At 40.8% G+C, this 284,233-nt stretch overlaps 6 protein-coding genes, 3 long non-coding RNA genes and 1 pseudogene across 22 annotated transcripts, besides 27 other annotated features; 4 read left to right on the top strand and 6 right to left on the bottom strand.

Annotated features, from left to right (window-relative positions):
* Window positions 1-4,757: 4,757 nt before the first annotated feature.
* On the bottom strand, window positions 4,758-22,043 carry LOC107984708 (uncharacterized). Its single transcript, XR_001750768.2, has 3 exons — window positions 21,474-22,043; window positions 14,608-14,731; window positions 4,758-5,223 (listed from the first exon to the last, which is right to left on the bottom strand). It is a non-coding gene; the product is annotated as an uncharacterized LOC107984708 (long non-coding RNA).
* On the bottom strand, window positions 25,667-30,031 carry LOC105370508 (uncharacterized). Its single transcript, XR_943888.3, has 2 exons — window positions 29,902-30,031; window positions 25,667-26,915 (listed from the first exon to the last, which is right to left on the bottom strand). It is a non-coding gene; the product is annotated as an uncharacterized LOC105370508 (long non-coding RNA).
* Window positions 25,694-26,193: an enhancer, noted in NCBI's record as "H3K27ac hESC enhancer chr14:55662229-55662728 (GRCh37/hg19 assembly coordinates)". NCBI's record gives its function as "activates a minimal SCP1, AML or CMV promoter by ChIP-STARR-seq in naive H9 embryonic stem cells {active_cell/tissue: H9 hESC(naive)}" and the evidence as "EXISTENCE:reporter gene assay evidence [ECO:0000049][PMID:30033119]".
* Window positions 29,823-30,375: an enhancer, noted in NCBI's record as "H3K27ac hESC enhancer chr14:55658047-55658599 (GRCh37/hg19 assembly coordinates)". NCBI's record gives its function as "activates a minimal SCP1, AML or CMV promoter by ChIP-STARR-seq in primed H9 embryonic stem cells {active_cell/tissue: H9 hESC(primed)}" and the evidence as "EXISTENCE:reporter gene assay evidence [ECO:0000049][PMID:30033119]".
* On the top strand, window positions 30,119-73,569 carry DLGAP5 (DLG associated protein 5). Of its 4 annotated transcripts, none has more exons than NM_001146015.2 (20): window positions 30,119-30,241; window positions 32,524-32,762; window positions 37,951-38,144; window positions 39,272-39,334; window positions 40,407-40,491; window positions 40,926-41,048; window positions 42,005-42,075; window positions 44,368-44,642; window positions 45,686-45,810; window positions 46,232-46,358; window positions 50,917-51,002; window positions 52,145-52,305; window positions 58,629-58,733; window positions 62,963-63,182; window positions 66,898-67,087; window positions 69,057-69,114; window positions 69,763-70,009; window positions 70,856-70,905; window positions 73,020-73,110; window positions 73,231-73,569. In NM_001146015.2, exons 2-20 carry the CDS (start codon window positions 32,525-32,527, stop codon window positions 73,248-73,250), a joined length of 2,529 nt encoding a protein of 842 aa, NP_001139487.1. In that variant the 5' UTR covers window positions 30,119-30,241; window position 32,524; the 3' UTR covers window positions 73,251-73,569. The 4 variants fall into 4 exon arrangements, with proteins under 4 accessions (NP_001139487.1, XP_047287972.1, NP_055565.3 ...); XM_047432016.1 differs by having other exon boundaries at window positions 30,119-30,635; NM_014750.5 differs by lacking the exon at window positions 73,020-73,110.
* Window positions 30,376-30,929: an enhancer, noted in NCBI's record as "H3K27ac hESC enhancer chr14:55657493-55658046 (GRCh37/hg19 assembly coordinates)". NCBI's record gives its function as "activates a minimal SCP1, AML or CMV promoter by ChIP-STARR-seq in primed H9 embryonic stem cells {active_cell/tissue: H9 hESC(primed)}" and the evidence as "EXISTENCE:reporter gene assay evidence [ECO:0000049][PMID:30033119]".
* On the bottom strand, window positions 76,274-92,452 carry LGALS3 (galectin 3). Of its 3 annotated transcripts, NM_001357678.2 has the most exons (7): window positions 92,404-92,452; window positions 88,312-88,352; window positions 84,313-84,334; window positions 83,336-83,659; window positions 81,341-81,429; window positions 78,955-79,120; window positions 76,281-76,588 (listed from the first exon to the last, which is right to left on the bottom strand). In NM_001357678.2, exons 2-7 carry the CDS (start codon window positions 88,347-88,349, stop codon window positions 76,433-76,435), a joined length of 795 nt encoding a protein of 264 aa, NP_001344607.1. In that variant the 5' UTR covers window positions 88,350-88,352; window positions 92,404-92,452; the 3' UTR covers window positions 76,281-76,432. The 3 variants fall into 3 exon arrangements, 2 of the variants coding, with proteins under 2 accessions (NP_001344607.1, NP_002297.2); NM_002306.4 differs by lacking the exon at window positions 88,312-88,352; NR_003225.2 differs by lacking the exons at window positions 88,312-88,352; window positions 92,404-92,452 and having other exon boundaries at window positions 76,274-76,588; window positions 83,336-84,721.
* Window positions 88,059-88,353: a silencer, noted in NCBI's record as "tiled region #5571; K562 Repressive DNase matched - State 12:CtcfO". NCBI's record gives its function as "represses a minimal TATA promoter and a strong SV40 promoter by Sharpr-MPRA in K562 cells {active_cell/tissue: K562}" and the evidence as "EXISTENCE:reporter gene assay evidence [ECO:0000049][PMID:27701403]".
* Window positions 91,617-91,806: an enhancer, noted in NCBI's record as "active region_8427". NCBI's record gives its function as "activates an Ori minimal core promoter by ATAC-STARR-seq in GM12878 lymphoblastoid cells {active_cell/tissue: GM12878}" and the evidence as "EXISTENCE:reporter gene assay evidence [ECO:0000049][PMID:35858748]".
* Window positions 92,157-92,756: a silencer, noted in NCBI's record as "silent region_5780". NCBI's record gives its function as "represses an Ori minimal core promoter by ATAC-STARR-seq in GM12878 lymphoblastoid cells {active_cell/tissue: GM12878}" and the evidence as "EXISTENCE:reporter gene assay evidence [ECO:0000049][PMID:35858748]".
* Window positions 96,237-98,854, bottom strand: LOC124903319 (uncharacterized). Its single transcript, XM_047432036.1, has 3 exons — window positions 98,505-98,854; window positions 97,602-97,749; window positions 96,237-96,654 (listed from the first exon to the last, which is right to left on the bottom strand). Exons 1-3 carry the CDS (start codon window positions 98,647-98,649, stop codon window positions 96,600-96,602), a joined length of 348 nt encoding a protein of 115 aa, XP_047287992.1. The 5' UTR covers window positions 98,650-98,854; the 3' UTR covers window positions 96,237-96,599.
* Window positions 113,191-114,390: an enhancer, noted in NCBI's record as "P300/CBP strongly-dependent group 1 enhancer chr14:55574032-55575231 (GRCh37/hg19 assembly coordinates)". NCBI's record gives its function as "activates an origin of replication core promoter dependent on BRD2, BRD4, P300/CBP, MED14 and CDK7 cofactors, with strong dependence on P300/CBP, by STARR-seq in HCT116 cells {active_cell/tissue: HCT116}" and the evidence as "EXISTENCE:reporter gene assay evidence [ECO:0000049][PMID:35650434]".
* Window positions 113,545-113,644: an enhancer, noted in NCBI's record as "active region_8426". NCBI's record gives its function as "activates an Ori minimal core promoter by ATAC-STARR-seq in GM12878 lymphoblastoid cells {active_cell/tissue: GM12878}" and the evidence as "EXISTENCE:reporter gene assay evidence [ECO:0000049][PMID:35858748]".
* Window positions 118,029-118,707: a transcriptional cis regulatory region, noted in NCBI's record as "candidate enhancer chr14.836 targeted for multiplex CRISPR interference". NCBI's record gives its function as "positively regulates LGALS3 gene expression with high confidence in K562 cells {active_cell/tissue: K562}" and the evidence as "EXISTENCE:mutant phenotype evidence [ECO:0000015][PMID:30612741]".
* Window positions 118,259-118,553: an enhancer, noted in NCBI's record as "tiled region #8345; HepG2 Activating DNase unmatched - State 1:Tss, and K562 Activating non-DNase unmatched - State 5:Enh". NCBI's record gives its function as "activates a minimal TATA promoter and a strong SV40 promoter by Sharpr-MPRA in HepG2 and K562 cells {active_cell/tissue: HepG2 | K562}" and the evidence as "EXISTENCE:reporter gene assay evidence [ECO:0000049][PMID:27701403]".
* LOC124903318 (uncharacterized) lies at window positions 118,375-136,972 on the top strand. 2 transcript variants are annotated; one of them, XR_007064178.1, is made up of 3 exons: window positions 118,375-118,563; window positions 127,082-127,201; window positions 134,697-136,972. It is a non-coding gene; the product is annotated as an uncharacterized LOC124903318 (long non-coding RNA). The 2 variants fall into 2 exon arrangements; XR_007064177.1 differs by having other exon boundaries at window positions 118,375-118,574.
* Window positions 122,901-123,000: an enhancer, noted in NCBI's record as "active region_8425". NCBI's record gives its function as "activates an Ori minimal core promoter by ATAC-STARR-seq in GM12878 lymphoblastoid cells {active_cell/tissue: GM12878}" and the evidence as "EXISTENCE:reporter gene assay evidence [ECO:0000049][PMID:35858748]".
* Window positions 142,796-143,297: an enhancer, noted in NCBI's record as "H3K27ac-H3K4me1 hESC enhancer chr14:55545125-55545626 (GRCh37/hg19 assembly coordinates)". NCBI's record gives its function as "activates a minimal SCP1, AML or CMV promoter by ChIP-STARR-seq in primed H9 embryonic stem cells {active_cell/tissue: H9 hESC(primed)}" and the evidence as "EXISTENCE:reporter gene assay evidence [ECO:0000049][PMID:30033119]".
* Window positions 142,796-144,439: a biological region, named in NCBI's record as "MED14-independent group 3 enhancer GRCh37_chr14:55543983-55545182".
* Window positions 143,240-144,439: an enhancer, noted in NCBI's record as "MED14-independent group 3 enhancer chr14:55543983-55545182 (GRCh37/hg19 assembly coordinates)". NCBI's record gives its function as "activates an origin of replication core promoter dependent on BRD2, BRD4, P300/CBP and CDK7 cofactors, and independent of MED14, by STARR-seq in HCT116 cells {active_cell/tissue: HCT116}" and the evidence as "EXISTENCE:reporter gene assay evidence [ECO:0000049][PMID:35650434]".
* Window positions 143,298-143,799: an enhancer, noted in NCBI's record as "H3K27ac-H3K4me1 hESC enhancer chr14:55544623-55545124 (GRCh37/hg19 assembly coordinates)". NCBI's record gives its function as "activates a minimal SCP1, AML or CMV promoter by ChIP-STARR-seq in naive H9 embryonic stem cells {active_cell/tissue: H9 hESC(naive)}" and the evidence as "EXISTENCE:reporter gene assay evidence [ECO:0000049][PMID:30033119]".
* Window positions 143,822-144,321: an enhancer, noted in NCBI's record as "H3K27ac hESC enhancer chr14:55544101-55544600 (GRCh37/hg19 assembly coordinates)". NCBI's record gives its function as "activates a minimal SCP1, AML or CMV promoter by ChIP-STARR-seq in naive H9 embryonic stem cells {active_cell/tissue: H9 hESC(naive)}" and the evidence as "EXISTENCE:reporter gene assay evidence [ECO:0000049][PMID:30033119]".
* Window positions 146,983-147,112: an enhancer, noted in NCBI's record as "active region_8424". NCBI's record gives its function as "activates an Ori minimal core promoter by ATAC-STARR-seq in GM12878 lymphoblastoid cells {active_cell/tissue: GM12878}" and the evidence as "EXISTENCE:reporter gene assay evidence [ECO:0000049][PMID:35858748]".
* Window positions 149,371-149,490: an enhancer, noted in NCBI's record as "active region_8423". NCBI's record gives its function as "activates an Ori minimal core promoter by ATAC-STARR-seq in GM12878 lymphoblastoid cells {active_cell/tissue: GM12878}" and the evidence as "EXISTENCE:reporter gene assay evidence [ECO:0000049][PMID:35858748]".
* MAPK1IP1L (mitogen-activated protein kinase 1 interacting protein 1 like) lies at window positions 151,510-170,057 on the bottom strand. Of its 2 annotated transcripts, none has more exons than NM_144578.4 (4): window positions 169,901-170,057; window positions 160,003-160,024; window positions 158,379-159,086; window positions 151,510-157,088 (listed from the first exon to the last, which is right to left on the bottom strand). In NM_144578.4, exons 2-4 carry the CDS (start codon window positions 160,018-160,020, stop codon window positions 157,077-157,079), a joined length of 738 nt encoding a protein of 245 aa, NP_653179.1. In that variant the 5' UTR covers window positions 160,021-160,024; window positions 169,901-170,057; the 3' UTR covers window positions 151,510-157,076. The 2 variants fall into 2 exon arrangements, with proteins under 2 accessions (NP_653179.1, XP_011535664.3); XM_011537362.3 differs by lacking the exon at window positions 169,901-170,057 and adding an exon at window positions 160,531-160,549.
* Window positions 169,487-169,646: a silencer, noted in NCBI's record as "silent region_5779". NCBI's record gives its function as "represses an Ori minimal core promoter by ATAC-STARR-seq in GM12878 lymphoblastoid cells {active_cell/tissue: GM12878}" and the evidence as "EXISTENCE:reporter gene assay evidence [ECO:0000049][PMID:35858748]".
* Window positions 169,997-170,236: a silencer, noted in NCBI's record as "silent region_5778". NCBI's record gives its function as "represses an Ori minimal core promoter by ATAC-STARR-seq in GM12878 lymphoblastoid cells {active_cell/tissue: GM12878}" and the evidence as "EXISTENCE:reporter gene assay evidence [ECO:0000049][PMID:35858748]".
* Window positions 169,997-170,695: a biological region, named in NCBI's record as "NANOG-H3K27ac-H3K4me1 hESC enhancer GRCh37_chr14:55517727-55518416".
* Window positions 170,006-170,695: an enhancer, noted in NCBI's record as "NANOG-H3K27ac-H3K4me1 hESC enhancer chr14:55517727-55518416 (GRCh37/hg19 assembly coordinates)". NCBI's record gives its function as "activates a minimal SCP1, AML or CMV promoter by ChIP-STARR-seq in naive H9 embryonic stem cells {active_cell/tissue: H9 hESC(naive)}" and the evidence as "EXISTENCE:reporter gene assay evidence [ECO:0000049][PMID:30033119]".
* Window positions 170,267-170,466: an enhancer, noted in NCBI's record as "active region_8422". NCBI's record gives its function as "activates an Ori minimal core promoter by ATAC-STARR-seq in GM12878 lymphoblastoid cells {active_cell/tissue: GM12878}" and the evidence as "EXISTENCE:reporter gene assay evidence [ECO:0000049][PMID:35858748]".
* Window positions 172,215-194,468, bottom strand: SOCS4 (suppressor of cytokine signaling 4). 4 transcript variants are annotated; one of them, XM_011536425.2, is made up of 3 exons: window positions 194,233-194,468; window positions 189,713-189,900; window positions 172,215-178,752 (listed from the first exon to the last, which is right to left on the bottom strand). In XM_011536425.2, exon 3 carries the CDS (start codon window positions 178,660-178,662, stop codon window positions 177,340-177,342), a length of 1,323 nt encoding a protein of 440 aa, XP_011534727.1. In that variant the 5' UTR covers window positions 178,663-178,752; window positions 189,713-189,900; window positions 194,233-194,468; the 3' UTR covers window positions 172,215-177,339. The 4 variants fall into 4 exon arrangements, with proteins under 4 accessions (XP_011534727.1, NP_955453.1, XP_011534728.1 ...); NM_199421.2 differs by having other exon boundaries at window positions 189,713-189,841; XM_011536426.2 differs by having other exon boundaries at window positions 189,713-189,815.
* Window positions 193,729-194,255: an enhancer, noted in NCBI's record as "OCT4-NANOG-H3K27ac hESC enhancer chr14:55494167-55494693 (GRCh37/hg19 assembly coordinates)". NCBI's record gives its function as "activates a minimal SCP1, AML or CMV promoter by ChIP-STARR-seq in naive H9 embryonic stem cells {active_cell/tissue: H9 hESC(naive)}" and the evidence as "EXISTENCE:reporter gene assay evidence [ECO:0000049][PMID:30033119]".
* Window positions 194,256-194,783: an enhancer, noted in NCBI's record as "OCT4-NANOG-H3K27ac hESC enhancer chr14:55493639-55494166 (GRCh37/hg19 assembly coordinates)". NCBI's record gives its function as "activates a minimal SCP1, AML or CMV promoter by ChIP-STARR-seq in naive and primed H9 embryonic stem cells {active_cell/tissue: H9 hESC(naive and primed)}" and the evidence as "EXISTENCE:reporter gene assay evidence [ECO:0000049][PMID:30033119]".
* Window positions 194,578-194,627: a silencer, noted in NCBI's record as "silent region_5777". NCBI's record gives its function as "represses an Ori minimal core promoter by ATAC-STARR-seq in GM12878 lymphoblastoid cells {active_cell/tissue: GM12878}" and the evidence as "EXISTENCE:reporter gene assay evidence [ECO:0000049][PMID:35858748]".
* On the top strand, window positions 194,605-282,755 carry WDHD1 (WD repeat and HMG-box DNA binding protein 1). 4 transcript variants are annotated; one of them, XM_006720012.2, is made up of 26 exons: window positions 194,605-194,676; window positions 194,901-194,993; window positions 208,108-208,219; window positions 211,244-211,395; window positions 212,985-213,096; window positions 213,338-213,388; window positions 214,329-214,424; window positions 219,519-219,611; window positions 220,712-220,818; window positions 221,060-221,201; window positions 225,891-226,101; window positions 230,304-230,491; window positions 232,492-232,676; window positions 234,317-234,558; window positions 236,844-236,981; window positions 240,008-240,164; window positions 254,310-254,424; window positions 255,098-255,229; window positions 258,532-258,752; window positions 258,851-258,966; window positions 259,153-259,206; window positions 264,075-264,112; window positions 264,500-264,670; window positions 266,010-266,143; window positions 277,234-277,372; window positions 280,014-282,755. In XM_006720012.2, exons 2-26 carry the CDS (start codon window positions 194,917-194,919, stop codon window positions 280,212-280,214), a joined length of 3,384 nt encoding a protein of 1,127 aa, XP_006720075.1. In that variant the 5' UTR covers window positions 194,605-194,676; window positions 194,901-194,916; the 3' UTR covers window positions 280,215-282,755. The 4 variants fall into 4 exon arrangements, with proteins under 4 accessions (XP_006720075.1, NP_009017.1, NP_001008397.1 ...); NM_007086.4 differs by having other exon boundaries at window positions 264,069-264,112; NM_001008396.3 differs by lacking the exon at window positions 194,901-194,993 and having other exon boundaries at window positions 264,069-264,112.
* RPSAP13 (ribosomal protein SA pseudogene 13) lies at window positions 215,941-216,949 on the top strand (annotated as a pseudogene).
* Window positions 276,539-276,833: an enhancer, noted in NCBI's record as "tiled region #2393; HepG2 Activating DNase matched - State 5:Enh". NCBI's record gives its function as "activates a minimal TATA promoter and a strong SV40 promoter by Sharpr-MPRA in HepG2 cells {active_cell/tissue: HepG2}" and the evidence as "EXISTENCE:reporter gene assay evidence [ECO:0000049][PMID:27701403]".
* Window positions 282,756-284,233: the final 1,478 nt, after the last annotated feature.

The raw sequence follows: 284,233 nt of genomic DNA, 5'->3' as shown, positions 1-284,233 counted from the left end.
AAGCATTGTACAATAAAAATAAAATCCTGTTGTAGGATTACCAGATTTGTGGGCTATTAGCACTATTCTCTTTTCTTTTCATCATTGTGAAACAAACAGTACTTGCAACTTAAACTAGAATAGCCATTAGTAAATGGCTACCAAATGCCAGTAGTAAATATACTACCAAAACTAAACAAGACAAAAATAATCTCTAAACATGACCACACACACACACACACACACCCCACAACACACACAGACTAGGAGTCATAAAGCAAAGTTTGATAAATTACACTACTATCAAAAACACACAACCTCAAAACAAAAATACCAGAGGCAGAAAGGATGTGAGTAATCTTCACTGCTGACTGAGTAGGAATTATATGATGTAGCCTTTTTTTTTTTTTTTTTTTTTTGGAGACGGAGTTTCCTTCTGTCAGCCAGGCTGTTGTGATCTCAGCTCACTGCAACCTCTGCCTCCCGGGTTCAAGCAACTCTTGTGTCTCAGCCTCCCGAGTAGCTGGGATTACAGGCGGGCACCACCATGCCTGGCTAATTTTTTTATTTTTAGTAGAGACAGTTTTTCACCACGTTAGCCAGGCTGGTCTCGAACTCCTGACCTCAAGTGATCCGCCCACCTTGACCTTTCAAAGTCCTGGGATTACAGGCATGAGCCACCGCACCAGGCCTGATGTAACTGTTTTGAAGAGCAATTTGGCAATATCCAGTAAAGAGGTGTGCAAACCTTATAACCCATCGGTTTCATTTGTAAATAGATAACCTAGAGAAATCAGACATTTGCATAAGGAGGTACGTTCAAAGCAGCATTGTTTTTACTAATAAAAAAGGAGAAATAATCTAAATGTTTATTAATTTTAGAATAGAAAAATAAATTCATAAAATGTAATAATATTCATTAGTTAAAATAAATAAACTCCATCTACATGTATCACCAAAGATAAGTTTTGAGGTCACGTTGAATAACAACGGTGAAGTCCAGAATGACAGGCAAAGTAGATGCAATTTATATAAATGTTAACATTTTACAAAAATATATTATTTAAAAATGTTAGGGTCAGCCATCGTGACTCACACCTGGAACCCCAGCACTTTGGGAAGTTGAAGCAGGAGGATCACTCGAGCCTAGATGTTTGAGACCAGCCTGGGCAACATGGTGAGACTCCATATCTACAAAAATAAAAATAATTAGCTGGGTGTGATGGTGTGCATCTGTAGTCCCAGCTACTTTGGAGGCTGAGGTGGGAGGATCCCTTGAGCCTGGGAGTCAAGGCTGCAGTGAGTCATGATGATGCCACTGCACTCCAGCTTGGATGACAGAGCAAGACCTTGTCTCAAGTAATAAATAATTCAAAATTTAAAAAACATGGATCTGTGGAAGAAGCATAAAACCATAGAAGTATTGGAGGACTTCAAATAGTTCATGAAAACAATGGAATTAAAATATAAAATAAAAAATATAAACTTTATTTCTCAACATAAGTTCCGTTAAGTTCAAAACACTTTTGTAAGAGATAATACTAGCCATTTAGTCCATCCCTAAAGAACTGAGGGTTCTGGAAATTTATGCAGTCTTTTTTACATTATTAACTGAAGAAAAACGGGTGCCCATTAAAGATTTTTTTTAAGATTAGGAAACAAAAAAAGTCAGAAAGAGCCAAGTGAGGACTGTGAGGTGGATGTCTAATGGTTTCCCATGGAAACAATGACAAGATTGCATTGTTTGAACGAGGAATGAGCAGGAGCATTGTTTTGGTGGAGAAAGACTCTCTGGTGAAGCTTTCCCAGCCATTTTTCTGCCAAAGCTTTCCTAACTTTCTGAAAATACTCTCACGATAAGCAGAAAGTCAACCAGCAAAATGCCTTGAGTATCCCCGCAAACTGTTACCATGACCTTTGCTCTTGACCAGTTCACTTTTGCTTTGTCTGGCCACTTCCACCTCTTGGTATCCATTGTTTTGATTGTGCTTTGTCTTCAGGATCATACTGCTAAAGCCATGTTTCATCTCCTGTTACAATTCTTCAAAGAAAGGCATGAGGATCTTGATCCCATTTACTTAAAATCTCCACTGAAAGCTCTGCTCTTGTCTGCAGCTGATCTGGGAGCAATGGTATTGGCACCCATCAAGTGGAAAGACTGCTCAACTTTAATTTTTCAGTCAGCATTGTGTATACTGAACCAATTGAGATGTCTGTGGTGTTGGTTTTTGTTTCTGTTGTTCATCACTGGTGCTCTTAAAGTATAATTTTTTCCTTGCAAATTGATGTGGATGGTCTGCCACTGCAAGCTTCATATTCAACACTGTCTCGTCCTTTCTTAAAATGATCTATCCAGTTGTAAACTGCTGATTTCTTTGGGACATTGTCCCCATAGTCTTTTCATAAAGCATCAGTGATTTAACCATTCTTCCACTCAAGCTTCACTTCACCATAAATATGATGTTTGTTTTTGCTTCAATTTTAGCAGAATTTATGTTGCTCCAAGAGGGGCTCTTTTCAAACTGATGTCTTATTCTTCTTAGTGTCTTAAACTAGATTCTGTTCAGACATGTTATGACAAGATAGTGTGAGTTTCCTTTGGTGCCAAAAAATTTTGAAATCCATTCTTATTTTTTTTCATAAAAGGCACTTTCCAAAAACTTTTTGAAGACCCTTCCTATAATGCTTAAGGTACTTGTCAAAACTGGAGGTGACTCACTTGTTTACACTAGGCCTATTTTGGGTCCTTTAAAAAAAAAAGTTGCTGGACATGGTGGCTCATGCCTATAATCCAAGCACTTCGGGAGGAGAACTGCTTGAGCCCAGGAGTTTGAGATCAGCCTGGGCATCAGGGTGAGACCCTAGCTCTAAACAAACAAACAAACAAACAAAACTTTAACAGAAAAAAAAAGCAATGAGGTAGAAGTTTCAGCATACCAAATAACTGGAGACCATTCAAAAGGTTTTGAGATCAGCCTGGGCATCAGGGTGAGACACTAGCTCTAAACAAACAAACAAACAAAACTTTAATAGAAAAGAAAAAGCAATGAGGTAGAAGTTTCAGCATACCAAATAACTGGAGACCATTCAAAAGGCTTGTGGGTTTTTTAAAAACTGTTTTAAAATTCATTCTTCAAAAATGTTCAGACATGACCACGTTGGTTTCATCACAGTGCTTATGAAGTTTCTTCATTTTTCATGTGTCCAAGCAGGCCTGAACACCCCCAACTCCCTCAACCATGACCTTTTACAGAAGCAGACATGGAGGGCTTTGATGCCAACTAATATATGCTTCAAAGTGGACAGAAAGAGATACTATGACCTTAAAAAAATAACCTCTTCTGAGGTTGAAATAAATTATAATGATGCCATCTGATCATAACTCAGTGACCTCATTTGAGGAAAGTTTGATGGGCAGATTCTTCTCTGTTCTTTATTAGCAACATCTGTCAAGAGGCTCGCACAGTTTGAGAATAGCTTCTCACACCTGGCTAATTTTTGTATTTTTTAGTAAAGATGGGGTTTCACCATGTTGGCCAGGCTGGTCTTGAACTCCTGACCTTAGATGATCCTCCCACCTCAGCCTCCCAAAGTGCTGGGATTACAGGCATAAGCCACTGCACCTGGCCCCATTTGTTATTTCTGTCTTTTTAACATTTTCTTTTTTTTTTTCCTGAAAGACAAAGGAAAATATTTAAATAGTTCATGTGAGGGGTATTTGAGGGGTATAAAGGGTTTCCAAAAACACAGGCACATTTCCTTCAGGATGCTAGTTATTCTGGGGAGGGGTGGAAAGGAATGGAATTGGAGAGGGTATGAAAGAACTTCAGTTGTATCTGCAACATTTTTTCTTTTAAAAAAAACGCTGAAGCAAATATTACAAAATGACAACATGTTAAAACTAGGTAGTGGCTGTATGAGTGCTCATTATATAATCCTCTCCTGTTTTTTCTCTACTTAGAACATTTAATAGAAAAAGAAATTCAGAAATAAATTACCAAAAAGACAAACAACAAAACTGAAAAGAATATTCAAAATACGTATGAGAAAAGAATCTATTTTCTTAATATATAAAGACAAATAAATGAGGAAAAGATAAATGACCCAACAGAAAAATCAACTAAGGATATGAATAAAAAATTTACATTAAAATAGTTAATGAAGTTATAAAATAGCCTAAATATGTATGTGTCGCTCCATGTATGTCTCCACGTGTATATATATATATGCACTCACTAAACAAATGCAAATCAAGAAAACAATACTGCTTTTCATTATCGTACTGGCAAACTTTTCTGAAGTTTATCAAACACAGTTTTACCAGCACTAGGAAACGTAGCCTCATGTTTCTGAAAAGAGTATAAATTGCTGTAATAATTCTGGAGGCCAAAAATTTTAAGTGCACATTCTCTTTGAGCACTTTCACTTTTAGGATTTTTTTTTCCTTTTATAGCTGCACAAGTGCACAAAGATATACGTATAAAGGTAATGTTTGTCAAAGTAAAAAATTGAGGAAAAACTAAATTTCTATCAAAGGAAGAGATTAAATTGATGATACATCTAATTTATAGAATTGTATGCAACTATAAAGAAAAAGTGGTAGATCTATATGTTGACAAAGGAAGATGCCCATAATACAACATAAGTTTAAAAGAGCAAGTGGTGGAACTATATATTTAATACAATCCTATTTGCATTAAAAGGCATACATTAGATACATGTTTGCAAACATATGTCTGTAAGAAACAGTGATTATCTCTAGGAGATGAAACCGGAGGTTGAGAATAGGAAAGAAATCTTTTATTTCCTCCTAGACTTTTATTACACCAGATCTTTATGCTGCAAATGACAGAAAACTGAAGCCGCCCTAAGAAATGAATGAATTTATTGGCTCAATTTCAATGAATTCTGTGAGTAGTTTCAGGTTCCTCTTGAATCAGAGCTGCCCAATGTCACTAGGATGCTTCTTCTGGGTGTTGAGTTCATCCTTTGCACATGTGAATGATTCTCTCTGGGGGTGTCTGACAGCCTTGGTTACCTTGATGGCTCCACTCAAGTTAGCTATATGGCGACTATTACCAAGCTTTACCACCTTGCAAAGCTCAAAGGCAAGAATGAATGCCTCTCTTTTCCAGAAGTCTTTATTTATTGGCTCTCAGGCATTCATCAGTTCTTACTGGATTATACGACCATTCTTGAATCAATCTTCATCAATGGTAGTGATTGATTTGTGGTCAATTTCACCTAAACCAAATAACAGAATGGAGTCTGGATGGTTTCCCAAAAGAAGGTGGGATGCTATGCAACAAACAACAGATATTCACTGTTGCTAGATAATGCTTTACCAAGTGCATCACACACACACACACACACACACACACACACACACACACACGTTACAGTCTTCTAGGGCCTAGATTCTGAGCTCCATAGGAAGGGACTGTGTCGGTATCATACATTATCCTGTCCTTTGGGCCTAAGTCAGTTCCTGGTACATGATCAGGAGAATACATGTATTAGCAGAAGAAAAACAAAACAACCTACCTTGCAACTTCACTTCTAAGCATTGGCTACAAATTACAAAAAAAATTAGTTATAGAAAAGTATCATCAAGACTATCATCTACAATATCTTCATCCAAAGTAAATAGAAGAGAGGCTGATGCAGTGAGAGAGTTTTTTTTTAAGGAGAAACACTGATGGCTCTTTCAAACATTTGCTTTTTGTTGATATAAATTATTCAATGCATCATGGAGATTCATTACTATGAACTACTGCAATAATGGTTGAACTCAGCAAATTCTTTTTTTTTTTTTTTTTTGAGATGAAGTTTCGCTGTTGTTGCCCAGGCTGGAGCGCAATGGCACAATCTCAGCTCACCGCAACCTCCGCCCCCCGAGTTCAAGCGATTCTTCTACCTCAGCCTCCCAAGTAGCTGGGATTACAGCCATGCGCCACCACACCCTGCTAATTTTGTATTTTAGTAGAGACAGGGTTTCTCCATGTTGGTCAGGCTGGTCTCGAACTCCTGACCTCAGGTGATCTGCCTGCCTCGGCCTCTCAAAGTGCTGGGATTACAGGCATGAGCCACCACACCTGGCCAGCAAATTCATTTACACAATTATTCAGATAGGAACTTAGGGTCAGGCTAATTTACTTAAAGATTTTTCTTCCTTCTCTTCCCTTTCCCTGAGCCTCCTCTGGGTACTCCTTACACTGGGCCACCATGAACTGCTTCTGCTTGTGCAACTTGCCATATAACTAGGGTCACCAGATAAAATACAGGATGCCCAGTAACATGTGAATTTCAGGTAAACAATGATTTGTTTTTTATTATAAGTATGTCTCAGATATTGCATGAGGATATGCTTATACTAGAAACTTGTTCTTTATCTGAAGTTAACATTCAACTCACAACCCTGAATATTTATTAACTGTAGTTCTGTATTTTTATTTGCTAAATCTGGCAACCTTACACATAATTCTAAGGGCCTATGACAATTTTTAGTTGGCTAAAGGGTAATACCACGGACTTTCCAGACTACAAAATACCTGACTGTTGGAATTTTACTTTTAGATCTGCCTCTTTTATACTTAAAGAGCAATTATAAAGTAAGACCCCGTGTAACCACCACTCAAGTTAAGAAATATGTATATTTTTATTTTATTTTATTTTTATTTTTTTTTTTTTGAGACAGAGTCTCACTCTGTCACCCAGGCTGGAGTGCAGTGGCATGATCTCGGCTCACTGCAACCTCCGCCTCCTCAGTTCAAGCGATTCTTCTGCCTCAGCCTCCCAAGTAGCTGGGACTACAGGCATGTACTACCATGCCCAGCTAATTTTTGTATATTTAGTAGAGACGGGGTTTCACCATATTGGCCAGGCTGTTCTCGAACTCCTGACCTTGTGATCCACCTGCCTTGGCCTCCCAAAGTACTGGGATTACAGGCATGAGCCACCGCGCCAGGCCAGAAATATAGCAATAGAAGGACTATGCGAGTACCTTAGAAGCCATCTGTGTTCCTCTCCTCGGATGGCATCATTCTCCTTCCCCTTAAGGGGTAACCACTATCCTGACTTTTATGATAATCATTCTGTCTGGTGTTTCTTTAGGCTTGCCACCTATATATGCATCCATAAACAATATAGTTCATTTTGACTATTTTTGAACTTTATACAAAAGTTTCTATGTAAGTGATCTTTGTGACTTGTTTCTTTCACCCAACACTGTGTTTATAAAACGTGTCCTTTTTTTTTGAGACGTGGTTTCACTCTGTTGCGCAGGCTGGAGTACTGCAGTATGATTACCGCTTACTGCAGCCTCAACCTCCCAGGCTCAAGTGATCCTACTATCTCAACCTGCAGAGTAGCTGGAACCACAGGCACATGCCACCACACCTGGCTAATTTTTTTTTTTTTTTTTAGAGACAGGGTCTCACTAGGTTGCCCAGGGTGGTCTTAAACTCCTGGGCTCAAGCAATCCTCCCACCTCAGCCACCCAAAGTGTTGGGATTACATGCATGGGCTACCGTGCCTGGCAGTTTATCCATGTCAATGCATGCAGCTGTGGTTCTTTAATTCTTCTTTTGTATAAAAATGTTCCAATATGTGATTGTGCCCATAATTTATTCATCCATTGTACTGTTATGCGCTGATGGTACAGTTTTAACTTAAACTGACAATTTTTTAATGTTTTAAATGTATAGAAATGAGCCCAAATAACTATATCATGTGTAAAATGGGAATAATAAAAGAAAAAATAAAATAATAAAATAACTATCATAAAATAGTTTCATACTATGCAGGAAAATTGCTAATATTTAGTACTCTCTAAAATCTGTTGTTATTGTTTTCATTAATAGGGAAAAATTTAAGATGGCTTATATAAAATGGTTCTCATTTATAGTCATTTAATTTTTTTTTTTTTTTTTTTTTTTTTTTTTGAGACAGAGTCTTGCTCTGTCGCCCAGGCTGGACTGCAATGGCATGATCTCGGCTCACTGCAACCTCTGCCTCCCGGGTTCAAGCGATCCTAGTGCCTCAGCCTACTGACTAGCTGGGATTACAGGCACGCGCCACCACGTCCGGCTAATTTTTGTATTTTTAGTGGAGACGGGGTTTCACCATGTTGGCCAGGCTGGTCTCAAACTCCTGACTCAAGTGATCCGCCCGCTTCGGCCTCCCAAAGTGCTGGGATTGCAGGAGTGAACCACTGTGCCCAGCCTAAATTTTTTTATTGTTGTGCAACATACAAATAATAAAATGAACAAATAAAAATACAGCTTTATGAATTTTTACATATACACCTATGTAATCACCACCCAGATAAAAATGTAGAACATTTCCAGCACCCTCTTAAGATGACTGTCTTACGACGCTTTATTTCCTGTTGCTACCTACTAGAAAGCTGACTGCCTACATTTTTGAACACATGTCTAATACTGGGCCGCATGATGTTGGTTTCTGGGCTTTTGGGTGCCACCATATGGTAAGCCTGCTGTACTGCAATTGATTTCCAAAATAAAAAGTAATAATACAGATTCTGATGTGGTTAACAATGAAAACAGAGGACCTAATATTTCTACTAAAAAAGAAAAAGACTTATCTTCCAAAAGGATAATTTAAGATCATGTACATAATGACATTACATGTTTACAGTTAAATTGATTCTATAATTTTCTACTTGTATATTTAGCATATAAAGAAAAAAATGATTGCAGCCTGGCATTGACATGAGAATACTGATAGAGGCAGGAGGCAGAGAACTCTCCTAGGCAGATAGGGGAGGGTCCCTGGAGAACCCCCGACCCGCCAAGCTCATTGTGCACAGAAGGCTTGCCCAAACATGCCCGCAATGAAAAATTCCGTCCCTTAACACATGCGCAGTAAGGAAATAAATCAATGTGGAGTGGCTCAGACTAAGGACCCGCACGCGCACTGGAAAGATGGGGTGGAGCCAACCAAGAATTGATGCCCTATGCAAATAGGGAACCCAGCCCCATCAGCGGATATAGAAGCCCTTGTGTTCAACTATGAAGGAAGACAACCAGCAACCTGCTTTCAGGACCGCTCTTTTTGCTGAGATCATTCCTTTTCGCTTAATAAATTCTATTCCACTCACTCTTTGATGTTCCCGTGCCTAATTTTTCCTGGTCATGAGACAATAACTCGGATCTAGCTGAGCTAAGGAGTAAAAAATCCTACATCAATATGAATTTTATTTAAACACAGGATTTTTGTAAAAGTCATGGTGTTCAAGCCCAGCAGGCCAACTTTAATCTCTGAAATATGGCACAATCCAATGGTAATAAAGGCACAACATATTTCTTAAACATTGGAAAGGTCAATGTTGATTCTTTGTGTAAGACTTTCCCCAAAAAGATATTATTCGGATTCAGTCTTGAAAAAGAGTAAGTGTGTGTAAGGCAACAAGAGGGAGGAATGACTCTTCAAGTAGAATGAACATCATGAGAAAGGTATGGGGAATGGAAACTTGACTTGTCCATAAGCAGACAGAAAGAAGCTCAATGTGGTTAGAACATGGCCAACAGGAGAGTAACTACTAGGAAATAAAGCTTCAGAGGAAGATGGAGTCCAGATTACTACCGGCTTTCCATGAGCTGGAATTTGGGTATCACTCTGAAGGGCAGATAAAAGGGGTCCTTATCTGAAGGGCAGATAAGAAGGAGTTGGTCAAAAGCAATGGTGAAAACTGTTCTTGGTGTCTTTTTTAAAACGTGAAATCACTACTTTGTATCTGTTTAGAATAGACAGTATTGTTGTCTTTTGTAGCACTGGGTACCATCTGTCAGTGTTATTTTCCTTTCTGCTTTGTGAAGAGAATGGGGTAGTTAAATAGCTTCAGAAATCCAGGAGTATCTTATTATTCTGTTTTAGACACAGCTTCAGCACTGGGTTTGCATCTCCATTTATATGTCATGGTCTACTATACAACAGCCTATGTTAATTTTCCTTGCATTTTAGGTTGGCAGATATTTCAAGTATTATTAGCCACTAGCTGTAAAATGTCTTGAGGCTGGTAATGTATAGAAAGCATGAGAATAGGCCTGATGGGCTCGCTCATGCCTGTAGCCCCATCACTCTGGGAGGCCAAGGTAGGTGGATTGCCCGAGCTCAGGAGTTCAAGATCAGCCTGGGCAACATGGCAAAACCCCGAAAAAAATAAAAGGGAGAAAGAAAGGAAGAAAGGAGGAAAGAGAAAGAAAGAAAGAAAGAAAGAAAGAAAGAAAGAAAGAAAGAAAGAAAGAAAGAAAGAAAGAATAAAATTACATGCAACTAGTTTATTCAAATCTTTGAACTTACTGGTATATTTTCATTATAAACTGTATTCTGACTATAAATTACTGTAATTCCCTTTAGAATTATGGCAATCTATAACAGCTACATAACAATAACAATATATCTTAAATTGTACACTGGATTTTTTTTTTTTTTTTTTTGAGACGGAGTCTTGCTGTGTAGCCCAGGCTGGAGTACAGTGGCGCGATCTCAGCTCACTGCAAGCTCTGCCTCCTGGGTTCACACCATTCTCCTGCCTCAGCCTCCCGAGTAGCTGGGACTACAGGCGCCCGCCACCACGCCCACCTAATTTTTTGTATTTTTAGTACAGATGTGGTTTCACCATGTTAGTCAGGATGGTCTCGATCTCCTGATCTCGTGATCCACCCACCTCGGCCTCCCAAAGTGCTGGGATTACAGGCATGAGCCACCGCGCCTGGCTGTATGCTGAAATTTTTTAATGCTCATTGGGGATACATTATTCAAATACGTCTTTCCAGTATTTTACATTTTCAGGATAGGGAAAAAAGAGAACCCAAGCATTGATAGCTTAATGAATATATATATATATATATATATATATATATATTCATTATATATATATATATTCATTATATATATATTCATTATATATATATTCACTATATATATATTATATATATTCATTATATATATTCATTATATATATATTCATTATATATATATTCATTATATATATATTCATTATATATATTCATTATATATATATTCATTATATATATTCATTATATATATATTCATTATATATATTCATTATATATATATTCATTATATATATTCATTATATATATATTCATTATATATATATATTCATTATATATATATATATATTCATTATATATATATATACATATAAATAAATTTTTTTTTCTTTGAGATGGAGTTTCGCTCTTTTGCCCAGGCTGGAGTACAATGGTGCGATGTCAGCTCACTGCAATGTCCACCTCCCCAGTTTAAGCGATTCTTCTGCCTCAGCCTCCCAAGTAGCTGGGACTACAGGTGCATGCCACCACTCCTGGCCAATTTTTTGTATTTTTTTTTTTTTAGTAGAGACAGTGTTTCACCGTGTTAGCCAGGATGGTCTCAATCTCCTGACCTCATGATCCACCCTCTTTGGCCTCCCAAAGTGCTGAGATTACAGATGTGCGCCACCGTGCCCCGCCAGCTTAATGAATACTAAGGAAAATTATAAAAAGGAATAAATGATTTAGTGTGCACATATAATGCATGTTGAAGACCCAGAGAGGGAAGAAATAAATGGATGGGCCACTAAATTAAGTTTTATTCCTATAGATGCAGAGCTTATTATTAAGAATCTCTCATAGGAAAGGTTCTAGGTCAAGCTGCAGTAGACTGTACACACATGATTAATTCTATACCTCCCACGGAAACGTCAAGACAGTTTTTTGTTTGTTGATTTGTTTTGCTGTTTCTCCAAAATTTTATTTTAATTTAAATTACAGGATCAGCCAGATATTCTGGTAAGAAATTCACTTTTCCTCAGGAGAAAGAAAATGCTTTCATGGCATTGTTAACAAATGTATACATCTCCACTTTTTTAAGCGTTAAAAGTCACATTAAATAACCAAGACAATTTTTTTTAAAAGCACAGACACATAACAGTGGAAAACAATTAGAGTATCATCAATATATCAGAAATGTTGATAACTATGTGGAAAGAAAAACACAGATAGGTTTGAATTTCCAGAAAAATCAAAAGAGAAAAAATTGCATCTCAGAACACCAAAGACAAGCCAGGTTCTTTCCAAGAAAGCCTCAGATAAGCTCCAGGTTCAGCATCAGCAAATTCAAAGGGAGAAGTGGGCTATAAGAGAATTGGGGCCTGAGAGAAAAATGAAAGCCAGACTTAGAATAATTGCAGAATCTGGGCCAAAAAAAAAAAGAAAGAAAGAATTAAACTAGAGGCCAGGCACAGTGGCTCACATCCGTAATCCCAGCACTTTGGGAGGCCAAGGCAGGCGGATCACTTGAGGTCAGGAATTCAAGACCAGCCTGGCCAACATGGTGAAACCCTGTCTCTACTAAAAATACAAGAAATTAGCCAGGCATGGTGGTGCGGGCCTGTAGTCCCAGCTACTCAGGAGGCTGAGGCGCAAGAATCGTTTGAATCCGGAGGCAGAGGTTGCAGTGAGCTGAGATTGCGCCACTGCACTCCAGCCTGGGCAACAGAGGGAGACTCCATCTCAAAAAAAAAAAAAAAAAAAAAAAAAAAAAAAAAAAAAAAGAAAGGAAAAAAGAAAAAAGCATTAAACTAGATAGTCACAATGAAGTTATAACATCTATACACCGGCCAGGCGCGGTGGCTCACGCCTGTAATCCCAACACTTTGGGAGGCTGAGGCGGGCGGATCACAACGTCAGGAGATCGAGACCATCCTGGCTAACACGGTGAAACTCCTTCTCTACTAAAAATACAAAAAATTAGGCGGGCGTGGTGGTGGGTGCCTGTAGTCCCAGCTACTCGGGAGGCTGAGGCAGGAGAATGGCGTCAACCCGGGAGGCGGAGCTTGCAGTGAGCTGAGATCGCGCCACTGCACTCTAGCCTGAGCGACAGAGCAAGACTCCGTCTCAAAAAAAAAAAAAAAATCTATACACCAAATAACAGCATCAACACTCAGAGCAAAAACTGTAGGAGTTACAAGGAGAACTAGAAATACCCTAGAGGTAGACTTCAATTAACCCCCCTTAATCAATGTTACAGCAGTGGACAAAAAGTAGGTGAGAATATAGGAAAAAAAAGAGTAATATCTTCAAAGGTCTAAGGAAAAAATTTTTGGAACTCAGCATTATTATTAACTAAGCATGAGGACAAGACAAAGACATTTCGGAAGTAAAAAAAGATACCATTTAAGCTCCCGATATGAAAAAGCATGACTTGAGGAAGTTCTTCAGTGCAAAAGAAGGAATCTAAGGTATCAGGTTATGCGATTATGCTGGCAGCTAAGTAGAACCAGAAACGAAGGAAAGATTTCAGCAGCAAAGTTTTAATGTCATAAGATTAAGTTTCCTTCTAGCTTAGTCCAATCACGATATTTGTTTATAGTGAATAATACTTATGCAATCATATTATCATAAGTGCTATCTACTGATTTTCAATTTCAGGTATAACAATACCCAAAGCTCAGGATATTTAATAATTATATTAAAGAATCGCATGTAAAATCTCAACAAATTCAAGTGTGCAAGAAATACCACCTTATTTTTTATACTTCAACTTAATTTCTGCATCTAGGAAATGTCCTCTTTCTCCCCATACCTCCCTCATAGGTCCTGCTTGATGGGAAATGTAATCACAGACATTCCTGGGGTTACTCTGCCCTCCCTTGGTCTGGTCAATGGCACACAGTTACAAAAGCATCAGAGAAAAGGGAGACCCTCCCATCATGAGTGATCTCTGTACCCAGGTAACAGAGCCTCAACGAATGATTGTTTCCCATGCTGCAAATCTTTGCTCTTTTGGGACTTTTGTGGCCCTATGTGAGGCATGAGAGTCTTAGCTAAGCTTGGGAACCCTGTACTAGGGTCCTTCCTTCCCCAGATATCTAACACATCTAACCCTTCTGAGCCTCCTCCTTGGAGCTCCACCATGGAGCAATGTTTGAATCCTGTATACCTTTTCACCACCACCCACCCTCATGGAATCTCTAGGGGAGAAGCCTCTCCCCACCTCCTGTATCTCCCAGTCACCACGCTGCTTCCCTTCAATCCTGCACTTCTCAGTGAATTTAGTTTTACAGAAAACAAAATCCAGGAAAAATTGCACAGACTAATTCCACTTTCCTCCCTGTCCCATACCTACCTGATATGATAAAATTCAGAGGCTGTTACTTGCTTGAATGGAGAAGTGGAAAGGGAGAAATACAAATATCATAAATATTATTCAGACACATATTAATATAACTAAAAAAATTGAGAAGCAGATGGAAGAGAAGTAGAAAGAAAGTATTTTTATCTTTCATTGTGGTTATTCAATCCATATTAAATTTGATAAATAAAGAATTAAACATTTTAACACATTGTTTAAAGTGAATAAAGCAACATTTAAACATTTAAATACATTGTTTAAAGTGAATAAAGCAACATTTAAACATTTAAATACATTGTTTAAAGTGAATAAAGCCACATACAATGGCTCACATCTGTAATCCCAGCACTTTGGGAGGCTGAGGCAGGATTGCTGGGGCCAGGAGTTTGAGACCAGCCCAGGCAACATAGTAAGACTCTGTCTCTACGAAAAAATTAAAAATTAGCTGGGTGTGGTGGTACGCACCTGTAGTCCCAGCTACTTAGGAGGTTGAGTTGGAAGGATCACTTGAGCCCAGGAGTTTGAAGCTGCAGTGAGCCATGGTTGTGCCACTGCACTTCAGCCTGGGTGACGAAGCAAGACCCTGTCTCTGAAAAAAAAAAAGAAGAAGAAGAAGAAGAAAAATATAAACTACAAATAAGCCCAGAGGTGGAGGGGTAGGTAGGTCATGATAAATTCTTAATCTTTCATAGTAGAAAATCAATAGATTTTGCGTAAACTTGATAAATCTTGAAGTAGGTAAGTATGGTTAAACTAAAAGCAGAAACTTAGCAGGGGTGATTTCTGGGAAGTGAATTAAGGATTGGGGAGGAGATAGTTGAGCAGAGGAGGGAGATTTTATTTTTCACTTCAAGTTTTTTATCCTTATCTTGATATTATGCAAATGTAATACTTTTCTAACAACAGTTAGTTTAATTAAAAATAAATAACACTACCTCCTTTTCAACACACTACCTCATAAATATTTATAAGATATAGTTAATAAACATTTCATGTTAAAATATGCCCACGGGCAGTAGATCTTGGCTTTCGTGAAACAGAGTAGCAAACATAAGAAGCCATGTTTGCTTGCCAGCATAATTTTGCAGTCACCCTGACTCTGTTAAAAATGCAGCTCTCCAAAGAATGCCTTAAAGATGATAAATGGGATACAGCACATAGCTCCCCAGTCTCTTGCCTGAGATACTACACTCCTTAAAAGATAAATGACCTTGGTCCTTGCCTTTTCTGACACATAAGACAAAGCCTGCCAAGGTGTTGCAAGATTATGCCCCTGCAAACTGGAACCAAAGGTACTCTTGCATTCAAGCTTTACTGCAATTTTTTTTACACTGTATTTTTACTGCTTGTATAAAAACTGAACTGAAGTGCTGCATTGGAGTAGTATGACAGACATTCTCTAGGAAACTCTCCCGGGTTATAATCCTCAGTGAGACTTCTGAATAAAACTGACTGTAACTCTTTAAAGGTCTGATTTGTCTTAATTTTACAATTTTAAAATTTACTATTAAATTCCTTTCCATAATGTAAGCATCTGCTAAAATGTTCACATTTTAAATAAATCCTTAACTTTATACAGATGAACAAGTAATTTACCCAAGAAGAAACACTTGGAAAATAACTAGAAGGAAACAGTAACAAAAAATAACTAGTGACAAAGCAACATATATATTATTTTGTCACTCTTTTTTTTTTTTTTTTTTTTGAGACAGGGCCTCACTCTGTCATTCATGCTGGATCACTGCAGCCTCAATCTCCTGGGCTCAAGTGATTCTCCCTCCAGCAAAACTGGCTAAATTTTAATTTTCATAGAGATGGGGTCTCACTACATTGCCCAGACTGGTCTTGAACTCCTGGGCTCAAGTGATCCTCCTGCCTCAGCCTCCCAAGGTTCTGTGATTACAAGTATGAGCCACTGTACCTGGCCTGATGAAGCAATAGTAACGAGCACGATTTTTTTCAGAAAATGAAATTATTCAAACCTTTCATTATCAGAATCACAAAAATAATCATGTCATTTGATCTAGTAAAACTATTTTTAGGAATATATTCCAGGCTGGGCACAGTGGTTCATACCTATAATCCCAGCATTTTTGGATGTCAAGGTGGGAAGATCACTTGAGCCCAGGAGTTTGAGACCAGTCTGGGCAACATAGTGAGACCCCATCTCTATAGAATTTTTTTTTTTAATTAGCCAGGAGTGGTGGCACTTGCCCATGGTCTCCGCTACTCAGGAGGGCTGAGGTGGGAGGATCACTTGAGCCCAGAGGTTTGAGGCTGCAGTGAGCTATGATTGCACCACTGCACTCAGCCCAGATAAGAGAGTGAGACCCTGTCTTGAAAATAATAACAATAATATATTCCAACATTTTGCTAAAATAAATCACAGTTCCTATATGTAATCTCTATTAATGTATATTACATGTAATCTAAACTTTATGTAGCAAATTTGCGTAAATCATAAATCTTGAATAAAAGAATGTATAAGATACTATAATCATTAATCACATAGGCCTAGCAGACTTATGGCAGGATAAATTTCATCCCTAGCTCTCATTCTTCTCCCTTGTAAAATATTTACTTATCCATTGAATACTAGTTATGTTCCAGAGAAATGTATCTTCAGTTATCTATATTAGATACCAAACTTCCATCTGTAATATTAACTGTGCTCTCTCATTTCCCCACTCCGTTGGTGTTCTTTTTTATCTTTCTTTTGTGCAAATGTTTCCCTCTTTTTTTTTTTTTGAGACAGAGAGTCTCACTCTGTTGCCCAGGCTGGAGTGCAGTGGCATGATCTCAGCTCACTGCAATCTCTGCCTCCTGGGTTCAAGTGATTCTCCTGCCTCAGCCTCTGGAGTAGCTGAGATTACAGGCGTGTGCCAACACACCTAATTTTTGTGTTTTTTGTAGAGACGGGTTTTCACCATGTTGGCCAGGATGGTCTCAAACTCCTGACCTCAAGTGATCCTCCCACCTCAGCCTCTCAAATGCTGGGATTACAGGCATGAGCCACCACGTCTGGCCATTTTTCTTATTTTATATAAATTTATATATAGCTTGAATTTTTCTATTTTGTTGTCAATGATTTTCTTTAATGTTTTTATAATTTCTAAATTATCTGATTCCTTATTACTCAGTAATTCCCCATCTGGGGTTCTCTCTTGAAAAATGATCAGAAACTTGGACACCCTGAAAGGGATCACAGTTAGGTGGAGATGGTAGTGGTGAGGAGGGAAGTGGGGATTCACTTTCTAACGTATACATTTTGCATTGTTTGCCAGGTGTTTTTACTTCTTTCCGTTTTTAAAAATTGTTTGGTTTTTTGTTGTTATTTTTTGTTTGTTTGTTTTTTGAGACAGGGTCTCACTCCCATCACCTAGGCTGGAATGCAGTGGCTTGATCACAGCTCACTGCAGCCTCAACTTTCTGACTCAAGTGATCCTCCCACCTCAGCCTCCTGAGTAGCTGGGACTACAGGTGCATGCCACCATGTCTGGCTAAGTTTTGTATTTTTTGTAGAGAGAGGATTTTGCCATGTTGCCAGGCTGGCCTCGAACTCCGAGGCTCAAGCAATCCTCCCGCCTTGGCCTCCCAAACTGCGGGATTATAGGTGTAACCCACCATGCCCAGCCTAAAAATAGTTTTTTAAAAAATTACAGTACTCCCCTCCCTCATTATAAAGACTTTAAAAATGAGGAAATACTTTAGTGATATAAAAAAGCAGCCTCAACAAAAATCAACATTTTAAAGTATGTTAATTAGAGGATTATTTATAATAGGAAAATGTAAAATAGCTAACAAAAAGAGATTGATTTGTAATATATAATATGTTTAAAACAACAAATTGGACAGATGTTAAAGAAAATGATGTTAACAAAATATTTTTTTAATAACTGGAAAATGTAACATTTAATTCGTTCATTGAGGACTTATAATTAGATTCAGCTATTTGCAGTCATTTTTAAGCTATTATTTATTGTACAAAAACCATTATTAGAACACAAAGTAGAAATTAAAATACAAGAAAGGTTCATACAGTTGTGTCACATCACACGGTAAGTTCCAGGCTTTGTCAGCACGTGCACATAACTTTTAAATAATTGTCATTTAACAACTTTGTGCTTACATATTTTCAGAGGTGTTTTAGGAGGTGTGAGCTTAAATTTTAGAGATTTTCAATTAAGAAGTGTTTTTAATCATATTATGTGAGTTTACAGCATCATAAAAATATTTGTCACTATGTAAAACATCTACATAATAAAAATATCAATCAGCATATTTATTGCATTTCTGCTATGCTTTCTCAGATGGTTCCTAAGGGAAGAATTATTAACAGCCTTTGATGATTGGTGGAAGAAAGCAGCAATAAATGGATGAATAAAGAAAACTTTGGATGAGTTCTACTTTGTTAAAATCTCAAAAGGAACATGTAGTGGGGAAAAAGGCTGATTCAAAGCAATGGCTCACAATGTTGTGAATTAAGTGAAATCTTATCCATGTTTTAAGCAAGTGGTACTGATTAGGAAACATCTTTTTTTTTTTTTTTTTTTGAGACAGGATCTCGCTTTATCACCCAGGCTGGAGTGCAGTGGTGCAATCATGGCTCTCTCCACCCTCAACCTCCTGGGCTCAAGCCATCCTCCCACTTCAGCCTCCTGAGTGGCTGGGACTATAGATGCACACCGACATGCCTGACTAAGTTTTTTGCACTTTTTTTGGTAGAGACGAGGTTTTGCCATGTTGCCCAGACTGGTCTTGAACTCCTGACTCAAGCAGTCTGCTGCCTTGAGCTCCCAAAGTGCCGGGATTATAGGCATGAGCCACCACACCTGATGGGAAACATGTTTTGTTTTCTTCATAGACTCCACCAGTTTATAGTTGTGATCAATTACATTAAAATTTTTCATTCATACTAATTGTGTGTGTGTGTTTGTTTGTGTGTGTGTGTGTGTGTGTGTGTGTGTGTAGAGAGATGGCATTTTGCCATGTTGCCTGGGCTGGTCTTGAACCCCTGAGCTCAAGTGATCCTCCTGCCTTGGCCTCCCAAAGTGCTAGGATTACAGGGATGCACCACTGTGCCCGGCCATTCTTACTAATTGTTGACAGCAAAACTTCTTGCTCTTTATTTTTCAACATTTTAATTAAAATGCATATAGTTTCTTTTCTTTTTCTTTCTTTCTTTCTTCTTTTTTTTTCTCTTTCTACTCTCCTGTTAACTCACAAAACAACGTAGAGTTTCTACTGGTAATAATTCAAGGACATTGTTGTTATTGTTGTTGTTGAAAATCTTTATTTTCCAGATGAGGAAACCAAAGCTCAGGAAAGATTAAGTCACCTGCCCAAGGCCACATAGATTAAAACGTGGCAAGATTGGTATTTGAACCAGTCTGTGGGGCCCAAGCCCACACCCTCTCCACACTAATTTTCACAACAATCTGATAAAGTAGATGTTGATATGATCTCCACCTTACAGATGAAGTTTGAGAACAAGATTTGAGCAGCTCCACGACTATAGCTCAGGGTGGACAAACTAAAACTCCACTCTCAACCTTTATGTTATCAGTATTTCTTGAATGAATGAATGAATGATTCCTTTTGCTCCTTTTGTAACCAAAAGACAGACTCAGTCACTCACCACTTGCTGAGTCCAATTAAGAGTGAGGCCTGTTATAAAGAAAGTGACCTTTGTTCCAAAGCTAGCTTAGTGGAAGAAGTACAGGCTCTTGCTTTTAAGGGTACCGCTTTGCTTTTGGAGCAGAAAGCCGCACTTTTTTTTTTTTTTTTGAGATGGAGTCTCGCTTTTGTCACCCAGGCTGGAGTGCAATGGCACGATCTCGGCTCACGGCACCCTCCGCTGCCCGGGTTCAAGCAGTTCTCCTGTCTCCGCCTCCCGAGTAGCTGGGACTATAGGTGCCCACTACCACGCCCAGCTAATTATTGTATTTTTAGTAGAGATGGGGTTTCACCATATTAGTCAGGCTGGTCTCAAACTCCTGACGTCAGGTGATCTGCCTGCTTTGGCCTCCCAAAGTGCTGTGATTACAGGCGTGAGCCACTGCCCCCGGCCGGAAGCAGGCACTTTTAAAGGGGGACTTGGCATGAATGGCATGCAGAGAGGAAAATGCAGATGGGAATCTGCATAGCTTGATTTGGTGCCTCCACTGCTGTGGGCAGTGGAGCTGGTGCCTTTTGTGGGCAGAACTAGGTTGTAAAATGGCTGAAACTCTCCAGGTGGGAGAGAGTTTCATAGTAGGCATACTTTGGATTGTAGATTGACTGTTGTCTCTTGAGGGAATCTCCTGGTGGGAGTTCTGCTCTGAAGCTTCTAAGGACGTAGTTAGATGACCTTGCCCTGTAGGGAGCATCTGGTGCAGGGGAGGTAAAAAATTATAATTACATGTATAAAGAGCTATGTAGGAAGTGGAGCACAGGGGAAAAGAAGGAAACAGAAAAAAATAATTAAAAAATAACTCATTTTGTATCTCTTAGCAAATGGGGGTACTCAGTTATACTTTTGGCTCCAACTTCAAGATTTTAAGACAAGTACCAATTTTACTCCATTTCAGTATGTTTACAGATAGAACCCATCAGATGAAGACCACCAGGAACACACTTGTAGTTAATGTTTGGTTTGTTTATTTGCTGTCCTGGGGTTTCTGGGCAAGAGAGACTTGGGAGAGGCTTATCATGGGGTTTGGGCTTGTGCCGAATGATTCTGACGAGGGACGGGGAGAAGTAGGGGTCAGCTCTGGAATGGTGCTGTCATGAAGCAGGGGCAGTTTAGCAATTGAGAGTTCTCAATAATCTTTGTTCTGGAGCTGACAGGAACAAAGCAGAACTGGGGATGTCACTGGTAAAAGAGCAGTAATCACTCAAAAGGAGAGGGGCTGTATAGCCCAAGAAGAAACATTCTTTACATGGCCTTGGCCTCCTCTCATTAGAAACATTTTTTTTTTTAGGTTCTGTTAGGAACATGCTAGCCTGATTGCCTGTTTCCTTGGAAATTACAGTTTAAAAACCTTTTATCTGAAGCTCTGGGTTGGAAATTGAGGCAACTCTCCTATGTCAAAGTGACCCATATGGCTCAGATCTTTCAAGTAGGAGTGAGATATTTCATTCTCATTGATAAAATTTCAAACAGCAAAGTTTCTCATAAATTATGATGTTTTCCAATGGAAATGTAATGTGAACCATCCACGTAATTTAAATGTTTCTAATAGACACATTAAAAAGTAAATAGAAACAGGTGAAATTAATTTTAGTAATACATTTTAACTCAATATATTCCCAATATTCAACATGAAATCAATATGAAAATATTAACTTACTTTCTTAATTATTTTTTTTTTTGGTACCAAGTCTCAGATATCCAGTATACAGCTGGGCACAGTGGCTCATGCTTGTAATCCCAGCACTTTGGGAAGCTGAAGCAGGAGGATCAAGGCTAGGAGTTCGAGACCAGCCTGCGCAACATAGTATGACCTTGTCTCTAAAAAAAGAAAAAAAGAAAAAGAAAAAAAAAATAAATCCAGTATAGCAGATATCAATTTGGGCTTTAGATTTTCATTGGAAATACTTGCTTTGTATTTAGAAAATTTGCAGTTGAAAAAGTGAATTTACAGTTGGAAAGGTAGATTTACATACTCCAGTTGTTCCAACATATTCAAGAGTTTTCCAATAACTGAATTTAAAACACATACCAGTTTTATATTTAAATTTAAATGACAGCTGACCCTCAAATAACATGGGTTTGAACTGCCCCATCCCCTTATACATGGATTGTCTTCTGCTTTGGCACCTCTGGACAGCAAGACCAATCCCTCCTCTTCAGCCTACTCAATGTGAAGATGAAAAGGATGAAGATCTTTACGATGACCCACTTTCACTTAATGAATAGTAAACATATTTTCTTAATAACATTTTCTTTCTCTAGCTTACTTAACTGCAAGAATATAGCAAATAATACCTGTAACAGGGGAGGCTAAGGCAGCATGATCGGTTGAGCCCAGGAGATTAAGGCTGCAGCAAGCTATGATCACATCACTGCATTGCAGCCTGGGCTATGGAGCGAGACTCTGTCTTTAAAATAAATAAATAAGTAAACAAATAAAACATAGGAAATATGTGTCAATTCACTGTTTATCAGTAAGGCTTCTGGTCAACAGTAGGCTATTAGTAGTTAAGTTTTAGGGAAGTCACTAGTTATACTCGAATTTTCTACTGCCTGAAACACACCTCATCTTCGTGTGGTTCAAGGTCAACTGTACTGAAAGTAAAATGTAAAATTCAGTTCCTCAGTCACTCTAGGCACAATTCAGGTGCTCAATAGCTATGTGGCTGGTGGCAACCATGTTGGATGGCTCAGGTCTGTGATTTGAGAGAACAAGTTTTCTCATCAACTGCCCTTGATGTCTAAAAACCAGACTTTGCAGGTCCATACTATCTTTAGTTCTCTTTCTCCTACCTTACCTTTTTTGTAGCCATAAATTCTCTGCCACATTACATGAACTCTCAATTTTATTATATTTCATTTTTTCTTTTCAGCTTGAAGCTCAGGGCTGCTGTCCAGCCCTGTCCACTCCCCTGTCAAGGGATTGTATCATCATTGCGAAACAAGCATATAATCTTCTACGACTTCCAAGTACATACATAATGGCACAAAGGAATTATAGTTTTTCAGAGCTCTTCCCTGAAACCAGATGCCATGACAAGTAAGATACATTACAAGTTTCCTGATACAAAAATTACAAGGTTCCTCAAGTTAACAGTAAAGAACTTTGGCAGACTACAGACAATGCTCCTGCCTGCATCGATACTTTAAAATAGGGTTCCGTGTGCCCAGTTCCAGAGACAAAACATGCTTGTGCCCAATGATGATCTAACAAAGGGAAAAGTGTACCCATATTCATGATTCAGTTCTGCCATTAACTAATTATGAATCAATGGGTAAATAATTTAAATCAGTATGTTTTCCAAGGTATACACTGATACTTGCTTCAGTATTGTGAGAGAATTTTTAATCTATAGAATAAAAGAAATCTGGCCAGGCACAGTGGCTCACACCTGTAATCCCAGCACTTTGGGAGGCCAAGGCAGGAGGATTTCTTGAGCCCAAGAGTTTGAGACCAGCCTAGGCAATGTAGTGGGACCTCATCTCTACAAAAAAGTTTTAAAAAAATCAGCCGAGCATGGTAGCGCATGCCTATAGTCCCAGCTACTTGGGAGGCTGAGGTGGGAGGATTGCTTGAGCCTAGGAGACAGAAGTTTCAGTGAGCCAGGATTGCACCACTGCACTCCCAACATGGGCAACAGAGCAAGACTCTGACTCAAAAAAAAATTTTTTTTAAGAATAAAAAAATCAAAGAGAAGCAAAGTGATATAATCATTTTAAAAGGGAGCTTGTTGTTCTAGAAAGAGCATAAATAAACAATGAAGAGTTATCTCTCCTCAGAGAGATGTGGATTCAAATTAGGAGCCAAGTAGTCAAGACACCAAGATGTAGCTAGGGCCACTGTTTAAAGTGAGAGTTGGAGTTTAAAACCAGCTACTATAGCAGGACTGCTGACTCTGCAATGCACTGTTTTGTTAGATTATGATTGGATTAATATGTGTATATTAGATTCATTCTGTAGAACTTTTGTGTAAAGTTACTTTTTTTATATAGCATGTATTCCCATGAAGAGAAAAAAAATGCAAGCCCAAGGATTTTCACACTCAAAAAGGAACATTCTAACTTTATCAATGTGCCTCCTAAGTCAGTTCATTTCCCTATTCAAAGCTGCAAGAAAATGTCATCAAATAGTCAATACAAAGGCTCTTTGCATGTTCAACAGTAAAGAACCGTAGGCTCATATTGAAATATGCTGGCATGTGCATGGTGGCTCACACCTGTAATCCCGGCACTTTGGGAGGCTGAGGCGGGTGGATTACGAGGTCAGGAGATCAAGACCATCCTGGCTAACATGGTGAAACCCCGTCTCTACTAAAAATACAAAAAATTAGCCAGGTGTGGTGGCAGGCACCTGCAGTCCCAGCTACTCTGGAGGCTGAGGCAGGAGAATGGCGTGAACCCAGGAGGCGGAGCTTGCAGTGAGCCAAGATCGCGCCACTGCACTCCAGCCTGGGCGACACAGCAAGATTCCGTCTCAAACAAAACAAAACAAAACAAAACAAAACAAAAGAAACAAAATACGCTGGCATACAGCACTCCATTTACTCCTATTTTATTGAGCAATATTACTGATCATAAAACTTGGATGTTTTATTGTTAAACAATTTTATAATTGCAAAACATATTAGGTGCATATGGAAAAACTAGGAAAACACGTAACCATAAGAAGAAAATATAAATGACAAAATTATACTCTCTGGATCAAATAATTAATTAAATATTTTTTATTTGTCCACTTTCCTTGTGTGATCTTGAGTAGGTTGCTTTAAGGCAAGTTACTTGCCAGGCTTGGTGGTGTGCACCTGTAGTCCCAGCTACTCTGGAGGCTGAGGCAGGAGAATCACTTGAACCCAGGAGGCAGAGGTTGCAGTGAGCCGAGATCACGCCACTACACTCCAGCCTGGGCAGCAGAGCAAGACTCAAACAATAAATAAATAAATAAATGACTCATGAATACTGCCATTGTTCCAGATAGCAGCAGAATCCTTTTCTGGGAATAATTATTTGGTGATTTTTATGGAGGATACAATTTGCTGGCATCCTAGTGAAACTGTACTCATTTTTAAAATGTTTAGTATACAATATAAAAGACTAAGATTTGAAAGACTGAAAATTGTACATCGTTCAGAGGTTATCAGTGTTCATTAAAATGTCACTAATTTTATGTTTGTCATTAATATTAGGCATTCAATAAGCAGTTGCTAGTTGGCTGATCAAGCGACTGCTCAGGTAACAGAGTTGATTAACAGTGAATGGGGTTATCATGGCTCCTCTGGACTTGAAACAAAAAAATTGCTTTCAACTTCACCATTAGAACTATTTGAGGGCAGGAACTGTATCTTCTTCAATTGTGCTTAAATACAGCACTTGGTACGTAGTAGGGCTCAATGCCATGTTGAATTAAGCTCCACAGAATGATTTAAATGATTTAACCACTTATCTAAGTTTCACAGGTTCTCTGATTTAAAAAACACAAGTAAGTAAATAAATACAAATTAATGCTACTTGGAAAAATGCTGATTTTAGTACTGTGGCAGGAAAACATATAAGATGAGTTATGAGCATCTTGTGGTATCAAAGAGTAAGGAAGTGCTAAAACAAATAAACAGAAACAAAAAAAAACTATACAATGATGGGAATATGTCAAAGTGATAGAGGAACAAACTGAAAGAGCTGCCAATGGCTATAGCTGGAACAATTTGAGCAATAAAATAAAGTAGTATGGGAGTATAACCCAAAGTATAAAATAAATATTCTAAGAATCCATCCTGATATAGGCAAATGATTAAATAAATAAGTAATGAGGGGAAAGGAAGCAAGATGGCGAAATAGAAGCCCACACCATTCATCTCTTACTGGAACATCAAATTTTAATGACTATCTGCACACAGAACCAAAAATCAGGTGAACAATCATGGTACCTGGTTTTGACTTCAAATTTCCAAAAGAGGCATTGAGGAAGGCAAGAGAAATAGTCTTGAATTGCTGACACCACCCCTCCCGCATCCTCCACCAGTGGCCATGTGGTATGGAGAGAGAATCTGTGCACTTTGGGGAGGGAGAGCGCAGTGACTGATGGACTTCACATTATATTCAGTGCTGCCTTGTCACAGCAGAGTTAAAGCTGTGCTGGGTTCAGCCAGCACCCACGCATGGAGGGAGGATTTGGACCATCCCTAGCCAGAGGGCAATAGCCTAGCAATTGGAACTTGAGCTTCTCAGCAAGGCACACCACAGCAGGCTGAAGTGCTCTGGGGTCCTAGGTAAACCTGAAAGGCAGTCTGAACACAAGGACTGCAAGTCCTAGGCAATTCCTAATGCTAGGCTTGCCTTACAGCCAGTGAACTAGCATGGTAAGTGACCTAGAGTGACACCAGCTGGCACACCTTGTGCCATACCTCCCCAAACCCCAGGCAGTGCAGCTCTCTGCAACAAAGTGACTCTTTCCTTCTGCTTAAGTAGAGGAGAGCAAAGAGTAAAGAGGACTTTGTCTTGTATCTGGGATACCAGCTCAGCCACAGTACGATAGGACATTGAGCAGGGTGATGAGGCTCCCATCCCAGGCCCTAGCTCCTAGACAACATTTCTAGACACACCTTGGGCCAAAAGGGAACCTACTGCCTTGAAAGGAAGGACTCAGTCCTGGCAGGATTCATCAGTCCTTGGGCCCTGAATAGCAGCAATACCAGCGAGTATGCTGTGGGCCTTGGGCTCTGAGATATGCTGGCTTCAGGGGTGACCCAGCACATTCCCAGCTGTGGTGGCTACAATGGAAGACTCCTTCTATTTGAGAAAAGCAGAGGGAAACATAAAGGAGGCTTTGTCTTGCACCTTAGGTACCAGTTCAGCCACAGAGGGGTAGAGCACCAAGAGGGTTCTTGGGGGAGTCCTCGAGTCCAGGCTTAGGCTCTTGACAGCATTTCTGGATCTGCCCTGGGCCAGAGGGGAGCCCACTGCCCTGAAGGGTGAGTTCTAGGCCTGGCAGCATTCACCGCAAGCTGACAGAAGAATGCTTGAGCTTTATGTGATCATCAGCCGTGGCCTGGCAGAAACCCCCATGAACAGGTGGTGGTGGTGGCTATAGGAGAGGCTCCTCTGCCTGTGGAAAGGGAAGGGAAGAGTTGAAAGGGCTTGTATTATGGTTTGAATGCCAGGTTAGCTACAGTAGAATAGAACATCAGGTAGGCCAGGCGCAGTGGCTCACACCTGTAATCCCAGCACTATGGGAGGCCGAGGTGGGTGGATCACCAGGTCAGGAGTTCAAGACCAGCCTGGCCAACATAGTGAAACCCTGTCTCTAATAAAAATACAAAAATTAGCCGGGTGTGGTGGCGGACGCCTGTAATCCCAGCTACTCAGGAGACTGAGGCTGGAGAATCACTTGAATCTGGGAGGCAGAGGTTGTAGTGAGCTGAGATTGCGCCATTGTACTCCAGCCTGGGCGGCAGAGACTCCACCTTAAAAAAATAATAATAATAATAATAAAAAGAACTTCAGGTAAATTGCTAAGATTTCTGACTCCAATCCCTGGCTCCCAGACAGCCCAGCTCTGGGAACAGCCGGGGCCTAGGGGAACTCACTGCCATGATAGGTGCTGGCTTAAGGTCTGATCCAGCACAGTCCCAGTGGTGGTGGCCACAGTGAGCCACCACCCTCAGTTCCAGCTGGCTCAGCAGAGAGAGACATTCCATTTATTTCGGAGCAAGTGAGTGAAAAGAACAAGAGTCTCTGCCTGTAATTCAGAGAATTCTTCCAGATCTTTGCCAAGACTATCAAGGTGGTACCTCTACAAGTCTGAAAAAACCACAGCATTATTAGGCTTGGGGCACAAGTCCCTTCAAACACCCTGAAAGCCTTCCCAAGAAGGACAGCCAAAAACAAGCCCAGATTGTGAAGACTACAATAAATACTTAATTTTTCAATGCCCACACACCAATGAACATCTACAAGCATTAACACCATCCAGGAAACATGATCTCATGAAATGAACTAAATAAGGAACCAGGGACCAATCCTGGAGAAACATAGATATAGGAACTTTCAGGCAGAGAATTCAAAGCAGCTGTTTTGAGGAATCTCAAAGAAAATCAACATAACACAGAGAAGGAATTCAGAATTCTATCAGATAAATTTAACAAAGAAGCTGAAATAATTTAAAAGAAGCAGAAATTCTAGGGTCAAAAAATATAATTGACATGCTGAAGAATGCATCAGAGTTTCTTAATAGCAGAATAGTTTTCTTTTCTTTTTTTTTTTTTGAGACAGGTTCCTACTTTTTTGTCCAGGCTAGGGTACAGTGGTGCGATCATAGCTCACTGTAACCTCAAACTCCTGGGCTCCAGTGATGTTCCCACTTCAGCCTCCCAAGTAGTGGGACTAGAGATGTGCGCCACCATGCCCAGCTAATATTGTATTATTATTATTATTATTATTTGGTAGAGATGGGGTCTTGCTATGTTGCCAGTGCTGGACTTGAACTCCTGGCCTCAACTGATTCTCCCATCTTGGCCTCCCAAAGTGCTGAAATTACAGGTATGAGCCACCATTCTCAGTCTCTTTTTTTTTTTTTTTTTTTTTGAGATGGAGTCTCACTCTGTCACCCAGGCCAGAGTGGAGTGGTGCGATCTCAGCTCACTGCAACCTCCACCTCCTGGATTCAAGCGATTCTCCTGCCTCAGCCTCCTGAGTAGCTGGGACTACAGGCGCGCACCACCACACCCGGCTAATTTTTGTATTTTTAGCAGAGACGGCATTTCACCATATTGGCCAGGGTGATCTTGATCTCTTGACCTCGTGATCCCCCCGCCTTGACCTCCCAAAGTGCTGGGATTACAAGCGCAAGCCACAGTGCCTGGCCAGAAGGGTGAACATTAGAGACTGACAACCCCACGTGCTGGAAAGCATGTGAAACAAGTGGAACTCTTATATGTGGCTGGTGGGAATTGTAAAATGGTACAACCACTTTGGAAAACTGCTTGGCAATTCCTTACAAAGTTAGACATGGGTGACGGCACCCGCCTATAGTCCCAGCTATTCAAGAGGCCAAGGCTGCAATGAGCTATGATTGTGCCACTGCTCTCTAGCCTGGGGGACGGAGAGACCCTGCTTCTAAAAAAAAAAAAAAATTTTAAGTTAAACATACCCAGAATGACCCAGAAATTCCACTCCTGTATTTCCTCAAGATAAATAAAATATGCCCACAAGGACTTGTACGAGAATGGTTATAGCAACTTTGCTCATCATCACCAAAAATTGAAAGCAATACAAATCCATCAACTGGTGAATGCATAAAGTATTCAATGGAATGCCTCTCAATAACAAACACTACTAACTTCTGGTTCACGCAGACCCAAAAGAGTACCTATCACCTTCATTTTTATAGTGCTAGAAATAAGAGGAGTGGTTGCTGATGTGGTGGGAGATGGACAGGAAAGAAACAGGCCACTCTTCTGAGTGATGGAAATGCTCTACGTCCTGATTGGGTGGTAGTTACACAGCTGTTTACATTTACCAAACTCATCAAATTGTCCACTGGGGGGGAAAAACTATTATTTTCACTGTATACGAAAACTTCGCCTCAACAAAAAATGAACTAAAAAAGAAAAAAAAGGGGAGGGGGGCTGGCGACGTTGAAAAGTAACGCTAAACTATGTAAGGATTTGATAATTGGGGTAAGCCTTTTCTTTAAAACGTCTAGTAAAGAAAACATTCCAAGAAGGTCTGCTAGATTCTGTGACTAAACAAGGACATTAAAAAGCCCTGAATCCAGCTTGGTCAACGTAGTGAGGCCCTGTCTCTACGGAATTTTTTTAAAGTTAGCCAGGCGTAGTGGTGCGCGCCTATAGTCCCAGCTACTCGGGAGGCTGAGGTGGGAGGATGGTTTGAACACAGCAGCTCAAGGCTGCAGTGAGCAGTGGTCGGTGCCCACTATACTCCAGCCTAAGGGACAGAGACCTTGTCTCAAAAAAAAGAAAAAAGAAAAAAAAAAAAAGCCTTGCGAGCTCTGGGGGAGATTTCCCGCAGCCCAGCTTTGCCAGGGACCCAGCCTCACCCCTCGGGCTCCACCGCCCACTCCCGCCCTTCACCTGACGTGAGCGCCCCGACTGCTCCACTCCTTCTCATCCCGCGTCGCGGTCCCGCCTATTTTCCCTCTCTCACCCATCTTTTGAACTGGCCCTTCACCTTTCAATCAATTCAAATATCGCACGGAGCAAACCAATCGCAAGCCTCGTTGAGTGGAAGGGGTGGGATCTTCCCCGGAAGTGTTGGTTAAAGCCCCTCCAATCAGCGGCTCGGTGCGGCAAGTTTGAATTTCGTGGAGGCTCGGGTTGTGAGGGTTCCTGCTTCGGAGTCGGCGGTGGTCGTCCAGACCGAGTGTTCTTTACTTTTTGTTTGGTTGAGGTTTCACGCTAGAAGGTGGCTCAGGTAGGTGGGTGCTGGAGAGCTGGACGGAGAACACTGGCCCGCTTCCGTTGAAGGTCTAGAAGGGTCTGAGGACCGGGGGCTGCGAGCGGGAGCAAGTCAGAGGCAGGCTCCTTTAGGACCGTGTTACCTGCCCTTCCCGAAGCTGATAATGCGAGCCTTTAGAAGAGTCCATATGTTTGCCCTGACCTCTGTAATAGTCAGCGTTTCACCACCGGGGCGTAATTGACCTTTGGGGTGAAACTGTTCTTCACTAGCTCCGACATTAAATTCCCGTAGCTCTTCCCAGGTCCCATGGCAACTAAAAACGCCCGGTTGAGAACCTCTAGTCAAGCAAGATTAACGCATTCTGGACTTTCAAGCTGGAGGAAACGCCACTCAGCCAAACAAAATTTAGGTGTGTGTGGAGCCAGGGCTGCCTTGCTTGGGATCCCAGCTTCACCACCTTTTAGATATGCTAATGTGAGCAGTTAATTGACCTCATCTGTATGAGAGCGATAATAGTTAACTACCTTTCAGGGTTATTCTGATAATTGTACCTTTAATGTTGTCCTCGCTCGCTCTTTCTCTTGCTGTGGATAGTGCTATCCTGTATTTAATACATAAGTCTTAATTTTTCTTCAATCTTTAGCGAATTAATATTGCAGGAGATAAATAGTAGAAGACAGTTCTTTATGAAAAGCACAGTCCATTGTCACTTTCCTTGGGTCTTAGAGGAGAATGTTATTAGCATGCAGGTCAGACAGATTCTCGTTTTTTATATTTTGTTGATTGCTTAGAATCATGTAACAATGTATTGCATTACTTGTGCCAATTTTTCTATTATCTGGAGTTTTCTAGTGGATTTAGTTAATTCTTGTTGAAGAATATACCATAGTGTGTCTATCACAGAGCCTCCCCCTTACCTTTTTTTGTTTTTGTTTTTTAACTGCCAAGACTTCTGAGAATCAGTATCCTTTCTCCAGTTTGGCTTGGTAGTTCTCTATACCAGCTACACAGGTGACCCCCTCAAACTTTCTAATTTTCTTTGTTCTCCCTAGTTGGATCTACTGACGTCGTCTTTATTGTCCTCTTTTGTTTTGCTTGAATACATTCTCAAAGATCTTTCCAAGAAAAAGGCATGTGCCAATTAAACTATATGATTTTGTGCGTGTGTGTGTGTGTGTGTGTGTGTGTATGGCTTTTCTTTTTTAAAATTTATAGAGACGGGGTCGTGTTATGTTGCCCAGGCTGGTCTCAAACTCCTGGGCTCAAGCAGTCCTGCCTCGACCTCCCAAAGTGGTAGGATTACAGGCCTAAGCCACCGTGCCGGCCTAAACTGTATGATTTCTTGTATGGATGAAAATAATGGAGCAAACTGATAGGGTTATTGTGAACTATATATTTGGTCTTGTTCTGTTTTCTGGCAAACAACTACTAAAATCCTTGGAGTCTTCAAAGTGGTACCTTTTTGTATGCTAATGATTGACTGATAGCTGGATGCCTCTAAATAGCTTCAGGATTGGGGCTGGTCACTAGACAGACCAAGGCAGGATTTCTCGAGAGTTGGCATTTTCAGCCCCACCTCACAACCTCTGGGGAGGGGAGAGGAGCTGAAGGTTGACTTGATCACCAGTGGTCAATGATTTAATCACTCATGCTTATGTAATGAAGCTGCCATAAAAACCAAAAAAAAACACCTGTGTTTGGAGAGCTTCTTAGGTGAATACATGAAGGTTCCTAAACAGTGGTGCTACCTGAGAGAGCATGGAAGCTCCTTGTTCCTTTCCACATACTTTGCCCTGTGCCTCTCTATCCAACTCTATCTGTATCCGGTTGCCTATTGATTATCCCTATATGACTAATAGGTACCTGGTGTGGGGTTTTTGTTTGTTTTTGGTTTTCTTTTGGCTTTAGAAGAAATGTTAGACTACCTGCATTCCTCATCATGGGTAAGGAAACCCTTGTGTACATGGTCCTTCACTTAACCTATTTTCACCTTTATTTCACGCTTTTCTTTTTGCAGTGTTCTCTGTGGTAAGCCCAGAGCCTCTTTTATTCTGGACTATCACTTACTGGCTTTCTCTTCACTGGTCAAGCAAGTTCCTATTTAAAACCCCCAAATAGGTAGCTTCTTATTCTCTGATAATCTTCTTCTCACTTTTCAGTGTTACATATTTATTTCATTGCACATTTTATATTTTTATTTCAGAAGGCCCTGAAGTGGGACAGGAAATGAACTGTAATCTTAATTTTTTAAATAATGAAAATTCATGTAAGTTGGGTTTTGTCCTTTTCCTTGACAGGATGTCTTCATCACATTTTGCCAGTCGACACAGGAAGGATATAAGTACTGAAATGATTAGAACTAAAATTGCTCATAGGAAATCACTGTCTCAGAAAGAAAATAGACATAAGGAATACGAACGAAATAGACACTTTGGTTTGAAAGATGTAAACATTCCAACCTTGGAAGGTAGAATTCTTGTTGAATTAGATGAGACATCTCAAGGGCTTGTTCCAGAAAAGACCAATGTTAAGCCAAGTAAGTAAAGGTCTGTTGTAATTTTAAGTACTTTGAAGAGTGAATAATAGTTGGTTTAATGCCTGTGTGAGTAAAAAACTCTGGCCAGAAGAGTTTTGAAATACCATTCTATAAATAACTTTCCTTTTTGGTCTTTTTCCTTTTTTTTTTTTTTTTTTTTTTAAATTACAAGAGACAGGGTCTCACTGTGTCACCCAGGCGGGAGTGCAGTGGTGTGCTCACTGTAACCTCAAATTCCTGGGCTCAAGGAATTATCTTGCCTCAGCCTCCCAAAGTGTGGGGATTACAGGTGTGAGCCACCGCGCCTGGCCCCTTAATAACCTGTTATCTACAACTAACTACTGTCTTTAAGGCAAAAGCCTTTACCTGTGGAGTATTATAACACTTTATTATCTATATTGCTTCATAGAAATCCTAAAGTTCTTACGGAGCTTGGGTAGGATAAGTGTTGACAAGATAAATTGATAAGAAATGTAAAAATAGAATAATTAAAGAATCCATGAAATGAGAGTACTTTGTCAATGGAAACATTAGTAAGAAAAGAGCAAAGAATTCATCCTTGCAGTTTGCCCAGAAGGATTGGGACCATTAGGATGGAAAGAACCAACTAAAGAAGAAAGGAATAATCTCAGAAAAAGATGAAAATAGAGCATCTTAGAAGGCAAAGGATGCTACAGAAAAGAGAAAGCAAACTGAGAAATGACTTGTGTTTAGTCAGGAGTCACCCTACTCCTATTTGTTGTGTTCATATAGCAGGCGTTAGGAGCTAGATGGCATTGAAATAATGCTAGGATAAATAGGGAATGGCAGAAAGAACCAAACATTTTTTATCTGAGAAAGGGTGGTTCCTTTCTCATCTTGTCCTCTCAAATGCTCCATTTCTTAACCAAAAATCTTTCAAATTAAAGTCTAACTATCTCAGTATGCTATTAAAATATCCTTTATTTCCCGTTTGCAAAGGCTTAGAGGTAGGAGTGTGCCTGATATGTTTTAGTGAATGCAAGTAGGTAACTGGGTAGAAAAGAATGAGCAAGGGAGATAGATTACATAGAATCCTAAGGACCATCATTATAAGGACATTGGCTTTTACTCTGAAATGAGAGGCCATTAATGGGTGTTTATGTAATCTGATTCATGTTTTAAAAGGATCGCTTTGGAGTCAGGCCTGTAGCCCTAGCTACTCCAGAGGCTGAGGCAGGAAATCTTGAGCTCAGGAGTTTGAAGCTTCAGTGTGCTACAATGGTGCCTGTGAAAAGTCACTGCACTCTGGCCTCGGCCACACATGGAGATCCTGTCTCCTAAAAAAAAAAAAAAGAAAAGGATCAGGTCGGGCACAGTGGCTCATGCCTGTAATCCCAGCACTTTGGGAGGCCAAGGCGGGTGGATGGCGAGGTCAAGAGTTCGAAACCAGCCTGACCAACATGGTGAAACCCCATCTCTACTAAAAATAAAAAAATTAGCTGGGTGTGGTGACACACACCTGTAATCCCACCTACTCAGGAGGCCGAGGCAGGAGAATCGCTTGAACCCAGGAGGTGGACGTTGCAGTTAGCTGAGATCACGCTATTGTACTCCAGCCTGGGCAACAGAGCGAGACTCCATCTCAAAAAAAAAAAAAAAAAAGGATCACTTTGGCTGCTGTGTTGAGAATAGATTATAGGGTGGTATGTATGACATCAGGGAGAGCAGTAAGTAGACTACTGCAATAACTTAGTTGATACTAAAGTATTAAAAGACAAGGGGCCAGATGCGGTGGCTCATACCTATAATCCCAGTACCCCAGGCTAAGGTGAGTGGATCACGAGGTCAAGAGATCAAGACCATTCTGGCCAACATGGTGAAACCCCATCTCTACTAAAAATACAAAAATCAGCTGGGTGTGGCGCGTGCCTGTAGTCCCAGCTACTTGGGCGGCTGAGGCAGGAGAATCACCTGAACCCAGGAGGTGGAGGTTGCAGTGAGCCAATCACACCACTGCACTCCAGCCTGGGCAACAAAGTGAGACTCCGTCTCAAAAAAAAGACAAGGGAAAACTAGTAAAGAACCAAGGAACAATGCAAAGTAATGTAAGAGGATAACCAGAAGAACGTGCTATCCTAGAAACCGAGTAGAAAAGTGCATATCGAGGAGAGACTGATTAACTATGTTAGTCAGTACTGCTTGTTAGATCAAGTATAATAGAGGTGAGAATTTGGACTTCACCACTGTGGAGGTCACTGGTGATCTTGAATAGTTTTGGTGGAGTGAGGTTCAGGGAGTGAAAGATTGGAATGGATGAGTATAATCAAACCCTTAGATATAATTTGTAGTCTGTAGAAAACATGGAGCCTGGAGGAATGAGTAAATAAACAAATACAGCTTGCAAAGACATTCAATAGGAAAACTGACTACCTTTTGTCAGTAAGACAATGGCATGAAAAGAAGAGTGGGGAGGAGGATCTGTTTTAGATGAAGAGATTTAAAAAGACATTCAAATAAAACGTGTTGCTCTTACTTGGTTCTTGATTTAAGTAAACAGATGGTTTAAAAGACCTCTTTGAAACAAATAGAGACGTTTAAATCTGGACCCTGTAATAGATAACAAGGAATTACTGCTGATTTTGTTAAGTGTGATGATGATATCGTGGCTATGAAAGGAAATGTCTTTATTTTATTTTATTTTTATTTTTTGAGACGGAGTTTTGCTCTTCTTGCCCAGGCTGGAGTGCAATGGCACGATCTCGGCTCACCGCAACCTCTGCCTCCCGGGTTCAAGTGATTCTCCTGCCTCAGCCTTCCTGAGTAGCTGGGATTACAGGCATGCACCACCACGCCTGGCTAATTTTGTATTTTTAGTAGAGACAGGGTTTCTCCATGTTGGTCAGGCTGGTCTCAAACTCCCAACCTCAGATGAACCGCCCACCTCAGTCTCCCAAAGTGCTAGGAGTACAGGCGTGAGCTATCGCACCCTTCCAGAAATGTCTTTATTTTTTAGAAGTATATACTAAAGTATTTAGAGATGAAATCTTCTAAGCATAATTTGTTTTAAACAACTGCAGCAAAATGTTCATAATTATTGAATCTTGGTAATAGGTATATGGGGTTCATTATAATTGTGTGTATATTAGAAGTTTTTCATAATTTTGAAAAGAGAGGGAATGTAAAGAGTGTTGGAAATAGGCTGGGCTTGGTGGCTCACACCTGTAATTCCAGCACTTTGGGATGCCAAGGTGGGTGGATCACCTGAGGTCAGGAGTTCAAGACCAGCCTGTCCAACATGGTGAAACCCCATCTCTACTCAAAATACAAAAATTAGCCAGGCGCAGTGGCGCATGCCTGTAATCCTAGCTACTAGGGAGGCTGAGGCAGAATTGCTTGAACTCAGGAGGTGGAGGTTGCAGTGAGCCAAGATTGCGCCACTGCACTCCAACCTGGGCGACAGAGTGAGACTCTGTCTCAAAAAAGGCCAGGCGTGGTGGCTCACACCTGTACTCCCAGCACTTTGGGAGGCCGAGGTGGGTGAATCATGAGGTCAGGAGTTCGAGACCACCCTGGCCAAAATGGTGAAACTCCGTCTCTACTAAAAATGCAAAAAATTAGCTGGGCATGGTGGTGGGCGCCTGTAATCCCAGCTACTCGGGAGGCTGAGGCAGTAGAATCGCTTGAACCCGGGAGGCCGAGGATGCATTGAGCCGAGATCACGCCGCTGCATTCCAGCCAAGGCGACAGTGCGAGACTCTGCCTCAAATAAATAAATAAATAAAAGTGTTGATAGTAGAGATACAGGTAACTCTCTTGAAGAATTTTGCCTTAAATGGGACTAGAAAAATAAGTGCTAGATGAGGATGTAGGTTGGGAGAAATTACCGCATGCTTGTAACTTCATAATGGCAACAATTCAGTAGAGGAAAAAATAGATGAGTAAGAGGATAAGTTGCTGGAAGAATGTCCTTGAGTAGGTGAGAAGAAATAGAGTACATCTATTATAATAAATAGCACCTATAATTGTATTAGTTATCCCAAAACTTAGCAGCTTAAAACAATAAATATTGATTATTTCATACAATTTTTGTGGGTCAGGAACTTGGGTATGGCTGAGCTGGGTGATTCTGAAGATAGCAGCCAAGATGTCATCCAGAGATATATCTGAAGCCTTAACTGAGACTGGAGGATCTGCCTCCAAGATGACTGACTCACATGAACAGCAAGTTGATGCTGGCTTTTGGAAGGAGGCTGTAGTTCTTTGTCATGTGGACATCTCCATAGGACTGCTTGAGTCTTCTTAAGGCCCCACATGGCACCTGGCTTCTCCCAGAGCAAGCGACGCTTCAAGAGAGAGCAAGGCAAACACTACCCTAGTTTTAGAAGTCATATTCCATTATTCCTGTAATACTCTCTTGGTCACACAAGTCAGCCCTATTCAGTGTGAGGGGATGACACAGGGCAAGACTACCAGGAAGTGAGGATCAGTAGAGGGCAGCTTGGATGCTGGCTATCATACAAGTTAATTAATTTAAAAGTGAAGTAATAAATGCCTATTACATAGCAAGCAGTTAATATTTGAACACATGAAGGCAAAATGAATACAAATTTTAAAAGACTAGGGGTTGAAATAACTTGTGGTTAGAGTGCTAAAGAATTAACAAGAAATATTAAAAGCATTTCCCTTTGTGCGGAGAGGTCTTGCTTTGTTACTCAAGCTGAACTTGAACTCCTGGGCTCAAATGATCCTTCCACCTCAGCCTTCCCAGTAGATGGGACTACAGGTGTGTTACTGTGCCTGGCTTATTGAAAGCCTTTTTTTTTTTCTTGAGACGGAGTCTTGCTCTGTTGCTTAGGCTGGAGTGCAGGGGCGCAATCTTGGCTCACTGCAACCTCCATCTCCTGGGTTCAAGCAATTCTCCTACCTCAACCTCCCGAATAGCTGGGATTACAGGTGACCGCCACCACACCCAGCTAATTTTTGAATTTTTAGTAGAGATGGGATTTCACCACGTTGGCCAGGCTGGTCTCAAACTCCTGACCTCAGATGATCCGCCCTCCTCAGCCTCCCAAAGTGCTGGGATTACAGGCGTGAGCCACCGTGCCTGGCCTGAAAGCATTTTTTAGCAGCAGTTGAAATGACACAAAAATAATTGTTTATACATTTGCATAACTTTTCATCTGAAATGTTTTATATACTGTGTGGTTTTGGTTTTTTTTCTGCCTAGGGGCAATGAAAACTATTCTAGGTGATCAACGAAAACAGATGCTCCAAAAATACAAAGAAGAAAAGCAACTTCAAAAATTGAAAGAGCAGAGAGAGAAAGCTAAACGAGGAATATTTAAAGTGGGTCGTTATAGACCTGATATGCCTTGTTTTCTTTTATCAAACCAGAATGCTGTGAAAGCTGAGCCAAAAAAGGTAAATTTAGTGTCTTAATATAAAGGAATAGTTTCTTTTATTTGGTATTTTCTTCAAGACATTAAGTGACTAACCCCTTTCCCTTAGTCTCATTATTAACTGGTTGGTAGAAGGTGGGAATGACATAATAGTAGCTCAGAAGAATGAAAATCAGGTCTCTTAAGATAGCTGTAGGTAAGTTGAGATAGGATAAAACTAGGAAAATTGGTAGAATCAGGCTGAACAATGTTATGCAAAGGATTTGGTGTTTATCCTGTAGGTTTTGCAGAATCAGGAGAAGTTTATAAATAAGGGTAGTGCCGTTGTCAAATTAATAATTCAGGAAAATACCATAGCCCTAAAGATTTTAGTCTGGAAAGGGAAGCATTTATAGATAGGGAGACCAATTGTGAGACTATTGTAATAGAATAGATGGAAAGGGGCAGTGGGTTTTAAAAGGAAAAAATAGGTGTAAGACATCTAAATAAAGGCATTTGACAGGACTGGTGGCCAAGTAGATGGTGAGGGGTAAAGGAAATTGAAAAAGCAGAGAGAAGCTCTGCTGCTAAAAGAGATAAGGAAGATAAGGAACAAGCTTAAGTGGGTGCATGTTAATAACCTTTTTAAAAATCTTAAACTTGTGTGGGCCACCTAGATATTAGTAAAAATTTGGAAAGAAGGATGGAAATTGGTGCTAAGATGTCGATTTAGGATATAATATTGGGAATATGGATGAGTGTTTAAGCTGTAGGACTAAATGAGACCATTCCAATAAGGATATATAAAATTATGAAAAAGTGGGCTCTAGAGAGCACTTTTAGGTAGGCAGAAGCCAGGTACCAGGCTGAGGACTGGTCAGAGAGGCAGGAGAACTAAGAGAGGATAGAAGCTCATATTAATGATGATTCCAATACCTGGAAAATACGGTTTGAAATTTCTTTCTCACTGAGAAATGTGAGTAATTTTTGAAGTTACTAACTTAATTTAAATCAAGCTAGAACCAGAAAAAGGAATTTAAGTATCTTTTTGCTATAAGAGATTAAGGATAAAATTTAACTTTAAAATGGGAACTTTATTTTGTAATAAGATATGGAAGTAAACCTTTACCAGTTCATATTTTAAGTTCATCTTCTTTTGACTGTTCTAAGGCTATTCCATCTTCTGTACGGATTACAAGGTCAAAGGCCAAAGACCAAATGGAGCAGACTAAGGTATAGTTGATAGTAGATAATTGTTACTAAAATGATAAATTGCACTTTTTTAGTAAGTAAATTCATTTTAAATCTAGTATCAGATTCAAACATAATGATTAATTTACTAGAGTTAACAGGTACCAAAGTCACTGTTTTTAGTATGGTGATGTAGAGCAATTTCACTTAAAATATTTGCTCCAACATTCCGTATGAGATCCATGGCAAACTGTCTTTGTGTCACACTCTTGTTTTGTTTAGTGGGCTCCTATTATGCATTCCAAGTTACCTGCATGAAATGCATATGGGGAGGAAAGCACACAGGGTAGGTGTTATAAACTTACGGGTCTTCAAAATACTGTAATAGAGATATCAGGAGGGTTACTAAAACAAAGTGAAGTGGGCAAGAAGGGAAATAATATGCCTCTTTATCAGGTGAGGAAGCTAAGTTCCACGTATGCATATATATTTTGCATTGCTATGATGTTCCTGGTGTTGTAGGCTTTTGGATATAATAAACTAAATTCTCTTTGTGGAACTTACATGTAAGGCATTTAAAAAAATACATAATATGCCAGAAGATGATAAGTATTATGGAAGAGATTTTAAAAAGGGGAGATGGGGTGTACTAGAAATAGGTATGGGGTAGAATTTTGATTGGGCAGTTAAGGAAGGCCTCCCTGAGATGAAAGCCTTTTGAGTGAAGTCATTATGGAAGTGGAGAAGAGAACCATGGGAAAGCGCTTTTTATCCAGGAGAAGTATTTTCTAGGCAAAATTAAAAGGTCTTGAAGTGAAAGTATGTCTAGGAGTGTTTAAGGACCTTCAGAAGGCAAGTTATAGTGAGCTGTTTTTAATAGCTTGGGTTATTAGCATTTTCCAAATTCTGTGATTGTGAAAAAGGATGTAAGCTTTTTTGGAAGCTTAATGGAAAGCTTTTCTTTATCTCATTTTATTTGGGGTAGTTTTTTGTTGTTGTTGTTGGGTCATTTACGATGATCAGATTTCATATGAGGAATCAATTTACAGATTAAAAATATGATGGTCTGATTCATTATGCAATTAAATCACATAGCACCTAATCTCTTAAATAGATTGATAACGAGAGTGATGTTCGAGCAATCCGACCTGGTCCAAGACAAACTTCTGAAAAGAAAGTGTCAGACAAAGAGAAAAAAGGTAGGAATATTAGCAATTACTATAAATCCTCTGAGGCTACCACAGCCATAATTTTTTTTAAGTGTCTTGAAGGTCAACTGGAATTTGTTCGTTTGTTTGTGACAGAGTCTTGCTCTGTTGCCCAGGTTGGAGTGCAGTGGCACAATCATAGCTCACTGGAGCCTCCACCTCCTGGGCTCAAGTGATCCTCCCACCTCAGCCTCCTGAGTAGCTGCAACTACAGACTTGCCACCATGCCCAGCTGATTTTTATATTTTTTGTAGAGACGGGGTCTCACTATGTTGCCTAGGCTGGTTTCGAACTCCTGGGCTGAAGTAATCCTCCTGCCTCCCAAGTAGCTGGGACTACAGGCATTGCACTACCATGCCTGGCTTCACAGCAATAATTTCATAACTACAAGGGACATTTGATGTAGTTATTTTTTTTTCCCACAGTTGTGCAGCCTGTAATGCCCACGTCGTTGAGAATGACTCGATCAGCTACTCAAGCAGCAAAGCAGGTTCCCAGAACAGTCTCATCTACCACAGCAAGAAAGCCAGTCACAAGAGCTGCTAATGGTGAGAACTATTCCTTGATCAGTGACTGAACTAGAATGTTTGGTCCTTGAGGTTTTTGTGTTCCGTTTCAAAAATCAACAAGTACTTCTTTGAGTAGGAGAGAAGGAAACAGGAAATTCTAATACCTGAAAATAGATTCTGTGCCCTGACATCTGGTTAGCACACAATGGGTGCCCAATCATTGAAGACCTTAATTAGTATAAGCAGTGTTTCAAAGTGAAAAATTAATGGTCCGAGTAAATCACAGTTCATTTATTTGGTGCAATACAACGTAGCCATTAAGAATAATATTATTAAAGAACACTTAATGACATGGTTCATGATATATTAAGTGGGCAAAGAAAAGCAGGTCAAACTCTGAACAGTAGGATCGCAGTTCTAAAAAGCATTATGGGAATATGTGGACATAGGACTGGAAAACCATACCCTGAAGTGACAGCTGAGTAATGGAATCCTGGGTGATTTGTCATTATTGTTCTTTGTAGTTTTCTGTTATTTTTCTAATTGTCTGTAATAAATATGTACAGGCTGAGCAACCCTAATCAAAACATCCAAAATTCTGAGCATTGACATGAAGTTCAAAGGTCATCCTCAAAGGAAATGCTCTTGGAGCATTTCAGATTTTAGATATTTGTATCAAGTATGCTGAACCTGTAAGTATAATGTAAATATTCCAAAATCTGGAATCTAAAATATCTCTGGTCCCAAGCATTTTGGATAAGGGATACTCAATCTGTATTTGGTATTCAGATGAAAAGGGTAAAACACTCTGGTTTTGAAAAGAGATGGTTTGTATTTGGCAGGAAATTCCATAACCCTTTTTATAATATGGCTTTTAATAAAAAAATCCTTCAAGACATATATTCCTACTGTTGCTTCTTTTCCTTTCCCAAGTTACCTAGTATTTTCATGTAGCATTTCTATCTAGTAAAATAAATATTTTATTGTTGTTTTAGAAAACGAACCAGAAGGAAAGGTGCCAAGTAAAGGAAGACCTGCCAAAAATGTAGAAACAAAACCCGACAAGGTAGAGAATAAACATCTTTTTAATTCTAGATGCTTTGAAAATCTCATTGCTACTTTCATAAAGTTGAAATTAAACATAAAGAACTGCTTCAAAAGGTTAACCTACATGTGTGTTAAAACTTCCTGAACCATAAGAAAGCATCAAGAGGATTTACTCTTGTTATTTTTCAGGTATCTTATTTTCAGAGCTTTATAGGTAGAGAAAGCATAATTTTGTTAGAAGATGGAGAAAAATAATAAAAACACAGCTGAGAGAAACCTGTATGTGGGAATTAGCCAAGACATAGGGTGAAGTGGGGTGAAATGCATTGACTTTGGATTCATTTAGGCCTGGGTTTGAATACTCTCTCTGCTTCCAATTAGTTGCATAACCCTGGGCAAGTTATGTAGTTTATGAGCTTCTTTTCTTATTCCTAACATGGAATACCTGCATAGAGTAGTTGTAAGAATTAAATAAACTAAAATTTCTGCCTGCATCTAGCATGGTTTCTAATAAGGTCTTCAAAAAAGATGCCCCATTTGAGGACCCAACCCCTTGGCCTATAATCTATGATATAGTTTATTTTCTTTTATTTTATTTTTTGAGACAGAGTCTCACTCTGTCGCCCAGGCTCGAGTGCAATGGCGCGATCTTGGCTCACTGCACCTTCCGCTCCCCGGGTTCAAGTGATTCTCCTGCCTCAGCCTCCCGAGTAGTTGGGATTACAGACGTGCACCACCACGCCCATCTGATTTTTGTATTTTTAGTAGAGACGAGGTTTCACCATGTTGGCCAGGCTGGTCTTGAACTCCCGACCTCAGGTGATCCACCTACTTCGGCCTCCCAAAGTGCTGGGATTACAGGCGTGAGCCACCACGCCTGGCCAGTATAATTTCTTAATTTAAAAAAAGTACCAAAGATTAAGTAACCTGGCTAGATTCTTAGTAAAAAATCAAACACAGATCAAGAAAGGAAACACACAGTGAATCTTCACAGATAAAGCAGCTGGACCTTATAGGTCCCCCCTTAAGATTAACCCTTAAGGATTATCACTAGTTTTTGCTTTGACTGCCATGCTGGCTTCAACAGTGTTACCACTTAAACTCTTGTCCAGGTTGAAATACCTGGGTTTGAGTTCATATCTTATTAAAAATCAGAAACCTGGAAACCTCTAGAAATTATTTAAATACCAAGTAACAAATTGACTTGAAATAGTAAATATGCTTTGTATTTTATATGGTTAATCTTTTGTGTCACATTGAAAGTATTGCTCTTGTGTTAAGGTTATTTATAATCTAAGGTTATTTAACTTAAGAATTTGGTCCTTAATGATAGTCATTCCATAATGTTAGATTTCTGATTTTAAACCATTGTAATTATCAACATAATTTTTTTTTTGAGACAGAGTCTCGCTCTGTCGCCCAGGCTGAAGTGCAGTGACACGATCTCGGCTCACTGCAAGCTCCACCTCCCGGTTTCTCACCATTCTCCTGCCTCAGCCTCCCAAGTAGCTGGGACTATAGGCGCCTGCCACCACGCCCCAATAATTTTTTGTATTTTTAGCAAAGACGGGGTTTTGCTGTGTTAGCCAGGATGGTCTCGATCTCCCGACCTTGTGATCCGCCCGCCTCAGCCTCCCAAAGTGCTGGGATTACAGGCATGAGCCACCGTGCCTGGCCGTAATTATCAACATAATTTAAGTAAAAAGATACGTATTTGTTGAATAAGTTTTTCCATATTAATTTTCCATTATCTTTTAATTTGTTGTAATACCCAAAAGGTATTAGTTAGTCTTTAAATAAGAATTGGTTCGGGGTGGGTGCGGTGGCTCCCGCCTGTAATCCCAGCACTTTGGGAGGCCTAGGCGGGCGGATGACGAGGTCAGGAGATTGAGACCATCCTGGCTAACACAGCGAAACCCCGTCTCCACTAAAAATACAAAAAATTAGCCGGGCGTGGTGGCGGGCGTCTGTAGTCCCAGCTACTTGGGAGGCTGAGGCAGGAGAATGGCGTGAACCCGGGAGGCGGAGCTTGCAGGGAGCCGAGATCGCGCGACTGCACTCCAGCCTGGGCGACGGAGGGCTACTCCGTATCAAAAAAAAAAAAAAGATTCTATTCCCGGGTAATAGCAATGGATTTAGCGTAACTGGTCTTCTGATTCCATGTATACACTTAATTGTATCTGTTTTTGTCTCTCAAATTATGTACATAGAACATATATTTCTGTTGTCATATTTTCAGACCTATAAAAATTGGTTGAATATATCCTCAGAAGAGAGAAATCTTACTCTACTTTGTTAACTCACATCCTAGGGTATTTCTTGTAAAGTCGATAGTGAAGAAAATACTTTGAATTCACAAACTAATGCAACAAGTGGAATGAATCCAGATGGAGTCTTATCAAAAATGGAAAACTTACCTGAGATAAATACTGCAAAAATAAAAGGGAAGAATTCCTTTGCACCTAAGGATTTTATGTTTCAGCCACTGGATGGTCTGAAGACCTATCAAGTAACACCTATGACTCCCAGAAGTGCCAATGCTTTTTTGACACCCAGTTACACCTGGACTCCTTTAAAAACAGAAGTGTAAGAATATGATCTTAATAATAAGTCTCTTGCTAAGATGGGTAATAAATGCCTTTCTTTTTTTTTTTTTTTTTTTTTTTTTTTTCAGACGGAGTTCGCTCTGTCGCCCAGGCTGGAGTGCAGTGGCGTGATCTCCCCTCACTGTAAGCTCCGCCACCCGGGTTCACGCCATTCTTCTGCCTCAGCCTCTCAAGTAGCTGGGACTACAGGCGCCCGTCACCACGCCCGGCTAATTTTTTGTATCTTTAGTAGAGACGGGGTTTCACCATGTTAGCCAGGATGGTCTCGATCTCCTGACCTCGTGATCCGCCCGCCTCGGCCTCCCAAAGTGCTGGGATTACAGGCGTGAGCCACCGCGCCCGGCCAAATGTCTTTCTTATATTTGGTCTATGCTCTTAAAAAGTTATTATTAGTGAACTGTGTTAATTAGGAATCATGCAATTTTTTTCTTTAAAAAAAATTCTTCAGAAGGTACAATAATGTAATTGACAGTTTTTATATTTCCTATGCATTGTTATTTTCACTATACAATTTGGGTTTTTTGTTTTTAATAAATGACTTAATTATAACACATACATTTTTCAAAAGAAGAAAATTGCTATACTGCTTTAGCTCAGATACGACTTTTTCCTCATTTTCTTCTGGCTTAGTATTTAGAAAAACTGGCCCTGAAGACAAAAATGATTAATTTGCAAAACAAGGGAAAAATCAGTTGGAACCTTTAAAAGAAAAGGCAAGATCATTTTGCAAAGACTGGCTGGCAGCAAATATACTAAAAACTGCTCAGCAGCATCTAAGACTGTTAAGTGTTTATGTTCCATTAAGAAATCTTCAAAATCTTTGAATCTGATTACAATTAATTAGTAAAAATGGACATTCACACTATAGGTGTTTACATTTTCTCCCCTCCAGAATACACATTTTAAAAAAATAGAAACATTTCTATTTTAGCCCAGATCTACAAGTGACACAATTTTGAAACCCTTTATATTAGATATATGGAGTTCATGTTTCATGAAGTATATTTTTGCTATTGTTTTTAGTGATGAGTCTCAAGCAACAAAAGAAATTTTGGCACAAAAATGTAAAACTTACTCTACCAAGACAATACAGCAAGATTCAAATAAATTGCCATGTCCTTTGGGTCCTCTAACTGTTTGGCATGAAGGTATAGTATTTAATTAATTTATTCATTTTTTAGAATAATGTTAATACAAAAAATATTTTGCTTTCAGGTATAGTAATTACATTTTTACTTTTCTGGATTATTACTTGTCAGATTTGTTTGGAGCTCTTTTTCACCATATCATTTGGGGATGTGAACTCAGGGTCAGAAAAGACGGGAAAGCATGGGTAAAGATATCTGAAGAGAATATTGGAATGAAGAATACAGACAGAAGAGGGGAAATAAATGTAAATTTAAAGAAAAAATATTGAGAGCTACTTTAGAGGAAATGTGAAGTGATTGAGGCAGAAATAAAATTTTAAAATTAAACATTGAAAAGGATTTTTAAAATGTCTTTTTAGGGGCTGTCATTTTAGGAATTGTTGCTTTGAAATTTATATGTAAGATTTTCTTTAATTTATAGAACATGTTTTAAATAAAAATGAAGCTACTACTAAAAATTTAAATGGCCTTCCAATAAAAGAAGTCCCATCACTTGAAAGAAATGAAGGTCGAATTGCTCAGCCCCACCATGGTGTGCCATATTTCAGGTATGTCTGTGTGTTTCTAGTGTAAGAATTTTGTATTAATATCTAGACATTTAAAACCAAAACTAAAAATTTTTAACCTTAATATAGTGGGGGAAAACTGGTGTTAGGTGATTTTCACGTTTAAATTTTAATTATTTTTTTGATAACTAGTACATTCATGTGGTTCCTAATTCAAAGGGTAGGAAAAGGTACAAGTGAGAAGACTTCTTCTCAGCACTGTGACCCAACCACATAGTTTGAACCTTTCATGAAGGCAAGTGTTACTCATTTCTTGTGAATACTTCCATGGATAGTTCATGCATATGTAGACAAATATAACATGTACATTTTTTTCTTTTTTAAAAAATATGGACAATAGGCTGGGCGCGGTGGCTCACGCCTGTAATCCCAGCACTTTGGGAGGCCGAGGTGGGTGGATCACAAGGTCAAGAAATCGAGACCATCCTGTCTAACATGGTGAAACCCCATCTCTACTAAAACTGTAAAAATTATCCGGGCGTGGTGGTGCACGCCTGTAGTCCCAGCTACTCATGAGGCTAAGGCAGGAGAATTGCTTGAACCTGGGAGGCGGAGGTTGCAGTTAGCCAAGATTGCACCACTGCACTCCAGCCTGGCAACAGAGTGAGACTCCATCTCAAAATATATATATATCTATATACATATATATATCGGGGAATCTGCCCTGATATTCACGTAGGTTCTTTTCTGTTTTCCTTAAGCATTGGCCAGCTTGAGAAGTAAAGGGACAGAGTACAAAAAGAAATTTTAAAGCTGGGCATCCGGGGGAGACATCACATGTCGGTAGGTTCCGTGATGCCCCACAAGCTGCAAAAACCAGCAAGTTTTTATTAGGGATTTTCAAAAGGGGAGGGAGTGTGCGAATAGGTGTGGGTCACAGACATCAAGTACTTTACAAGGTAATAGAATATCACAAGGCAAGTGGAGGCAGGGTGAGATCACGGGACCAGGGCGAAATTAAAATTGCTAAATGAAGTTTCGGGCACCATTGTCATTGATAACATCTTATCAGGAGACAGGGTTTTGAGATCAACCAGTCTGACCAAAATTTATTAGGCGGGAATTTCCTCTTCCTAATAAGCCTGGGAGCGCTATGGGAGACTGGGGTCTATTTCACCCCTGCAGTTTCGACAGTAAGAGACGGCCACGCCCAGGGGGCCAGTTAAGAGACCCACCCCCAGGTGCGCATTCTCTTTCTCAGGGATGTTCCTTGCTGAGAAAAAGAATTCAGTGATATTTCTCCCATTTGCTTTTGAAAGAAGAGAAATATGGCTCTGTTCCGCCCGGCTCACCGGCGGCCAGAGTTTAAGGTTATCTCTCTTATTCCCTGAACAATCGCTGTTATCCTGTTTTTTCAAGGTGCCCACATTTCATATTGCTCAAACACACATGCTGTACAATTTGTGCAGTTAATACAGTTATTACAGGGTCCTGAGGTGACATACATCCTCCTCAGCTGACAGGATTAAGAGATTAAAGTAAGTAAAGACAGGCATAGGAAATCACAAGGGTATTGACTGGGGAAGTGATAAGTGTCCATGAAATCTTTACAATTTATATTTAGAGATTGCAGTAAAGACAGGCATAAGATATTACAAAAGTATTAATTTGGGGAACTAATAAATGTCCATGAAATCTTCATAATCCACGTTCTTCTGCCATGGCTTCAGCCAGTCCCTCCGTTTGGGGTCCCTGACTTCCTGCAACATGTATATATATATATAGAGAGAGAGAGAGAGACAACATATATCTATAGAGAGAGACAATATCATACAATACACACTATTCTGTTTGCAAATCAAATAGATGAGAAGTAAGTATCTCATTATAGTTTTACTATTCATTTGTTCTATTATAAATATACTTTTTGAGAGTGACTTCATTTCTTTCTTTTCTTTTGTTTTGAAATGGTTGCACTCTGTTGCCCAGGCTGGAGTACAGTGATGTGATCTCAGCTCACCGCAGCCTCTCTGTCCTGAGCTCAAGCCATCCTCCTGCCAGTGGGTGGCTAATTTTGGTGTGTGTGTGTTTTTTTTTTTGTTTTTTTTTTTTTTTGTAGAGACGGGGGTCTTATGATATTGCCCAAGCTGGTCTCGAACTCACAGGCTCAAGCGATCCTTTTGCCTCAGCCTCCCATACTGTTAGGATTACAGGCATGAGCCACTATGTCCAGCTTAATTTCTTTTTTAGAGCACTGGGTTTTAGAATTATAAGGGATTTTAGAGGTAGCTAATCCATTGTGTCATTCCACTGAGTTATTGAAATATTAAGCAATCTACCTAACTAGATAATGTCAGAACTAAACCATTTCTGCTATCTCTTCTTTTTTTTTTTTTTTTTTTTTTTGAGACGGAGTCTCGCTCTGTTGCCCAGGCCGGAGTGCAATGGCGCGATCTTGGCTCTTTGCAACCTCTGCCTCCCAGGTTCAAGCAATTCTCAGGCCTCAGCCTCCTGAGTAGCCAGGATTACAGGCGTGTGCCACCACACCCAGCTAATGTTTATATTTTTAGTAGAGACGGGGTTTCACCATGTTGGTCAAGCTGGTCTCGAACTCCTGACCTTGTGATCCGCTTGCCTCAGCCTCCCAAAGTGCTGGTATTACAGGCGAGAGCCACCGTGCCCGACCCTCTGCCTCCTTATTAATCGTCATGTTGTGTCATTGAATATGAACAACTCAAATTTTTTGTTTTTGTTTCTGTTTTTTGAGACAGGGTCTCACTCTGTCACCCAGGCTGGAGTGCAGTGTCTCGCTCTTGGCTCACTGCAGCCTTGACTTCCCGACCTCCCACCTCAGCCTCCTGAGGAGCTGGGACTATGTCTGTTTCTAGCGTAAGAATTTTGTATTTAAAAAAAATAAAAATAAAGAATTTTGTACTAATATCTAGACATTTAAAACCAAAACTAAAATATTTATAACCTTAATACAGTGGAGGGAAACTGATGTTAGGTGATTTTCATTTATCTTTTAAATACTTTTTTTTTTTTTTGTATTTTTTTTTTTAAGTAGAGATTGGTTTTCGCCATGTTTCCCAGGCTGGTCTGGAACTCCTAGGCTCAAGTGATCTGCCTGCCTCAGCCTCACAAAGTGCTGGCTGGAATTACAGGCATGAGCCACTGAGTCTGGCCCTAAATTTTTTTTTTTTTTTTTAAAGAAACAAAACCTGCCGGGTTCGGTGGCTCCCACCTGTAATCCCAGCACTTTGGGAGGCTGAGGCTTGCAGATCACCTGAGGTCAGGAGTTCAGGACTAGTAGCCTGGCCAACTTGGTGAAACCCCATCTCTACTAAAAATACAAAAATTATCTGGGCGTGGTGGTAGGTGCCTGAAACTCTGTACCTACTAAAAAATAACTCCCCATTCCTCAGCCATTCCCTCCTAGCCCCTGGTAAATACCATTCTACTTTCTGTCTCTGATTTTGACTCTGCTAAGTATCTTATTTAAGTAGAATTATGTAGTATTTGTCTTGTTTTACTGGCTTATTTCACTTAGCATAATGTCCTCAAGGTTCATTCATTGTAGCATGTGTCAGACTTTCCTTTTTAAGGCCGAATAATATTTCATTGTATGTATATACCACATTTTGCTTATCCCTTTGTCTGTCAGTGGACACTTGGGTTGCTTCCATGTTTTAACTGTTGTGAACAGCTATGAACATGGGTGTACAAATACCTCTTTGAGACCCTGCTCTAAATTATCTTGGGTGTATACCCAGAAGTAGAATTGCTGGGTTGTGTGGTAAGTCTATTTTTAATTTTTTGAGGAGCTGCCATACTGTTTTCTACAGTGGCTTTGCCGTTTTACATTCCCATCAACAGCATACAAGGGTTCCAGTTTCTCTACATGCTAGGATACTTTTTCCATAGACACAAATTAAACTTCTTTTAGGCCTGGGTTTCTCAATCTTAGCATTATTGACATTTTAGATTGTATACTTGTTGTGGGTATATATCCTATACATCGTAGGATGTTTTGTAGCATCCCTGGCCAGTAGCACTCCTCCAGTCATGACAATCAAAAATATTTCCAAACACCACCAAATGTTCCCTAGAATGGGGCAAAATTGACCCAGTTGAGAACCACTACCTTTAAGCAAGCAAAGCCTAATAATTAGGATCTGTGAGGCCCCATCACTATAATCCTGGGATTAACAGTTTTTAGCTTTAATTTACTCTTGACAGTTGAGTTGGCTTTAGTTTCATAGACAATGCTGAGAATCTGATGCACATTTAGGAATGTCTGACTTTGATCAACCTCTGAAAAAGAACAGAACAAACTAGAAATGTTAGCTTAAAAAGTAGGTTCTTGGTATTATCCAGCCACATAAGTTTTAGGTATAAAAGGATGTACATACAAAGGGTATCAACTTGTATTTATGGATTTTAATATATCACAGTTTATAAATAATTCAGTATCAACTTTGGGAAAATATTGTGGCTCCCTTTTATAACTTCCTAATGTTATGTATCATGATGTTATGCTAATACTTAGCTACTAGTGTAAAAACCACTTGTAGAACTGAAATGTATGTCATAATTTTAGAAATATCCTCCAGTCAGAAACTGAGAAATTAACTTCACATTGCTTCGAGTGGGACAGGAAACTTGAATTGGACATTCCAGATGATGGTGAGGCAACATTTGTATTTTTTGTTTGCTTTGTTTCTTTTACTATGGTTACGTTTATCTGAAACATAAAAATATAGCATTGCCTAACTTTATTGTTTCATTATCATTCAAAGTAGCAAGAATTTTTTCTTTTTTAACTTGATGTCTACAATAAAGTAGCAAGTGTTTTTCATATCTCAACATATGTTCCCTAACATCTGTGCTAAAATGGTATATAACTTAAAAGATGTAAGTAATTAGAATATTGACTGTCGTTCCTTTGACTTAGACATTTTTCTAACCAACCAAGCAAGTAACAGTGAATATTATTAGCTTTTTAAATATGACTTTATGGGTGATATCAATTGATATCTGATATTGTTTACACAAAAATATACTCTGAATGAAAATTACCTAAATCAATATGGAAAAGATTTTCTGAAGAGTTTCTTAATCTGATTTATTTGGGAAGCTGTTTAGAAAAAATTATGTGCTGTCAGTATGAAGTCCTTCTTAGATAATTATTTGCAGTGAGTTGTTTGACGTTGAGTTTTTTTTTTTTAATTTATTTATTATTATTATTATTTTAAGATGAGTGTTGCTCTTGTTGCCCAGGCTGGAGTGCAATGGCGCCATATCGGCTCCCTGCAACCTCTGCCTCCTGGGTTCAAGCGATTCTCCTGCCTCAGCCTCCCAAGTGGCTGGGATTATAGGTGCCTGCCACCAGGCCCAGCTGATTTTTGTATTTTTAGTAGGGATGGGGTTTCACCATGTTGGCCAGGCTGGTCTCGAACTCCTGACCTCAGGTGAGCCGCCCACCTTGGCCTCCCAAAGTGCTGGGATTGTAGGCATGAGCCACCGCGCCCGCAGGCATGAGCCACCACACCGGCTGACGTTGAGTTCTTATAAAGTACAACAAGAAGTAGAATGCTATTTAGTATATAGCAATATGTATGAGAAAATATTGTTAATTTTGAGCAGGAATTGAAGCAAATAGTTAGTACTCAGTATTTGTATGACAAAGTTTTGTGGTAGATATTTTTTGTTTTGCTTAACAACCTGTAGGCCCTAGGATGTTTGGAGTGAAGTCTTATCAGTGGGCTGACTTGCAATGAATGTCCCGTTTTGTCCTTTAATTTTAAAAAATCTCTTATTTCCTTCAGCTAAAGATCTTATTCGCACAGCAGTTGGTCAAACAAGACTCCTTATGAAGGAAAGGTTTAAACAGTTTGAAGGACTGGTTGATGATTGTGAATATAAACGAGGTATAAAGGAGACTACCTGTACAGATCTGGATGGATTTTGGGATATGGTTAGTTTTCAGGTATGTGGTTCAATATTTCAAATATATTAACTTAGGGCTTTTTTTTTTTTTTTTTTAAGTAGCAGGAGTAAAATGGGGTAATAGTAGCTGCTTATGTACCTGTAATATTAAATAAGATGTTATAAAGCACTTTGATAAACTGTAAAACATGATCTAAATTTTATGACTGATGTCCTCTTCTCCCATATATTCTCAGGATAATTTTTTTTTTTTTTTTTTTTTTGAGACGGAGTCTCACTCTGTCACCCAGGCTGGAGTGCAGTGGTGTGATCTCGGCTCACTGCTGTCTCTGCCCCCCAGGTTCACACCATTCTCTTGCCTCAGCCTCCCGAGTAGCTGGGACTACAGGCGCCTGCCACCTCATCTGGCTAATTTTTTGTATTTTTAGTAGAGACGGAGTTTCACCGTGTTAGCCAGGATGGTCTCGATCTTCTGACCTCGTGATCCACCCACCTCGGCCTCCCAAAGTGCTAGGATTACAGGCATGAGCCACCGCGCCCGGCCAGGATAATTTCTATATAGGTTGAAAACTGAAATTATTTTCAACTCTTTAATAGTCTATAATGATTCGACCTGTGAGAAATGAGTCAACTGGCCTTTGGTAGTTGAGTTCAGCTAACAGTTACTGAGTTCCTGTTGTGTGCCCGTATTGTATTAATCTCTTATTGTGTTAGGAGTATTGTATTAGGAGTTGATAAAATAGTGCATTCCCTGTCCCAGAGGAGTTTGTAATTTGATTAGTGACTGAGATACAAAATATAATTCTAACATATAAATTGCTGTGATAGAAGAAGTTACTAGGAAGATCAGTAAAGGTATGGGGGAAGATGACTCTAGCGTTTTGAACTTATTTTAGAAATAAGCATATAAAATAGCATTTCAAGAACCAACAGCCAACAATAGACATTGAAAAAAGCTTCAAACCTAAAAGAAAAAGGCCAAAGCAAACATCTAGGAAGAGAGCTATTTGGATGGACTTTTAAATGCAAGTATTCATATTCTCAAAGAGACCAGACGTTTCATCTGTCAAGTAAAAATACCTGTTAGAAAAAGAACATTCAGAGAATAAATAGCTCTTTGAAGTTAAGCAATATGAGAACAGAAATGTAAGATACAATAGGTAGAATATGAAGTTAAGGAAATCTCAGCCAGGCACAGTGGCTCAAGCCTGTAATCCTAGCACTTTGGGAGGCTGAGATGGGAGGATCACTTGAGCCCAGGAGTTCAAGACCAGCCTGCGCAACATAGTGAGAGCCCATCTCTACAGAAAATAAACTTAGCCAGGCATGGTTGCACATGCCTGTAGTACAAGCTGTAAGACAGAAGAGATTAGATAAGAAAATTACATGGACCAGTCCAGGAAATATAGCCAAATTATAGGAATTCCAGAAAAAGAGAACAGAAAAAAAAATTGGGGAGCAAGTGAACAATGAAGGAGCCTGTTGAGTGTTTAGCACTGAGTAGACCCACAGCAACTTACATAATTAGATACTGTTATGTAACTCTGGGATAAAGAGGGTAGGCTAAAGCATCCAGGGAAAGAAAACAAATTTTATACAAAGCATCAATGGTTAGAGTAGCATTGATCTCTCAACAGCAATATTATGAACTAGAACAATACTCTGAAAATTCTGAGGGAAATTAACTTCCAACCTGGATTTCTATACCGAACCAATCAAGCATGAGGGTGGAAAGGCAATTTTCAGACACACAAGATCTCAAAGTTCACCTCCTTCCATGTACCCTTTCTCAGGAAAATGAGAATGTCCTTCACAAAGATGAGAGAGTTACCCAAGAAAAGAGGAGAGTGGGCTCCATTCCCAGAAAGAGGCGAGACCCTGTCTCAACCAAACCAAAACCCTGAGCAAACAAAAAGCAAAACAATTATTAAGTCTAAAGAAAACGTTGTGAGGAAGGAAATGGAATCTCAGCAGCTGTATGGCCCAGACATGAATAGTGTTTAGTCATAATTAAGCATTACTTTATGATGAGTTTTTATATATTTACCAGTTTTCATAATAGTTGGTTCACTAGCACCCTTCAATTCTGATTGTTAGATTCTGTGGTGATTTTTGTATCATTATTAGTTGCAGATTTAAAAGTATGATATGTTTACATTGTTTATAGTCTTTTTTTTTTTTTTTTGAGATGGAGTCTTGCTTTGTCACCCAGGCTGGAGAGCGGTGGCGTGATCTTGGCTCACTGTAACCTCTGCCTCCTGGGTTCAAGCGATTCTCCTGCCTCTGCCTCCCGAGTAGCTGGGATTACAGATGCCCACCACCACGCCAGGCTAATTTTTGTATTTTTAGTAGAGATGGGGTTCGCCATGTTGGTCAGGCTTGTCTTAAACTCCTGACCTCAAGTGACCTGCCTGCCTCGGCCCCCAAAGTGCTGGGATTACAGGTGTGAGCCACTGTGCCTGGCCTATAGTCATTATCTTGACTGATGCTCATTTCCCAGCTTTGGCTTAGTGGGAGCCACTTCAAGTTGGCCATTGGGGCACTTTTTTTTTTTTTTTTAAACACAAAAGAGCTATATGAGGTATAATTTACATATGATAAAATTCATTCATTTGAAATGTACAGTTCAATCATTTTTAGTAAATTTACAGAGTTATGCAACCATCACCACAATCCAAATTTAGAATATATATATGTATTTTTTTTTTTGAGATGGAGTTTCACTCTTGTTGCCCAGACTGGAGTGCAATGGCACAATCTCAGTTTACTGCAACCTGTGCCTCCTGAGTTCAAGCGATTCTCCTGCCTCAGTCTCCCAAGTAGCTGGGATTACAGTCATGTGCCACCGTGCCTGTCTAATTTTGTATTTTTAGTAGAGACGGGGTTTCACCATGTTGGTCAGGCTGGTCTTAAACTCCTGACCTCAAGTGATCCACCCGCCTCGGCCTCCCAAAGTGCTGGGATTACAGGTGTGAGCCAGTACACCCAGCCAGAACATTTTCATCAGTATAAAAAGATGCCTCCTGCCTGTTTGCAGTCAATCCCCATTTCTACTCCTAGACCTAGGCAACCACTAATCTACTTACTGTCTCTGTAGATTTGCCTTTTTTTGGGATATTTCATATAAATAGAATCATACCTTATGGTGGTCTTTTGCATCTGGCTTCTTTCACTTAGCATCTTTCTGAGTTTTATCCATATTGTAGCTTGCCTTGTGTACTTCACACCTTTTTACTGCTGAGTGGTTTTCCATTGTATGGATATATCACTATTCACCAATTGATGGTCATTTAAATTGCTTCCACTTTTTGGTGATTATGAATAACCTGTGAATATTTCCACACAAATCTTAGTGTGGATGTATCTTTTTAAATTTCTCTTGGGCAGATGCCTAGATATTGGTAGGTCATATTGTAAATTTATGTTTAACTTTTTAAGAAACTGCCCAAACTATTTTCCAAAGTGATTATACCATTTTACAGTCCCACCAACAATGTATGAGTGTTCTGTTTTTCGACATCCTCACTAATACTTATTGTCTTTTTTATTATAGTAGCCCCCCCTTATCAGCAGTCTTGCTTTCTGTGGTTTTAGTTACCTGAGGTATAGTACAATAAGATATTTGGCAGGGAGGAGAGACCACATTCATATAACTTATTACGGAATATTGTTATAATTGTTCTATTTTATTGTTGATTGATGTCTATGCTTAATTTATAAATGAAACTTTATCATAGGTATGTATGAATAGGAAAAAACATATATATAGGGTTCAGTACTATCTGCATTTCAGGCATCCCCTGGGGGTCTTGGAACAGATTCTTTGAAGATAAGGGGGAATTGTTGCATAGCCATCCTAGTGGGTATGAGGTATCTCATTGTAGGGTTTTTTTGGGGTTTTTTTTTTTGTTTTTTAAGTCAGGGTCTCGCTCTGTCAACCCAGGCTGGAGTGCATTGGCACAATCTCACCTCACTGCAACCTCCACTTCCTGGGCTCAAACAACCCTCCTGCTTCAGCCTCCCAAGTTGCTGAGACTACAGGCATGTGCCACCACGACTGGCTAATTTTTATATTTTTTTGTAGAGGTGGGGTGTCATCATGTTACCCAGGTGGCCAGGTCTTACTCCTGAGCTCAAGCGATCCACCCTTCTCAGCCTCCCAAAATGCTAGGATTACAGGTGTCACCATGCCTGACCTCATTGTAGTTTTGATTTGAATTTCTCTAATGAGTAATGATATTAAGTATCTTTTTGTGAGCTTATTCGCCATTCATGTATCTTTTACTGAGATGTCTGTGTAAATCTTTTGCACCCATTTTTAAATTTCATTGTCTTTATTATTGAGTTTTAAGTATTCTTTATGTATTCTGGATAAAAGTCCCTTATGAGAAATATTATTTGCAAATATTCTTTGAGTTTGTAGCTTGACTTTTAATCCTCTTAATGGCATGTTTTGAAGTGCAAATATTTTTATTTTAAAGTTAAATTTATCAAATTTCTCTTTTTTTTTTTTTTTTGAGACAGAGTCTCACTCTGTCGCCCAGGCTAGAGTGCAGTGGCATGATCTCGGCTCACTGCAGCCTCTGCCTTCCGGGTTCAAGCAATTCTCATGCCTCAGCCTCCCGAATAGCTGGGATTACAGGTGCATGCCACCATGCCTGGCTAATTTTTGTATTTTTAGTAGAGATGAGGTTTCACTACGTTGGCCGGGCTGGTCTTGAACTCCTGACCTCAAGTGATCCACCTGCCTCTGCCTCCCAAAGTCCTGGGATTACAGGGGTGTGCCACTGCACCCGGCCATTTTTTTTTTCTTTTATGTTGTGATTTTGACACCACATCTAAGAACTCTTACCTAACCACAAGTCACAAAGATTTTCTCCTGTGTTTTCTCCTAACAGTCTTACGGTTTTAGTACTTACAGTTAAGTCTATGATCCATTTGGTTAGTTTTTGTGTATGGTATGAGATTGTGAGTCTAAATTCATCTTTTTGCTTATGGATAACCAATTTTCCCAGCACTGTTTGTTGAAAAGACTGTCTTTTCCCCGCTGAATTGTATTGGCACCTTTGTTGAAAATCAGTTGGTCATGAGTGTAATTCTGAGTCATTTTGACATTTACTTTTTTTTTTCCTTTGAGATGGAGTCTTGCCTTGTTGCCCAGGCTAGTCTCGACCTTCTCGGTTCAAGCAATCCCCCTGCCTCAGCCTACCAAGTAGCTTGGATTATAGGCATATGCCACAGTGCCCAGAGACATTTACATATTTTTGAGGGAGAGCAAAGCTAAGAGGATATGTGTGTATAAGTGCATAGCATGGAGACTAAAAGCATGGTTACCAAACTGTTGTCAGTGGCGTAACTCTTCGTAGGAGACTGGAAGTATCAGAAAGATGGGGATTATATTTCCATCCTATTAAATACACTTGTATCTTTTAAAATGAGATTATGTCAAGAAAATGAGAAGACAAGGCACAGATTCGGAGAAATATTTGCAAAAGATGTATCTGATAAAAGACTGTTATCCAAAAGATACAAAGAGCTCTTAAAACCCAGCAAGAAGGAAACGAACAACCCAATTAAAAATGGGCAAAAGACCTGAACAGTTACCTCACCATAGAAGATATACAGATGGCAAATACGCATATGAAAAGATGCTCAACATCATATGTCATTAGTGAACTACAAATCAAAACAACAGTGAGATACTACCACATACCTACTAGGGAACAGTGAAAATTCAAAACACTGCCAACAGCAAGTGCTGGGGAGGGTATGGAGCAATACGAACTTTCCATTCATTGCCTATGGGAATGCAAAATGTTATATCCACTTTAGAAGACAGTTTGGCAGTCACTCGCAAAACTAAACATACTCCTACCATACGATCTAGCAATTGCGCTCCAAATGAGTTGAAAACTTATGTCCATATAAAAACCTGCACACGGATGTTTTTAGCAATATAGCAGCTTTATTCATAATTGCCAAAACATGGAAGCAACCAAGATGTCCTTCAGTGGAGGAATGGATAAATAAAAAAAAAATTAGATTGTGTTCACATTGTGTAATTTAAGAAACAACATTTAGGATATCTTTTCTACCATTTTAGCATTTTAGTCAAAAATAATCTAGGAGAGTTATTCATGTATGATATTCTTTATGTAGATTTTGGAGGTTTGTAAGACGAAAGATAATGAAAAACTTTACCATAAAAATTATTTGAACACTAAATTGAGAATGACTCAGTCCAGTTTTAATAACTCATCATTTCTGAATCACTATTTTTAATTTTTTTTTAGTCTTCAGCTCATTCGTTTATAACTTTAATATGGCTAGCATTAATCTGGTAAACTTGTGCTTTATTAACAGATAGAAGATGTAATCCACAAATTCAACAATCTGATCAAACTTGAGGAATCTGGGTGGCAAGTCAATAATAATATGAATCATAATATGAACAAAAATGTCTTTAGGGTAAGTTTGTGGGTTTTATATCCAATTTTTTTTTTTTTAGTTAAGGAACTGTTATACATACATCCAAATTTCTAATATAGATTCTTCTACTTCTTGTTTTTAAGTTTTAAAAACATTTAGGTTTAGATTTCTCATTATTTTACAAAGTTAAGTCTTTATACTACTTAGAGTGTACTTGATTGCCTTTGAAGAAAGAGCAAGGAAATCGATCAACATAAAATTTAGGATAGTTATGTCTAGAGAGAAGAAAGGAGGGGCTGTGATTGAATTGGGGTACCCAGAGGGCTTCTAAGTTACCACATACTGGATATATGAGTGTTGGTTTTATTCTTCTTCTTCTTTTTTTTTTTTTGAGATGGAATCCCGCTCTATCACCAAGGCTGCAGTACAGTGGCGTGATCTCAGCTCACTGCCAGCTCCGCCTCCCGGGTTCACGCCATTCTCCTGCCTCAGCCTCCCAAGTAGCTGGGAATACAGGCGCCAGCCACCACACCCGGCTAATTTTTTGTATTTTTAGTAGAGACGGGGTTTCACTGTGTTAGCCAGGATGGTCTCCATCTGCTGACCTCATGATCCACCCACCTCGGCCTCCCAAAGTGCTGGGATTACAGGCATGAGCCACCGTGCCCGGCCTAAAGGTTTTATTCTTTAAACTGTACTTACACATTTTGTTATAATAGTAATAGTAGTAGGTAACTTATATAATGCTTAGTATGTGTCAAATATTATTCCAATTACTTTATATATATTAATCCTTACAACAGTCGTATGAAATGGATGCTGTTATTCTTGTGCTTTGTTAACATGACAGATTTTGTTCTTGTTTCTAGTAATTATCTTTCTAGTAATGTTTTTGAATTCAAAGTTTTTGGTTTGGGTGGACACTTTTCAAACTAAGCATTGTCAGTTTTTCTTTATGATATGAGAAAAATGCCTGTAGTTATAAACTCAGGTTGTCTAGATTGGTATTTTATTATACTATGTAATCCAAATAAAAACTGTCTTAAATCCTATCTTAAGAGTTTAACTTGTTAAAGTATTGTTTTTTAAACCTTATTTTTAAAAAATTCTTTTTTTTTTTTTTTTTTTTTTTTTTGAGACAGAGTTTGGCTCTTTTTGCCCAGGCTGGAGTGCAGTGGCGTGACCTTGGTTCACCACAACCTCTGACTCCTGAGTTCAAGTGATTCTCCTGCCTCAGCCTCCAAAGTGCTGGGATTACAGGCATGAGCCACTGCGCTCGGCCTTAAAAAATATTTTACTAGGCCAGGCACAGTGGTTCACGTCTATAATCCCAGCACTTTGGGCGGCTGAGGCGGGCAGATCACCTGAGGTCGGGAGTTCGAGACCAGCCTGACCATCGTGGAGAAACCCCGTCTCTACTAAAAATACAAAAATTAGCTGGGCGAGGTGGCGCATGCCTGTAATCCCAGCTACTCAGGAGGCTGAGGCAGGAGAATCACTTGATCCTGGGAGGCAGAGGTTGTGGTGAGCTGAGATCACGCCATTGCATTCCAGCCTGGGCAACGAGCAAAACTCAGTCTCAAAAAAAAAAAAAAAAAAAATTTTTTTTTTACTAATAAAGTCTCATGACAAGGACCCTGAGGACAGTGACTAAATTGATTGAATGGATTTCAAAACTACTAAATAGTGAAGGATGCTACTTCATTATTAAAGCTACTGTGGGTATTTCTTATTAAGGATTTAGTCCTGGAAATATTAATATCATCAGTGATGCAGATCATGGCTATGTCCTATAGAGATTTGTAATTCTGCCTGTTATCACCAGGTGTCTCTCTCCTACTTTATTTTATAGGCTACCTTTAAGATTATCAAACAAAGCTAATCTTTTATACTATACTTGGATACCACTCCCTACTACCTCTTATTTATTAATCCCTCATTCCATCAGTTAGTCTTGTTTTCCTTTCCTCCCTTTTTTCCATCAGTCTTTAAACATGTTTAAGTGTCTTATCATTGTTTACATTAAAACAAACCTGTGGTGTCTGCTTCTCCCTTTAATTACTTGTACACCCCCATTTTTTCTTTCTATCCAGTCACTGACAAGCATCCTAAAATGTTTTCTATACTCTATTATTTTTGTTCCTTTATTTCTCCAACTCATTGCAATTCAGTTTTACCCCCCTATAACTTTAGAATAGTTATCTAAATTATTAATCCACTAGTTGCTTAAGTTATTAGGCACTTAATTTTAAATTCTAACTCTTCTAGGCCAGGCGTGGTGGCTTAAGCCTGTAATCCCAGCACTTTGGGAGGCTGAGGCAGGCAGATCACCTGAGGTCAGTTCAAGACCAGCCTGGCCAGCATGGTGTACCCTGTCTCTACTAAAAATAAAAAATTAGCCAGGCATGGTGGCGGGCGCCTGTAATCCCAGCTACTCAGGAGGCTGGGGTAGGAGAATCACTTGAACCCGGGAGGCAGAGGTTACATTGAACCGAGATCATGCCACTGCACTCCAGCCTGGGCGACACATCAAGACTCTCTCAAAAATAACAAAAAGTAGTAAATAAATCTAACCTTTCTGCAGTATTAAATATGGTCTACTTTTTTTTTTTTTTTATATAGAGTCTTGCTGTGTTGCCCAGGCTGGAGTACAGTGGCGCCATCTCGGCTCACTGCAACCTCTGCCTCCCAGGTTCAAGCTGTTCTCATGTCTCAGCCTCCCAAGTAGCTGGGATTACAGGCGTGTGCCACCACGCCCAGCTAACTTTTTTTCTTGTATTTTTATTTTTGTATTTTATTTATTTTTTGAGATAGAGTCTAGGTGTGTGGCCCAGGCTGGAGTGCAGTGGCACAATCTTGGCTCACTGTAACCTCAGCCTCCCAGGTTCAAGCAATCTCCCACCTCAGCCTCCTGAGTAGCTGGGACTACAGGCATGTGCCACCTTGCCCAGCTAATTTTTTGTATTTTTAGTGGAGCTGGTGTTTCTCCATGTTGGCCAGGCTGGTCTGGAACTCCTGGCCTCAAGTGATCCTCCTGCCTCAGCCTCCCAAAGTGCGGGGATTACAGTTGTGAGCCACTGTACCTGGCCTACTTCCTTGTTTTTGAAATTATATTTCCTTCTTCTTTGCCTATTCTTCAGTCATATTTGCATATTTGTTTTCCATTTATCCCTTAAATGTTTTTGTTATTTAGAATTCCTACCTCTACTCTCTTCTTTCCTTCCGTAATTTTCCTGTGCAATCTTACCCAACCTGTGATGATTCTCAAGTCTGTATTGCAGACCACACTTACTAAGCTCTAATTCTATATATCATGACTCAATATACCTTAAAAATCAATATATCCCAAACTGACAGCATCTCCACACACACCAATGTTGCCCTGTCTCATAATGCTGTTACCATCCCACCAGGTGTTCAAGATAGAAGTCTCAATATCTCTTTTGAGATATCCTTTTGAGCGATACCCTTTGCTTGCTTTATTTCACCATCTCCACCCCACACACATCCAATAGATGAGTAAGTCCTCTCAATTCTACCTTTCAAATATCTCTTGAATCTGTCCACTTTTTTCATCTCTTACTCCTTAGTCTGAGTGATCTTTCTAAAACACCAGCTTGATGTTAATCTTCTGCTTAAAAATTACCAATAACTCTCTGTTCCCTTGTCCTCTGTGTAAATGTGACTTTCTTAAGACCATTACATGCAGGTGATTTTTATTATAATCTAGCTATTGTTTAAATCCACTTTTCTTTGTTTCATTTCTGGCTTTGGAAACATCTCTCTAGCACTTGCCTCACCCCATCTTTTAGTTTGATGAAATATGGTTTCAGCATAGGTGCTACTTCCTACAACCTTTCCTGATGCCTGAAGATTGGTTTAGGTGTCATCCTTATTTATTTTCTTTTAATGTTTTACTTTTTTTTTATTTACTTTTTTTGCTTTTTCTTTTTTATGGGGGGGGGGTGTCATGGTTATAATCTAAAGGATGTCCCCTAAATTTATTTCTAACAGGACATTTATCCTTCTTACTATTCTTCCCAGATCTTCTACTAAGCTGCAAACTCCTTGAGGGCAGCAACTCTGTCCTTTACCTTTTTACCTTTTAGCACATACTAGGAACTTGATAAATATATGATGAATGTGAAATATTTTATGTATACTTTATTTTTAAAAATTAAATTTTTAAGTGATGAATTTGTGTTTGTTGTGTGTTTTTCTTGTAAGATGGTAATGGGCAGCTTTACTATGTTAGTTTCTCTTTGCAGAAAAAAGTTGTCTCAGGTATAGCAAGTAAACCAAAACAGGATGATGCTGGAAGAATTGCAGCGAGAAATCGCCTAGCTGCCATAAAAAATGCAATGAGAGAGAGAATTAGGCAGGAAGAATGTGCTGAAACAGCAGTTTCTGTGATACCAAAGGAAGTTGATAAAATAGTGTTCGATGCTGGATTTTTCAGAGTTGAAAGTCCTGTTAAATTATTCTCAGGTTAGTTGTTTTTGATTTTTTATTTTTTTTGTTTTTCCTGAGACTACTTAAGAGAAATATTTGGGATAGATGGGGGCTTGTGTAAGGTGAAAAATAGTTTTTTACATGAAGAGACATAAGTTTTTCTGTGATTTTTAGAAAATAGACTATGCTCGCTCACAAACACTGTAAATCACATTTTGATGGGTATGATCAGATTAGTTTAAGTGCGATAAGTCTTCTAAGATTGCTTTTCTACTTTCTAAGTGATTTCACATCTGTAATGTAATTACCATGTAACCCTACAGTCTATGAGAAAGGTCACAGGATCCCAAGAGGTAAGAGAAATGACGGAAGCATGAAGAAGTAAACTGATTTTCTTCAGGTCAGTTAGAAGTTTGGTTAGAATTTATAATGCAAAGGAAACTTGAGCATCCAGCTATCACACTTGTCTAGCTGTGCTTTAAAATGAAGCTTATGTGCTGTGTGTGTTGGTTCATGCCTATAATCCCAGTACTTTGAGAGACCAAGGCAGGAGGATCACTTGAAGCTAAGAGTTTGAGACCAGCCTGGGCAATTTAGTGAGATCCCCTCTCTACAAAAAAATAAAATATTAACCGAGCCTGGCAGTACATGCCTGTAGTCCCACCTACTTGGGAGGCTGGGGCAGGAGGATCACTTGAGCCCAGGAGTTCAAGGTTACAGCGAGCTATGATTGTGCCCCTGCACTCTAGCCTGAGTGACAGAGCAAGACTCCATCTCTAAAAAATAAAAGGAAGTTTATGCAAAGTGGATTTGGTTTTATTTGCATTTGTATTAAAACTTTTGCTCAGATCTTTTTGAAAGGTAGTAAACGTACTAATTTTCCAATTTAAAAATATTCCAGTAAAAGCAGTTTTTAATATTCAGGAAATCATTTTTTTGTGATTTTCTCACAGTGTTTGTCATAGCTTTTTTTTCCACAGACTATTTTTCTTGAATTGAATTTATCTCAATTGAAATTATTTATTTATAAGCCATAGATGTCCACCAGGAAGTTTTTTCAAAGTAAACCTAAATTGTTCTCTAATACCTGCTATCTGATATTTATAGTGATCCTCAAGTATATTATAATATTCTTGTTAGTTTAGGTATCAAATCTGGTGTACTTTTGTTTCCTTTAAGCAGCTACACTCCCTGGATACCCAGGAATCTCCCACTACTGCTAATAACATGACTCCATTCTACTACTTGTCAAGGATCTTCGTGGTTTTTACAGCTATAAGCTCATCATTCTGTTCTTTCATATACTCAACTCAGTCCTTATAGATAGGGAGATTAAGGTTTATGGCAAAAATTGGTCATTTAAAATTGAGTTTTAGTTACAGAGCACATAGTTGATATGAGGCTAATTACAAAACAGTAGTCCCTGAAGAAGCCCTTCTCATTCCATTTGCCAATCCCTAGAAGCAACTACTTTCAATTCTTACTGGAGTCTTTTGGACTTACTGGAGTCTTACTGGAGTTTTGTTGTTTACCACCATCTCTCTTGACAAGGTTTGATCTTTTTCAAAAACACATTTTTCTTCTGGTAGACTTTTTAATCTTTCTTTCCTGTACTTACTGTTTTCTTCTACTTCCTGGAGATTTCCTCAACTTTCATGCTGGCTATCATGTTTTTAATTCCCAAGAGCCCTTTCTTACTCTCCAAATGTTCATTTTATAACATTCTGCACTTGTTTCATCAGTGTATTGTTTTATCTTTCCAAGGATATTAATGATAGCTTTTATGTTTTCTTCATCCACTATAGACAGTATTTGTTTCAGGGTACTTTCATCTAGTTGTTTTTGGTTTCTGTCTCTTGTATTTAGAGGCTTTCCTCGGGAATCTGGTGATCTCTCACTGCCTGCACATGGTTAAGAATAGGGCACTAAAAAGCTGACTGGAAACTCTCTGCACATGGGTAGGACCTTTACTTTCGGGGCCCTTCTGTTAGCGGGGCCATTATGCTGGGAACCTACACATCACTGCATTTAAGACTTTTCTCATAGTCTACTCAGATTCCCCAGAGAAGATGCTTTCCATCTGCTTCCTGGAAGGTATCATTCTGGCTGCCAGTCTTTCAGGAGCCATGTAGGGGAAGAAAGCTAAGTGTCTCAACACTTTGTGTAAATATTCACTTATTTCCCTTATTTTCCATGTAGTACCCTGTCTCTCAACTGTATCTGGTATCCTCTAAACCAGAGACCCTTCTGTTTTTGGTGATGGGGGTGGGTGATGACAGTTGCTTTGCTGTGCAGAATGAGGAAAGGAATCTGAGCTCTTCTTGTTTAAACTGACTTTGAGCCATTCCTTCTGTGTTTAGCTCCATTTTCATCTCCACTTGCAGAGATACTTGGAGCCACCAGTTCTTTTGAGGGGTTATGTGGTAGAAATTGGGTTGATTCTCATTTTTCTTTCTTTTTTTTTTTTGAGGCAGAGTCTCACTCTATTGCCCAGGCTGGAGTGCAGTGGCACGATCTCAGCACACTGCAAGCTCCGCCTCCTGGGTTCACGCCATTCTCCTACCTCAGCCTCCCAAGTAGCTGGGACTACAGGCGCCTGCCACCACACCCGGCTGATTTTTTGGTATTTTTTTAGTAGAGACGGGGTTTTACCATGTTAGCCAGGATGGTCTCGATCTTCTGGCCCCGTGATCCACCTGCCTCAGCCTCCCAAAGTGCTGGGATCACAGGCATGAGCCACCGCGCCCGGCCAATTCATTTTTCTTGATTGGTGGCTTAGAATTAGTTTTCTTGAGTCTGCTAAGTCCCACTCAACAATCTACATTATAGCTTCCAAAATATTGTTATTGTTGCTATCTCTTCTTTAGTTTCCTTTGTCCTTGTAGAGTTCTGCTTTTTAAGATTATCTGTGTCCAGGCACGGTGGCTCACACCTGTAATCCCAGTACTTTGGGAGGCTGAGGCAGGTGGATCACCTGAGGTCAGGAGTTCGAGACCAGCCTGGCCAACATGGTGAAACCTCATCTCTACTAAAAATACAAAAAATTAGCCAGGCGTGGTGGCGGGTGCCTGTAATCCCAGCTACTCGGGAGGCTGAGGCAGGAGAATCACTTGAACCCAGGAGGCGGAGGTTGCAGTGAGCCAAGATCATGCCATTACACTCCAGCCTGGGCAACAAGAATGAAACTCCATCTCTAAAAAAACAAAAACAAAAAAAAAGGTTATCTCTGTTCAGGCCTGGCGCAGTGGCTCACACCTCTAATCCCAGCACTTTGGGAATCTGAGGCAGGTGGATCACCTGAGGTCAGGAGTTCGAGACCAGCCTGGCCAACATGGTGAAACCTCATCTCTACTAAAAATACAAAAATTAGCCAGGCGTGGTGGCATGCATCTGTAGTCCCAGCTACTGGGGAGGCTGAGGCAAGAGAATCACTTGAAGCTGGGAGGCGGAGGTTGCAGTGAGCCGAGAGATCACACCACTGCACTCCAGCCTGGGTGACAGTGTAAGACTCTGTCTCAACAACAACAAAAAAATTATCTCTGTTCATGTAAAAGTAGTGGGATGTCAAAAGGAAGCAGCATCTAATATGCATTTAAATACTATCTTTAACAGAAAGTCCCAGGCATTTGTCTTTAACAGACATTATTTGACAGGAGAAAGAGGCTAATTGATAGGATTTTCACCGTATTCCTAGTTATAATGAAAAGCAAAAGAACTATTTGGTATTGAGGTGATTTCTCTCATCTTCTAGGACTTTCTGTCTCTTCTGAAGGCCCTTCTCAAAGACTTGGAACACCTAAGTCTGTCAACAAAGCTGTATCTCAGAGTAGAAATGAGATGGGCATTCCACAACAAACTACATCACCAGAAAATGCCGGTCCTCAGAATACGAAAAGTGAACATGTGAAGAAGACTTTGTTTTTGAGTATTCCTGAAAGCAGGTATTTCTTTAACATGTTAATAAGAGTTTAACAGTTGCTGATACTAAATACCATTTCAGATTGTTAAGATGGTAAAAGGTGCCAGACATATATTTTTAATAAATTTCATAATGACCCTGCAACATATAGGCAGTACTCCCTTTTTATAAATGAGGAAACTAAAGCTTAAGGTTTCAGGATACTAAATGGTCACGTTTAGTTGGGTAAATTCTGCAGCAGTAAGAAGAAAAGAAGCAATATGGTATCCTTTGGTGCTAAACATACTACAACTTTGGTGCTCAACAGTTCTGAGCTGAGAAGAGCTCTGTGACTTACTAGCTATGCAACTTTGGGGCAAGTAATTAATTCTCTTTAGCTTCACTTTCATCATCTACAAAGCAGCAGTGCTAATGCCTCCCCAAGGTGGTTGAGAGATGGACACTTTTTACCAGGCTTTGTAGAAAGTACCTTGAGATTGTTTTCTTGACAGATGGCAGAGCATATTGAAGGGGGGGGAGTTAATGTGTACTGAACAACTGTTATGGGCTAGATATGCTTCTAGATTTTTTTGTTTGTTTTTTGGAGGTGGAGTCTCACTCTGTTGCCTAGGCTGGAGTGCAGTGGTACGATTTCGGCTTACTGCAACCTCTGCCTCCTGGGTTCAAGCGATTCTTCTGCCTCAGCCTCCCGAGTAGCTAGGACTACAGACACGCGCCACCACGCCCAGCTAATTTTTGTATTTTTAGTAGAGACGGGGTTTCACTATGTTGGCCAGGATGGTCTTGATCTCTTGACCTCATGATCTGCCAGCCTTGGCCTCCCAAAGTGCTGGGATTACAGGCGTGAGCCACCATGCCCGGCCTACTTTGTATATCTTGTAGTTTACTATTGTTTGCTAAGAAGATTCATAATTGCATTTGAGTCATAAGTACTCTTTAAAAATGTTTTGGATTCCCCAAAACATCCTCAAAGGGCATCATACAAATAAGCAACTTTGTGTAATAAAGGCAAAGTAAAGCTGGACACTAGAAAAATAGAGCATATCTTTTTTAAAAAGTAACTTGAAAGAAGTGGAGATAAATTTTTTTTTTTTTTTTGAGACGGAGTGTCGCTCTGTTGCTGAGGCTGGAGTGCAGTGGCACTACCTCGGCTCACTGCAACCTCCGCCTCCCAGGTTCAAGTGATTCTCCTGCCTCAGCCTCCCAAGTAGCTGGGACTACAGGCGCATGTCACCACGCCCAGCTAATTTTTTGTATTTTTAGTAGAGACGGGGTTTCACCATGTTAGCCAGGATGGTCTCAATCTCCTGACCTCGTGATCCACCCGCCGCTGCCTCCCAAGTGCTGGGATTACAGGCGTGAGCCAAGGCGCCTGGCCAAAACAGATATTTCTAATAAGATACAAGCTAGTAACTTCAGGATTAGAATACCTTGTATTCTAACTCAATTATTGTCTAGCTGGAGTTAGCTACATTTACTTGTTAACAAGCAGCAGACTTAAGAACATTGTAACTCCTGTTCCGCTTTTTGAACTTTCGGATAAAATTATAGAAATAGTATGATTGAAGTCAAGTTTCTTAGCAGGTACCTGGATTAACAAGTAACGAGTAAATGTAGCTAACTCCAGCTAGACAATAATTGAATTGTTGCTTCTGTCTCCAGAAGTCACCTTCTTTTTGACTTTTCTTTAATATATAGCTCTGGATTTGGCTGAGATTCAGAGTATTGCTGGTAGAGCCACCTGACCCTGACTGACCACCATGGTAACAGACTTGTGAGCTTTCTGGGGAAGAATGCATTTAGTTTGTAAGGCCATCCTGCAGTAGCTATAGTCCAAAACTAATCTATCTGGATCACGCCTGATCTTGCACCAGGCTCCATGTTTGATCCATTCCCTAAACTAATTGCCATCATTAAAGGAAAGACTCAAAATACAAGTGAAACAATAACAATATGTTTATGAGTGTAATGCTGCTTTTTTTCTTCTTTAGGAGCAGCATAGAAGATGCTCAGTGTCCTGGATTACCAGATTTAATTGAAGAAAATCATGTAAGTACAATTCCAGTGTGGTTAGATAGCCCAGTATGTCATATGTTTATATCATTATAGAAAGTAACTTTGTAAAGCATCCCCAGAATTTCCGTTGGAAATCTAAATCAGTCATGTAGAATTGTAGTTCTTGTTTCAATGACATTTGGGTTGTTTAAAACCATAGTGTCATTTTGTATTCTTCAACTCATATCAGAATGAATATGGAACCAGTGAACTAGAGCAGAAATCAGCAAACTTTGGCCCCTATTTTTACAAATCATATTTTATTGTAATAGCCACACATTTGTTTATGTATTCTATCTGGCTGCTTTTGCAATACAGTGGTAGAGTTGAGTACTTATGACAGAGACCCTGTGACTCACAAACCTAAAATATTTACTATTTGATCTTTTACAGAAAATGTTTGCCAGTCCCTGAGCTAGAGTATAGGTACTTGCTGAGAAACTTGCCTTCAATCATACTATTTCTATAATATTATCTGAACTAATTGTTGAAGAAGCAGGATAGTAGGATTTATAATGTTCTTAAGACTGTGTCCGGGATGTCATCCTTCTGTTTTTCTTGTATTTAATAGCAACAAGACTTTTAAAATTTGTTCCAAGTAATTAAATTGATAATTAAATATAATGCCATTTTTACTTCCAGGTTGTAAATAAGACAGACTTGAAGGTGGATTGTTTATCCAGTGAGAGAATGAGTTTGCCTCTTCTTGCTGGTGGAGTAGCAGATGATATTAATACTAACAAAAAAGAAGGAATTTCAGATGTTGTGGAAGGAATGGAACTGAATTCTTCAATTACATCACAGGATGTTTTGATGAGTAGCCCTGAAAAAAATACAGCTTCACAAAATAGCATCTTAGAAGAAGGGGAAACTAAAATTTCTCAGTCAGGTGAGATATTTAAAATATATTTAAACGAGCCTTTATTAAAGAAATGAACTTGGATTAAGGTATAAATTATCCTATAAGGTCCATTTTACATTAGATCTAACTATTGAGGATCCTTCATTGTTAGTGAAGACCCTGAATTAGAACAATTCCCTCAAGATTTTTTTTTTTTTTGAGATGGAGTCTCACTCTGTTGCCCAGGCTGGAGTGTAGTCGTGTGATCTCAGCTCACTGCAACCTCCACCTCCCAGGTTGAGGCGATTCTCCTACACATGTACCACCGCGCCTAGCTAATTTTTTTATTTTTAGTAGAGACAGAGTTTCACCACATTGGCCAGCCTGGGCTTTTTTTTTAGTTGTCCTTTTCAACACATATCCCCAAGTCTTTCTTCAAAATATCCTATTTTTCTTCCCTACTGCCTAGTTCTACCTATATTGTTGTGATGGTTCTGCAATAGGAAATGGCTCCTATATTTTTGTTATAATGTGTGCCAGTTTTACCTGCCATTTTCATCAGTTAGTCTGTAGCTGGTCTAACTGGGGCCTATGGTAAAACAAAAGGTTTTAACCTCGGCCAGACATTTAATGTCCTCCAGCTGTTCTTCATCAGCATTTTCTGGGTACCTTTAATGTTACAAGCATGAGATTTGTTTACAGAAGTCTGCTTTTATACCAAAGTTAAGGATAAGAATTTAACTACTTTCAAAAAACATTATAGCATAGGGGTCTATATTTTTGTCTTAGCATTTGATATGTGGAACTTTTCATATTTTTCATGGCTTTGTCCATTTCTAACAGCCCTCGAATGTGAGAATATTCTTTAAAAAGTTTTTTTTTGTTGTTTTTCAGAACTATTTGATAATAAAAGTCTCACTACTGAATGCCACCTTCTTGATTCAGTAAGTTTTCCAACTTGACAAGTCCCTTTATATTCTAGATTTGTTTTATAAAATGAATATTGCTTTTCTATTTGTGTACAAGGCTTAAAATGTATATCTTGTCATTGTTTTGCTTACTCACTCTTCATTTTTCACAGAATGAAGAAAAATTTGGTGTTTATATACTTTAAAATATAGTATGTTTTAATATTAACCCTGAAGATATGTTTTTCTATATGGTTTTTCTATCAAATTTGCTCTGACAAACTGGGTACTTGAATATCTGAATATATTTCTAAGTGATTCAAGAAAAATATAAGGCAAAGTTTCTGCCCTTCTGGGGAAATAATATCTATCCCACCTTCAGTCATCATTGGTTATTTATGTCCTGCTATTTTAGTGGCTACTTCCCTGCTTTTACTTCTGGTGACCTCTTGCCTCTAAATCTAGTTCAAACAGCCCTTTTGTGAAGCCTTCTGTAAAAGCTCTTATCTCTCTCATGTTAATTTATATATAGGTACAGATGCACATAGGCATACAGTGTTTACATTTCATCTCTTATTCAGGGTATAATATGAACGCATTCCAAAAATATAACTTAAGGAATAAAATTCCTTATTAACTGTAAATTCCACATTAGGTAGAGCTGTCTGATTCATACCTTTGATACTGGCACTATGGCACGAATTAAATAGTGCTCTCTTTCCTGCTGTTTATATATATAGCATTGGTTTCAGCCCCATCCCAGACTTTTTTTTTTTTTTTTTGAGACAGAGTTTCACTCTTGCACCCAGGCTGGGGTACAATGGTGTGATCTTGGCCCACTGTAACCTCTGCCTCCTGGGTTCAAGCGATTCTCCTGCCTCAGCCTCCTGAGTAGCTGGGATTACAGGTGCTTGCCACCACACCTGGCTAATTTTTGTATTTTTTAGTAGAGATGCGGGGTTTCACCATGTTGGCCAGGCTGGTCTCGAACTTCTGACCTCAGGTGATGCCCCCCCCCCGCCCCGATTCTCAAAGTGCTGGGATTACAGGCGTGAGCCACCGTGCCTGGCCGATATTTTTATTTCAATGATCTGGAGTTAGGGATTTGTCATTTTTTTCTTCATCAAGTGATTCTTATGGTTTACACCTGTGGTTACAGCCTTACCTTGGAATTTTCCAGGACTAATTACTAGAATAGATCAGAAAACGGTCTTGGTTTTATTCTTCTTTAATCTCAGAATATGAGAAATTCATTCATAAAGCAAGTATAGGATCAAACAACCACAGTTTTAGTTAACTTCATGAAACCTGGCAAATACTTAGCTTCCATAAGCCACAAATTCCTTAAAGACCCTTGTATATCTTGTCTTTCATTATTTTTCAAAGCTGCCTTTTTTGTGGTCAGGCTCTGGGCTGCCCTGTGTCTCAGGAGCAGAATGAAATGTGTTACTGTGACCCACGTACCATTCTTTCTTGGTTTTAGCCTTCTTTAATCATAAACTGAGACCTAGAGGATCAGGGCTTTCAGCATAAAGCCAACTTATGTAAACCTGATTTAACCCTGTTCCCAGATCGAACCCTGAATGATTGATTCTGAGAATGTATGTTGTTATAAGTAAATCCAGAGATTACCAAATCGTAATATTTTAATAGTAATGTGATTAAGAGTACATCACAATTATCTTATATGTTCTCATTGTTAAGTCTTAATACCTTATCATTTAGTCTGATATTTTTTTCACTTCTGTAAATATTAGTATTTAGATGTCTATTTTAGACCCAAATTATTGGTTGCCCCAGTAGCATAATTTGAACTTGAAGCAGGGCTTGAGGGAGTAAAAAGATCCCAGCAGGATCACACAGTATTAAAAGGTCTATTAAGTGCTATTATATGGTTTAGGATTTATGGAATCTATGTAAGTGGCTTAAGATACAGCCTCAGTTTTATTCATTCTGCATACACTGCTTGAGTCCATTTACATATTATTCACATTTTTGTACATATATTCTGAATATACCTTTCCAATAAAAAAAACTGTAATATACATTTGAAATAAGATCTACTGGAAAGTAGCATAATCATTGTTGTTTATAATTTTATTGTTATATAGGGAAAATGTTTACGTGTTTCTTGTTTGTTTGTTTTTGAGGTGGGATCTTGCTATGTTGCTCGGGCTGGTCTTGAAGTCCTGGGTTCAAGTGATCCTACCACCTCAGCCTCCCGAGTAGCTGGGACTACAGGTGTGCACCACCGCACCCGGTTTATTTTTGTTATTAATTAATCCACTATAGAATGTTGAAGAATTAATTGGTGAAACTCTTGATGGATACTTTACTGACTTCTCTGGATTTGTTCTCCAGCCAGGTCTAAACTGCAGTAATCCATTTACTCAGCTGGAGAGGAGACATCAAGAACATGCCAGACACATTTCTTTTGGTGGTAACCTGATTACTTTTTCACCTCTACAACCAGGAGAATTTTGAATTTAAAAATAAATCCAAACATTTTCCTTCATATTATCAATGCTTATATATTCCTTAGACTATTGAAATTTTGGAGAAAATGTATTTGTGTTCACTTCTATAGCATATAATGTTTTAATATTCTGTGTTCATCAAAGTGTATTTTAGATATACTCTTTCTCAAGGGAAGTGGGGATATTTTGTACATTTTCAACACAGAATAAAAAATGTACTGTGCCTTGCCTCTCTTGTTTAAAAGGAATAAGCTTAAGGCTAAGTATACTTATTAGCACTTTAAACATTCTTTAGTTTAATTGAAATATTAACCTGTGACAGAAATATTTGCATCTTTTTACACTTTATTCTTAGTTTGAACTCCTAAATTTGTTGACGTTGAACAGCTTTGGGTATTACATATTCCAGAGTATTCTGAATTTCTTTAGATGAGCTTTTCGGATTCCGAAGTCAGTTTGACATGCTGCGGTTTCAAACAGTTCAATCATTAGAGATGCGCATTAAATCCTTACCTTTTTGTTTTTATTTTCCCATTGGCATGGCCAAGAGCCATTAAGGAAATGCTTTTTTCTTTTGAAAAAAATCATATCAATCATATATCAGTCACATGAGCATTTAAAAGATTGGTGCAAAGAAACCCAAGATTTACAGTTTATACAAAGCAATATGCAACACAACAATATTTTGCTCTCAAAAATAAAGCAGATCATAATAAGACAATGTCAGTAAATGTCTTTAATAAGATGTATCACTGAATTGTTTCGAAAACTTACAGCTGTTCATGGCCCTGGGCCATTAGAAAACCCTAGTTTATGTATATTTCTTTTTCCTACATGGCTTATTTGAATTACCCAAACAAGCAATGAACTCAAACTGGCTTAACAATAAGGAAATTTATTATTTCACAAGTTATCAAAGTGATTTCAGGTACTATATAATCAATAGCTCAGTGATGACATCAAGGTCCAACTTTCTATTCCTAGTTCATTCTGTTATCCTTGATGTCGGCTTCTCCTCTATGGCTGGGTCTTTTTGGGGTCATAAGATGGCTGCTAGTGGCAGTTAGAGTTATGTCCTTCCCTTTGGCCTGATTAGACCAACTAATGCCACATCCCCATCTGCAGATCAGTGAGCCAGCAGGGGACTGACTTAATCAGAATTCCCTGTTGAATCTGGGATCACACCTGAATAAAACCATGGCTCTTAGGAAATGGAATGGATATTGGGTAGGCAACCATCAGTGTCCCTTACTAGATAATGTGCTTGGCTATTGGAGTCTAGAATTATGAGGTATTAGGAAAATTTTTAGAGACAAAATGAAAGAAAACTGCTTTGGACAGAGCAAGAGTTCTTAATGCGGTGTATTGTCAGAGAAAAAAGTTGTACAAAAATAGAATGGGAATTTCTATTTATTGAGGACTTACTTTTTGACAGTCCCTTTGCAAACAATATTTTACTTAATGTTACAGTAACTCTATAAGAGCTGTGTGCATTTTATAGACACAGGAACCAAGGCTCAGAGGATTTAAGTAATTTTGTATAAACCAAGTTCTCTCTTTTCTCCAAAGCTATGTTCTTCCATTTGTTTAATAAGAATAGAATAGTCAAGACCAGAATGTTAGGGTAAGAAATTTTTTGAAATATGCTATGATATGCTGCCCACATCCCTGTTTAGCGATAGAGGACTTATTCCTTGAGCTACAGGAAGTGCTGCTGGCAGGCAGCCCTCAGTTGACATCCCTTGTGAGGATTATGTTGCCTCAGCTGAAGAGAGCCACTTCATCTCAGGTCACATTCTCTTTCCCAGGTGTCCTATAGTCAGTGACTGATCAAAGTGGGGGTATAAAAAGGCCTGGCCCCGCTTGAAGCTCTGAAGAAGAATCCCAGCTTCAGAACTCCCCCTAGGGTAGGGTAAGTTATTGCTGCTCAACTTCTCCCTCAACTCAATCATGTCTTTCCCATCCCCACATGTATTGATTGCAAGTACACTCCCTCACAAGCTTCTTGAGATCTAATCTCTCTGCTTCCTGGGAGACCCAACCTGTGACAATTACTGATTTAACAGATTTGAAAAGATAGTATTGTATAAAATAATATTTTGGGCAAGGCGGGTGGATCACGATGTCAGGAGTTCAACACCAGCCTAGCCAAGATGGTGAAACCCTGTCTCTACTAAAAATACAAAAATTAGCCGGGCATGGTGGCAGGTGCCTGTAATCCCAGCTACTCAGGAGGCTGAGGCAGAGAATTGCTTGAACCTGGGAGGTGGAGGTTGCCGTGAGCTGAGGTCGCACCACTGCACTCCATCCTGGGCGACAGAGTCAGATTCTGTCTCAAAAAAGAAAAAAAAATGTTGGTCTTCTATAAGATGAAGTGGTTTTGCCACATCCTAGTTTTGGAATTTTATTAATCTTTGGGCTTGCTGCTAATAAGGGTAGAAAGGCATGGGCAAGAATGTTGACGATGGGAACAATTAAATTTTGAAAGCCGACTATATAAGATACCTTTTTCTCCATAAGAGATTTCATAAAAACCAGGGAGATGGTCCTATATTGGTATCAAATTACTGATTTGAAAGCAGTGAACTATAGAAGGAGAAAATAGGATTAAAAAGCCGTCAAGAAATATACCAGAATCCTAACAATAATTGTCTATGGGTCATAGGTCATCTATAGGTTAACTTTTTCTTAATGCTATTCTGATTTCCTGAACATGTTATATTTCCTTAAGAAAATGAGAGAATAATTTTCTTGAAACAGCTGATTTTTATGAAATTCTGGAAGAGATAATTTTGTGGTAATATTTACTTTCTCCTTAAGAAAAATATTTTAACAAGTATAGGAAACCTTGAGGCCCCAATGCAGTATTAATATTGCTACATATTTTTTCCATTGTGCATTATCTAGAATAAACCACTCCAATTAAATGACATATTGAGACAGGTAATTCACTGTAATATTTATTAAGTAGATGACTTACAAGAGGGATATTGATGAATGTAAAAATTTTCACTCACAGTGAACATGAAACCTTTACACATGTAAGGTTTAGATTCTTTTTTTTTTTTTAATCTGCCCCTTTCAGATTATATCATGGTATATGAAGCACTGGTGAGGTCTATGTCACCAGAAATTCCCAGTTTGCTGATTTCATTGAGTTTTTTAACCCGATGATTGTACTGCAACAAGTGAGCATCATTCACTGCAACCTTGAAGTGGTCAGGTTCAACCAGTACTTGTATCTGAAATGGCATATACATAAACTGTTACATGAGGTAATGCATATGTCAGCTGGATTTAGGCATTCCACAATATATACATATTTCATCTGCACTATAGAAACAATTTTTTGTCAACTGAAATAAAGGGAAAAAATGTCCATTAATTTCAAACCAGTCTGGCCTGAGCCCAGGATGTCCAACATTTCATCCTTATCATTTGTGGGACCAGTTAAGATCCAGAGAAAGTAACTTTACAGCAAAAATGCCAAGTTATGCTGGGCGGGGTGGCTCACGCCTGTAATCCCAGCACTTTGGGAGGCTGAGGCGGGTGGATCACAAGGTCAGGAGATCGAGACCATCCTGGCTAACACAGTGAAACCCCATCTCTACTGAAAATACAAAAAATTAGCTGATTGTGGTGGCGGGCACCTTGTAGTCCCAGCTACTTGGGAGGCTGAGGCAGGAGAATGGCATGAACCCAGGAGGCGGAGCTTGAAGTTAGCCGAGATAGTGCCACTGCACTCCAGCCTGGGCGAAAGAGTGAGACTCCGTCTCAAAAAAACAAAAAGCAACAACAAAAAAATTCCAAGTTATTCAGGTTTTTTTTTTAAAGCAGCAAATTTATTAGAAGGATACATAAGTGAAGCCATAAAGGTGGAGGCTAAAGATTTGCCTGCATAAAAACTTAAAAGAGCCTGGGTGTGGTGGCTCACGCCTGTAATCCCAACACTTTGGGAGGCAAAGGCGGGCGGATCTTGAGCCCAGGAGTTTGAGACCAGCCCAGGCAACATGGTGAAATCCCATCTCTACAAGAAAAATACAAAAATTAGCCACACGTGGGTGGCATACATCTGTGGTCTCCGCTACTAAGGAGGCTCAAGTGGGAGGATCGTTTGAGCCTGGGAGGTTGACAGGCTGCAATGAGCTGTGACCATGCCACTGTACTCCAGCCTGAGTGACAGTGTGAGACCCTGTCTCAAAACAACCAAAAGTTCTGATATGGTCTAAAACACCTAAAAGAAAAACACGAAAATAGGATTCCTCTGGCAAATGTTGTAAGGATTGATGATAATCAGTTTTGGCAAGGGTAGGAGAAATCTACTCTTCCCAATAGTGGATGTTCATTCCTATATCTTTTTGGAAGCAGCAATTTGACAATATCTAAATTGTAAACATGTATATTTAAAGCAAAGATTTCTAGAAGACTTGCTTCTAGGAAGCAAAGATTTCTAGAAGACTTGCTTCTAGGAAGCAAAGATTTCTAGAAGACTTGCTTCTAGGAAGCAAAGATTTGTAAGGATAGTTATTACAGTATTTTAGTAAAATCTTTCCAGGTTGGAGTGTTTCTATTCTGTAAATTTTCATCAGTAGGGTACTGGTTAAATTATCACATATCTAAAAATGAAATACTACTGGCCAGGCATGGTGGCTCATGCCTGTAATCCTCCCAGCACTTTGGGAAGCTGAGGTGGGCGGATCACGAGGTCAAGAGATCAAGACCATCCTGGCCAACATGGTGAAACCCCGTCTCTACAGAAAATACAAAAGTTAGCTGGGCATGGTAGCGCACGCCTATAATCCCAGCTACTTGGGAGGCTGAGGCAGGAGCATCGCTTGAACCCAGGAGGCGGAGGTTGTAGTGAGCCAAGATCGTGCCACTGTACTCCAGCCTGGCGACAGAGCGAGACTCTGTCTCGAAAAAAAAAAAAAGTGCTATTAAGTAACAATATTCTGATACGAAAAGATATCCACCAAATGTAGACTGTGGTCCTTATTTGTCCCTGTTGTTGAAGAGTTTACACTCCAGCTGTTTTATTCACCACTCTATAGTCAACCCTAAATGCTGTGGATCTAATTTGTTGAAGCAGTGCTTACAAATAAAAAGCGTGCTGTATGTCAGAAAATACTGGGAAGATACTCATCGAATTGCAACTTTGTGAGGATGGGGGAAGGAGTAAAAGATAGGAAACTTTGTTAATTTAAAAATTTATAAACTTTTCATAAAACTTTAATTTTAGAATAAAAAACCTTTAGTTTTCATCTCTCTGCCAACTGTGTTTTAAGCAACAAAGTCGCAGTATAACTGTACCATAAAGACTTTTTGCCTTTTTTGTTAAAGATTATATTCTTTTCATTTCTAGAAAGGCTTAAACTCAGAGGGGTGGCAGCAGTGATGATGGAGAGGTGCCTGAAAGGAACTGGGGAGTGTGCCACTCCTGGCCATGTTCTCAGCCTGCTGAGCCTGGTCCCCTGGGCAGGGAGAAGATAAACTGGTTAGGCACCTTAGGAGAGGTGATAAAAACTCTCACTTCAAGTGCTTTGGGGTTTTAGAGTGATTCCTCATGAGAAATATACATTATCAATATATAATAGTAGCAATAACTTACTTTGAATGGTTTCCCACTTTCAAATGGGAAAACCGACTGTCTTTCTTCCCTTCCCCAGTTATTATCCAGCTTTGTATTGCAAACAATGACTCTCCTGTTGTTCTCATTGAAGCGTGGGTTAAAGTGGAAGGCAACATCATTCCCTCTTTGGAAATCTAAAGCAATTCTGTTTTAAACCAAAGACCAGTTATTAAAATGATTAAAGCTGTACATTTGCACTGTGTAAAGAACATGTAATTTTCTAAAAAGCAAATAATTTCATAATACAGTACCTAGGAAATTTTTCTGAATGGAAAGCAAATAAATCAGAATGGGTTCAAACTGGAAAATATCCTATGCCTGATATTCTATGTACTATCACAAAATCTAAAGGTAAGCAAGACAATAGATGTTGAATTTTTTGCCTCATTGTCTTCGATCATATTTCCATTCATCTGTAATGCCCCTACAGACTCATGAAAACCCTTCGAGGTTTTCTTACAGAGGTTTAGAGCCACTCTGAGGACACTTTATCCCTTACTATAGATAATGGTTATCTCTTTCCTGCTCTTCCAGTTTGCTTTCAATACCTGGTAAAGGCAAGCCAGCTATATAGTTAACAGCCATCAAATACCTGGCTTCCTCATAATTAACCAGAAGCCCTAGTTCCTCTAAAACAGCAAGAATGAGATAAGGTAGTTAATATTCAGTATCTTGTTGCTAAGTTGTAAAGTCATGATAGTAAATGTGGTAAACATTCTATGATGTGAGCCAGAACCAATGAAATTGCTAGTTTAGCTTTTTGACCCTGTTCCTTCTCCCTGGAGGTTAATGCAAACACAAGTCCTCTTTGACTAACCCCATCCCTGAGTTTCTCAAAGTGCGCTCTATAGAGCGGTAACACCAGAGTCATCAGTAGGTATTCGTATTTTAATCTGCACTCTAGACCAACTAACAAAGATTGTCTGTGTATTTTGATTCACCCAGTAACAGTCACATTCAACCACAAATGATCTTCCAGTGATTAAATTTGTAAGGAAAAAACAGCATAGAATTTGTATTTGACTAAATATACAATGTTGTCATCTCTGTCACCTTAAGCACTTTTTTTTTCTACACAGTTCGTCATATAGAATTTGCAGGACTAAGCAACAGTTTTTTTTAAGTTTACTACCATTAACCATTTCAACCAGAATTAGTTTTGATCTGCCAGTCTCAATCTACATCTCTAGCATTATTAGAACTAAACTTTCCAGTGAAATGACTCTAACAAGACAAGGATACCAAACTGGGTATTCAGTGTGCGTTAGGGGTTGTGGGAGGAGGAGAGCAGATATTTAATAAATCATGAGTGCTGTGTGCACAGGATAAGGTGTGCTGGGTTCTATGTGATGTTGGGAGGAAATACGGATAAGGACATAGGTAGAGGATGTATATATTTTGTAATTTGCTATGAGACGGGCATTATTGTACGGGGAAGTTCTGTGCTTACAGAAATTGTCTAGGCTGTGTGGAAAGATGGGTTGGCTTAGGATAGTGACTACCATTGCAGAAGCAGAGGAGGCTGGCTGAGGTGGAGGGAATGAGCATTTGAATGTGAAATTATCAGATCAGAAGTGAAGTCCATCTCTTGATTGCAGGATGTGGAGCAAGGTGACAGACACTGAGACTGTTTATGGATTCTTGCATAAACCTGTGTACATGGCTTGAATTTGTGCCATTTAGGTACTGTCCATAAGACCTAGAGACAGTTCCACTAACCTTAGGGGCAGGCATCTCAGATGGTTTCAGGACATGGCCAGCTTCCTTGTATGATATGTAAGTACTACATAACCAGTGGTGACAACCAGGGCCAAGCAGCCCAGGACAGCCATAATTAGCATGTATTTTCCTAAATAAAGCCTCACCCCATCCTAGCCCACCTCATCAATCAAACTACTTCCAATAGTAAAGGTTGATTTATAATGATGAAGTTTTTAACTTGTAGAATCTCTTCAAACCCATAAGCAAATAGTATCTGCTCAAAAGACGGGTTCCCAGGCCTGCCACTGATCATCTGTAGAACCTGAACCTCAGTTTTGTCTATAAAAAGGGGAGAGCAATATTCCTTATCCTGCCTTCAGCCATGAAGATTAGCTGACATAATACATATCAAAGTATAGAATAAGGTGTGTTACCGTTTACTATGAGTGCCATGATGCTTAGCAAAATTATATGGGAATATGTATGGATTTATGGGATAATCCTATATGATGGTATAGCCAAGATTCTAAATATGTAGTTTTTAAAATTTTACTAAAATTCAAAATAGCACTGTAAGACAGGGCAAGAAGAAAAAAAGTAGGCCATTCTTTATTCAAAAACCAATCTACAAATAGAGTAGACTTGTTAATTTTGCTCTCCTTACCTGTTTGCATTGGGCTTCACCGTGCCCAGAATTGTTATCAGCATGCGAGGCACCACTCCCCCAGGCAAAGGCAGGTTATAAGGCACAATCTGGGAATTAACAAGTACATATGTGTCAATAAGGAGTCATGTTTCTTTGGGGAAAAAACGATGTTGCTAAAGTTCCATCACTATTAATATGTGTGAAAAACACATAACTCTAGTATATGCCATCTGTCCAGACTCTCAGGCCACTTTGCCCAGGGGCCAAAGAGATAAGGCTCCCTAGATGTACAAATAATTGAAAAGAAAGCCATCAGTAAATCTCATTACTACGGCCATCCCAATTTGTACTCATTCATGTTGACTATTTTTGGAAAGGCTTAAGCTAGATCTTGTGATCAACATTAACATTTTTGTATCACTCTTAAGGCCCTGTCATGGTACATGCTTTACTGTGGATATTCTGCTTCCTGGGGGCAAGCAGCATATCACATTCTGGGCTTGTGGGTTCTCATATGCTTTGTACTCACATGGCTCCAGCAGAGTGCTTTGCATATGGCAGATACTCAATATTTATGGAATGAACACTGTTAACACTGTGAGGTTCATTCCACAAATGTTTATTGACCAACTACATTCAAGGTACTGTGAATATCCCCAAAGCTCTATTTATTTATGGCCTCTTTTCTTTCCCTTTTTAAGACTTCCCCCTGGGTTTAACTATCACCCAAACCTTTTTATTTTTTGAGACAAGGTCTCAAAAATCCGAGTCTCAGTTGTTGAGGATGGAGTGCAGTGGTGTGATCATAGCTCACTGCAGCCTCAACCTCTTGGACTCAAGTGATCCTCCTGCCTCAGCCTCCCACAGTGGTGGGATTACAGGCATGAGCCACCACACCCAGCCTATCCAAATATTTTCTTTCTAGTCCTGGTGTGTACTAGTCCTGTACTTCCTCCCACCTAGATTTGCTGCTAGTGCCTCAAATTCAACAAGTGTGAACTAGAATGGTCTTCCCTACCCCCTCCCCCATCAGTTCCCCTTCATGAGTTCCCAGTTTGGGCTAAAGCTTTGCTGATGGCTCTAGTTGCTCAGCCTTGAAAAGTCAGAGTCCTCTATGACTCCTAAGACATAATCAGTAGATTCTGGGGGTTCTTCCTCTGTAATCTCTCTTACATCTGCCTGTTCCTTTCCACAGCCTTCATGTCTCCCTCTCTCTGCAACTGACTAACCATCTCTGGTATAGGCCCTCTCAATGCCACCCACTCCCCCAAGTCTTTCTACTCTAAACTGACCTAAAAGGAGACAATGCTACCTTGTGCTGTCTTCTGCATAGTCCTGAAATGGTCTAATCCCATACTGGTACTTAGCTCTTTCCTCATATTTATTATATGTTTTATCATCCAACTAGATTATAAATCTGGAAAGGAAGGATCCTGTGGCTGAGATGTATCTGGATCCCCCATGGAGTTATGTTTTACACTTAGAATTCACTTGCTATGACATATTTTAATTTGCGTGAAAATTCAACCCTTAGATCACAAAATTATCTTTAGAAGGTTTTTCAAAACCAGATTACCCTGGTTCCTCTACATGTTTGCTCAATGACCCTGGACAAATTATATCACTTCTCTATTGCCCCATTTCCCCATGTGTGAAATGGGGTTATTAACAGTATCTTATAGCGTGGTAATGGGGTTAAATGAGATTATCCATGTAGATGCATACTATTGACATGTACTCCGTAAGTGTTAATAATAACCAAAATGTTCTCCATTACTACAATCTTGATTTATATTCATAAGCAGTTTTATCAGTGCCTTCAAAATACTCATTACCTTCTGTTTATACTAACCACACACAATAAGCTCAATATGAACACTTAATTTTTTGACTCTACCAACATACACCCATGGCTGGCCCTTGAGAAGTGGCTCTAAGCAGCAGCTTTAAAGCTCAGGGTCTCCCTGAAGCCCTCTGCATGTCAAGTACATGAAAGAAGGAATGCCATCTCACCAGTGGCCCAGCAGGGGCGCCATAGGGGCCAGTGGCAGGGTAGGCTCCGGTGGCACTTGGCTGTCCAGAAGATGGGTAGGCCCCAGGGCCGCTGGGTGGCCCTGGGTAGACTCCAGGTGCAGGTGCTCCGGGATAAGCTCCAGGTGCTCCAGGGTAGGCGCCTGGAGGTGCCTGTCCAGGATAAGCCCCTGGGGGTGCCTGCCCGGGGTAGGCCCCAGGATAGGAAGCCCCTGGGTAGCCCCCTGCCCCAGCAGGCTGGTTCCCCCATGCGCCAGGCCATCCTTGAGGGTTTGGGTTTCCAGACCCAGATAACGCATCATGGAGCTGGAAAGAAAGACATACACAATTACGGGACAGAAAGCATTCTCAAAAGCAGAATTTTCAGGAAAATAGGAATATGTGATCTAAGAAGGAGAGGAATATGGCAAAGGCATTACATGCATATCATTAAACTTTTTCCACTTATTAATAGTTTGAGTTTCTAAGACTAAAATTAGATGTTGGGATTACATATACTTTTTCACTTTATTCTTGCCTCCCAACGTCTCAGATCAGGGAGGGCTGCATTTTCATAATTAGCTCAAGTCAGGAGTTAGCGCTCCTCTACTTATAGCACATACTTTTTCATCACCGTGAGAAAAACAATCACAAACATCAGAATGCCCAGACTGTACCGCACTTCCCGCTACTCAGAGGATTTCTCAGCTCCTGCCGGCAGAGTCCACTCCCTTCCGCCCTGGGCCTTTTGGTGAAAGGGTTACTGTGAGTGAGTCCCAGGCCTCGCTCTGCCTGGCTTTCTTCCCAAATCTGCTGCTGGAAAAACAAGGCTCCAGCTTGCAAGCCCTCATTGGACAAATGAGTCCAGGGGAAGCCACGCAGTGGGAGAGTGAAAAGGGAAAGTCATGGTAAAAACAAAACCCCCAACCCTCAACCATGTGGAGCTGATCAAGGGGAAGAAACAGGCATAAAACACTTACCGAAAAATTGTCTGCCATTTTCCTGAAAGAAACAAAGATTATCATTTTATCCTAAAAGCTTTCACCAATTTCCATTAAACTGAACCTCACCACTAGTTCATTGTGCAGTTCTAATCCATCTCTAGGCATTATGCCTAAGTCAGTAGTGTGGCGCCACAAAAACATCTCTTCAAGGGGCAGGGATGCTATCCAGCTAGATTGCCAAACCCTATTTAACTCACAAGTTTAAACTTCCGTCACACTAGCCTGTGCTCTGAATCTTACCCATCTGCCCTCTGTCCCCACTAACTGCCCCATCCCCTACTCTGGGTTTTTGAAGATAAGCAGTGATTGATTACTACTGAGACAGGAAAGACAATGACCTCCAGACATAGTTGCTGCCCTGCTATTTATTCCTCTATTTGCACACACTTATGCCTGCTCCTGGCCAGGCACTGCGCAGGCTCCTATCTAGGTGTGAAGATGAATAGGCCATGATCTGCATGGTCAAAGGGGCCACAGGATCTAAAACTCAAAACAATTGAGCCCACAGAGATATAGAATAGAAGGATGGTTACCAGAGGCTGGGAAAGGTAGTGAGGGAGGGTGGGAGGGAGGTGGGGATAGTTAATGGGTGACAAAAATAGTTATAATGAATGAATAAGGCCGGGTATTTGACAGCACAGCAGGGTGACTATAGTCAATAATTTCATTGTACGTTTGAAAATAACTAAAAGTATAACTGGATTGTTTGTAACACAAATAAATGAGAAGAGGGATACCCCATTTTCCATGATGTGATTATTAGGCATTGCATACCTGTGTCAAAACATCTAACGTATGCCATAAATATATATACCTGCTATGTACCCATAAAGATTAAGAATTAAAAAAAAATAAAAGCCGAAGGGCCTACAGTGCAGCAAGGCAGATGAGATGCATCCATGGAAATGTGAAATAACAAGTCACAGATGCTATGAGTCAGAATGTGTGCTGTAGGAATTCAAACCCAGAAAGCTTACTTCTAAGAAGGAAAGGAAAGGTGCTGTTGGAGCTAAGCCTCAAAGGGGAGCTGAAGTTTGTATGTGCTTTTTTTTTTTCAAAGGTACTTGTTATTCCAAATAAAATATTTGGCAGTACAACAAACTAAGGTGAAAAAATTCAGGCAACGTGACGTGAAGGAAAAAAATATTTGGGTCTAAGATGCTACCAAAGAGGGTTTGCCTAAGGGGTGGTCTGGAGACATCAGTCCTGCTTTCTCCTGTTCCTTCCCATGTCAAGGCTCCAAAAGCACAAGATGCTTCACAGCTGTTGTAGGTGCTCCAGCAGTGAGGGGAGGAGGGCAGCTGGGCCCCTGAGGCATGGGTGAGTTCTTCCTAAGCTCAGGATCACCTGTGCCATGGCCTGAATTACCTGGACCTTGAAACAACCAGAATATCCTTCTCTTTGATTTGCCCACCTGTGATATTTACTCAATCACTTTTAGAAATGGCATCGGCCCCAAGGGATCCAATAAATGTCCACTACTTGATTCAAATGCAAGATATTGGCTGGGTGTGGTGGCTCATGCCTGTAATCCCAGCACACTGGGAGGCCAAGGTGGGCAAATCGCTTGAGCCCAAGAGTTCAAGACTAGCCTGGGCAATATGGCAAAACCCTGTCTCTATGAAAAATACAAAAATTAGCCGGGTGTGGTGGCGCATGCCTGTGTTCCCAGCTACTCGAGGGGCTGAGGTGGGAGGATCATTTGAGCCTAGGAGGTCAAGGCTGCAGTGAGCTGTGATGGCACCACTGCACTCCAGCCTGGGTGACAGAGCGACCTCATCTCAAAAAAAAAAAAAAAAAAAAAAAACCATAAAATATTACCTTATTTTTGGTAAAACTCAAACAGGCAGAGCTCCTCCTAGGGCTTAACATATGCTTCATTTATACACACTGGATATTTTATACAGGTTGAGTATCCCTTATTTGAAATAGGACCAGAAGTGTTTCTGATTTACATTTTTTTTTATTTTGGAATATGTCCTTATGCCCAGTTAAGCATCCCTAATCTGAAGAGCCAAAATCCAAAATCTCCAGTGAGCATTTCTGTAGAGCATGGCCTCTGAACATCATGCAGGCATGCAAAACGTTTGGGATTTTGAAGCATTTCAGATTTCTGCATTGGGGATGCTCATCCTTTACTATACTGCTATTATTTATATCATAGTCAGACATTACCTTTGACTAAAATATTTTTGCACATCTTTTTTTTTTTTAGACAGGGTCTTGTTCTGTTGCACAGGCTGGAGTGCAGTGACATGATATCAGGGCTCACTGCAGCCTCCACCTCCCAGGCTCATGTGATCCTCCCACCTCAGCCTCCCAAGGAACTGGGACTACAGCCACACAACACCACACCCAGCTAAGTTATTTTTTTTTTTAGACACGGGGTCTCACTATGTTGCCCAGGCTGGTCTCAAACTCCTGGGTTCAAGTGATCCTCCCACCTCAGCATCCCAAAGTGCTGGGATTACAGGCATGAGCCACCGCATCCAGCCACACATCTCTTTTTGAACATGGTCATTCTGAAACCTATTCAGAAGTGGTTAGGTTATGACCATGCCCATTTTCCAACCTAGGGAACTGCTGGCAGCTTGACAGGGAAGTCACGGTGACTCCAGAGGTTACTGCATCTTTCATTTACGTTACATCCTGTAGTGCTTGGCTTTTTAAAGCAAAAGTTGTGAGCTCCTCTGCATGTGCCTCCTTCCCCAAAAGGCTGCCACACTACCGTATAAGAAACCGTATAAGTTGCTACTGCAGGGGGACCTTGAGAGAAGAGTTGTTACAGAAAAGGAAAATAAATGAAAATTTTTAATTCAGAAAAAGAAAGTCTCCCTCATTTTGGATGCCATACGAAACAATCTTGAACTTCAAGGTGGGCAGAAAGCTTAGTTCCTTTAATTACACATACTTCTTCCACCCTAAGGCAACATATCAAAGACCCAGCAATAACGTTATCAACATTTTGATTTCTTTTAAATGTCCTCATTGCACAGGAGCTTATTGTGAACCTCAGCACCACTGACACTTCAGGTCAGATGCTTTGCTGTGGGGCGCTGTCCTGTGCACTGCAGGATGTTCAGCAGCATTGCTGGCTTCAATACATATGCTGCCAGAACTCCAGCATACCACACTCCAACTTGTGACAACCAAGTGTCTTCAGGCCAGGTGTGGTGGCTCACACCTGTAATCCCAGTCATTTGGGAGGCTGAGGCGGGAATATTGCTTGAGCCCAGGAGTTCAAGACCAGCCTGGGCAATACAGCAAAACCCCAGTCTCTACCAAAAAAAGGAAAACAAAATGTCTTCAGACATTGCCAATATCCCCTGGGAGCAAAATCATGGCTAGTTGAGGACCGCCAATCTAGCTAGTTAGCAGTGTATCCCTACATGAATGTACACACGTGGTTCAATAAAAACCAAAAAGGTAGTTTCAATTGTTAAAACTAGCTGAATTTGCCTTATAAAGGGTCCTAACATAACTCTATTCAAATTAAGATGTGTTTAAAGGCTGATTCCAACCAGAAAGTCAAATAAAGAAGGCATTTCCATAATTTAATATTTATTCTTTTCAAAGCCTCTGCTCAAGCATGTTTAGTTTATTTTCCAATCTAACCAAATCCAGTTTGGGAAACAAAGCAGATCTCGTTGCATTTCCACTGTTTCAACACCACCTCGGAGGGCAGTATAGATTGTGTCTCGACACATTAGACAAGGCCACTAGAACAAAACCTGGCATTTGTGTGGCGCTTTTCAGCTTATGAAGCATGTTCACATACCTTATCTATTTTAGTTATAATGACATTCTTTGTGGTGAAATCTTGTACTGTCCTGCCATCTCACTGTCCAGCCTGGGACATGAATCATCCCTATGTCCAGCCTATCTACACTGTAGATGCTACCCACCCACAAGTCACTTAGTAGCAGGCTTGGTTATCAGATCAAAAAAACAGTATATATAGGGTTTGATACTAACCATGGTTTGAAGCATCCACAGGGGGTCTTGGAATGCATCCCCTGAAAATAAGGGGGAGACTACTGTGTTCTCACCATAAGGAAACTGAGGCTCAGAGAGATAACATGGTGGCCCAAAGTCATCTGTCATTGGCAGATCAAGGAGTAGGGCTCGTGTCTTTTTACTCCTTATTTAGGCTCATTCTACACCAATAGAAAACATCACACTTTGAAATTTTAAAGTACAGTCCTTTGAAAGTGTTAATTACTTCATTGTGAAATTAATTCTCTGACTTACTCATCTGTAACTACATAACATACTGAAATTGTAAACAAATTTTTTAAAAAGGATTGTGTTTTGGTCAGAAAACTAACTGGGTGATTCATTCAAGCACAAAATAATATTGAATATTGAATACAAGAATGCCATTTTGTATAGTCATTTGCTAATTATAATGACATTTTAACCAATAAAGTGTACTTTTCCAAAAATTGGGTATGCCCCGTCAACTTCCAACCATGAGATTTCTTTTTTGAAAAGCATTATAGGCCGAGTGCAGTGGCTCATGCCTGTAATCCCAGCACTTTGGGAGGCGAAGGCAGGAGGATCATGAGGTTAGGGTTTTGAGACCAGCCTGGCCAACACAGTGAAACCCCATCTCTACTAAAAATACAAAGAATTAGCCAGGTGTGGTGGTGGGCGCCTGTAATCCCAGCTACTCAGGAGGCTGAGGCAGGAGAATCGCTTGAACCCGGGAGGCAGAGGTTGCAGTGAGCCAAGATGGCACCACTGCACTCCAGCCTGGGAGACTGCGAGGCTCCATCTCAAGAAAAAGAAAAGAAAAGCATTATAACTGATGCTCTTTTGAAATCAAGATTATTAACCTCAAAACTTTCAGGAAAACAAAAAAGACATCTATTCAGATAAGTATCATCCTTACTTGCCTGAAATTTTTTTCTTTTTTCTTTTCAGATGAGTAGTTTACAGAGAGAGACATACAATCAAATGTCACAAATCTTCCCACTCTACAGACACTATAGATATGTGAACCCCACCCTGGTGTTTCCAGGATCAGAGAATTTTGAACAGTCAGAGGGGAAAAAAAAAAAACTTCAAAAAATAAACTAAAAGTAGAGAAATACTAGCTGGGTCTCCACATTTGTAAACACCTACAGTAAGCAGTTCAGTGTAGCTTCAGAATAAGGAATTTAAACATGAGTTAGAATACAGACCATTTTAATCGGCTGTTAATTGGTAGCTTTTCCCTTTAACAAAGAGTAGCTATCCGCTGCACTATGCTATTCTAGGCCCACCCAGCAATCAGTCCAGTTGTCTGGGTTCCCAGGAACACTTCTGAAATGTCTGCTCATAAAGGTCCCTGACCTGTGCGCAACCGTCACAGAAGAAGACTACTTCCTGAGCCCCTAGGCACTGCCCTACACTGCTCCTCAAGTAACACAAGAGGCAGTCTACTTCCTGTCCTTGCTGAAACACAGAGCAGGACTTGAGGAAAGCCCATTTGCCAAAGACAAATTCAGTGATGCTAAGTTGGAATAAGGGGAACTGGTCCTTTCCTAGGATTTCTTTCTCATCATAGCTCCCTGGCATCAAGGAAGGTAGAGTTACTTTCTGCTTCTCATGACTGATCTTCCCCCCTACGGAAAAGCTGAACAGTTCAAAAGAGAACACATGACACTTGGTCAATAGCGAACTGGAAGTATACAGCAAGCACAGCCTAGACTGGTTCTTAAGTTACCCACTCAGAATTTAATGAGAAGATCCAGTTCAGGCACCAGACACAAGGAGCTACCCTTGAGTGGGAGCCTGTGTCCCAAACGATCACAGGAAAGAAGAGCTATGTTTGAGATCAGTTACCACAAGTATCAAGTACATAAGTTTACAAGCCACTTGGCATTTAAGGTCAACACGAGATTCTGAAGGCATACTACATGAACAAAGGTCTTGGCTGCAGTTAAGGTTTAGAGTCTGGCTAATGAGGGTTCTATGTAAAAAGGTACCTAAATTATACATGAGACCAGCATTAGCCTCTTGACCTCACTAAGTGAAAAGTCTTTGTAAAGCACCTATGCATATTTGTAGTACAGCGAACTATCATAGTTTAAAGACCGCTTAACAGAGCGAGACACCTATTCTACTTGGACACAGCTAGTTTTCGGGGTCAATCCATCAGGCGGTACTCGTCCTCTTCTGCTTCTTACGTAACTTAGTGAGGCATCCTCCTAGCACTTCTAAGTGCTAAATATTCAAGGACCATCATCAAACTTCTCCCCAGAATCTGGACTAAGTGCTGATTTTAAACATCACCTCTAAATATTATGAATTTAGGAAGTTGCTTAAGTCCCCCAAAGATCAAGGATGGGGTATGATCATCTTTAGAATGAGAGACCCTACCCTAAGGATTGAGAGTCAATGTCTAAAAGGGAGACTATTGTTGTAGAAAAGTAAATGATCATTATTCAACTTTACCTTTTATGGAAACACACAATTTCCTAGTATGAAATGTTTATAAACTTGAGGTAGGCCAGGCGCAGTGGCCCACGCCTATAATCCCAGCACTTTAGGAGGCCGAGGCAGGCGGGTCACCTGAGGTCGGGGGTTCGAGACCAGCCTGACCAACATGGAGGGACCCCCCCCCCCCCACCACCACCACCACGAAAAATACAAAATTAGCCGGGCATGGTGGCGCATGCCTGTAATCCCAGCTACTCGGGAGGCTGAGGCAGGAGAATCGCTTGAACCCGGTAGGCAGAGGTTGCGGTGAGCCGAGATAGTGCCGTTGCACTCCAGCCTGGGCAACAAGAGCGAAACTGCGTCTCAAAAAAAAAAAAAACCTTAGGTAAACAAATCAGAACTTTGGAAGCTGACGAAAGCTTTTTCTTCTCAGGCCCTGTGCCCAAGTAGTTAATTGTATCAGTCTCATTTTCTTCAGAATTAACTGAGCCTTCTCCCATTTCTTCCCCAGAATCCTAGAGACAGCCTGAGTCACTGAGGTCCAGGTGTCCTCATTGCGCAGCAACCCAATTCCCAGAGTCACTTTACAAACATTCCGCAGTCTCTGGAACCCGCATGGCGAACTTGAAGGGTAAGGCTGAAACCTAAGTCCCAGCCTCCACCATGCGTCCCCGACTCCCTGGACCTGAACGCCTACTGCTCAGAGGGCAATCGTTTTAGTGTTTCTATTTGAGCACCCGATAATTCAGAATAAACTCTCAAACATGTTGTGAAAGCCCCCCGGTAGGGCTCTGCACGCTAGGACCAACATTTTGCCACACCCACCATTTCCTGGGCACAGACAGTCTGGGCAGGGAGGGGCATTTGATTCGGAAAAGCTTAGAGTTTGCAGTCTTTGCAAAGCCGGGTCATGCCCACTCAGGCCATGGGGCAAGCACCATTTTCTGTGGGATCAGCAACCAGACAGCGGCTGCAGCCCGGCCGCAGCTGGTCCCGGTGGAAGAACTCATTCGCGCTCCACAGCGAGATCTCCTCCAAGTCCAGCCTCAGCTGATGCTCAAAAGGGGCCGGGCCAGCCAAGCTGTGGGTCCCGGGAGGCGCCCTATGCAGTCCTGGGAAGTCCCTTCGCTCCCCCGCGGCCGTGATCTGGGGAAGGGTGACGGGGCTCCAACCCCAATTAGAGAAACTGGAGCGGCCGTCTGGTTTGCTGAGCGAGCCCCTCCGCCTCCCCTCGCAGCGGGACCTGGTGGGACTGGGGTGACCAGACTGCGGCTCGTCACCGGATGGGGCTTACTCTGGGGCCGCAGAGCGCAGGCGGCGGAGGTGCGACGGCGGCGAAGCCCACGAGGCTCCGCAGAAGGTGGCCCGTGCCGCCCCGGGGACGTGTGTGGGTCTCGTAAGGTGCTGCCAACCTTCCCCGAACGCCAGCGCCCTCGATAATCAAAGGCGACTGCCCCGGGCCCAGATCGCTGCCCGCCGCCCCGCTCCTGGAGGGCAGAGCACAGGCTGTGGGGCTCTCCGCGCGCGCCCCGGCCCGGTCCCGGGGAGCCGAACCCTCTCCGGACCGCGCCCCAAGCAGCGCCCGGGCGCCCTCTCCCCTGCCCGGCCGGAGCCGCGTCCCCCGCGCCCCGCGCAGCTCACCGCTCGTTGGCTGGCTCCGGACGGCTGCTGGCGAGGAGGTGCTGCGGGCGCCGGCGGGGCGGTGGCTCCGAGCCTCAAATACTCCCAGCCCCGCCCGGCCCGCCTCTCCCGAGGCGGGGCGGCGCCCCTGCCCAGCCAGTCCTCTCCCCGGACCAGGCTGGGCGAGCCCCGCGCCGGCCAGACACCCCGAGCCGCCGCCGCAGGGGCGACCAGGAAGCTCCCGACGGGGAGAGCGCGGGCACTGAGGGGCGCGACCTCCGCTGCCACCGTTAGGTTCCGTGGCGCTCCCGGGACCTGGGCTGCGGCCGCGTCTGTCCCCCGCCCTCTCCAGAATCACCTGAGTGAAGAATTCGCTGAGAGGAATTCAATTAATAGGTTGCTTTATTTGTAGAATACAAAACCAAAAATCTTTTCAATGTCTATTCCCTAGGGAACTGACTACAAATTGACTACTTATTCTAGATCAATAGGCCTAGTCTCAAAGCAATTCCCTTATAAAGCAATTAATCAGACAACTCTTTAACACATTTTACACAGGAAATTCACATTATATATATATATACCCTCCTTTTAACTTCACCTTATCTTTTTGTTGGAAGAAAGAGATAAGTATTATTATCTCATTTTTACTGTCAGGGTGCTATAGTCTGAATGTTTATATCCCGCCAAAGTTCATATGTTGAAATCCTAACCCTCACGGTGATGTATTAGGAAGTGGAGGCCTTGGGAAGTGATTAGGTCATAGGGGCAGGGTCCTTATGAATGAGATTGGTGCCCTAATAAAAGAGGCCGGAGAGAGACCCCTTGCCACTTCCACCTTGTGAAGACACAGCCAGAAGGCTCCCTCTGTGAACCAGAAAGCAGGCCCTCACCAGACATCAAATCTGCTGGCCTGGATCTTGGATTTCCCGACCTTCAGAACTGTGGGAAATAAATGTATATTGCCTATAAGCTACCCAGTTTATGATATTTTGTTACAGAAGCCCAAACAGACTAAAAGAGAAAATGATTTACTTATCCAAGCTCACTCATGTCTAGGAACAAAATCCAGAAATCCTGGCTCTTACACTTTACCTGGAAAAGCACCAGGCCAAAGAATCCTTGCAGGTTGGAACAAGGATCTCTGAGGAAAAAAAAAAAAATTAAGGGGGGTAGGGGAAGAATCTTTGCAGGGACTGGCTTATGTAAACTATGGAGAAAACCAGGTATCATCTGGTTCCTAAATAATTCCTGTAGCCCTTATAGTAACCAATTAATAACATAAAGATAAATTATTTCCTGCAGTTTTTCAACTTAGGGAAATGTTCCTGTGAAGGACTCACTTGATGGAATTGAGAAGCTGTCTTGGCATTCTCTAGGATAAACTTGAAAGTGTCTTAGTGGTTGGCACGGTTCCTGCAACATCGTCCCCTCTAGGCTTGCACATAGAAGTCACAGTGTGGCTGGGGATTATTTATGCAAGTTTGAACTCTTATCTGAAGAGGTAGCCTGGCAACCAATTTATTTGAATGGATCACCCATAGTAAATGACTAACCTCTGGGTAGTAAAAAGGTATCACCCAAAGGAATGCCCTTGGTCTCCAGGGAAAATGCTATAAATCTTAAGACTTTGAGTCATGAGGCCTCATGGCCAGGAGTGGTACCCTTAGAGGGTTAGCCATTGGTAATAAGAAAAGTAGATAGCCAAATGAATTGCTGTGGAGGCAAGGGATGAATCACACTCTTGCCTTTTCTTCTGGTCATTTCAGAGATAGACAAAGTTCATGCCCTGGCTACTTAGGGGGCTTGCTTACACCTGATTGTATGATCAGACATGCTTTTGGCTTCCCTTCCTTACTTGTACATCCCCATGAATACTTTGGTGCCAACTTCATGCCCCATAAAGCTAACAAAAGGATCCTGCTATGATCAGGGTGTGCCTGGGAATTTATAATTTGTACACATGCAATAAACGGCTCTTTATTACCCAATCCAAAGTCACATCCCTTTTCTAAGATAAGCGTAAAAAGGAACCCAATAAAATCAATTAAGATATCATTGAGTAACTTCTATGTACAGCTCACTGTGTTATTTGAAATAGGGACAAGGCAAGTGTTAGCCCTCAAACAAAAAGGCTGTCTGGTTTCTACGGATGCAGAGATTGTAAGCCGCTGATAAAAGCAAGGATTCTAAGAGAGGCATCTCCACAGGAGGGAAAGGAGGAAACTTGGGAAAGCAGGTGGCTGTCCAGAAGGTCAGGAGGGAAGCTGCGTGAGAACTTCAGTTAGAGCCAGAAGAGAGTAGGAGATGAAGATGAGAACAAAAAGGGAAAGTCTTTAAGGATAAGCAGAAAAGAGAAAGAAAGACAGTAATTGGAGAAGAAAGCAGAGCCGATTATTTATTTATTTATTTTATTTTTTTGAGACGGAGTTTTGCTCGGCTCACCGCAACCTCCACTCCCAGGTTCAAGTGATTCTCCTCCTGCCTCAGCCTCCCCAGTAGCTGGGATTACAGGCATGCACCACCACCCTGGCCAATTTTTAGTAGAGATGGGGTTTCTCCACGTTGGTCAGGCTAGTCTCAAACTCCCTACCTCAGGTGATCTGCCCACCTCAGCCTCCCAAAGTGCTGGGATTACAGGCGTGAGCCACTGCGCCCGGCAGCAAAGCCAGTTTTTTAAAGTCACCTTTTAAATAGGAAAATAGAACCAGAGAGAAAGGAAAAAGAGAGGAGAATAGAAGAATTATGAAAATATAAAAAGTGAGTGAACCTGGAACAAGCCAGAAAAGAGGAGAGAAATTTCCCAGAAATTAGCACTACAGTGGGCCAGATAGGGAAAGAATGTCTCACAAAAGCTGAAGTTCCTATGAAATATAAACAAAAATCTTGGTATTAAGTCGTGTAGACAGCAGAATACAGGAACAGCCAGAAAAGAGCAAAGCGGCTGCTTTCCAGTTTTCACATTTGGACCCTGGGCAGCCCAGGCAAGTTTGGCAATTCTGTGTCTACATGGTGTTAACACATCTGGGTGACAAGTGAAGAGTTGAGTCAGGCCTCAGGGCACTTGGTCTTTCTGGTGCCAACAACTGGAATCTGGGTGGCTGGCAGACTTAGGGACTGAAAGAGAGGCTGAGTGTTCTGGGGAACCATTTATGCCTTGAAGACAAAGTAATTTCCAGTTTCAGAACGAAATGACTGTGGCTGTCTGCTGTTTCTAGTCCCAGTTATCTATATGTACTTACTCATATCCAAGGCCTTTAGTGGGGGCCTAATATATGCCTCAACTATTTTGCAAAATCCACCCCTTCTAGCTTGCTGAATGAACAGGCTCACCAAAACCTGGTCAACAAATGAAATAGGGTTGGTGGCAGTAATGTGCCCAATGATGGTTTACAAGGTCTTACCACCTGGGTTGCAACTAGAGCCCCCTGGGACAGAGTGAGAGCCAGAACCTGCTTAGAAGGGAGCTAGCCCCTCCTGCCTTGGATGGGCAGGCCAACAGCATCAGGGAGAAGAGGTGTCCCAGGTGCCACCGCAGGTGCAAAACCCCTTCTCCAGCCCAACCTCAGCCCTGGCCACCTCAGCCTAACCTTCCTTGTTTGTCCTTCAAGCCTAACCCAGGCCTGTCTTCAGCACTAGCCATCACCAAACCCACATTCCCACCAGTCACTTCTGTCTATAGACAGGAAGTGGCTGCTGCCACTACTACTGCCCTTATTGCAGCCACACCCAGGGCTACGCTCTTAACCACGCTACAGCATTAACCTGCCTCTTGAGGAAGTATAAAACCAGGGAAAGGGATAGAGAGTGTGCCAGCTTGCTAAGGCTGCCATAACAAAGCACCAGGAACTGAGTAACTTAAATAACAGAAATTTATTTTCTCCCAATTCTGGAGGCCAGAAGTCCAAGATCAGATGTTGGAAGGGTGGGTTTCTTCTGAGGCCTCTCTCCTTGGCTTTTACGTCTCTCTATATCTTCACATGGTCTTTCTTATATGCCTGTCTGTGTCCTAATCTCCTCTTGTTAGAAGGACACATTCGTATTAGATTAAGACCTCATTTTAACTTAATTGCCCCCTTAAAGGCCCTATCTCCAAAAACAGTCACATTCTGACGTATCCGGGGCTCGGATGGTACTGACATAAATGTTTTTGCAAAGAGAGAGGGACACAATTCATCCCATATCAGAGAAGGGCAGGGGAGGAGCTGGCTGTCAGTTCAGCAAGTGTGGTCAGCAGAGATTTCTCCAAGGAGGTGGTATTTGAGCTGAGACCTAAATAAGGAGTAGGGGCAGGCTTGTAAAGATCCGAGAAAGTGGGAATGGCAAGAATAACACTGTGAGTTGCAACAGGGACCTGTGCCAGCATAGACACCCATGGGGCACCTCCTGTCCACTCCTCTCAGAATCCCCTCCCTGCCATCCTCATAAAGTGGCCCGGCAACCGAGCTAGCACTTCATGACCTCTCACCTTAAGTGGAGTTGGGAGAATTGTGGAGTCCTAATTGGGGGCTGGGGGAAGTGGAGAATTGGGCTGGTGGGATCAAGGGAAAGCAAAAAGAGACAGCAGGCTGGGCGCGGTGGCTCACGCCTGTAATCCCAGCACTTTGGGAGGCAGAGATGGGTGGATCGCTTGAGGTCAGGAGTTCGAGAACAGCCTGGCCAACATGGTGAAACCCCATCTCTACTAAAAATACAAAAATTAGCCAGGCATGGTGGCAGGTGCCTGTAGTCCAGCCTGGGCAACAGAGTGAGATTCTGTCTAAAAAAAAAAAAAAAAAAAAAAAGGCAGATAAGCTATAAGTCTGCCTTTCTTCATGGTCCAGGACACATAGCCCTCTTGCGCAAATAACTCACAATCTGCCTGCTCCCAGCTCTCTCTAGACCCTTGGCTGATAGAAAAAATGCACGTTAGCTCACTGCAACCTTGGCATCATCAGTACTACACAAAACTCTTCAGCACGCAGCACGAGCTCCATCCTATAAAATCCCCAGCCAGCCTTTGTCTCCTTTCACTCAGCTTCTCTTTTGCCAGCCTGCCCATTGCTTCCTTGCAACATATTTTTATACTTTTTCTAATAAATCTGCCTTTCTTTATCTACAACTGTCTTGATAAATTCCTCTTACCTCCCCCCCACGCCACTGGCCCCAATAGTCACGGCTCACCTGCAGCAAGAATCAGAAGGAATTCCTAACGCAGCTGAGTATTTGGTTTCTCTCACCTGAAAGCTTGAGTTTGGGCCCCTGACGGATTGTGAGTCAGTTGGTATGTGTGGCTGCATCTGCACCATGTCAGCCTGGGAGCCAAGCACATTCTGCCATGATAAAGGAAGAGTAGAGCAAGCCGGTCTGCAGAGATGAGTTGAGAAGCTGTACAGAGGGAAGGGACAAGACAGAGAGAGTCCTGCAGTATTTAAATTCCTGAGGCCTGGTCTCACATCTGCATTTGGATTTTGTGTATTGCTCTTGCCCCCACACCCTTCCTCTTTTTTTCCTCAGATTCTGAATCCAAGGAATCCAACCCCAACTTCCCCCAACACTTTTTTTTTTTTTTTTTTGGAGACAGGGTCTCACTCTGTTGCCCAGGCTGGAGTGCAGTGGCGTGATCATGGCTCACTTCAGCCTTGACTTCCTGGGCTCAAGTGAATCTCCCATCTCTGCCTCCCACGTAGCTGGAACTACAAGCGCGTGCCACCATGCCGGGTTAATTTTTGTATTTTTTGTAGAGATGAGGTTTCGCCATGTTTTCCAGGCTGGTCTTGAACTCCTGGGCTCAAGCAATCCATCCACCTCAGCCTCCCAAAGTGCTGAGACTGCAGGCGTGAGCCACCGCGTCCGGCCCACCTCCCCTTTTCGCATCCTTTTTCTGCTCAGGCTTGCTGACGCTTGTCTCTGTCACTTGCCACCAAGGGGCCCTCATACAGAATATAGACCCAAATGGGGCCTCACTGGAGGCCACCTGACTGTGGAGGGCTGGGTCCTGTGTGTGTGCTGGTGGAGACGTGAGCCAGAGAGAGCTGGCTTTCAGTGTTGTCACCATGGTTACTGCTATTTGACTCATGTTGTAGGATTTCCCCACTGAATCCCACACTGCCCACCCACTGATTCCCACACTGCTGGCTTACAACTCAGGGGGAAGTCTTTCCTGGGAAGCTGGGGTTGGGCTGCACCTTCCCTGCGAGGCAGCTCATCCTGGCCCACTGTCAGCTCAGATTTGCCCGGATCCACCATGTTCTGGCCTCCACCTGTGGCATTCTCCAGGACTGTCATCCTGCCTCCTACCTGTCCCTCTGCAGATTCTGTCCTCTTTTCTCTACACCAAAGTCATACTCTTTTTCTCCCCAAGAACAATAGACTTGCTTATATGGATTTCCCCCAGCCTTTTACTAAAACTGGAATAGTCAAAATCCTCTCTGGGCGCTGCCAGCCTGTTATGTTACAGAGAGCAGAGGGAGGAGGCCAGGGCCGCTATTGATAAGCGTCGCCTGCAATGAAGTGGGAGTGTTCACAGTGCAAACTGACCCATGAGGCTTGCCAGGGCTGTGGCAGGGTGGGGTGGAACAGGACTGACAGGCTCCTGTTTCTTCCAGATCTGCACATTGGCAACGTGCCATGAATATTTTCAATATGTCTGCTAGCCAGCAACCATAAATATCTCTGTGGAATGAGCTGGGGAGATCTAGTTTGTGCAGAAAATCAGGGAACGTGGAGGAGGATTTGCCCCTCTCTGCACTTTTGAAGGGCGTGCCATGTGCTTCTGCCAAGGGCAGAACCAAGGTTGCAAACTTCACAGAGAAGCTAAGAGACGTGTAGTTAGGTCTGGCTGTTTACTATAAACTGTGGAAGTCTATTGACTACAAATGCACAATCTAAATCATAGCAAGAGCATGAGGCAGGTAGTTTTCAGAAAAGAGCTAATTCTTTCTCATCCAGGTTGCAAGTCAGAGCTCTCCAAATGCCTCGTTATCATTAGCAGCAATCATGAAATCCTCAGCACTACTGGCCCCTGGTCCTTTGAGAGTAAAGGTCAGAGGTCTTACAATTGAGTAAGAAGTTTCTGTTTGTTCTATACCTAGCATAGAATTACAGATGGGGGAGGAACTAGGCCATATAGGCCATAAAAAGTGCAATTTATGTTTATAGAGATGAGAATGAGCACGATTACATTTAAGTTAACAAAAGCCCTTTCTAGGGGCAAAGGAAAAGTCAGAGCTGGGTAACTGATTCCTGGAGATGTACTGGTATTCAAGAAAGAATTTACCTGCTATGGAGATAGTATTCCAGGAGGTAAACTTTTGTTTATTATCTCCCTTGGAGATAAACAAGTTTCCACTATAACCATTATTAGCACCCAGTGCTCGTTCTGTCTCTGCTGCCAATTCATTCATTCATTCAGTTATTTAACATGTCATCATTCACACATTATCATATCTACTGTCCTCCAGACTTCTGCTCTGGTAGAAGTAGAGGACACAGGCTGGGCACGGTGGCTCATGCCTGTAATGCCAGCATTTTGGGAGGCCGAGGCGGGCGGATCACAAGGTCAGGAATTCGAGGCCAGCCTGGCCAACATGGTGAAACCCTGTCTCTACTAAAAATACAAAAAAAAAAAAAAAAATAGCCAGGCGTGGTAACAAGTGCCTGTAGTCCCAGCTACTAGGGAGGCTGAGGCAGGAGAATCCCTTGAACCTGGGAGACAGAGTTTGCAGTGAGCCAAGATCACGCCACTGCAGCCTGGCAACAGATCGAGAGTCCGTCTCAAAAAAAAAAAAAAAAAAGAAGTAGAGGACACAAAAGTAGGAAAGACATGTTCCCTGCCCCCAAGGATCCCCCAACTGTTGGATCAGACACACACATGAACAACTAACCCCAGTACAATGCAATAACTGCTGGAGTAGAGGAATATTACCCGTGCTATGGAAGGACAACGCGAGGAACACTTCATTCTTCCTGAGAGTTGGGAAAGGTGGGGCAGGCCCGTGGAAACAGCCTGATCAAAGCCAATGAGGATTAGGGTGCGGGTGTGGTAGCAATAAGACTGAACATTGACATTCGGTTTATCATATGCCTGCAGATATTCTGGGCATTTTCTATACTTTAACTCATTTAATGCTCACAACAAACCTATAAGGTAGATCTTCTCATTTTGCTGCTGAGAAAACAGAGTCACAGAGAGTCAAATAACTTAATCAGGGTCACACAACTGGTAAGTGTCAGATTTGGGGTTTGAAACCAGGCAGGAAGGCCTCGAGTCCATGCTGTGAACCACAATGCCCTACTACCTGATCCGGGAGCACATGGGACGTTTGGAGGAAGGGAGGGGTGCTGTAGTCACATTCGCAATGGCCTTTAATGCCATGTGCTTTAACCCAGTAGGAGAAATTTGCCCTAGAGGGATAATGCAAGGGCTGGGTGGGGAAGGGGAAGAGAGACAGAAAGGAGAAGACCAAGAGAGGTTATTGCAACACTCTTAAGAGAGAACCCAGGGCAGTGGCGATGGGACCCGGAGGAGCTTATCTCCATTTGCTTACTGGTGAAGTTTGCAGCCAGATGGCAAATGCCTGGCATGCCTTCCACCACCCAAGGCAGAGGTGATAACAAATCACGCTACTTTTTCTTGCTGAGGTCAGATGCTGCCTCAGAATCTTTCTCAACACAGTGCTCCAGGCAGCCACTTGCCAATCAGTCACAGCTGGTACATTAGATGAAACCTATTTGTCATCTCTCATTGTGACAGACATTTTCAGGTGAACACAATGGCAGACAGAATGTCCCAATAAGGTGAAAAAAAAAATGTAGTCACAGATAACTTGGAAGTTTCTGCTATGGGTCCCTGAATGGAAAGCCATGCTGTGGATGGTGACGGAGAACAGAGAAAGACTGGGTTGGGAGGGAAAACCATGAGGTTTGTTTTGCACATCTTCAGATTTGAAGTCCAACAGGGCATTCAAGAATAATGGCTGACATGAAAACATGGGTCTGAGCTCAGGAGAAACTCAAATTGGAGGTGTAGGGGAGAGTGCCATTGAAGGCTTGAAACTCAGTGCCATCTCCCAGAATGGACAGAAGACAGAACAGGGCCAAGACTGGAACCTGGGGAACACCAGTCCCTATGTGGTGTAAGGAGAAAGAAGAGAGGCTTGTCTGATGGGGGAAGAACTTTTCCAGGTGGAGGCAGTCAGGGCGTTAGACACAGTGGAGAGATCAGGAGCCACAGTGAAGGCTGCGGTGAGGATTCAGTAATGGCGAGGCCTTTGTGGCCAGTCCTGAGACAGAATTTCCAGTAGGTTGGAGAAAGCCAGTGGGTACCAACTTACATGGTTTGTTGGCTAAAAAGAAGGTGAGGAAGGTAAGACTATTTGGAGGCAGGGTTAAAAGGGGAAACCAGAGCATGTTGCTGATTGGGAGGAAGGATCAGGTGAACAGGTTAAGGCTGCAGTTGCAGAGGGACAAGAAGGTTAGGAAGGAATGAGTTAAGAACAAGCAGGATTTCTCCTTGGAAAGAATAGGATTTGTCAGAGTGTCATTTCATATTTATTGGTATGATTCTTACCACTTAATAATAGGGCTCTGTCCTTTTTTGGTCACTCTTTTATCCCCAGTGCCTAGCAAAATACCAGGCACTAAATGAATACATGCCAAATAAAGTGAATAAATGCCAGAACATCTCTTTTTCCTAGATATGAAGGAGTCACCAGCGTCGATGTTCTATTTATTTAGAGACAGGGTCTTTCTCGGTGGCCCAGGCTGGAGTGCGGTGGTGTAATCATAGCTCACTGCAGCCTCAAACTCCTGTGCACCACTTTGCCCAGTCTGCCAATGTCCTTGATGGCAGGAGATGGAGAAAATCACCTTTAGTTGGTGAGAAAGAGGGTGGTGGGAACAGGAGTGAAGGAACTGCTATAGTCATGATCAAATTCCCCAGAATTCATATAAAAGCTACACCAGAATTTTCATTCTTAAAGGCAAAGTAAGGAAGGGAAGGCCATGGTCATTATTTCCTTTAGAAAGACACACTAGAAGTCATGTGACAGGATTTCTGAAGCTCAGTAATTAATAATAGACAGGTACTTCCATTATAATTTTCTCTTCTTTCAAGAGCTAATACCCAAGATAAACACAAAGTAACTAGCCATAATTTCTAGCATTTCTCCTGGGCGGGGTGGAAGCTTCCTAAGATAAATATGTTAAGAGATGTGCTACTTTTTCAAATGCAAGTGTGAACTGGTCTGAAGAAAAAAATGTTCCTTCCACTTGTGTCTTTTTTCCCCTTGAGACTTAAAATTTTTTTAATGTTTTTTCCTTTGCTACAAGCCTGTAAGGAAACAAAATAACATAGCTGTGTGCCAGGAAACACGATAGTGACAGCTACGTCATCACATTCATGCATCTTTGTAATTAAGATGAAATTGATGTGAAAAAAAAGTATTTTTATTCCTTTAGCAATATTAGAGACTCTGTTATTTTGCCTGCTCCTTCTTATCGGCTTTTTGGGATGGGTAGGCATTTTTACACATGAAGAATTTCTGGGTTACCAAGTTCTTTAGAGAGCTCCCTCTAACTGCATCACTCCCTGTTCCTCAGCGTCCCTTCACATTTTCAGCTGTCAGTGAACCCTGGGGCAGGAATCAATCCACCACCAAGGACACAGAACAGGCCACAGGGCTCAGATCTTCTACTACCAGAAGAAATGGAAGCCCTTTTCTTCTTAAGTGTTGTCAGGGAAGTGCTAACTCCTTAACTCTCTCAAAACAAATTTGAAATTCTTAGAGAAAAGGTCTTAGTAAGGAAATCCAGCAAGGTTTTGCCTCAGACTTCGGTTGGCCTTGTGGGAGGCCCCAGTTTGGGTCCCCCCGAAACACCAAGCTGTAGAAGAAGCAGATTCCAAAGAAATGAGTCCCTCATATCCATTGTTTCCTAAAACCAAAATCTGGTAAATCTATTCGTATTGTGGGTTAGGTCTCTTTGTTGTTTTAAAAAAAGGGCGCTGGCAGTTCCTCATATTATCACAATGGAAATCAGATCATGTGCTTCTGTGTTTGGACATCACGGCACCTCCTATTCCTGACTCTGTGGCTTTAGAGGAGTTTATCATGTGGCCAAGCAAAAGAGGTTCCCTGGGGAATCCCTTCTTTCCCTATTGCTACAGATGAGCATGTCCAAGCATATACATAGAGGGTGTTCCCCACAGTTCTAATGCATGTGGGGAAACCATAGATATAACTTAAGCCAAATAGCATGGTTTACTGTCGGCTGGGCAGGAAAGGCTTTCCCAACCTAGAAGAGTTGCCTCAGACCACAACAGAGTCCTGCATCTGAGTGTGAGCCTCTCAGGGCAGATCAAAGCTCCAGGCTCAATTTGAAGTCAAAGGGAGTCTCCTCCGTGGTTGCGCAGGAGGTGGATAGTCTGGCATTAGTCTAAGACACACGTAATAAACCACAGTTCAGCCCTCTGAGCATCATGACATGGCAAGGGAGCTGATGGGGGATGGGGACAAGGGACCAGCCATGGGTGGGGATAGATCCAGTCACCATATCCATAAAGGGCCTCAAATATGGGCTTTTGAGCTATCTGAAAGTGAGGTTATGAACTCAGACGCAGAGGTATACCTACAGGAGGGAAAGGCAATATTCATTATACAATTTTAATTTTAAAAATAAACATTAAAATAAACCACAATTTAAAAATGTTGTTTAGCCCTTTGTACTTTAAAAAAAAAGTTTTTTGAGATGGAATCTTGCTCTGTTGCCCAGGCTGAAGTACAGTGGCGTGATCTTGGCTCATTGCAACCTCTGCCTCCCAGGTTCAAGTGATTCTCCTGCCTCAGCCTCCCAAGTAGCTGGGATTACAGGCATGTGCCACCATGCCCGGCTATTTTTTTTAATTTTTATTTTTAGTAGAGATGGGGTTTCACCATGTTGGCCAGGCTGGTCTTGAACTCCTGACCTCAAGTGATCCACCCACCCCAGCCTCCCAAAGTGCTGGCAGTACAGGCATGAGCTACCGTGCCCGGCCCATTTGTACTTTTTTTTTTTTTTTTTTTAGTATACCTTGTGCCTCAAAAGTGGAATGGGCCAGCCTTCCCTCTGCTTCTGGGTTAGCAAAGGAGCTTTTAGTGAGTGTTAATGAATAAGCAGGACTTATGGATTCTGAATAACCGATGCTCATGGAGAGATTACCAAGGGAAAGTGTTTTACACCCTTTTCCTGGCAGTCAAATGTTCCCTGTTCACCCCAAGAGTATGCTGCTCCAAACAGACCCCAGCCAGCTTCCCCCACCTGTTTCAGGGCTGCCGAAATGACAGTGGGAGCCACACAGATGCAGCAGCTCCAGCCCAGGACTCAGCTTTCTCCTGACACTGCTCCTTGAATGGACGCACTCAGCAACTGAGCCCCTTGACACGTTGGTGGGAGGGACTGGAACGTTTATGGCATATCTGGAGTGCATGAAAAGAAAAATAACAGTGCTGGTTTTGTAACCATGGGACCGGATCAAACCAATTAACCATTGCCTAAGTTGTTACAGCAACAGCTGAACAGCTGTTAGGGTGTTCAGCCTCACCTTCGACCATGTCACACAGTCAAAATTGCCCTGGTACGTGCCATGGGAAGAGTTTAGCCTCCTCATTGTTAGCACCACCTGCATAGCAGACTGGCTGCCATGGGGGACTGGGACTAGTTAGAAATGCCACAAAAGTTTGACCCAACCACCCAGATCCCGGCGACAGAGTTGAATGTTGCCTCCTGTGTCCTTGCCAGTCAACTGGTGATAAGGTTTTTTCTTATCTCAAAAGCCATTGCCACAGTATTGGCTTCTACAACCCTTGCTTGGTAACAGTTTCTTCTGCACCAGAAGGAAGCAAGTCTCATGACTCTTCATAGGTAATGTTTCACCACAGTACTGAGTTCTCACTGCTCCTCAAGGGCTCTGGGATGAAAGACAACAGCACAGTAATGCTGCTGGCTTGCCAGTTCACACTGGCACCAGTTGTTGAAGCTGCGTATCAAGGCTTTCATCTAGAAATGCATTTAGGTTAATGAAATCAGAATATTAACATAACCGGCCACAGAGCTCTAGTATTTAGAAGACAGTTCAGGCCCAGGACACAAAAAAAGTCACCCATGAAGACAGAGAAGCAAACAGTGTTATCCATGGGATGATAACGACGATAATCCCTTTGCAATTCTACCCAACAAAAACCTGTCAAGGCCTGCTCTGTGCAAGCACTGTGCTAGGTCCCAGGAGGAGAGAGAATTTGCATCTGTGCCTTAGAGACCTTGGTGGTAGTTTGGTATCATTCAGAGTTTAGGTTTTGGTGCCAGATGGATGACAAGCAATGGGTTCCATAGAGTACTTTCTTCTTCTTCTTCTTTTTTTTTTTTTTTTTAGTATACTTTAAGTCCTAGGGTACATGTGCACAACGTGCAGGTTTGTTACACATTTACGCATGTGCCATGTTGGTTTGCTGCACCCATTAATTCATCATTTACATTAGGTATTTCTCCTAATGCTATCCCTCCCCCCTCCCCCCCCCCCCAGAGAGCTTTCTAGGGAACCCGTCACACAGCAGGAACTGAGTTAAGAGTAACATCTTTTATTTGCTGTCAGAAGCTCAGCTCTCATCAGCCTCCCACGGATGGCCTCCTGCTCCCAAGTCCCAGTCCCTGGCTGTGTCCCTGCACTGTGTTCCAGCCAGGCACTCACTGCTCAGGCCTGCCCCTTTTACCTTGACACCGTGTCCCTCCTGCTCTCCAGCACACTCATCTGTAGCCAAAGCCATACCTCCCAGATGCTGCCTGCCTGGATTTCTAGAATTCATCCATGGTCTGGCCTGATACTAATTATATCTAGGCTCTGTCCATTTCACTGTTGAAGTAACCTCTTATGTCCCCAGCTCCAGGTAAATCAGCCTTCAACCTCACCACGTTTTTTTGTTCTTGTTTTTTTTTGAGACAGGGTCTCACTTTGTCACTGAGGCTGGAGTCCAGTGGCGTGATCTTGGCTCACGGCAACCTCTGCCTCCTGGGTTCAAGCAATTCTCCTGCCTCAGCCTCCCGAGTAGCTGGGGTTACAGGCGCCCGCCACCACGCCCAGCTAATTTTTGTATTTTTAGTAGAGACAGGGTTTCACCATGTTGGCCAGGCTGGTCTCAAACTCCTGACTTCAAATGATCCACCCGCCTCAGGCTCCCAAAGTGCTGGGATTACAGGCGTGAGCCACCACCCCTGGCTCAACCTCACCTTTGAACATGTCACACCTGCCCAGAAGCTAGCCCTGACTCCCTATGACTTCTAATTTAAGGTAAAATCTCAGCCTGAGGCTCTTGGTTTGGTGTGATCTAGCCCAGCCCATCTCAGGTAATATGCCAGCCTTCATGTCTCTGGCCTTAGTGGACTAATTGCATTCCTTGAGTAAGTTCCTACCTTTCCTTCCTGTGTCCTTTGCTCTCGTTGGACTTTGTTGGGATTTCAACACAGGAAGATAGAGGGAGATGGATAGAGACTAAAGGAAACAACATGAACACAGATAAAGACATGAGAATGCACAAACACCAGAGAGGAGATGTGTTTGGTCATTGATATTGGGTACTTACAATCCCAGAGTCATAGCTCTTATAGATGAAGGAAACTAAATGGACCATCTGGTCTACCCCTGGCTTCCAGGCTAGGAAAGTATTTTTATTCCCATGCAATATATTAGACCACTAAGAACCGGACAGGTTAAATGGCATAATTGGAGGTAGGGAGAGAAATGTTTAGACAGACAACTTGGGGTCATCCTATAAAAGACCTTTAATGCCAGGTTAAACTTGTACTCAATTCAGTGGATGCCAGAGATAACTGAAAGCTTTCCCTGGAGCAGTGGCATAATCGGAGCTATGCTTTGAGGCAGTGTTTTCAAACTGTGGGATATGACCCGTTATTGAGCCACAAAGTCAATTTAGTGGATCATGAATAAAACAGAATGCAGTATTGCTTTGTGAGTTTTGTGTGTGTGTATTGGGTTGTAAGGTAAAATATAGTTCTTGGCTGGCAACAGTGGCTCATGCCTGTAATGCCGGCACTTTGGGAGGATCACTTGAGTTCAGGAGTTTGAGACCAGCCTGGGCAACATGGCGAGACCTCATCTCTACTAAAAATAAAAATAAAAAATTAGCCGGATGTGGTGGTACACACCTGTAGTCCCAGCAACTGCAGAGGATCACTTGAGCCTGGGAGGTCAAGGCTGCAGTGAGCTGTGATTGTGAGCCATGATCATGCCACTGCACTCCATCCTAGGCAACAGAGCGAGACCCTGTCTCAAGTATATGTATATATTTCTTATTATGAGTCACGGTCAAAAAGGCTTGACAGCTCCAGCTTTAGCCAGGCATGGTGGTCCATGCCTATAAGTCCCAGCACTTTGGGAGGCCAAGGTGGGCAGATCACTTGAGCTCAGGAGTTCCAGACCAGCCTGAGCAACATGGTGAAATCCCGTCTCTACAAAAAATTAGCCGGGCATGGTGGTGTGTGCCTGTAGTCCCAGCTACTTGGGAGGCTGAGTCTGGAGAATGGCTTGAGCCTGGGAGGTCGAGGCTGCGGTGAGCCGTGCCACGGCACTCCAGCCCAGGTGACTGAGCGAGACCTTGTCTAAAAAAGTCTCAAAAAAGGAAAAGAAAGAAACAGGAAAGCTCCAGCTTTAGAGAGATTCATCTGAATGAGGGTGTAGAAGAGCGTGGGGGTCGAGTTAGGAGACTCCTGTCACAGCCCAAGGGGGAGGAAGGAAGTTCGGAATGGGAAAGAGAAGCCAGGGGAAGGGAAGGGAAGGAGAAGCCAGGGGAAGGGAAAGGAAGGAGTGGGCATGAGAGATTGGTGGGGGTAAGAGTGTCAGGATGTGGGGGCTCAGGGAGAGGGAAGCATCAATCAAGCATGACTAAAAGTCACACCTGGGTGCTTCAGGAAATGTTAGTGTCTACAGCCAAGGGAAGAAGCCAAGGGAAGTTCAGAGAAGGCGCTGGTTTGAGGACCATCTCAAAAGACTGACGGAAGGACACACAGCAATCATCAAATACTGGATTAGTTGAGGTCCCAGCAGGAGACAGAATCCACTCAGATGGCTTCAATGAAGAGTCCTAAGTGGGCGGGGCACGGTGGCTCACGCCTGTAATCCCAGCACTTTGGGAAGCTGAGGTGGGCAGATCACCTGAGGATAGGAGTTCGAGACCAGCCTGGCCAACATGGTGAAACCCCGTCTCTACTGAAAATACAAAAATTAGCCGGGCATGGTGGTGGGTGCCTGTAATCCCAGCTACTTGGGAGGCTGAGGCAGGAGAATCGCTTGAACCCAGGAGGCAGAGGTTGCAGTGAGCTGAGATCACGCCACTGCACTCCAGCCTGGGCGACAGAGCGAGACTCCATCTCAAAAAAAGAAAAATAAGTAAAATAAAAATAAAATAAAATAAAAAGTGTCCTGAGTGAAGGGAGGATTTCCAGAGCTGTAGGCAGGTTGAAAGGAACCAGCCTGGGATCATGAGGCCCTCAGAGGCTAATCACAGTAGGAAGCTCTTCCTCTCAGATTCCCTTGGGCCCCAAGCTTGCAGGACAGCCCTTCCCCACCTTCCCATCCACTCCCCCATCCCCAAACCAGCACACAACTGCTATTTGGCTTGTCACCATCACTGTTTCTCTTGCTACTATTATTTCTATCCTCATCATCACCCTTACCAATGCCAAGGGCTTTATACACATTCTCACTTAAACATTTTTACCTCAAGAGTTGGTGTTGGGCTGGGAGTGGTGGCTCATGCCTGTAATCCCAGCACTTTGGGAGGCCGAGGCAGGTGGATCACTTGAGGTCAGGAGTTCAAGACCAGCCTGGCCAACATGATGAAACCCCATCCCTACAAAAATACAAAAGTTAGCCAGGTGCTGTGGTGCATGCCTGTGGTCCCAGGTACTCTGGAGGTTGAGGCAGGAGAATCTCTCGTCCGGGAGGCAGAGGTTGCAGTGAGCCAAGACGGTGCCACTGCACTCCAACCTGGGTGACACAGTGAGATTCCGTCTCAAAAAAAAAAAAGAGTTGGTATCATGCCAGACCCCTATTAACCCCAATAGGGATGGCATCAGGTTCAAGAGGCTGAAGAAGAGACCCAAAGCCAATAGATGAGATAGGGGGTTTATTGAGAGGAACTTATACAGGGTGGTCCAGTGGCAGCAGGCTGGGCCAGAGAAGCACCAGCACCTACAGAAAGCATGCAGTTTCTATAGTGTTTACATTTAGTACCCTTCCCCTAACAACCTCCACCTGGCAACCTTCATTTAACCCAAAACAAAGGGCCTTGATCCCCTGCACAGCCCATTCCACAGGATGGCCCAGGCTCTCAGATGTTCCTCATAGATAAAATATAATGATGCCGGGCGTGGTGGCTCACGCCTATAATCCCAGCACTTTGGGAGGCCGAGGCAGGCAGATCACTTGAGGTGAGGAGTTCAAGACCAGCCTGGCCAACATGGCGAAACCCTGTCTCTACTAAAAATACAAAAATTAGCCAGGCGTGGTGGTGCGGGCCTGTAACCCCAGCTACTGAGGAGGCTGAGGCAGGAGAATGGCTTGAACCCAGGAGGCAGAGGTTGCAGCCTGGGTGACAGAGCAAGACTCTGTCTCAAAAATAAAATAAAAAAAGATATAATGAATCTTTGGGTTGGCCGCACTGGGAACTCTGAACACACATTCAGGTGCATCTGCCATACAGGGTCATTCTCAGGGTAGGCTTAAGTTATTACTGTCAGGTGCTTCTGCCACGCACAGGTGCATCTACCATACGCCCCACCCCAGCACGCCCTTGAATAGCTCTCATAGTCTCATCACATTCCCTGGGGCCAGATATACAGAGGAGCACTGGCACCAGCGCAGCAGCAACACAAACCACCACAACAAAAAGAACAATGAATACGACAGAAGGTTCTCCCAAGCTCTTGGGAGCTCATCTTGGATGTGCCACAGCAAGCCCCTGGTGGAGGAAAGGGGCGGCTCTTTGTAGGCTCAACAGTCCATTTTGTCCTGAAGAGAAGCCACCATCTGTGCCCAGTTGGACCGTTGCTTGTGCTGTGAGCTCAGCCTCTATGGCTCCTTAGAGCATGGTCCGAAGCGGCCAGCCAACTACAGCTGCCACAGCTCAGGAATCTGAGCCTTGCTCAGTCAGATCTACCCCCTGCAACTACCCTTCCAGACCTTTCAGTGTTTGCAGAGCATCCCTGTACTCACACATTAGGCCCAATCCATCAAGGATAGCGGCTCTTGGGCCCCATATAGACATGGACAGCCAACCTGGGATTTCCCCCTGCAGATCTCCCCTTTTCCAATCTCATCATCTGGGGCTTTTCTCCCACCTCCTGCTGGGCTCACCACCTATCATACTGGACCCCATTAACTCCAGTAGGTCAGGATGTTACTTTTGGGACTAGAAAAAAATTAAAAATTTAAAATATTTTAAAAATTAAAAAAAAAAAAAACTTCCAGTGGGGATGGTGCCATGTCTGAGAGGCCAAAGAAGAGACCCAGCGAATGAGACATAGGGTTATTTTTTTGTTCTTTTTCTTTTTTTTTTTTTCACTAGAGATGGGCCTTGCTATATTGCCCAGGCTGCTTTCAATCTCCTGGGCTCAAGGGATCCTCCTGCCTCAGCCTCCCAACGTGCTGGGATTATAAGCAGGAGCCACTGCACACAGCCAACATAGAGTTTATTGAAGGGCACTTACATAAAGAGTGGTCTGATGGAGGTGAACTGGACAGGAGAATTGCCACTGCTTGTAAAAATGCATGCAGTTGGCCAAGCGCGGTGGCTCACGCCTGTAATCCCAGCACTTTGGGAGACCGAGGCGGGAGGATCACAAGGTCAGGAGATCGAGACCATCATGGCTAACACGGTGAAACTCCATCTCTACTAAAAATATAAAAAATTAGCCGGGCGCAGTGGTGGGCGCCTGTAGTCCCAGCTACTTGGGAGTCTGAGGCAGGAGAATGGCTTGAACCTGGGAGGCGGAGCTTGCAGTGAGCCGAGATCGTGCCACTCCACTCCAGCCTGGGCAACAGAGAGAGACTCCATCTCAAAAAAAAAAAAAAAAAAAAAAAAGCATGCAGTTTATATAGCATTTTCACTTAACACCCATCCCCTGACAACCACCACCTGGCAACCTTCACTTAAACCAACACAAAGGGCCTTGATCCCCTCTACAGCATTCCATGGTCAGGACAAGAGCTCAGATGTTCCTTATAGATAAGGAATGAATCTCTGAGTTGGCATGCTTGGGACTCAGCATACACATTCAGGTGCATCTGCCATACAGTGTCATTCTCAGGGAATGTTTAGGTTATTGCTGTCAGGCGTGTCTCCCATACACAGATGTGTCTACCATACAGTTGGTCCTATCTTTTTTTTTTTTTTTTTTTTTTTTTTGAGACAGGATCTTGCTCTTTCACCCAGGCTAGAGTGCAGTGGTGTGATCATAGCTCACTGCAGCCTTGAATTCATGGGCTCAGGCGATCTTCCCACCTCAGCCTCCTAAGTAGCTAGGACCACAGGTGTGTGCCACCACACCTGGATAATTTTTTATATTTTTTGTAGAGATGGGGGTCTTGCCATGTTGCTGAGGCTGATCTCAAACTCTTGGCCTCAAGTGATCCATCCACCTCAACTTCCCAAAGTGCTGGGATTACAGGCAAGAGCTGCTGCTTCTGGCTAAGAGCTAGTCCTGTCATTATTACAAATTTACAAATAAAGAAATTGAAACTGGACTGGCCACAGTGGCTCATGCCTGTAATCCCAACACTTTGGGAGGCTGAGGCAGGTGGATCACCTGAGGTCAGGAGGTGGCTCATGCCTGTAATCCCAGCACTTTGGGAGGCCAAGGTGGGTGATGGCTTGAGCCCAGGGCTTCAAGACCAGCCTGGGCAACATGGTGAAACACCATCTCTACAAAAAATACAAAAATTAGCCAGGTGTGATGGTGCACACGTGTATCTCAGCTACTTGGGAGGCTAAGGTGGGAGGATCCCTTGATTCCAGGAGGTGGAGGTTGCAGTGAGCTGAGATCACGCCACTGCACTCCAGCCTGGGTGACAGAGAGAGATCCTGTCTCAAAACAAAACAAACAAGCAAAAAAAAAAAAACTCGGCCAAGTTCACAGTTAGTAAACGACAAAGTTGGAATATGAAGCCAGGCATCTTCTTGATCACTCCTAATCACTATAGTGTACTACTAATTACCAAGAAATAGACAATAACAAAGGTAGCAAATAACAAGGCAGGTAACCAAGCATAGTCATCAGTGATGTCGCACACTGTGAGTGGGACCAGGCCTCTCATAATCCTGCTTCCCTAATTTCTTCTTAGAAGCTCTAGTGGGACTCAGCCGGAAGCTGTGGCTTATGCCAGTGATCCCAACACTTTAGGAGGCCAAGGCAGGAGAATCATGAGGTCAGGAGTTCGAGACCAGCCTGGCCGACATAGTGAAACCCTGTCTCTACTAAAAATACAAAAATTAGCTGGGCATGGTGGTGCACATCTGTAGTCCCATCTGCTCAGGAGGCTGGGGCAACAGAATCGCTTGAACCCGGGAGGCGGAGCTTGCAGTGAGCCGAGATGGTGCCACTGCACTCCAGCGTGGATAACAGAGTGAGACTCCGTATCAAAAAAAAAAAAAAAAAAGAAGCTCTAGTGGGACTTATATCTGGAAAATCCCTCTCCCACTCTCTCACGGCCCACAGGATTGGCTGCTGGAGTCATAATTTCTCATGTTAGCCTGGAGTGAAATTGGATTACCCTAGTTAGGGACCTTGCACCCAGCAGCGTCTTTCAGAACCTCCTCCCCAGTGTTCATGTGGTTAGGGACTGTTCTACTCAGCAGTTGCCCAGCAGTTGCTTTAAGTAGACAGGCTGTTGTCTGGTGACTCATCTGGGGCCTCAGGAGGCTTCGTGGACGGCAAGCTGCCTTCTGCTCCCTTGCTCCTCTCCCCTCGCCCTCCTCCGTGGAAGTCCTGCCAGGAAGCCCATGGTCCAGCTCACGTCTTTGCTCAGGTGCCTCTGCCATGTGTTACCTAACTAGGGCTAAGGCTGGTTCTATCCTACTTCAGACAGTCCAAACAACTCTGAACTTCATTTTCCAGCAGCTGAGTGGCCCTAGGACCCAGGGCCTGTCGGCCTTCTCCTGTGCCTCCACCCGCCCACGCTGACCACTGTCCTACAGGTCAGAAGCAACCACTCCCACCCCCACTCCCCGCCTCTCAGTAGGTCTCTTCTCACGGCAGAAGGCCCCAGTGGCCTGCTCCGCTCAGGGATCCAAGCCTGCGGAGGACTGAGCCAGGGCTCCCCAGCTCACGCCTGCAGCCTCGTGCTGCTGCCTGATGACTCATCCTCATGCCCATGACTTCCTCCCACGCTTTATTTCAGGAAATTACTTTGGAGAATGACCTCGATTTTTTTTTAAACAATAGAAAAATACTTTTCATCTACAGGGAACAAGCGACAATCCCCAATGCTATTAACTGTTCCGACCCCTGCAAAAGAGGCTTTATAAAACCAGGCTAACAAGGACAAGGAAGGGGCAAATAGGGCTGTCCTGGTGAAAGTGGAAGAACGTTAACCATTTTGCTTCAAATAGAATAGGAAAGGAACAAGGGCAGTCAAGAAGAATGTAAACCTGAGAGAAATCGCATGTTAAGAGAAGCTCATCCAGCTACTTGAAGTGCCATCAAGTCTCTATGCCCAGACAAATTATGTCCTTGGGTGTGGGTTGCAAATTTTTTAGTAGTGTAACTTTTTCAGATAAATCTTAGAAGAACTCTAATTTAAAAATACCGGCCAGGCGCAGGTGGCTTACGCCTGTAATCCCAGCACTTTGGGAGGCCAAGGTGGGTGGATCACCTGAGGTAGGCAGTTCAAGACCAGCCTGGCCAACATGGTGAAACCCTATCTCTACTAAAAATACAAAAATTAGCTGGGCGTGTTGATGGACGTCTGTAATCCCAGCTACTCAGGAGGCTGAGGCAGGAGAATTGCTTGAACCCGCGAGGTGGAGGTTGCAGTGAGCTGATCGCGCCACTGCACTCCAGCCTGGGGGACAGAGCGAGACTCCATCTAAAAAAATAGACATAAAAATACCAAGGAGGCCGGGCGCAGTGGCTCACGCCTGTAACCCCAGCACTTTGGGAGGCTGAGGCGGGCAGATCGCTTGAGGCCAGGAGTTCCAGACCGGCCTGGACAACATGGCGAGACCCCACCTCTACAAAAACACAAGAATTACCTGGGTGTGGTGGTGGGCGCCTGTAATCCCAGTTACTGGGGAGGGTGAGACAGGACAATCACTTGAACCAGGAGGTGGAGGTTGTAGTGAGCCGAGATCAAGCCACTGTACTCCAGCCTGGGCAACAGAGTGAGACTCTGTCTCAAAAAACAATAAAAGATAAAAACACAAAAGAAATAATTTATGAATCTACATTTAAGTTAAAATTCATTTAGCATTCACTTCTCATAAAGTCAATCTATGAGAAAAATTACCATTTTGATGAACACCAAAATTTGAAATAATACAGGCATAACCATTGCAATCTTTTATCAAGCTCAGCATTTAATTTACTTCATATTGTTTTAGTTGCAAAAGATAAACACATATTTAAAAACAGCTTGCCTTGTCATTTATCTCATCTTAAAACTGATCCAATTTGGAAAAGGAATACCAGAACGTTTTTTAACTTTCAAAGTGAATTATTAAGACCACTGAAGCTGGATGCCATGGCTTATGCCTGTAATCCCAACACTTTGGGAGACCAAGGCAAGAGAATCACTTAAGTCCAGAAGTTTGAGATCAGCCTGGGCAACATAGTGAGACTTTGTGCAAAAAAGTTTATAAATTAACTGGATGTGGTACTTGGGAGGCTGAAGGTACTTGACCTCACTTGAGCCTGGGAGGTCGAGGCTGCAGTGAGCCTAGATCGTGCCACTGCATTCCAGCCTGGGTGACCAAGGAAGACCTTGTCTCAAACAAACAAACAAAAAAAGACTATTAAATTTCTTGTCCTAAATAAAAAGTTGGACACAAAACACAAAATACTCAAAACTTTTCATAAGCAGTAGAGCCTCAGGGTGGGTTACACATCGCTCGTGAATGCACAACTGAGGCATGACAAGAATATGAACCAAAAATCCTGAGCCTTGTGCAGCAGTTGTCTTCTCGGGAACATTGTCGCAGGAACAGATAGAAAAGGCCAGGGCAGACCCCTAACCTTCCTAATCAGTGGCACAACTCAGTAATTTTTGATGATGGAAGTAAGAATAGTAACAAGAGGCGGTGCTCTTGACTTGGAAGGGACACAAGGAAACTTTCCAGAGTGTTGGACACTGTCTATATCTTGTTATACGTAGTGATTATATGGAGTATATATGTGGGAAAATTCATGAGCTATACGCTTAAGAATTGTGCATTCTGCTGTAGATTAATTATACTTCAATGTCCTGTTAGCTGAAAGAGTCAGTGAAAGAGAGAGGGACAGAGAGAGAGGCAGGGAGGAAAGAAGGAAGGGCCCAGAAAGCTTCAATCCAAGATTTGCTCAAAAGACTGCCAGCAAAAGTTATGTGCCAGCATTATTATAATTTGGTACCTAGCACAGCAACACATTGTGTTTTCAGTTATAGGTTTTTAAATTTTTTTATTTTCATTTTTGTTTATTCTTTTGAGACAGAGTCTCTTAAGCCTCCCAGGTTCAAGTGATTCTCCTGCTTCAGCCTCCCAAGTAGCTGGGATTACAGGTGTCTGCCACCATGCCTGGCTAATTTTTGTATTTTTTTTTTTTTTTTAGTAGAGAGGAATTTCACCATGTTGGCCAGGCTGGTCTTGAACTCCTGACCGCAAGTGATCCACCCGCCTTGGCCTCCCCAAGTACTCGGATTACAGGCATGAACCACCAGGTTAAAGAAAAAAAATTTTTTTTAATGGAGGCTGGGTGCAGTGGCATACTCCTATAATCCCAGCACTTCGGGAGGCTGAGGCAGGAGGATCACATGAGCCCAAGAGTTTGAGACCAGCCTGGCCAATACAGTGAGACCCCCATCTCTAGTTTTAAAAAATAAAAATAATAAAATAATAAAAATAATGGAGATAGGGACTCCCTACATTGCTCAGGCTGGTCCTGAACTCCTGGGCTCAAGTGATCCTCCCACCTCAGCCTCCCAAAGTGTTGGGATTATAGGCATGAGCCACCATACCTAGGCTGTTTTTAATTATAGTTAAAAAAAATTTTTAAATCAAATCCAAGTATATTTAAATATAAAATTCAAATCAAATGTATTAAAAAGATGAAATTCAAATCACCAGTGACCTCACAATCACTCCTGGCAGTCTTCAAGAAATCATGGAAAACTGAAGAAGTGGTAGGTGACCAGGGATGAACAAATGACCTGAATGTCGAACCAGTGGAAAAGTCAAGCACAGCATGCCTGGTCCCATGGAGAACACACAGGCTTGATGAGTAGATAGCAACCTAGGTTCACATCCTAACTCTGCCAGTTACCTGAGGTCCTGCAACTAGCGCCTTGCCAAATCCACAGCCCCAGTTGCCTTGTCTGTAAAACGGGTACAAGGCCATCTGCCTCAGAGTTGGTGGCAGATTGAGAAGATAGCTAAAATTTCCAGTACAGTTAGCCAGCCCCCAGCCAAATGTTAGGTTTCTTTTCTGCTCTATTCCATAATGCTATACAATATGCTGGATTTAGAGAGGATATGCCCGCCTTCAGGAAGGCATGCCTTCTGACTGTTTTTCCAGAGGCAAAGATGAATTTTTATCTCACCATCCACAACCACACGTGGCCCTCATTGCTTGAATGAGACATTCCAGATGTCAATGATACCGTACACAGGCCCCTGATAGAAGCATTCCACACAACTGGAGGTGCTAGCCATCCTTGCCTTGTAGAGAAAATGATCAGAATGTGAGTGGAGCAGGCCAGTCACCCTACTTCCTGCTTCCACCACTATAGGAGCAGAACATAAATGTGTCAAAGAAGGGAAGGAGCTGCTCTTGCCTTGCTGGGTTTCTCCTTCCTTCTCTTTTCTGTTGCTCCCAGCCCAGCTCAGGAAGTAGGAGAAAAATAACCAAAGGCAAGGAGACAGAAAGCATCTATTTCCCCATTCTTTGACCACAGGAGTGAAAACAAGTGTCTCATTGCTAATTAAATGTCAGGTTGGTGATGTCCTGGTGGGGTGGTGTGTACACTTTGGAGACAGGTGTGGCTGTCACACCAGGGTGTTAGTCTCAGTGTTTTTCAGTGGAAGCTCCCCAACTTGATCTGTCTGAAGCATTTACTCATAGGGACCAGAATTTAGGTCTCAGGGTCCAGTGTCCCCTTTCAGATCATGACCTCAAAGAAATGGTTTTGAACTGCAAGGAAAACAAGCCAGGCTACCAAGGCTTGTCTGTGAGTCTTCAGGTGCCAGGAAGCCTGCCTCTCAGGTGCTGCTGATCTCTAATAACCTGGATTTTCGTCTTCCAGTTTCAGAGATCTAAACCACTCATGCCCTGAAAATATCTCAATTCCAAAGCATTTCTCTTTGCCTGGGTAAACTGGGGTATAAACAGCTACCTTCTGCTTTGATAAATTCTGTTCAGCTAGGAATTCGAAGACACCAGAAACATGGAAAAGACTTGCTGAGAAGTCACTGCCCCATAACTTTTTCCTGATCTTAAGGGTCAGCCCAGGGCTAAGCTGACCCTGTATAGCACTGACTGGCCTTATGTGCTGGCACTGGGGCTGCATTCACCTTTATATTTCACGCTCACAGAGTAGGGAATGCTTCTGTGAACTGGCCTTGAAAAAGCTTTACAGAATCCACAGTCTAGATGTTCTCTGCCTGTCCTGTTTGCCTGTTATGTTTCAAGAATGTGACCCGACAGCCTCCACACCCAGATGACTCAGCCCTAGCTTTAACGAGTGTTTTTGAGGCCTTTCTGGGGCAGGGCCTCTTCAGTCATGTCGGCCAGGTGCTCCCCAGGCTAGCACTGCCCCGCCCCTGCGTGATCCGGGATGGGAGTTTGGAAACTGCTCCCCATAGGCGGCCGGAGAGGAACGTGAATCTTTGTCTGTTTCACTCCTCAGCAGCTCACTCTTGGCCCCAGGAGGAAAACGAGAAGGTTAACCAGGCATAACCCGGAGGTGTAAGTCAGAGGTTAGGAAAAACGTTATGTGGTGGGATTGGTTTTAGAGCTGGCCACCTGGCTTCCTGTTGCTTTGAGAAAAAGACAGGTTGATATCAACTAGGGGTTGTGTGAAGAAGCCTGTCTTTTAGCTAATTGGCCTTTGATGTGTGGGACATTCAAGTTGCTCAAAAAACGAAGCCAAAAAATCAAAAATGGCTAAGCTCCTGGGGGTAAAATGGAAGAAATAAATAATACTTAGCAACTCAGAGATTCTCAGAGACTGGCTAAAAAAGAGATGGAGGAGAAAAAAAGATTCCTGTGCTCTAGAGCCATGACAAAACTGGATAAACAGCCTCAGAAGAGATATTAATGAGTTATCTTTAAATGTGTGCTCCTTTTTGAAAAGGAATTGCTTAGGGAAGGTGTATGTCTTAATTACTACTCTTACTAAATGGGAAAACTTTAGCCGATTCTTGCTCTTTGGTAAAGATGATTAGGTGTTAAAAATTCAGGCCTCCTTGCAAAAATGCAAATACACTCCATTTATTAGTGAGCTGTAACAAAAGCAGACTTAAACAATAATTTTTATGAAAAGAGATGAAATGCAAATGCAATTCACACATTCACCAATGATTCTTCGGTTTGCTGCACGTTGTCTGTGAATCATCTAACACGAAACAGCTGTAAGGCCTCTCTGCTCTAAGGACATAATGAGTTCTGCCAGGAACTGCAACCCAGCTTGTGGTCTAGTTGTTGACAGAATTTGCATAATACGTGCTCTTGCCAACCAGGCCTACCCTACAGGGTCGCTATTCATGCCCTCCTGCAGGCCCTGGGTGGACGTATTTGGGGCTGGCTCTGGCCCCAGCAGGAAGCACAGGCCTCCCGGTTGCTCTTGCCAAAGTGTTGCCTGATTCCTGGCCACACTCATAGGTTTGTTTGCTTTGTTGGAGGAGGGCCTTTTAATCTGATATAATTTCAATGTTGCAGAAAAATTACAAGAACAATGGAAGGAATTCCTACAATCCTTTATCCAGAGTCACTGATGGTTTCCATTTTTGTCTTAACATTCTCTATCCATAAATATGTATGTGTGATATATATATGTATATATAGCAACATTTAAGAGTAAATTGTTGGTTGAGCACAGTGGCTCATGGCTGTAATTGCAGCACTTTGGGAGGCCAAGGCAGGAGGATTGCTTGAGGTCATGAGTTTGAGACCAGCCTGGGCAACATAGGGAGACCCCTGTCTCCACCCAAAATAAAAAAGTTAGCTGGACGTGGTGGCATGTGCCTGCGGTCCCAGCTATTCAGGAGGCTGAGGTGGGAGGATCACTTAGGCCCAGGAGGTTGAGGTTGCGTTGCAGAGTGAGCCATGATCGTGCCACTATACTCCAGCCTGGGCAACAGAGCGAGACCTGTCTCAAAAAAAATAAAAAGTAACTTGAAAACTTCAGTGTGCTTTTTTTTTTTCTTTTTTTTTGAGATGGAGTCTCACTCTGTTGCCCAGGCTGGAGTGCAGTGGCACAATCTCGGCTCACTGCAACCTCTGCTTCCTGGGTTCGGGTGATTCTCCTGCCTCAGCCTCCCGAGTAGCTGGGATTACAGGCAGGTGCCACCACACCCGGCTAATTTTTTGTATTTTTAGTAGAGATGGGGTTTCACCGTGTTAGCCAGGGTGGTCTCGATCACCTGACCTCGTGACCCACCCTCCTCAGCCTCCCAAAGTGCTGGGACAAAAAAGACAAAAATGCAAACCATCAGTGACTCTGGATAAAGGATTATAGGAATTCCTTCTATTGTTTTGTAGAGACCCTGTCTCTAAAAAAAAAAATGGGGGGTGCTGGGACAGGGTCTCACTCTGTCCCACAGGCTGGAGTGTAATAACACAATCCTAGCTTACTGTAACCTCAAACTCCTGGGCTCAAGTGATCCTCCTGCCTCTGCCTCCCAAGTAGCTGGAACTACAGGCACTTGCCACCGTGCCTGGTAAAGTTTTACATATTTTTTCCAGAAATGGGGTCTCATTATATTGCCCAAGCTGGTCTCAAACTCCTGGCCTTAGACAATCCTCCCACTTTGGCCTTCAGTGTGCATTTTCCAAGAACAAAGACACTCTCTTATATTCCCTTACATTTTCTTACATGGTACAGTTAACACAATCAGGAAATTAAGTATTAATACAGTACTACTATCTATCTCATCCATTGCCCTAACAAGGCTTTTACTTGTTTTTCCTGTGTCCAAGATCACACAACAGCATTTTGTTGCCAGGTCTGTTTATTTTCCTTCTCCAAGCATCTTACTGGAAGGCACATGATATTGGATATTGGATATTGGTTTATGCCAATATAGTGACGTAAAGTTTGATGACTTGATTAAAGTGGTGTCTGCTACTGTGGAGTTATTATTTTTCCTTTGTAACAAATAAGTAATTTGTGGCAGCATACTTTGCAACTGTATAATTATCCTATTTCTTATCAAACATGTACTCACCAGTTTTAGCATTCATTGATGATTTTCTCCCTTCGTCATTCCTTCTATATTTATTAGTTGGCATTCTACTGTAATGACGAGATTTCCGCCAGGCATAGCGGCTCACACCTGTAATTCTAGCACCTTGAGAGGCCAAGGCAAGAGGATCACTTGAGTTCAAGAGGTTGAGACCAGCCTGGGCAACATAGTGAGACCCTGTCTCTACAAATAATTTAAAACAAAAATTAGCCAAGCATGATGGTACATGCCTGTAGTCCCAGCTATTCGGGAGGCTAAGGTGGGAGGAACACTTGAGCCCAGGAGACCAATGCTGCAGTGAGCTATGATTGTGCCACTACACTCCAACCTGGGCAACAGAATGAGACCTTGTCTCAAAAAAAAAAAAAAAAAAGAAAATTTAAAAAGAGAGATTTCCCCTCCCATTTAAAAAAATGCATTTATTTATTTATATCTATATGGATTCTTATTTTATTCAACGGGATAAGGCCCATTACAAATATTATTTATTTTGATACTTAAATTGTTTCAGATTCGGCCAGTTAGGAGTCTCTCCAAACTGGCTTCTGAGTCCTTACAACATCCCATTTTTCTTGGAGCACTTCCTTACATTTTGGCACAAGATGTTTCAGGCTAATCCTCTCCAGCTTTTCCTGCTCCAGCTTTGGAATAAACCATTTCTCAAGGATCCCTGGTTCCTTTAGTGAAGCATGATATTTAGAAACCAAGACCTGGGTGCTTACATGCTCATTCCTATTGGTGTGTCGTTGCTTGTAGGCCCTGTCAGCAGACAGGATTAGGCAATAGATTATACACACACATATATACACACAGAAATAGCTATAGAGACATAGATGTATATTAGAAAATATGAATTCCTACTGATTAACTCCAGTTCCAATGTAATAAACTTTCCATATTTGTAACTTCTTTCCCCAACAGTGAAAAATCTGGTTCCCCTTAGACTTAAGCTCAAGAATACACAGAATGTAGTTTCAGAATTGCTAGTCCATAGCACTGCTAAAAGTAAACCTAACCAGAGTTCAATTTGCTAACCTTTTTTTTTTTTTTTTTTTTTTGAGACAAAGTCTCGCTCTTGTCGCCCAGGCTGGAGTGCAATGGTGTGATCTTGGCTCACCACAACCTCTGCCTCCTGGGTTCAAGCAATTCTCCTGCCTCAGCTTCCCGAGTAGCTGGGACTACAGGTGCCTGCCACCACGCCCTGCTAATTTTTTGTATTTTTAGTAGAGATGGGGTTTCACCATGTTGGCTAGGCTGGTCTCAAACTCCTGACCTCAGGTGATCCGCCTGCCTTGGCCTACCAAAGCTCTGGGACTACAGGCATGAGCCATCGTGCCTGGCCTGCTCACATTTTTAAAGGTAAAATTTATATATATAGAAATGCACAAGTCCTAAGTATACAATTCAACAATTTTTTATAAATAGATACACCCTTGTGACTTATAGTTTTTTTTTTTGTTTTTTTGTTTTGTTTTGTTTTGTTTTTTTTTGACACAAGGTCTCATTCTGTGCCCAGGCTGGGGTGTAGTGGTTGACCATGGCTCACTGCAGCCACCACCTTCCAAGTTCAAGTGATCCTCTCACCTCAGCCTCCAGAGTAGCGAGGACTACAGGAGCACACCACCATACCTGGCTAATTTTTGTAATTTTTGTAATTTTTGTAAAGGTGGGGTTTCACCATGTTGCCCAGACTGGTTTCAAACTCCTAGGCTTAAGCAATATACCTGCCTTGGCCTCTCAAAGTGCTGGGACTACAGACATGAGCCATCACACCTGGCCCATACTTCTTTCCTTTCTTCTGCTTCTGCTGCTTCTTCCACTTCTTCTTCTGCTTCTTCTTCTGTTTCTTTTTCTGCTTCTTCTGCTGCTGCTTCCTTCTTTCTTTCTTTCTTTTTTTTTTTTGGTAGAGATGGGTTCATGCTATGTTGCCCAGGCTGGTCTCGAACTTCTAGACTCAAGCAATCCTTCCTGCCTCAGCTTCCCAAAGTGCTGGGGTTACAGGCACTAGTCACCATGCCCTGCCTAAATCTTGCTTCTTTTTTTCCAATTTCTTGATGGTTACAGTCCTGTCTTCCAGTGACAGCCCGAGACAGGAGCTTGTGAGGTTTCCTCACGAGGGTTCCTTGTGAGCATGACTGAGATAGACAGGAACCATGTGTCTTGTGGGTGATTAGTAAATGTGAAACTACTCAGCCAACCCAGAAGATGTGGCACATGGCCAGAGTTGGGAGGACAAAGAGAGAAGGTAGGTGGGCTCCTACACACACTGAAACGCTTATTAATGACTCTCAGTAGTGCAAAGGCAAGACTTCTGGTGCAGGGTAGAAACTATGGTTCCTTAGAACCAGGAAGTTACACCCAGGTTAATATTTCGATAACAGTGGGGTTGTAATAGCTTATTTTCCAGGCTCCCTAATGAAAAGGGTCAGTGTGATTCAATCATGAGAGCTTCTGAAAAGGCTCTTTGACATGAAGGCATTTAGCTCTGCTCTTCATGTTGGCCCTTGACTATGTTAACAGTTTAATAAGCAGTTGCTTGTTCTGTCTGTGGCTTTGGTGTGCTTGAATTCCTCCCAACAAGGCTAAAAGCTCCTTGAGGGAGGTGACAGTATCATGCATTTTTCTGTTTTCCTACCTTGTCAGGTGACCAGGAAATGTCTAGTAGATACTTCTGAATTGAATCGAGTCTTCTTAGTCACCTTGACAAGTTCTTGTTTCTATTGTATCTGACTTCCTAGTGAGTAGGCACTCACACTGGCTGAATACATCATAAACCAATTCCACTAAATTGTTGCTAATCAAATTGTTAGTCCTTTCAGGAATCTGTGTTTTAGCAGATGACAATAATGAATGAGCGATGCTTATTAATCCAAATAGAATTGACCCAATAGTGGAATTACAGGCAATAGGGAGCTGGGGGGAGAAGGACTTTGATGAGCAGGGGGCTCCTTGCTGCCTCACCAGTAGTGCCACATCACCTGTGTCACTCTTCCCTGAGGTCACAGAATGTTGGGCCATAAAGGGATCATTATCTTTTTCTGATGGACCTCTTTTGCTCTCCTGACTCTTCTCTTTCCTATTCAATTTTAGTTTGTTTCCTTTGGTCCAACAGCAAATTGGCTGTAGCACCTTCTTCTAAAGAGCCCTGTAGACACCAGCATCTCTTGCCAGGATCTCCTAGTGCAAACCCTCTAAGCTTTCTGCTTTTATCCCCTCTAGCAAGACTGTGCAGATACTAGCGGGCAGGCAACCAGGGCCTCTGTAGGGCTGGGATCCCCTCCACAACAGGCCAGATTCATTCCGGAATTTGGTTCCAACTCTGTAGATCCTAGATTTCCTCAGCTGCTCAGTGGTGCGGGTTCTGCCTCTGCCTGCCTTCCTCTGCTGCCCTGACCCTGGTCGAGCCCTCACTGACTTTTACCTAGATTATTTTAACACCTACTTCCTAATGAGTCTACCTGCCGCTGGCTGTGGTAAGATGTATAACTATTCGGGCCGTGATCCCAAATTTACGATTAGCCTCCTACTGGGGCCACCACTGGCCCCACTACTCCTTGAGAGGTATGTGCAGGTGACAAGTCTAGGGAAAGAGACCATTTAATACCCCACTTAGAACTCCACCCAAACAATCTAGACTGGGCCACAGCTGAACTTGTGGGGGAGGTTCTTATTTGGATCCAAGGCTAATGGTTGTCTCGCAATCTTGGCTTCAATTAGAATCATCTGGGGAACTTTAAAAACTACCAACATTTCATGATGAAATTTTGCTGTGTTAAAACAAATTTTTAAAAAACAAATAGGGCTGGGTGCGGTGGCTCACGCCTGTAATCCCAGCACTTTAGGAGGCCGAGGCAGGCAGATTACTTGAGGTCAGGAGTTCGAGACCAGCTGGCCAACATGGTGAAACCCCACCTCTACTAAAAATACAAAATAAATTAGCCTGGCATGGTGGTGGGCACCTGTAATCCCGGCTACTCTGGAGGCTGAGGCATGAGAATTGCTTGAACCTGGGAGGCGGAGGTTGCAATGTGCTGAGATCATGCCATTGCACTCCAGCCTGGGCAACAGAGTGAGACTCCATCTCAAAAACATAAAATAAAAAATAAATAAATAAATAATAAATACGAATGACCAGCCCCTACTCCCTGAGTTTTGGCTTAATTAGATTATTAGACTGGGATGAAGTCTAAGCATGCTTATTCTTTTTTTTTTTTGGAGACAGAATCTCGTTCTGTCGCCCAAGCTGGAGTGCAGTGGCTCAATCTCGGCTTGCTGCAACCTCTGCCTCCTGGTTTCAAGCAATTCTCCTGCCTCTGCCTCCTGAGTAGCTGGGACTACAGGCACAAGCCACCATGCCCAGCTAATTTTTGTATTTTTAGTAGAGACAGGATTTCACTGTGTTGGCCAGGCTGATTTCAAACTCCTGACTTGGTGATCCACCCACCTCAGCCTCCCGAAGTGCTGGGATTACAGGTGTGAGCCACCGCGCCCAGCCTATTCTTTCCTTTGAAATGAACTTTCATAAAAGCACAAAAGCACTTAAGTCCAAAAAAGAAAGGTTACCAGTTCATTATCAGTATATTTTACATATTATTACAAATTTCCATTACAGTTTTAATTGCTGCAAAATGTCCAATGTAGTAAGCACCTGCCATTTGTTGAAGGTTTAATTTGTTTCCAATTTTTAGCAATTATAAAAGGAATCATAATGAGAGCAACTGTCACATATATTTTCTTTAAAAAATATTTCCTTAGGAAAAATTCCCAGAAGTTTTATTGCTGAACAAAATGGTATGAAAATATTTTTGGCTGGGCAAGGGGGCTCATGCCTATAATCCCAGCACTTTGGGAGGTTGAGGTGGAAGGATCGCTTGAGGCCAGGAGTTCAAGACCAGCCTGGCCCAACATGGTGAAACCCCATCCCTACAAAAAAAAAAAAAAAATTAGCAGGGCATCATGGCACGTGACTGCAGTCCTGGCTACTCAGGAGGCTGAGTTAGGAGGGTCGCTTGACCCTGGGAGGTCGAGGCTGCAGTGAGCCGTGATCATGACACTGTACTTCAGCCCAAGTGACAGAGCTAGACCCTATCTCAAAAATAAAAATTAAAAAACATTTTAGACTTTGGTATTGTCAAATTGCTTTTCAAAGGGTTCTTAACCAATTTACACTCATTCCAGAATAAAAGAAACGTTCGATTTATCCAGCATTGGATATTTGCTAAAATAACAAAACATTTATTCTATACTTCAGTGTATATGTCTATACACTAAGCAGCATAAATGACATCTCGGTTAACAATGAACTACATATATGATGGTTGCCCCATAAGATTATAATGGAGCTGAAAAATTCCTATTGACTAGTGTCGTCATAGTTATTGTAATGTAGTAGCATGACGCATTACCTTTTCTATGTTTAGATGTGTTTAGATACACAAATACCATTGTGTTAGGATAGCCTACAGTGTTCAGTACAGTAACATGCCGTATAGGTTTATAGCTTAGGAGCAAGAATAGGCTTTATAGTGTATCCTAGCTGTGTAGTAGGCTATATCATCTAAGTTTGTGTAAATAAACTCTGTGATGTTCATCTAATGACAAAATCACCTAACAATGCATTTCTCAAAACACATCCCTGTCTCTTATAAGTGATGCATGACTAAGCGTGAGGCTTACGTATTCTTTAAAAGCTCCCCAGGCAATTCTAAGGAGGAGTCTGGGTAGAAAACAAGTGGTCTCCACTGGAAGTCAGCCAAATTATTGTAGCCTGTTTTCCTCAGCTCCTGGAGATCTTTTGCTCTGATAGCAAAAGGCACAGGAAGAGAACCTCAAGGAAGGCTGGGCAAGGTGACATATGCCTGTAATCCCAACATTTCGGGAGGCTGAGGAAGGAGGATCACTTGCATCGGGAGTTTGAGGTCTCACTATGTTGCCTAGTGACATCATAGCTATTGTAATATAGTGGCACAACACGTTACCACGTACCACCTCACCTGGCTAATTTTTTTTTTTTTTTGTAGAGACAGGGTCTCACTGCATGCCTGTAGTGCCAGCTACTCAGGAGACTGAGGTGGGAGGATCTCTTGAGCCCAGGAGGTCGAGGTGGCAGTGGCCCATGATTGCATCACTGTACTCAGTCTGTGAGTATCTCAAAACAAACAAACAAACAAACAAACAAGGAAATGGGCACTAAGGGAAAGAAGAGGTTTCTTCTTAAGGCCTGGGGCCAAGCCAAGCCATCCTCTCTGAGTTTCCTAGGGAGGGGTTCTTCTCTAGCTGCCTGGGTTTGGAAAGAGACCCAGGAAAGGGAAAACAAAATAAGAAAAGGACATGCGGTGCATAGTCAGGAGCTTAGATCCTCTCCCCCAGCTTGCAGTCTGCTTTCCAGCCCTTGGCCCTGACTCCCAGAAGCCTCTGGCTGTGCTAACATCCCCATCAAATGTGCCTCCATGCCTCCTCCATACTCCATCCCCATAGTTTTTATGGGGAAGCACTATTGGTGCATCCTAAATAACATAGAAATAAATAGGGCAAAATGGGAAAGTTCCCCTCACCGACCCCCACTTCCGCTCCCTTGCTCAGAAATAACCTGATAATAGTTTAGTGTGTATCCTTCAAGACCTTTCTCCCCCTCCTCCTCCCCCTCGTCCTCCCCCTCCTCCTCCTCCTTCTTCCTAGATGTTTTTCTATCAGCTTATCAAGTCTAACATGTGAAATAGTGTGTGCCTGTGTGTACATACAAATTGTTTTAATCCATACATGGGATCATGCTATATGTAGTTTTCTCCAACTTGCTTTTATCATTAACAACATAGCATAAACTTCTTTCCATGGTGGTTAATATAGAGCTGCCTCATTTCTTTTCATGGCTGTGTGATAATCCATGGTATATGATTATATATAATTTTTTTTTTTGAGACAGAATCTCACTCTGTTGCCCAAGCTGGAGGTCAGTGTTGTGATCTCAGCTCACTGCAACCTCCACCTCACGGGTTCAAGTGATTCTCCTCCTGCCTCAGCCTCCGGAGTAGTTGGGACTACAGGCGCATGCCACCATGCCCAGCTAATTTTTGTATTTTAGTAGAGACGGGGTTTCACCATGTTGGCCAGGTTGGTCTCGAACTCCTGACCTCAAGTGATCCACCTGCCTCAGCCTCCTAAGGTGCTGGGATTACAGGCGTGAGCCACCGCACCCAGCTGATTATATATAATTTAACACTTCCTGTTGCTGGATGTTTTCGTCGTTTCTCTTTTTCTCTTTGATGACAATGCTATAATGAACACCTTTGTATATGTCTTTGTGCCATCTACCTGGCTTTGAGTATTGCCACTGCAGAAAATTCCTGATGTTGGGCCCCAATTAAGCAAGCAGACTCCAAGCTATCTCTGCTGCCCCCAGGACTCCTTTAGACTCTGGCAGAACAGCAGCCTGCCTCAGTTCCCACACTATGATCCTGCACGTGTGGTTGAAGACACACCTGTGGCACAGCCTGCCAGAGTTCTGAAAACTGCCCCCTGCCCCATCATGGAGAGGTGCAAAAATTACAGACACATATCCTGTGTCCCTCTGTCCGCTGGGAGGAAGAGCGTCAACTCCTCCGAAAGCAATCTAGCTGGAGAAAGTGTGCAAGTGGATTTCTAGCAATGTTTTTCAGGATTTTTACTCTTTTGTTCGTGGGATGGGAGAGAATCAGTGAGATAGAGGATACAAGGAGCTCAAGTGGCAGTAGCAGTCCAAGCCAGCAGTGTGTATGTGTGTGTATGTGTGTATGTTTTGTGTATATATGCATGTGTGTGTATTATGTGGGTATGTGTGCATGCGTGTGTGTGTGTGTGTGTGAATGTCTACATATATGTGCGTGTGTGCGTGTGTGTATATGTGTGTACGTGTGTACGTGTGTGGGTGTATGTGTGCACATGTGTGTATATGTGTGTGTATGTGTGTTTTTTTTATGTGTATGTGTGGTGTGTAGCCATGAACAGAGACAGCCAATCCCTGAAGGAATATGTTGTACTTTTGTCCTTTAATATTTTCAAGCCTGCTGGTCCTGCAAAAAGCAGTAAGAGCTAATGAGAAGCAGGTGTACTTAGGGAAACAGGAAATCTGGTTCCATTTATGACTTCACCGCGGCCTGCCATGGAGTTTTGAGCAGCTTTAGTTTGCTGCTCCGTTTCTCATCTCTGTCTTCTCTGGAGGTGCCATCTGCACCATTAGGATGCAGGAGTTGGCTTTCTTGCTTTTCCTGAAAACAGTACTAGTGCCATTGGCTGTTAAAAGTGGGATATGGGCCAGGTGCGATGGCTCACACCTGTAATCCCAACACTTTGGGCGGCCGACATGGAAGGACTGCTTGAGCCCAGGAGTTCAAGACCAGCCTGGGCAACATAGTGCGACCTTGTGTCTACAAAAAAGTTTACAACTTAGCCAGGTGTGGTGGCATGCACCCGTAGTCCCAGCTATTCAAGAGCACAGGAGGTCGAGACTGTAGTGAGTTCTGAGCTTTGCCATTTGTGTGAGATGTTTGCTGCATCTGGCCTGCCCACTTAGAAACTGTCTTCTTCCTTACTTTCTGGACACACAGAAAGAGCATATGTTTGTAGTATTAAAGGCAGAGGATGAACTTCCTGTGTGGCAGCTCTCCTGAAATGTATTCTTGCACTCAAAATGCAATGGCAGATGTTGAGCTGCTCTCACAACCCTTCAGAAAGTCTTCGGGGAATGCTGGTGTGCTCTCTGTCAGAGCATAAGAGTAAATAAGCCTGCTGCACCTTTAAGCAGGGATGAGCTAAGTTTTGGTAGTATTAAAGTCGGCTCATGTAAAAGTAATTTGTGTAAACAAATCAGGATTTAAAACAACTTTTTATTGAAGTGTAACATATATGCATCAAAGAGCACACCTCGTCAGTGTACAGCTTCGTGAATTTTTACAAACTGAACTCATTACATAAGCCAAGAAGTAGAACACTAGCGGCACCCTAGCCAACACCCTCATTCCCCTCCCAGTTACTAGTCCTGTGGGTTATAAACACTCACCTACATTCTAAACATTTTTTTTTTTTTTTGAGATGAAGTCTTGCTCTGTCGCCCAGGCTGGAGTGCAGTGGCATGATCTCGGCTCACTGCAACCTCTGCCTCCTGGGTTCAAGCGATTCTCCTGCCTCAGCCTCCCGAGTAGCTAGGACTATTGGCACATGCCACCATGTCCGGCTAATTTTTGTATTGTTAGTAGAGATGGGGTTTTGCCATGTTGGCCAGGCTGGTCTTGAACTCCTGACCTCAGGTGATCCACCCACCTCGGCCTCCCAAAGTGTAAATTCTAAAACTTTATATTAATTTTGCCTGCTTTTGAACTTTATATATAATGTATTTGTAGAATTTATTCACATTGCACATAGATCTTGTTATTCTCATTACTATATGGCATTCCATTATATAAATATACCATGTATTTATCCATTCTATGTGGATGGAATTTGAGGTTTTCTTCAGTTTGGGCTATTACAAATTATGAACTATCTTGTACCTGTCTTTTGGTGCTCGTGTGCATGCATTTCTGTTGGCCAGATTCCTAAAAGTAGAACTTCTGTGTCACAGTGTAGGCATACAGTCAGTTGGTGGACACCGGAAATCGCAGTGTATGAGAGTTAGGAACATGTTTTTGATAGGAGAAAGAACACAAGGCTAAAATCAGGCCCCAGGCTTCTGGTCCCCTCCCAGGGTTGGCTTACAGGGAAGCCAAAGCAAACCACCTACCCTCTGTGTCTCCTCAACTGTAAATTGGAAATAATTAGTACCTGCTCTGTTCCTTGTGGGATGGGACAACCTTCCACAAAGACTCGCACTGCACAAATGTAGGCTGTCATTAAAACAGAAGCAGAGGAGGAGGGAGATTTTAATGATTAATGAGAACTAAAGAATAACTATACTTATGTGAATTCCCTCCTCCAATTAAGAATCCACAGATTAGATGAACTGCTCTGGTAGGCAGCGTTGTTTTGCCAGAGGGGCCTGCAGTATTATTCTCTCAAATCACAACACAAAGTGCAACCTTCTAAACCTGTCCTCTCTATTTTGTCACAAGATTCCTCAGCTATCTGGAGGTCTAGGGTTCCTCCCAGTTTCTTCTCTCAATCTCTAAATACCCCAACTTCCTCCTTCCCCCAGCATCAGCCTGTGTTTGCCTGATGTGGAAAAACTGGGCTCTGCCTTGTTGGACCAGATATAGCACACTAGGAAAGCCAAAGGATAAAATCATTCCATGTCTTCTTATTATTATGTTTAACTTTTTTTAAAAGATGGGGTCTCACTATGTTGCTCAGGCTGGTCTCGAACTCCTGGGCTCAAGCAATCCTCCCATCTTGGCCTCTCAAAGTGCATGGATTACAGGTGTGAGCCACTGTGCCCTGCCCTTCTTGCATTATTGAACATAAATGTTAAGTATTGCCAATGAGGTGCTTTGGTCTCACAGTGATACTAAAATTTCACAGGCGTTTATTCTATCAAAGGTTGTACTAAGCTAAATCAGAGGCTGTAAAAAATAATAATTAGGCCGAGGCAGGCGGATCAACTGCGGTCGGGAGTTTGAGACCAGCCTAGCTAACATGGAGAAACCTCGTCCGAGCTAAAATACAAAATTAGCTGGGCATGGTGGTGCATGCCTGTAATTCCAGCTACTCGGGAGGCTGAAGCAGGATAATTGCTTGAACCTGGGAGGCAGAGGTTGCAGTGAGCCAAGATTGCATCATTGCACTCCAGCCTGGGCGACAAGAGTGAAATTCCATCTCAAAAAAAAAAAAAAAAAAAAAGGTAATTAATTGAAAGTAGCATCCAAATCTCCATCCATCCTATTGGTTTCCATGTACATAGTCATACGAGTAGGAGGCAGTGCCCTCTTCTGGCCAATGCTACACTTGCATGGCTGTGGCTAAAGGATTGCCAACCCATGAGGACTGGTTTTTCACTTGCGGCAGGCTCATCTTGGGGTTATTATCAGTCTTGAGTGAATCACATTTGAGGATTCATCCTCCCCTTTCTCTTCCAAGAAGAAAAATGAAATCCGTGATGGCTAATTTTATGCGTCAACATGGCCAGGCTAGGGTGCCCAGTCATTTGGTCAAACACTAGTCTAGATGTTGCTGGGAATATACTGTTTTTTTGTTTGTTTGCTTTTTGTTTTTTTGAGACGGAGTCTCACTCTGTCGCCAGGCTGGGGTGCAGTGGCATGATCTCAGCTCATTGCAACTTCCACCTCCTGGATTCAAGCAATTCTCCTGCCTCAGCCTCCCGAGTAGCTGGGTCTACAGGCGTGTGCCATCATATCCGGCTAAATTTTTTTTTTTTTTTTTTTTTTTTTGTATTTTTAGTAGAGACGGGGTTTCACCATGTTGGCCAGGATGGTCTCGATCTCTTGACCTCGTGATCTGCCCACCTTGGCCTCCCAAAGTGCTGGGATTACAGGTGTTAGCCACCAAGTCCAGCCCATTTGTTTTTTGTTGTTGTTGTTGTTGTTTGTTTGTTTGTTTTGAGATGGAGTCTCGCTCTGTCGCCAGGCTGGAGTGCAATGGCGTGATCTCGGCTCATTGCAACCTCTGCCTTCCAGGTTCAAGAGATTCTCGTGCCTCAACCTCCTCAGTAGCTGGGACTACAGGCGCACGCCACCATGCCTAGCTAATTTTTGTATTTTTAGTAGAGACGGGGTTTCACCCCATTGGCCAGGATGGTCTGGATCTCTTGACCTCGTGATATACCTGCCTTGGCCTCCCAAAGTGCTGGGATTACAGGCATGAGCCACAGCGCCTGGCTGAAGATATTGTTTTAGATGTGATGAATATTTAAATCAGTAGACTCTGAGTAAAGCAAATTACCCTTCATAATGTGGGTTGGCTTCATCCACTAAGTTGAAGGCCTTAAGAACAAAGACTGAGGTTTCCTGGAAAAAAATCCATTCTGCCTCAAGACTGAAATATAGAAGCCCTACCTGAGTTTCCAGAGGGCAGATTTTGAATTTAAGATGGCAACACTAACTCTTCCCTGAATTTCTGGCAAGCTGGCCTGCTCTGCAGATTCCAGACTTACCAGTTTGCACAACTGGGTTAGTCAATTCCTTAAAATAAATCTGAGTGTGTGTGTGTATCCCTATGTGTTCAGTTTCTCTGGAGAACCCTAACTGATACAAAACCCAACTCCAAAACCTATTTTGTGTCAGTGACATCATATTTAAATAACTATCAAGGGACCTGATGTATAGCAGTTGACCTTCTGGGTTCCAGTTTAAGTCCCAGCCCCACCCCACTTACTAGTTTCATGAACTTTTACTTAATCATGTTTAATCTTGGTTTCTTCATTTGTGTAAGGGAGAAAATGGTAGTATTTGGCCAGGTGCAGTGGCTCACACCTGTAATCCCAACACTTTGGGAGGCTGAGGCAGGCGGATCGCTTGAGCTCAGGAATTCGAGACCTGCCTGGGCAACATGGCGAAACCCCGTCTCTACAAAAAATACAAAAATTAGCCGGGCATGGTGGCACATGCCTGTAGTCCCAGCTACTCAGGAGACTGAGACAGGAGAACCACTTGAGCCCAGGAGGTGGAGGCTGCAGTGAGCCGTTTTTGTGCTACAGCACTCCAGCCTGGGCGACAAAGTGAGACCCTGTCTCAAAAAAAGAAAAAAAAGAAAATAGTAGTATTTGCTGAATAGGCTGTTGTAAAGATTAAACAAGAAAACATATGCACTTAGAATAGTATCTCACTCAGAGTAGGTAGTCAATAAAAGTTAGTAGTTACTAAAATTATTGTGGGAAGCTGTCACAGAAGGGTAATTTACAAAGTGAGGAAAGCTAGCTAGTTTAGTTCACTTTCCTCCCCCACATTTCTCTCCCAAAACTCTCAGGTACAGAGACAGGCAGCCTCTGTTTTTCACTACAACCTATTCCTGGGGTATATTATAAATGTATATCACACATTTCTTCTAAAGTGTCCTATCTCTTCCCATAGGAATCAATCAAATTTAAAAGTTGGGTTCCAAGACTGTACTTTTAGGGATCATTTCTATAGTTTTTTTTTTTTTTTTACTAGAGAAGTTTCTCTGAAGGTGTAGAGCGAAAAAAAAAAGGGTTCCAAATTCCAAATTGAGGACAAAATCATCAACGAAAGCATTATTATGCCACAAAGGCAACTTCAGTACATCTTGGCAGTCATTTAAAACAATAAAGTTATTTTTTAAGTCTTTTTTTTTTTTTTTTTGAGACGGAGTCACTCTGTCACCCAGGCTGGAGTGCAGTGGTGTGATCTCGGTTCACAGCAAGCTCTGCCTCTTGGTAAGAGGTGAAGCCAGCTGAGCTTCTGGGTCGGGTGGGGACATGGAGAACGTTTGTGTCTAACTAAAGGATTGTAAATGCACCAATCGGCGCTCTGTGTCTAGCTAAAGGATTGTAAATGCACCAATCAGCACTCTAAAATGGACCAATCAGCACTCTGTAAAATGGACCAATCAGCAGGATGTGGGCATGGCCAAATAAGGGAATAAAAGCTGGCCACCCAAGCCGGCAGTGGCAACCCTCTCGGCTTCCCTTCCACGCTGTGGAAGCTTTGTTCTTTTCGTTCTTCACAATAAATTTTGTTGCTGCTCACCCTTTAGGTCTGCACTACCATTGTGAGCTGTTAACACTCACTGTGAAGGTCTGCAAAGGTCTGCGGCTTCACTCCTGAAGTCAGCAAGACCACAAACCCACCAGAAAGAAGAAATTCCAGACACATCTGAACATCTGAAGGAACAAACTCCGGACACACCATCTTTAAGAACTGTAACACTCACCACGAGGGTCTGTGGCTTCATTCTTGAAGTCAGCGAGACCGAGAACCCATGGGAAGGAACCAATTCTGGACGCACTGGGTTCACGCCATTCTCCTGCCTCAGCCTCCAAAGTAGCTGGGACTACAGGTGCCCGCCCACCATGCCCGGGTAATTTTTTGTATTTTTAGTACAGACGGGGTTTCACCGTGTTAGCCAGGATGGTCTCGATCTCCTGACCTCGTGATCCACCCGCCTTGGCTTCCCAAAGTGCTGGGATTACAGGTGTGAGCCACCGCGCCTGGCCTTTTTTTAAGTCTTAATATGGGATTTCCATAAAACTTAATCCGTACTCCACAATGCAACTTTTTATAATCAATAAAATTGGCAGGTTTGTTTGCTTCCTAACAATTTAGAAGGACTTTCAGAAAATTTGGCTGGTCAAAACCTATTTTTACATCTAGCCAAATGGTTATCTCTAGATGAAGGGATTTGGGTTCATTTATATTTTCTTTTTCTTTTTCTTTTTTTTTTTTGAGATGGAGTCTTGCTCTGTCACCCAGTCTGGAGTGCAGTGGCGCGATCTCGGCTCACTGCAGGCTCTGCCTCCTGGGTTCACGCCATTCTCCTGTCTCAGCCTCCCCAGCAGCTGGGACAACAGGCGCACGCCGCCACGCCCGGCTAATTTTGTTGTTGTTGTTGTTGTTGTATTTTTAGTAGAGACGGGGTTTCACCGTGTTAGCCAGGATGGTCTCAACCTCCTGACCTCGTGATCTGCCCGCCTCCACCTCCCAAAGTGCTGGGATTACAGGCGTGAGCCACCATGCCTGGCCATTTATATTTTCTTTTTTCTTTGCGTTTAATTCAGCAATGCACCAGAAGGACTGACGAGACTCACTGGTTGGCCAGGCGTGGTGACTCATATCTGAAATCCCAGTACTTCAGGAAGCCAAGGAGGGTGGATTCTTTGAGCCCAGAAATTCGAGACCAGGCTGGGCAACATGGCAAAACCCTGTCTCTACAAAAAATTAGGTGTGGTGCCACACACCTGTGGTCCCAGCTACTCGGGAGGCTGAGGTAATAGGCTCACTAGAACCTGGGAGGTTAAGGCTGCAGTGAGCCAAGATCCTGCCACTGTACTCCAGCCTGAGTGGCAGAGCAAGACCCTATCTCAAAAATAAATTTTAAAAAAGAACCAATGGCAGGTTATATACTTACTACTAAGATTTATTATAGCAAAGTATACATAGCAAAAGCAGCAGGAAAAAGACATGCATCAGCAGGGTCCAGAGAGGTTCAACACAGGTTTCCAATGTCTTTCGTTGTCTGAGGCCACACAGGAGTACTCGCTGTCTCGAGCAGTTAACTACAGGGACATGTGTGGAATGTCTTTGCCCATGAAAGCCTGTCTGAATCTCAGAGTCCAAGGCTTTTATGAGGAGCTGGTAATGTAAGTATATCCTGCTATGCAATTAGCCATGGCAAGCAAAACTCAGGACCCTAACAATGAAACCTCAATCTTGGTGTTTATGGAAAGCAACCTGACAAACCAGTATGGCATGGTTCGTTGCTCCAGTTGTATATAACAAAATCACCAATCAATAACACAAAGAACTCTCTAAGGACTATATTCCCAGTGATTGGCCAAGGGCTAATCATGGTTCCCTTGGAGACCTGCAAGGTTATGCAACCTGACCTACTGTGTTAACTCTTTCCTCAGTCTGTATTTTCTAAAATGTCTATAATTAACATATATTACTTTTATAATCAGAAAAGTAACTATTAACATAAAGGCATCCAAACATAATGATTTTCTTTTTAGTTATTTAATGATGCTGCTTTGTAAGCTCAGTACATTTTCTTGTAGTCAGCAGAGCTGCTAAGAGTATAGTCACCCTACTAGACATTTCATAGATGCCCATCAGAGCCTTTATATGCTTTGGGAAAAACCATAAAAACAGGCATGAAAGAGCATATGAAACCTAGGAGGAACCACAGCAACATCTAGTTCCACTTCCCCATCTTAGAGATGAGGAAATGGGAATTCTGAACAGTGAAAGGACTCTCCCCAGGTTCTAAACCTTAGGGTTTTCAATTAAAAACCTGTCTTGGAATTGCTGAAATGTTTGCTCAGTTGCTTCTGAATGTCTTTACCATGGAAAAAGCTGGAGCCCTGAATGATGAGCTCACCTGGACCAAGCACACATAGTTTGTCCTCCTTCAGTCTGGATAGTGACTTCCCTTCCTCCCACTGCCCCAGTGGCCTGACAGGATCCCATGTCAAGAGCATTGCCAATGCTATTGGGTCAATGTTCCAGCTTGGAACCTAACAAGAGGATAGGTTCATCTTCACTAAATTTTCCTTTTCTTTCACCTTCATTTACTCTCTTGTAAGTTGCAGGGAGGTGCAAATTCCTTTTAGGTCTCCCAGAACCAGGTCTTAACAGTGGTTATGACTTCAGGTAGTAAAGTCAAATGGTCCAGGATTTGAATTCTGTTTTTGCATCTACTTGTATGATTTGGCTTATGTGATTTGAGTGAGTTACTTGGGGAAGTTAATAAAAATAGTAGTACCTTCCTCCTAAGGTTACTGGGAAGAGAAAAGGAATGTCTTTCATGTAATAACTCTCAACTAGCATAGGGCTTGGCATATAGTAAATGTTCAAAAATATTAGCTGTTATTTTTTAAATAGATGCTCCGTTTATTTTGGAAAATTCTATTCTCTGATTTTTAAGACCATTTTATTGAAGTAATTGACATGCAGTATAAACTGAACACGTTTAAAGTATAGAATATCATGTTTTGACATGTATACACCCATGAAACTATCACCATAATCAAGTTAATGAACATATCCATAACCCCTAAAAGCTTTCTTTTTTTTTTGAGATGGGGTCTCGCTCTGTCACCCAGGTTGGAGTGCAGTGGTACGATCTTGATGCACTGCAACCTCCACCTGCTGGATTCAAGTGATTCTCCTGCCTCAGCCTCCCAAGTAGCTGGGATTACAGGTGCCTGCCACCATGCCCGGCTAATTTTTTTTTTTTTTTTTTTTGAGACGGAGTCTCGCTCTGTTGCCCAGGCTGGAGTGCAGTGGCCTGATCTTGGCTCACTGCAAGCTCTGCCTCCCAGGTTCATGCCATTCTCCTGCCTCAGCCTCCCGAGTAGCTGGGACTACAGGCACCTGCCACCATGCCTGGCTAATTTTTTGTATTTTCAGTAGAGACAGGGTTTCACTGTGTTAGCCGGGATGGTCTCAATCTCCTGACCTCGTGATCTGCCCGCCTCGGTCTCCCAAAATGCTGGGATAACAGGCGTGAGCCACTGTACCCGGCCCTAATTTTGTATTTTTAGTAGAGATGGCATTTCGCTATGTTGGTTAGGCTGGTCTTGAACTCCTGACCTCAGGCGATCCACCCACCTCGACCTCCCAAAGTGCTGGGATTACAGATGTGAGCCACCGTGCCTGGCCAAAGTTTTCTTATACCTGTTTATAATCCCCTTCTTTGTCCTCAGGTAACACTATCTACTACCTGTCTCTACAGATTAGCTTGCATTTCCTAGAATCTTACTTATATAATTGAAATAATATAGTATATACCCTTCTTTTGGCTTTCTTTATTCAGCTATGTTGTGAGATTCATTCATGTTGTTTAGAGTATCAGTTACTAAGTAGTATTCCATTTTTGGCTATATCAAAATTTGTTTGCCCATTTACCTATTAATGGACATTTTGCACTGTTTCCAGTTTGGAGATATTAGATATAAAACTTCTATAAACATTTATATATAAGTCTTTGTATGGATATACACAAATGATCTCTGACTTAACATTGATTCGACTTACGATTTTTCAACTTTACAATGTTGTGAAAGCAATATGCATTCAGTAGAAACTGTCCTTCAAGTACCCATACATTCATTCTGGTTTTTACTTTCAGTACAGTATTCAATAATTTACATGAGATATTCAACATTTTATTATGAAATAGGCTTTGTATTAGATGATTTTGCCCAATTGTAGGCTAATGTAAGTGTTCTAAGCACATTTAAGGTAGGCAAGACTAAGCTATGGTGTTTGGTAGGTTAGGTGTATTAAATGCATTTTCAACTTACGATATTTTCAATTTATGATGGGTTTATTGGGATGTAACCATATTGTAAGTCGAAGACCACCTCTACTTATATTTCTCCTGGGAGTAGAATGAGTGGGTCATTAGGTAGGTATATGTTTAACTTTTTAAGAAACTGACAAATTGTTTTCCAATTGGTCATGCCATTTTACATTCCCACCAGTAGTGTAGGAGAATTCCATTGTCTACATCCTCACCAACAGTTGGTACAGTCAACGTTTTTAATTAAATTAATTTTATTTATTTATTTATTCATTTTTATTATTTTATTTTATTTTTTTTGAGACAGGAGTCTCACTCTGTCACCCAGGCTGGAGTGCAATGGTACGATCATGGCTTACTGCAGCCTCAACTTCCCAGTCTCAAGTGATCCTCCCACCTCAGGTTCCCAAGTAGCTGGAACTACAGGCACATGCCACCACACCAGACTAAGTTTTTCTATTTTTCATGGAGACAAGATCTCACTATGTTGCCCAGGCTGGTCTCAAAATTTTGGGCTCAAGTGATCCTCCCACCTTGGCCTCCCAAAGTGCTGAGACTACAGGCGTGAACTACCACGCCCAGTCCTGTTTTTAATTGTATGCATTCTAGTAAGTGTGTAGTGGTATCTCTTTGTATCTCTCTCCCCAAGCCCTGGCAGCCACCAACCCACCTCTATAGATTTGACTATTCTGAATATTTTATATACATAGAATCACAGTATATGCAGCCTTTTGTGACTGGTTTCTTTCACTTAGCATAATGTTTTCAAGGTGCATCAAGTTATAGCATGTATCAGAATTTCATGTCCATTTATGGCTGAATAATATTCCATTGATGGGAATACCACATTTTGTTTATCCATCAGTTGATGGACATTTAGGTTGTTTCTACTTTTTGGCTGTTATGGACAATGCTGCTATCAACATTTGTGCACAGGTGTTTGTGTGGACATATATTTTCATTTTTCTTGGGTGTATATCCCTAGGAGTAGAATTGCTGGTCATACAGTAACTTTATGTTTAACCTTATGAGGAACTTCCAGGCCAGTGGTGAGGTTCAAGCAAGGGAAGGAGGAGGTTCTGGGTCAATGGTACATATTTGCTCTATTGGAGAGAAGCAATTGGCCAAAATTGTAGCTTGTCATTAGTCTGTTGAACAGCCATGGATTTTCATTACTTGGGCAGAGAACACATGAAGCCAGGCTAGATATCACCAATGGGTGACCATATTAAAGACTTGTGAATATTGGTATTTAATGTATCACTATTTAGTGCCCAGGTCCCCCTTATGTATGTTTATTACCACGTGTACTCTTGGTTCTCCCAGCTTTTTTCATCTATGTTTAACCCACACATTTTCTAGATGCCAATTACTGATTTATACTTGATATCTTATGAGTTCATCCCATTTCTTCTATAAAATAATTGAATATTTTGAAACTATATATCAAATGCATATTAAACCCTTCCCCTCTGTAATTCATTTCTGCATGACACCACACTTACTTTGTACACAATGCTGAATAAATGTTAAATAAAAAATAAGCAGGGTGGGACCTGTAATCCCAGCACTTTGGGAGGCCGAGGCAGGAAGATTGCTTGAGCCCAAGAGTTTGAGACTAGCCTGGGCAACATGACAAAAACCCATCTCTACTAAAAATACAAAAATTAGCTGGACATGGTGGCACACACTTGCGGTCCCAGCTACTTGGGAAGCTGAGGTGGGAGGATCACCCAAGCCCGGGAGGCGGAGGTTACAGTGAGCCGAGATTGCTCCACTGCACTCCAGCCTAGGCGACAGAGTGAGACTTTGTCTCAAAAAAAATTAAAATAAAAATGAGCAATAATCTCTGGTAGTCCTGCCATAGAAATAAGCAGTTATTCAAACAAAAATTTCCTGTGATTAAGTACTTGGGAAATACTGGTTTTTTGTTGTTTTTGTTTTTTTTTACTATAGGACTTGCTAGCCCCTTAATGTACTAATGTGGTGGTACTTCTTCATGAATGGATTTCACATTCAGTGTCCTCAAACTTACTGATCCATGGAACCCTTTACTCAAGGTGCAGCTCTAGAAATTGGTGTTGTATAAAATACACCTTGGGAAATGTTGCCTTGGGGATTGCTCTGTGCAAGGCCTTGGAAGTATAGCTGTTTACTACAGCAGCCATAGACTGAACAGCTGAACTGAAATTCCTCCGGGTACCTTTTATAAAGTATAAACATCCCACTTTTCTGGTTTGTTTTTTTGTTTTTTGTTTTTTGCTTTTTTTGGTCTCACTCTGTCACCCAGGCTGGAATGCAGTGGTGTGATCTTGGCTCACTGCAACCTCCGCCTCCCAGGTTCAAGCAATTCTCCTGCCTCAGCCTCCCGAGTTGCTGGGACTACAGGCACACGCCACCATGCCTGACTAATTTTTTGTATTTTAGTAGAGACAGGGTTTCACCATGTTGCCCAGGCTGATCTCGAACTCCTGAGCTCAGGCAATCTGCCCACCTCAGCCTCCCAAAGTGCTAGGATTACAGGCGTGAGCCACTGCGCCCAGCCTATTTTTAAAAACAATAACAAGAAGCAAGATAGGGAAATTGAAGTGACTTGGGGTATGAGCTGACTAAATTATGCAATCAAGGGTTTTTCTAATTTCTCCTTTTGAGTAAATACAGGAATAATGTCCCATCCCCTAAACAGCACAGTGCTGAGACTAATTCTTTGACAAATATTAGGCACGTTGAAAGATATTAGGTTCATAAAAAGGAGACTTCAGGCAAGGCGTGGTGGCTCAAGCTTGTAATCCCAGCACTTTGGGAGGCTGAGGTGGGTGGATCACCTGAGGTCAGGAGTTCGAGACCAGCCTAGCCAACATGGTGAAACCCTGTCTCTACTAAAAATACAAAAAGTAGCCGGATGTGGAGGCACATGCCTGTAATCCCAGCTACTCGGGAGGCTGAGGCAGAAGAATCACTTGAACTCGGGAGGCGGAGGTTGTAGTGAGCTGAGATCGCACCATTGCACTCCAGCCTGGGTGACAAGAGCGAAACTCTGTCTCAAAAAAACAAAAAGAAAAACAAAAAAAAACCCAGAAAGACTTCCTCTTCCACCTGGCTGGAAAAATATGCCTAATAGAACACCAGGAAACCCAAATCTCCGTGCGAAGCGTCTCCCTCATATGGTTAGCCTGGAGAGCCAAGGGATCCTAAAACTTAAAACTGAGTTTATTGGAGCTCTCTGTATTGTAGATGGGAGAACAGCTAACTTAATCTAGTAGACAGAATATAGGGACAGAAACAGAGCCAATCATAGGTCTTCTACCCTATCATGCTCCGTTTCACATCCTCTGGCCCCAACACTATCAACATATAGGCAGGTATTGCTGCTCCTGACCCATACCATCCTGCATACAGGATTGTCTCTCCCCCTTGCCCTTTTTGCAGTCTCTTCTTGCACCCTTCCCTAAGCATATCTCCAGCCTGAATCCTGCTCAGCTGTCAAATTTCAGCTCAAATGTCATTTCCTCTGGTGAGCTTTCCTTGACTCCAGAATACTGTTACACATTATTTCCCCATCGCTCATTACAAATGTAATTTATATTATTTAGTGATTGTCTCTTCCACTAGCTTGTAAACTACACAAGGGCAGAAACCATTTAACTTGTTCAGTATTGAATTTCCAGGATGTGGCACAGAGTAAGTAGTAAAAAAATACCAGTTAGTTGCTCACACCAGTAGCCCTAGCTACTCAGGAGGCTGAGGTGGGAGGGAGTATCGCTTGAGCCAGGGAGTTTGAGGCTGCAGTGAGCTATGATCGAGCCACTGCACTCCAGCCTGGGTGACAGGGCAAGACCTTGTCCCCCAGAAATAATAATAATAAAATAAATAGGCCGGGCACAGTGGCTCACACCTGTAATCCCAGCACTTTGGGAGGCTGAGGCAGGCGGATTATGAGGTCAAGAGATCGAGACCATCCTGGCCAACATGGTGAAACCCCATCTCTACTAAAAATACAAAAATTAGCTGGGCATGGTGGTACGCACCTGTAGTCCCAGCTACTCAGGAGGCTGAGGCAGGAGAACTGCTTGAACCCGGGAGGTGGAGGTTGCAGTGAGCTGAGATTGCACCACTGCACTCCAGCCTGGCGACAGAGCGAGACTCCATCTAATAAAATAAAATAAATAAATAAAAAATAAATAGGCCAGGCGCAGTGGCTCCCACCTGTAATCCCAACACTTTGGGAGGCTGAGGCGGGCAGATCACCTGAGGTCAGGGGTTTGAGACCAGCCTGGCCAACATGGAGTGAAACCCCATCTCTACTACAAATACAAAAATTAGCCAGGTGTGGTGGCAGGTGCCTGTGTAATCCCAGCTACTCGGGAGGCTGAGGCAGGAGAATTGCTTGAATCCGGGAGGCAAAGGTTGCAATGAGCTAAGCTTGTGCCACTGCACTCCAGCCTGGGTGACAAAGTGAGACTCCGTCTCAAAAAAATAAATAAAAATAAGTAATAAATACATACATACCAGTAAGTTGAACGACTAAAACCTAGGTGCTAAAATATCTTTGCTCATTTATCTTAGGCCTGTTCTATCTTTCTTTGTCCTAGGACAAAATCTTATCAACTCCTTTGTCCAAAGCTCAAATCCCTCGAGACTCATTCCAGGAAGCCTTCTCTTGCCGATTCCCCAGTCAGAGTAGTTGTTGGCCTTCGTGGACACAGGCTAATCTCTCATGTAATCCCAAATGAGCTGGGAAAAGCCGTGCTCTTTTAGAATATGAGGTATTCAGAGTTGCTAGTGGGCCTGAAACTCTGTAATGAATAGCTCATGTGTACTCCCAAAACCCAGCAAGAAGGAATAGTGCAGCTGTGGGCAGCCAAGAAGCAAGTCGTGTTCACAGGTATGTGGCTGACGTCAGTGCGGATAACTCATGAAAGCTGTTCCAGGGTGGAGCTGTTCTCTGGAATGTTGGGAACACAGCTACTCAGAGGTACAATTGTGACACTGGACTTCCTCCCCAGACGGGGCGCCTGCCTGCCCTTCATCTGTTGCCGAAACTCACTCACATACCCAGGCCTGGGGCTTGCGATTTTTCTAATCCATCCCCAAGGTGAGCTGCTTTCAAACAGGGTGTGGAATTGATTTGGAAATATGGCCAGGTGCAAAGTAGCGTGAGGTGAGGAGACAGATGTTCTTTTGGACTCTCTTTCTCCGAGACAGGTCTTTTTCTGAAGTGCCTTAAAATATTAATGGTGCCCTGCGTGATAAAGGGGAAAGAGCATGGCTCTGCACTCCACAGGCTGTGAATTTTTACCCCTTGCTTATGTTGTTGTGAGGACACAGTGAGTGTGAGTAAAGGCCTTGGGTAAGGGGCGGGGCTTATAGGGCATTGCTAAGGGAGAAAACAGAAAACAAAGCATGTGGGTGACTGTCTGAGACATCACTAGTGTTCAACAAATGGTAGCTGTTTCACTATTAGGTGCTCCTCGGGTGTACTCAGAGCAATCCGTGCCTCCTGCATCAGTAACATCACACCTGCCTATTTTTCTGTTTCTTCTGCTAAACTGTAACACTCTTGTAGGCCCAATACCTAGAAAAATGCCTTTCAGCTCCCATGATAAGCTCACATCTGATGTCAGGTGCCAACTGCTTCACATGGATGACTTCATTTAATTCTCGTAACCCTGTGGAGTTAGGCATGAGTGTAATCCTCATTTTATTTTATTTTTTATTTTTTTGTGTGGAGTTTCATTTTTGTTGCCCAGGCTGGAGTGCAATGGCGTGATCGTGGCTCACTGCAACCTCCACCTCCTGGGTTTAAGTGATTCTCCCGCCTCAGCCTCCCGAGTAGCTGGGATTACAGGTGCCCACCACCACGCCTAGCTAATTTTTATATTTTTTAGCAGAGATGGGGTTGAAACCCCGTTGGCCAGACTGGTCTCAAACTCCTAACCTCAGGTGATCCGCCCGCCTCGGCCTCCCAAAGTGCTGGGATTACAGGCGTGAGCCACCACGCCCGGCCCTCATTTTATAGCTGAATAAGCAAAGGCACTACAAGGTTAAGTAATTCAGCCAGTGTGATCTATGTAGTAAGCAGTGGAGTCACGATTTAAACACAGCTGGCCAGGTTCCAGAACCTGTGCTCTTTACCTCTGTTTTTGTTTGTTTGTTTGTTTTCTTTTGTTTTTTTTTTTTTTTTTTTTTTTGAGATGGAGTCTCGCTGTGTCGCCCAGGCTGGAGTGCAGTAGCACTATCTCGGCTCACTGCAACCTCCGCCTCCCAGGTTCAAGCAATTCTTCTGTCTCAGCCTCCCAAGTAGCTGGCGCTACAGGCACGCACCACCACGCCCAGCTAATTTTTGTATTTTTAGTAGAGATGAGGTTTCACCACGTTGGCCAGGCTGGTCTCAAACTCCTGACCTCAAGTGATCCTCCCACCTCAGCCTCCCAAAATGCTGGGATTACAGGCGTGAGACACCACGCCCAGCCTGCTCTCTACCTCTATACTACGCTGCCTCTGTCCTCACTCTAATTATGTTTTTCTCATTTTTCTCCCTAATAGCACAGTGAAAAATACCATCCCTATTGTCTTCCGTATTTGTGGGGCTATCTTTATTCTGCGATTCTTGTTGTACTGGCTCAACATAATGCTTTACACAATTGAATGCTTGACAATTGCCTCCCCATTGGTGCAGAGCTGGGTCTGGCATGCTGGGTTTATGACCCAGTTATGCTCTTTCACAAAAACATTTCTGGATGCCATTGTCAGACAGGACACTAGACTGAGTGGACTACTGGGAAGACCCTTTTATGCTCTTGTGTTCTAAATGACAGCCCTGTTTCCTAAAGTAATTGAGATTTTCAGTTATCAGCATAAAAGGAAACCATGGATGCTAGGCACAGCCTCGTGCTACTGTTACATGCCTCAGACATCAGTCACCACTGAAGTTAGGCTTGTCTGCCTCTCTCAAAGACAGTCTGAGTGAAACTGGAGTTTTCTTTCAATATTAGGTTCTCAGGTCCCATATGCTTTTAAAAACATGTAAATTATATATGCAAGAGAATGACATATATTTGGAGTTAAATAAGTCAAATGAATACTCATGTATAGCCACCATCCCACTCAACTCAATAGAATATTACCAGAATCTCAGGCTAAGCGCGGTGGCTCATGCCTGCAATATCCCAGCACTTTGGGAGGCCGAGGTGGGTGGATTGCTTGAGCCCAGGAGTTTGAGACCAGCCTGGGCCACATGCTGAAAACCCATCTCTACAAAAAAAATCAGCTGGGCCTAGTGGTGCATGCCTGTAGTCCCAGGTACCAGAGAGGCTGAGGTGGGAGGATTGCTTGAGGGGAGGTCAAGCCTGCAGTAAGCCGTGATTGTGCCACAGCACTCCAGCCTGGGCGACAGGGCAAGACTCTATCTCAAAAAAAAAAAAAAAAAAAAAAAAGTGTGTGTTTGTGTGTGTGTATATATATATGTGTGTGTGTGTATATATGTGTGTGTGTGTATATATATCCAGAATCTATCCTCTCCCCACTGCGTCCTTCTCCCACTCCTCCCCCGGCAATTCTAACATGCTTTTCATTATAAAGTATTAGCTGTTTGAAAGCGATAATTTTTCTGATGACTACTGTATATCAGATGTGATTCCTAAGTACTTTGTGTTATAAAAGGTGCTAGCAGCAAAAGAATATTCAAACTTGTATTTTGAAGTTTCATTTTCAACGTGAACTGATACTGTCAGTGAGCTGCTTTCTATTCTAACTTTACAACCACAGTGCTGCAGCATAATAGTGTGCTGAGAACACGTGTCTTTAAATTGTGGATGTGCAAAATTTTGCCACAAATTGGGGACATGTACTTCTGTGGCAGTGACTGCCAGAATGTTAAGATGACCGGTGCTGCAGATGGGGAAGAGCAGATGCAAACAGCAGGAGTGAAGAGGTGACTGTAACATGAAGCCAGGGCCACAGATAGATTGTTTCCTGCAACACGTAAGAACTTTGCTGTGTAACTATGTGAGAGAACTCGGCCATGGCAGCAGATGCTCTCCTCAAACACCCTGATGAATACTAGTGTGGTAACACCTGAAGCATTTAATCCTTACAGGAGAGCCACAAGTTCTAGTATTCAAAAATGCACCTCAAGCACCAAAAAGTTGACAACTCTTACCCGGCCACTAGATATTTCTGAAATGATTTAACAAGTTTTTGCTATTTCCCTGCCATTCAAGTATCGTATGAAATAATAATTTCACTGTCCCCTAGTCCCTCTTTACTGTGAATTAGAAACAAAACGTGTATGTCACCCCAGGGTTGGAGGAAATGAAATGTAATTCTATTACATATTTGGTAATATTTATATGCAGCAGCCAGAGACCCTCCAAAATTGGACATAAGCCAGGCGCGGTGGCTCCTGCCTGTAATCCCAGAACTTTGGGAGGCCGAGGCAGGAGGATTGCTTGAACCCAGGAGTTCAAGACAAGCCTGGGAAACATAGCAAGACCCCATCTCTAAAATACAATAAAATGGACATAATTTTTGGTACTACTCAGTTTGTAAGGGGATTAAGTTGGGGGAAAAACTTAGGGCTTTAAGGGAAATTGCTTTCTGACTTGGGAGGGAAAAAGACATAATTGTGGCTATGTGGCAGAAACCTTTGGAGAGGTGCCCAGAAAAGTAGAAAGCCCTGTTCCAACCCTCTTTCTCTATCTAGCTCCTCTATCTTAGAAGACATGACTCCCTGTTCCAAGACTGGGACGTGCTTGCTTCTTGCCGTTGGGACTTACTGAAGATAATGTAGCTACAATTCAGTGACTTGGATATGGTTCTTCACCTTTATAAGATGCAGTCTGAGTAGCACCCTAAATAATATAGTCATCTCTCAGTATCCACAGGGGATTGGTTCCAGGACCCTCCTGGGATACCAAAATCCACAGATGCTTGGGTTGCTGATATTAAATGGTGTCGTATTTGCCTGTAAACTACGCACATCCTCCCTTATACTTTAAATCATATCTAGATTACTTAGAATACCTAATACAATGTAAATGCTAGCACATAGTTGCTATATTGTATTTTACATTTTGTATTATTTATTGTTGTTTTCCTTCGAAATATTTTCCACCTGAGGTTGGTTGAATCCCCAGATGCAGAACCCACAGATACAAGCGGCCGACTGTATGTGAATGAAGGGGTAACTTCTACAGTAAAACATGTTTTTTAGGACAAGTTTTTTCTCTGAGGAAATAAAATCTTCACTGGTACTCTTTTTTTGTTATATTTAGGACAACCATGTGACTTATCACAAACACCAGGACACTTTTGTGGATGCAAGGGAGGTGCTTTAATAATTATACCTGGAGTCTGGGCGTGGTGGCTCACGCCTGTAGTCCCAGCACTTTGGGAGGCCAAGGTGGGTGGATCACCTGAGGTCAGGAGTTCGAGACCAGCCTGGCCAACATGGTGAAACCCTGTCTCTACTAAAAATACAAAAACCAGCTGGGTGTGGTGGTGGGCACTTGTAATCCCAGCTACTTGGGAGGCTGAGGCAGGAGAATCGCTTGAACCCAGGAGGCGGAGGTTGCAGTGAGCCGAGATCATGCCATTGCATTTCAGCCTGGAGGGAAAAAGCAAAACTCTGTCTCAAAAAAAAAAAAAAAAAAAAAATTATACCTGGCAAACAGGAACCAGAATGATTCCAGGCCATATATCCAACTGGGACATATAACCACTTGCTTAGAGCACAAGGTTGGTGGTTAATAAATATTAGGATCACATTGTGTACTCCCTGCTCCCCCCGGCATGTGAGGTAAGAGCTAATCACATTGTGTAACATTTAATCCTTAATGTTGATCACCTAATTTTTATTTTTTTGAGACAGGGTCTTACTCTGTCACTCAGGCGTGGTGCCATCATGGCTCACTGCTACGTCTGCTTCTTGGGCTCATGTGATCCTCCCACCTCAGCCTCCCAAGTAGCTGGGATTATAGGCATGAGCCACCACGCCTGGGTGATAATCTGATTTTTAAAAAAGGAATATTCATATAGAGCTACTATATTAGATGTGCATTGTTTGGGGTATGCTAACATACCTAGTGGATCTCTAGCTAGAGGGAATGAAGAATGTTTTTTCCCTCATGGTACTTTGAGCATTATTATGTTTATAGGTAAGGGAAGTGAGCACAGGAAGCTAATCAGTTGCCGTAAATCACACACCAGAGCTGAGCTCAAAGCTTAAAATAAAAACCCTAAAAAACAAATTCGTGACCCAACACTGATTTAAAAAGAAAAGTAAAAAATAAAAATACCAACTCTGCCCTGTGAATCCCCAGCAATTGTGTTGCTCGCTGAACCATGAAGGGCTGCCCTTTAGAATTTGATCACAGAGGCATCGAAGGTGGAGACTTATTACCCCTTTCAGACGAGAAATCTTATGCTGGGAAGCTGCTTTTCCTAGTTCGCACAAGTCCTCTTCATTCCACTTCTATAAAAAGCCCAAGTAAGAGTCCTAATCGTTAGTCATGCAGTTTAGTCTTTTTGTAGATTTGAGCATTCAAGAAAGGACGCAGGTGATTCATTAAGCTTAGTACTTGGGGTTTTTGTGTGTTGCAGTAACTAAGCAACAGTTAAGATATTTTAACTTAGCATGTCCTGCATTGGCACGTTTAAAAAAAGAACTGTCATGCCGTGCTTGGCAGAACCTCACTCTGACTCTTCCACACTCTGTGCAGTTCCTGTACATCTTGGCTGCCCATCCACTGCTAACAGAGACCTCTTCTGTCTCAGCTGCTCTGACAGCCTTGGCCTAGTGTGTGCCACTGCAGGGTAGCTGGATATCCATGTCTCCAATGACTGGTAACTGCAAAGGCTGGACCTGGAACTAGTGGTTTGATCATCCACTACCTTAATTCTCTCATTCACATTTTAAACCCACTCTTAACTGCTATACCTTTGAACATTTGCCTTTATGAAAACACAACTCAAGTTCTAGGTTAGCACTTGAAGAACTGTGATTATTCACAAAACCATGCATTTCAAACATAACCATTAGCTTTTTTTTTTTTTTTTAACTGAATATCCGATGAAACTCACTAAATGAAGTGTGAGAGGTCTGCTACATAACATTCAATTTAGATAGATTTGATTGTCCAGATAGTTTTGGAAGAACTGCAGTACTAGATGCCTGAACAAAAAAAATAGAACCTAGTGGATAAACTCTAAGCCTTGATAACAGAAGCACTGGTTCATTATTTATGTGGTATGACTCTGGGAATTTAACCTCTAAACAGGATCTTGCTCTGTCGTCCAGGCTGGAGTGCAGTGTAGCCTCTAACTCCGGGGCTCAAGTGATCCTGCCACCTTGGCCTCCTGAGTAGCTGGGACTAGAGGCACATGCCACCACACCTGGCTAATTCTTCAATTTTGGCTTGTGGAGATGGGGTCTTGCTATGTTGTCCAGGCTGGTCTCAAACTCCTGGCTTCAAATGATCCTCCTGCCCTGGCCTTTCAAAGTGTTGGGATTACACAGGCATGAGTCACTGCGTATCTCTTTTAAACTTGGTTTCCTTATCTCTAAAGTGGCTTTTAAATCTACGTATCTTTAAGGAAAGCTAGACTATATGACCATTAAATAAAACGACAAGCTCTGACATAAAACATAATCAGAGCAAAACTTAAAATGTTCTATTTCCTCTTTTCTTACGTAAAACTAAGTATGGCTTAGAATCCCATATGACCCAATTCTATTACACTTGGGAACCTCTGACTATGATCTAAATAAACCTCAAGTAGCAGACATGGTCATTTATAATGGTAGTTTTTTAAAATTTAAAAGCAGCAAATCTGTCCCCTTCCTGAAGCAACTTATCAGTAAGGAAAATACACGAAGTGCAGAGTGGAACTGCTCTAGGGAAAGCAGGGAGAGACTAAGCGTTATAAGCTCTACTTGGTCCTCTCCTCAGCACTGGGAAAATCAATTTTCCCAAATGAGAGAAAAAAGTTTAAGTGCCACGAGGGCCAGGCATGGTGGCTCAAGCCTGTAATCCCAGCACTTTGGGAGGCTGAGGCAGGCGAATCACCTGAGGTCAGGAGTTTGAGACCAGCCTGGTCAACATGGCAAAACCCCATTTCTAGTAAAAATACAAAAACTAGCTAGGACTGGTGGTGTGCACCTGTAATTCCAACCACTTGGGAGGCTGAGGCAGGAGAATCGCTTGAACTCGGGAGGCGGAGGTTGCAGTGAGCAGAGATTGCATCACTGCACTCCAGCCTGGGCGACAGAGTGAGACTGTCCCAAAAATAAGTAAAAGCCACAGGAATAAGCTCTATGAGATGACCCAAATCCTCTCCTGGCACTCGAATTCTATTGCATGCCTTATTTAAAATAAGTGAGCTAAGATTTAGAATTCTATTTTGCTTTGGAGATCAGTTGCAAAAGGATTGGTGCTAAGAGTATTAATACGGTGATAAAAAAGGACTTGCCTGGGTCAGGTAACCCACGATAGCATGTTTGTCAGAGCAATGTCATCTCACAACAGGAAAAAAAGAAACTGGCCCTGCTCCAGAATGGTCTTATTATTTCACCATCCATTTCATAACTCCACTTTAGGTGAATACTTTCATGGGATATTGAATAACATATCAAAAACAATTTAAAATTTTACAGCTGCATTTTGTCCAATCATAAGGCAAAAAGCAGAAATTCCTTCCAAAAGTAGCACTGCAAAGTATTCATTCATTCATTGCCCTACTGAAATTGGGAGTTCCAAGGAATGCCAGCGAAATCTCCTGTGGGAAAATGGTAAACTCCAAGTTTAATAATGTGACCCTCACTAAATGCGTAGCAGTTAATGATAAAAGTAGAACTATCTTTCATAACAGAAAGTGGGGGAGTGAGGGGAGTAGGGACAGACAGAGAAAGTTCCCTGACTTCATATTATCATATATACGGATAATCTGGTTACCAAGAGTAGCCTAGCCTTAAAAGAAGAGAAAATCACCACAATGGACACCATGTTGCTGAGAGGGTTTGCGGAGGAAGGGTGGTTTCCAGATATCCTTAGTGAATGCAGGTCACATGCAAAGAGGTATCTCAGGCCCTTTTTTCTTCCTTTTTGACAACAAATTTACAGTTAATTAGGCTCTGGACTTGCTCAGAGAAGCCCAGAATTGGGCCTAAAGAATAAAATAACATGAAAAATCTGTGAAACCATGAAAATACATTTTTTAAAAAAAGTTTCCAGGTATAATACACAAAAGCAAACAAGTTTATCTTAAAAAATACCAAGTATCACATCCATAGCCTATTCCTAATTATAATTACTTCTTAAAGCAACATTTGTCTTTGTTTACAAATACAGCAGCAGGTGATAAAACCTAGTATCTCAAACTGATTGCTTACAATTTATAATACAAACATATGTATATGTCTCAAATCACATTTTAGGCAGTTTAACTTAAAATGCATAGACAATTACATACATTAAATTTGTCATTACTGTCAGTGAAAAATCACAATTTCAAGAAGAAAATTACAACAAACTCATAGAGCACACATAAGAAGTCAAGTTCACTTAATGGCAACAAGTCAGTATCTGCTGATCAGTGACAGGCAGTGAAAGTGCCTTTATCCAGGGGTAAAGTGAAGAGGCAAACTATCCTGTTACTTTGCACACTTGAATTGTTGCGCTGATCAACACTACAATCTTGAAAAACATTAAATTCTTAAAAAAAAAAAAAGGCATGCCACATGTCACCCTTTAAGATGCCCAAAGGCTGGTTACAATTTCCACCAGTAGTGATCCTAACACGTTTAGGTAAAACTAATAATGAATGGGTATGCTAACAAATTCTGTAATGTTACTTATAGACTATGAGCCTCTCAAGGACAGGGATTCCCTTATAGCTGGCAAAGAACCTGGATCAAGGACATATTGTCTACTGAATAAATGACTCAGATGTTTTCGACAGCCAGAAGCTTGCCTGCCATTTACAAAATACTGATTATTTTATTGGCAATTTCTGTTTTACTTGGCAGAAATCTGAAAATAAAAAGTGTTTGTCTTCAATACTAAATATTGCTTTATTAAAATCAAAGTCTTCCCTGAACGCCACCTACAACTTTCTATGCATAGTACAATATATCAGTGTGATTTATCTGAATTTAGGCTTATGCTTTTCAAAAACTTGAATGTCTGTGCTTAAGTTTTATTTCCAGGCTTTCTAACCTTGGCATTTGATAAAGCTAGCTTCTATCATTCAGGGTGAGAAAATTGAGACATTGGCACTTATTGTTTAGAAGTGTAGGCAATTGACTGATATTCAACCCAGGCACAGTCTTGACAAAAACTCTGAGTAGAGCTTTTTTCATCTACAGTTTCAAAAGCTGTATATTTGAGAGTACCCCAGGTAGCACTAATTATTTGTGAGGTAATCATGGGCAAATTGATTGGTTTTTTAGAAAATATCCCAATAGTCCATTGTGGTGGTGGGACTGACTGAGGCAAAATATATACTTTTCTCTGCCCTATTACTATTCTCTACTGAAGACAACCAACAGTAAAATGCACAAAACAGTCAGTCCTTGGGTAATTAAAAAATGTATTGTCTATTTCTGAATAATCAATATATTACTTTACACAAAATAGGGCTGAGTCAGAGCTGTAAATGGTGTCTTCAAAAGCATGAAAAGATGAGAAAGTGGCAGGATGGGACAGACAAGCCAAGGTCTTTGAAGTGCTCCACTTGATTCTTGAGAACCGGGTGTGAATGACGACCTAAGGTCTATGTTTTAATTTTTGTCTTTTTGGTTTCAACATTTCAAAACCTAAGCTTCCAACTCCAAGAAACAGCATTCCTGAACACCTCAACTATTTCCATTAGATTTGAAAATTCTTCCTCTGAAGCCCAAATGTCAGCATATTCTATAATCTGTATCCCCCTCAAGACCAAATATACTTGCTAACAAGCAGTCTTTTCCATAAATCAGTTTCAGCCTAGCATGTCTTGTTTTGAAAGCAACATTGTTCCCTTTTAAAAAGAAAAAAAGGTCACGCATGGTGGCTCACGCCTGTAATCTCAGCACTTTGGGAGGCTGAGGCAGGCGGATCACGAGGTCAGGAGTTTCAGACCACCCTGGCCAACATGGTGAAACCCCCGTCTCTACTAAAAATACAAAAATGGGTGTGGTGGCGGGCACCTGTAATCCCAGCTACTTGGGAGGCTGAGGCAGAAGAATCGTTTGAACCTGGAGGCAGAGGTTGCAGCGAGCCAAGATCACGCCATTGCACTCCAGCCTGGGTGACAGGGCAAGACTCTGTCTCCAAAAAAAAAAGAAAAAAGGAAAAAAGCCTTTCTTGATGCTGTTCCCCATTTCTCCACTAAAACGCCTGCTTTTCTTAACTCCACACCGAACCAACCTGAAATATTTTGGCCCAGAATGCCAACAAGAATTGAAGAAAAGATGCTTTACAAAAATAACAATATAAAAGCAAATTATATTATCCCTTTTATCTCCATTCTTACATTAAAAAAAAAAAAAAAAATCGGCCGGACGTGGTGGCTCACGCCTGTAATCCCAGCACTTTGGGAAGCCAAGGCGGGCAGATCACGAGGTCAGGAGATCGAGACCATCCTGGCTAACACAGTGAAACCCCATCTCTACTAAAAAAAAAAAAAAAAAAAAATTAGCCGGGCATGGTGGCGGGCACCTGTAGTCCCAGCTGCTTGGGAGGCTGAGGCAGGAGAATGGTGTGAACCTGGGAGATGGAGCTTGCAGTGAACCAAGATAGCACCACTGCACTCCAGCATGGGCGACAGAGCGAGACTCCGTCTCAAAAAAAAAAAAAAATCTCCCCCAAATACCAGTTGCAAAGTCCTTGAAAACAAAGGGAGTACAATAGCAGTATGATTTAGGGCACACTGGACAGTATGGGTCACTAGCAAAATTATTATACTTATAGGGAGTAATAATCCCAAATTGTGTTCATGGCCCTTCAAATCCTTTAGCAACAGATTTTCTCCCAAAATCAATGGACTTCATAATTATAGATTCCCAAACCTGCTATCTCTTCTTCCTACTCAAATTATATTTGCTCCAGTGTTAAACTAAATACTGCTAATTTGTCAGCTTATCCCAATGTAGGACAGCCAAAATAACTGTAAGGAGAGCTATCTTTGCAGCCATCTCACTTTTCACATTACTTTATCCCTCCATGGTTAACTGACATTTTGATATTGATAATTCAAGCCAAGGCTACCTGCCTTGTAGACTAAGGGGGCTACTTTGACAACAGAGTTCAACAGTATTGTAGACAGCTAACACCTGTCCTTGAAGAGAAGTGAAAGAAAAAGCTAACAACATTCCGCAGTCTGAAAATATCTTAACAAATTAGTTTCTACTTTCTCATTTCTAAAAGCTTGAATCTATCATCTAGTTAACATAAGGGATGATTAAACACTGAATGTTCCTCTCAAAGGTAACCATTTTGCTTTCTTAGAAGGAGGTAGCTATCAAACCAAAAAACTGGCAGCATTTGGCATTCTTGACATTTTAATTAGAGCAGAAATAAACTACTAAATATTTTATTTCTAAGCAAAACAGAGCTCCAGCATAAATCCTGTTTGTCTGAGAAATTCACAATACATTTTAGAAATCCAATGGATACATTCAAAATGTTATCTAATAAATAACAAGGTCAGGTCTACTCCAAATCTAAGAATCTGATTTAAACATAAGGTGCCAAAAAACTACCAGGGCTTTTTTTTTTTGGTGGTTATAAACAATACTTGATATTTAAGCAACACAGTCACACTGCTTTAAACTTAGTTGCAGAGATCTACAATTTATTATTATTTTCAGTGTTAGAGCTAGAGGGTAATTTTTTCAAAGATGGCACTCAACTCCACTTATTTACCTGTCAACAAATACAGAACTGAACTGTTAGCCATAAGCACTTTACAAACAGACTCAGGAAACTATGCAGTAGACAATGACATAGCTTAACCAGACTCTGAAAAAGAGATACATATTTTGATTCACACTTGTACAAAGAGAACAGTCATGTCTGCATGACTTAAGGTTCCCTAAACACAACTGTTTTATGTTTTAGACCCCTGGAGTGTGCCAGTTTACCACATCAGGGAGGAATCAAGGGATGTGTGTGCTCCTTCTAAAGAACCAAGGGCAAGTGGGGTGGGGGTGGCTACAGGGAACGCTCTGGGCAAAAGAGCTGCCTCAGGTTTTTGTGGGAATGAAAATTACTTGTTGCAGTTAAGCAATTCCTAGGGTTTATCTAGTTTGAGGTTCAAAACAAAGGAGAGAATTATTTCCTTCCTCGAGCTCTTCCCAAAGCAATATGCACATCTCATAATCAAATCTCAAGTAGTACAAAGAGATAATCAATTATCTAAAAATTTAATTTACATACATGTTGGCCTGGATTAAAAACAAAAAAGTTAGTTTCCATAAATAGCAGACTTTAGTGCTGTATGACCCAATGACTAAAAATAAAACCAGGAAGTTTTTACTAAAAGCTCAAGGATAAAAATGAACACTGGCTGGCTATTGAACTCCACATCTGACAATAATTACTGACAGTTTAAAAATGTATATCCAAAATATAACCTCAAGAGGACCAGGTTTATTTGTCCGACAGAGCAGCTCAAAATGTTGAGGCATCATTTGTTTGGATTATGATGGGTTATTCTCGAAGTTTATTTATTTAGAAGGGGAAAGTGATTATAGAAAAATACTTGAAATAATTTGCCAATGAAGTTGCAGATTCTAACAATAATCCACATCTTAGATTTTTAAGTGTGTAGTTTCATAGTTTAAACAAATTCTGTCAAAGAACTATTCAATATACTTTATCACTTTAACTTTCCATGAAAACCAAATAAAAATCACATCCGAATGATTTACTTCTATGCTTTTATCTGATTGTATACATATGATGTACTACGCATCCAAGTACAAGAGGCAGTTATCTTCTCTGAGAGGTGCAAGAGTTGTTCTTTCATGAATGCCCTCTAATAGTGAAACCAGCAATTTTTATATATGCATTCATGTGCATATACATGTACTTCAAAAAGCAAAGCGTCATCTCTTCGTCCATTGTTAACTTAATGGTAAGACTGCAATAGAAAAAAGAAAAAGTCAACTTCTAGATTTTGCAAATGGAGTTTATTAACTCCTTACTGTGGCTTAAAGTAAATTTATTGCTTAATAAATCCAAACAGCAAGTCACATCATTTACTCTGGCATACACTTTGCAAAACAAATATTTTTAGATAATATATATAGCAAGAAAGAAATTACACTAATGCAAGGAGGAAGTTTTAGGGGTACTTTAAAGATTTCTTTTCCTTTATAGCTGGATTGGATGTTTGACTAATCTAATCAGAGATCTGGCTAGTTATTTTCGTACTAAGAGTTAACAGATTTTTTTTTTTTCCTGGCTGGGCATGGTGGCTCAGGCCTGTAATCCCAGCACTTTGGGAGGCTGAAGCAGGCGGATCACTTGAGGTCAGGAGTTCAAGACCAGCCTGGCCAACATGGTGAAACTCCATCTCTACTAAAAATACAAAAATGAGCCGGTGTGGTGGCACACGCCTGTAATCCCAGCTACTCAGGAGAATCGCTTGAACCTGAGAGGTAGAGATTGCAGCGAGCCGAGAGACTGCACTCTTGCCTGGGTGACAGAGCAAGACTGTCTCAAAAAAAAAAAAAAAAAAAAAAAAAAAAAAGAGTTAACAGATTTTTTTTCCTAAGGAAAATCTTTACTCTGCGTTTGGATACTCGTTTGGCTTACCTCACAGGGGAAGTGGGGTACTTTTCCATTTGGTTATATGACCAAGGCAGGCTCCTCAACTAAGATGTTAACCCCACACTGGGTTGTCTGACAGTAAAGCATAAAGCATTACATGTAACTGACAATAAAGAATAGGGGTGTAATCTTGAGCTCGAGAACTGCTTGAAAGATGAACATTACCTACTCATTGCCTTGGATTCTCTAAAAATCTACCTCTATCAAGCTAGACAGGTAGAGACTGCTTTTACTGAACTGTACTTTGGTGTGATGCTATAAAACAATACTGAGAAATAATAATAATAAAACAAAAAGCCCAATGAAATGAATCTCAGAGTTTACCTAAAGGATGCTATTGAGGACACTGCTTACTACATTACAAAGTCTTTGGGGATCTTTGGAAAATTCTTCTTTTTAGCACAAGGAATACTTAAAACAGTGCTTTCATCCTTTTAAATGCTTTACCTGAAGGTTTGAAATTTACTTATTTAATATACACACACCCTCTTTTAAAAACTTAAAAGCCTTCTTAATCTTCCATCCAAAACTGGGGAGAAACAATGTCAGTTGTGCTATGTACAATTAGTACACTTTAAATAACAAATTGAACACTCACATGGGGGCCACCAGGCATTGGTGGAGCACCAGAAGGTCCTGAAGGCACTTGGAAAGGATTACTGGGAGTAGGATAGAGTCCTGGTGTGGGATACGATCCTGTAGGGGCAGGATATGGTGCTGGTGGTCCCCAGGCTCCTGGTGGAACGGTGCCCCATGGAACAGGTGGTGCTGCCCCAGGGGCTTGGGGAGGAGGAGGAGCGGGATATGGGCCTGGAGATGGATATGGCATATTAGGGGTAGGATACTGCCCTCCCATTCCTGGCGCCCAAGGTCCAGAAGACATGGATCCCCATGGACCTAAAGGACCAGCTGCAGCTGGATCTGTGGGTGCACCATATGGTCTGGGTAGCTCTGGAAAGGGCATATTTGGTGTAGGATATGGCCCTGTGGGGCCAGGGCCCGGCACAGTTGGGGCTGGATAAGGACCACCAGGTGGGGGACATGATGGTCCGGAAGGAGGAAAGGGTGCTGGGGGTCCTGGAGGTGGTCCGGTGGGAGGCACGGAGGGATACATTCCTGTTGGTGCTGGTCCAAAAGGCACAGTGGAGGGTGTTGCACTTGGTGGGAGTCCAGATGGCACTGAAGATGGAGCACTCGGATTATTCCAAGGGTTGGAGCCTGGCCAGCCTTGAGGAGGTTGGCCAGGTTTTGTATTGCTCACAGCAGAGGTTTTGGCAGGGGAGTGTTCAGGTAGTGCATCTGCCAACTGGAACACAAAACAGATACGTCTTTCCTATCTAGGGAAAAGTTACATCGAACACCATTATAAACCCACAGAGAATAGTAACCTATAGGGGCAGGGATTATAAACCTCAAGAATATCTTCAAAAGCTAAGCTAGTCATTTAAAAAATACTCTATTTAACATAAACCTTGAGATGCTACTTTGCGTATCAACTTTACAGTGCAAATTCTTCAGAGAAACTCGTTTTCTAAATACAACTAATCATATTGTGCTTCATTTCTCTGCTGTATTAATACAACAAAATACAGTAATTAAGAAGATAGAACTAACAGTCAAGATATGGATTTGAATCCTGGCTTAACCTCAAAGGAGCTACATACTCTGAGATAGAGCCTCTTCAGTTTCAAAACTGTTTTAGGGTTAACTTGAGGCTTAAATATGATATTTCATGTAGTACACTTTCACAGAGTGCCTGGTATATAATAATTTCTAATAAATGTTGGCTATTAATACTATCAGGGTAAAAGAGAACAACAGAAGTAACATCTTAAATTTTCATTTAAAGAAATACATATTTTCATAAATACAGGAAACATTTCCAAACATGCTATTATCTCAGTAAACTAAGGCAAATCACCTATCAAAATCTCTTTACTACCCCCAAAGCCAAGAATCACAAAAAGCATCTCTTTTATTTATTTATAGACAGAGTCTCACTCTGTCACCCAGGCAGGAGTGCAATGGCACAATCATGGCTCACTGCAGCCTGAAACTCTTGGGGTCAAGGGATCCTCCCAAGTAGCTAGGACTACAGGTGCACACCACCATGCCTGGTTAAAGCATCTCTTTTAAGTGAAAAGATTTACGTAGCCCAGTTAGGACCATGTTGTTTTTCTTAAGAGATGAAAAACTTATCACAGATAAACTGATCAACTTACCGAAAATTCATCAGACATTTTCCTAAAAAAAGAAAAGAAATGAAGGAAGAAAGAAAAATTTCAAAATCAGTGTTCACCATTTCTTAAATATTCCTTAAGGAACTTTCTATGCATACATTATTATTACTTAAGCGGAATCTTATTTATGTAATGTGTTTTTCTTTACATAGGAAAGTTTTCCATAATAGTTCATACAGCTCTATTAACTTCATCCCTTTTAATGGCTGCACATCATACAAAAATGATTTGCAATTTAATTTACCTTCTTTTTGTAGCAGTATAAGTTGTTTTAAGTATGATACAGTGAACATCTCTCAACACTTCTTTGTTTGTGTGTGAGAATCTAACACCAGGAAAAAGCACTGGACATGGAATTTAGAGTCAACAGATAAATTTATCTAAAATCCATTTGAAAAGTCCATGCCAATTTACACTCATTTCTCTAACTCCTTTTACCACTGGATATTATTAAATTTATTGTTTATAATGACAATAGATATTAAAAATTAGCGTCTTATTTTAACTTACATTTCCTCGTCTTTTTTTTGGAGACAGGGTCTCATTCTGTCACCCAGGCTGGAGTGCAGTGGCGAGAGAGATCACAGCTCACTGCAATCTTGACCTCCTGGGCTCAAGTCATCTTCTTGCCTCAGTCTCCCTAATAGCCGGTACTACAGGTGTGTGCCATCATGCCCAGCAAATTTCTTAAAATTTTAAAAATTTATTGCAGAGACAGGTGTCTCACTATGTTGCCCAGACCCGGTCTCAAACTCCTGGGATCAAAGGACCCTCCTGCCTCAGCCTCCCAAAGTATTGGGATTATAGCCATGAGCCACTGTGTGTACTCCCAAATTTAAATTTATTGATGTCCTGGAGTACTTTTACCAATTTTTAAATTGAAGTGTAATTAGCACTCAACAAAATGCAGAGATCTTAAGTGTTCAGATTAACAAGCTCTGATAATTGTATACGCCCCTATAACCACCCCAAGATACAGAACATTTCTCACTCCAGAAAGTTTACTCATGCTCTTTTCCAATCAACTACCTTGCCTCATGGCAGTCAATTTTTGACTTAATTTTGCTTGTTCTTTGACTTTATATAAATAAAAGACTGTAGGTACTCTTTGCCTTTGATCATTTTATTACTCAGTAGCACATCTTTTTCTCTCACTGCTTTGTAAGATACTAAGCAGACTAGCTTTCATATATGAGATTAAAATTTTTTGGCCGGGTGCAGTGGCTCACGCCTATAATCCCAGCACTTTGGGAGGCCGAGGCAGGCGGATCACGAGGTCAAGAGATCGAGACCATCCTGGCTAACACGGTGAAACCCCGTCTCTACTAAAAATACAAAAAAACGATTAGCCCAGTGTGGTGGCGGGTGCCTGTAGTCCCAGCTACTTGGGAGGCTGAGGCAGGAGAATGGCATGAACCTGGGAGGCGGAGCTTGCAGTGAGCCGAGATTGCGCCACTGCACTCCAGCCTGGGCAACGGAGGGCTACTCCATATCAAAAAAAAAAAAAAAAAAAAAAAAAAAAAAAAAAATTTCTCCAAAATTCCTTTTATCTGTAGATCTCTTAAAGGGCATATTTTGGTTATACAAAAGTTTTAAATTTCATGTCATCAAATCTATCAATGTTTTCCTATACGTGGCTTCTGGATTTTGTGATATATTTACAAAGGCCTTCCCTACTCTGCCTTGCTTTCATATAGTATTTTTATGGTTTAACTTCTTGTTTAAAACCTTTAAATTCTTCCAAACAATAATTATCAACTATCTATCTTTTCTCAGCTAATTGGACAAGCTACCTTTACTACACTATACTGCTGCCATTTATAACTAGCATCTATCCAATATTTACCATGAAACATGGAACATGGTGGTGTACTGTGCACCACCTCACTTGGTAGCTCCAGAACCCAGATACAAATTTTATTTTCACCCCCAGTTTACAGCTGGAGAAGAGGAAGCTTGGCAAGTTAACTTGTTTAAGGTCCCAGAGCTAATGACAAGGAGAGAAGCAGTTCAAACCCAGTATGACTCCAGAACTTAGGCTCTTAACAAGCAGGCTATAGAGCCTCCTTCATTTCCCACAGATATTGTGGACTTTATTCTTTTCTTTTTGAAACAGTCTTGCTTTGTTCCCTGGCCAGAGTGCAGTGGCACCATCATAAGCTCACTGCAGACTCGACCTTCTGGGCTCAATCGATCCTGCCCAGCTAGTTTTTTTGTAGAGATGGAGTTTCACCATGTTGCCCAGGCTGGTCTTGAACTCCGGAGCTCAAGTGATCTGCCTGCCTCGGCCTCCCAAAGTCTTGGGATTACAGGCGTGAGATACTGTGCCCAGCTGACTTTATTCTTTTCTACTGGTCTGCAACTGTACCATTCCATTTTAATTACAGAAGCTTTACAATATATTTTAAATAAACATTAATGTGAGTCACCCTACTGTCTTTTTTTTTTTTTTTTTTTTCAGATTTTCCTATGTATTTTTATTTTTTCCAGATCGTTAAAAAAAAAAATTAATGTGTTAGCATTCTGGTTGGAAATGTATTATATTTACAGATTAATCTAGGGGAACATCTATTTAAAATGTCAAATCATCTCGTTCAAGAACAAGGTATAGTATAGTCCCTCGGTACCTGAGGGAGATTGGTTCTAGGACCCCCATAGATACTCAAATCCCAGGATGCTCAAGTACCTGATATAAAATGGTGTAGTATTTGCATATAACCTATGCACATCTTCCCGTATAAATCATCTCTATATTATTTATAATACTTAAAAGTGTGAATACTATATAATTATATTAACTTATATTTTCTATGGTTATTTTTATTGTTTCCCCCAAGTATTTTTTTTTTTTTGAGACAGGGTCTCACTCTGTTGCCCAGGCTAGAGTGCAATAGCATGATGTCAGCTCACTGCAACCTCCATCTCCTGGGTTCAAGAGATTCTCCTGCCTCAGCCTCCTGAGTAACTGGGATTATAGGCAAGCGCCGCCATGCCCGGCTAATTTTTTGTATTTTTAATAGAGACAGGGTTTCACCACGTTGGCCAGGCTGCTCTTGAACTCCTGGCCTCACGTGATCCGCCCGCCTCAGCCTCCCAAAGTGCTGGGATTACAGGCATGAGCCACCGCACCCGGCTCCCTGAATATTTTCTACCCGCAAATGCAGACACAGAGGACTGTTTAGTTCCTGTCCTTTTCATGTAGTTTATTTTCTTGATCAGATCTCCTATATACATTTCTTTTAAGGGATTTCTGTTAAACTTTTCCCTGTGGTTGTAAATAGGCTCTTTTCTTCTACTGTATTTTCTAATTGTTCGTTCATATATGGGACAGGGTTTTAAAATTTTAGTCTATAGCAGGTCCTCGAAAGACGTTTCATTCAACTTTGTTTTGTTATAATGTTGATGAGAAGAAAAAACAAAAAGTCTCAGCTGAGGTCACTGTCTGTGTGAAGCTGGCTCATTCTCCCATCTTTATGGGTCTTCTCCAAGTACTCCAGTTTCCTCCCATATCCCAAAGATGCACATGAATGGATGTGTCTACGCGGCCCAGTCTGTGAGCGTGGGTGTAGGTGAGAGCACCCTGTGCTGGGATGGCGTCCAGTTCAGGGCTGGTTCCCAACTTGGACTCTGAATTGCCAAGAAAGGCTCCAGCCATTGAGACCCTGAACTGGAAGAGGGAGGCAAATAATTATCTTTTTATTAATCTTTCTTAAATGTATACACAGCTCACATTCATTCAATTTTTTTTTGAGACAGGGTCTTGCTCTGTCACCGAGGCTGGAGTGCAGTGGTGTGATCACAGCTCACTGCAACCTCCACCTCCCAGGCTCAAGTGGATCCTCCCACCTTAGCCTTTGAGTAGCTGGGACCATAGGCATGCTAATTTTTAAAATTTTTAGTAGAAATCATTTAAATTTTTTTTTTTTTTTGAGATGGAGTCTCGCTCTGTCGCCAGACTGGAGTGCAGTGGCGCGATCTTGGTTCACTGTAACCTCCGCCTCCTCAGTTTAAGCGATTCTCGTGCCTCAGTCTCCTGAGTAGCTGGGACTACAGGTGCGGGCCACTACACCCACTAATTTTTGTATTTTTAGTAGAGACGGGGTTTCACCATGTTGTCCAGGATGGTCTCCATCTCTTGACCTTGTGATCCGCCCACCTTGGCCTCCCAAAGTGCTGGGATTACAGGCGTGAGCCACTGCGCCCAGCTCATTTAAATGTTTAATACTAGAAGTGTTTTGGGTTTTATTTAAAAGTTTAGTGATGTTTTTGTTACCAGAAATATGCCATAGGAATTTAACTCTTCTTTATATTAATTAACCTAGGGTAGGAAGCATCATTACTGAATTATTTTATTCTTCAAAGTTTCTCACTTGATTCTCTGGTATTTCCAGATAAAAAATACGCCATTTGCAAAAAATAACTTTCCTTCTCTAATATTTATGCATCTTTTCTGTTTTGCACTTGCTAGGACTTAAATAATGAAATGTTGAGTGATAGTGGGCACAGAGGTCTTGCTCCAACTCTCCTGGGAATGCTAATGTTTAAGTATGATTCCCATTTTTAGTTTGAGATTTTAAAAAATTACATTATTTTTAATTTATGCCTATGCTATTATTTATTCCTATTCTGTTAATAAAGAAAGCAAGAAGACATTAAATTCCCTCAAAAGACTTTTCAGTATCTAATGAATTGATCTCATGCTTTTTCTCCTTTGACCTATCAATACAGTATTAACATAGAGCCACCTTTGTATTCTTAGCATCTTATTTCTAATTATGATTTGATTATCATGAGGAAAGGACAAGAACATAAAGGACAAGAACCCAAGCCTATCCCAACTGCTATATCCTTTTTATTCAGAATATCAAAAAACATGGCCGGGCGCGGTGGCTCACGCCTGTAATCCCAGCACTTTGGGAGGCCGAGGAGGGCGGATCACGAAGTCAGGAGATTGAGACCATCCTGGCTAACAAGGTGAAACCCCGTCTCTACTAAAAATACAAAAAATTAGCCAGGCATAATGGTGGGCACCTGTAGTCCCAGCTACTCAGGAGGCTGAGGCAAGAGAATGGCGCGAACCCAGGAGGCGGAGCTTGCAGTGAGCTGAGATCAAGCCACTGCACTCCAGCCTGGGTGACAGTGCAAACTCCGTCTCAAAAACAAAAAAACAAAAAAACCCACATACAACCCATTCCCATGTTAAGGTTTAACGTCAATCACATCACACAATAAAATTTTTAGGACTAACAGTGTAGAAAATATACGGTAAGTTGTAAGGCTAACATGCTTTTTAAACAGGGTTAGCCTTTCTGAAATAGAAAATGATTCTGTATCAAAGTTCATATTAATTCTGGAGTTGAGAATCAAAGTGAACCAAATGGCCTTGACTGTTCAGGTTTTCAGAATTATACAGTTACCTAGTCATGGAATTACATAAATTATTCTACAAGTTAATAATATTCAACTGATTCACAACACTACTTCAAAATTTTAAAGTTCAAAATCCAAGTCTGGAAGATAGGGGAGGTGCTAGAATCTTGTGATTAAAAAACAAAGCCCTAAGCATAGGAATTAGTAACAAGTTCTGTTCTACGGCACTGTCTTAGTAAAGTGACCAGCTCTCCATTCCTAGAATAAACAGCGTTCATGTTAGGGTGATCCCCCCTTATCTGTGGTTTTAATTACCTAAGGTCCGAACATATTAAATGAAAAATTCCAGAAATAAATAATTCGTAAGTTTTTTGTTTTGTTTTTGAGATGGAGTCTCGCTCTGCCACCCAGGCTAAAGTGCAGTAGTGTGATCTTGACTCACTGCAACCTCCGCCTCCCAGGTTTAAGTGATTCTCCTACCTGAGCCTCTCAAGTAGCTGGGATTATAGGCACGTGCCACCACGCCCGGCTAATTTTTAATTTTTGGTAGAGACGGGGTTTCACCATGTTGGCCAGGCTGGTCTCAAACTCCTGGCCTCAAGTAATCCGCCCACCTCAGTCTCCCAAAGTGCTGGGATTAGGCATGAACCACTGCACCTGGCCAATTCCTAAGTTTTAAATGGGGCAAGAGCATGTTCTGAGTAGCAAAATGAAAGTTTGCCCCCTCCTGCCTAGGACGTGAATCATCCCTTTGTCCAGTGTATCCATGCTGTATACGCTATCAGCCCATCTTGGTTATTAGATCTAAAAAACATGGTATACTTAGGCTTCGGCAGTGTATACAGACTTCAGTTTCAGGGATTCATTGGGGAGTCTTGCAATGTGTCCCCCTAGGATAAGGGGGAACAACTATAATTGGAAGCATTCCAATTTGTTCTTTGGAGAATACTTTCATTAGAAAAGGTGAAAAACAGTTGGACATGAACGTTTCAATATGAGGAGAGTTGCAGAACATAAAAAGTTTAGGTTTTCTAAAAAGCTATTCTAAGCCGCGCTTGGTAGTGTGCACCTGTAATCCCAGCTTCTCAGGAGGCTGAGGTGGGAAGACCGCTTGAGGCCAGTAGTTAAGAGACCAGCCTGGGCAATATTAGTGGCACTCTGTCTCAAAAAGAAAAATAAATAAAAATATAAAGCTATTCCAAAATATCTGAATCATCGCTAATTATTAAGATGAGGCCAATGTAACCTTGAACTCATAAAAACAATTTATACTCAAGAAAGGCTTTCTTTTTTTTCTTTTTGGAATAATCTAAAGCTATTATTTCCAAAACTTTGTTACCATTTTATAGCATGATCCACCCATCATCTGAAAAACAATACTTTTTATTCTTTGAATAGCAAGAATAGTAATTTTAAAACAGTACAAAATGTCTTTTGACATACACTAGAAAAGTAAAACATAACATTTTTGGAAACTCTCATGGCTGTTAGGGTAAAAATCATGGGTCAGGGAGGAGGGTGGTTAAGAGAGTTGAACTCCATGAATTACCAGTGGAGTTCATGGATATTTCAGACAGCCTTCAAATTGTGATGGAGTGATAAACAGTATGGGACTACACAGTGATGAAACCCGGACATGAATCCTTTTGACGGTTATCTTTTGACAAAAAACTTCTCAATAAGAGACCATTTTCCATCTGTAGAAGTTATAATTCCTGCCCACTGCACAGAAAATAGTAACACACTTAATCTATAAAGTGCTATATACATGTTAGATATTTGTTAGGCGAAATTAAGCGAAATCAAAATTTTTGGGTTGATTTGTTTAGTATGGGGGGATGATATGTATCGTACTGAAAATATAAATTAATGGCCGGGTGCGGCGGCTCAAGCCTGTAATCGCAGCACTTTGGGAGGCCGAGGTGGGTGGATTACTTGAGGCCAGGAATTCAAGACCAGCCTGGCCAATGGTAAAACCCTATCTCAACTAAAAATACAGAAAATTAGCTGGGCGTGGTGGAAGGCACCTGTAATCCCAGCTACTTCGCTTCGATAGGCTGAGGCAGGAGAATCGCTGGAACCTGGGAGGCGGAGCTTACAGTAAGCGACTCCGTCTCCAAAAAAAAAAAAAAAAAAGAAAATATAAATTATAAATTAGAATACATGCTAGTTTTTAGTATTGGCTCATTTATCTGCTTATGTTCCATTTTTTACATTTGGGCAACTCAAAAACGGGGGTTTTGAAATGCTCAAAAATCTGAATCTTTTTGAGTGCCACCATGCCGCTCAAAGGAAATGCTCATTAGAGCATTCTGGATTTTGGATGCTCAACTGGTGTAATGTAAAAAAAATCCAAAATCTGAAACACTTCTGGTCCCAAGCATTTGGGATAAAGGATATGCAACCTGCAATATTTCTTGGCATTTAGTTATATACTTATTGGAACATATATGCCAAACAATGTGTTGGCCTTTAGAGAAATTATAGTATTACATGGAGATTCCTGAGATGTGCTGTCTTTTGCAGTCCATAAGGACCATAAGGAAAGAGCCGGGAGTAGAGGGCGGTGAAATGGGCCCTAGGGAAAGAAGAGCAGTTAGTGTAAAAACTGGGAGAATCTCTGGGGAGGTATAAGCAGTTCAGATGGGTTAGAATATAGCGAGAAAGGGAAGGGTTGTATTAAAGTCTTAGCAGAGTGACCTTAGACGAGGGTTTGAATTATTTCACTAAAAGTCGGCTCATCTGAATGAACCCGAACTATAAAGAACAGGCCATACTATTTGTAAAAAGCACGCAGTTTAAAAAACAAAACAAATAAAAACCAGGCCAGTAATGTTGCGAGGAACTAAATGGGACTCTGTCCAATCAAGTGCCTAAAAAAATAGTGCTTGGGTGGAAAACAAATACCAAATTCTCTTTTCTTTGTATGTGGACATCTAGCTTATAGGTAAAAAAGTAAACGTTAAAGTATGATTATCTAGCTATAACTGCAGCTCTTCACTGGTTGGTTCGGCCAGAGTTGACAAGTCCAACTCTCCAAACTTGAGGCAAAGGAAGATCGGAATCGTACCCACATCATAGATTTGCTGTAAAACTTTTAATAAACAAATCTCTTAGTCGCTGCCTGGAATATAGCAAAACCTCAACAAATATTAGCTTTTATGATGCCTACTTTTAGGTCCATAAATCTTTATCTGCCCTAGTTTGGCACAAAACTTACATGGTGGCAAAATGTGACCTGAAGCTATTTATAGTTTCTATTCGCCCCCACTTAGAATGAATGTTCACATCTATTGCTGCAAATATTAATGTTGGATTATGGGGTGCCCCACTCTGCTGGGGGTGTTATCTCTCGTCTAACATGACTTTCTAAAAAGATGAAGATAAAATCCAAGTATTTTTGAATTCAAAACACACTAGCTTCAAAAGTTTCAGTTAAGAGACTGGGGATGGATTTTACCCATTCCGCCTGGAGTGAGGAAAAGAACATTCCAATATTTGCAATTCACTCCAAGTTTCTGAAGCAAACTCGCTTTGCATTGTGGGCTCAGAGATGCCAGCATGAAAAATTTCTATTCTTCCCCCAAAGAACACCAGTGAACAAAGAACTTATGAAATGTTTCTGAAGGCTACCTTTGCCTGTAATGAGGGTTCCTTTTCGAAACAGACCTTTACAACCCCCAGGTGTGTATTTCTCTAGTAGTAAAACTAAAAAAAATTCTTGCGGTCGAGTGAGCCTGGCTTCATGCTTTAACACTGGAATCTTTACCTATTAAAAGCTGTACTCTTGCTTTTCAAGGTAAAGAGGAAAACGGTCCAGCTATGCATACGCTATCGCAGGTATGTGCTCCTCAGTCCTAAAAAAGGAGATCACTGAATTCTGCCCTTCTCGTGGTTTGCCCTGGGTATTCATCTAATGTATCCGTGAGCAATTCCTCTAGTAAGTCATAACCAGAACGTTGTCACACTGCGGATTAACAAGCGCCCGAGACTCTTGTAAGAATCTTTTCAGGCCTTTCCCTTTTTATTAAAAATTAATGAATGAGTGTAATAGGGTGGGGGTAGAGGGGAAATCGGGGCCAAGGGGCGCGAGGCCGGCAGCCGTTTAGGGACGCACGAACAAAGGGAGTCCGGGATCAACCGGAGCGAACCGGCCTCCTAGCGGGTCGCGCCCGCCGGGAAGGGGTGGGGGAGGGGCCGGCCCGCGCCCGCCCCGCCCCGCAGCCAGACCTGACGTCAGGCGCCCAGAAACCCGTCGGGCGCGACGTCAGCGGCCTCCGACACCTTCTCCCTGGGGGGCGATCCCCAGGCAGCCCGCAGCGTGGAGGAAGGCGACCGATAGAAACGCTTAGTCCTGGTGCCAGGCAGGCGACCACGGCCCGAGCACTGGACGTGACTCGATGCACCTCGGTCACCGCGCCCGCTTCCCGCTTGGCCGCGCCCGCGGGCTCCGCAACCCCAGCTCCCCGATTCCCCTTCACGACTCCCACTAGTACCGAAGCAGCCTCACCCGGCAATATCCGAGACCGCAGTAGGGTCTAGAAGCGGCGATGGGTCCGAGGGACTGGGCCCTGAAGACGCGGGCGCAGCCTGACTGACGGCAGCTAGAGCAGCGGCGGCAACAGCACCAGCAGCGCGCGGCTCCTCCTGGCGCCGGAACAGGAAGCGCCGAGCGCACCGCCTCCGCCCGTTCTCCCCCTCCCCTCAGGCCGCGCCGCGTGCGCCTCCCGCAGGCCCCTGGCGGTACTGCGGCCCGCCAGGCCTAGGGGGATGGGCTCCACCTGGCGCCGGCTCCGGGCCGCTTTCCCCTGGTGGGCGGGCTAAAAGCTCCCAGAGTTTCCGGAGTTCCGAGGACTCGGAGGAAACGCCAGTGGCTGCCGATGTTCACGGCTTCCCGGCGGAAATTGCTAACTTGTCTTGAGTTGCTTGAGGGCTGATTCTGGATTCCTTTTGCTCAGCGGTTTTTACAGCTAGGCCTCGAAGGAGGCTGGGTATGGACGCGGTCTGATTTCGGCCTGACCCGAGGACTCAGATCCTCGGGCCAAAAGTGGGGAGAGGGAAAATATTAATACAGGAAAGGGAAGACGTTTGCAAATAGCTTGACAAATTGATATTTGCTTTCTTTGTAGATTTTTCCTCATCAATGCCTCTTCTCCCATGTTCTTTTTTGTTGTTTTTGAGACAGGGCCTCTGTCACACACGCTGGAGTGCAGTGGCGCGATCTCGGCTCACTGCAACCTCTGCCTGCTGGTCTCAAGCAATCCTCCCATCTTAGCCTCCGAGTAGCTGAGACTGCAGGCATGTGCCACCACATCCGGCTTATTTTTGTGTTTTTGATAGAGATGGGGTCTCACCCTGCTAGCCTCAAGCGATCTGCCCGCTTCGGCCTCCCAAAGAGCTGGTATTACAGGTGTGAGCCACCGTGCCCAGCCGCCATCTTCATTTCTGAATAAACATTACCTCCTGTGTCAGGCACAGATGACATGACCCCAGTCAAGGAACCTACTAACTAGCAATAAAGATGTCGTGATAATTATATGGTGTGCAAAATATATACATATATGCAATATACTTTTTTTTTTTTTTTGAGACGGAGTCTTGCTCTGTCGCCAGGCTGGAGTGCAGTGGCGCGGTGCGATCTCGGCTCACTGCAACCTCCGCCTCCCGGGTTCAAGCGATTCTCCTGCCTCAGCCTCCCAAGTAGCCGGAACTACAGGCGCGCGCTACCTTGCCCAGCTAATTTTTGTATTTAGAGACGAGGTTTCACCACGTTGGCCAGGATGGTCTCGATCTCTTGATCTTGTGATCCGCCCTCCTCGGCAAAGTGCTGGGATTACAGGCGTGAGCCACTGTGCCCGGCCAATATACATTTTTTAAGATATAAAAATATCCTAAAAGTATGTGGTACACTTGCATCTTGCTTTGTGTAAGGCATTAGTGAGTGAGTGGGTGGCCATTTAACCATGAACTTGTTTAAAGGAAGACATCCCTGGATGTTTTCCACAGCACACACAATTCTCACACTGAAAAAGGGGCAACAGAGGAACTTCAAATACCTAAGCCGAGAGTCTTATTTTTGGGTAAGGGCACACAGGCCTATGGAAAATTACACGACTGGTGTGGACCTAGCCTGTTCTCACTGGTGACAGTGAATCAGCAGTGCCTTGAGCCATGCTGAAACCTGAAGCAACAAGAAATCAGTAATCTGGTCAGGTTTGATTTGAAATTTGGTATCTTGCTCATCATAGGCTTTTTTGCATCAATTCAGATATTACAATATTGTACCAAAACATTGTCTTCCTTAGTCGTATAGTCAAATATTTGTCCCTAAGTGCCTCACCATACCCTAGTCCTGGCGCTGTGTACCAGTAATGGATAGCCTCCAACTTTTCCTTGCCTGCAATCAGCCAGTAGCTGAGCACGTTGGAGGGGTCTAGATCTAGGCCATTCCTGTCCCTGTGGGCTTCTCTACAGGCAACCTTTGCTTGGGAACCAAGTCCTCATCTAGCAGTCTCAAGATGCACTGAAGTCCGAAGCTCCCCTACCCAATCCTTCCTTCTAGGTGTCAGACTTTCTGTGTGGTATGAAGAATTCCCCACCTTCTGCTCCCTTCTCTATCTTTCTAGGTGTTTCACTCCAAATAAATCTCTTGCACCTCTAATCACATTTTGGCACCTGCTTCTGGAAGTCCCAAACACAAAAAAACTAAAAGGAGTGTATTATAAATTAGAAAATATGTAAGAATATGGGTTTCTCTATCTTTTTCAGATTCTAAGTTGAATGTGTGAAGTAAAGACTATGTTTTTAAAATAAAACACAAAGCCTTTGGATTTTACATAGGAAGTTTTAATTAAGTAGAAATGAAAATTTATCCAGATCAATTTATTTGAACTTACATCCAAGAAGAAACATTCAACTTAAGGATTAGAAATAAAAGTGGCAATTGTCTACTTCTTTTGTGGTAAGGAATAGATCATACAAGCCTGACTGATGAGAGTAATAGCTTTGTGAAAACTGTATATTCGAGTACATGTGAACTCATACTTGGCTTATACAGAATTTATCCAATTCTAGCAAAGTCAGCATAATTTAAATAAACCTCCTTGAGTTTTACACCATGGCTCTCAAGTCTGAAAGCTTAGATTTGATTATAACCATGGCAAAAGTGATTATCTTTATTTTCTGAAAACGTAATCAACTTTTAAAATAAGTTAAGCAAACATCAGTTTTACACAGACCATATGAAGGGTAGGAGGAAACTGCAATTGTTCCTCTAATTGCAGAGCCTAAACCATAAATTCAAATTGTACTGCTATCTCTACTGTTAAAACAAGTCAAGAAAGTCTTTTACAGTCTAAGAGAAGTGAATGTAATTATGCAGCATCCACTACAAAGATATTTTGAAAACCTATCATCATGTTAGTACTCAATGGCTGTACAGCAATTATTTTAAAGTACGCTCCCAGGGTCACCTCTTGCTGAAGAATTAACTCCAGGAAGTCGAGTTACAAGTATCACCTACATTTTATAGGAAATAAAGGCAAAGATTTAGGACTGAGTCATCTGTTCAAAATTAGAAAGTAAATAAAAAAATAGACTTTGGTTTTATTTGAAAATCCCTTTCTATTGGGTTATATCCATTAATCTACATTTCAACTTCCAAGCCAATCTATTTTAAAAAGTTACCTCCATTTTGTGTCCAATATCTTACTGTATTAGAATAGTACAGGTAGACTCTTGCACTGCTCATTTCTAGTAGGCCATTAATAAAGAAAAGAAAAACCTTTGTGCTTTCTGTTCTTTCCTTAAATTACAAATGTAAAACTGACTTTTTTCCCCCAAAGTAGAAACAGTAGTTTGCTTGACGAAAAATCTTTTATTCACTTGGGCATTACATTACCTAACATTACACAGGCTATTTTGCTTTTAAACATTGTTTTCCTTGTGTTGTCTCCAGGAATCTCTTATAATTTTGTCTATTTTCCTGTGAAATTTGCTTTACCAAAATGAATGCGTAAGCTGTTTATTGGATTCTGACAATAGCTAAAAGCGACAAGAAATATTTTAATGAAAAGTAAGCGTGAGTTAGATCTTGGCCGGGCACAGTGGCTCATGCCTGTAATCCCAGCACTTTGGGAGGCTGAGGCGGGTGGTCACCTGAGGTCAGGAGTTCGAGACCAGCCTGGCCAATGTAGTGAAACACCATCGCTACTAAAAATACAAAAATTAGCTGGGCGTGGTGGCACACGCCTGTCATCTCAGCTACTTGGGAGCTGAGGTAGGAGAATTGCTGGAACCTGGAAGGCAGAGGTTGCAGTGAACCGAGATTGCGCCATTGCACTCCAGCCTGGGCTGACAACAGCGAGACTCTGTCTCAAAAAAAAAGAGATCTCAAGGTTTTTGTTTCATAGGAAGGAAGCTCTCTATTGCGTGGATCTATAAAATGATCCAAACTTCAGAGACAGGAAGCTGATAACTGGATTTATCTTCTTAATGGCTTTGGCTCATGAATAAATGATAATGGTTTATGTGTTTTTCTTATAAAAAGAAATGGAATTTGTATACCGATAGGAGTCCTACTTGCCACATTTGTTCTACTTATTAAGGGATTTCTAATTACTGAGACATTCTTTATATTATTTATAATAAGAAGTCAAAACTTTAACTGAAAGCCATTCTTTGACCACAGTTGGCCATTAGCTGAAATTCAGGAAATAGCACAGGTTTGATCACCAAATCAATAAATCTAGCCACAGGCTGACTAAAAGCTTCCTTTAATCTTCTTCCTATTAGGTCTTCCTTTAAATTAAACCATTCCCTTCATGAATTATTTAAGTGAATGGCATGGTTATAGAAAGATCACATATAACTCTATACAAAAATGCTAAAGGAACCTTAAAAAGTCCATTCAGCATACTTCAGGAATTATACTATGAATCAAGATGCTGTAGGCTTAGAAAAAAATGGGAGTGGGAGTATGTCCTGTAAAGCTTCAGAGAAAAATAGAAAAGTCAAGTTTATTTCCTGATTAGCCCAGGATGATTCCCAAAGCGCAGTTAAGTGTCTGGTCCAGACTAGCTATTAGCGATTAAGTAGTTTCTTTTCACTGTCAAGGCTTTTCCCTGAGGTAATGCCTAAATTCCTAATTTTAATATTTGATCTTATTTCTCTTAGCTCCATCCTCTCTCACCAATAAGCTCTCCACATTTCCACCATGCTAAATGCTTTCTCAACTCTGGAATTTACACTGTTCAAATCTTCCCTTTGTTCAACAGTTATAAAATTTTAGACAAATTTATACATTCCCACATTGTTCCTCTCAAAATTTACTCATTTATATAGTGCAATCAATATATTGTTTACATTTTATATAGGTTAGTTTCTGAATACTGTATGTTCTTCCAAATGTATCCTTACAAAGACACAGAGGAAGGGGGTAACCTTTCTGAATTCCAATTCCTTAATGTTTTAAAAAAAATTATTACTCTTTTCTTTTCCCTTAAACAATTCCCTTCTCAAGTCTTTATGTATCTACTTTCCAAACTTCTTTTCACTGTAGCAAATACCAAAGGAAAAATAAAAATCATTTCAGAGTCAATGAATCTCCTCCCTGCTCTCATTTATTAGATCAACTACTTCAAGGCTACATATGTGGCAGTACTTTTTAAGTGTTAACAGCTGTTAATACCTTGAAGTTGAAAAAATAAAAAAGCCAGAGAAAACATATCACAAGCAATCAGTTTGAATTATATGAAAAGGTACTTAGATCTTGACTTTCATATAAATACTAATTTTAACACTATAAAAGACAACATAACTATATATCATTTTTCTTTATAAAACTACCCCTTAACAGAATATTTGTAAGCTAGTCATCCCTTAGGTTTTTCTGTACTGATAAAAAGTTATTTTTAAAAGAAAAATATTTAAAATAATTGTTTCACAGAAACAGAAAATCTTATCAAATTCTGATAAAAAACTATAATCATGGGTACTCTTACCACACTATTTTCTTTCACCAAAGATGGATATTTAGGAAGTGGTATATTGGTTAATAAGATAAGCTTCTCAGTGATCTACAAAAGCGCCACAATAAAGATGAGGTAGTATGAGACTTTTCTAACCTTGTAAAAGGTAAATATCGTCTTTAGAAGAGATATTTATCCTGACATTGGTGTTATGATATCCGATATCCTGAGCCTCATCACTGCTAAGAGGTGCCATTTTTGTAGCTACATCTCATTGAGACTAAGACAATCTTGAGATCACTGAGGAAAAAAAAAATGCTAAAAGATAACGGTAATAGAGATTTTCCTTAATTTTGTAATAATTACTAAAAAATTATTTTAAAGCTATTATGGAAAAATGCCATTTTCATGTTAACAGAACTGCAAGATAGGGAAATGCTACTCACATAAAAGCAACAATAATGAAGAAATATTTGTTCTAACTTGGAAGTTTATGAGTCAAATTTCTTTCAATCTAGGTAGAAGCAGTTTCCTAATATAGCTAAACTAGCATCAAGAAATCAGTTACGATATTAAAAATGTCAATGTGTACAAAGGGTTAGACAGCTCACCAGAAGAAAATTGTCTATCTACATTTATTATTCATTGATTCCTTAAAAAAAGAAGATAGGATACCACTCCATTTATTTTTACTAGTTACTTTGGGCTAAAGATGTTTCTAAAAACGTTGCCCTGTTTCTGGGATAGTAAATTTAAAATATCACCCCTTTTGTCCAGTACTGTTCTGTATGGTGTAAGTCATGTAGCTGTCAAAAGGCTTTCTTTTTTTGAAGCCACATTACAGACTAAGTTAATTCTGAAGATAGGGATAATTATTTGGATCTTGTAGATCAAAAACAGTATTAAGCTTCCTGAATACTGAGCTCCATGTTTATTTCTGGAATCTTTATTCAAATTCAACTTAAAATAATGAAAAACTACTTAGGTACTCTTTGGTTACCAGTGGAAATTTGTGGCTGCTAATACATTGTGGAATTTCCCCAAAGTAACAGCTCAGAGTTTCTATAAAAGGGCTAAGTAGAAGCAACAGTTCATAAGCTAATACAGAAAAACCCCACAATTACTTTAGCACTTTAGTAACTACTAGCTACTAATAGTGTTATCATTATTTTCAAAGCTTCCAATGAGAAAGGAACAAGATTTATGTTTTGAAGATGGTTTAGCTCTTGCAGGTTGAGAGAAAGACCTATTCAGGAATGACAAATGATCCGGCCACATTGTAGAAGAGTAAGTGCACCTCCAGAATGATATGTTTCCATTTGATTCTCATTGACCAGATTAATCAAATTTAGTAATCCTGCTTTAGAGTTAATATTTAAAATAAAAATACACCAAGTTTGACTTGGTTTTGTTACTTTTAACATCCCTATTAGTAAGTTACAAAAGTCAATAACATTAGTATGAATGGTGAATTACAACATTCAGCTTTACTGAAGAATATCAAACTCAATGAAAAGGGGGACGGGGAACTATATTTTATATATAATACTACTAATGGCATAGATTAACAAAATATTTTACATGTAGGAAAGGACATAAGATTACTTTTAAAGAATAGTATGAAATACACAATATTCAAATGTGTTTGCAATGCCTACCAAATTTCAAATGTGCCTGGATCATGTATAAATTAAGGAAAAAGGATCATGTATAAATTAAGGAAAGAAAAAATGTAAGTATACAACCTACACGGTAAAAACAAAAACCAAACACCTGGTTAAAAATATCTATTTAAGCTCGAGTGTATAACCTTAAACAATTTGTGTATCACTAGAAAAATGGATTTATTAGTAAAATTTAGGGCAGAGATTTTATTTTGGACACCACTGCCTTTGTAGAAAAATCCAAAGTGGCATAAAAAGAAAAATAAAATATTAAAAGAAAAAATATATATTATCATTCCCATGTTCCCATCCTGTTACTAGCATTGCTGTTCTGGTGCATCAATCCTGAGTACTCTAACTTTTGATTTATAATGATATTCCTTCAGATATAATTTCATAGAAGAAGGAATTGGAAGGGCATCGATGCCATCATAAGTTGTACAGTTACAAATAACTGTTCTGCATATATGCTGCAGGGAAAAAGGGAAAGTCCGAATTAAGGGAGTGGATAGAAGTGGTTCAAAGAACATACAGGCGCTTGGGTCCTTATAATGTTCTAGGAGCCCAGTAATGTCAGGAGAATGGAAGACACAGGGGTCATGTGCATCAAAGCTAAAGTTGTGATTCCACTGTTCAATTCTAGCATGAAGAGAACGACTATAGCGTCTAAAACTAACAGAGAATAAATAGTCTTCCTGTGCTGAGTCTCGAAGTAAAAAGGTACCCTCTGGTTTTCCTTCCAGTAGTGCTTCGGCTGCGTATTTATCCATCACTCCCCAGTAACATGGGTTGTTATTGATCTGAAGGAGGTCTGGTACAAGACAGTGGACATAATCAATCTGCGTGTGGTATTTAGGAGGTGTTTCCAACTGCAGGATTTCATCATCCAAATCCCATTTGGGTTTGTTTCTTTTTCTGGAACTTGTGCAAAGTGTTAGAATTTCATCATCGGAATCCATATCACTATCTTCTATACTGTTATTTGAAACCAGGTTCATCACAGAGCCAGTCATAGGACCTTCTCTACACAAAGCATTGTCGGTGGTTATGACACAGGGCTGAACATTGGTATGTGAGAAACAGTTTATATTTTCTTCCATATTTCTTCGTTTTAGCTGACCATCCCTCAATTCAGTCTGAGACAAGTCTGTGCTTACCCATTCATCTGATTTGGAATTTATAGGAGCAGTGTGTCGTTTAATAAAATGCCACCTAAAGGCTAAATCTGATCGAGGTGGGAAAGGACACTTATCTAACATGAGTTCACTGATATGAATTTTCCTTTTAGACGGAAGCCCTGAAGAGTGCCGACTACTACAATTCTTTATTGGAAAACACTGCCCCACGGCATCTTGCAGTTTCTGTTTAAGAGATCGGCCTAAAAATCGATGCCCACAGGAATGATCTAAGTCCAACTCAATGGATGAACAGCTGTGCTTCCTTTCTTGGTTCCTTAAAGACACTTCGGTTTTCTCTATACCATTCACTGTCTCAGCATCTGAATAACTCTCACTCTTTTTTGACCAAGATAACTTCTTTCCACTCCACACATAACCGTCTTTTCTGTCGGCACTTCTGCTCCGACTAGTTTTGGGCCTTACATCTACATTTTTACTAATATTTTCATTATTTTCTGCCATGTTAACAAATTATCCAGATTCTAATGTTATAAATACTGCTTTTTCATTTTTTCCAGCAGGAAGTTTCTTCTGGGCACTTTCTGGATGTATCTAAAGAAAACAAAAAAAAGTCATTAACCATTTGTCATCTACCTTGTCTAGTTTACATATTAAGCTTCTATTAGACACAAGAGGGAAAAGCACAGTTAGTACATGAAAAAGAGATGTTGGAAGGGAGTCCCAAGACACTTTGTTCCCACTTAAATAACATGCTATATATTATATAATATACATGATAACTTAATAGTGCCATAGAGTGAAGAGTGAGTTCCTTTCTCATAGCTAATTTTCAGTGTGGATAAGAAAAAGCCAAGCCTCCTCTATCAACCATAATAAATACTCAAATGTGAATAGTTTCTAGTCTTGAAGTATATCTTATGCTCATCTCTCCTTACCATAGTTTTCTTATTTCACAGCAGACCAGTGAATTATTTGTAGAAGACAGACACAAATCTATGAGCTGGTATTTGAGAACTACTACCCTACATAGTTCCTTCACCTTCTTCTCCCTATTTCCTTCCCTACTGATTAAAATATGAACAATTTTAAGTTGTAAAGCTGTAAGAATTTATTAAATAAACAATCACCATTGAACAGCAAAAATGCTCAGTAAGCATTCCCAATACAGTGTTTTAAACTCACTTCAATAATTAGTCAACTTTACCATTAGTCTAGGCAATTTTTAGAAAATACAAAATTGATAAAAATTAGCCATTTTAAACACATACTCATTTGTATTCTTGATCATTTGAAAACAAGCAGATAAATTTCTATAAGGCACTGCCTTTCCTCTGAAGTTGGTAAAACATACTAGAATTTGCAATGTAAAATACCGAGTTTCATGAAGACTAATGATAATGATTGTTTGTAAATGGAATTTACTTAAGTATTCTTATGCAGAATAAGATTTAGGGTTGCCAGGGGAGGTGGTAATACTAGCACTTTGAGAGGCTGAGGCAGGCGGATTACCTGAGGTCAGGAGTTCATGACCAGCCCAGCCTGGCCAAAACAGTGAAACCCCATCTCTACTAAAAATACAAAAAATTAGCCAGGTGCAACGGCGCACGCCTGTAATCCCAGCTACTCGGGAGGCTGAGGCAGGAGAATCACTTGAACCCAGGAGGTGGAGGTTGTGGTGAACCAAGACTGCGCCACGGCACTCCAGCCTGGGGGACAGAGCGAGACTTCAGCTCAAAAAAAAAAAAAAAAAAAAAAAAAAGATTAAGGGTTGGCTGGGCACGGTGGCTCACACCTGTAATCCCAGCTCGTTGGGAGGCTGAGGCGGGTGGATCATGAGGTCAGGAGTTCGAGACCAGCCTGGCCAACATGGTGACACCCTGTCTCTATTAAAAATACAAAAATTAGCCAGGCACAGTGACGGGTGCCTGTAATCCCAGCTACTAGGGAGGCTGAGGAGAACTGCTTGAACCCGGGAGGCAGAGGTTGCAGTGGGCTGAGATCGCACCTCTGCGCTCCAGCCTGGGTGACAGAGCAAGACTCTGTCTTGGAGGAAAAAAAAAAAAGATTTACGCCAGGAACTTGGGGAAGGGGTCCTATAATCTCAAATATTTTACAAATGAAAAATAAATTTTGCAACAAAAAAAATCAGTCATACTCAACAGTCTGATATGATTGTCTGATTATGTCACAGGAAAATTTAAAAATCCCAACAGTCAAGTAAATGTCTACAGACACTTGAATCCATTTTCAAAGTAGTGGGATTTGAAACAAGTATCTATATCAGAAAATATGACTGTCAAGTGTTTAAAAGTGTGAACTAATAATAAAGACTTGCCATATAAAGAACTCCATTTCTAAGGCCAGGTGCAGTGGCTCATGCCTGTAATCTCAGCACTTTGGGAGGCCAAGGTGAGTGGATCACCTGAGCTGACTTTGGGACCAGCCTGGGCAACATGGCAAAACCCTGTCTCTAACAAAAATACAAAAAATTAGCTGGGTGTGGTGGCGCACGCCTGTGGTCTCGGCTACACAGGAGCCTGGGAGGATCATATGAGCCTGGGAGGCAGAGGTTGCAGTGAGCCATGATCGTGTCACTGCACTCCAGTCTGAGTGACAGAGTGAGACCCCAGTTCCAAAAAAAAAAAAAAAACCATCTGGTGATTATAGTTATTATGGTCAGCCCTCCATATCCATGGGTTCTCCATCCTCAGATTCAACCAATTGTAGATTGAAAATATTCAAGGAAAAAATCCCCAATAAATTAAAAGCAATACAGTATAATAACTCTCTTTTTTTTTTGAGATGGAGTCTCGCTCTGTCGCCCAGGCTGGAGTGCAGTGGCATGATCTCGACTCACTGCAAGCTCTGCCTCCCGGGTACATGCCATTCTCCTGCCTCAGCCTCCCGAGTAGCTGGGACTACAGGCGCCCACCACCACGCCCGGCTAATTTTTTGTATTTTTAGAAGAGACGGGGTTTCACTGTGTTAGCCAGGATGGTCTCGATCTCCTGACCTTGTGATCTGCCTGCCTGGACCTCCCAAAGTGCTGGGATTACAGGCATGAGCCAGTGCGCCCGGCCTATAATAACTCTTTATATAGCATTTACATTGTAGTATTATAAGTAATCTAGAAATGATTAAAAGTGTTTGGGAGGACATGTGTAGGTTATGTGCTAATATCACTCCATTTTATTTTAAGGGATTTGAACATCCATGGACTTTGGTATCTGCAGAGGTCCTAGAACCAATCTCCCTTGGATACGCAGAGACAACTGTATTTTGATTTAGTGTGCTCAATGATATATAACCATTTAAGATCTTTAAGGAAAAGTATTTCTTATTTAATTTTGAAAGAAACTTCATCACTTAGCACAGCCAAAATTGTATTCAACTGCCTGCTTTGGCTGTTCATTGACTAAATTCCATTGAACAAAAATTAGAAGCAACAAGATGGGCTGAAGAATATGAAGAGTCATTTATTAATAAGGTTTGAAATGCTTGGCGCTTTTATTTACTAAATGAACTTCACTTATGAGTGTGACCTCTAGTCTTGTCTCCTTGCTACCTCTAAATTGTGGCATTTCTTCCTTCACTTCCATATGAGAGCTAAGCTCTCTAGCTGTGTTCTTTTTTTCTTTTTCTTTTTTGAGACGGAGTCTTGCTCTGTTGCCTGGGCTGGAGTGCAGTGGCACGATCTCGGCTCACTGCAAGCTCGACCTCCTGGGTTCACTCCATTCTCCTGCCTCAGCCTCCAGAGTAGCTGGGACTACAGGTGCCCACCACCATGCCCGGATAATTTTTTTTTGTATTTTTAGTAGAGACAAGGTTTCACCATGTTAGCCAGGATGGTCTCGATCTCCTGACTTCGTGGTCCGCCCACCTCGGCCTCCTAAAGTGGTGGGATTACAGGCATGCGCCATCGCGCCTGGCCTCTACCTGTGTTCTTGATGACATTCTCACCTTTACCAAGGCCCTACTTCAATTTCTCTCTCAAACTTCTTGCTACCTTCAAAAACAACTAAGTCTGCTTATAAAATGTTTCAGTGATTATTATAATGCTTTCTTGGTCGTAACTGTTCCCATTTCTACTAAATTCATTTTATTTTTTTAAGACAGGGTCTCTATCGCCCAGGCTGGAGTGCAGTGGTGCAATCATGGCTTGCTGCAGCCTCGACCTCCCAGGCTCAAGTGACTCTCCTGCCTCAGCCTCTGGAGTAGTAGGGAATACAGGCACGTGCCACCATGCCAGACTAATTTTTAAAATTTTTTTGTAGAGACAGAGTCTCCCTAGGTTGCCCAGGCTGGTCTTGAACTCCCAGGCTCAAGTGAAAGTGCTGGGATTACAAGCATGAGCCACTGAGCCCAGCCCTAAATTTCTCAATGAGTAGTGTAACTTAATTTCCCCTCAAGATGAAGACAGCTTTTTGGTTTTTTCTCATTATAAAACAAAAATTACTCCAGTCAGAAAATGGCTGAGTAAAAATCTTTTTGCCCCACCCTTCTCTCAGAAGTCAGTCCAAACAACAAGAAAATATGAGAAATAAAATCACAAACCTCTTCTTCAATGAAATGAACAGATATCTATAACCTGAGTCATAAAATAGAAGTACAGAAAACAAATGAACAATAACTGACTCAGCAGCAGAGATGCAGGTGACAGACATCAGGCACAGAGGTAACACAGATAAGACACAAGCCAACAGAGCAGGTACAATTCAGGACCCACAGGCACTGGGTGCTACAGAAAGTCTGGGTGGAGAACAGGGTGGAACATGGGGAGATAAGTTGAAATTCTGCCTAAGAGCAGGTAGATTTCTCAGTTTCTTATCCACATTTAGAGGAGATGGGACATTTATTATTTGGAGAAACTGAACTAGGTGGGCTCAGGACTTTAAATACCAGACACAGCAGAGGGTAGAGGGGAAGACTGGGCCTAAAAAACAGAAACAAAGTAAAAGTTCCTTGTTCTCTTCTGCCATCCAGCTCCCAGAACTCCAGCAGCTAGATTTATACCTCCCTAACAGAAGAGTGGCAGATACTTTCCTGGAGAAAGAGAATGGCCAAAGAGAAAAGATCTGTCAAAGCTGATAGCTGGGAATCCTCCAATAAAAAGCTAGAAGACCACCCAAGCATACAGTGAAGCACACATATCCACAGGCCCTGGCTACTCACACACAGCTTCCAGGCAACATAGCTGTACACTCTAAACTATGAAAGAACACTCCTGGGTTATCAGACTTGATATTGTTTGCCTGTGTCCCACCCAAATTTCACTTTGAATTGCAATAATCCCTATGTGTCAAGGGTGCAGCCAGGTGGAGATAATTGAATCATGAGGGCAGTTTCCCCCATACTGTTCTCATGGTAATAAGTCTCTTGAGATCTGATGGTTTTATAAATGGGAGTTCCCCTGCACAAGCTCTCTTGCTTGCCACCATGTAAGATGTGACTTTGCTCCTCATTCACCTTCTGCCATGATTATGAGGCCTCCCCAGCCATGTGGAACTGTGAGTCAATTAAATCTCTTTGCTTTATAAATTACTCAGTCTTGGGTATGTCTTTAATAGCATGAGAACAGACTAATATAAGACTTTTGAGGAAAGCTTCTAACATATATGAAATAACAAAATATACAGAATTTGGAGAAAGCAATAACCATGGAAAGAGTAGAAACTAAAATTGACTTACTTCAAGTCAAGAAAAGATATTACAACTATGAATAAGTAAGATGGTATAAAAAGGAGGTAGGGGCCGGGCACAGTGGCTCATGCCTGTAATCCCAGCACTTTGGGAGGCCGAGGCGGGAGGATCACCTGAGATCAGGAGTTCAAGACCAGCTTGGCCAACACAGTGAAACCCTGTCTCTACTAAAAATATAAAAATTAGCTGGGTGTGGTGGCAGGCGCCTGTAATCCCAGCTACTTGGGCGGCTGAGGCAGGAGAATCGCTTGAATCCGGGAGGCGGAGGTTGCAGTGAGCCGAGATTGCACCCCTGCACTCCAGCCTGGGTGACAAGAGTGAAATTCCTTCTAAAAAAAAAATAAAAAAAAAGAGGTGGAGACAACTAGAATAAGAATTTTTTTGGAAATTAAAAATATGATTGTTAGGCCAGGCACGGTGGCTCACGCCTGTAATCCCAGGACTTTGGGAGGCAGGTGGATCATCAGGTCAGGAGTTCAAGACCAGCCTGGCCAAGATGGTGAAACCCTGTCTCTACTAAAACTACAAAAATTAGCTGGGCACAGTGGTAGGCACCTGTAGTCCCAGCTACTCGGGAGGCTGAGGCAGGAGAATTGCTTGAACCCGGGTGGTGGAGGCTGTGGTGAGCCGAGATCATGCCACTGCACTCTAGCCTGGGCGACAGAGTGAGACTCTGTCTCAAAAAAAAAAAAAATATGATTGCTAAAATAATTTTTTTTTTTATTGAGAAAGGGTCTCACTTTGTCACCCAGGCTGGAGTACAGTGGCACTGATCTCAGCTCACTGCAACCTCTGTTTCCCAGGGCTCAAGTGATCCTCCTGCCTCAGCCTCCCAAATAACTGGGACTACAGGTGCATGCCACCATGCCTGGCTAATTTTTGTATTTTTTTGTAGAGATGGGGTCCTGCCATGTTATCTAGGCTGGTCTTGAACTCCTGGGCTCAAGTGATCTGCCCACCTTGGCTCCCAAAGTGCTTGGATTTTCAGGTGTGAGCCACTGCACCTGGCCTGAAATAAAATATTCAATAGAAAAGTTCGTGGGTATGCTTAGGAACTAATACAGCAAATAGGAAAAAATGGTTAACTAGACAGAAAAGACAAGAAAATTAGAGATTAATATAGGCATTTCACAGAAAACAACAACAAAATGGACGGGAGAAATTATTAAAGAAACTATATTAGAAAATTTCCCAGGAATGGCCGGGTGTGGTGGCTCAAGCCTGTAATCCCAGCACTTTGGGAGGCCGAGACGGGTGGATCACCTGAGGTCAGGAGTTCTAGACCAGCCTGGCCAACATGGTAAAACCCCGTCTCTACTAAAAATACAAAAATTAGCTGGGTGTGGTGGCAGGCACCTGTAATCCCAGCTACTCGGGGGGCTGAGGCAGGAGAATCACTTGAACCCTGGAGGCAGAGGTTGCAGTGAGCCAAGATCATGCCATCGCACTCCACCCTGAGGGACAAGAGTGAGACTTCATCTCAAAAAAAAAAAAAAGGTTAGAAAATGTCCCAGGACTAAAGGACAGGCACCTCCATATTGAAAGATCCCACTCAACATCAAAGTACATTATTCTAATTTTAGAAGCCTAGAGATAAAGAGGAGATACTAAGTCTTTCTGAGAAGGAAAATTCATGCTCACCATGGAAAACCCAAACTAGGCATAAAGTTATAAGGAAAAAGTAAATATATCCATAATCCCACCACCCAGCAGTAACCACTTTAACATTCTCAGTATCTCTATATATGTATATGGATGGCAAGGATGCATTCCCACAGCATAGCGGCGGCAGGCATTAGAAACATGGTTTGAGTCCATAAGAAGACATGTGACTTTAATATTTTGCTAATGTGCTCGTGTCCGCATTTTTTTTTTCTTTAAATCATAGCCATATGGTAAATTTTCTATTTTGTTATGTTTCTCTTTTATTCATGGGCATGCAGTGGGTGTTTCTTGGAAATGGCCAATTTTTATTAAAATATTTCTGGAAGAAAAAAAAAAAAGAAACATGGTTTAAGTCCAGTTTCTGTTTTGTGCTAGCCATATAACCTTGAAACATCAGTGCATTCACATGTAAAATGGAGGTACTAATGCTATCTATTTCACTGGGCTGTTGGGGATAAAATAATGCATGTATTCAGCTCAGGTCCTAAATGTATTAATTACTCAATATATGTTAACATATATGTTCATATTTTCTTTTTGTTTTAAAAAGAAACAAAGATTACATATGTTGTTTTGTTAAAGCACCTAAGCCAGTCTTATTGGCTTTACAGTTTTCTTCATAATGAAGAAATCACAGAATACCTCTGTCTCTAGTGCAGTGTTACTACAAGGTAAAGAGATTTTCATGAGCAAATATAATTTTCAGGAGGAAAACTAATGTTTCAAAGTGAAAAAGGATCCACATGTCAGATACAGGTGAAACTCATAGACCATGAAGTTACAGAAAAATTTGACATCTTCCCCCAAAGAACAAGTTTACACGCTAACAAAACAGGTTTTCTTTTGCAAGACTCCCAACTTGTATGTTACAGGTACCAGTCAATCAAGTGTGTTTGGATTTTAGGGTAACTGTTTTTACGTGTGCTAATGCTGTAGATGTCCATAAAATAAAGTGAAAAATATCACTGCCCTAGTTGAGTTTTCCACACGTTCACCTGTACTTAAAGAGCTAATGCAGGCCGGGCACGGTGGCTCATGTCTGTAATCCCAGTACTTTGGGAGGCCGAGGTGGGTGGATCATCTGAGGTCAGGAGTTTGAGACCAGCCTCGCCAACATGGCAAAATCTCCTCTCTACTAAAAACACAAAAATTAGCCGGGTGTGGTGGCGTGCACCTGTAGTCCCAGCTACTTGGGAGGCTGAGGCAGAAGAATGGCTTGAACCTGGGAGGCGGCGGTTGCAGTGAGCCAAGATTGCACCATTGCACTCCAGCCTGGGCGACAGAGCAAGATTCCATGTCAAGGAAAAAAAAAAAAAAACAGAGAGAGAGTTAATGCAATGAAAACTTTTTTTTTTTTTGAGGTGAAGTCTCACTCTGTCGCCCAGGCTGGAGTGCAGTGGCGCAACCTCTGCTGCCTGGGTGCAAGTGATTCTCCTGCCTCAGCCTCCCAAGTAGCTGGGATTACAGGCACCTGCCACCGCGCCTGGCTAATTTTTGTAGTTTTTTTTAGTAGAGACGGGGTTTCACCATCTTGGCCAGGCTGGTCTTGAACTCCTGACCTCGTGATCCACCTGCCTCGGCCTCCCAAAGTGCTAAGATTACAGGCATGAGTCACCGCGACTGGCCTGAAAACTTTCTGATTAGTTACTGTTTTGTATCTATCTCAGAATTAGAGCTTTATATAAATTTTGCGTAGCTATTCTTTTGCTAGAGAACTGTTAAGTTCATGCTCAAGAAGTCCTACTTTTATAAAATGTTATCTTTTGCCCCATCAATATATGATCCAGAATGTCATCAGATATTTTAGTCTTCAAAGTTGGAAGAAAATTTTTCTATTTATATTTGTCTAAAACATACAAAAACTAATATTAGTACTAAATATGGTTGATAATGTTACCATCATGCATTGTCAGATGGTCATTTGTCTGTGCTGTTCCTAAGAGAAGAATGGGAATTCCAAAAAGCTGACAAATTATGGCAGCCAGCCCTCTCCATTTCTTTATTAACTTTCAGTGTACTGTTTATATCTTTTTGTTTGTTTGTTTTTGAGACAGGGTCTCACTGTCACCCAGGGTGGAGTGCAGCAGTGCGATCTCGGCTCACTGCACCTCCACCTCCCAGGTTCAAGTGATTCTCCTGCCTCAGCCTCCCCAGTAGCTGGGATTACTGACATGTGCCACCACGCCCAGCTAATTTTTGTATTTTTAGTAGAGACAGGGTTTCACCATGTTGGCCAGGCTGGTGTTGAATTCCTCGACCTCAAATGATCCACCCACCTCGGCCACCCAAAGTGCTGGAATTACAGGCATGCGCCACCGTGCCCAGCTTTACTGTTTATATCTTACTAGAATATTTCGTGGATTGTATTATTTTAAACAAGAGAATCTTTAAAATACTTTGTAATGAGACATGACCATAGACGTTTTATAACATGCAAGGTCTGCTAATTATCTCAAGACAAAGTACTTACATAAGTTGTTGAACTTTTAAGAGGAGTTGTGCATTTTTCTTTTACAAAATAACAAGTGTTCTAAATTTCATAACCATTACTGAAATAACAAGTGGCTCTCAGAAGCTACTTAGCAGATAGATATATTTTTTAAAAACACATACATTTAATCATTCACTTTTCGGCATAGGTAACATCTTAACAATTACTGAGAAAGTAACTGCTTAAAAAATAACTGTGTGCTATGGAGAGATCTTATCAGAAAAAAGATATTTAGAATTTCTTTCACCATTATTTGATTCTGTTACAAAAAAATGAGAGAAGTCTATCAAACTTTCATATCTTTATACTTAAACACATATAAAGAGAATTTTCTAATCTCTTCCAGAAGCTTCTTTGAACCAAAATTCTAAAATATAAAAAAATCAATCATGTTGCTTTCAATAAAAATAACTTAATTTTAGTGAGAGAAAAATTATTTTTATTGTTATGAAGACTAAAGATTAGTTTTTTGAAATTGTGCTTTCGTATCTTGTCCATACATGTAAAATCTGAATGTAAAAAAAAAGTGTAGGGTTCTGAATCCGAACAAGTTGTTCCAGATAGCCTATCATTAATTCTTAAAATTTTATAAAAACTTTGTATAGGGCCGGGCGCGGTGGCTCACACCTGTAATCCCAGCACTTTGGGAGGCCTAGGTGGGTGGATCACGAGGTCAGGAGATCGAGACCATCCTGACTAACACGGTGAAACCCCATCTCTACTAAAAATACAAAAAATTAGCCGGGTGTGGTGGCAGGCGCCTCTAGTCCCAGCTACTCGGGAGGCTGAGGCAGGAGAATGGCATGAACCCAGGAGGCGGACCTTGCAGTGAGCTGAGATCGTGCCTCTGCACTCTAACCTGGGTGAGACTCCGTCTCAAAAGAAAAAAAAAAACTTTGTATACATGAGGTAGAATAATAATAAGGTGGCTTTACCAACAATTTCATGTGACACAGAAATCAAAGATGATGGTTTGAAAGATGGTGACAAATCAAAGATCTTTGACTGTAGCTGCAAAAAAGCTTTTTAAAAAGAAGGTGAAAGAATCACTTGGGAAAAGGCTGCTTTGGCTCTTGATTCAATAATTAATTTTTTACGAAGGCAGCTATGTTACATTGCCCTGGGGAGTACAGAATGACATCTTTTTTTTTTTAAGTCATATTTCTTAATGAGCAAAAAGCAAATGTTTAAAAAGCAAGTTTATATAAAAGCCTTCTCAAGAAAACAAGTACCCAGATTCTGCCACTATTTGGTCCCAGGTTCTACCACAAATTACAATGACAACAATAACAAAATGAGTGCCCATTATGTCAATTTTCATTACAAAATATTTAAATAACATTTAGTAATACTGACTAAGGCTGAGAAGGTGATTTTAATTCAAAATTTCTACAGGAAACAATTCAAATCCAATAATTAAAAGGATAAGCTTCATTTATCTGGAAATTAATTAGTATCCTCTATGATGTAGGATAACAGCATTATTGCATACGTTAATTATTCATTGAACTACTTATGTCTATGATGCTGACATACATCTAACACCACAACTAATGTAAATACTAAATTGGAATACATTTGATCCTATAAAGAATAATTCAGTATACTACATTAATAATTCACAAATATATTATTATTCTGGTAGTAATTAAGCCTGGGGACTTTCCCTACGAAATTCATGATTCCAAAGTTTACCTGCCATCATGTGCCCAAAAACTCCTTGAAAGCATTCTGATCATAGTCCTTGATATTTGAGTTGGATTCTGTAGAAACACTTAGGCTCCACAAACGGAAGTCACTGGAGAGCAGACAACAGATGAACTCCTTGGAATGTTAAGAAAAAAATCTGAAAACAGGTTTGTTTGTATGGGAAAATATCTGACCTAAAAAACAAATGTTTTCTCATTACAGAAGCAATACAGGTTCATTTTCCAGTAAATATTTTAAAGTATCTCCTTTTTTCATGCTACTGAGCCAGGGCTCATGGGACTTAATTGCAATTTTCTAAAAAAGAATCATTGATTTAGTAGCACTACACCCTCCTTTCCCTTTCTCCCCACTTTTTCCATGCTTTCCTAATTATAGTTTGCTTATGTCACTTTTCCCCACTCTGTACTCTTGTGGACACTAGTTCTGAAAGATGTTAACACATATTCTGGAGAAAAAAAGGTTCTCTTGTCAAATAAGTTTGGGAAATGCTTCTTCTCTCAAAGATTACAGTGCATATTTAGCAAACGTTCCCAGGAGATCCTTCAGTAAAGAAATCTGCATAAACCATAGCTTCCTGTCTTTACTTTGCCATAAATCCTTTTGTGGAAGAAAGTTTGGGGAAACATTAATGGGCTAATCTGTTAACATCAGTGTACATTCCCTAAGCTTATTAGCTAAAGATAAGGAGAGAGGTCTAGGAACCCATCACTGAAGGGGCTAATCTAGAGTGAAGAAAGCAGAAACTACGAGCTGGCAGTACCTGAACTTCTAAAAGCAGAAGGAAGATTAACAGAATTTAAGAAACAGAATATTTAAGATATAATACTGAACCATTTTATGGAATAAATTAGATTGAACAGATTTATTTTTTCTTCCAATCTGTAATTTGTTATGATAAAAACAATATATGCTCATTGTATAATACATGGACCATTCAGAAAAGTTTAAAAAGGAGGGGGAAAAAAGCTATAATTCCATTATTTAAAAGCAAGCAATTTTGACATTTTGGCTTATTTCCTTGAATTCTTTTTTCTTGTGAGACCAATTAAGCATAAAGAGAAAATTTTAAAGTTTTAAAGATCTGTAAAAAATTAACAACCTACACTGTTTTTCACTATACCATATTTGAAAATAAACATGGTGAAGATGAAATAGCATGAGCTGCTGAACTGTCAAATGTGGGCTACAATTCAGACTTTTCCACTCACTAGGTATGTTACCTGGTTTAAAAAAATCTAATTTAGCTTAAGTTCTCCCACTGTAAAATCTGGATAATGCCAGCTACCTCATGTTTTTACTGCCAGGAGTAAAAGGTATGAAAACAACATACACTGAACTTAATGAAAAGAAATATTAACTGCTTCCTAGTATTACTCAGAACTTTTCATGTTAGAAGAAGTACATTTCTAAAAATGAGAGGTGGGAACACTTTTTTTAAAGAACACTATTTTTTTAAGAAAAAGGGGAGGGGAAACAAAGGCTATATGTAAGGCTAGAAAATCTGCACAAAAACGTGCCTCAGAAATCTGAAGTCAAGGAGGCTCTTCCATTTCTGAAATATCACAAAGCACTTTATATTATTCCTGATGTTAAATATATTATTTTTAAAAAGTTTTAAATTCTTTAAAACAAAAAATTGTAGTTTTTTAGAAGCTTAGTAAATAGATTTAAGTAGAAACAGGCAAAGATTTTATAAGATTGTATTATATTTTCTTCACTGCTTTATAACAATTACATATGCTTACATTTAAGGTTGGGTAACAAGTTTTACGTACAAATTAGTAAAAGGTGACTCTACACTTTATGTTTTACTAAATTCTAAGTTTTGTGGCAACAGCTATGATTTGGAGAATCAGTGCGGTAGACTACCTTGGACTAGGTGAAAGACCTGGGTTCTATTTCTAGCTCTGACATTTCGCAGGTGTGTGACTAGATAAAGACTAGATAAATCACAACTTTTCTGTTTTTCTATCTATATAACACTGATTATCTCATCTTGCTGTAGTAAGGATCTAGTGTTAATGTAATACAAGAATCAAATACTGGCTGTCTTTAGCCAGGGGAACTGGATGGCTGGGAGTATGAGTAGGAGGACGACTTTTACTGTATTGCCTTTTATATCATATTAAGTATACATACAGACAAGTACTATTTACCCCAAAATTATTAAATAGGCTAGTAAGTTTCAGGACACATTTGGAAATATAAAAATCTTCACATTTCTAAAGTGCCTTCAATGTTTCTTTTTTCAATACTTTGGTCTCCTTGGCTATTGTTACACTCTTCTAGCCTTACCTTTCACAAGATTAATCATTTTTACACCAAGTACATATTTTACTAGAAAATAATTTTTTAAACTCCTTCCATAAGCCAATACTGATATATCCTCTTAGATAAATCCTGTAAGATCACATGATTTTATATAGGTAATACCATCATTGGTAGAATGGCAATGTACCCATGTTTTCTCACCCAATTGTCCTTGGGAGCAAAAATATTTGTGAGTCTAAGGGTAGTATGAGTGGTTACAACACAGCAAAGCTAACTAACCATCACTGCAATTCAATCTGTGACTTTGGCATCATTTTCAGTCAGTTCATTTAGCCACCCACACCTATGAGATAAGCACTGTTAATGACAAATAACTACATTTGGAAAATTTTTGATACTCCTATCAGTGACACAGCTACACTGATTTCTTTTTAAAAAACTATGTTATTTTAACTAACTAGACAATTTTGCTAATATTTAAGTTACACATCTTTCATTACTGCACTATCATCTTGATCATATTGTTTGAATGTCTATTTCCCTCAGCAAGACCATAAACTCACTGAAGGTATTACAATTTGTAGCCATTTGACTGAAACAAATGGAATTGTGAAAACATGATACTAGCAAAAACAAGAATACATTTTTTAATATTTGAAAAATTTACTGGATAATTATTTAAACAAATCCCACTTTAAACAAAAAACACTAAATACCCACCCAAAGCACCCCTTTAGTAACATGAGATATTAATAACAATTACTTTTATACATCCATGAGTATCTCCTATATACTCTAACAATGCGACGGAGGTAGGTGTCATCTCCATTTTAGAGATGAGGAATTCGATTTTCAGTAAAGGAACATATTCAAGGTCACACAATGTGTCAGTTAGAATTAAAACCCAGGACTGTTAAACTCGGAGGCTCAAGCTTTTACCATACATGCAAAATCTGCAAAGAAAATTGTTCTTTAACCTATGAATCAAATGGCTTGATTGATAAGAGAAAATGACAGATGTGTGGACATCAATCATAGTCTCATGGGTATTACAGATATTATAGTGAAGGCATTTTGTAGCTATAACTTGTTCCAATTTGCAGATTCTTCTTATGCTGAGCTCTGAATAGTACTAACCAGAAATCTCACCACGCTTTATTCAACATAGAGACGAATATTATGAGAGTTCATCTTGAACTCTATGTACTCTAGCCAATGATATTGTTACTTGAACGAAAAAATTTATAAGCCAGTCTATCCAAAAAACAAATGATCTCCAAAAAAAAAAAATTAGGTCACTCAGAAAGCATCATCTCTGGTACCACTGCTCTTTCGGGAGATCAACAGTGGGTTATTTTTCCACAAATCCCAAGTTGTTTTTAAGCCAATCATTCTTCCTCTTCATTCATATACAAACCTCAGCGTCTAGCAAGGCTATCTGGAGCTCTAGTACTAAAAACAACGCCTCACACAATGCCACCCACGGTAAGAACACGACGGTTTGCCTGTGTGTTTGCAACTTTTCACAATGGAACTAGATTGAAAAAAACAATAGGGAAACCTCTTCAACAGAAAAACGTCTCAGGTAATAAAATAAATGTGATTGATACTGGAAGGTATCACAAAAACGCAGAAAAATTCTCAAAGATAAGTACAAATGAAAGAATATCATTCTGAAGGTTTTCATCACAGGCTGCTGTACCAATATGGAGAATGAAGATACAAGAAAAGCATAAACTTAAACTTAGTGGCCAAGACTTTAGCAGATATTGCATGGATCAAATGTAAGTGCTCAAGGCTACTAAGTTATAACTCTTCTTTTGGTTATAAATATTCACTTCAGTAAACTTTAGGTGGGATCTGAATAGAGAACACAAGTTACTTTCTTCATAACGGATATATAGAGTCGCAAAGAATAAGCATTAATTGAGCATTAATTAATTATACCTTCAGGTACCAAGAGAACCAACCGGAACAGAAATTAAGTCATTCCTTCTTTATCTCTACAGAAGCGACAAGGTGAGGGCACGAAGGATGCCAAGATTAGAGGCTCTAGAAGATCTCGCCTTCTTTTCCAGAGAAGATGCTCAAAGATCTGTCTGCTAACTGGGCCCCAAGAAAGAGACCGGATCCTTTTAGGGATCCGGATATTGTTTCCTGGGAGGAGAGCCTGGAGGGCAGGAACAAGACCCCGGCCTGCGAGGCCAGGCAGCGGCCACCCTTCCCCCACTCACCTCCCGGAGCGCAGCTTAACTGGGGTTGTGCGAGTAACTGCTGCCATCACCATCGCCATCAGTCTGGGCGCTTGCTTAAGTGGAGAGGGGAGGCCCAACCACTCCTGCACCTCGTGTAGGTCTTACAAAGCAGATGCTTTTCTGCCACCCCCAACCCCGCTTCGGCGTTCCGGTCCCAACCCAGCCGTCACGGTCATCGCCTCCGCCGGTTCCCTGGGCGCCGCCACCACTTCCGTGTTCAGCTCCCTCCCTTCCTCCCTGATTTGCCCGGGCAACCGGCTAATTTCCACGCGGAGGGCGCCGCAGCTGACGCCACCACCCGGCGACCTCTGTCGGGACCTGCGCTGGGCGTGGGCGGGTCGGCGCAGGCGCAGTGTGGTGAGCGAGCCGAAGCGCGGGAAGCAGCTCTTGTGGATCCTCAGTGGCGGAGGCTCGGTCACCCGGGTGAGTCCCCACTCCGGCTGCCCGCGTCCACCAAGGAGATGCGTGTTCCCTTTCCGGCTTATTGTCTGACAGACCCTCTGCCTTATCCCGCTGGTGTCACTCGGGTGGGGGAAACCGGGCTGCGGAGAACGGGCCCTAGAGGAGACTAAGCTCTCTTCCTATCCCTAGCCTCGCTGCTTTTCTCTTTTGAAATAATAAGACTGGCTTTTATAAAACATTTTCAGATAGGTAAAGGAAAACATGCCTGCCACACGGAAGCCAATGAGATATGGGCATACAGAGGGACACACGGAGGTCTGTTTTGATGATTCTGGGAGGTAAGGTTCTTTGAGAAACAACGTTTTAGGTGCAAATGTTAAAACATTTATCCTTAAACTTTATATGTGCAGTCAGCTAAAAATGACTCATGCGGATAGAGGAATAATGTTGAAATCTAAAATGGCACACATATTTCTTTAGATTATTGTTTGATTCGGGCCGTCATGGTAGTTGTAGTATATCGACAAAGTTATAATCGTACTTCCAGAGGAGTTGGAAAGATGCGAGCTTCTCTCCATATATTTTCCCCTTCCCTGCATCTTACATTATTAATTTTGTCAGATCACTAGTTACTGCCTACTTGTCAAATTCAGTGGCCTGTTCTGTTTGGAATGATATCCTTCCATGCCTTTAGTGATGCTATTTCCCTTTTTGCTTATTTTTTTTTAACTTTTTGACGGCTTAAAACAATTTTTTCCTCTGATTCCTAAACTATAATATTTTCCTACGGTTATTCTGGTCCCTTTTATCTTTCCAAGTCCCATTCTTACGCACTACTGCTCGATTGCACGGCTTCCACTGTCGCTTCTATGTTGATTGATTCATTGAAAAAATACTTGTGTGTCTCTTTTGCTGGGGACTACAGATAGAATAGAGCGAACCAGACACAGTCTTTTCCTCCTTTGAGCTTAAGGTCTTTTTGGATTGACAGGCATTGAACACAAATTAATCACAAAAATAAATGTGTATTTAGAAACAAGTAATATGTGCAGTGATAAACATGTATGAGGAGAAGCTCATCTAGTTAAAGGAGTCAGGGAAGGCTTCTTTGGACAAGTGTTTCTTGAGACGCCATCTGAAGACGGAGCAGGCATTAAGCAGTATAAAGAGATGAGTGGTGGTGGCGGTGGGGTGGTGATGTTGGCATAGTAAGCAGAGGCAATACTGTGTGTAAAGGCCCAATGGGGCCAGGGATCATGGTATGCTCAAAGAACTGAAGGAAAACTAGCCTTACTAAAATGTGGAGAGTGATGCAGAGTTTAGTGAGAGATGAATCTGTGAAGTTAGGCAATGGATGTCCTATCCAAGACCTTCTGGACTTTATTAAGGAATCTCGTTTTATCCTAAAAGCACTGAGAAGGTATTAAAGGCTTGAAGCAGAGAGATGTGATCAGGTTTGTTTTTGAGAAAATGCATGGAGGATGAATTGGAAAAGGAGCACTCATGGATGCAGAAAGACTGTTAGAAGATACCTGTATTAGTTTGTGTAGGGGCGGGTTGCCCCTCCACACTTGTGGGTGTTTCTCGTAAGGTGGAACGAGAGACTTAGGAAAGAAAAAGACACAGAGACTAAGTATAGAGAAAGAAATAAGGGGACCCGGGGAACCAGCGTTCAGCATATGGAGGATCCCGCCAGCCTCTGAGTTCCCTTAGTATTTATTCATCATTTGTGGGTGTTTCTCGAAGAGGGGGATGTGTCAGGGTCACAAGACAATTGTGGGGAGAGGGTCAGCAGACAAACACGTGAACAAAGGTCTTTGCATCATAGACAATGTAAAGGATTAAGCGCTGTGCTTTTAGATATGCATACACATAAACATCTCAATGCTTTACAAAGCAGTATTGCTGCCCGCAGGTCCCACCTCCAGCCCTAAGGCGGTTTTTCCCTATCTCAGTAGATGGAGCATACAATCGGGTTTTATACCGAGACATTCCATTGCCCAGGGACAGGCAGGAGACAGATGCCTTCCTCTTGTCTCAACTGCAAGAGGCATTCCTTCCTCTTTTACTAATCCTCCTCAGCACAGACCCTTTACGGGACGGTCAGGTCTTTCCCTTCCCACGAGGCCATATTTCAGACTATCACATGGGGAGAAACCTTGGACAATACCTGGCTTTCCTAGGCAGAGGTCCCTGCGGCCTTCCGCAGTTTTTGTGTCCCTGGGTACTTGAGATTAGGGAGTGGTGATGACTCTTAAGGAGCATGCTGCCTTCAAGCATCTGTTTAACAAAGCACATCTTGCACCGCCCTTAATCCATTTAACTCTGAGTTGACACAGCACACGTTTCAGAGAGCACGGGGTTGGGGGTAAGGTTATAGATTAACAGAATCTCAAGGCAGAAGAATTTTTCTTAGTACATAACAAAATGGAGTCTCTTATGTCTACTTCTTTCTACACAGACACAGTAACAATCTGATCTCTCTTGCTTTTCCCCACAAGTTTGGGTAAGTGTGATAGAAGCTTGGACTAGAGTAAACATGGGTGTGTAGAAAAGAGTAAACATTCAGGAAATATTTAAAAAGATAAAGTCAACAGGATGGATCAGATATTAAGGATGGAGAAAGAGGCAACAGGGATAACGTCTACATTTCTGAATGTTACGGTTGAGAAAGTGATGCTTCCACTTGCAAATAACAGGAACACTTGAAGAAGGGCGTATTTCAGAGGTAGAGCTGTGGGTGGAGATTGAGTTTGCGTTTGGATGTGATTATTGTAGGATTTCTTTGAGATATTCACCTAGAGGGATAAAGTAGACAGTTGGATAATTGTGTCTCAAGCTCAGAGAAAAATGTGAGCTAGAGATAGAAATATACAATTGACCCTTAACATGAATTTGAATTGTGTATGTCTACTTATACGTGGATTTTTTTCAATACACATATTAGAAAATTTTTGGCAGTTTCTAACAATTTGAAAAAACTAGCAGACGAACCATGTAGCCTAGAAATATGGAAAAATTAAGAAAAAGTATGTCATGAGTGCATAAAATCTATGTAGATACTAGCGTATTTTATCATTTACTACCATAAAATATACACAAATCTATTATAAAAAGTTGAAATGTACTAAAATTTACACACTCAAACATTTCCAGACCATCCGCAGTCAAGAGAAATGTAAACAAACATAAAGATGCAGTGTTAAATCGTCACTACATAAAATTAACTGTAGTATATACTGTATTACTGTAATAATTTCATAGCCACCTCCTGTTGCTATTTCGGTAAGCTTAAGTGTTGTATCTGCTTAAAACACTGTATGAGGTTGTATCTGCTTAAAACACTGTATGATGCTCATGAGCAGTTTGTCTCTCCAGTAAATTGCCTATCCCAGTAAAAAGACATCTCTGGTGATTCTCATATATTTTTCATCATGTTTAGTCCAATGCCGTAAACTTTGAATAACACCATGGGAATCATATGAAGTGCCACTAGTGATGCTGGACATACTCCTAAGAAGCAGACAAAAGTCATGACATTAAGAGAGAAAAGTTGAATTGCCTGATAATGTACTGTAGATTGAGGTCTGCAGTTGCGGTTGCTCACAATTTCAAGATAAATGAATCCAGTGTAAGGACCACTGTGAAAAGGAAATTTGAGACACTGTTACTGCAGCTATGCCAGCAGGCATGAAAACCTTGCACTTTTTGTGAAATAACTTTATCTTGTATTGAAAACGCAGCTTTTATGTGGGTATAGGATTGCAATAGAAAGGCATAGCTATAGACTCTAATGTGGTTCCAGAAAAAGTGAAGTCATTATCTGACAACTTAAAGTGAAAGGTAGGTGAAGGATCTAAAGCTGGAAAGTTTAATACCAGCAGAGGATAGTTTGATAATATCAGAAAGAGATTTGGCTTCGAAAATGTCAAGATGGCCGGGTGTGATGGCTCACACCTGTAATCCCAGCATTTTGGGAGGCCGAGGTGGGTGGATCACCTGAGGTCAGAGCATGCCCAACGTGTTGAAACCCTGTCTCTACTAAAAATGCAAAAAATTAGCCAGGCACAGTGGCAGGCACCTGTAATCCCAGCTACTCAGGAGGCTGAAGCAGGAGAATCACTTGAACCCGGGAGGTGGAGGTTGCAGTGAGCCAAGATTATGCCATTGCACTCCAGCCTGGGGATCAAGAGCGAAACTCCATCTCAAAAAAAAAAAAAAAAAGAAAGAGAAAGGGTCAAGATGGCAATAGAATCAGCTTCTGCTGACCAAGAGACAGCAGATTCCCAGACACCATTACGAAAATCATTGAGGAGAAAGGACATCTGCCTGAACAGGTTTTTTGTTTGTTTGTTTGTTTTGTTTTTTTGAGATGGAGTCTAGCTGTCTCACCGGCTGGAGTGCAGTGGCGCGATCTTAGCTCACTGCAACCTCCGCCTCCTGGGTTCAAGCGATTTTTCTACCTCAGCCTCCCGAGTAGCTGGGATTACAGGCATACACCACCACACACAGCTAATTTTTATATTTTTAGTAGAGACGGGGTTTTGCCATGTTGGCCAGGCTGGTGAACAGGTTTTTAATGTAGACTAAAGTGCCCTATTCTGTGGGGGGAAAAATGCCACAAAGAACATTTATTAGTAAGGAAGGAAAGTGAGCACTAAGATTTAAGGCAGGAAGGCTAACTCTAATGTTTGGTGCAAATACAATCAGATTTGTGATCAGAACTGCCATTATTTATAAAGCTACTAACCCCCGGGCCTTGAAGGGAAAAGATAAACTCCAGTCTCTTAGTTGTATAACAAAAAGACCTAGACAATGAGAACCTTCTTTTCTGGATTGGTTTCACTGATGCTTTGTGCCTGAAGTCAGAAAGTATCTTGCTAGTAAGGGACTGCCTTTAAAATTCTTTTAATGTTGGGCAATGCCCCTGGCCACCCAGAACACCATAAGTTCAATACTGAAGGTGTCAAACTGGTATACTTGCCCCCAAACACAATGTCTCGAATTCAACCTCTAGATGAGGAGTTCATACAGGCCTTTACGGGCTCATTACATAAACTAATCTATGGAAAGGATTGTCATTGCTATGGAAGAGAACCCCAGTAGAGAGAACATCCTAAAAGTCTGGAAGGATTATACCATTGAAGATGCCATCATTGTTATAGAAAAAGCTCTGAAGGCCATCGAGCCCGAAACAAATTCCTGCTGGAGAAAACTGTGTCCAGACGTTGTGCATGACTTAAGATTGACAGCAGAGCCAGTCAAGGAAATCATGAAGGAGATTGTGGGTATGGCAAAAAAGATAAGGGAGCGAAGTAATTTCAAGATATAGACCTTGGAGACATTCAAGAGGTAGCAGACATGGCTGGGCGCGGTGGCTCACACCTGTAATCCCAGCACTTTGGGAGGCCCAGGCAGATGGATCACTTGAGGTCAGGAGTTTGAGATCAGCCTGGCCAACATGATGAGACCCCGGTCTCTACCAAAAACATAAAAAATTGGCTGGGTATGTTGGCATACGCCTGTAATCCCACACTCCACCTTCTCTCAGGAGGTGGAGGTTGCAGTGAGCCGAGATTGTGCCGCTGCACATTCCAGGCTGGCCAACAAAGCAAAACTCTGTCTCCAAAAAAAAAAAAAAGGAACGCTAATAGACACTAAACCGAAGAGTTAGCAGAAGACAATTTGATAGAAATGAGTTCTTCCTAACTACTGCCAAGTGATAAGGAAGAAGATGTAGAAGAAGTAGTGCCAGAAAACAAATTGACTTTAGGCAATCTGGCAGAAGGGTTCTGATTATTCAAGACTGCTTTTGACTTATTTTACAACATAGACCCTTCTATGTTATGAGCACTGAAACTAAAGGAAATGGTGGAAGAAGGATTGGTACTGTATAGAAACATTTTTAGAGAAATTAAAAAGGAAAAGAGTCAGACGGAAATTATGATGTGTTTTTATAAGGTCACACCAAGTATGCCTGCCTCTCCTGCCTCCTCCTCTACTTCCTCCCCCTCTTCCACCTCTGAGACAGTAAGACCAACTCCTCTTCGTGTTCCCCGTCAGCCTTCTCACTGTGAAGACGATAAGGATGAAGACCTTTATGATGATCTACTTCCACTTAATAAATAGTAAATATTTTTTCTCCTCTTTATGATTTTCCTGATATATTTTTTCTCTATATTGCTGTATTGTACAGATACAGTATATAATACATAGACAAAATATGTGTTAATTGTTTATGTTATCAGTAAGGCTTCTACTCAACAGTAGGCTGTTAGTAAAGTTTTAGGATAATCAAAACTTCTATGTGGATTTTTGACTGTTTAGGGGTTGGAACCTGTAATGCCCATGTTGTTCAAGGGTCACCTTTACATCTTTGGCTGATACCTTCCAGAGTTCAGGGTTGAGGTTCTGGCTAAGAATATAAATGTGAGAATTGTCCTTATAAACATAATATTTATTACTGTGAACTTGGATGAAGTCACCTAGGGAAGGAGTAAATATAGGTAAGAAAAGAGGTTCAAGGATACTCCAAAATATTTAGAGATCAAGTTAAAGAGGATCCAGCTAAGGAGACTAAGAAAGAGTAGCTAGAAAAGTAGAGAACTGAAAGACAAGAAGGATGTTTAGAAGCCAAATGAAGTGTTTGAGGAACAGGAAATAATAGACTCTGTCAAATGCTCCTGGTGAGTCAGGTTGAAGACTGAGAATTCACCATTAGATTTAGCAATGTGGAGGCCATTGGCAAGTTTTATGGAATGGTAAGAATGAAAACCTTGAAGTGGATTCAAGATAATGGAAGGGGAGGAATTTGAATTAGTGAGGTTGACACTACGTGGTTTTGATTTTGTCTCTAGTACCAGTGGGGTATAGAAAGTAATCAGTCACTACTTAAGAGGGCTGAAGAGGAAGCAGTGACCCCAGAAGAATGACCAGAAAGAAAGCTGAGTATATAGAGATTTTGCTTGTGCCTCACCATGAACCTCATGAGACTCAATGATTAAGAGTCAAGAAGAGGTGGTCAGATTAGGGAAGGAATGTTGCTCTCTGAGGATAGAGTTGAGGTAGTAAGAAATGCGTTGGTAATCATTGACTCCTTGAGGTTATGTCATAAAGCTGATGAAGTCTTGATATAATTAATCTTCATGCCCAGACACTGATAGCGGATTTCTTTTTTGTTGAGATGGAGTCTAGCTCTGTCGCCCAGGCTGGAGTGCAGTGGCACGATCTCGGCTCACTGTAACCTCTGCCTCCTGGGTTCAAGTGATTCTCTCTCCTCAGCCTCCCAAGTAGCTGGGATCACAGATGCCCTCCGCAACAGCTGGCTAATTTTTGTATTTTTAGTAGAGACAAGGTTTCGTCATGTTGGCCAGGCTAGTCTTGAACTCCTGACCTCAATTGATCCACCAGCCTTGGCCTCCCAAAGTGCTGGGGTTACAGGCATGAGCCACCACACCCCGCCTTACTCTTTATTATTTTAAAGTAAATCCCATACATCTTATAACTAAAATCTGGTTTATTGGGGGTAGAACCTAGTAGAACAATGCTTTAGCAAGAGTCATGAATCAAAAAAGAGAAGGCACAAATAAAATAATATTAGAGATAAAAAAGGTACAATATAGGCTTCAAAATACGTGAATACATTGACACCCTTATGCCAATAGTTTTGAAAATTTGAAACAAAGGTATAATTTTCTAGGAATATGTAAATTAACAACTTACCCAGTTTACCTAAGAAAAAAATAAAAATATTTATTTACATTGATTATCCAAACATTAAACATATGATCTAAATGTTAACATATGTAAGATAATCATTTCTGGTACATATTTATGTGCTTTAATCAGTTTCTTAGCCTGTCTGTCCCATGGTATTGCTGATATTTTTCTGAAAAATATATTTTTAATACAGTGTTATTTTAATTTTTCTCATAAAAAATTAGCTGTAGCCTTGTTTAGAGTTGCATTTTATGCTGAATAAATTTGAAGTTAAATCTTCAATTCTTTTCTTTTTTTTATTTGTTTGAGTCAGAGTTTCACTCTTGTTGCCCAGGCTGGAGTGCAATGGCACCATCTCGGCCCACTGTAACCTCTGCCTCCCAGGTTCAAGCAATTCTCCTGCCTCAGCCTCCCAAGTAGCTGGGATTACAGGCATGCGCCACCATGCCTGGATAATTTAGTATTTTTAGTAGAGATGGGGTTTCTCCATTGTTGGTCAGGCTGGTCTCGCCTCCCAAAGTGCTGGGATTACAGGCGTGAGCCACCATGCCTGGCCTAGACTATAATATTTTTTAATGAGAAAAATGTTAGGTTCTAAGGTACTTGGCAGGCTCAGAGCAAATTCTACTAGCTGGGAGAGTCATAATTTTTAAGAATTTGTTTTAATTGAAATGGGTAAATACTTCAGCCTCAGTATTTTTATAGGTTCTGTCTTTTTATCTCCATTCAGGGTACACTTCTTCAATAATAGGGTCTTCACTGTTTTTAAGGACAAAATTCATCAAGTTGTCTATGATTCTTTTGGATGTTTCACAGATTTTAAGCCTACTCTTTTATTTCATTCTGGCACAGAACATAAATTAATACAATTAAAAATAGGAGTTCTATCAAAATATTCTTCCCACAAGTCAAGATATTCCAAAGTACAGTTACAGAATTTTAAAATGAAATCATTCACCATTTCAGCTTTTCATGTACAATTTGTTCAATTCTTATTTGCTTTTGTAGGGATAAATTTCAGTGTCTTCCTGTGCATAAGTTTTGTTTTCATGAATTGCATTTCACTAAAAGCTTCAAAAGCTTAAGTTTAATGCTTTGATTAAAGATGTCTGTTTTCAACTAAATGCAACTAAGATTTAGAGGACTTGTTTCTAATAATAATAATACCATTATTACAGTAGGACACTTAGGTTGTTTTACAGAGTCGCTCGCTCTTCAAAGGCTTAAAGATTTTAAAAACCCAATCACTCCAAGCAGAGGGAGAAAGTATGTCCTGCAATGCTAGTATTTTTTGTGTATTTAATTAACATCGGTTTGTGCGCTGCTGAGGTGGGAGGATTGCTTGAGGCCAGGAGGTCTAGTAGTTTTTCTGTATATCACATTGATTTGTGTGCAGCTGAGGTGGGAGGATTGCTTGAGCCCAGGTCAAGCCTGCAGTGAGCCGTGGTAGGGCCACTGCACTCCAGCCTGGGCAACAAAAACAGAAACAAAACATGTTTTTTTCAAAAATTCTGTTGTTCAGCAATTCTAGATATAAATAAAATCTGAAAATTTGACAAGTATGGCTTCTTTTTTGTTGGTGTGTTATCTTGCAGCTCATTTGGATAGAATCATGAATTGTAATTCCAAATTCAAGTACTTTTGTGTTTCACAGATTTCCTAATATAGTAAGAACATTGATTTTTCTGGCTGGGTGCAGTGGCTTACGTCTGTAATTCCAGCACTTTGGAAAGCTGAGGTAGGTGTATCACTTGAGGTCAAGAGTTCGAGACCAGGCTGGCCAACATGGTGAAACCCCATCTCTATGAAAATACGAAATTTAGCCAGGTGTGGGTGGTGCGTGCCTGTAATACTAGCTACTTGGGAGGCTGAGGCAGGAGAATCACTTGAACCTGGGAAGTGGAGGTTGCAGTGACCCGAGATGGTGCCACTGCACTCCAGCCTGAGCAACAGAGCAAGGCCCTGTTTCAAAAAGAAAAAAAAAGAATATTGATTTTTCCTACAGCACTGTAGAAAACAATAAAATTAATATGTAGTTATTTGATACAATAAAGGATAAAACCATTTAGAAGAATGTTTAGACTACTCTAAAAGCACTTCTTTCGCAGGACTGCTGAACGCTATTTCCTGCCAAAGTTTGTATTTGTATTACTGTAAAAATTAAGAATTTTATCATTAGTGTTAAACTTTTCAAATAAATTTAGATAGAATCCCCACTGATGTCAGATATTTCACTTTCAGCAGAATGAACTTCCAGAAGATTTACTTTGTTTCCATGAACTGAAGAGTAAACTAAACTATTATTGGAATTAATACGGGCGATTTTCTATTTAAAACTCCTGATGACATTGATATAATACTTTTATCATTTAACTGTTTGAAAGTTCTTTTGCTGTCTATGGCCATACCACCCTGAACGCACCTGATCTCATCTGAAAGTTCTTTTGATAATGGAGACAACCCATTAACAGTCACTTCACTTTTTATGCTTGCACCAGAAAACTTGGAATGAAAAATGAACAAAATTATTTTAGAACAACTGACATTTCTTTTAATGCTGCGCTGTCCAATACAGTAGCTACTAGCCACATGCAGCTATGTAGGTTTAAATCAATTAAGGTTAACTTCGTTAAAAAGTCAGTTTGTCTGTCACATTAGCCACATTTCAATTGCTCAGTACCAGGTATAGACCATTTTCATCACCTCAGAAAGTTGTTTTGGAGAGCACTGAGTTCTTAGGAAGAATCATGCTTCACAAGATATAAATCACCTTCTGCAGGAGTAGAATCACAGTTTTTAGGCAGCCTTCTCAAGATAACTACTAACTTGAATAGATACTGATGCTTCTTCGGGACTTCTTTCTCTTCTAATTTTCTTGTGGTTGGTGTTATCACTATAGTATGACTGTAGCCCCGTGGTAAATGTCAACAAACATTTTATTCAAGTTATATTTTCATTATCAACTTTCCTGAGAAGAAGAAATTTAGTATTTAATCTTTTATTAAATATGTACTTGATATACTTTTTTAGCTCATTACCACTGAAAGGGTTGTGTTGGTTTTCATTTTTTTCCCAAAATTTCAAAAGCATAGCAATCAATAAAATTAATATGTAGTTAGTTATTTGATACAATAAAGGACAAAACCATTTAGAAAAACATTCAGACTACTCTAAAAGCTCTTTAGAAGATTGCTTAACTCTATTTTCTGCCTTTATTTCTTATTAATTCTACTATATTTCACTATAATTTTCCATTGGTCCCACCAACTGGCACCTGTAACTTTGTACGTCTCCTCCAGTGCATCTGCTGATACACCAAGAAGCCCATCGGGGCTGGGTGTGGTGGCTCATGCCTATAATCCCAGCACTTTGAGAGGCCGAGGTGGGTGGATCACCTGAGGTCAGGAGTTCAAGACCAGCCTGGCCAACATGGTGGAACCCCATCTCTACTAAAAACACAAAGATTAGCTGGGTGTGGTGGCGCACGCCTGCAGTCCCAGCTACTTGGGAGGCTGAGGCAGGAGAATCACTTGAACCCGGGAGGCAGAGGTTGCAGTGAGCTGTGATAGCACCACTGCACTTCAGCCTGGGCGACAGAGTGAGACTGTGTCTCAAAAAAAAAAAAAAAAATTCCATTGGAACAAAAACGTGAAATACTTCTCTCATCACCATTGGGACTGAAAGAAGTAGCTATCCCTAGGGTCTTACATCTGAATCCATTCCGTTTTTTATTGAATGCCTCACATGTTGTCCCCGAAAGGATTTGTTAGTCACATTGCATCAGGAAAGGGTAGGAAAAGGGGAGATAGCTTATCACTAGTCATTTTACAGATTTAACCATGTGTTATGTGTGTTATGTTACCAAATGAGACCATGGCAGAAGCTGGAAGTACAAAGAAGAGGTCTGCCAAACCCACCCTAGCCTTTTTTTTTTTTTTTTTTTTTTTTTTGAGACAGTGTCATGCTGTTTCCCAGGCTACAGTAGTGCGATCTCGGCTCACTGCATCCTCTGCTTCCTGGGTTCAAATGATTCTCATGCCTCAGCCTCTGGAGTAGCTGGGATTACAGGTGTGCACAGCACTATGTCTGACTAATGTTTGTATTTTTAGTAGACTCAGGGTTTTGCCATGTTGGTCAGGCTCCACCCTAGCCAATTTTGATGCAACTAATACTAATATGTTTTAAAGTGAAAATTCCTGGACAATGCCAGGCCAGTTGGACACATAAACCAGGAGTATCTCAGGCAAACTGAGACTTATAGTCCTCCTATCTACTCTCTATAGAAGGGAGCCTAACCACCTTACTCTGGCATTAAGGTTATTCTAAATAGGTGACCTAGACTTCATTTTCCTTTTTCTTTCCTGGCTTGTCTGCTCCAGGTAAACTCCCCCATGCTGTATTAACTATATTTTTTTTCATGTGGTTTTCTCTGGAACTGCCCTTGTCACCAGTCTTAGCATATCTAGTCCTGCTTGTTCTTTGACTTCCCAGTGTAAATACCATCTTTCTTATGAATCTTTTTGACTTTCTCAGGTGAGAATTAATCTTTTTCTTTTGAACATCCACAGCTCTTTATATAGATTTTTTTTGCTGTTTATTATATGTTATTTTTGTATTTTATTATGTACATTATATTTTGTGTTTTTATTTGCTTTTTTGTATGTGTGTAGATAGGGCACATACTAAATGAGTAAAAGCATTTGGAAGATAAGTTTAAAACAAGTTATGATAGATACAGATGGTTATTTGAAACACGTTTGGATAGTTGAGCTCATACATCTATTCATTTATTAATTCAACAAACATTTATTAAGGTTTCTGTCAGAGACTGTTTGGTGCTAGGGATACAATGGTGGACAAGGAAGATACGGTCCCTATTTTATTGTTGCAGATTATATACCCATCTTTCTTACATTCTTACAAATAAATAATTTTATGCTGGCCAAGCATGGTGACTCATGTCTGTAATCCCTTGACTTTGGGAGGTCAAGACAGGCAGATCCCTTGAGCCCAGGAGCTCAAGACCAGCCTGGGCAACGTAGGGACACCCTGTCTCTACAAAAAATAAATTAGCCAGGCATGGTGGCATGCGCCTGTAGTCCCAGCGACCTGGGGAGCTGAAGTGGTTTGATCACTTGAGCCTGGGAGGCGGAGGGTTTAGAGAGCTATAATCATGATACTGCCTAGGCAACAGAATGAGACTCTGCCTCAAAATTTTATAATTTTATGCCAAAGAAGAACTAGAGTATTAAACTCATCTTTTATTTTATAGAAGGAAATTAGCACTTTATTTTTAAAGTTTAAGTGTATAAAATGAGAAAAAATACTGGCTAATGTCTTCATTTTGTGAAAAAGTGGTAAATATAGAAGTAGCATTCCAAAAAACTAATGTATATGAAACTAGGTGACTTTTTTTTTTCCTTGAGATAGAGTCTTGCTCTGTTGCCCAGGCTGGAGTGCAGTGGTGCCGTCATGGTTCACTTGCAGCCTTGACCTTCCAGGCTCAAGTTATCTTCCTACTGCAGCCTCCCAAGTAGCTGGTACTACAGGTACACATAACCATGCCTGGCTAATTTTTTAATTTTTTGTAGAGACTAGGTCTCTCTGTATTATCCAGGCTAGTCTTGAACTCCTGGCCTCAAGCAATCCTCCCACCTTGTACTCCCAAAGTGCTAGCATTATAGGCATGAGACACCATGCCCGATGACTTTAATTTGTGTCTTTTCTTCACAGTTTTATTGTGACTTGTGGAAGTGATGGTGATGTGAGGATTTGGGAAGACTTGGATGATGATGATCCTAAGTTCATTAATGTTGGAGAAAAGGCATATTCATGTGCTTTGAAGGTAGTAAAAACAGTTATATCAATTGATATGAAATGATACTGGCATGTGATTTTTATGCTTGAGTGAAAAAATATTTTTGAATATAGATATACCTTTGTTTATCTCATGAAATAATATTTTAAAATGTATGATAATGCCGTAACTTGCCCTACCATTTTTTTTTGAGATGGGGTGTGAAAAATATTTTTGAATATAGATATACCTTTTTTTAATCTCATGAAATAATATTTTAAAATGCATGATAATGCCATAACTTGCCCCACCAATTTTTTTTTTTTTTTTTTTTTTTTGAAACGGGATCTTGCCATGTTGCTCAGACCGGTCTCAAACTCCTGGGCTCAAGCAGTCCTCCCAGTTCAGCCTCCCGGGCAGCTAGGACTGTAGGTGCATGCCACCATACCTGACCACCCCAAAATTTGTGGTTTATTAAAAGTGATTAATGGACATGAATGGTGAACCAATTAAAATAAATGCAGGAAAATAATACTTCCAAGAAAGGTTTAAATGTTCCCTTTTTTCCTTTAAGGGAAAACTCAGTGGTGTTTTTAGCTCACTGCTATGATTTGAATGTGTTCCCCTAAAAGCATGTGTTGGAAACTTAATCCCCAACATAACAGTGGTGGGAGGTGGGGTCTACTGAGAAGTAATGAGACCATGAGGGCTCTGGCCTCATGATTGGATTGATGCCACCATCTCAGGAGTGGGTTCATCATAAAAGGGTGAGTTTGATCCTCTTGCTCTCCCTCTCGCCCTCTCTTTACCTTTCCAAGATGGGATGATGCAATAAGAAGACCCTTGCCAGATGCCAACCCCTCAATCTTGTAGTGTCCAGCCTTCAGAATCATGAGACAATAAATTTCTGTTCATTGTAAATTACCCAGTCTGTGGGATTCTTATAGCAGTACAGAACAGACTAAAACACCTACTGATTCAGATAACTTAAGGAATTGTTCTAGAAAACGGGAATGTTTCATTAACTTTCCCAATATATATTCATATGTGTTTCTGATGTTTTGTGTAACGCAAATATGGGAATGAGATGTAGGTTACTTGGAGAAAGAAGACTTATTCAGAAGGACTTTGGAAATTAATTATCTATAAACCCCTAAGCTTTTTATTTGTGATGACTTTTAACTTGAGTGTATTGTGTTTAGGTAGAAAAATCTTTCCACAGAATTCATATTTTTTCCAAACCCAGGCGCATTTAAGGTAGATAAGATGATGTTTAGATATTCTTTTTAAAATGATCATATATAATTAGAAAATGCGTTCCCAGAAGAAAAAATGTAAATGACCAACATACATTAAATGTAAGCTAAATCTTACTAGTAAGCAAAGAAATGCAAATTTTAAAATTGGATTTTTTTTCCCCATAAGATTGGCAAGGATGAAAAATATTGCTAATCCCAGTAATAGTGAGGGCTTTGAGAAGTAAGTATTATCATACATAGTGGCTGGATACATAAGTGAGAAACTTTTTTTTTTTAGAGCAAATTGATACCGTGTATTAAAATTAGAATGTACACAGTCATTTCTGGCTATTTTCAAGTTTATGTGGAAAAGGATAGTAAAAGCACAATTCATAACAATAGCAAATGTCGGAAACAATTGAAGGGTCTTTCAATTGAGAAGTTAGTTTATAAATTTTGGTGGAGCCATATAATGGAATACTATGCAGCCATTATAAAAGTAGGGTATCTATTTTCATCAGAAAATATATTTATAATAAGTTGAAAATAAGTTTACAATAAGTAAAAAAAATGAGATTCAGAACAGTTAATATAGTGTAATCTTATGTTTGTTAAAATAAATAAATACATATATATATACACACAAACACACACACGAATATAACAAAATTAAGAAGACTTAACCCCAAAATGTTAATGGAGATTAATTCATAAAATAAGGAACTCACCCTCTGCTCAGGATACTTTTTTTTTTTTTTTTTTTTTTTTTTGAGACAGAGTTTCACTCTTGTTGCCTAGGCTGGAGTGCAATGGCGCAGTCTCAGCTCACTGCAACCGCCGCCTCCCGGGTTCAGGTGATTCTTCTCCCTCAGCCTCCCAAACAGCTGGCTGCCCACCACCATGCCTGGCTAATTTTTTTGTAATTTTAGTAGAGATGGGGTTTCACCATGTTGGCTAGGCTGGTCTCGAACTCCTGACCTCACGTGATCCACCCGCCTTGGCCTCCCAAAGTGCTGGGATTACAGGTGTGAACCACCACACCCAGCCCCAATACTTTCATATTGTCATTTTTTTCTGTTCAGTGAGCATGTACTGCCTTTGTATATGAAGAAGACTGTAAAGGAGGAAAAAGTAAACATGGTCTTGTATTAGTTTACTAAGGCTGCTGTAACAAATTGCCACAAAGTTGGTGGCTTAAAACAACAGAAAATTATCTCACAGTTCAGAAGGCAAGAAGTCTGAAATCAAGGTGTCGTCATGGTTGGCTCTTCCCAAGGCTCTGAGGGAGAATATGTTCCATTCCTGTCTTCTGGGTTCTGGTGGTGTGGCAATCCTCAACATTCCTTGCCTTGTAGGTATATCACTGCAGTCTCTGGCATGGATGCTGCATTTAGACTTTACTCTAAAAAGACATGTGATGTGTCTTTTGTTGTGGAAACATAGGGCAGTGGCCATTGTGGCCGTGCCTTCTGATGCCTTCTCCTCATTTTGAGACTAGCTCTGTTTTCTCTGAAAAGCTCTCTTGAGTCTCCTTCCTTTTTATAACACTTAGGATCCATAGAAGTACTATTCAAACATTTTTCTTACCAGAAGTAAAAGAAAAATTAGAGGCTAAGAGATAGGCTGCTTAAGGTAGAATTAATTTTTCTAAAGCTAGCAAATTTTTCTTGCTAATGCACATTCCAGCAAAGTTGTACATTTAGTGATAATTTTTCTCTTGATATGAACTAGATTTTTAAGGTTTTTTGTTTTTTACCGGATTTTTAACTATGGAGAGACTCCCAGTCATTTGGATTTGTTTTGCTAATGTTTCTTACCTTAATTTTTCTTTTAGAGTGGAAAACTGGTCACTGCAGTTTCTAATAATACTATTCAAGTCCACACATTTCCTGAAGGAGTTCCAGATGGTATATTGACTCGCTTCACTACAAATGCAAACCATGTGGTCTTTAATGGGGATGGTACTAAAATTGCTGCTGGATCTAGGTAAGGCTCTTTGACATCAGAAAAGGAAATAATGTTAGAACAAAAGGCCTTGTTTATTTGTTTCAGGGTAGTGTTTTCAGGACCGTGACTTAATTTTTTGTTGTTTGTTGTTTCTTCATATATTCTTTTATCTAGTAAAGGTTTTTGAGGACAAACTTGGGCTTCTTTTTGAATTGAAATATATTGCTTTGGCCGGTTGTGGTGGCTCACGCCTGTAATCCCAGCACTTTGGGAGGCCAAGGCAGGCAGATCACCTGAGCTCAGGAGTTCAAGACCAGCCTGGCCAACATGGCAAAACCCCGTCTCTACTAATACAAAAAATTAGCTGGGTGTGGTGGCGGGTGCCTGTAATCCCAGCTACTCGGGAAGCTGAGGCAGGAGAATCACTTGAACCTAGGAGGCAGAGGTTGCAGTGAGCCAAGATGGTGCCACTGCATTCCAGCCTAGGCGACAGAGTGAGACTCTGTCTCAAAAAAAGAAAAAAAGGAAAGAAATATACTGCTCTGCAGATGGGCAGATGGCCTATTTTATAATACTGAAAGCATAGCTTGATGGAAAATTTAAAAAAATTATTTTAGGGCTGGCGTCGTGGCTCATGCCTGTAATCCCAGCCCTTTGGGAGGCCAAGGTGGGCAGATCACCTGAGGTCAGGAGTTCAAGACCAGCCTGGCCAACACAGTGAAACCTCGTCTCTATTAAAAATACAAAAATGAGCTGGGCATAGTAGCGGGTGCCTATAATCCCGGCTACTTGGGAGGCTGAGGCAGGAGAATTGCTTGAACCCGGGAGACAGAGGTTGCGTGAGCTGAGATCACGCCATTGCGTTCCAGCCTGGGCAACAAGAGTGAAACTCTGTCTCAAAAAAAAAAAAAAAATTATTTTACTTAGAACTTGGGCTGTACAGTCAGAATATTTTGGAGTTTCTCTTGATGCTTCTTTGTCATAGGAAAACAATATAGTTGGTTGAATTGCTGAGGTGAAGTGAAAGGTATAGTACTTTTAAAAATGGTTGTAGCTATAATTAGATTAGCAAATAATAGAAGCTTAAGATGTAACTAAAGAAGCCATTTAGGAAGTGTTTGTATTTTAGCATAATGGGAAATCTTGACTTGTGTTTTCAACATATTTATAGAGCAAAACTAAAAGGTAAGCCATTAAATTTGGGTGCCAAATTTTATAAGTTGCCATAAAGATTTTGTGATTTTAAAATACTTGGACAGGCGTAGTGGCTCATGCCTGTAATCCCAGCACTTTGGGAGGCTGAGGTGGGCGGATCACAAGGTCGGGAGTTCAAGACCAGCCTGACCAACATGGTGAAACCCCATCTCTACTAAAAATACAAAAATTAGCTGGGCATGGTGGTGCACACCTGTAATCCCAGCTACTCGGGAGGCTGAGGCAGGAGAATCGCTTGAACCTGGGAGGCGGAGGTTGCAGTTGAGATCGCACCACTGCACTCCAGCCTGGGTGACAGAGTGAGACTCCGTCTCAAAAAGAAAAAAAAAAAAAAAGAAATATTTGGATCATAGCTTTTAGGAGAGGCCTTTGTGTTAGCATTTATTCATTTGCGTTACTCTTTTTGTTCTTAGTGATTTTCTAGTCAAAATTGTGGATGTGATGGATAGCAGCCAACAGAAAACATTTCGAGGACATGATGCCCCTGTTTTAAGTCTTTCCTTTGATCCTAAGGACATCTTTCTGGTAATTATTTTTTCCTTCTCTTTTTGTGTTTTTCCTGAATATGTTTAAAAATATATTTCCTACTAACTCTCTAAAAAATTTTCTGCTAACTCAACTTTTCAACCTTTGTTTTATTCAGTAAGAGAGTTAGCAGGAAATTTCACCCAGTTGATAAAAGGGCTTTTTGATTTAATTAATTGAACCACTTTCCATGTAGTATTATGGCTATGACTATAGAGAAATGTATTGTTTATTCCTGCAGGCATCAGCTAGTTGTGATGGATCTGTCAGAGTGTGGCAAATTTCAGATCAGGTAAACTCAGCAATTTAAATTTAAAGTTTTTTGCCCATTTCTGTAATAAATTGTTATATGTCGTATTACTGGGCCAAATTAATAATTGCTTTTCTTTGGAATTTGTTTCTTTGGTACCATTAAATACTGTTTTTGTGATCAAAGTCCACAGTATTCTAGTGCCAAATAAATACGTTGAAGACTAATTGCATTTTTACCTAATCACAAGGGGAATGATAATCTTATATTTAACTTTTTAAGTTTTGTAAATGAAGGGAATAAATTCAGTTATTTTATATTTACAATGTAATGACCATGCGTTGGGCCTTGGGTTAGATGGTTGGGGATAAAAAATTATGGGTCACATTTGATTTGGAGAGTCACATATACAGTTTATTCAAATGCAGCCTAATAAAGGTTTTAAAGGAGGTACGAAATAAGGTGTTCTCCAGATTGGCAGAGGGAACAGTTAAGTCTGCCCAAGGCAATCCAAGATGGCTTGGCATTTCTAGAGAGAATATGAATGTAATTGACTAGAGAAATATCCTCCACAAATATGCCTTAATATCCACAGTTCCTTCCCTTCATTCTTGAGCTATTTAAAAGAAGCGACTTTGACACTTTAACATTTTATAGTAGACCATTGAAGTTTTATTTTTGTAGTCATTCTAAGAATTTCACGTATTGGGGTTTTGTGTATGTGTGTATGATTATTCAATGAGTATATCATTTGTTTATTCTGCACAGAAAATACTCTAGTTATTTAAGATTTGTACTCATCATACCTTTGAAGGACTTAAAGCAGTTTAGGTATATCAGGTATTATTATAATTAAGGTGCATTAAGTTGCATTTTTCTGAGATATATATTGATTTGAAGAACCTTTAAATATATTCAGTTCTGCATATATTTTGGGGGGGATTTTCATAAAGGAAAGAAATTTTCTTTTTTTACCAATTAGACATGTGCTATTAGTTGGCCACTGCTACAAAAATGCAACGATGTGATAAATGCAAAATCAATCTGCAGACTTGCTTGGCAGCCAAAAAGTGGGAAGGTAAGTGATTCTTATTTTTCTTTTCTTTTCTTTTTTTTTTTTTTTTTTATTAGAGATGGAGTCTCACTCTGTCTCCCATGCTGGAGTGCAGTGGTGCAATCTCGGCTCACTGCAACCTCTGCCTCCCAGGTTCTAGCAATTCTCCTGCCTCAGCCTCCCGAGTAGCTGGGATTACAGGTGCACACTGCCATGCCCAGCTAATTTTTTGTATTTTTAGTAGAGAGGAGGTTTCATCGTGTTGCCCAGGCTGGTCTCGAACTCCTGAGCTCAGGCAATCCACGCACCTCAGCCTCACAAAATGCTAGTATTACAGGCGTGAGCCACCGTGCCTGGCATGATTCTTATTTTTAACCTTTGTTTTATTCAGTCCTTTTCAACTTTGAGTGTAAAAATAGTTTTTTTAATTACTTTTTAAAAATTTGGATTATAAATTTTAGAGTACCAAGCCAAATAATTAGTATTGAAATGCTTTAAGAAACATTTGAACTTTTTCAAGATTCATTTTGAAGTATAAATTTTGCATGAATGAATTAATTTTATATTTTTGTTCACATTCATGCTTAATGGAACAACTCTGGAGACAGTCTTATTATGTCCATTCTCACCATTAGTACCTAACATTTTGGAGGTACTAACTGATACAGTTAGACAACAGAAAGATATGAGAAATTTGAAAGGAAGAAAGAGAATGTTCATTATTTGCAAAGGAAATGTTTGTATATGAGTAAATCCCAAGAAAATCAACTGGGGAAGAAAATCATTACTACTAATAAGAAAATTTAGTAAGGTAACTGGAAGCAAAATTGTTTGTATACAGGATTGTTATACAAATACAGGATTGTTATCCTGTATACAAACAATAGCCATTTAGAAAGCATGTAGGAAAAATAATGCATTTACTTTTAAATTGAAAAAGATACAGTAACAGGTTAAATGTACAAGAAATGTGAAAGATCTATATAAAGAAACTTTTAACATGCTACCAAGAGAAGTAAAAGAAGACTTGGATAAATAGAAACATATATTCTTAGAAAGGAATTATTTGATATAAATAAAGATGTCAGTTCTTCCCTAAATTAATCTATAGTTTTGATAACATTCACATATAAAACAACAGCCTATGTGTGGTGGCTCACACCTATAATCCCAGCACTTTGGGAGGCTGAGGCAGGAGGACCGCTTGAGCTCAGGAGTTTGACACCAGCCTGGGCAACATAGCAAGACCTCGTCTCCACAAAAAAATGAAAATTAGCCAGGTGTGGTGGCATATTCCTGTAGTCCCATCTACTTGGGAGACTGAGGCAGGAGTATCACTTGAGCCCAGGAGATTAAGGCTGCAGTGGGCTATGATCTTGTCACTGTACTCCAGCCTAGGCAACAAAGCAAAACCCTGCCTTAAAAATAAAATGTCTCATCTGAAGGCTCTAAGGAAAAAAAAAAGAAAACAAAGTAAAATAAAGTACCAATAAGATGTCTAGGAGGACCAAATTGAGCTGATTCTAAAGCCCATGAGGGCTTTCTGCACTACCCAGAGAAGGATCCTTATGATGTTGTTCTGGATTCCCATCGTAACTTAAAGGGAAACTTTCACAATGTCTAGAACCTCTATGTCCTGCAAATGAAGGAGGAGGATGTCCTTAAGTTCCTTGCAGGAGGAACCCACTTAGGTAGCACCAGCTTTGTCTTCCAGATGGGACAGTACATCTATAAAAGGAAAAGTGTTGGCATCTACATCATAAATCTGAAGAGGACCTGGGAGAAGCTTCTCCTGGGAGCTTGTGCCATTGTTGCTGTTGAAAACTCTTTCAATGTCAGTGTCATATCATCCAGGAATACTGGTCCGAAGGCCATGCTGAAGTTTGCTGCTGCCACTGGAGTCACTCCAGTTGCTGGCTGCTTCACTCCTGGAACTTTCATTAACCAGATCCAGGCAGCCTTTTAGGAGCCACAGCTTCTTATGGTGACTAATCCCAGTGCTGATCACCAGCCTCTCACAGAGGCATCTTATGTTAACGTACCTACCATTGCTCTGTGTCACACAGATTTTCCTCTGTGCTATGTGGACACTACCATCCCATGCAACAGCAAGGGAGCTCACTCAGTGGGATTGATGTGGTGGATGCCGATCCAGGAAGTTCGCATGTGTGGCACCATTTCCTGTGGGAGGTCATGCCTGATCTCTACTTCTACAGTGTTCCTGAGGAGATTGAAAAAGAAGAGCAGCCTGCTGCTGAAAAGGCTGTGACCAAGGAGGAATTTCAGGGTGAATGGACTACTCCAGCTCCTGAGTTCGGTGCTCCTCAACCTGAGGTTGCAGACTGGTCTGATGGTGTGCAGGTGCCCTCTGTGCCTATTTAGCAGTTCCCTCCTGAAAACTGGAGTGCTCAGCCTGCCACAGAAGACTGGTCTGCGGCTCCCCACTGCTCAGACCACTGAATGCATAGGAACAACCACTGAGTGATCTTAAGCTGTTCTTGCACAGGCTCTTAAGCAACATGGAAATAAGGTTGATGAAAAATAAACATTGGGTCGGGCTCGCTGGCTCACGCCCATAATCCCAGCACTTTGGGAGGCTGAGACAGGTGGATCAGTTGAGGCCACGAGTTCAAGACCAGCCTGGGAAACATGGCGAAACCCTGTCTCTACTAAAAATATAGAAATTAGCTGGGCATGGTGGCACATGCCTGTAATCCCAGCTACTTGGGAGTCTCAGGCATAAGAATTGCTTGAACCCAGGAGGCGGAGGTTGCAGTGAGCCAAGATCACAATACTGCACTCTAGCTCAGGTGATAGAGCGAGACTCTATCTCAAAAAAAGAAAATAAACATTGGTTGCTAAAAAAAAAGGGAAAGTCCATGTGGAAAATGAAAAGTTTTGAAAAAGAAAAGTGATGCAAATAATTCAGTTAGATAATAAAACATAAAGTTATGAGAATTATAAGTTTGCTATTGAGTTATGAATAGACACATACCTGTTAAAGAGATAAATAGAACCAAATGTATATGGAAAGTTAGTGTATATAAAGGTAGAGAAAAGGAGATTTAGCAAATGTATTAGCACAAGGATATGAATACCAGGAAGTGGAGTGGGAATCTTTGAGGACCATCTTGGAAGCTTGCTTCTACATGATGAGTCTATATATAGGTATTTACTATATTATTATTTCAACTTTTCTATTCTTTTGAAATTTTTCAGGAAATAAAATTAATAAAGTAGATTGTATAAAAAGTAAATAGTTTTGCATGGTACAAAATATTAGTCACAGTACAAATGACAAACTGGGGAAGAAAATTTGAAACAATAAAACAGAGCTAATTTCCATAGTGTGCAAAGTATTCTTACAAATCAATAGAAACCCATTAGAAAGATGAGCAAAGACATGAGCAGACAGTGTACATAAAAAATATACAGTTGGTAGCTGGGCACAGTGGCTCACGCCTATAATCCCAGCACTTTGGGAGGCTGAGGCGAGTGGATCCCCTGAGGTCAGGAGTTCGAGACCAGCCTGGCCAACATGATAAGACCCCGTCTCTACTGAAAATACAAAAATTAGCCAGGCGTGGTGGTGTGCGCCTGTAGTCCCAGCTGCTCGGGAGGCTGAGGCAGGAGAATTGCTTGAACCTGGGAGGCAGAGGTTGCAGTGAGCCAAGATGGCACTACTTCTCTCCAGCCTGGGCAACTATATATATATAGTTCGTTTTTCTTTCTTTTTTATACATATATACACAATTGGCTTTTAAAATTATTTTTTCTTTCCTTTTTTTTGAGACATGGTCTCACTCTGTTGCCCAGGCTGGAGTGCAGTGGCATGATCACGATTCACTGCAACCTCTGCCTCCCGGACTCAGTTCATCCTCCCACCTCAGCCCCCAACCCGAGTAGCTGGGACTAGAGGCACGCGCCCACAATGGCTGGCTAATTTTTTTATTTTTTGTAGAGACAGGGTCTCATTATGTTGCTCAGGCTAGTCTCAAACTCCTGAGCTCTAGTGATCTGCCTGTCTCAGCCTCCCAAAGTGCTGAGATTATAGGCCTGAGCTACCACACCCAGCCCATGTGAACTTTTAACAATGTACATTCTAGATTTAAGTGATAATTGAGCTCAAGGAAATGTAGTATGTATTTTTTTTCTTTGCTTACAAAAAAACCTAATTTAAAAATTTTTTAAAATAAAGTTTTTATTATATGTTACTAATCCTTTTTTGGATAATCATGGAAAGAATACACAGTTTTATTTTTTCTACTAATCAGTTTCTTCAGAATAATGCATAAGAAGATACATTTCTTGTTTTTCAAGATATTTGAAGGATTCTGTCTTTATTTTCCTCAAACAAATGGGAGGAATTTTTATATCAGAAGGACCTAGATTCCTTAAGAAGTAGTATTGAAGGTCAGGCATGGTGTCTCACGCTGTAATCTCAGCACTTTGGGAGGCTGAGGCAGGAGGATCACTTGAGGCCAGAGTTCAGTATCAGCTTGAGCAACACAGTGAGACCCCATCTCTACAAAAAAACAGGAAAAAAATTAGTTGGGCTGTAGTCCTAGCTATTTGGGAGGCTGAAGCAGGAGGATCCTTTGACCCCAGGAGTTTGAGGCTCAGTAAGCTGTGATCACACCACTGCACTCCAGCCTGGGTGACAGAGCAAGACTGTCTCTTGGGGGAAAAAAAAGTAATCATATTTAAAGTACTAGTAATTACAAGTTCTCCATTTTTTGGGTGCAAGCAATAGAGTGATCACCTTTATTTTTTTCTCTTCCCATGACAAATTATCACCTATTTTTTGCTTATTGAAGTTTTAAGTAATGTTCTGAGTTTCATTAGTTGCCAATTAAAATACAGATTTGCGCCTGGCACAGTGGTGTATGCCTGTAGTCCCAGCTACTTAGGAGGCTGAGCCAGGAAGATCCCTTGAACCCAGGAGTTAGAGACCAACCTGGGCAACATAGTGAGACACCGTCTCTTAAAAACAGAAACAATAAAAACTAATTTGCTTTTATGTCTTGTAAATATATCTGAATGAATTTTGTGCCTTTTTCCTTCTTCAAATTCAATTTAATGTAAACTTTTGTTTACGTTGTTTATCTTTTCTAATAGTTACTGGCAATTCCTGTGGAAAAATCTGTTAAGCTATATAGAAGAGAATCTTGGAGTCATCAATTTGATCTTTCAGATAATTTCATCTCTCAGGTAGGTTTTACAAAGTGACACTTTCAGTGGGCTATAAGGAGCAGTTAATGCGTAGTTTGCCTGAATACAGTTGCAGTTAAATATTATTGGAATGGAAAACAACTCCTGGCTGTTGTATGTGGTCCATCTTCTAACAGCTCATCCTTTCTTCATTTGATCAATAACTGGATACTAAATAGGTCTTTGTTATAAGAAGTCAGATTTAACCCTTGCATAGTATTAGAACAAGTTGTTCTAAAATGATCAGTAGTTAGCCTTTATTGTTAAGTGAGTTTCACTGAGACTTGTGATCATGGACTCTGAAATTTTAGAGGAAGAAAGGTTGTTGGTCTGTTTTCTCTGTCTCTTACATGCGTAGATATTTACAGTTAAGGAAACATAAGCCCAGTAGGTCAGCAATGGCTTACTAAAGTTCACTTCACTTACTAGTTTTCTTCATCTTGATTGTGAATGCTAAGAGGATGTCTTGAATTGTCTCTCTTTCTAGGATAATAACATTTTTTAGGTTTTGCTTTGAAAATTGTGCCAGTGGCTGGGCACAGTGGCTCATGCCTGTAATCCCAGCACTTTGAGAGGCTGAGGCAGGAGGATTGCTTGAGGCCAGGAATCCGAAACCAACTTGGGCAACAAAAGAAGACTCCATCTCTACAAAAAATACTAAAAAATTAGCCATGTGTGGTGGTGCATGCCTGTAGCCCTAGCTACCTGGGAGGCTGAGGCAGGAGGATTGCTTGAGCTTCAGAGTTGAAAGTTGCAGTGAGTAATGATGGTGCCACTGCACTGCAGCCTAGGTGGCAGAGCAAGACCCTGACTCTAAAAATAAAATAAAATGGTGCCAGTATAATTTTTTTCATGATAAAGTAATAGCTGGTAGTGATACTTGAATGTTATTGAAAAGTGAGGTTAGAAAATAAGCAAACTTTGTCTTGTATCGAATATAATTAGAAATAATATAGAACAGGGATATAAAAATTTGAATTTGGTTGATTCCCCTCCAAATTCTTGAAAAAAAATGAAAAGAAAATTGAATTTGGTAATAAAATGAGTATTTAGTTTGAAATTTTACAAAATCATTATTTATTAACTGTTTTTCTTTACAGACCCTCAATATAGTAACCTGGTCTCCCTGTGGGCAATATTTAGCTGCAGGTAGTATTAATGGTCTAATCATAGTTTGGAATGTGGAAACCAAAGACTGCATGGAAAGGTATGATTTAGTGTATCTTTTGTCTCTTCTTTGCTCATCTCTATTAGTTTTGTATTTGTTTTATTTTGAAACATTTCAAATTTGCCATCAGATTGTCAGAATGAAAGTATAATTAAATTTATATTATTTATAAATTATTGTCAAAAGTCATTTATTCTTTCCTAACTAAAATTTACCTAAAGAAATGTACAATTTATATTTTTCTTGACAGTATTTTTAGAACCTACTTTTTAATTTTTAGGGTGAAACATGAGAAAGGTTATGCAATTTGTGGTCTGGCATGGCATCCTACTTGTGGTCGAATATCGTATACTGATGCGGAAGGAAATCTAGGGCTTCTAGAGAATGTTTGTGACCCCAGTGGAAAGACATCAAGCAGTAAGGTAAAAGGGAGTATGGTACAACAGTTTCTTCAAAATGTTTCTGTGATCATATGGATTTGGAAGACACCACAAACTGCCTTACTTTCTTGGAAAATTACCTTTCATGTTACTATAGTAGATGCTGAGTAGTAATCTATAGTAAGAAAACTTCTTACTTGTTCAACCTGATGTCTCCCAAGTGTATTTTACTAAGAAACTTTTTTCTCTCCATATAATGCCTTTCCAAGGAATACCTTTCATTAAATACTATTTTGTATCAGGTCTCAGTTTGGCCTGCAAACTGTTTCTACTCTGAATTAGCCTTAACTCTTAGAACTACCTATACACCTCCTCTGCTTAGTCAAACAGCTTTACTGAGCAACTTTAAACAGGCACCTTGTTTTATACCTTCTTGCTTTTGTTCATTATTCACCCTGCCTGGCAGATGTACCTATTTATATTCAAGTCTTAGTTTAGACTTCTGGTTACAGATTGCAGACTTAATACATGCATTTATAGCTGTCCCTCCTGAAACCCCCACAAAAACTATACTAAAGGCATTTTCTTAAATGCATAATCCCATAAGGTTAAAGAAGTCAGTTGAAGGGATGATTATAAAAATAATTTTGAGCTCTGCTGCAGTGACTCACACCTGTAATCCCAACACTTTGGGAGGATTGCTTGAGCCCAGGAGTTTGAGATCAGCCTGGGCAACATGGTGGGACCCCATCTCTACAAAAAATTAAAAAATAAAAATTAGGCAAGTGTGGTGGTGTGTGCCTGTAGTTTCATGCTCCTACTCAGAAGGCTGAGGTGGGAGGATCACTAGAGCCCAGGAGGTTGAGGCTACAGCAAGCCGTGATTGTGCCACTGCACTCCAGCCTGGATGACAGTGATACCCCATCTAAAAAATAAAAATAAAAAAGTGGAGGCTAGAAAATAGAAGGATGATGAGAAACTCACTTCAGCTTCTCAAAAAGTTGAATTCTAAAACTGTAGTTTCTGGAAGTTGAGGTGCTACTCAGTTTGCCTCACTGAATCCCCAGAGATTCAGAATTTGGTAGCACTAGGTGCTTCTAGAAGTGGGGCTGAAAACAGGAGAGGTGATTTAATAAGCACATAGAGTGTTCTAGTCTCAACATCTGTGTTCAAAGCTGGGTACCTGCCCTCCCCCATCTTCACATGCATTCTGGCAGAATGTTGGAGATTTGTTTTTTTAGAAAAGATGAAATAGACTGTCCTTGGTCTAGGGACACTGGTTACAGTTGAGTGGTCTTGGGTAAGGGGGAAATACTGTACTGAAAACAGAGGATTAAATGAAAGATTAGATACTTGAATGTTGAAATGATCATCTCACTTCTAGTAGGTTCCCAGAACATTGTCAGCCATTCTTATGCATTTCAGGCAGGAGATTGGAAAAATCATCTTTGGGGAATTTGTCTAAGAGAAAAGACGTAAAGAGAGAGTTTCTTAACTCCAGGGAAGACAAAAAGTTGTAAAAGAAAGGAACAGTGATCATAATATACTGTATGTGTAAAAAGATAGGAATAATGCCAACCACTTGGGGTTATTGGGAGGATTAAGTGAATTATGTATAGTTAGAACAGTGTCTAGCACACTTCATAAGTTTGGCATACTTTATAAGTGTTGGCTATTATTTTTATTATTCAGCCATGAATAGCATTTACATGATCTTAATAACCTAAATACTGTATATTGATTGAACCACAAGGAGGATATATCTATCTATATTGGGAGAATTGGGGTCGGAGAGTAGTGTACATGCAAGCATGGCGGTTGGGGTGGTTGTGAAAGGGTACCAGATCCTCATCTGCCATAGATGGAAGTTAATAGGATCTGTTAAACACAATGATTAAAAGTGAAAAAAAAAAATTCTACTAGAATATGATTTACAGGTATGGAAGAAGTAGCAAAGAAACAACTAAAAGAGCTGGAAGGATTTATTCTGTAGAGAAGTAAATTGGGGCTGTGGAGAGGACTGTTTTCATAGCACGCCTTGTAAAACTGCCTAACTAATATATATGCATGTGTAACATTGGTAAAAACAAAAAGTGAATTAAGAAAAAAAATTTTGGCTGGGCACGGTGGCTCACGGCTGTAATCCCAGCACTTTGGGAGGCCGAGGCCGGTGGATCACCTGAGGTCAGGAGTTCAAGACCAGCCTGGCCAACATGACGAAACCCCGTCTCTACTAAAAATACAAAAATTAGCTGGGCTAATTTCACATCTGTGAACATTTTATCGCCTTCATCATAAATATGAGGCACAGTCCTCCATTAAAAATTTTTTTTTTTCTTTGAGGCAAAGTCTCCTTCTGTTGCCCAGGCTGGAGTGCAATGGTGGCTCCCTGCAACCTCCGCCTCCTGGGTTGAAGCGATTCTCCTGCCTCAGCCTCCCAAGTACCTAGGATAACAGGCACCCACCACCACGCCCTGCTAATTTTTTGTATTTTTAGTAGAGACAGGGTTTCACCATGTTAGCCAGGCTGGTCTTGAATTCCTGACCTCAGGTGATCCACCCACCGCAGCCCCCCAAAGTGCTAGGGTTACAGACATGGGCCACCGTGCCTGGCCTCCCCATTTTTTTTTTTTGAGACGGAGTTCCGCTCTTGTTGCCCAAGCTGGAGTGCAATGGCGCGATCTCGGCTCACTGCAACCTCTGCTTCCCGGGTTCAAGTGATTCTCCTGCCTCAGCCTCCTGAGTAGCTGGGATTACAGGCTTGTGCCCCCACGCCTGGCTAATTTTTGCATTTTTAGTAGAGACGGGGTTTCACTGTGTTAGCCAGGATGGTCTCGATCTCCTGACCTCGTGATCTGCCCACCTCGGCCTCCCAAAGTGCTGGGATTACAGGCATGAGACACCATGCCCGGCCTCCCCATTTTTTTTAATTAGAAAATCCAAAAACAATTTTTTGTCAGCTTGAGTACACAAACTTTTAGGACTATAAATGGAATGGTTGAATATCTTCTTATAGCACTTAGTTATTAATTTACTCATATCAAGTATTTTTCAATGTATGGATTTAGAAACACTTTTTCATCTCATTTTATTAAACATCAGTTTTCAGAGCACAGTTATGTTTACTTCCATTTAAAAGGTTTATGAGGGTCTGGGTACGGTGGCTAACGCCTACAATCCCAGAACTTTTGGAGGCCGAGGTGGGTTTATCACCTGAGGTCAGGAGTTCAAGAATAGCCTGGCCAACATGGGGAAACCCCGTCTCTACTGAAAATACAAAAATTAGCCAGGTGTGGTTGTGTAGGCCTGTAAACCCAGGTACTCAGGAAGCTGAGGCAGGAAAATCACTTGAGCCTGGGAGATGAAGTTTGCAGTGAGCCAAGATCACGCCACTGCACTCCAGCCTGGGTGACAGGGTGAGACTCTGTGTCAAAAAAAAAAAAAAAAAAAAAAAAGGCTGGGCGCTGTGGCTCACGCCTGTAATCCCAGCACTTTGGGAGTCTGAGGCGGGTGGATCACGAGGTCAAGAGATCAAGACCATCCTGGCCAACATGGTGAAACCCCATCTCTACTAAAAATACAAAAATTAGCTGGGCATGGTGGCATGCGCCTGTAGTCCCAGCTACTTGGGAGACTGAGGCAGGAGAATCGCTTGAACCCGGGAGGCGGAGGTTGCAGTGAGCCGAGATCACGCCACTGCACTCCAGCCTGGCGACAGAGCGAGACTCCACTCTGTCAAAAAATAAATAAATGAAAATAAAAAGTTTATGATGTAATACTTTTTAATCTGTTAATGGTGTTCTCATTAGACTTATACCAAACTATAAATTTCCATTGGCTTAACATTTGTAGTTTTTATGCATCCTATAGGAGTAACTTGGGATCTTTGCAGTGTATCTGCTTACCATTTCACTTTTTGAAATGATCTAAAAATTTATTTATTTTGAGACAGGGTCTCACTCTGTCACCCAGGCTGGAGTGCAGTGGTGAGATCATGGCTCACTGCAGCCCTGACCTTCCAGGTTCAGGTGACCCTCCTACCTCAGCCTCGCAGGTAGCTGGGACTATAGACACATGCCACCATGCCTGGCTAATTTTTTGTGGAGATGAGGTTTCATCATGTTGTCCAGGCTGGTCTCGAACTCCTGAGCTCAAGGCATCCACCTGCTTCGGCTTCCCAAAGTGCTGAGATTACAGGTGTGAGCCACCATGCTGGGGCTTTATGTAGAATTTCTTTGCCTTCTTTGTTTTTCTATTGGTTCTATCACTTTATTTTTATAAGTATCAAAACACTAACTTTAACTGAGATAATATAAAGAAAATGTATCTTATGCAGTATTTTGTTCAAAATAAAAGTAAATGAGAGACTGTCTTACAATATGACAGACTTTATAGGGACTTTATCATATTAATATCACTTCTTTTCTAGGGAATGACTTCTGAGGAATAAAATCTTATTTTATATTTTGGCATATACAGTATTTGTTTACATGTCAGTCCCTATACTCCCATCCCATCCCCAGACTACAAGGCATTTGAAATAAGGACTGGGTCTTATTGTGTAAATATAAATACAATTCTCATAAATACATTTACTAATTATTCTTATCTGTTCAGTGAGTTTGCTGCTTGGTAGAATTTATAGGTGCATATTAAAAGTTTACCTTTTTAGTAATTGAGTTTTTCTAAATCATTCACTTTTACTTTATAATTTGTATTAATTTGTTCAAGGTATCTAGCAGAGTGGAAAAGGATTATAATGATCTTTTTGATGGAGATGATATGAGTAATGCTGGTGATTTTCTAAATGACAATGCAGTTGAGATCCCTTCTTTTTCAAAAGGGATTATAAATGATGATGAGGATGATGAAGACCTCATGATGGCTTCAGGTCGTCCTAGACAGCGAAGTCACATCCTAGAAGATGATGAAAACTCAGTTGGTAAGAATTTGACTTTGTGCATGTGATTACCCTGTTGATTAATATTTTAGATTTTTTATTAACACTATTAAAGTCATTATTGAATTTGTAGAATGTAGCTAAGTGGTGCTTAGAGGAAATTTTATAGCATTAAATGACTTTGTTAAAAAAGGTTTCAAATCTATAATCCAAGCTTCTGCTATGGCAGACTAGAAAAAGAGAAAACTAAACCCCAAGCAAATGGAAGGAAATAATACAGAGCAAAATTCAATAAAATTGACAACAGAAAACCTATAGAGAAAGTCAATGAGACCAAAAGCTGGTTCTTTGACAAGATCAATAAGGCCGGGCACGGTGGCTCACGTCTATAATCCCAGCACTTTGGGAGGCTGAAATGGGCAGATCACTTGAGGTCAGGAGTTCAAGACCAGCCTGGCCAACATGGTAAAACCCTGTCTCTACAAAAATACAAAAATTAGCTGGGTGTGGTGGCACGTGCCTGTAATCCCAGCTACTCAGGAGACTGAGGCAGGAAACTCACTTGAACCCAGGAGGTGGAGGTTGCAGTGAGCCGAGATCGCGTCAACTGCATGCCAGCATGGGCAACAGAGCAAGACTCCATCTCCAAAGAAAAGAAAAGATCAATAAAATTAATAAATATCTATCGTGGTTGATCAATAAAGAGAAGACACAAATTACTAACATAGAGAATGAAAGAGAGGTGGGCCATCACTATAGATCTGTAGATTTGTGCTATCCAATATATAGTAGCCACTAGCCACATGTAGCTGTTGAGCACTTGAAATGTGGTTAGTTCAAACTGAGATATGTTATGAGTGCAACCGGATTTTTTTTTTTTTTTTGAGGCGGAGTCTCACTCTGTCACCCAGGCTGGAGTGCGGTGGTGTGATTTTGGCTCACTGCAACCTCCGCCTCCTGGATTCAAGTGATTCTTGTGCCTCAGCCTCCTGAGTAGCTGGGATTACAGGCATGCGCCACCACGCCTGGCTAATTTTTGTATTTTTAGTAGAGATGGGGTTTCACCATGGAGTGCAACCAGATTTTGAAGACAATATGAAAAAAAGAATGTAAAAATCTTGGGAAATTTTTTATATTGAGTACATGTTGAAATGATAATATGTATTTTAAATGCACTATATTATTAAGATTATGGCTGTTTCTTTTTACTCTTTAAACTTTAGAAATATTAGAAAATTTAAAATTACAGCTGTAACTCACATTATATGTCTGTATGGCAGTGCTACTATTAATATCAAAGGCATAATGGCAATATTATGAATAACTTTGTGCCCATAAATTTAACAACTTAAATGAAATAGACGAATTTTCTGAAAGACACAAAGTACCACTGCTAACTCAAGAAGTAATAGATAACCTGAATAGTATTGTATCTATTAAAGAAATTGAGATTGTAATTTAAAATCTTCAAATAGAGTGCTTATTGTAACAACTTACATGCTACAATAACACTTGAACATTATCAAGTAAAATGAAGAAATTGAGATTGTAATTGAAAATCTTCAAATAGAGTGCTTATTGTAACAACTTACATGCTACAATAACACTTGAACATTATCAAGTAAAATGCCAATGTGCAGTGCTATGTTGTGCTTTTTAAAGTCATATAGAGTTTATAGAACAGCAGTCCTCAAATGTTTTGGTCTCAGTAGCCTTTATACTCTAAAAAATTTTGAGGACCCTTCCGAGAGCATTTATTTATACAGAGTTACGGCTATCGTCATTTACATATTAGAAATTAAAATTCAGAAATTTAAAAATATTTATTCACTTAAAAATAACATTAATAAACTCATGTAAACATGAATAGTACTTTTTTATGAAAAACAAAAAAAATTAGTGAGAAGAGTGGCATTGCAATCTTTGTAATGTCTATCATAGAGGATAGCTGGATTCTCTCATCTACTTTTCTGGATTAAGTCTATTGCTATACATTGTTTTTGTTTGAAGTGTATAAAGAAAATTTGGCCTCACATAAATATGTAATTTGAAAAGGGAGAAGTATTTTAAGAAATCTTTTAATAGCACATTCAATTAATTGTGGATATTCTTTGATGTTGCACCAAGACTCAGAAGATGATCGTTTCCTAAAGATTACTTGCAAAGTGTAATCTGAAAACTTCAGTGAACTCTTACGGCTCTGTTATGTTAAGATTCATTGGTCTGGCTGGGAATGGTGGCTCTCACCTGTAATCCCAGCACTTTGGGAGGCCCAGGCAGGAGGATTGCTTGAGGCCAGGAGTTCAAGACCAGCCAGGGCAACATAGTGAGACCTCCTCTCTACAAAAAAACTTTAAAAATTAGCCAGGTGTGGTGACGTGTGCCTGTAATCCCACCTACTTGGGAGGCTGAGGTAGGAGGATCTCTTGAGCCCGAGAGGTCGAGGCTGCAGTGAGCCATGATTGCAACAGTGGGCTCCAGGCAGGGTAACAGAACGAGACCCTGTCTCAGAAAAAAACAAAATAAAATCAAAAAATTCATTGGTCTGACTTGAATGTTGAATGGATTTTTTAAAATCATGTTTAATTTTGTAACATATGAATTGATAATATTGGTTCACTGAAGTTTATAGATCCTCTTTATACTGACACTTTTTATTATCTAATATAAATTATTTGTTTTTGTTTTTAATTAATTATATGTTGTTTTTAATTAATTAATTTTTGTTTTTAGAGATAGCATCTTGCTCTGTCACCTAGGCTGGAGTGCAGTGGTATCATCACACCTCACTGTAACCTTGAACTCCTGGGCTTAAGCAGTTCTCCCACTCAGCCTTCCGGGTAGCTAGGACTACAGATGCATGCCACCATGCCCATCTAATTTTTTATTTTTTGTAGAGATGGAATCTTGCTTTGTTGCCCAGGCTGGTCTTGAAATCCTGGCCTCAAGTGATATTCCCTCCCCAGCCTCCCAAAGTGCTGCAATTACAAGCGTGAGTCACAGCACCTGGCTGTAAATTATATCTGCTAGTGTTGTTACCAATCTCATCAGTAGTTTCTAAGTATTAGAAAGTTGTGAAGCTCATAATGGCAAATAGAAGCTTTCCAATATCTTAATTTTTAATTGAAAGCTCAAATTTCTTGTTTTTATTTTTTGAGAGGGAGTCTTGCTCTGTCACCCAGCCTAGAGTGCAGTGGCACGATCTCGGTTCACTGCAACCTCTGCCCTCTGGGTACAAGTGATTCTCCTGCCTCAGCCTCCTGAGTAGCTGGGATTATAGGTGCCCGCCACCATGCCAGGCTAATTTTTGTATTTTAGTAGAGACGGGGTTTCACTATGTAGGTCAATCTGGTCTCGGACTCCTGACCTCAAATGATCTACCCACCTTGGCCTCCCAAAGTGCTGGGATTACAGGCCTGAGCCACTGTGCCCAGCTCTTTTTTTTTTGAGACGGAGTCTCCCGGGTTCAAGCGATTCTCCTGTCTCAGCCTCCCGAGTAGATGGGATTACAGGCATGTGCCACCATGCCTGGCTAATTTTTGTATTTTCAGTAGAGACAGGGTTTCACCATGTTGGCCAGGCTGGTCAACGTGGAACTCCCGACCTTAAGTGATCTGCCTGCCTCGGCCTTGCAAAGTGCTGGGATTACAGGTGTGAGCCACCGTGCCTGGCCTGAAAGCTCAAATGTTATCATTGGCAACAAATTCTGCCAGTTATTTTTTCTTAATTGATAGGCTCACTTCATTCATTTACAAGAAAATGTTTGCCAAAGATCCAATTCTGCATAACCGTAGTTTATCTGGCATGTGTTTTTTAAGTAAAAGTAGTGTTGTATGAAAAAAAATCACTTAGTTCAGCTTACAACTCAAACAATTGCATAAGTGCTTTTTTTCAAGACAACCATCACACTTCTCATTTTAGCACACAGAACTTTAAAAAAAAAATCTGTGTAAGCGTCAAGATTTAATAAAATTAATATTTTTACTGCAAGTGAGTAGTGGTTAACAATGCAGTAACGACTAATACAGTTAGGTGCCACTGCCTTGATTGGTGCCAAGGCACCAGGAATTTTACCCACCATTGCTTTTGCACCATCACTGCATCTCTTTAACACAGTGAAAGAGGCAAATAGCATGTCAGTGTCATTGAATATGAATGAAAAAGTTACTAGATTCCATAATGCTTTCCTTTTTCCAAATCATTGGTATTCGTGATTCCCTTAATTATGATCCTTTGTGTTGTAGATATTTCAATGCTAAAAACTGGTTCTAGTCTTCTCAAAGAGGAGGAGGAAGATGGTCAAGAAGGCAGCATTCACAATCTACCACTTGTAACATCCCAAAGGCCATTTTATGATGGACCCATGCCAACTCCCCGGCAAAAGCCATTTCAGTCAGGTTCTACACCGTTGCATCTCACTCACAGATTCATGGTAAGACTTGGATCTACACTTAACTTCTTAGTAGGTTTTCAGCACTTTTTTCTTACTATAGTTAATTTTTTTGGATAAAACATATTTTTAAAAACTTTGATTAAGTAGCCTGGAGCACTTTGGTTGATTACAGTTTTGTGGTTGGTTTATTTTATGGTTAGCTCACAGTTTTAATCTTGTTTCAACCTTATTGAAAATGATGTTAAATAAAATTCTGCTTTCCAAAATGACATTAAATGAACATAAGTAAATATTACTATCTTGCAATATTTCTTGGCAATACTTTCAAACCTTATTCTTCATGGTCATTGTTACATAGAAGATTATACTGACTCCAAAACACTAGTAAGGAGGTGCTTTCTTAGAAGGCAACTACTAGTATAATATATTAGAAGGTGGCAAGTACTATGGGGGGAAAAGTCTGACCCTTTTCCTCACTCCACCACCCACCAGAATGTAAGCTACACGAGGATAAAGATTTTTGTTTTGTTTACTGATATGTTCTTAGGATTTGGAACAAGGTATGATACAGTGCACATTAAATATATATTTCATGAATAGACAAAATGAATATATTGGCTTTTTGCCTTAGATTTGAGTTCTTTTTTTTTTTTTTTGAGATGGAGTCTCGCTCTGTTGCCCAGGCTGGAGTGCAGTGGCACAATCTCTGCTCACTGCAAGCTCCGCCTCCCAGGTTCACGCCATTCTCCTGCCTCAGCCTCCCGAGTAGCTGGGACTACAGGTGCCTGCCACCATGCCCAGCTAATTTTTGTATTTTTAGTAGAGATGGGATTTCACCATGTTAGACAGGATGGTCTCGATCTCCTGACCTCGTGATCCGCCTGCCTAGGCCTCCCAAAGTGCTGGGATTACAGGCGTGAGCCACCGCGCCTGGCCTGAGTTCTTAAAAAGTTTAGTTTTTCTGTGTTGGTTATATGATGTTTTCCATTCTGAGGATTTTGCCTTTTTAAAAGTATAGGCCTGGCATAAATTTGAAGAGTATAGGCCTGGCATAAATTTTTATGTAAAGATTAAGGGTGGTGATTAATATTAATAAAACTTTTTATTGCTATCAGTAGTCATCAAGTCATAGGTCTTAATTTTTTTATTAGTGTCAATATTTTATTTATAGTTATGTTAAATAAAATATTGGCACTAATTTTATTAGAAACTCTAGGGCCTAGTGTGAGCCTATAATGGACATCAGTGGAAGATAAGTTTTCCAAGTGGTATCAATTTATGTTGCCTCTGCCGGGCGTGATGGCTCACGCCTATAATCCCAGCACTTTGGGAGGCCAAGGTGGGTTGGTCACTTGAGGATAGGAGTTGGAGACCAGCCTGGCCAACATGGTGAAACACCCTATCTCTACTAAAAAAATACAGAAATTAGCTGGACCTGGTGGCATGCACCTGTAACCACAGCTACACAGGAGGCTGAGGGAGGAGAATCACTTGAATCCAGGAGGCAGAGGTTGCGGTGAGCCGAGATCATGCCACTGCACTCCAGCTTGGGTGACAGAGCAAAACTGTCTCCAAAAAAAAAAAAAAATTATGTTTTCTTAAAATGTATGTATTTATTTTATCATAGAATAGTTAGGAAAAAAGTCTGTTGTTATTTGCATCCATATTTGTAAGAAAACTCAATTTTTGAAATATTTCTTTTGAGGAATTTAATGGTTTGGTTGTTCAAAGGACAACTGTAATGTGCTTTTAAAGTAACAGTCATGTAATTTATTTTTAAATATTATTAAATACTCTATTTGCTAATTAATAAGTATATATGTATCTTATTCTCACCAAGGAAATAATAAGTAATTGTAGCTCTGGTATTATGACTCCTGTCAGAAACTATTTAGAGATAGATGAGATGTAGTAACTCCCAAAACCTAAATCTTAATACAAATTTAATTATAATATTTGTTAATTTGTACTACTGTGGCTTACTGATTCTAGGAGCTTCAGTTTTTCTCAGACTTATATTTAATCTTACCTGTTTGTAGGTGTGGAACTCTATTGGAATTATTCGCTGCTATAATGATGAGCAAGACAATGCCATAGATGTGGAGTTCCATGATACCTCCATACACCATGCAACACACTTATCAAACACTTTGAATTATACAATAGCAGATCTTTCCCACGAAGCTATTTTGTTGGCATGTGAAAGCACTGATGAACTAGCAAGGTAAACTCAAGATTATTAGGAAGAATTTGGCACTGTTGAACTGTTAGATACAGTTGTTGAAATTAAAGACAAAAAGTTAATAAAACAAAATTTATTTTTTGTAATATGAAATTTCAGAAGAGTTTGGTACAAACACCAGCACACCCAAAATACCTCAGAACATATGTCTGTTTTTGCCATAATGATTCCCTCATTACATGCTCTAACTACATAGCAAAATGACATGGCATAGTTAGTAATGCAAGAGATGGGATTTTTTTTTTACATTGTTAAGTGCTTTTTTTTTTTTTTACTATTATAAGAGTAATATACATTCATTGTAAAGAAAAAAAACCAGTATACAGTATAGAAGTTTCGGAAAATGAAAACTCCTCCCAGAATTCTACTCTCAGATATAACTGCTATTTACAATTTGATATGTATCCTTCCAGATTTCTTTCTATTTGAACCTCCCTTATTTTAATTTACTTTATTGAGATGTAATTTATTTACAATAAAATGCACCCATTTGATGAGTTGACAAAGGTGTATATACACAGATAACCCCTACCACAATCAAAATACAGAATGTTCTTTATCACCCGAAAATGTTTTCTTATATCCCTTTGCAGTTAGTTCAACCCTAGCCTTGGCCAACTATTAGTCTAGATTTTTGTCACTACGTCTTTATCACCCAAGAATGTTTTCTTATATCCCTTTGCAGTTAATTCAACCTGAGCCTTGGCCAACTATTAATCTACATTTTTGTCATGATGGATTAAATTTAAAATCTCTCTTCGAGAAAGGAAAAAAAAACGGAAAAACAAACCAAAAAATGTACTAGTCACCCGTTTGCTTTTTCTACTTAATATTTTTTGGATGTTTACATGTTTTGATAAGTAGGTAGGTAAGTAAATAGGTAGATAGATGTCAAGAAAAAAATTATGATGGGAAAGCAATGGGTGCAGAATGTTTTTCTTTTCAAAAGAAAAGAAAATATTTTTTCAGCTTTTTGTTAATCAAGAGATTGCCCTCTCTTGATCCCTTCTTCAGCTGATTATAGTACTGATACACTTCATGGATTTTACTATCTTCTATGTGATTTGAAATTTGTATCCTTCAGGCTGGGCATGGTGGCTCACGCCTGTAATCCCGGCACTTTGGGAGGCCAAGGCGGACAGATGACCTGAGCTCAAGAGTTTGAGACCAGCCTGACCAACATGGTGAAACTGCATCTCTACTAAAAATGCAAAAATTAACCAGGTGCAGTGGCACCCACCTGTAGTCCCAGCTACTCGGGAGGCTGAGGCAAGAGACAGGAGAATTGCTTGAACCTGGGAGGCGGAGGTTGCAGTGAGCAGAGATCACACCACTGTACTCCAGCCTGGGTGACAGAGCAAAACTCCATTTCAAAAAAAAAGAATTTGTATTTAATAATAACTTACATATATGTATGTGCAAAGAAAAAAGGCTGGAAAGATATCAATATAGTTCATTTTAAGGGTATTTCATAATTACTTTTTTAAAGCAACTTCTTATACTAGTGTATAATAGGAAGTAAACTATTTGGTTTTTTTGTTGAATATCATGATTGCTTATATATATATATATGTAAATATCATATGAAAGTTTGATTGTTTCTGTCTTGTTTTAATTTTTAGCAAGCTTCACTGCCTGCACTTTAGTTCTTGGGATTCAAGCAAAGAGTGGATAATAGACTTGCCTCAGAATGAGGATATTGAAGCCATATGTCTCGGTCAAGGATGGGCTGCTGCCGCTACTAGTGCCCTGCTTCTTCGATTGTTTACTATTGGAGGGGTTCAAAAAGAGGTATTCAGCCTTGCTGGACCTGTGGTGTCAATGGCAGGACATGGAGAACAGCTTTTCATTGTTTATCACAGAGGTAGATTTTTTTCAGTCTTTTATGACTTGAAGTAAAATGGAAATTACTTGAGCTTTTTTGCTGTTTTTGTTACTCTTTTTGTCTTGGATTATATACTTCCTTTTGAATCCGTGTAATCTTTAAATGTAGATAATTTTGTTGTGTTCACTAGCAGCAATGAAAATGAAAATGTTTCTTAATAGAACTATATTATAGAGAGAATTCCAAGGTGGAATTTGGTTAATTACTTCCATGTCTAAATCTTACCATTTTGGCAAGCACGACCAGAGAACTTTCAGCGTTGAAATTCCACAAAAATAACTCCTAGTAGGAAGGGCCAAAACAACTCTGAATGTGACACTTTTTAAAAGCTGCTGCCTCCTTTTTCCTCCCCTCATGTCTTTCTTCAGTCCCCGTCACTATGCTAAGACTGGTCTTATCAAGGTAACCGATAATCTCTGTGCTTTTTTAAAAAAATAATTCCATTGAAAATACCTTCTTCTCATGACTTCTGTGACATCATACTTTCAATATTTTTCCTCACTGGCAGCTCCCTTTTTACTTTTTTGTTGGCTCTATCTTTTAGCTGGAGTGTATCCCCTTTTTCTCTACTACTCTCTAGGTCAGGGTCTTTCAGTCTTTTTGTCTGCTTTGCCACAGTAAGAAATAGATTCATAGATTCTGGACCAGGTATGGTGTGGTGTGGTGTGGTGGCTCACACCTGTAATCTCAGCACTTTGGGAGGCCGAGGCGGGAGAGTTGCTTTAGCCCAGGAGTTCAATACAAGTCTGGATAGCAATAGCAAGCCCCTGTTTCTATTTTTAAAAGAAAAACAGAAGAAAAGAAATATATTCTATATAACTGTTCTATAAATATCTGCAAATGTAACTGAAATAAAAGTCTCCTGGACAATGTTTACTCTTTTGATATCAGTTTAAATTTTTTTATTTCATTTTTTAAAATGCTAGTTGCAAATTAAAATTGATTCCATGACTCTTAGGTCAAAATATGCAGTTTGAGAAACCACCCTGGGGAATTTTATCATAATCCATGGCTTTAAATACATCTCAGTGTCTATGACTTTTAAGTTGATAGCACCAACCCTACCCTCTCCTTGTGTCTCCAGACTTACACATCCAGTTGCCTACTTGAAATCTATTTAGAGTTTGGACAGACATTTCAGACTTAATTTGCTCACAATAAAAACTGATTTTTTTCCTTCCAAGCTTGCTTCTTATGTAGTTTCCCCATCTTAGTAAATGGCTTACTAACAATCTAGTGGCTGAAGCCAAAAATCTAAAAATTATCCTCGATTCTTCTCTTTCCATTTCCCCTGCATCAACTCCAACAGTAAAATTATATCATCATGTCAATTCTATGGAATAACACATTCTAAATTTGTCTCTTTTCATTTCTTCTGCTAATACAACCTGGATGTCATCTCTTGGACTGTCATAGTAGCCTCCTAACTAGTCTTTTAGCTTCAGTTCTTGCCTTCCACAGTCCATTCTCCACAGAGCAGCCTAGGTGATCTTTTAAAAATATAGATCATGCTCCTCTTCTCAAATCCCTCTGACTTTCCTTCACTTTTAGAATCAAAGTCAAACTTCTGATAGCTGTCAAGGTGATCTACTGATCCCGTATAATCTGACCTTTGCCTGCCTCTCCAACCTCATCTCTTACCGTTGTTTCTCATTACCATGTTCTGGCCATACTGCCTCTTTGTGTTCTTCGAGCCCTCCATTCTTCCTACCTTAGGACTTTGCATTAGCTGTTCCCTCCATCCACTTCCGTGTTCCTTCCCCTAATGTTTGCATGGCAGGCTCCAGCTTGCAGTTCATGTCTCAGCTTAAACTTTACTTTCTGAGAGGTCACTTCTGACTAACCAGTCTAACAAACCACTCTGACATTCTGTATCACATTATTTTAACTTTGTGATAATTTTTTTGTTCTTTTTGTGTTTTTTAATTTGTCTTCTACCTGAAATTTGAATTTAATAAGAGTGGTGACTTTGTTTATTGCTGTAGCCCCAGTATCTAGGCCAATGCTGGCGTGTAGTAAGCTCTCTGTAAATATGTCTTGAGTGAATAAATGCCCACTTATAAGGACTTTATGTGAAGAGTCCATGTAACATCTTACTGTGTTTCTAATACCTGAATGATGCCTCAGTTGGATGGGTTATTCATAAAAAGTAGTGCTAGTCAGTCTAGTAATTTACCACAAAATCAATTCACAGAAAATAATTTAGACTGCGTTATAGTTGGATAACCTTTGATGCCTGATTTATATTTACATTTTCTCATTAGGTACAGGATTTGATGGGGATCAGTGCCTTGGAGTTCAACTGCTAGAGCTGGGGAAAAAGAAAAAACAAATTTTGCATGGTGACCCTCTTCCTCTTACAAGGAAATCCTACCTTGCATGGATTGGGTTTTCAGCTGAAGGCAAGATAAATTTGTTTAAAAAAAACAAGTATAATATAAAGTGTTAGATATTCTTCAAGAAGAAAATTATTTCATTGTTTTATTCCTAATTAATTTAAGAATAAATTATCTCTATTTTATATTTTAAATTTCTATTTTAATATGTTGGCAGAACTGGGAGCTGCAATCTTTAGGCAAGGTAGCCATTGTTTTATGTATAAGATCTTGTTTTTATTTTTATGTTCTTTTAAGACAGGGTCTGGCTCTGTTGTCCAGGCTGGAGTGCAGTGGCATGATCTCGGCTCACTGCAACCTCCACCTCCTGGGCTTAAGCCATCTTCCTACCTCAGCCTCCTTAGTAGCTGGGACTACAGGCATGTGCCACCATGCCTAGCTAATTTTTGTATTTTTTGTAGAGACAGGGTTTTGCCATGTTGCCCAGGCTGGTCTCAAACTCCTAGGCGCAAGTGATCCACCCACCTTGGCCTCCTAAAGTGCTGGGATTACAGGCGCGAGCCACTGCACCCGGCTAAGAGCTCTCTTCATGAGAATTCTCATTAGAAAACTTATAAAGAAGGAAATATATTTTTCTGAAAGTATTAAATAGCAAGGAGGTGATACAAATCAATAATAAGTTGTGTCTTTTCCAGCAGATCATACAGAAAACTTAGAATTTTCTAGAGCTTCACTGTTTACTACAATAACTAGTATGTGTGTCTGTTGAGCACTTGAAATATGGCTGAGATGTGCTTGTATGTGTAAAATACTCTGGATTTTGAAGACTTAGCATGAAAAAAGATATAAAAATCAATTTTTTTATGTTGATTACATGTTAAATGATAATATTTGAGATATCTTCGATGAAATAAAATGTATTATTAACATTAACTTCATCCTTTTTTTCTTTAAAAATAATTTTTTTTTTGGCTGGGCATGGTGGCTCATGCCTATAATCCCAGCACTCTGGGAGGCCGAGGCAGGAGGATCACTTGAGCCCAGGAGTTCAAGACCAGAGTGGGCAACATAGTGAGATCCCATCTCTATTTAAAATTTTTTTTTTTTTAAGGAATAAATTAGGAGTCTTGCTCTGTTGCCCAGGCTGGAGTGCAATGATGCGATCTCAGCTTACTGCAACCTCTGCCTTCCGGGTTCCAGCAATTCTCCTGCTTCAGCCTTCTGAGTAGCTGGGATTACAGGCTTGCGTCACCACACTCGGCTAATTTTTGTATTTTTAATAGAGACAGGGTTTTACCATGCTGGCCAGGCTGGTCTTGAACTCCTGACCTCATGTGATCCACCCGCCTCGACCTCCTGAAGTGCTGGGATTACAGGCGTGAGCCACCGCCCCCAGCCTAAATTTTTTCACTTAACTTTTTTTTGTTGTTCAGATACATGGTATGTAGCCATTTTTTTTTTAATGTGGCACTAGGAAATTAAAAATTACACTTGTGGCTCACATGATATTTCTTTTGGATAAGTGCTATTTTAGACCAAATTCTAGAGGCTTATGACAGATGATTTGAAAGACACTGAGGAGTACCTTATTTTATTTTATTTGTTTTTGTGTTTGTGGTTTTTTTGACGCAGAGTCTCACTCTGTCACCCAGGCTGGACTGCAGTGATGTGACCTCAGATCACTACAACCTCTGTCTTCTGGGTTCAAGTGATTCTCGTACCTCAGCCTCCCGAGTATCTGGGACTACAGGCACATACCACCACGCCTGGCTAATGTTGTATTTTTAGTAGAGATGGGGTTTTGTCATGTTGGCTAGGCTGGTTTTGAACTCCTGGCATCAGGTGATCCACCTGCCTCAGCCTCTCAAAGTGCTGGGATTACAGGAGTGAGCCACTGCACCTGGCCCAGGAGTACCTTATTTTAAATCACCTGTCATCTCTGTCTCATGGGGACTTAAATATTTCTCTTTTTGGAGATTCATGTTCTTCATTTACATTGCTGGAAACTCCACTTTGTCTTTAAAATATCAACCATTTCTAAATGTGTTTTCTATTAGTCATTCAGGCTTTAATAATATGAACCATTGATAACTTCCATTTGTATAGATTTTTTTCTCCGAAGTACCAATTAGATCCAGACCCTGCGGAAACTAATGTTTGCAGAGTGAGGGGGGTGTGAAGCCACAGATAAGAAAAGGGATAATCAGGTAATTTGCCACAGATTTCCTGAGTTGGAAGCAGAATAGGTGGAAAACAAGAATGCTTCCCTGTTTTACGAGGTAAGAATTGCTTACCTAGTAGTTGGGGACAGAGTAGTGACAAGGCCAACAAAAAGAAGAGAGAGGAAGAAGAGTACTAAAGATAAATTTCGTAAAGATCACTTTGTATCAGATTTTGGTCATTTTTCTAAATGTTTCTCAAGCGGGAGCCTTCTGATTCATGTTTAATTTTTTACTAAAATTGGCTTTAAAATTATTATCGGCCGGGCGCGGTGGCTCACGCCTGTAATCCCAGCACTTTGGGAGGCTGAGGCGGGTGGATCACAAGGTCAGGAGATTGAGACCATCCTGGCTAACATGGTGAAACCCCGTCTCTACTAAAAATACAAAAAAAAATTAGCTGGGCGTGGTGGCGGGTGCCTGTAGTCCCAGCTACTCGGGAGGCTGAGGCAGGAGAATGGCTTGAACCTGGAAGGCGGAGCTTGCAGTGGGCCGAGATCGCGCCACTGCCCTCCAGCCTGGGTACACAGCAAGACTCCATCTCGAAAAAAAAAATAATAATAATAAATAAATAAATAAATGAAATTATTATTATCTTCCAGCAGGTGGCATAGTTTTCACTGAAACTCAGTTTTTTCACTTTATTTGTGTAAATTTTAGTCATATCAAATCCAATGTTTTTTCTTTTTTTAGTTAGGTCTTACTTTATATGGTTAATGAAATTTTACGTAATAATCTTAGATTATTTGCTTCTGTTTTGTGTTTTGCTTTTGAAAGCAAAGTTGAATCCTTGGTATGTATAATATATTTGAAATAGGGTTCCTTTAACAACATGTAGCTATGTCTCCAAGTGATTTTTCTGTTGGTGTTTAGGTACCCCTTGTTACGTGGATTCAGAAGGAATTGTTCGAATGCTTAACAGAGGACTTGGTAATACGTGGACTCCTATATGTAATACAAGAGAGCACTGCAAAGGAAAATCTGATCACTACTGGGTGGTTGGTATCCATGAAAATCCCCAGCAACTAAGGTGGGCTATTAAAAGAAGTCTAAAGTTGACTCTTTTTAAAAAGTATGTTGAAATTCTTTTTATGAGGCCCTTTAAGTGTATTTGTCTTTTATCTTAGTCCAATTACTTGCTTTCCATAGTCACTAAATTAGGAATTTGTTCATATTCACTCTGAAGTTTTCAGTCACTTGCTTTACTTGAAACATGTTGAACAAAATAGAAATAATTAGGATGACCTTACCATCATTTCAGCCACACAGGGAGAGGAATTCTGATTAAACATGGCATTTCACCTTTTATTACTGTCTTTTATTTTAATAAAATAACAATAAATATAAAAGTTAAAGTGAAAATAAAACAATATATATTCAATTGAGAATTGAAATATACAATTAAGCTGCTTTTTGAGATGTTTTGCTTAATTATCGTAATAGGAGGAAGGACTAATAGAAGACAGAGTCTCGCTCTGTTGCCCAGGCTGGATTGTAGTGGCGTGATCTCAGCTCACTGCAAGCTCCGCCTCACGGGATCACACCATTCTCCTGCCTCAGCCTCCCCAGTAGCTGGGATTATAGGTGCGCACCATCACGCCTGGCTGATTTTTTTGTATTTTTAGTAGAGAGGGGGTTTCACCGTGTTAGCCAGGATGGTTTCAATCTCCTGACCTTGTGATCTGCCTGCCTCGGCCTCCCAAAGTGCTGGGATTACAGGCATGAGCCACCACGCCCAGCTGAGTTTTTTTTTTTTTTTTTTTTTTTATGTGGAGTCTCACTCTGTCACCCAGGCTGGAGTACAGTGGCGTGATCTCAGTTCACTACAACCTCCACTTTGAGTTCAAGCTATTCTTCTACCTCAGCCTCCCCAGTAGCTGAGATTACATAGGCATGTGCCACCATGCCCAGCTAATTTTTGTATTTTTAGTAGAGACAGGGTTTCACCATGTTGGCCAGGCTGGTCTTGAACTCTTGACCTCAAGTGATCCACCTCAAGTGATCCACCCAAAGTACAGGCATGAGCCACCGTACCTGGTCCTGGACTAATAGTATTTTATATTGATCCGTGTGCACATTAAAGTTTGGGAAGTACTGCTGCTGGCATATGTATAAAATGATACATTGGCTGGGTGTGGCATGGGATTTCTTTTTGGGGTGATGAAAATGTTCAGAAATTAGTGTTGATAGATGCACAATTCTGTGAATATACAAAAAAACCACTGAATTATGTCTTTTTTTTTTTTGAGACAGAGTCTCACTCTGTCACCCAGGCTGGAGCACAGTGGCCCGATTATGTCTCACTTCAGGCTCACTTCAGTGACATCCTGGGCTCAAGCGATCCTCCCACCTTAGCCTTCCAAGTAGCTGGGACTACAGGCACGCACCACCACACCCAGCTACTTTTTGTAGAGACAGGGTTTCACCATGTTGCCTAGGCTGGTCTCAAATTCCTGGGCTTAAGGGATCTTCCCGCCTCGGCCTCCCAAAGTGTTGGGATTACAGGCATGAGCCACTGTGCCTGGCTGAATTGTATACTTACCATATGATATGGCTGGTACATTCTCTGTGAACTCAATATTATGTGAATCATATCTTGACAAAGCTGTTAAAAAGGATGAGGACACTATATAATGATATAGAAAAATCTGCAAGATGTGTTAAGTGAAATAAATACCATTTGTGTAAAAGTGGGGAAAGAATAAGAATATGTAATTGTATTTGCTTTACATACGCAAAAGAATTCCTAGAAGAATGAAAAGGAAACTAACAATAATAGTTACCTCACGGAGAGAAACTCAGTGGATAGTATAGGAGACTTTTCTCTGTATTCATTTTTATACTTTTTGAGCATGTAAATTGAGCATGTAACTTTGAATTACTAGTTCAAAAGTTAAATAAATTGAATTTTTAAACAAAGCAGCAATTCAATAAACTAAATCAGATAAGGCCAGAAGTTAAGTTCAAGAAGACTTCTTAATTTGGCTACATGGAGGTTAACGGTGACTCTGATAAAAGTGATAAAATGTTAAATTCCAGATTGGGGTGGGCATGGGAGGTAAAGAAATGAAAGTAGAATATGTGGATAACTCTTATCAAGAAATTTGACTATTGGGCCAGGCGAGGTGGCTCACGCCTGTAATCCCAACACTTTGGGAGCCCAAGGCGGGAGGAATGCTGGAGGCCAGGAGTTTGAGACCAGCCTGGGCAACATAGTGAGACCCAGTTTCAACAAAAAAAAATTTTTTTAATTACCCAGGCATGATGGCACACACCTATAGTCTCTGCTACTTGAGAGGCTAAGAGGGGAGGATCACTTGAGCCCAGGAGGTTGAGGTTACAGTGAGTCATGATCACACCTCTGCACTCCTGTCTAGGCGACAGAGAACCTATCTCAAAAAAAAAGAACTTTGGTGTGAAGAGGAGCAAAGATTTGGGGTGGCACCTAAAGGAGGATAAAAAGTCTTTGAAGGGATTTTTTAGCTTAGGTGACTCTATAGCATTTTTGTAATCTTTTGGCAATGAATTTAGTAAAGAAGATAAGATTGATAATTTAAAAGAAGGAGCCAATGAAAGGAATGAAAAAAGAAAAAAAAGTAGTAGCTTTTAGATCACCTGTCTAAAATAGGAAAATAGACATTTCATCAGTTCTGGAAAGGGAAAAAAATAGGCACAAATGCAGATAGATTTGGTAGCCAAAAGGTAACAAATTCCTATCTTCTGTTTTTGGCTTCTGTTTTGTTGGCAGATCATGAAGCAGAATTCAGTTATTTCTGGAGACAGTGGTTGGCATTGTGGGATGTTTGAGAAGAAAAGACATATAGTCTCAGAGGATGCAAAATTGAATTAGTAGAGAACTACAGAGGAATTGGTGGTTATTTCTGTGTGTTTTGCCTTTACAGTTGTAATCACTGAATATTACATTCTAAATATTGACATATTTAGTATCAGAAGAAGTATATTCATTAACGGTTTTTTTTTTTTAGAGCCAGGGTATCACTCATTTGCCCATGCTGGAGTGCAGTAGTGCAGTCATAGCTCACTGCAGCCTTGAATTCCTGGGCTCAAGTGATCCTGGCACCTCAGTCTCCTGAGTAGGTAGAACTACAGGCACAGGCTACCACACCTGGCTAATTTTTAAAAATATTTTGTAAAGATGGGGTCTCACCATCTTGCCCAGATTGACCTCTAATTCCTGGCCTCAACTGATCCTCTTGCATCAGCCTTCCAAAGTGCTAGGATTATAGGTATAAGCCAGATGCCAAGCCACATTCACTATTTTTAGTAGTTCTTATAGTGTAGGTTGTTCTCAGTGATTTCTTGCATGTCCATTTTCAGGAATCTAGTTAGTTTAGTAATTTGAATTAAAGAATTCACAGTCTATCTTAATAGTAGGTTAAGGTTTGAACCTATGAGGATTTTTACTATTCTGCCTAATGCTTATTCAAGTAAGATTATTCATTTTGTTAGTGAATGTCATTATCTTAGAGGTATATGAAATTATTTATTTGCAATATATGAAATTAGTCATCTGCAATGAACAATTTTGCTTCTTCATTTCATTTAATATTACAAGTATTTCATCAATTGCAGTTTTCACACCCTTAGTAATTTATCCAGCTGGCTTTTTTTTTCTTAACATGCTTTTTTTTTTTTTCCACACAACCCTTTGGAACACATTTTTTACTTGCTTTTTATTTAAGATTTGTAAAGAATTTTAACTTGTTAAAAACTACGATAATTACAGCTGGTAACATTTAACTGTTATATTCAATAATGGATAAAGAAATAATGGACTGTAAATTACAGCTTTTACACTTAGAAGGATTTTAGAAACCGTCTATACTAGTAGCTCCTGACATTTTCAAATATAAGAGCCCTTTTTATTTATTTATTTAGAAACAGGGTCTCCTTACGTTATCCAGGCTGGACTTGAACAAGAGTCCTTTTTTAAATGTTGAACAGTTCATGCCTCCAAATAATAGTAGCTCTAGTAGCTCTACATTTAGTATCAGCTAATAAAGAATATTTCTTTATTGAGACACAGTCTCGCTATGTTCCCTAGGCTTTTCTTGAACTAACCTCGAGTGATCCTCCCACCTTGGCCTCCCAAAGTGCTGGGATTACAGGCATGATAACATAAGCTTCTGTAGACCTGAAAATTTTATTTTAATATAAAATTGTATTTACAAATCACGTTATCTGCATACATGTGAAAATTTTAGTATGTAAAGTGGAAACTATTTTTGTATTTGGTCTACAGACAATTCATGGTGCTTGTGTGCATTCCTAGACACTTTATAATAGCTCAGCAGCCCTACAGGAATAAAAGAATGGGAACTACCAAGTTCTTTTGGTCTATTTGCTGTCTCTCTTCACCCCCAGCACTTCTCCCCAATTTTTACATATGAGAAAACTAAGGTCCAAAAAGATTAAAGTAATTTGGTAGAGAGTACACATCTATTTATTGGCAAAAAAAAAACAACCTTATTTTTTTGTATTAAAATATAGGAACAAAGGGAGTTAGCTGATAAGTAGATTGAAAGAATAAATACTTCTCCTATAAAGACCAGCTTGTTGTAGAATAATTGAATTACTGAGGGGAATCTTATACAGTAGGCATTTGAAGCACTGAGAAGATACACTAAAAAATCTGTTGATAGAAATGTATTTATTTGTATATTATGTGATAAATTGATAACTGCAGACTGTTTTCATATTTTCATATTTTCCTGGCTTTATGCTGGAATAATAAACTTGAATAAGAATATTTTTCTTTTTTTTTGGTACACCCTTGTAGAACATTTATTTATTTATTATTTATTATTTATTTTTTGGTATATAGCCTTAAATATTTTTCAAAGATTGGAAGCAACACTTCTCAGTATGGCTTACTGTACTTTTCACACCAGTTTTGCTTAACATGTTGGCATATTTAGAGATGATTCATTTCCTTTCTGTGGATAGCGGTACATGGAAGTTCGGGGAATAAAATTCTGCAATCACTTTTTTAGTAGCCTGCTGTTGTGTTTAAAGAGCCTTACCTATTTTGGCTAGCAAGAAATTCATTTTTGGCCAGGCTTTGTGACTCACAGCTGTAATCCCAACACATCGGGAGGCCAAAGCATGGGGATCACTTGAGGCCAGGAGTTTGAGGCTAGCCTGGGCAACATAGAGAGACCCTGCCAGGCATGGTGGTACATGCCTGTAGTCCCAGCTGCTCGGGAGGCTGAGGTAAGGGTATGACTTGAACCCAGGAGTTCAAGGTTATACAGCCCCTGCACCCCAACCTGCGTGACAGAAGGAGACTTTGTCTCTAAAATAAAAAGGAAATAAAGAAATTCATCTTCATATTTATTTGCATTTTTAATGCCTCTGTTTGCTCTCATTGTTTGTGATAAAGATAGCAAATCACATGCTTCTCTGGAAAGCCAATGTGGCCTAGTGGTCCAGAGCTCGAGCTCTCGAGTGACACTGCCTGCTTGTGGTATCCTGGCTGAAATCCTCGTTCAGTAGCCCTGGCTCTGTGCCACTGTTTCCTCATCTCTAAAACCACAGTGTACCCATTTCACAGAATTTCTGTGAAGATGAAGTGACTTAGTGATACCTCTTTCTTTATTCTTTTAACTTTAAATGCATTTTCTAACCCAACTCAGTGGTATTTATGCTTTCTTTTTGTTCAGAGATCCTTTAAAAGAAAGTACATTTTGTGAAAAATAATTTTTAAAAATTCATTTGAGAGCGTGTCACATCGGTGCACACCTGAATACCAGCTACTTAAAAGACAGGGGCAGGAGGATCACTGGAGCCCAGGAGTTTGCAGACAGCCTGGGCAACAGCAAAACCCCGTCTCTTTAAAAAAAAAAGCATTAATTTAAGTCAATATAAAATTTTCCTATTTTCCTTTAATTATGAATATGAGGTTGGGTGCAGTGGCTCACGCCTGTAATCCCAGCACCTTGGGAGGGCAAGGCAGGCAGATCACCCTGAGGTCAGGAGTTTGAGACTATCCTGGCCAACATGGTGAAACCCTGTCTCTACTAAAAATACAAAAATTAGCCAGGCCTGGTGGCAGATGCCTGTAATCCCAGCTACTTGGGAGGCTGAGGCAAGAGAATCGCTTCAACCTGGGAGGTAGAGGTTGCAGTGAGCCGAGATTGCGCCACTGTACTCCAGCCTGGGCAACAGAGGGAAACTCTGTCTCAAAAAAAAAAAAATTATGAATATGAGAAATTACTGATCTGTATTAATGTCATCCCTGCCCCCTTTGAGCTGAACTTCAGTTTACCAAGTATTGTTTCTTCTAAAGATTTTTTCATGACACTACTGGTTAATACATAACTGAGAGTTAATAAATTTTGCTGTGTTACAGTCTAATTTGCTCTCTACCAACAGAGACCTTCTTTCTTTTTCTGTTTAGTTTTTCAAAACAAGAGTTATTTAATGTGCTTGAAAACTAGACATTTTTCCTAGTTGTGTTCACTGAATTAGCATTTATTATAGTACCGACTAGATGTGCTATACCACACAAAGATAAATGAGGCTGTGGCCTGGAAGAGGTAGGCTTGTAAAGTCATTATGCTACTCCCAAATAAGTGCTTTAAAAGAGATGTGAGCAAAGTCCCCTCAAATGCAGAAGACAGTCCGGTCCAACACAGAAGAAAAAGCAAAACTTGCTGGCTGGGGCAAGGTTAATCTGGACACGACCTAGTTTTCTCCAGTTTGGCATTTTTATTTATTTTTTCGAGACAGAGTCTCATTCTGTCATCCAGGCTAGTACAGTGGCACAATCTCATCTCACTGCAACCTCCTCCTTCCGGGTTCAAGTGATTCTTATGCCTCAGCCTCCCAAGTAGCTGAGATTACAGGCATGTGCCACCATGCCCAGTTAATTTTTTGTATTTTTAGTAGAGACAGTGTTTCGCCAGGTTGCCCAGGCTGGTCTCGATCTCCAGAGCTCAGGTGATCTGCCGGCCTTGGCTCCCAAAGTGCTGGGATATTACAGGAGTGAGCCACCACGCCTGATTATTTTGGCATTTTTAAACTCTTTCTTTAATATAACAAAAAAAAAAAAAACAAAACAAAACAGGTTTTGTGGTCAATTTGAAAACAAATTGAAGTAATTTTTTTTTTTTTTGAGACAGAATCTCTCTCTGTTGCCCAGACTGGAGTGCAGTGGCGTGACCTCAGCTCACTGCAACTTCTGCCTCCTGGCCTCAAGCGATCCTCCGTCCTCCGCCTTCCGAGTAGCTAAAGCTACAGGTCCATGCTGCCATGCCTAGCAAATTTTTTGTATTTTTTGTATTTTTTTGTAGAGACGAGGTTTTGCTATGTAGCCCGAGCTGGTCTTGAGCTCCTGAGCTCAAGCGATCTGCCTACCTCAGCCTCCTTATGTACTGGGATTACAGGCATGAGCCACTGTGCCCAGCCACTTTTGTCTTTTTAGTAAACCAGGTTTTTCATTGTTTTTTTTTTTTTAAATTCCTCTTCCAGGTGGTTTATGCACATAGTTTCCAGGAAACTCCGTCGTCATCAAAACCCACCAAATTAGCAGTTTAAATGTGTTTGTTTTTTCCTTGAATTCTTCTATGACGGGGATATTTAACAGAGAAAACATCTTTTTAGTTGAAGTCTCTAAAGCTAAGGAAAGGATAAAAAAATGCGAATTGGTGCTCTGCTTTGATGTAAATGTGGCTTAGAAAGTAACTTAATAAAATCCTACTCAGTATTTCCTTTTTCTTTGTGATAATTGCTTACTATGTGTAAATCAATAAAGTGAGCTGTAAAATGTTTTTAAACAGGACATTTTAGAAAAAAATGTTTAGGCAATTAACATTTCTCACAGTGTTTCTTCTAATTTTGTTAATGTACATATATATGTACCTGGACTCATCTTTTGTGAATGCACATGCTCTTTTTCATTTTGCATGACTAGTAAAGTAGTGATTCTTGTAAATAGAGATTTATGACAGAATTGCCACAAGATTCTTTCAAACTTGAGGTATTCACACTGCCACCTCATACTGTGTGGTGAAAACTAGATTTTTTATAAAATCATAAAAGGAGAGAAGGAAGAAATAAATGAAATTGTATGTTCAAAAAAATTAGAACCCTAAAAACATTTGTATTTTTATTGTATAGTCAGAAAAAAAAGAAGGGAGGGTATTTGAATCTCACAAGAAAGGGGCCTGAGTAGTTTGAAAAAGAATACTAGACATTGTCACTTACTTGTTTTCTAATTACTCTAGTGGGCATTTGATAATACTGGAAGATATTTATAAAATTTTTAAACCCTAGGGTCTAGCTTCTACTTAGTATCTCCCTTCAAGAATGTCCTGATTAAAAGGCTATACTATAAATTAAGTGGATGATTATTAGTAAGCATTCAAAAAGAGATTTCGTCTTTTTAAATGACTTTATGAAAATATGAAATTTGCCTGTGGTATTTATAGTGTGCAGTCATGGTTTTCCAGTGCTTTTCTAATAAATAAATCGGAGTACATAAGTTGAAAGAGTTCTATATATATATAAATCATTCTGTGATTAATTAATGCTTTTTAATAAATCAGCTGCGAGAGCACTACTCATGATGGGCGTGTTTGAATGCCTTATATAGACTACTCAGAACAGGTTTAGACAGTCTTTGCCCCGTTGACCTGTTACCATATTTATCAGAGTAGATATAGATTATAGTCTTTCTAATGATGTTCTGCTTCACTCTGACCAATATCTAATAAACACTTAACCTATATTAGGCATTTCACCATCTTTCTGTCTCTCTTTTTTGGAATGGAGTCTTGCTATGTTGCCCAGGCTGGTCTCCTGGCTTAAGTGATACCCTTCTGTCTCAGCCTCCTGAATATCTGGGATTACAAGTGCCCACTACCATGCCTGATTTTTTTCTCTTTTTTGACAACTCATACCGACAGTACTAAGAATTCCCAAACTGATGGATGAAAGTGAATATGCCTCATTGGCATTTTTTTTTTTTTTTTTTTTTTTTTTTTTTTTTTTTTGTGACAGTCTTGCTTTATTGCCCAGGCTGGAGTGCAGTAGTGCAATTTCCCAGGTTCAAGAGATTCTCGTGCTTTACCCTCCCGAGTAGCTGGGATTACAGGCGTTCACCACCACACCCAGCTAATTTTTGTATTTTTAGTAGAGATGGGTTTTCACCACATTGGCCAGGCTGGTCTCGAGCTCCTGGCCTCAAGTGATCTGCCTGCCTCACCCCTCAAAGTGCTGGGATTACAGACATGAGCCACCATATCTGGCCAACTTTTTTTTTTTTTTTTGGTGAGACCGAGTCTCACTCTGTCTCCCAGGCTGGAGTGCAGTGGTGTGATCTCGGCTCACCGCAAGCTCCGCCTCCCGGGTTCACCCCATTCTCCTGCCTCAGCCTCCTGAGTAGCTGGGACTACAGGCGCCCATCACCACGCCTGGCTAATTTTTTAAAATATTTTTAGTAGAGACAGGGTTTCACTGTGTTAGCCAGGATGGTCTCGATTTCCTGACCTCGTGATCCACCCGCCTCGGCCTCCCAAAGTGCTGGGATTACATGTCTTGCCATGTTGCCCAGGCTGGTCTGAAACTACTGGTTTCAAGTGATCCACCCACCTCAGCCTCCCAAAGTTCTGGGATTATGGGTGTGACCCACCGTTCCCAGCCTTGTATGTCTTCTTTTGAAAAGTGTCTGTTCATGTCCTTTGCCCACTTTTTATTGGGGATATTTGTTTTTTGCTGCTGATTTTTTTTTAAGTTCCTTATAGACTCTGGATATCAGATCTTTGTTGGATGCATAGCTTGCGAACATTTTCTTGCATTCTGTGGGATGTCTTTTTTTTTTTTTTTTTTTTTTTTGAGGCAGAGTCTCATTCTGTCACCCAGGCTACAGTGCGGTGGTGAGATGAGATCATGGCTCACTGCAGCCTCGACTTTCTGGGCTCAGTGATCCACCTCAGGATCTGCAAATGTCTTTCCATTTGTTTGTGTCATCTATGGTTTCTTTCAACAGTGTTTTGTAGTTCTTGTAGAGATCTTTCACCTCCTTGGTTAGATATATCCTAGGTATTTTGTGTGTGTGCATATGGCTATTGTAAATGGGATTGCACAAGACTACAGGCACATGCCACCACACCTGGATAATTTTTAAATTTTTTTGTAGAGACAGGTCTCCCTTTGTTGCCCAGGCTGGTCTCAAACTCCTGGGCTCAAGTAATCCTCCTGCCTTGGCCTCCCAAAGTGCTGGGATTACAGATGTGAGCCATTGCACCTGACCTGTTTACTCTTGGTAGTTTCTTTTGCTGCGCAGAAGCTCTTTGGTTTAATTAGGTCCCACTTGTCAATTTTTGTTTTTGTTGCAATTGCTTTTGTGGACTTAGTCATGAAATATTTACCAAGGCCAATATCCTGAAGGGTATTTGCTAGGGTTTCTTCTGGGATTTTTATATTCTGAGGTCTTACATTTAAGTGTTTAATCCATCTTGAGTTAATTTTTGCACATGGTGATAGTTAAGGGTCCAGTTTCATTCTGCATGTGGTTAGCCAGTTATCTCAGCACCATTTATTGAGTAGGGATTCCTTTCCCAGTTCCTTGTTTTTGTCAGCTTTCTCAAAGATCAGTTGGTTGTAGGTGTGTGGCTTTATTTCTGTGTTCCCTATTGTGTTCCACTGGTCTGTGTTTCTGTTTGTGCACCAGTGCCATGTTCTTTTTCACTAGCCTTGAAGTAGAGTTTGATGTTGGGTAATGTGATGCCTCCAGCTTTGTTGTTTTTGTTTTAGATCCTTTGGCTATTTGGGCTCTTTTTTGGTTCCATATGAATTTTAGAATAGTTTTTTCTAATTCTGTGAAAAATGACATTGGTAATTTGATAGGAATAGTGTTGAATCTATAGATTGCTTTGGGGAGTATGGTCTTTTTCTTTCTTCTTTCTTTCTTTTTTTTTTTTTTTGGTGCTGTGACTTCGATGCAAACCAAGGTTGCTGCAGACACAGTATGGTCATTTTAATGATATTGATTCTTCTAATCCATGAGTGTGGAATGTGTTTCCATTTGTTTGTGTTATCTGTGATTTCTTTCAACAGTGTTTTGTAGTTCTTGTAGAGATCTTTCACCTCCTTGGTTAGATATATTCCTAGGTATTTTATGTACATGTATGACTATTGTAAATGGGATTGCATACTTGATTTGACTCTCAGCTCGAACATTATTGGTGTATAAAAATGCTACTGATTTTTGTATATTGATTTTGTATCCTGAAACTTTACCAAAGTCTTTTATCTAGGAGCCCTTTAGCAATTCTATGTATAGAGTAATATAGTCAGTGGAGAGATATTTGACTTCTTTTCCTATTTTGGTATCTTACTTGATTGTTCTGGCTAAGATTTTCAGTACTCTGTTAAATATGAGTGAAAAGAGTGGCCAACCTTGTCTTATTCCAATTCTTAAGGGTAATGCTTCCAGCTTTTTCCCATTCATATGGTGTTGTCTGTGGGTTTGCCATAGATGGCTCTTTTTATTTTGAGTTATGTTCCTTCAATGCCTAGTATGTTGGAGGTCTTTATTATGAAAGGATGTTGAATTTTATCGAAAGCTTTTTCTGCATCTATTGAGATGATCATGTGGTTTTTGTTTTTAATTCTGTTGATGCAGTGAATTGCATATATTGATTTGCATATGTTGAACCAACCTTACATCCCAGGAGTAAAACCTACTGGTTGTGGTGTATTAACTTCCTAAAGTACTGTTGGGTTTGGTTTGCTAGTGTTTTGTTGAGGATTTTTATATCTGTGTTCATCAAGGATATTGGCCTGTAGTTTCTCTTTTTGATGTGTCTTTGCCAGATTTTGGTATCAGGATAATGCTGGCTTTATAGAGTGATTTGGAGAGGAGTTGGTATTTTGGAATATTTTCAGTAGGACTGGTACCAGTTCTTTGTGCATCTAGAATTCAGCTGTGATTTTTCTGGTCCAGGGCTTTTTTTGGTTGATAGGTTTTTTATTTATTACGATTCAATTTTGGAACTCATTATTGGTTTGTTCAGAATTTCTGTTTTTTCTGAGTCAGTCTTGGGAAGTTTTATGTTTCCAGGAATTTATCCATTTCCTCTAGATTTTCTTTGCTGTGCAGAAGTTCTTTAGTCTAATTAGGTCCCACTTGTCAGTTTTGGTTTTTGTTGCAATTGCTTTTGAGGACTTTCTCTTTCTCTCTCTCTTTTTTTTTTTTTTTTCTTGAAACGGAGTCTTAATGCTGGGCGCGGTGGCTCACGCCTGTAATCCCAGCACTTTGGGAGGCATAGGCGGGCGGATCACAAGGTCAGGAGATCGAGACCACGGTGAAACCCCGTCTCTACTAAAAATACAAAACATTAGCTGGGCGTGGTGGTGGGCACCTGTAGTCTCAGCTACTTGGGAGGCTGAGGCAGGAGAATTGCGTGAACCTGGAAGGCGGAGCTTGCAGTGAGCCGAGATCGTGCCACTGCACTCCAGCCTGGGCAACAAAGCGAGACTCCGTCTCAAAAATAAATAAATAAATAAATAGAAACAAGGTCTTACCTAGGCTGGAGTGCAGTGGCATGATCATGGCTCACTGCAGCCTCAACCTCCCAAGCTCAATTAATCTTCCCATCTCAGTCTTCTGAGCAGCTGGAGCTACAGATACACACCACCACACCTGGCTAATCTTTAAAAATTTTTGTAGCAATTGGGTCTCATTTTGTTGCCCAGGGTGGTGTCAAACTTCTGACCTCAAGTGATTCTCCCACCTTTGCCTCCAAAAGTATTGGGATTACAGGTGTGAGCCCATTTCCTCTAAATTTTCTGGTTTGTGCACATAGAAGTGTTCATAATAGTCTCTGAGGATCTTTTGTATTTCTGTGGAATCAGTTGTAGTGTCACCTTTGCCATTTTCTGATTGTGCTTATATGGAGCTTCCCTCTTCTTTTCTTTGTTAATCTAGCTAGGAGTTTATCGATCTTGTTTATCCTTTCAAAAAATCAATTTTTTTTGTTTTATTGATCCTTTGTATGGATTCTTTAGTCTCAATTTTGTTTAGTTCTGCTGTTATTTTAGTTATTTCTTTTCTTCTGCTAGCTTTGGGGTTAGTGTGTTCTCGTTTATCTAGTTTCCCTAGATGCAATGTTAGATTGTTAATTTGAGATCTTTCTAACTTGATATAGGTGTTTAGTGCTATAAACGTTCCTCTTAACATTGCTTTTGCTGCATCCCATATATTTTGATATGTTGTGTCTGTTTTCATTTATTTCAAAGAATATTTCAATTTCTGCTTAATTTCATTGTTTATTCAAAAGTCATTCTGGAGTATGTTGTTTACTTTCCATGTAATTTGTGTGGTTCTGAGAGATCCTCAGTATTGATTTCTATTTTTATTTTACTATGGTCTCAGAATATATGCTTGGTATGATTTCAATTTAAAAAAAATTTTTGAGACTTGCTTTACGGCCAAGCATGTGGTTGACCTTAGAGTATGTTCCATGTGCAGCTTCATCAGCATTTATCTTGGTGATAACATGGATTCCATGACAGGTATTAATGGTACAATTTTTATGTTTTAAAAGTGGTAGTTTGCTAAGGAAAATATGAAGAGAGCTGATTTCACTTTTAGTGGTTGTCATTTAATAAAGTGAGATGTGAGGTTGGGCAGGGTAGCTCACGCCTGTAATCCCAACACTTTGGGAGGCAAAGGTGGGAGGCACACTTTAGCCCAGGAGTTCGAGTCCAGCCTGGGCAACATGGCAAAACCCCATCGCTACTGAAAATACAAAAGTTAGCCAGGCATGGTGGCATATATCTGTAGTCCCAGCTACTTGGGAGGCTGAGGTGGGAGGATTGCTTGAACTTGGGAGGTTGGGGCTTCAGTGAGCCGTGATCACACCACCGTGCTTTAGCCTGGGCAACACAGTGAGACCCTGTCTCAAAAAAAATAAATCAAGTGAGATGTGAGAAGGAATTTTTCTATTCTTGAAATGCATGTAGGGATAGTCTTTATGCCTAGTCAAGCCTAAAACACTTTTTTAAAAAGAGATATTTGTTATATATGATTAAGGCAGCTATTATAATATTACTATTCTAAGTTACTAACTTTTGAAAACTTTTTAAATTTTGTAGTTTTTATGACATGTTAGTAAATTTTTATGATGGAACTTTTCTTTACTAACAGGTGCATTCCTTGTAAAGGTTCTCGGTTTCCCCCAACCCTTCCACGCCCTGCTGTTGCTATATTATCCTTTAAGCTTCCTTACTGTCAGATTGCAACAGAGAAAGGACAAATGGAGGTATGTGGAAGTCTTACCTTGACACTTTGAATTTGATAATACAGCACCTGTGATACACACACTTTAAAATTATCCTGATGGCCAGTATTGAATATTCATTACTGTATAATTACATAAATAGGGGTAGCAGGGAGGGAAGAGGACTGCTTGGGATCACCAGGCCACCTGATTGCCATCACTGCTTCCAGGGACTTTGTCTACAAAGTAAATGGGTGTGACTGTCAGAGACCCACTGGGGAAAGACTTACTCTCAGGATGGGGCATGTCCCTGAGAAGAAGTGCCTCCATACATTTTGTGCCATAACACCTGGCTTGCCTGACCCTAGTCCTAGCCTTGTGTCATCAAAAGTCATTTGAAATCTTGCAGTTAGTTATTCTAAATAAGAAACAAGTTAGCTTTTAAAAATCTTGTTTACCAAATTCTCTGAGCATTAATTATGATAGCTAGGAAACTGTTTTAAATGCTGTATTCCTCCCCAGCTGCCTTTTTTAAGGATAGGGGAAAAAGTTAAGCTGTAGTATCACACTAGAATTTAAATTGTAAAATAAACTTATAGAAAGGAAGAGTTCAGAACATATTTTATTCAAAAACTGGTATCTTAAGATAAATATTTAACGCTTGCCTCATATTAAGGTGATAGTTGGCCTTAAGCAATTTTATTTGCTTTTATAGGAGCAATTTTGGCGTTCAGTTATATTTCACAACCACCTTGATTATTTAGCTAAAAATGGTTATGAATATGAAGAGAGCACTAAAAATCAAGCAACAAAAGAGCAACAGGAACTTTTAATGAAAATGCTTGCGGTGAGTAAAATAAATATACTGAAAACGTTAAAGTTAAATGCTTTTCTATAGGTTGAATTTCTTAAAGGTCTGTGCATTAGGACTAAGTCCCACAACCTAAGATTCTTAAGTTTTTTTTTGTTGTTGTTGTTGTTTTTTGTGCGACGGAGTCTCGTTCTGTCACCCAGGCTGGAGTGCAGTGGTGCGATCTCGGCTCACTGCAACCTCTGCCTCCCGGGTTCACGCAATTCTGCCTCAGCCTCCCGAGTAGCTAGGATTACAGGCACACACCACCACGCCTAGCTAATTTTTTTTTTTTTTTTTTTTTTTTAGTAGAGATGGGGTTTCCCTATGTTGGCCCGACTGGTCTCGAACTCCTGACCTCGTGATCCGCCCGCCTCAGCCTCCCAAAGTGCTGGGATTACAGGTGTGAGCCACCACACCCAGCCATTCTTAAGTTTTATCTGGTGGTGTTTTCCCTTGTAAAGTTCTATCTTCTAGTTGGTCTTGCAGTTAAAATTTTTTTCTTTTTTTTTTTTTAGGCGGAGTTTCGCTCTTGTTTCTCAGGCTGAAGTGCAGTTGTGCAGTCTTGGCTTACTGCAACCTCCACTTCCCGGGTTCAAGTGATTCTCCTGCCTCAACCTTCCGAGTAGCTGGGACTACAGGCGTGTGCCACCATGCCTGGCTAATTTTTGTATTTTTAGTAGAAACAGGGTTTCACCACATTGGTCAGGCTGGTCTTGAACTCCTGACCTCAGGTAATTCACCTGCCTCGGCCTCCGAAAGTGCTGGGATCACAGGCATGAGCCACCGTGCCCAGCCTAAAATAAATAAAACAGTACCTTGTAGCTAAGATCATGTGCAGGAATAAACATCTCTAGGGCTACTTCCCTTTTGCTTTTGCCCATCAGTCTATGTTTTAACGGGCTCTCAAGGTAACTGAGAACCACTGCTCTAGTTTCTGTTATTATTTTACAAAGTTTGAGTATATACTGTTTTTTAATCTCCAGGGCTGGGCAATCTTAAGAACTTTGATCGGGCTGTTAGATATGCCTGCCTTTTGTCATCCTCTTTGAGTTAGGCAGCTGTGTGTGATGAAAATTTATTTGTGACCAGTGGCCAGGTTTGGTGTCTAGAATATTTAAGTACATTTATCTTTGGAGCAGGGTGTCTTAAAGTTCCTGTGCTTGTGTCCCCACTCAAGGTTGGTTTATGGAGAGGAGTATAGTATCATTTCTTCTTTATTTGTCTTACACTAGACTTTATGCCCCAGAGGGCAGAGACCTGCTCACTGCTGTATGCCAGGCACTGACATGGTGGCTTAACACATAGTAGACCTCGATATTTGTTGACAAGAGTGAATGGTCCAGACTTTTAATTTTAAAATTGGAGAAAAAAGGTTCTTAGAGAAAAGTGGTATATGAGACCACAGAGCAAATTGCCACTCTTGTCTCCAAAAGGTAGTACTCACTACTGTCACCTTTATGCAACATGGCCTTAAGTTTGGTATTAAGAAAACTCAGTTTATTGTAGAAAAAGTTTTATTCCTTTTATAAAGTGTTACTTGTGGTCCAGGAACTAGTAGCCTTTTTATTTGTACAACACATATAAGGAAACATATTTCATGTATTTGCTATTTAGCCTAGAGGAGCTTTTCCCTGTGGCAGTGTTTCTCATATCAAAAATACCAGGGGACTCATATCAAAGATGCCAGGGCAGGAGGATATCTTGAGCCCAGGAGTTCAAGGGGATTGTTGAGTTCTTCTTTAGCATTCCTGACCCCCGGGCAAATGCCTTTAGTTCAGAATAGTCACTGTGGAAACCAGACTATTCCTTTTTATTTCTTTTTTTTTTTTTGAAACGAAGTCTCGCTCTGTTGCCCAGGCTGGAGTGCAGTGGCGCGATCTCTGCTCACTGCAAGCTCCGCCTCCCAGGTTCACGCCATTCTCCTGCCTCAGCCTCCCGAGTAGCTGGGACTACAGTTGTCTGCCACCACACCAGCTAATTTTTTGTATTTTTAATAGAGACTGTGTTTCACCGTGTTAGCCAGTATGGTCTCGATCTCCTGACCTTGTGATCCACCTGTCTCAGTCTCCCAAAGTGCTAGGATTACAGGTGTGAGCCACTGCGCCCGGCTTCCTTTTTATTTCTAAATGCCCCCTGAGGCAGTGTACCATCCCGATTAAGAAGTACTGATTATAGATAAATGATACTAAAAATCTTGAAAAGGGCATCCAGGTGAATATCTAAAGCTTTTGTGCTGATGGATCAGACATGGAATATCTAAGTAAGAAAATAGTTCTAATACACTATGAATTAGGAGACCCTTAGTAATCTTCAAAATACCAACTTTTCTCAGTTTGTTGTTTTTCTTTTTTGTATTTTTTAGAGAAAGGGTCTCACTCTGTTACCCAGGCTAGAGTACAGTGGCAAGATTGTAACTCACTGCAGCCTCAACCTCCTGGGCTCTAGTGAACCTCCTGTCTCAGGCTCCTGAGTAGATAAGACTGCAGGTGCATGCCACCACGCCCAGCTAATTTATTTTTTGTAGTTATAGGGTCTCACTGTGTTGCCCAGGTTAGTCTCAAACTCCTGGCCTCTAGCAGTCCCTCTGCCTTGGCCTTCCAAAGTGCTAGGATTACAGGTGTGAGCCAGCACACCTGGCCCCCTTGATTTTTTTTTTTTTTTTTTTTTTTGAGACAGAGTCTCGCTTTCTCGCCCAGGCTGGAGTGCAGTGGTGCAATCTTGGCTCACTGCAACCTCCACCTCCCGGGTTCAAGCGATTCTCCTGCCTCAGCTTCCCGAGTAGCTGGGATTACAGGCGCACGCCACCACGCCTGGCTAATTGTGTTTTTAGTAGAGACGGGGTTTTGCCATATTGGCCAGGCTGATCTCGAACTCCTCACCTCATGATCCACCCATCTGGGCCTCCCAAAGCACTGGTATTACAGGCGTGAGCCACCGTGCCCAGCCTCCCCCTTGAATTTTTTAAACAAATTTCTTAATTTTCTTGCAATTAGTAGATTAAAGTGGTATGTAATATTTCATCAAATCTAAGCCACTGTTTATTGCATAGTGCACCATTACTTTATTCATTTAAGCCATGGAGACATAAAAATGCTGCCAAACTGACCCACCATTAATTGTAATTAATTGTAATTCCAATTTCAGAGATGTTAAAACTTGTAAAAATGTGCATCTTAGAATTAGGGAGATAGAGTAGCTAGAAAACTATTGTCTCAGTTTTACTAGTAGTGTCAGTATCTTTAAAAAGTTTTACTTGATGTTATTTGATCTCCCCCCCCCCCCCCTTTTTGGATTAGCTTTCTTGTAAACTGGAGCGAGAATTCCGTTGTGTGGAACTTGCTGATCTAATGACTCAAAATGCTGTGAATTTAGCCATTAAATATGCTTCTCGCTCTCGGAAATTAATACTGGCTCAAAAACTAAGTGAACTGGCTGTAGAGAAGGCAGCCGAATTGACAGCAACCCAGGTGGAAGAGGAAGAAGAAGAAGAAGATTTCAGAAAAAAGCTGAATGCTGGGTAAGAAATAATTTAGTTGTTTGAATTTTCCTTTACTGTCTTGAATGTTAAGTTGGTCTTTGCATAGCTCTTTATTGAATAATATTATTTTCTCTTAGTTACAGCAATACTGCTACAGAGTGGAGCCAACCAAGGTTCAGAAATCAAGTTGAAGAAGATGCTGAGGACAGTGGAGAAGCTGATGATGAAGAAAAACCAGAAATACATAAGCCTGGTGAGATACATTTTCAAGCCCATAAATCATGAGAACTATCATGGATGTGGCTTTTCCCATTTTGCTTAACTGAGGGAAATTGAATACTCATACTTTTTTTCAGACCTCTTTGCTATCTGGTTGTTGTATATTGAGGATGACTATATTTTCCCCATTTACATTATATTGCTTTATTTTAATCTGTAGGACAGAACTCGTTTTCCAAAAGTACAAATTCCTCTGATGTTTCAGCTAAGTCAGGTGAGAAATATTTATAAATTTGTAATATCAAGGAAATTTTGCAAGTCATCTGCAAAGTGACACATCTACGCAAATACACCTTAACTCTTAAGGCCACTTTTGGTGTGTGTGTGTTTATGTTTTTGTTTTTTTAATCTCAGATGTTGTTTGTGAAGCTATGGTCATTTAACAGATGTTTATAAAATGCCTATTGAGTGTCAGGCATTTTACTTAATGGTGGATACAGAAGTCAAACAGACATGTGTGGTTGATCTCTGTTTTAATGCTATTTTAGCCCAGCTGAGAAGACAGATGTTGAAGACAGATCTGGGTATCACTGAGGAAGCATGCAGGATACTGGAGAAACAGTTAAAAGGAATTGAAGGCTGGGCGCAGTGGCTCACGCCTGTAATCCCAGCACTTTGGGAGGCCGGAGTGGGCGGATAACGAGGTCAGGAGTTCTAGACTAGCCTGGCCAACACGGTGAAACCCCATCTCTACTAAAAATACAAAAATTAGCTGAGGGTGGTGGTATGTGCCTGTAATCCCAGCTACTCGGGAGGCTGAAGCAGGAGAATCACTTGAACTCAGGAGGTGGAGGTAGCAGTGAGCCGAGATCGTGCCATTGCACTCCAGCCTGGGCAATGGAGTGAGACTCCATCTCAAAAAAAAAAAAAAGGAGTTGAAAATGGTTGCGTACAGGGAGTGGGCCTGGGGGATAAGAGAAGGTTGAAGTAAGGCACTGCTGGCCCTTTTTTGGTGGGGAGCATAAACCTTATAGTACCATTTGACTTTTTAAACTGTGGACATATGTTACTTTGATTTAAAAAAATTAACTTAAAAAACATGTAGAATATGAAAAGAGCGTATGACACATAGCTGTCATCTAGCCAGTGGTGGAGGATGGGTAGGGACTTCAAGGCAGGCCTCATGGAGTGTTTACAGCAGAGACCTGAAGGATGAATAACAGTCAGCAAGGCAAAGGTGCATGGGAACAGGAGCAGAAGAGAAGCATTTGGGCTTAAGGAACAGTATGTGTGAACTGAAGGCTGCAAAAGGGTGGTGTGAAAAGCTCAGAGAGCAAAGAGAAAGTGGTGCTGAAGGGTTTCGGAGTGATGGGCAGGAGCCAAGTCATGCAGATCTGTGTAGGCCATATTAAGGATTTTGGTCTTTTTTTTATTTTATTTTATTTTTTTTAATAGAGATGGGGTGTCACTCTGTTGTCCAGGCTGGTCTCAAACTCAAGCAATTTCCTCACCTCCACATCCCAAAGTTGTTGGACCTGCAGGTGTGAGCCACCACACCCGGTCAGGATTTTGCTCTTTATTCTAAGGTCACTGAGAGACTGTTGTAGGTTTTAAGCAGAGGTATAGCATGGCACACTGTGCTGAAGAAGAACAGATAATAGACTACTGGCCAGGTGTGATGGCTCATGTCTGTAACCTCAGCATTTTGAGAGGCCAAGGTGGAAGGATCACTTGAGACCAGACGTTTGAGACCAGCCTTGGAAACAATGAAACCCTATCTCTACAAAAAGTAAATAATAAAAATATTAGCCAGGCATGGTAGTACACACCGGTAGTCCCAGGTATTTGGGAGGCTGGGACAGGAGGATATCTTGAGCCCAGGAGTTCGAGGGTGCAGTAGGCTATGGTTGCACCACTGCACTCCAGCCTGGGTGACAGAGCAAGACCCTGTATCAAAAAATAAATAGGCCAGGCGTGGTGGCTCACGCCTGTAATTCCAGCACTTTGGGAGGCCGAGGCAGGTGGAGCACTTGAGGTCAGGAGTTCAAGACCAGCCTGGCCAAAATGGTGAAACCACATCTCCACTAAAAATACAAAAAAAAAAATTAGCCGGGCATGGTGGCTCATGCCTGTAATCCCAGCTACTCGGGAGGCTGAGGCAGGAGAATTGCTTGAATCCAGGAGTGGGGAGTTGCAGTAAGTGGAGATCACGCCACTGCACTCCAGCCTAGGTGACAGAGTGAGACTTCATCTAAAATAATAATAAGAAGAAGTAAATAAAAATTAAAAAATAAAGAGACTACAAGCTGGGCGTGGTGGCTCACACCTGTAATCCCAGCACTTTGGGAGGCTGAGGAGGGTGGATCACGAGGTCAGGAGATTGAGAGCATCCTGAAGAACACAGTGAAACCCCGTCTCTACTAAAAATACATAAAAATTAGCCGGGCATGGTGACAGGCACCTGTAATCCCAGCTACTTGGGAGGCTGAGGCAGGAGAATGGCGTGAACCCGGGAGGCAGAGCTTGCAGTGAGGTGAGATCATACCACCGCACTCCAGCCTGGGCGACAGAGCGAGACTCCATCTCAAATAAATAAATAAACAAACAAACTACAGAGGCAGTCCAAATGAGATTGAATAAGGGCCTGAGCTAGGGTGGTGATGGTGATGTTAGAAAGAATGGGCAGAGTTGGAGAGCTATTTCTGAAGATGATGAAGAGAGTGTAGGAGTTCAGGGCGTAAAGAGTGATTCTCAGTTTCTTGTAATAGAAGAAAAACTTAAGCACATTTGAATCTTGAAGGATTAATTTGAACATTCAGTGATTCATGAATCAGGGAGGCACCAAACCGCAAGGGGCTAGCACTCTGCCAGGAGAGACAAAAGGGGAAACTTTTATAAAGTATTTTCAGAAACGAGATAAATAAAACAATTTTTATTGGCTAGATGGAAAGGTTTTTTTGTTTGTTTTTTTTGTTTGGTGGGGGGGGTGCGGATACAGGGTATCTTGCTTTGTCACTCAGACTGGAGCAGAGTTGGAGTGCAGTGATGCAGTCCTAGCTCGCTACAGCCTTGAACTCGTATGCTCAGGTGATCCTCCTGCCTCACCCTACTGAGTAGCTATGACTACAGTTGTGCATCACCATGCCTGGTTAATTTTTTGTGTGTACTTTTTGTAGAGAGAGGAGCTTGCTTTGTTGCCGAAGCTGGTCTGGAACTCCTGGGCTTAAGTGACCCTCCTGCCTTAGCCTCCCAAAATTTTCGGATTACAGGCACAAGTGGCCATGCTCAGCTAGAAATTTCCTGCCTGCCTGCCTGCCTGCCTGCCTGCCTCCCTCCCTCCCTTCCTTCTTCCCTCCCTCCCTCCCTCCTCTTCCCCCCGCCAGGGTGTGACTGTCATCCAGGTTAGAGTGCAGTGGCGTGATTATGGCTCACTGCAGCCTCAACCCCCCAGACCCAAGCGATCTTTCCACCTCAGCCTCCCAAGTAACTAGGACCACAGGCATGTGTCACCATGTCTGGCTAGTTTTGTTTTGGTTTGGGTTTTTTGTTTTGTTGTTTTTTGTTTTTGTAGAGACAGGGTCTCCCTATGTTACCCATGCTAGTCTTAAACTGGGCTCAAGCAGTCCTCCCTCCTCAGCCTCCCAAAGTGCTGGGATTACAGGCTTAAGCCACCATGCCAGGAAAGCTCTTAATTAGAGATTAGTTTGTTAACACTGGCTTGAGTACTTGAGTGAATGATGGTGCCATTTCCTAAGTCAGGAAACACTAGAGAAAAGCAGATTTAGAGAGGAAGATGATGAATTACTGTAAGGTGAGTAGAATGTCGTGAAGACAGATATTTGAATCAGGAGCTCAGGGAAGTATTCTGGTCAAGAGATACAAAGTGAAAATCATTGGCATAAGTATAGCAATTTAAACCATGAGCATGGGTAAGCAAGCATTGGGGGAGAATGTAAAGCAAAAAGAAAAATGAGCTTAAGCCTAGGGAATCTCCAACATTTGAGCATCAGGTAGAGGAAGAGGAGGAACCAACTATTGGAACACAATGAGTCCACAGGTCCAGAGAGGAAGGAACTAAGTCAGGGAATGCAGTATCTCAGAAGTCAAGAGAGGACAAAGTATCAAGAAGTAAGGAACAGTCAGCTATGTGGGATGCCATTGATAGAGCAAACAAGGTGACTGAAAGGTATCCACCAGATTTGACAATGTAGAGATCACTGAGGGCCTTAGCAAGAGGAGATTCTGTAGGGTGGTAGAGCTGGAAGTGCTATATTGTATGGAGGAATGTATGGGTGGTGAGGAAATGATAATAGTGTCAACAGTTCTTGGAAAAATTTGGCTGGATGACCGGGCGTGGTGGCTCATGCTTGTAATCCCAGCACTGTGGGAGGCCAAGGCAGACGGATCACCTGAGGTCAGGAGTTCAAGACCAGCCTGGCCAACATGGTGAAACCCTGTCTCTATTAAAAATACAAAAATTAGCCGGGCGTGGTAGCAGGCGCCTGTAATCCCAGCAATTCGGGAGGCTGAGACAGTAGAATCGCCTGAACCTGGGAGGTGGACTTTGCAGTGAGCCGAGATCACACCATTGCCCTCCAGCTTGGGCAACAAGAGCGAGACTCTGTCTCAAAAAAAAAAAAAAATGGCTGGATGGAGGAGGCGAGAGAAAATGGTGACTGGAAGGAATGTGGGGTAGAGAAGGTTTGTTTTTTGTTTCTTTTTAAGTTGGGAGACTTTAGGGGCCAATAAATAGGGAAAAGTCAAAGATGTAGGATGTCAAGAAACTTGATAGGTCAGGTTTTCTGACAAAGCAGGAGGGCATGGGATGCAGAACACAAGTAAAGGGATTACTAACCTTAGCTCAGACGAGCTGCCACTCTTCCGCAGTAACAGAAGATAAAAGATCTGTACATACTGAATATGTTTCATAGTGGCACGTTGGGGTGGTTCACATTTAATAGCTTTTATTTTGGCTTAGAAGTAGGAAAGAGGATATCTGTTGTTAATAGTTTTGAAAAGTTGCAAAATACATTTGTTTTCATTTAATGGGGATTAAAATACTCTGTCTAGTATTATAGATGTCAGAAGTCATCTATTTTCTACCATTATTAAGCAAGGGTTTCTTTTTTGTGAAAGGTGCAGTTACCTTTAGCAGCCAAGGACGAGTAAATCCCTTTAAGGTAAACTCTTCCAAGTGATGTTTTATATTATTTAAATACATTTGTATACAAAGAAATATTTCCAAATGATGAGATGACTCTCCCCAGACTTGGAGGCATGAAAGACTGATCTGTGTGGAAACAGAAGAAAGCAGCACTTGGGCTGAGAGTTGTCTTTTCTACTTACCTTCTAAGTACCTATGGTTTTGAAAGATACCTCTGTCTTTCTTGGGGATGTGGTATTTGGGAATATACGTATCATTCTTAATTTGGATTGTACCAAATGTATTTAGTTCTAAAGATGAGATGGCAATACAAACTTAACAGAAATTTCAAGAAAAAATAAGTCTCTTGGGATTTTATTTTTCTTCTTTAAACATACAGTGCTAACACTAGTTTGCTCTTTAGGTATCAGCCAGTTCCAAAGAACCAGCCATGTCAATGAATTCAGCACGTTCAACTAATATTTTAGACAATATGGGCAAATCATCCAAGAAATCCACTGCACTTAGTCGAACTACAAATAATGAAAAGTCTCCCATTATAAAGCCTCTGATTCCAAAGCCGAAGCCTAAGCAGGTACTGTTTCAGCTACCCTCATCTGCAGTAAGCAGCATGGGATCTGTTTGTCTTCAGTTTTGTTCACTGTTTCAGATATAGGATAGGAGGTTCTGATTGTTTACAATTGTCTTGCTAGGGAAGTGGGTTCAATTCTGTTTTTGCAGCTAGGCACAGTGGCACATACCTGTAGTCCCAGATACTCAGGAGGCTGAGGTGGGAGGATCACTTGAGCCCAGGAGTTTGAGTCCAGTCTGGGAAACATAAGAGATACCCCATCTGAAAAAAACAAACCCCAAAACAGTTGTGTTTTTTGTTTCAGAATCACTCCCTATTCTGCCTCGTGAGTTGTTACACACTTTGTAGCAGATTCTGACTTCCAAGATCACTATCCTGCTCCCCCTGTCTTTTTTGAGACAGAGGCTCACTCTGTCACCCAGGCTGGATGGAGTGCAGTGTCAGGATCTCAGCTCACTGCAGCCTCTGTCTCCTGGGTTCAAGCAATTCTCATGCCTCAGCCTCCCGAGGAGTTGGGATTACAGAGGCCTGACATCACGCCCAGCTAATTTTGGTATTTTTAGTAGAGATGGGGTTTCAGCATGATGGCCAGGCTGGTCTCAAACTCCTGGCCTCAAGTGATCCACCCACCTCAGCCTCCCAAAGTGCTGGTATTACAGGCATGAGCCACCGCACCCAGCCTATCCTGCCCCTCTCCTTGTTTTTACAGATCACTTTTTAAAAATATATATACTCAGACCCCAGAAGCTCAGACATTTATCTGTATTTTTATTAAAATCACCCAGATAGTTCTGATGTATATTCGTATTTAATAGTGGCTGATATTGTACATGGCCCTAATTTTTCCTTGTTCTGAGTCCTGATTTTTCCACTCTGATAAGTATTTGATCCCGGATTAGTCATTGGTAAAATAGATCTATTGCTTATCTTTTCTATTTAATATAATTGTATTCATTTAGAAAACATGGAATTTAGGCCAGCCGCGGTGGCAGGTGCCTGTAATCCCAGCTACCTGGGAGGGTGAGTCAGGAGAACCACTTGAACTCGGAGGGTGGAGGTTGCAGTGAGCCGAGATAGCGCCACTGCACTCCAGCCTGGGCAACAGAGTGAGACTCCGTCTCAAAAAAAAAAAAAAAAAAAAGGAAAACATGGAATCTGAAGTGTAGTTTTTTGGTTTTGCATGTGTTTGCCTATTTATTTACAACTGAGAACTCCAGATTTCACATGTTAGTATAAGAATTCTCAATAATTATAGATGTTTCTTCACATTTTTCAGAACGTGCTTATAAAACATATAAAATTATACTAGATGTTATTGCAGTATTCATGTTTGTTTTTATAGGCATCTGCAGCATCCTATTTCCAGAAAAGAAATTCTCAAACTAATAAAACTGAGGAAGTGAAAGAAGAAAATCTTAAAAATGTATTATCTGAAACCCCAGCTATATGTCCTCCTCAAAACACTGAAAACCAAAGGTCAGTACATAGAGAAATTTAGCATGCAGTGACCAAGTAAAAAGTATACAGTAGCAGCAATACAAAATTATGCAATGCTGTTATTCCTTAATACAAATAATACATTGGCATTGGTAGTGGGCATTCTGGACACTTGTGACTATAAGGAAGCCACAAATATTAATGTCTATTTATAATATTTATTAAAATATGCTTTAATAAATTGTATATTTTTAAATTGTGGATATATTTTATTGGGACATTATATTTTGTAATTAATTTTTTGTTTGTTTTTAAATAGTTTAATGGGGAGAAATAGCAAAAGATACAAAAAGAAGAGTGATAATAAGTAGTTTCATCCAACTAATTTCTGTCTCCAAAAACAATCACTGCAACAAGTTTCTTGTGGAACTTTCCAAAATTATTCTATTTATGTGCAAATACATATTTGTCTATTTTTTGTTTTACACATTATTCTGTACCTTACTTTTTTAACTTAACAATAGCTTTTGTAGCTTATTTTATATTACTACATAAAGAACTTCTTTATACTGGCTGGGCATGGTGGCTCACGCCTATAATCTCAGCACTTTGGGAAGCCGAAGCAGGCGGATCATCTGAGGATGGGAGTTCGAGACCAGCCTGACCAACATGGAGAAACCCTGTCTCTATTAAAAATACAAAATTAGCCAGGCTTGGTGGCACATGCCTGTAATCCCAGCAAATCGGAAGGCTGAGGCAGGAGAATCACTTGAACCCGGGACGCGGAGATTGCAGTCATCTGAGATCACACCGCTGCACTCCAGCCTGGGCAACAAAAGCGAAACTCTGTCTCAAAAAAACCAAAAAAACAAAAAGAACTTCTTTATACTATAGCAAGGCTATCAGAAAAAGTAAATACATAAATGGATGGATAGATAGAAAAATAAGAGCTTTAATCTTTGTGTATCCATTGAATAGACATGTCATAGTTCATGTAGTTCTCTACTTGTGGACAAAAGATGGTTACCGGTCTTTTGCTAGTACAGACAGTACTGCAATGAATAATTTTATATGAATAGCATTTCTCACAGATGCATATATAGCTATAAGATGGATTCATGTATGGTTCAAGTTAATCTGCACTTATAATTCCAATGCCAGATTGTTCTGCATTGATGTTGTATCATTTTATACACCTTTAGCAATATGAGTATTCCTATTTGCTCATATCCTCTTTGTCCACAAACACAGTATGTTACCTATTTTCTTGATCTCTACTATGCTGGATTTCTTTGTATTTATTTATTTTTTCTGAGACGGAGTTTCGCTCTTGTTGCCCAGGCTGGAGTGCATTGGCACGATCTTGGCTCACTGCAACCTCCGCCTCCCAGGTTCAAGCGATTCTCCTGCCTCAGCCTCCTGAGTAGCTGGGATTGCAGGCATACGCCACCATGCCTGGCTAATTTTATATCTTTTTTTTTTTTTTAAATACTTTTAAGCTCTAGGGTACATGTGCACAACATTCAGGTTTGTTACATATGTACACATGTGCCATGTTGGTGTGCTGTGCTCATCATTTACATTAGGTATATCTCCTAATGCTATCCCTCCCTACTTCCCCCACCCCACAACAGGCCCAAGTGTGTGATGTTCCCCTTCCTGTGTCCAAGCGTTCTCATTGTTCAGTTCTCACCTATGAGTGAGAACATGCGGTGTTTGGTTTTTTGTCCTTGAGATAGTTTGCTGAGAATGATGGTTCCCAGTTTCATCCATGTCCCTACAAAGGACATGAATTCATCCTTTTTTATGGCTGTATAGTATTCCATGGTGTATATGTGCCACATTTTCTTAATCTAGTCTATCATTGATGAACATTTAGGTTGGTTCCAAGTCTTTGCTATTGTGAATAGTGCCACAATAAACATACGTGTGCATGTGTTTTTATAGCAGCATGATTTATAATCCTTTGGGTATATACCCAGTAATGGGATTGCTGGGTCAAATGGTATTTCTAGTTCTAGATCCTTGAGGAATCGCCACACCGCCTTCCACAATGGTTGAACTAGTTTACAGTCCCACCAACAGTGTAAAAGTGTTCCTATTTCTCCACATCCTCTCCAGCACCTGTTGTTTCCTGACATTTTAATGATTGCCATTCTAACTGGTGTGAGATGGTTTCTCACTGTGGTTTTGATTTGCATTTCTCTGATGGCCAGTGATGATGAGCATTTTTTCATGTGTCTGTTGGCTGCATAAATGTCTTCTTTTGAGAAGTGTCTGCTCATATCCTTCGCCCACTTTTTGATTGGGTTTGTTTTTTTCTTGTAAATTTGTTTGAGTTCTTTGTAGATTCTGGATATTAGCCCTTTGTCAGATGGGTAGATTGCAAAATTTTTTCCCGTTCTGTAGGTTGCCTGTTCACTCTGATGGTAGTTTCTTTTGCTGTGCAGAAGCTCTTTAGTTTAATTAGATCCCATCTGTCAATTTTGGCTTTTGTTGCCATTGCTTTTGGTGTTTTAGACATGAAGTCCTTGCACATTCCTATATCCTGAATGGTATTGCCTAGGTTTTCTTCTGGGGTTTTTATGGTTTTAGATCTAACATTTAAGTCTTTAATCCATCTGGAATTAATTTTTGTATAAGATGTGAGGAATGGATCCAGTTTCAGCTTTCTACATATGGCTAGGCAGTTTTCCCAGCACCATTTATTAAATAGGGAATCCTTTCCCCATTTCTTGTTTTTGTCATGTTTGTCAAAGATCAGATGGTTGTAGATGTGTGGTATTATTTCTGAGGGCTCTGTTCTGTTCCATTGGTCTGTATCTCTGTTTTGGTACCAGTACTGTGCTGTTTTGTATAGTTTGAAGTCAGGTAGCGTGATGCCTCCAGCTTTGTTCCTTTGGCTTATGAGTGACTTGGCAATGCGGGCTCTTTTTTGGTTCCATATGAACTTTAAAGTAGTTTTTTCCAATTCTGTGAAGAAAGTCATTGATAGCTTGATGGGGATGGCATTGAATCTATAAATTGCCTTGGACAGGATGGCCGTTTTCACGATAGTGATTCTTCCTATCCATGAGCGTGGAATGTTCTTCCGTTTGTTTGTGTCCTCTTTTATTTCATTGAGCAGTGGTTTGTAGTTCTCTTTGAAGAGGTCCTTCACATCCCTTGTAAGTTGGATTCCTAGGTATTTTATTCTCTTTGAAGCAATTGTGAATGGGAGTTCACTCATGATTTGGCTCTCTGTTTGTCTGTTATTGGTGTATAAGAATGCTTGCGATTTTTGCACATTGATTTTGTATCCTGAGACTTTGCTGAAGTTCCCTATCAGCTTAAGGAGATTTTGGGCTGAGACGACGGGGTTTTCTAAATATACAATCATGTCATCTGCAAACAGGTACAATTTGACTTCCTCTTTTCCTAATTGAATACCCTTTATTTCTTTCTCCTGCCTGATTGCCCTGGCCAGAACTTCCAACACTATGTTGAACAGAAGTGGTGAGAGAGGGCATCCCTGTCTTGTGCCAGTTTTCAAAGGGAATGCTTCCAGTTTTTGCCCATTCAGTATGATATTGGCTGTGGGTTTGTCATAAATAGCTCTTATTATTTTGAGATACATCCCATCAATACCTAATTTATTGAGAGTTTTTTAGCATGAAGCGTTGTTGAATTTTGTCACAGGCCTTTTCTGCATCTATTGAGATAACCATGTGGTTTTAGTCTTTGGTTCTGTTTATATGCTGGATTACGTTTATTTATTTGCGAATGTTGAACTAGCCTTGCATCCCAGAGATGAAGCCCACTTGATAAGTTTTTTGAAGTGCTGCTGGATTTGGTTTGCCAGTATTTTACTGAGGATTTTTGCATCGATGTTCATCAGGGATATTGGTCTAAAATTCTCTTTTTTTGTTGTGTGTCTGCCAGGCTTTGGTATCAGGATGATGCTGGCCTCATAAAATGAGTTAGGGAGGATTCCCTCTTTTTCTATTGATTGGAATAGTTTCAGAAGGAATGGTAACAGCTCCTCCTTGTACCTCTGGTAGAATTTGGCTGTGAATCCATCTGGTCCTGGACTTTTTATTTGGTTGGTAGGCTATTAATTATTGCCTCAATTTCAGAGCCTGTTATTGGTCTATTCAGAGATTGAACTTCTTCCTCGTTTAGTCTTGGGAGGGTGTGTGTGTCCAGGAATTTATCCATGTCTTCTAGATTTTCTAGTTTATTTGCATAGAGGTGTTTATAGTATTCTTTGATGGTAGTTTGTATTTCTGTGGGATCAGTGGTGATATCCCCTTTATCATTTTTTATTGCATCTATTTGATTCTTCTCTCTTTTCTTCTTTATTAGTCTTGCTAGCGGTCTATCAGTTTTATTGATCTTTTCAAAAAACCAGCTCCTGGATTCATTGATTTTTTGAAGGCTTTTTTGTGTCTCTATCTCCTTCAGTTCTGCTCTGATCTCAGTTATTTCTTGCCTTCTGCTAGCTTTTGAATATGTTTGCTCTTGCTTCTCTAGTTCTTTTAATTGTGATGTTAGGGTGTCAATTTTAGATATTTTCTGCTTTCTCTTGTGGGCATTTAGTGCTATAAATTTCCCTCTACACACTGCTTTAAATGTGTCCCAGAGATTCTGGTATGCTGTGTCTTTGTTCTCGTTGGTTTCAAAGAACATCTTTATTTCTGCCTTCATTTCGTTATGTACCCAGTAGTCATTCAGGAGCAGGTTGTTCAGTTTCCATGTGGTTGAGCAGTTTTGGGTGAGTTTCCTAATGCTGAGTTCTAGTTTGATTGCACTGTGGTCTGAGAGACAGTTTGTTATAATTTCTGTTCTTTTACATTTGCTGAGGAGTGCTTTACTTCCAACTATGTGGTCAGTGTTGGAATAAGTGCGATGTGGTGCTCAGAAGAATGTATATTCTGTTGATTTGGGGTGGAGAGTTCCGTAGATGTCTGTTAGGTCTGCTTGGTGCAGAGCTGAGTTCAATTCCTGGATATCCTTGTTAACTTTGTCTCGTTGATCTGTCTAATGTTGACAGTGGGGTGTTAAAGTCTCCCATTATTATTGCGTGGGAGTCTAAGTCTCTTTGTAGGTCTCTAAGGACTTGGTTTATGAATCTGGGTGCTCCTGTATTGGGTGCATATATATTTAGGATAGTTAGCTCTTCTTGTTGAATTGAATTGATCCCTTTACCATTATGTAATGGCCTTCTTTGTCTCTTTTGATCTTTGTTGGTTTAAAGTCTGTTTTATCAGAGACTAGGATTGCAACCCCTGCCTTTTGTTGTTTTCCATTTGCTTGGTAGATCTTCCTCCATCCCTTTATTTTGAGCTTATGTGTGTCTCTGCACATGACATGGGTCTCCTGAATACAGCACACTGATGGGTCTTGACTCTTTATCCAATTTGCCATTCTGTGTCTTTTAATTGGAGCATTTAGCCCATTTACATTTAAGGTTAATATTGTTATGTGTGAATTTGATCCTGTCATTATGATGTTAGCTGGTTACTTTGCTCATTAATTGATGCAGTTTCTTCCTAGCCTTGATGGTCTTTACAATTTGGCATGTTTTTTCAGTGGCTGGTACCGGTTGTTCCTTTCCATGTTTAGTGCTTCTTTCAGGAGCTCTTGTAGGGCAGGCGTGGTGGTGACAAAATCTCTCAGCATTTGCTTGTCTGTAAAGGATTTTATTTCTCCTTCACTTATGAAGCTTAGTTTGGCTGGATATGAAATTCTGAGTTGAAAATTCTTTTCTTTAAGAATGTTGAATATTGGCCCCCACTCTCTTCTGGCTCATAGAGTTTCTGCCGAGAGATCAGCTGTTAGTCTGATGGGCTTCCCTTTGTGGGTAACCTAACCTTTCTCTCTGAACATTTTTTCTTTCATTTCAACTTTGGTGAATCTGACAATTATGTGTCTTGGAGTTGCTCTTCTCGAGGAGTATCTTTGTGGCATTCTCTGTATTTCCTGAATTTGAATGTTGGCCTGCCTTGCTAGGTTGGGGAAGTTCTCCTGGATAGTATCCTGCAGAGTGTTTTCCAACTTGGTTCCATTCTCCCTGTCACTTTCAGGTACACCAAACAAACGTAGATTTGGTCTTTTCACATAGTCCCATATTTCTTGGAGGCTTTGTTTGTTTCTTTTTACTCTTTTTTCTCTAAACTTTTCTTCTCGCTTCATTTCATTCATTTGATCTTTGATCACTGATACCCTTTCTTCCAGTTGATTGAATTGGCTACTGAGGCTTGTGCATTCGTCACGTAGTTCTCGTGCCATGGTTTTCAGCTCCATCAGGTCATTTGAGGAGTTCTCTACACTGGTTATTCTAGTTAGCCATTCGTCTAATCTTTTTTCAAGGTTTTTAGCTCCTTTGCGATGCGTTCGAACTTCCTCCTTTAGCTCGGAGAGGTTTGATCGTCTGAAGCCTTCTTCTCTCAACTCGTCAAAGTCATTCTCCGTCCAGCTTTGTTCCGTTGCTGGTGAGGAGCTGCGTTCCTTTGGGGGGGGAGAGGTGCTCTGATTTTTAGAATTTTCAGCTTTTTTGCTCTGTTTTTTCCCCAATCTTTATGGTTTCATCTATCTTTGGTCTTTGATGATGGTGACGTACACATGGGGTTTTGGTATGGATGTCCTTTTTGTTTGTTAGTTTTCCTTCTAACAGTCAGGACCCTCAGCTGCAGGTCTGTTGGAGTTTGCTGGAGGCCCACTCCAGACTCTGCCTGGGTATCAGCAGCGGAGGCTGCAGAACAGCAAATATTGGTGAACAGCAAATGTTGCTGCCTGGTCATTCCTCTGGAAGCCTCGTCTCAGAGGGGTACCCGGCCGTGTGAGGTGTCAGTCTGCCCCTACTGGGGGGTGCCTCCCAGTTAGGCTACTTGTGGATCATGGACCCACCTGTCACTGAGGAGGCAGTCTGTCCATTCTCAGATCTCAAACTCTGTGCTGGGAGAACCACTACTCTCTTCAAAGCTGTCAGACAGGGACATTTAAATCTGTAGAGGTTTCTGCTGCCTTTGTTCGGCTATGCCCTGCCCCCAGAGGTGGAGTCCACAGAGGCAGGCAGGACTCCTTGAGCTTCAGTGGGCTCCACCCAGTTCGAGTTTCCTGGCTGAGGCTGCCGCCTTGTAGTTCAATCTCAGACTGCTGTGCTAGCAATGAGTGAGGCTCCATGGGCATGGGACCCTCTGAGCCAGGAGTGGGATATAATCTCCTGGTGTGCCGTTTGCTAAGACCATTGGAAAAGCACAGTATTAGGGTGGGGGTGACCCAATTTTCCAGGTGCTGTGTGTCACAGCTTTGCTTGGCTAGGAAAGGGAATTTTCTGACCCCTTGCGCTTCCCGGGTGAGGTGATGCCTTGCCCTGCTTCAGCTCACACTCGGTGTGCCACACCCCCTGTTCTGCGCCCACTGTCCGACAAGCCCTAGTGAGATGAACCTGGTACCTCAGTTGGAAGTGCAGAAATCACCCGTCTTCTGCATCGCTCATGCTGGGAGCTGTAGGCTGAAGCTCTTCCTATTCGACCATCTTGGAACCGCTTAATTTTGTATCTTTAGTAGAGACGAGGTTTCTCCATGTTGGTCAGGCTGGTCTCAAACTCCTGACCTCAGGTGATCTGCCCACCTTGGCCTCCCAAAGTGCTGGAATTACAGGTGTGAGCCACCACTCCTGGCCTTATTTTTAATATATCCGTTAAATTTGAAAAGTCACAATTTTGGCCTGGCACAGTGGCTCACGCCTGTAATCCCAGCACTTTGGGAGGCTGAGGTGGGCGGATCACTTGAGGTCAAGAGTTCGAGACCAGCCTGGCCAACATGGTGAAACCCCATCTCTATTAAAAATACAAAAGTTTGCCAGGTATGGTGGCTCATGCCTGTAATCCCAGCTACTTGGGAGGCTGAGGCAGGAGAATCGCTTGAACACAGGAGACGGAGGCTGCAATGAGCCAAGATTGTGCCACTGCACTCCAGCCTGGGCAACAGAGTGAGACTCCATCTCAGAAAAAACAAAAAGAAAAGAACAGTCACAATTTCATTTTTACCATAATATATCTCATTTTTCTCATGCTGAACAGTCCAGGGAGAAAAATAATAATAAAGTATATCTTATTTTCTTAATGACTTTATGTTAACCAGTTTGAGGGAGTGGCTGTGGTTTTCACATTTCCTGTTTTGTTCTGAATTTAATTTAGGTCTTAAACAGTGAAAATTTTATTTAAGAAAATTGATAGGCCGGGCATAGTGGCTCATGGTTTTTTTTCCGCTTAACACTTTTTTCTTTTTGCTCTTGTTGCCCAGACTGCAATGCAATGGCACAATCTCGGCTCACTGCAACCTCTGCCTCTGGGTTCAAGTGATTCTCCTGTCTCAGCCTCCTGAGTAGCTGTGATTACAGGCATGCGCAACCATGCCCGACTAATTTTGTATTTTTAGTAGAGATGAGGTTTCTCCATGTTGGTCAGGCTGGTCTTGAACTCCTGACCTCAGGTGATCCACCCGCCTTGGCCTCCCAAAGTGCAGGGATTACAGGTGTGAGCCACCATGCCTGGCCCGCCTAACACTTTTTTTGAGACAGTCTTGCCCTGTCACCAAGGCTGGAGTCCACTGGTGCAATCTCAGCTCACTGCAACCTCCACCTTCTGGGTTCAAGCAATTCTCATGCCTCAGCCTCCTGAGTAGCTGGGATTACAGGTGTGTGCCACCATGCCCACTAATTTTGTTATTTTTTGGTAGAGATGGAGTTTGCCACGTTGGCCAGGCTGGTCTCAAACTCTTGGCCTCAAGCGATTTGCCCATCTCGGCTTCCCAAAGTGCTGGGGTTACAGGTGTGAGCCACCACACCTGGCCAAGCCTAACACTTTGGAAGGCCAACATGATCAGTTAGCTTCAGCCCAGGAGATTGGAACCAGCCTGGGCAATGTAGGGAGACCCCATCTCTACCAAAAGTTTTAAAATCAGCCAGGTGTGTGTGGTGGCACATGCCTGTAGTCCCAACTGCTTGAGAGTCTGAGGCAGGAGGATTGCTTGAGCCCAGGAATTTGAGGTGGCAGTGAGCTGATTATACCACTGCACTCCAGCCTGGGCGACAAAGCAAGACCCTTTCTCTTAAAACAACAACAAAGAAGATTGATAATTTAATTTTTCATACTATCAGTTGGTTATACAAAAAACTTACTTTTGAAATTTTAAGGAATTACCACTATTGAAACTAATATTTTGTCACAGATGTTGATATACTTAATCAGAAATGTCCAGTTTTAGCCAGGTGGCTGTGCACTCTTGTAGTCCTAGCCACTCAGAAGGTTGAGTCAGAAGGGTTGCTTAAGCCCAGAAGTTTGAGGCCAGCCTAGGCAACATAGTGAGACTCACGTCTCTTTAAAAAACAAAGAAAGAAATGTTCAATTTTGGTTTTCTTTTTAAAAATAGCTGTTTAGAAGTAGATGATTGCAGGCCACTAAGTAGACTTGTGACATTGCCCCAAGTTTCATTAAAATGGGTCTTCATTAATTTTTGGAAATTCAGGAACCTTTGTTATACCTTGATTTTTACTTGTTTTGATTTGTTCTGTTATTTTTCTGGAAATCGGTTTACGTTAAGATTACTTAAAATTTGCATATTTTCAGAAATTGGGCAAATGGTTATGGTCATACTAGTAATTTTTTAATAAAAATTTTTTTAACCTTAAAAAGTTTAGACTTTTTATTTAGGATTCATTTAGGTTCAGCCTAGTGAGGGGCGTATAGCTGCTGGGTTAAACATAAGAGACTCTGGGCCAGGCACAGTGGCTCACGCCTGTAATCCCAGCACTTTGGGAGGCCGAGGCGAGTGGATCATGAGGTCAGGAGTTCGAGACCCACCTGGCCAATATGGTGAAACCCTGTCTTTACTAAAAATACAAAAATTAGCTGGGTGTGGTGGCGCGTACCTGTAGTCCCAGCTGTTTGGGAGGCTGAGGCAGGAGAATCACTTGAACCTGGAAGGTGGAGGTTGCAGTAAGCCAATACAGAGCCACTGTACTCCAGCATAGGGGAAAGAGCTAGACTCCATCTCTACAAAAAAACATAGACTTTGGAGTCAAATTGCCTGGTTGTTGGATCCCAGGTCTGAGTTTTACTGTTTGTGTAACCTGGGATAGGTTATTTCACATCTCTGAGCCTCCCTTTTCTCACTTATGGAATGGAGATAATAACTGTATCCATCTCATAGTGTTATTGTCATTTAAATGAGGTACTATACATAAAGCTTTTAGAGTAGTGCCTGGTAGATAGTAAGTGATCAGTAAATGTTAAATATTTGCATTAAACCTTCACTTGTGTGACTTAAAGACAATTTGTATTGTGAGTGGAATCTAATGAAATGTACAAATGTGCTGTGTCCGTGCTTCACCTAATGCTGATGCAGGTCAGCTCTGAGAGCAAGGGTGAGGCGATGGCAAAGGGGCTTGAGAAAAGTCGTGAGGAATTCAAATAGCTGGTTTGGGGAAATAGAAAAAGAGCCTACCAAGGACATGTGGTAGGCCACAAGGGCTAAGTGAGGTTGGAGACCTTGAGCCTGTCAACATTCATTAAAAAGTTGAAAGTACAGAGTTCATGGTTGCTGCACTTGGAAAATACAAACGTGAGTGATCCTTTTGAATTGACCTTACAAAGGATTTTCCAGTTCATTGATCCTGCAGTCTCCAGGCAGTTTAAAGTAATATGAGGCCAGGCACGGTGGCTTATGCCTGTAATCCCAGCAGTTTGGGAAGCCGAGGCGGGCAGATCACGTGAGGTCAGGAGTTTGAGACCAGCCTGACCAACATGGTGAAACCCCATGCAAAAAATTAGCCAGGTGTGGTGGCGCATGCCTGTAATCCCAGCTACTTGGGAGGCTGAGGCAGGAGAATCGCTTGAACCCAGGAGGCGGAGGTTGCAGTGAGCTGAGATCGCGCCATTGCACTCCAGGCTGGGTGACAGAGTGAGACTCTGTCTCAAAAAAAAAAAAAAAAAAAAAGTAACATGAATTAACAAGTGTAACTGTGTCTTCCTTACTTTATATAATAGATGTCAGAGACTTATGGTTGATTACTAACTTAAAATCATGAGGCACTTTAAACTCTGTCTTAAGTATAAAATGTTTTCACATAATTGTGATTTTAGGCCAAAGACCGGGTTCCAGATGTGGTTAGAAGAAAATAGAAGTAATATTTTGTCTGACAATCCTGACTTTTCAGATGAAGCAGACATAATAAAAGAAGGAATGATTCGATTTAGAGTATTGTCAACTGAAGAAAGAAAGGTAAGGATAATTGTGCCGAGATTGAGATCTTAGTGAATTCCCAGATTTAAAAAATTCTTATAGAAATGCCTTTTGGCTGGGTATGGTGTCTTATGCCTGTAATCCTAGCACATTGGGAGGTCGAGGCGGATCACTTGAGCTCAGGAGTTCGTGACCAGCCTGGGCAACATAGTGAGACATCGTCTCTAATAATAATAATAACAACAACAAAGATAATAACGATCATGACAACTAAAAAAAAAAGGAAAAGCCTTTTTCTGTTTTTGGAAATTGAATACATCCACCAAACTTTTTAAAGAGGAAAGTAAGTGCGGATATATGGTAATATGGATATGTAGTAATTATTATGTAATGGTGATGGGTTTTTTGTTTTGTTTTTGTTTGAGGCAGGTCTTGTTCTTTCACCCAGGCAGGAGTGTCGTGGTGTGATCATGGCTCACTGCCACCTCGACCTCCTGGGCACAAGCAATTGTCCTCTTTTTTTTTTTTATAGAGACAACCTCTCACTGTGTTGCCCAGGCTGGATGGTTAATTTTTTGACGGTTTACTGTTTTAATCTCTATAAGTTCCTGTATGTTTTAAGTTAGGAGAATACCCCAAGAAAAGATGCATTTGTTAAAAATCAAAAGTGTCAAGCTGAGTTCGTTGGCTCAAGCCTGTAATCCTAGCACTTTGGGAGGCCAAGGCAGGAGGATCTCTTGAGCCCAGGAGTTTGAGACCAGCCTAGACAACATAGTGATACACCATCTCTACAAAAATTTAAAAATTAGCCTGGCATGGTGGCACACACCTGTAGTCCCAGTTACTCAGGAGGTTGAGGTGGGAAGATCACTTACTTGAGCCCAGGAGGTCAAGGCTGCAGTGAGCCGTGATTGTGTCACTGTACTCCAGCATGGGTGACAGAGTGAGACCGGGTCTCTAGGGGGAAAAAAATTAATAAGTAAAAATGAATTCACATTTTTTGAATACTACTTTAGGGTTCTTGCAAGCAGAATTTTTAAAAATTGTATCTACTTACACATTAAATACTACATGAGACTATTCCTTTTGGGAAAAAGACTGGTGTTCTGTTCCAGCCTTTCACATGGAAATTAGGACAGGTGGCTGGCTTGCTTCTGATAAACTTCTGCCATGTGAAGGAAGGAAGGCACAATCTCTCAGTTAGAAGTGGAAGGAATGTGTGTGGTGTACCAGTTAAATCCTCAGGTTTCACTTCCCCAGGAATGGCAGGGCGCAGCACAGGCACCTAGTAACGTAGATACTTGCTTTGGTAAATTGGGTTTTATGAAAAAGGTGTTGCATAATGAGGAAGCCAGAAACTGGTTTAAACACCTTTAGCGTCATTTAGAACCTCATTTACAATTTTATGTTTCTCATTTGTTGTTCAATAAAATGGCGTCTAAATAAATAAGACTTTACACTGCAAAAGAGGAAGAGACTTGGCAAAGTCTGTGATTGTGTTTTTGAATACTTAAAAATGTAATCAGTATTTTTAAGGTAAACCCTAAACATTTACTTAAATCCAGTTTGTTAATGTGAGAAATTCTACAGCTTGAAGAGCCCTTGAAATGGCCAGGGAAATAAAGTAGGAGTGGGGAACTATTATAGATTAAAAGAGATTTTAGAGACAGATGAAATGAATGGACCTTGTCTGGCTCTTGCTGAGTGAATAAAAACCAAACCCCAAAGAATATATACTCATTTATATAACATTCCTGAAATGACAACATGATCAAGATGGAGAATAGAGTAGTGGTTGCCAGGGGTTGGAGTCGGAGTTGGGGCTTGGGGAAGAGGTTCTGTATTTTGACTGTGGTGGTAAACAAACCAACCCACAATAAAAGTAAATACATACATACGCTCAAATGAGTAGAAGTAAAATGGGATTGTTTCAATGTCAGTTCCCTATAGTTGTGATTGTTGGGCTATAGTTTTGCAAAATGTTACCACTGGGGAAAACTGGGTGAAGGCTACACAGGATCTTTCTGTATTATTTCATACAACTGCATGTGAAACTGCAATTATCTTAGAATAAAAAGTTTCATTTTTATTATTTATTTATTTATTTATTTATTTATTTTTTGAGACGGAGTCTTGCTCTCGCCCAGGCTGGAGTGCAGTGGCGTGATCTCAGCTCACTGCAGGCTCCACCTCCCGGGTTCACTCTAGTCTCCTGCCTCAGCCTCCCAAGTAGCTGGGACTACAGGCGCCCGCTACCATGCCCGGCTAATTTTTTTGTATTTTTAGTAGAGACGGGGTTTCACTGTGTTAGCCAGGATGGTCTCAGTCTCCTGACCCCGTGATCCACCCACCTCGGCCTCCCAAAGTGCTGGGATTACAGACATGAGCCACCGTGCCTGGCCAAAAGTTTCATTTTTAAATAGTACTGCAATTATAGTATTTTGCAACTAATATGATTAATATAAGCAAAGCTTAGATTGAGATATAAAAGTAGTGTAAATCTTTAATGTGCTCTGCATTTAAGTAATAAAAGATTTGTTAACAATGAGAACACTTAATTCAAGTGCTAATTATTCTGCTTTATATATAAAAATATTACCTGGAAAAGTAAATAAATCATTTACTTCTTATTTGTTATTTTCTAAAAATCTTTCCTTTTCACTCCTGCCATTTTACAAAGGTGTGGGCTAACAAAGCCAAAGGAGAAACGGCAAGTGAAGGAACTGAAGCAAAGAAGCGAAAACGTGTGGTTGATGAAAGTGATGAAACAGAAAACCAGGAAGAAAAAGCAAAAGAGAACCTGAATTTGTCTAAAAAGCAGAAACCTTTAGATTTTTCTACAAATCAGAAACTATCAGCTTTTGCATTTAAGCAGGAGTAAAGGAAGAAAGTGACCCTAGGGAAGTAATGGATTTTTTTTTACTCATCTTTGAATATAGACTCGAGTCTTTGGGAAACTCATTATATATATATTTTTTAAAGAGTTTGAAGCAACTGTTTGTCTTTATAAGATAATGTAGTAATTATATTGGTGTAGGTAACAGGACATATGTAAAAACTATCATCTTTGCAGATTACTCTGCCTCCAAATGCAGGGCCTTTCAGAGATGCATTGTGATTGTAATTACTGAGTTGAAGCTCCAACCAATTTGAATTTGTTTCTTAACCTTGAAAAATCATTAAAGCCAAGGTATTAAAACCTTTGTGCATTAATACCTTCTAGGGGTTTGGTTCATTTGGTTTTTGTCATGTGCAAGGAAGGACAATAGTCCTCTTTCCAAGTGTGTTAGCATAGACTTCTCTATATGTTTCTACTAGACCTAGGGGATGACGTCTTTTAATAATACTGGCCCTAAACATGTAAATAATCTTGTAGGTGAGACTTTTTCTTTTGTGTTTCGGAAATTTCCTATGTGGCTTTCAGTTGTCTGTTTGTATAGCCTGGATTTTTTTGAGGTAAATGAAACTTTCTCATTTGTATATTTGGCTTGATATGGTCTTAATATTATCTTTCCACGAAATGGATATATTTCTAGAAAATATATATTTACTACCATAATTTCTACCACCACCCCCATTTTGCTCTGCATTATACACAGTAGAGAAGAACTGAAGACACTGCTGTGACAGTATTGCAGTCCAAGGCATCATGTGCTCTTGGTGGGATACTCTGATTATCAGCATCAACAGTACTTTACTGAGCAAGACTTTGAAGGCCTGAGAAGAGAGCAAAGTTATGGAAAGTATTTAACTCTTATTTTATATTGAACAAACAAGGTTTAATCATGTCATACATTTTTGGTTTTCTAAGCAGAGACTAATACAAATGCAGCCACATAAAGGCAGTGTACTGGGGGTGGGAGGGAAGGAAACAATCACATAAAATCAGCTGACTCAAAATTGAGGATAGTTAATAGGTTGAAAGGGAAAAAGTATGTTGAAAATTTAGACATAAATGAACCAAGAATATTCCTTATCTGGTGATGATTAAAGTTAGGAAAACATACATTTTTTATTTTTTAATTAGTAGCTGCTATCAGAGACATTATAGCACAGTGGTTATGAGCACAGATTCCAAAGCCAGATTACCTAGGTTCGGAGACCCGCTTCTCTACCTACTACTAATAGTTGGGTCATGTTGGGCCGGTGACCCAAATTCTAGCCTTCATTCACTCATCTGTAAAATGGATATAATGATAGTACCTACTTTATAGGTTGTTATGAGAATTGAATGAAATGAAAGCCCTTAGTTTCTGACACATAGTAATCTTTTATATAAATGTTAGTTACTATTCTGATAATGATGATGCTGTTGGTTATTTCATCTTGCTTTGTCATTAGGTTTGATTCTGAATACTATACAAACTAATTTTGATTTCAAGATCTTAAGTAAAGGTTTATTTATAGTACATTGGAAAGCATGTTTGTAGACATGTATTTTGTGTTTGGTTCCTCAACTTGCTTTGTATATATTTTATAATACTAGGTTGATATAAAAGTAAATGCAGTTTCGCCATTTCAGTGGCAAAAACCGCGATTTCTTTTGTGCCAACCTAATGCTTAAGGATATAATCTGTGTATATTGTATTTCAGATTCATAGCAACCTAATAACAAGGATTTACAAAAGGGTTTTTACTTCCCTACTTTTTTTTGGCTGAAGGAAGGTTTTTGTATTGACTTGGTTTAACTTACAAATCAGAACTTTGAAACCAAGAAACATTATCCTTATTTCTCTGCTATATAATAGTAAACCTGTTTTTTTCCAGTGTTCTTTTTTTTTTTTCCAGAGAATTGGGACTGAATAGTATGAAAGTGAAAATGGAAATAAATTAATTATTAATCATCATCATATCAATAATATTGCCTACTTGAGCTTATTGTATACTATAGAAAATTGACATATACTTAATTTTATTCTCCAAAAGCAAAAACTCCTCACAGGAGGTTACTTTACAGATTTATTTTGGAGAACAAGTGAATAGGCACTGGGGTTATGTGCAGCTCTGGGGACTGTGCTATGATCTAAAGCCTCTCATATCTGTGCAGCAACCTGGGGTGAGTCACTGTCACTAACATGGAACAGATGCCAGGTAGTCCCTTTGGACAAAAGGATGAGGCCCATCCATGTAGAAAGCATCTTAATCAGTGACTGTCTTATGGGCCCTCTTTGTTTCCCATCTGTTTTATTATCAGAATATATAATTTTCCCCCAAGTTTTCATCTTGAATCTCTCAAACCTACAGAAAATTTGAAATTTGACAGTAAGCACCTGTATATCCTTCCTCTAGTTTGTCTTATTGTTGACATTTTATCATGTATGCTTTATAGACAGGATTTTTCCTGAACCATTTGGAATATGCATATACTTCATCCCTCAGTTCCCAGCATGTACCCTAAGAATAAAGATTTTCTTCTGCATAATTACAATGCCATAATTACTCCAAAGAAATTTAACAGATGATATTATTACATAGCCTGTATTTTATAATAAAATTTCCCTCAAAGTGCCGTTAGCCATTTTTACCCCCAGTTTAGGATCCAATCGAGAATCATGCATTGTATTTAATTATTAGAGGTAAATACTTTTATTTATTTATTTATTTATTTATTTATTTTAAAGACAGGGTCTCTCTCTGTCACCCAGGCTGAAGTGCAGTGGCACAGTCACAACTCATTGTAGCCTTGACCTCCCTGGGCTGAGGTGATCCTCCTGCTTCAGCCCCAAGTAGCTGGGAGTATAGGCAAATGCCACCACACCTGGCTAGTTTTTGTATTTTTTTACATAGATGGGTTTCATCATGTTGCCCAGGCTGGTCTCAAACTCCTGTGTGTCTTTGTTTGAGACAGTCTTTCTGTTGCCCAGGCTGGAGTGCAATGGCATGATCTTGGTTCACTGCAGCCTCTGCCTTTTGGGTTCAAGTGATTCTCTGGCCTCGGCCTCCTGAGTAGCTTGGATTATAGATGTGCGCCACCATGCCCAGCTAATTTTTGTGTTTTTAGTAGAGAGACAAGGTTTCGCCGTGGTGGCCAGGCTGGTCTCAAACTCCTGACCTCAAATGATCTGCCTGCCTCGGCCTTCCAAAGTGCTTGGATTACAGGTGTGAGCCACTGCTCCCGGTCCCAAGCTTAGAATTTGAAGGATGGCCTGTGCCAAAATGGGTAGAAGGTGGTATTCTGGGATTGACACTAATTTCTACCCACTTTGGGACTGTATTATAAAGGACAAAAACTGATGGAATAGGAAATAAACATAATGGAATTTAAAAAAGCCAAAAGTTGGTCTTTTGATAGATTAATGAATTAGAAAAATTATGTCTGCTTCATCTGAAAAGTCAGGATTGTCAGACAAAATATTACTTCTATTTTCTTCTAGCCACATCTGGAACTCGGTCTTTGGCCTAAAATCACAATTATGTGAAAACATTTTATACTTAAGACAGAGTTTAAGGTGCCTTATGATTTTAAGTTAGTAATCAATCATAAGTCTTTGATATCTATTATATAAAGTAAGGAAGACACAGTTACACTTGTTAATATTCATATTACATTGATCAAGATGAGAGAAAAGCACAAAAATGATCTTAGGAATGAAAAGAGATTTATTAACTACAAATGATACAGATATAAAGAAGAAGCTTGTGGTCAGTTTTGTGTGTCAAATTGGCTAAGCTAGAGTCACCAATATTCAATCAAATACTGACTTATATGTTGTGAAGGTATTTTATGGATATTAAAATTCATGATCAGTTGGATTTGAGGCAGAGAGACTATCCTAGATCATCTGTATGGGCCTGATTTAATCAGTTCAAAGGCCGTAAGAGCAAAACTGAGGCTCCCCTGAGGAAAAAGAAGAAATTATACCTGTGGGTAGCAACTTCATCTCATGCCCAAGGCTTCTA

Source organism: Homo sapiens, chromosome 14 (genome assembly GCF_000001405.40).
Source record: "Homo sapiens chromosome 14, GRCh38.p14 Primary Assembly".
NCBI classification, from domain to species: Eukaryota; Metazoa; Chordata; class Mammalia; order Primates; family Hominidae; genus Homo; species Homo sapiens.
Note: the sequence above shows the minus strand (reverse complement) of the source record. Positions and strands in the feature narration are given on the sequence as shown.

What these genes read in the sequence shown, in the direction of transcription:
- DLGAP5 (NM_014750.5), top strand. Translation starts at nt 32,525, where the DNA reads ATGTCTTCATCACATTTTGCCAGTCGACACAGGAAGGATATAAGTACT. An exon ending in AAAGACCAATGTTAAGCCAA is followed by an intron (nt 32,763 to 37,950) that starts GTAAGTAAAGGT and finishes TTTTCTGCCTAG; the next exon opens with GGGCAATGAAAACTATTCTA. An exon ending in TCCTGTTAAATTATTCTCAG is followed by an intron (nt 63,183 to 66,897) that starts GTTAGTTGTTTT and finishes CTCATCTTCTAG; the next exon opens with GACTTTCTGTCTCTTCTGAA.
- LGALS3 (NM_001357678.2), bottom strand. Translation starts at nt 88,349, where the DNA reads ATGCATTCCAAGACCCCCTGTGGATGCTTCAAACCATG. An exon ending in TGTGGATGCTTCAAACCATG is followed by an intron (nt 84,335 to 88,311) that starts GTTAGTATCAAA and finishes TGTTTCTTTCAG; the next exon opens with GAAAATGGCAGACAATTTTT. An exon ending in GTGAAGCCCAATGCAAACAG is followed by an intron (nt 79,121 to 81,340) that starts GTAAGGAGAGCA and finishes GGTTTAAAACAG; the next exon opens with AATTGCTTTAGATTTCCAAA.
- LOC124903319 (XM_047432036.1), bottom strand. Translation starts at nt 98,649, where the DNA reads ATGACAGTCCTGGAGAATGCCACAGGTGGAGGCCAGAACATGGTGGAT. An exon ending in GAAAGACTTCCCCCTGAGTT is followed by an intron (nt 97,750 to 98,504) that starts GTAAGCCAGCAG and finishes CCCTCTGTACAG; the next exon opens with CTTCTCAACTCATCTCTGCA. An exon ending in GCCCAAACTCAAGCTTTCAG is followed by an intron (nt 96,655 to 97,601) that starts GTGAGAGAAACC and finishes CTCCTTATTTAG; the next exon opens with GTCTCAGCTCAAATACCACC.
- MAPK1IP1L (XM_011537362.3), bottom strand. An exon ending in AAATGTCTGATGAATTTTCG is followed by an intron (nt 159,087 to 160,002) that starts GTAAGTTGATCA and finishes TTTGTGTTCCAG; the next exon opens with TTGGCAGATGCACTACCTGA.
- SOCS4 (XM_011536425.2), bottom strand. Translation starts at nt 178,662, where the DNA reads ATGGCAGAAAATAATGAAAATATTAGTAAAAATGTAGATGTAAGGCCC.
- WDHD1 (NM_007086.4), top strand. Translation starts at nt 194,917, where the DNA reads ATGCCTGCCACACGGAAGCCAATGAGATATGGGCATACAGAGGGACAC. An exon ending in CAGATAATTTCATCTCTCAG is followed by an intron (nt 219,612 to 220,711) that starts GTAGGTTTTACA and finishes TTTTCTTTACAG; the next exon opens with ACCCTCAATATAGTAACCTG. An exon ending in AGCACTGATGAACTAGCAAG is followed by an intron (nt 232,677 to 234,316) that starts GTAAACTCAAGA and finishes TTTAATTTTTAG; the next exon opens with CAAGCTTCACTGCCTGCACT.